We start from the raw sequence: 288,358 nt of genomic DNA, 5'->3' as shown, positions 1-288,358 counted from the left end.
GCCAGTGGCTACTGTTAATCTATTAGTCCTTGTTTCCCCTCAATCTAGCAGTTTTCTCACCCACCTAACACAACCTCGATAGCATCAGCAAACATTCTTGCACCCTTTCTATTTAAGTGTATCCCATCGCTGTAGAAGCAGTCTCTCCTGTTAACAAGTAGAGACCAGGCTGAAAAAAAGTCTACCCCTTGAGCCTTGCACAATCTTTCCAGAGCCGAATTGATCGACAGCGCTCTCATCATATACTCCCTCCTATCATGTCTGTTATGGATACTCCGTTGATTTCTGGCGAGATAGTTGTGGACTCTTCTTGCAAGGAGTAGAGCATGCACTCAGATTTTGCTGTGTTGATATTAAGGACAAATTGTTTGACGTAGCCTAGTAGTGCGAGGAGCACACTGTTAATTTCCTCTATGATCATATTGGGGTCTGCATTTGTTTGAGTGATGGTCAGTATTTTTAAATCGTCAGCATAAGAAAATATATCTGGTCTCTGGATTATAAAAGGGAAGTGATGGCAGTAAAGAGGATGCTGGAAAGGACTCCCCCTTGTGGCGCTCCTGTAGATAGTGGACATAGTGTTTTTGTCAAGCGGTTCCTGTGGTTCACCACACATCCGCGTTGAATACTCTGTGATTTATACAACATTGCAAGGCCAGTCAGTGTGGGTTATGTGTGAGTAATGTGTGGTAGGGAGCTTCTTTTTCAACCTACTCTCCTGGTCAACGTGCCAAAAAATTATTAGCATTTTGTAAAATTGATATCGCCTTCCCAAAGAATTATTAACATGTTGGATCAGGAGAGTTGATTGGAACAGAAGCTTCCTATATCTAAAATAGAGGTGATCCCTGTTGTTTCGTAATATATATATTTAAATAATGTTGAAATAGTTGGAAAAACGAAATATTTCATAATAAAAATGAAAAGGAGGGTACAGCCTACATCAGGGGCAGAAAAAAGCATATTCCTCTTCAAGATGCTTGAAATATAATCATATAAATTAAAATAAGGTATAAAATAAAAATAAAATAATGCCAGCAGTACGGCAAGACAAGAGCGAAAAGACAAAATTAAACCTAATTTCAAATCAAGCAGGGAGGGAAGAGAGGGGTAAAAAGAGTAAAAATATTGCAACGGAAACTCTAAATTAATTTAGAAAATCTAAATAGAAAATCTTTATTTAGGTTTTCTCAATTAATTTAGAGTTTCCGCTGCAATAGTTTTACTCTTTTTACCCCTCTCTTCCCTCCCTGCTTGATTTGAAATTAGGTTTAATTTTGTCTTTTCGCTCTTGTCTTGCCGTACTGCTGGCATTATTTTATTTTTATTTTATACCTTATTTTAATTTATATGATTATATATATATATATATGTGTATGTATGTATATACCGTTTGGTCGTCCCAGAGTATAAACAGAAAATTTATTTATTTATATATACATGTAATGATGTTTTATAATAAATAACACAAATAAAAGTTAATACAGTGAATTTAATTTTTCTGAATTATTGAAACCTGACTACATGTACACCGACGTCAGTAAAGTTGACACCTCCCTTAGAGGACACTATATTATGCTCCAGTGGTGTCCGCTATAGAGAGGTTTTACTCTATTATAATATTGTAATTAAACTGAACGGTTAAGTTTAGAGAATGTAAAACTATTAAAACCATAGAATTTTATTGCTTGTTCTATAAAATTATAATGATAGTAATTAATTGATAAGAAAGTAACTATATTTCTTTTCTTTTCACGTTGCAAGATATGGTTCTTGCAAATTAAAATAGAAATATTTGTTTTGCTGAAATAAATCCAGTACGGCGATGGAAAGGGAGTATTAAGTTAAAGATAATAAGTATTAAGACTGGATACTTAGTTTTATTGTAAATAAGGTTAAAGTTTGAAGAAACACTGGATTGGCAATGGGAAAGTTATAGACGTATATGTTAAATAGCGGCTAAAATGGAAACAAGTAATATCGAGTAATATAAAAGAGCAAACAGGGACAACAGCACTAGGAAAGGAAGTGTAATTTGAGAACAGGCGTGAAAGGTTTGCTGAAGGCAAGAACAATAGGACCATAAAATGGGATTATGAAGCATCTGGCGCCTCCGTAGCCAGGTGGGAAGGAGCAGCAGTGCATAGCACAAGCTTCTTGATTAGACCGGGGTTCGAGTCCGTCACCACCAAATACGGAGGATGCGGAAAGGTCAGAGAATGACCACCACATTTCCCGGAGCAATATGGCCTTAGTTGCTAATGCTCCTAAAAACCAAACAACAAACAAACATGAAGCATCTCTTTTGACCTAAGCCACCATTAGGAAGTAAACAGGATATCATTGGACGTCCAGTGTTCGCATACATAGAAAACGGCGTCAGGGCGACTTGAATTTTGGATAAGTTCGATATATTTAACAGAGAAGGTGCGAACACGAAAATGAATATTTTGTGGGTGACCGACGAACATGAAAAGGTCATACTGCCGTGTGAAAAAAAAAAGAAGAAATTTCTACAGAAGGATTGGTTTCTGCGTCAGGGAGGAGGCAGCTGGAGTGAGATGTTTTAGCAAATAGGAAGGAATGAAAAATTAAACTGAATAGAAGGATTGGTTACGAGTCCTTGGGGGAGGCGTTCCAAACTTGAGTGAAAAAGAAATGTTCGGGTGGGGGGAGAAAAGGGAGAAGGTGCCCACTCTGTATCTGACTTCTCGGTAGTCTAAAGATGGAGAAGGTCATGAGTTTGCGGGTCGAAGTGTGAATACATTTTTTGGTGGTTGGAGTTCACATCTCGTGGTAGCAAGATGAAAAAAAAAAAAAAAAATGAGAGAGAGAAAGCCTTATCCAGCATCGGAGGCCAGTGATAGGCAATGAAGGCGTAATGAGTTTTACTGATGCAAGTGATAAAATTTCGTTTTTCTTGTTGTATTAGGCAAGTTAGTTATTAAAGTTAAGTTAAGGTTAATGTAAACATGCAAGAAAGAAAGCCTGGTCCGGCATCAGGAAGCAGTGATGATGGCCAGTTGTGCAGATAAGTGAGCCAAGAAAATAAAGAAAGCCTGTCCGCCACTAAGGAAAGCAGAGTGCCCAAGAAATGGAAGAAAGCCTAAATCCCACGAAGGAAACCTGAACGCAAGGAAATTGGAAGTAACGGCCATTCTGGAACGTAAGTCTGTTCTGGTTTTTTTTTTTTTTTATCGAATCCTGAACTCAAGGACTCATTAGGAGCATTAGCAACTAAGGCCGTATTGCTCCGGGGATATTTCCGCATCCTCCGTATTTGGTGGTCACGGGCTCGAACCCCGGTCTAATCAAGAAGCGTGTGCTACGCACTGCTCTGCTGCTCTTGCCCACCTGGCTACGGAGGCGCGACGGGGACGTCAGCTAATCTGGCGAGAGGTTGGCACACGGTATCACCCCGCAAACATCAGTGAAATGGATCGATATGGCGGTTGAGGTGTTCTCGTCTGGGGTGGCGTTATCTTGGATGAGCTTGGGAGCGCCTAGTCTCCACAACCGGAAACACTGACCCCTGGGGAGTAGTCTGTAAGGTAACTACCAATAAGCTTCCCAGGGGGGAGGTGATTGCTACCACCAGGACCCAGCATGGAAATCTTACCACCACTTGGGAGCAGTCGATAAATAACATCCTAGATGCAATATTCCTAAAACTAGAAATGCCAATTTTACCAGCACAGCAACACATATATGAAAACAACAACAACTACAACAGTCAAGAGACAGAACCCCCCTTTACCCTGGATGAACTCGGCGAGGCTGCACGTCGAATCAGAAACAAGAAATGCCCAGGCCTTGATCTCATTGAGCCCGAAATATTGAAGAAAACAGTGGAATTTCAGCCACAATTACTCCTCACATTATACAACAGATGCTTAGAAACCGGTCTATTCCCAACTACAGTACATGGAAAATAGCTAACCTAAAATTAATACTAAAAAATCCTACAAAGAATCCAGAAAACCCCGAGGCCTATCGACCGATCACACTGCTCCCAGTGGCCAGCAAGCTGTTTGAAAGATTGCTTCATAAAAGAATACAAATCACTATGAAACAGCAGGCCTCCAATCCGCAAACCAGTATGGCTTCAGACCGGGGACCTCAACTGTGGATGCACTGGGGAACCTGCTCAAGATAGTGCAAGACTGCAGACAAAAGTACTTGCTGCTCATCTCCGTTGATTTTGCCGGGGCGTTTAACTCACTTTGGTGGCCAAGCGTCCTGGCGAGGCTGAGGAAGGCCCGAGTGCCCATAAACTTGTATAAAGTCATCGAAAGTTATCTAACCCAAAGAATAGTGGAGATAAACGTGCAGTACCAGAAACTTACGAGAGAGGTGCACAGAGGATGTCCGCAGGGGTCGGGTCTGGGGCCACTCCTGTGGAACATTGTCCTCGATGAGTTCCTAGAAATGGACCTGGGACCCGTGGGAGCGCATGCGTTCGCAGATGACCTTACCTTGACAGTGGAGGCAGACTCCAGGGCCCAACTGGAAGTGTTGGCAAACCGGGCACTACAGCAGCTACAACAATGGGCTTCCAAAAACCAATTAAGAATTTCACCAGAAAAAACCTCATCAATCCTCCTCAGAGAGAAATTACAATTGAGGCGGCCCCCGCAAATAAAAATTGAAAATGTCACCATAAAATTCGCGAGCGAGCTAAAGTACTTAGGCGTAATCCTGGATAATAACTTGTCTTTCCAGCAGCACGTGAAATACATCCGGAGAAAAATCAGGGGCTACTCTGGGATGGTAGCCAGGATCACAAAGAAAGAGTGGGGTCTCAAAAAGAGAACCCTGTCAATATACTACAAAACAACTTTCCTACCAGCAATCACCTATGCAGCAGCGGTGTGGTTTCCCAAAGCGGCACTGGTTGTGAACAGAAGAACACTTGAAACGATCCAAAGGACCATATTACTTACAACAACGCGAGCTTGCAGCACAGTAAGCACCCCAGCACTGCAGGTGCTTGCTGGAGTGCTCCCCATGGATCTAGAGGTTATCCAGGCAGGGTTGCTGTTCCTGCTGTCCAGGGGAGTGGCTGCCACCCATCAGGGCTACACGACTGATCCGGCGAACAGCCTAAAGAATGAAAAAGTCAGGTTACAGACCCACCTCCTAAACCTTTGGCAGAGAAGGTGGACTGAGACCACCAAGGGAGAAGTGACAAAAAAATTCCTACCGGACATCCGCAAGATATATCCAAAACAACCGGTGTGGTACTTCCCAGGGTACCACATAACAACACTGTTAACAGGACATGGCCCTTACAATGAAAAGCTTTTCGGGCTGGGTCTCACTGACGATCCCAGCTGTACATGTGGAGAGAGCGAAAGCTGGAGCCACATAGCTTATGAATGTCCACAATATGAGGACCTCAGAGGGATTCTCATAACAAGAATCAGATACCTTCCGAAGGGATTGGAGTCCCACTTCCTGGACTCAGAGGAAGAATACAGGGCGCTCTCCCTCTTCGCGCAGGATCTATTCCCCAGGAGGAAAATGCTAATTGCAATCTACAGCAATCAACACAGAGACTGACAAGAAACGCTACCAGATGAAACAGAAAATCGAAATTCTCGGGACACCAGACTCGACCAAATGGAACGCTGACAACTGGAAGAGAAGTTAGGACGGGGATTACCCCATGAGTGACATTGAAAACAGAGAAGAGACAAAAAGCAGCATAACTGCCAACAGACTGATGGCGACCTGAAGAGGGCACTCTAGCTCCCTTCACCTTTTATTCCCACATCCTTGGGGAGGGGGAGGGGACGATCTTTGCTCCCTCCCCTTCTCGCCACCCTACATCTTCTACTCTGGTGGGGCATGGGCATGCCTCACTGAAAATTGGGGCTACCTACTCTATTGGTCCCATATTTCTGTCTCTCACCCCCCAGTCTTCTGTCTCCTCCCCACTTCTGTCTTTACACTAACGAAAGCCCCACACATTAACGTGCCAAAAATCCTTTGAGCCTAAATTCGGCATAACAACCTTAGCGATCATACCCCCACGCCAACGTATATGTGTATGTAATTGTACATGTGTATATATATGTGTGTGTGCATCGTCACTAGCCTAATGGATTTTTTTTTTTTTTTTTTTTTTTTTAGGTCCTAGCCGCCGAAATCTCAGGAAATTAAGCGGCAGGACCTGCCAGAGTAAATCTTAGTCTACTGGTGTTTCCTGGTCTGCCTCCACGGGGCGAAAGTGGGGCAACATTGGGCCTCAGTAGGGGTCCAGCGGCTAAACGACCAGATGAACATGACACTACACATATACAATATCCATACACTTTTAAATCTCTGGCATTTCCCAGCGAACTGGTTCACCCACAATGAAAGCAGCGCGGAGATGGGGGAAACCCCTGGTGCCGTTTGACCCTAAACACACTTTACACTTTACACTTTACACTTATCTTGGATGGGCGTAAGTAACTCCAGATACTGGAAGGCGGTACTGTAACCGGTGCACGATACTGTACTGATGTAATCCTTCCCCATGTGCGTCTGTTCCGTGGTGCCATTAGCCCCGAATTCGGGTTTATGGATGATAAAGCCAACACCCCATCGGACTGCAGCTGTTGATATGCTTTTGGAAAGTGAGGACATTGTTCGTATGGATTGGCCTGCCCGTTCCATCGATCTAAATCCCATCGAACATATGTGGGACGCTCTGGGGAGACGCCTCGCAGAACGTCCACACCCACCAGAAAATGTTTACCAGCTGAAGATGGCGCTGACAGAGGAATGAACGATGTTACCGAAAGAACTTATCAACAACATTGTTGATAAGTTCTACGACGATCTTAGGGTGAAGCTCCGAACTGACGTTCCAGATCTATCTCCGGGGAATGAGGAAATGCTTCTGCATAATAAGAATAATCTCTCAGCACTTCAGAACTTTGCCTCCGAGGTGTTTGCTCGCAGAAAAAGAATCAACGCCAGATTAGCGCACCAGAACAATCCACCAAATACAACTGTGTAACGAAACATAACGAAACAGGCCTACGCGCTCTGGATTGTCCCGCTTGCTTACACAACTGTGTAAGCAAGCGGGACAATAGTTTTCTTCTATGGTTCATGTCTGCATGAATTGTCACTGCACTGATCCTGAAGGTCATCATTCCACATCTGAATTATTCTGGATACAAGAGTATTTATTGAAGACTACCCTTTTTTTTTTTTTTTTCTTCTCTCACCAGCACCAGTCTGTGTGTGTCTGTTTTTTTTTTTTACTATTAGTTTATTATTATTTTATTTTATTCTTTAATTTCTTATTATTATTATTATTTTTTTTATTATCACGTGTCCTTTTTTTTTTTTTTTTTACCAGCACCACGGGTTGTGTTTACTTTATTATTATCATTATTATTTTCTTTTTCTTTTTTTTCTTCTTTTTTTTCTTTCTTCTTTCTTCTCTTTTTTTTTTTTTTTTTTTTTTCTCCTTCTTTATTACAATTAAATTTTATTTATTTTTTATTATTTTTTTTAATTTTATTATTATTTTATTTATTTATTTTTTTTTTCATTTTATTTTATTAATATTATTATTTTTTTTTTCCCCTCTCTCGCTCCTTTCTTTTTCCTCTGGAATGGGCCCCCAGAGGAATCTGGCCCACCTTTTGGCAACATCAGGTGGGTCAGAGTCTCTTTTGAGGCGTTACGTGCTCTACTGGAACTGGCCCACCTTCCCGTGGTGTGGACGAGTACCCAGAATCATCTGTCCAGGCGACTGATGCTTCTGGGTAGCCAAGTGGCCAGAACATAACAACAGAACACACACATAAAACACACAAACGTACGTCACACACATATCTGGCCCATTTGTAGTGATACTTTTCTTCACAGAGACACGAGGCGGAGTTGAACAGACGTTGTAGGTGCCGCCCATTACATATACACATGTCCACACATGTCCACATGACCCACACACTTCTAAATCTCTGGCTTTGACAGCGTACTGTCACCGATACATAGAACATTCGCGGAGATGGGAGAAATCCCAGGAGCCGCTAGACCCTCAATATACCTCATACCTCATTAGGGAGACATCCAGGTATTGCTCTTGTCTCCAAATTCCCCAGACATCAAGCCCAACGAACATCTGTTGTTTGTGTTGGAACAGTAACTCCGATCTGCGGCGTCTCAACGACGAATCTTACAGGAGTTACAGGATCTTCTGGTTAGGTATTGGTACCAGATACCACAAGACACATTTAGAAATCTTGTAGCGTCCATGCCTCGTCGGGTACGAGCTGTTTTGGCTGCACATGGAGGACTGCTTGCGCTGGTAGCACAGTGATATCGTCAACTTCCTCTCCACACAGGGTTGAAATGGCTCTGGTCGAATCCCATCGATGACGCGAGGAACTATAACGGGCTTTTTTTTTCACACCATGGCTGAGTTAGTCGGTCTCAGGCGTTTTTTTCCCCAGAAACTGGGATTTTTTCGTCCAGAAAAAATCCCAGTTTCTGGGATTTTTTCTGGACGAAATCTATTATTTTTATTTCTAATATACATGTATGGGTATACATGTATATTAGAAATAATTAGATATAATAATTTGATTTGATTTTCACGTGGAGGACCAACATCATATTAGGTAGGTGGTCATAATGTCTTGGCTCATCGGTGCACATTTGAACAGCGGAAATTTGTGTTGAAGTGGTATTGGAATTGGGAAAATATCAACGAAGTTCACAAACAGTTTAGAAGTGAATACCACACGGAACACCAACGCATCTCACAATTTCGCGTATCCGTGATAAATTTGAAGCGGATGGCACTCTTCAAAATGAACACAGGCAACGATCAGGAAGACCTCGAACATTCGCGGGCGCTTCGAGATCACAAGAGAAGCTGGAACGTTTCTGACAAACACCAAGCAAATCTGTCTGACAAGCTGCTCGAGAAACGGCAACCCACAAATCCAGCGTGTATGACATTTTACAGCATGCAAAATGGAAAAGGTACATTCCAAGATTAGTGCAGGCCCTGAACGAAGATGATCCTGATCGTAGGGTTGTATTTTTCCAGTAGTTTTCAAGAAAATCTGCAGAGGATGCTCTGTTTGCCAATAAGGTCGTGTGCAGTGATTAGGCAACATTCAAGTTGAATGGTTCAATTAATCGCCACAGTTTTCGTACTTGGCAACGGAGAATCCACACTTTACTGAGAAACAACATTTGAATTTACTGGGAATTACAGTGTGGTGTGGATTATCGACCAATGTGGATATCGGTCCATTTTGAATGGTCCAATGTGGATTATCGTGCAAGGACGATAATCCACACTGGACCATTCTTTTTTGATGCAACTGTTACTGGTGCTGTTTACCTGAACTTGCTTCAGGAATCAATCGCCCCACACATTCGTGAGCTATTTTAGGATGATGATGAATTATATTTTCAACACGATAGGGCATCTCCCCATTTTTATCGCAATGTTAGGGCTTATCTGGAAGAAACTTTCCCAAACAGATGGATTGGATTGGATTGGACGAAGAGGCAGTGTTGAGTTCCCTCTGCATTCTCTTGGTCTAAAGGCATTTGATTTTTATTTATGAGAATACCTCAAAGATAAAGTTTATGCCACAAAACCAGCAACAATCCCTGAATTACGGAAAGCTATTGAAGCAGAATGTGCAGCAATATCAACGGCTATACTAGGTGATGTATGCATTCAGTTTCTCGACGATGTCAACAATGCTTGGATGAGAATGGAGGACAATTTGAACACTTGGATTAATGCATATTTTTTTTCTTCATTATAAAATTATAAAATTTTATTTATGAAAATGAACATAGAAGTTATTAAATTAAGGATAATGGATGTAAATCGCTGAAGAACCCGAACAGTGTCAAATGAAATCAGAGTAGCTGCCGAAGATAACAATATAGATATTATTGCTTTACAAGAGTCTTATTGTGTTAAGGCTCAGTTTGGTCAGCCTTCAAGGATTGTGGGATTTCCAATACAGTACATGCCAGAGTAATACAGTATGAGGAAGGAGATCGAAAAGCTGGAATAGTGGTAATATGGATACAGTTACAATACATAGTTTAAATTCTAAAAATTCAGTATGAATTATGGTTACGTATTTTTCAATTACATTCTATTTAATTTCAATCTGTTGTTCATCATTTTCTGACTCTAATGAGTTACTCTATTATCTGGAGCATGTCATGCAATATCTTGGAGGTAGTAAAGTTATTATATCTTCTGATGTAAATGCAAAATCAAGTTTCTGGTGTAGTTCAACGACGGGCTCTAGAGGGAGAATGCTGAAAGAATTTATAGATACTGTAGTCATAATTTATTTATAGTCAACAGACCTAGTAGTTATACAACTTATTATTACAGTATTTATACAACTTATGATACTACAACCTAGCATTTATACAACTTATTATTACAGTATTTATACAACTTATGATACTACAACCTAGCATTTATACAACTTATGATACTACAGGACAGACAAACGTCGATGTTATATTAAGTAACTGTAGATTTCGTAACCAGGTAACAAATTGGATGATTCATACTGATTGATCAGTGACCCCAGAGTTATCATTTATGAAATTAATGACATTGTGGTTTGTAATTATGATAAGACTAGGCCGGTACAGTTTATTAGATTTTCTATAAGAAAAAAAATGCCTAGAATGCATTTGAAACATCTGTAAAGACAGATTTATAGACACTGGACTAGACAATAAAGACAGATTTAACTGGACTAGACTAGATTTAATTTCTACTGCTAATGTAGTCGATCAAATATCTCCACGTTTAAGGCGCCATATAAATCAATGAATAAAAATAATTGTCACTCCAAGGAATTGTGCTTGGTGGAACCACGAATTAACTGTATTAAGAAAGTTAGTTCATTCTGCCAGGAAGAAATACCAACATCACAGGCATTGGCCGGAAAATAAGGTAGATCGACTTCGTAATGAATACACTAAAATTCTAAATAGGAAGCATGACATGTGGAAGCAATTTGTAACGACGAGTAACATTAATCCCTGGGAGCTATTATATAAAATTTCAAGAGAAAAACTGTGTTACAGTTGACTTATTTGGCTCATGTTAATACAACAGAAGAAACTTAGCATGGACAGATATTCTTGATGCGATAAACAAAAGAAAGGTTGTTTCCTACAGATGATTTGGATATCATACGGAAATACGGGAAGCAAACATAGATTATACCACCAAAAATCAGTGTGAGCCATTTACTACAGACGAATTGAAACAAGTTCTGCAGAAGATCAATATCAATAAATGTCCTGGAATAGACACAATTGAAAATATTTTTTATATTAAAGTTCTTTAAATTCTTTCCGCAGGTTTTATTATCATTATATAATAAGTGTTTTTTCGATGATATATTCTCTAAAGAATGGAAAATAGCCTTGATAAAACTGGCCCAGCATCCAAAGTCATACCGACCAATAGCACTTCTAGCTAACCTGGGAAAAATATTAGAGCGTTTAATGGTCCTAATAACAATACAAGATTTCTGATAAACAATATGGGTTAACTGCAGGCAGATCATGTGAGGATGCTCTTGCTGATTTTGTCTGTCATATACAGAGTTTTAGTGCCAAGTATGAATTGGCAATATATGTGGATTTTGAGGGGACTAAGAAAACTGGATTGCCCTTATCAATTATATTTATTATACAGGAACTATTTCTCGGACAGATACATAATAGTGAAGTCACAACATCATAGTCTAAAAAGACAGGTTATGCGCGAGTGCCCTCAGGGATCGGTATTGGGCCCGTTACTATGGAACATGATACTAAATGAATGGCTTGAAAAAGATTTTGACTGTTGTAGAACTATAGCTTTTGCAGACGACCTCGCTCACATCGTTCGTGGAAGATCAAGGGCAGACATAGAGCAAACTGCTAACTACATTCTTAATAATCTCTACCAGTGGTATATTAATAATAAATCATAGTAATATGATGATATTGAGTTTAAAAAAAAAAAAAAAAAACAACTAGATCATAGAAGACCACCACAAATTAAAATTAATCAAATACAGCTATCATTTGTAAAAGAAAATAAATATCTAGGAATTCTGCTAGACAATAAGTTAAGCTTTCTTCATCATTTGATATATCTTGCGCAGAAAATTAAAAAGTTCACAGGAATGATAATTAGAATTTCAAGCGCAGACTGAGGTCTTTCTAGAAAAATGCTACTCTTATATTACAAAGCAGTCTTCTTTACCTATTGTCACGTACGCGGCAGGAGCCTGGTTTTATAGAGCTATAATTGTTATCAATCGTGCTTCTAGAACAGTATCAACCACAGCATTACAAGTATTATCTGGAACTATGCCACTGGATTTATATGTTATTTTCCGAGGAGTATGTTACAGAATTAAAAGGGAGACGCCAATCCAAAGATAGAAAAGAAAAAATGTTAGAATGAAATGATTAATCTATGGCAGACCAGATGGGACAGTTCCTCAACGGGAGTCGTAACAAGAAGTTTTATACCACCAGTTACATATCTACTGAATAAGTCGACAAATACATGGTTTTCTATGGGAATGGAAACTTCATATATAATAACAGGACATGGGTTCCTCAATGAAAAATTTTCCAACTGAGACTACAAGATACAGATTTATATGCGTGTGTAGCTGTAGAAAACTGGAAGCACGTACTTCACGACTTTCCGTATTATGTTTCTAATTTCCATCCTGGGAAAGAAAGAAGAGAATCTTTTCTCTACACGAGCAAACTTTTCAGATATTGCAAGAATTTGCAAAAGAAGATGGCAGGTGGTTTGCTGAGAGTAACAATTAGTACTGAAGTGGGAGTCGACAGAATTTTTTAAAATTTAAAGTTTTATTTTTTTTTAGTTTTAAATTTTTTATTACTTTTTAAATTTAAATTTTATTCTTATTTATTTATTATTTTTAATTTTTTTTATTTTATTTATTATTTTTAATTTTTTTTATTTTATTTATTATTTTTTAATATATTTTTATATATACATTTATTTTTTATTTTTCTATTTTTTTACACAAAGGGAACTCTTATTCTTTCTTCCTTTTCTTTCCTTATTATTATTATTATTTTTTTTTTTTCTTTCTTCTCTTCCTCTGGAGTTGGCCCCCAGAGGAATCTGGCCTACCTTTCGGCAACTTGAGGTGGGTCAGAGTTTCGAATTGAGACAGTACCAGCACTCTTGGGACTGGTTCATGTTCCCGTTATGTGGACATGTACCTAGAATCATCTCTCCCTGGGCAATTAATGCTTCTGGGTAGCCAAAGCGGCCAGAAAAAACACCAGAACTCACATATAATACACACAAACCTACGTTACTCACATATCTGGCCCATTTGTAGTGATACTGTTCTTCACAGAGATATGAGGCGGCGTTGAACTGACGTCCTAAGGAGCCACCCTTTACAAAAACACGTACACGTACTTACTTCAGCACTGTAATTAATTAACAAATAAATCACGGTGCTGTATTGAGTACTGTAATTTATTTGTTTAGGGAGAGACGCTCAAATACTTACTCTAATGGCAAGAAGGTGGATTGGGGGAACGGAACAGCTTAGTTTGAATACTAGTGCTAACTAACCTTTGAGAGCAGCAAGTCATGGGTGACACGAGACACCATAGGGTATCCTGTTATCAACTGTCTCTTGAGAATGCTGCTGCCAGAGGTGAAAAGACTCAATTCAGGTGGGCGGCTTTACGCAAGGAAACCAATGGTTTGTATCCCATTAACTCCAAAACATAGCAGAGCTTGTCGAAACTTGCGCTATGAACACGAGTTGGAGCCCTGACAAATGGACTACAGTTATGTTCTTTGATGAGTGCCATTTTAACCTACAAACAGATTCTAGATGTTATTTCATCTGAAGACAACAAGGAACGCGGCATCAACCCTCCAATATAAGAGAAAGGAACAGTTGCAATGGAGGTGGTGTTCTCGTCTCGAGACGGAATAATGATCAACGGCTGCATCCCTCTTTATGCTTTTGATAGGGGTACCGTAACTTCGTAGTGGTACGGAGAACAGATCTAAGAACCCTATGAGCGACTTTTTAAGGGTGCGATGGGCTTAGATTTTCTTCTCATGCACGACAATGCCACTGTACGTAGAGCTTATGTGGTGGAGTATCTTGAAACTGAAAATATCCAACGACTGCTGTGGCCACACGATCACCAGCCTTAAATCCGATCGAACATGTGTGTGACGCCCTTCGGCGTCGCCCTGCACGACGACAGCAACTCCTCTTGGCCCCTTTGTGGGCTAAGGCCTGTTCTTGTGGAAGAATGGGATTTGTTACCACAGAGTCGTATAGAGACAGCCTTATAACGAGCGTGGGTGACAGCTGTCAGGCCGGTTTAGCCATTGTAAGGTAACATACACCATTAGATGTCATGAGACCATATTTTCGAGCATCTTGTCTCAACTTCTGTAATGTGACATTTTTATTAATTCTTATACAACTTCTATAAACGTCCCTTATACCTTACCAAAGTTTCTCACTGCCTCCTCATTTCATAGTTATTCTATGGTACACCACCATACCAAACTTTGTTCCGCTTCATCGCAAGCTGGACGAGACATGTTTCTACGTGTTCTGTTAATTTTGTCGTGCAATGTAGTAACTAGACATAACAACCATCTCACGCACCTGGTACCGGTACCAGTCGTTGAATGGGGGAAAAACTCATAATGATACAGTATACAAGATAATGATTAGGCCAAGTAATGGGTAAAACTGGAGCAGCTAATCTCATTCCAATCGCATCATTTAAGATAGGGTTTTAAGTATTTATCTTCGCTATTCACTGCGGCGCTTCCTAGGTGGACAGGCACGCCTTATGAATATTTTCTCGAGTAGTTCAGTGATCAGATTCTCAGAAACTTTAGTCCAATTATTGCCACTGATGAAATAAAATGGTGGTTGTTATTTGGATTTTAGGAGCATTAGCAACTAAGGCCATATTGCTCCGGGGATATGCGGTGGTCATTCCCTGACCTTTCCGCATCCTCGGTATTTGGTGGTCATGGGCTCGAACCCCCTTCTAATCAAGAAGCGTGTGCTACGCAGTGTTGCTCCTACTCACCTGGCAACGGAGGTGCCGAAATAAAATGGACTGCAATCAGTTGAAGGTTTTAGGGAGCTTTAGCGACTCTGGCCATATTGCTGTGTATATGTTGTCTGTAAACTGAGTGTATCAGTTTTAGTCCAGTCGATTTAGTGTTTGCTGGACGAAAAACCATAGTTTCAGGGATAAAAAAACCATGCTACCCTCGCTTGAAACCGACTAATTTGGCCACGTTGCAAAAAATTCGCACGCATAAATATTCCTAGTGTCATTGACGGGACTCGGACTCAGGTTTTTTTTTTTTTCATCCGCTGTGGGGAGGACGGTAATTCTACCAACTGCGCGGTTCTTCCAACTATAACGAGGACTCGGCTAATGGCGTCATCTAGAAGGGAGGCCTCAGGTCAGGAAAGGTTGGTGTAGTACAGCATTCAGTACTTGCACTCTCAGCAGAATAGGTGCAAACCAAACTATTATATTAAAGTGAACCGGTAATTTCATGTATATACTCATATTTGTGTGTGTCTTTAAATTGCGTGTGTTTTTTGGTTTATTTGCCTATTTTGCTGAACGATGTATCTTCAGTTTTGGTGCAGTAGAAACCGGCCATCAAGATGAAGGCGGTTACGGCGGAAGCAGAGCTTAGAGTTAGCTCTGCGACTAGCGGTTTCAATCGTCTAGCTGTAGACTTCCAAAATGGAGGGACAAGAAATAAGGCGCCGTCTAGAGCTTGACAGTGATGGTAAGTCGCCTTACCTGAATAAGTTCAGACAGCCCAGTGACATCTCTCACCATCTGAGATGCTAGTCGCAGGTCGACCGGGATCACAGTTTGCACCGTGATCCCGGTCGACGACGTTTAATTCACCACCAGCACCCAGAGTGCTTTTCCATCTTTCTGCCCCTAGTTTCTGGACTGGACTGCTGCATAATACTGCTCCAGCTCTGGACTGGACTGCTGCATAATACTGCTCCAGCTCTGGACTGTTATGCTACTCGATAATATAGTAATATTCTTCAAACAGGCCTCTGAGGTTGGGTATATTCATACTGTGGATTTTAGTGTTTTGCACCAACCTTGCGTAGAAATAAAAACACAAAGGAAACTGGACTTTTAATAACTGTGAAGGCTGGAGCCTTTGAAAGCTATGGTTTTTTATCGCTTTTAACTTAGTATATTTTAATGCATTTTATTGTTCATAATGTAGCAGATTTTAATATTTTATATGTATAGTTTATCGTAAAGTTAAATTTATTGTAAATACAGGTTATTATAATTTATTATAAACACAGTTATTAAAAGTCCGCAGTGACGAGAACCATGTTCTCGTCACTGCGGGTCTGTGGGGAGGCGCATTGTCCTGCTGGAAGAGTCCATTGCCCAGTGGGTGCATGATGACCATGAAGGGATGCAGATGGTTTGCACGGTTGGATACGTAACCTGGATCCAGCTAGACATACCAGAGGTCCCAAAGTGTGCCAGTTGAACGTACCCCTGACCATTACCGACATCCACCTGCCTAAACAGTTCCTTGTTGATATGACGAGTGCATAGCTTCGTGCGGTTTCTGCCAGATATGTACCCTCCCGTCCGCTCGAAATAACTGGAAACGGGACTCATCGGACCAGGAGACCCTTCTCCAATCATCCAAGGTACAGTGACGATGTTCTTTCACCCAGTTGAGGCATAGACTCCTGTGTCATGGTGTTTGCAATGGGACTCTGGTCGGTGGGAGGCGCCCATAATCTACTGCGGCTAATAATCGTCTGATGGACTTGGTAGAGACGTTTCTGTCACGTCCATTGTTGAAGTCGGCGGTGATTTGTGCTACTGCCGCTTTCCGGTTGGCTGAAACCAGGCGAGACATCGACGGCCACGTTCATCCATCACCTTTCTCCATTCTCACCGCTGTCCACGATACGATGTTATTCCGCAATTAGCATTAGCGTAATCTCGATACTCTCTGAATACTCTCTTTTGGGGATAGCGCAATGTGTGCACCACCTCTGCGATATAGTGATACATGCGTTGGGCACCCACTATCATCGCTCTTTCAAAGTAAAGTACCCAATAGATTTTGTAGTACTCAGGTAGGCCTTGCCACCTAGTTTCCGGAGATTTCTGTGGCGAGGGCTTATTAAAAATTAAACAAAAAAGTGGGGAAGTCGCTGGAAATTTAATTAGGTCGAGTGGTTTTGAGTAAGCGGTTCAATTTTGGATATAATTAACTCAAAACGTTTATCCATACTGACATCGAATTACCCTTTACGTGAACGCAGTGATGCAGTTTACTTACACTGGTGATTAAAGAAAGTGCATCACCTAGGAATTTCACATTTCTAACCCTTTTTAAATTAAATAAAATAAATTATCTGTTCATACTCTGGGAGGACCAAACGGTCAGAGAAGCTCACAAGATAAACAGAATACAAGAAATAGCACCGTATTCAGCAGTCACTGGCTTGAACCCTGGTTACTCAAGGCACGTGTACTTATGCACCCGCGCTCCTGACCACTAGGTTACGGCGGCCTGAATTTCGTGATGGTATATTATATTAATGACCAGCATCGCAAATAAAAATATAAACAAAAGAAATGTATCAATAGTTAAGGCAAAGTAAAGTAATATTTGACAGGTGCTCTCAAAATATTCCAAAATGAGCATTTGGAACCTTTATCAACAATTCTTGTAAACACGACAATTATGGCTGAAATGTTATCAGAATCCCTCAATTTGCTTCAGTTTAAAATTTTAAATGGAAAACAAAATTAAAAGGTTACCAGTCGCAAACTAATACTTAAGTTGGATCGCCTCTGGCCCTGATGGCAGCAGCACACCTTCGAGGCATTGACAAGATCAATTTCTGAAGATAATCAATCAACTGATAGTTCGTGGTTCCAAACCTGAATTATGGCTTCCTGAAGTTCACGAAGGGTCTTTGGTTTCTTTCTGGTAACTGCAGATTCCCCACGATGCGAATTCAGGTCCGCGCTGTTTCCTGGTCAGCTAAGAGTTGCAATGGACCGTTCTTCCAGCCATTTTTTCACCTGTATCAAATGTAAGCACATTATTGTCGAATCTCTAATAAGGCGCATTATATCCAAAGCAGCTTATGCGCCATCAAACCCCCATATCAACAACAACAACCTCTAATGCAGGATTTGAAGCTAAAGTAACTACAGAAGTGCGTACTTACACTTTTAGGCGCCTCCGTAGCCGGGTGGCAGGACACGCTTCTTGATTAGACCGGGGTTCGAGCCCGTGACCACCAAATACGGAGGATGCGGAAAAGTCCGGGAATAACCACCGCATATCCCGAGGTTGATATGGTCTTTAATGGTAGCCAGCAATTTGCCTTCCAATATAGCCAGGTAATCCATTGGCATTTACAGAACCTTTTATAAATTGCAGGTGACCTACTCCCCGATACGAAATGCACCCCCCCATATCAGTTGGCTGGTAGAGAATTTCACCGTAGACACCATACAGTCTGAATGGTATTCTTCACCACTTCTCATCCGAGAAAAACAACTTACTTCCACTGCTCGGAGGTCCATTTGACATGCTCCTTACATCGAATTAATCGGCCTTTTTCATTTTTTGTGTCAGGAGGGGATTCTTCTTAGGACGACGGGCTACAAGTTCATTTTTGAAGAGGCGTCTTCTGACTGTTACGGTACTTGCTTCTACTCCTGTATTTTCTTCCCATTCTCTCTTCAGCTTAGACGAAGAAGCCTTACAGTTTTTAAGGCATAAACGCTTCAAAACGCGGTCCTGTTTTGACATAGAGACTCGGTTGCTTCCGGTTCCTTTTTGCCTATCAGCAGAACCAGTGTTCTTGAGTTTGGAAAGAAATATACTCACTCTCGACTGACTACAAGACACTCTATAAGCAATATGACGGGAAAAACATCCTTCCTCACATAAATCAACAATATCACTCTTTTTATTCGTGTCATCAACTGCACATAACTCGGCATCCTAACACAAGCAAGGAATGACTGTAACAATGAATGAGCACAACTACGCGTGTCAATCTTATCTGGTACAATCTGAAGAAATATTGCCACGTACTTACGTTATTCGGACTACAATTACAATTTTAAGGGATGATGCACTTTCCTTGAATACCAGTGCATATAAGTGCCAAGCGATTCACTCGCTCGCTTGTTACATCCCGCTCGCTAGATCCACTAGCGAGCGGAGTGTAACAGTGTACACCCTTCTCACTAGTGGGCACTTCGAAAGGCATAAAACTTCCCGTTCGATTCACCCACGCGTTGAGTTTTGATGAACAGGTAAAGCAGCGTATGCGTGGAGCCAGTTCTTGTCCTGGTCGCACACTTTACACCCAAAATACAAGAAGTAGCCCTTTTTTATGGCTAGAGTTAATGTTTTTTTTTTTTTTTAAGCTAATGCGACTTCTCGACATCAGAAGTTATCTTGACTATTCGCACAATTACGAGGAATATTAATTTTACATGACACAAATACTGCGCAAAAAGTAGGAATCCCACAGAGAACAACCATTAACTGAGAACAAATCACCCAGTACCTAGCCGTATCCGAGGATTACTGCAACAGAGTTCAAGACGCATTTGAGACAACAACTTATCACGTAATGCAAAGCGAGGCGACTATTGCCGATCACTTGATAAGAGCGTTGTGGTACTGGAACTGTGTTGTTGTCATTTGCCGCCATGCGTTTTGATATTGTAGAGTAATTCCGTGGTTAATATTGTAGAGTAATTCCGTAGTTAATATTGTAGAATAATTCCGTAGTTAATATTGTAGAGTAACTCGCTAATATGAGACTCCAACTGTAATTCGAAAAAAAGAACCAATCTACAAATTTTAATGGGATATTCCTGTTCAGCAGCAAAAAATTAGCCAAGATTGGGTATTTTCGTTTTTGTAACATTTTACGTGTTGATCAGTGTTATTTAATTATATATCTACAGTATTTGCAAACCCCTAGCACCACCATGCTAGGATGCCGTGATGGGATGATTTGTATACTCTTATACTGAAATTTAATATAAATGATCTGTTACTAAATTCTATCAGACTAATGGACTACCATCTTGACCTGAAGGGTTCCTGACTTTTAACTTATAATTTATGGGGGTGAGGGTATCTAATTCTTGCTTCCGCCCTTCTATCTCTCTCTCTCTCTCTCTCTCTCTCTCTCTCTGTTTCTTTTTATTTATTTATTTTTTTATTTTATTGTTTCACATTGCTCGCATCTCGGGCCATGATATGCATCGAACTCAAACTGAATATTGTTGTTGTCAGTTTTGGAAGCAGCATCGGCGACTACGATCCGAAGTATCAACATAGTTGATACTTCGGATCATAGAAATTCGGATCGAAGAAATTCGGATCAACATAGTTGATCCGAATTTCTGGAAGAAAAACCCGAGTTACCGGGAGAAAAAACCACGCTACCGTTGGCTGAGACTGACTAACTCAGCCAAGTTGTAAAAAAAAAAAAAAAAAACCTTAAAAAATTCTTCCCGTCATCGACGACGGGATTGGAACTCAAGTCTTTTCCTTCCGGTTTTGGGAGGATGGCGATCCTACCAACTGTGCAACCCACGAGGGCTCGCCCTGAATTGCTAGGACTTTGGTGCACCGTGAGATGGCTTGGCTCCACGTGACAAGGACGAAAACCAAGGGCTGGTCTTCTGGGCTAGAGATCATTTATACAACACGAACAACGTACCATGACATTACACAACGATGCATTTACACCGTGCTATACAGATTGAGACTGGATTCTACTACCATCTACGATTTTCATATTTACACGGAAGGTTTATCCACTGGGCTCGTCTGCAAAATAAAATCAACAAAAAAATAATGCCCTTTTTGTACGGATTGTATTTAACGTATTCAAATTCCGTATCCCCTATTTCTGAGGACTGCTGCGTTTCAGATATCCTCATTAAGTGATGCTAATATTTAAAATTCTTCATTTTTTAAAATATAACATCTGATAAAATTATAGTGGGTTGCTTACATATAACAATCATATTCGGAAGATGTCGGATCTGCGATGATGAGACTCGCGCACGGTCGTCCTTTCAAGACGACCTTACACGAGTGTAAGGTCGTCTTGAAAGGAGCTCTTCGTATAGAATGCAATAATACAGTGTTTCTTGTTTCCGCAAGTATGGAATTTATATCAGATGGTTCGTCTCATCGTCGCAGATTCGACGTCTTCCGAATATGATTGTTATCAGGTAATCTATATTAATTTTATTTAAGACTATCGCTAAGTATATAGAATCTTCTCTATTGTGTTGGTCTAAAGCACAAGGTCTAGCTCACAGAGTAGTATTTTACTTCTCTGTGGTCTAGCTAACCCTTTTTCTCAATGCTGGAAGGACAATGTCACAGAGTAGTATCTTACTTCTATGTGAACAAGGTCAAAGGTGTGCCTAATATGCTAATTCCCAAGAGTAACCTGCTAAAAGGTAGTAAAGTTAATCCTTGCCTCCAGTTCACTTTACGGAACATTCCATTGGTTCAATATTTTCGATCATGCTTTTCGTGGAAACTGAAATTAAAGCTCTGGAAAGAGAACACTTAACTTAAAAATGACAAATAATCAAATCATCTGCGCTATTTGTAAGGTTGTGAAATCAGATGTATTCCTGAGCTGTCTTTTGTGCAAGAGGGGACTTTGTTACAAAATCCCCTCTTGCACCAAAGCGTCCTAGCTACTGACCTCAATAAATCCACATCACTGACGCCATTATCGCCTGCCGAACCTCCTCATGACTGTGTTAATAACGAAAACGGAACAGAGATTTCTTGTAATGGATCCAGCACAAAAACTATTATGCCTGAAAGACCGATGGTCAATAATGCTGACCAAATAATCACCAACGATTTAATAAGTAGAAGGCTTACAGACATCATCACTGAACACACGAGAATTATCAGAGCGATAACTATAATCAGATAATGCAAGGATTACGTTAGGTAAGGTGGAAAAATTTTTGAATGCTTCGCTGACCTCTGCACTGAAAACCAGTTCCTGCGGGCGCAAAATATAAAATATGCAAGAAGTATCTCATCTGGAGAGCCAACTTGAAGAATTTAAGTGCATGACTATGAATTGCATCACTTCGAAGCCTGGCCAATATGTAGGACTCGTGTTCACCTCTTCTATGCCCACCAATTTTCATTGGCGGGCATATTTTCGCACCAATGAAACAAAAACTTGCCACTCAAAAGAAATAAACTTACCACTCAGCTACAGCCAGTGGCGTAGCTATCATGTAGGCAGGCAAGGCAATTGCCTCTGGGCCAGGGCTGTTTAAGGGCCCGGCGTCTTTGGCCAATCTTATTTAATTGCTTTCATATTAATTCGTGACCTCCTTAGTTATGTGCTTGTGTGTGGAAAACAAATAGGAAAGGTATTTAACAGAAAATCAAGTAAATTCATTATTGGAAGCCACACTGGAAACGGAAAAAAACTGGTGTAAAACTGATAAGACTGTAATGCGAATTTGATCAAAAAAAAAGTTTGCTTTATTTTAATTGTTTTTAGGGAACAATATCGGAACAGCAGTTTCCTTGGATGTATATTTGATCTTCTAACGAAATTTCAAGAAAATATTTAATATTTATATTTATAGCTGCGTTATAAACTTCGAAAACTTGTGTGCAAAAGAAGAAGAAAGAATCATTCGCTATGAATAACAGAATTTTTCTTGAAATGAGTCTTCTTCACAAAACTGCAAGATTTCTAACAATACAAAGCTAACAGATTGCGACTAACGGCTGCTCAAAAAGTATTGTTAGAAGGTATTTGCGTATTAAGCTTTGATGTCATCGCAAAGGGAGAAATTCCATTTTAGTACAGAAGCCGAATAAATCCACGGTCATATGCTGTTCTGAGCTGTAATAAAAAAGAAAAACCCCTGAAAAATAGATTTTCTCCCCATCACTTCTCTTGTTTTACTGTGGTTTTTGGCAGATTATGTAAATTCACACAATCAATCCGGGACTGCTAAACACGGTGCGGTTTCTTGTATTCTCTCTCTATTTTGGGATCTCCTCTGACCGGGTCGTCCCGGAGTATAAACAGAAAATTTGTTTGTCGAAATATTTTTACTGTCTTTCTAATTTACACTTTGTGAAAATTCGAATGTTACATCAATTAGAAGCAAAAACCGTTTCCCCCAACATAACGAATTACTTTGGCACAAAATAGCAAGGAGAATGTCTGTGACAACTTCAAGGACAATGATTTTACTGGAAGGAAGTATCCACAATAAAATATATGTACAAGACGAAAACATGCGGCCACTAGAAAGAAAGTAACTGTAGTCATTTGCATTCAAATTCGCACCAGACCAAAATCGGACTTATTAGTACTTCCGCATCTAAGGATGAACTGACTAATTAGAACTTCAGCATCTGTGATGAAACGTCCTGCACACCGACATTGTTGGCTACAGCAATTACGTAAAGCAACAAAGCAAAACGTTGTAACAGAGCAATAATGTAAAATATTGTTAGAAAGTAAAAATGCTAAATATTGTTCCCTTAAACAATTACAGTAAAGCAAAGTGGATTTTTTTCTCAAATTCGCACCGGACCAAAATCGGCCTTATTAGAACTTCGGCATCCTAGGATGAAGCTGACTTAGAGCTATAATGCTAATTTTTTTTTATTATTTTTATTTTTTGTGTTTTTCTTTGGGCGGCTCCTAGAACAAAAGTTCATCTCCGCTTCGTTGCTCTGTTCAGTTTTTACAGACTCTGTCAAGGTAAGACCAGTGTGTGTGTCGTGTAAAATAAAAAAAAATAATAAAAAAAAATCATTTCGCATAGCACATAGGAATATCCCATGCTGGATGAAGACAGACGAAAAGGAAGGCAAGAGAGCGGGAGTGAGAGAAAAAAAAAAATTTCGTCCTGCACTGGAGAAAGTGACAGGAAAGAAGAACTGTGTTTGTGAGCTTATGTGTGTGTGTGTTCTGTAGTGTGATGTTGTAACACAGTTTAGGCCTTTTGGCTACCTGGAAGCAGTGATCAGTGGCCTCCTCCCTGGGGAACAAGTTTCCCAGGGAGGAAAGAAAAACTTGTATAAGATGAAGAGAGGGAAGGAGAAAAGAGGAGAAGGACTATCCCGGCCCAGAGAAGCCCCAATCCAGGATGGATTGCTAGAACAACAACACAAGCAAAAAAAAATAAATAAATAAAATAATAATAATAATAAATAAATAAATAAAACACATAAGGCGAGAGAAGAGTTGGCCAGGTCTGGGGAGCCGCAGCCTAATGCTAGGATGAAGCTGACTTATTAGAACTTTTAGCATCTGTTGTGAAACTGAATACAATAAAGAAATAGACATTACAACTTCCTCATCTGCGATGAAAGTGACTTTTTAGAACTTCAGCATCTCTTATGAAAGTTAGAGCTCTGGAGCTTTGACAACCTCCTGGCCTCCTCCCCACCAAAAGGGTATTTTTATTTCTCTCTCTCTCTCTCTCTCTCTCTCTCTCTCTCTCTCTCTCTCTCTCTCTCTCTTTTTCTCTCTTTCACTCTCTCTCTCTCTCTCTCTCCCCCCCTCTAAGGTCGGACTAGAAAGGGCGAACTCCCTCCCCTAAGGATTTTTACTCCCAAGTGAATGAAAGGAACTGGAAATTTCAGGAAAATTAACCCTGTTTTCCTACATTCGGCAAACAGCTACTCTGTCAGTGCAAGAGAATTGAAATTACAGTTGCAGCTCAGAATGAAATTCAGGAATCCAAACATGTGACACTTTATGATGAATTTTTTCCGGCGTGTGTGTGTGAATGAAAATTCAATTTTTCTCTTGTAATGTTTTGATTGTATTAAATGCATATCAAGGAAATATCGAAGTATTCAGTAACAATTACAATTTTCCAATCCGTCACTATGAGTAACGAGTAAAGGATTGTGAAAACAATCCTTTACTCGTAGCATATATTTTTTTTTCGTTTGCACATCAGGTGAGATGCATGCGAAGTTCCTTCGACATCAGTTTTCGAAGTTTATAACGCAGCTATCAATAGAAATATTTTTTTGAAATTTCGTAAGAAGATCAAATATACATCCATGAAACTGCTGTTCCGATTTAGTGCTCTAAAAACAAATACAATAAAGAGAACTTTTTTTTTATGAAATGCGCATTGTGGTGATCAGTTTTACTACAGTTTTTTTTTCCCCTTCCGTTTCCACTGTAGTTTCCAATAGATGATTTCTTTGATTTCTTGTTAATAGATACAATACATACAGAAGAAAGGAAATGCGATATTTTTGTTTTTCAAAAACAATTCGTTGCAATTCTTTCGTACAACAATTACGAAAAGCAGTAAAAGCAAAATGTTGTGACAGAGCGACAATGCAAAATATTGTTCGCAAATAATGATGCTCAACTTTCAGAAGAAAGTTTTCCAAGACAGTTGCTTACATTTTTATTTTTCTCTTTGGATCACCTTGGTAAGGCTAATCACGTAAGCTCGAGTGAATTAATAGTTTTTGCTGCAATTTAAAGGTAGGAAATCAAAGAATATACTTCTGTTTATGTATGTTGAAAGTTTCAATTTTGAAAGTGAGTAGAAATTATAGAAATTATTCGTTTTTTTTCAGGGGGGGGGAAACTTTCAAGTTAGGGTTAAAAATTAGAGCTTAGGGGGCGGAGGTAAACAGATACTCGTATTCAGAAAAGAAGACCAATATGTCATAACCATAAATCGTGTGCAGTAAGCGAAGGGCGTGAGTCGGATTGATCAGTGTCAACTGTAAGGACCTGTCTTTACAACTGTTATTATGAATGGGTGTTATCGATATTGGAAAATTATTAGTGATTTTTAAAACAGTCAACCTTTAGAAATATATCAGCTCAAAACTAAATAACAGTATTTGAATAGGATAGTTCAGAAAAGTCACAGGTTTAATTGTGCTCGTTTCACCTATTACCTTTAAGTAAGAGGAAGATTAACGTAGCAACGGGGGGGAAGCGTTTTGAACACGCGATACAATAGAAACACCGATGGAGCAGTACGTAGTTAATGAGCACAGATCAGAGTCAACATTTCGCCCCTAAAGAACAATGGGCCGAAACAAAAAGACAATTAAGATAGAGATGGAGCTCAGTAATTGAGGTATTCAAGAAATTGAGTGCACACTTTAAAAATTTCATGGGGGCGATTAACGACAGGTGAAGCAAGACAAATACAAGGCGTAGACGGGCGATCACAAAGAAAATCTAGAAACTTCTAAAGAAAATCTAGTAAAGAGAAATAAAGGTTTTTTTTTTTTTGAGTCTTTTGGAGTGTGTGTAGGAAGAGTCGTTGTTGAGTTTGGGTAGTGGTTAAAAAGTTTTGGAGAGGAGGCCGTTGGAATGGGAAGGAAATTTTCCTTGTGAGTAATTTATGTAAGTCTAAAGTTGGAGAAAGGATGTGTCCAGGTAGAAGAATGACGATATAGCAGTAGCCAATGAATACAGCACAGTGAGAGAAGCTGATGCAGTTCATAGTGAAGGAAAGTGAAGAACGCCCAAGAAGAATTCTAGAGGCAGGGTACTGAACTGAGCAGTGATGAGCGATCGGCCGACCCAAAAATTTTCTCAGTGCCAGAGCAGTATATGGATGCAGCGCTGACCAATGATGCGAGAAAGGATCCTTATTCAACTCAGCAGAGCAGTGCCTATGGGAGAGCGAACCTCAGGAAGATTGATATATTCCAAGGATGAACAACCGCCCGCCTTCTAGACTACGCCGTTATGCAGATGGTTATGGCAGCCCAGAATAGAGAGAACACTCGGAAAACTGAGTAAGTACGGAAAAATCTTAAGTTAATGAAGGAAGGACTCTAGAGGAAATACTTAATCTAAGGGAGAAGGCTAGACGTAATAGCACCCATGTACACAGAGTTGTAGAGAAATTTAGAGTAGGACCTTAAGGTAAAATTTAATTAGTGGGTAGAAGGGATGCCTTGATATAATAGTCGATTTTGGAGGAATGACTAATTAGGTAACAAACAATTGTAGTTGAAGGTTAAATTATAGTGATTTTGGATTTAGTAAGAGTATAATTTAGTGTGATCATAATTGTTTAAAAACGGATAATACACTGTTTGAGTGGCTAGCTAATTGAAGAATTATTGTATTAGATATACGGGAAGATGGTTAATTACATTGGTTGATTATGAATGATGAATAGATCTGTAGTTGAGGAACGGATTTTCTAACAGATATATATATATAATAAGGGTAATATTTTACTTACCTTTGATTCTAATATTTCTAAATTTTCTTAAATTTTATTATCATCTTTCGATTTATTTATATTCGATTTACATTCGGCCTATACTGGTTTATATTTGGTTTAAATTTATATTACTTAGCATATATTGATCATCACAGAAACAGAGAACCTCTTGTCGTTTTTTGCTTTCATTCTGGTTTGTTGGCCCCATTTGAAGTCATCTAGAATGTCGGTAAAAAGCAATAATAATTTTTTTTTTTTTTTTGCGTTTTCTTAGGTCCCTGATGGTATTGTAAGATTTGAAAATCTTACAAAAATAAATTTTTTTTTAGACTTTGGAAGTTAGTTTTCCTTTTTGGATTCTTGCCGTTAGTAGGATAATATGGTAATAGCATCAGTTTCAGTAACAAGAATTATTCAGTAAGAATTGTAAAATTAGTGGGTAGTAGTAATGAAAAACAGAGCCATTAGCATAACTTCCGTTGTAATCAGGGAATAGACGGTTAATACTACGGCAAAAGTAGCAAGTGGTTTAATGTTTATGCAAGGTCAATATAGTAAAGGCAATTTACTTCAGTCGCAGACCGGAAGTCGGTTCTTAAACGGCACACACAAATTTCCAAAAATAGATGCTATGATCACTAATGTCACTTTTTGTGGTTTTAGAACGCTGTGGAGACAAGGTGTTATATGAGACGGATAAAGTTGTTTTTGCACAACCAGCTACTTCAAAGAACACACCGGATGGCCGCAGATCCAACAGGTTGAAATAGGGGTGTATTGATCACGTGATACTGGGCCGGCAGAATAAGGGGTTTTTCAACAAATGGAATGACATAGAATCCAAAAGTAAATGTAACATTGGTAGAAGTCACTGGGAAATGGACGTAGCGAAATCGGCAGTAAGAGGAAGAAAATAGGCAGTGAACGAGTTGCAAGGGACACAAAGTTGAGATTTTTGTGGGGTGAGTAAACATGGTTTATTACACACTAGTTGAGATTTTGGCAGTGTGAATGAAAATGGTTTAGGAAGGAGAGAGTTTAAAAATTTTGGTCGGTGCGAGGGAATGGGTTAGTAGTCGAGAAAGTAAGAGTTCCTTTTTTTTGAGTGGAACATAGTCAATGCTGGCTCTTTGAGACGCCTAGGATTTGGGAAGAAATATGTAAAGGACAAACGAGTCTCTCACAAAGAAAAAGGTGAAATCAAATTTGCCGAAAAAAAGGCCAAGATTCCTGAAATCTTGGAAAGCACAGTGTAGGATCGGATGGAATCGGAACCCCGACCGACATGATAGTAGCCATTCCGAAATAGGAGAGGTGCATCAAGCGGGCTGAATAAAATGGAACCGAAACCTCCTGGCAGCACAACTACCAGTGCCTAATTCTTCAAGAATAGTAAGATGTCACTCCAGATAGTAAAGATAAGCTGTACCTGATAGGAAGGATGAAAGATGATGCCCGCCAAGTTCTACAAGTAAGTCGCTAGTTTGTAGTACATAGTACCTTCACATACACAAAGAACTGTAGAAACCCAGTAAATTGCTCAGCAGGACTTTAGAAATAACTAATTGTAAAGATAGTTTAGTGAAGAATCAGGAAGGAAGAACATTAAAAAGGGGGAAATTTATTAGATATAAGATTATTTGAATGTTGGATATATGATATGTAGAAACGAATGGATGGATTTGATATTTCTTATTAATGGTATTTAAATGAAGCAGTATTAAGTATATGTAGAAAGGATTGGATGGAAATGATATTGTTTTACTAATGGTATTTAGAGGATGCAGGATAAAATATATTAACAAAGGAAGGGATTAATGTTAGCTTGTTAATGATTTTTACTGATGTATGAATATGATGTATATATACACATGTAGGTGAGACCAAATCATGTTGTCATATGTATGAATTCAATTATTATTTGGTTTTAATTATGCTCATGTAAATATGTCTAATAAACTGATTTTTTTATACAATATTTGTGTGTGTCTTTTGTTGTTCTGGGCACAAGCCTATCCAAAGGGAATTAAACACATTAAGGGGATTTTCCCCTTGAGCTTAGAATTTTCTGTGAAGTAATAGTCAGATGCGCAAGTGGGGAGTATTCTAAAGGGGAGTTGTTTATTATAAAAGGATATATAAATAGAAATAATAAATTAAATATAAATATAATCAATAACCCCCCCCCACAATTGGCGAAAGCAAGCCAGGATATAATTCCCAAACGGAAGGCAGTGTACCAGAATAGCAAAGAAATAAGTTAAGCCCAGTTGCTGAAACTGAGAAAAAATTCAGCTGGCGACCCACAATACATATCATATCGATTTAGGATTGTGGTTTAATATAAAATTGATTATTGGTTGAAAAATATTAAGGTAAATAATGGTGGAGATAAAAAGTTAAGCATTGAGTTTGATTATTTATATGGTATTGAATTGATCATCAGGTAAATTTTCTAAGATAGAAAATTGTAGATTTAAAGAGTTAAACATTGAAGTACAGTTAATTGTGTATTAGAGAATTGATCAGAGATTGAATAAGTAGATAAATGAATAAGTAGGTAAATAGGTAGATAAATGAATAGATAGATAATTGAATTGAGTAGAAAAATGTGAATATAAAGAGAGAAATATTGAAGTTTTAGGAGTATTTAAGTGTAAAGGAATTGATTATTAAGCTAAGAGATAAAGCATTTAGCACAGATTAAACTTAATAGGGAAAGTATATTACTATTAATAGTAGAATTAATTAATTTTTCAATTAAATTAAAGATGGGAACTAGAAGGGCACATTCCAGTAGAGATAGGGAAGGAACAGATAATAACAATGAAAGGGAAGGATCAGTGGAAATCAATCCCAGTATAGGGAGCTACAGAATGAGATCTTTTAGATTGAGTAAATTTTTTTAAGTCTTTAAGGGAGAATCATCGGAAAGTGTGGACTTCTTGCTATGCAAACTGCTAGTGATAAGATAAGGGCTATAACAAAAAAAATAAAAGTGGCGAAAAAGGGCACAAGAAAGGGTATGAAGGAGAATCAGGCAGAAAGAAGTTGTAGCGAGTGGTCGCAAAAATGTAAGGGAGTGAGACAAACTCCAGAAAGTGGAAGGAGAAGGTTAGGCAGAGCAGAGTTAAAATGTTAAGATGGTGCCAAGTTGAGACTGGAAACCAGTGGCCCGAAAGATGGAGCCAAGAAGTTGAGACTGGAAACCAGTGGCCCGAATAAGTGGAGCCAAGTTGAGACTGGAAACCAGTGGCCCGAATAAGTGGAGTCAAGTTGAGACTGGAAACCAGTGGCCCGAAAGATGGAGCCAAGAAGTTGAGACTGGCAACCAGTGGCCCGAAAGATGGAGCCAAGAAGTTCAGACTGGAAACCAGTGGCCCGAAAGATGGAGCCAAGAAGTTCAGACTGGAAACCAGTAGCCCGAAAGATGGAGCCAAGTTGAGACTGGAAACCAGTGGCCCAAAAGATGGAGCCAAGTTGAGACTGGAAACCAGTGGCCCGAAAGATGGAGCCAAGTTGAGACTGGAAACCAGTGGCCCGAAAGATGGAGCCAAGCTGAGACTGGAAACCAGTGGCCTGAATGGAGCCAAGAAGCTGAGAATGGAAAGCAGTGGCCCGGATAGGTAGGAGCCTTGTTGAGCCCAAAGGCAGCAGCCTTGTAGAGCTAAGTCCTGGGAACGCAGTAGGGAAGAGTCCTAATGTAGACACTTGATGAAGGTCCCCCTTATGAAGACACCTGACCATTTAAAGAGTGTAACTTTGTAACCAGTGTGTGGTGCAAAGAGAAAGGTGGAATAACAATGGTGTAAAAGAGTCAGGTAGATAGGAAGAAACGGAATATGTATTAGGTACCTTGGTGTTGAAACAGTGCAGTTCCATTTTTAATGTGATTTGTTATAATTTAATTGTAAATATTTGTGAATTCCAGAGGGTAATCAAAATGAGTATAATCCTTTTGGTGTTAGAAGTTAATGAAGAGTTAATGTATATTAAGGAGTGAATAAATAGATGTATGGTGGTTAAATTGCGGGGAAAGTGTTGGAGAATAGAGAAAAAATTTACACAGGTATAAATTTTTTTGGGAAAGGAGCATCGATTGTAAGATTTGAAAATTTTACAAAAATAAAATATTTTTTTAGACTTTGGAAGTTAGTTTTCCTTTTTGGATTCTTGCCGTTAATAGGATAATATGATAATAGCATCAGTTTCAGTAACAAGAATTATTCAGTAAGAATTGTAAAATTAGTGGGTAGTAGTAATGAAAAACAGAGCCATTAGCATAACTTCCGTTGTAAGCAGGGAATAGACGGTGAATACTACGGCAAAAGTAGCAAGTGGTTTAATGTTTATGCAAGGTCAATATAGTAAGGGCAATTTACTTCAGTTGCAGACCGAAGTCGGTTCTTAAACGGCACACACAAATTTCCAAAAATAGATGCTATGGTCACTAATGTCACTTTTTGTGGTTTTAGAACGCTGTGGAGACAAGGTGTTATATGAGACGGATAAAGTTGTTTTTGGACAACCGGCTACTTCAAAGAACACACCGGATGGCCGCAGATCCAACAGGCTGAAATAGGGGTGTATTGATCACGTGCTACTGGGCCGGCGGAATAAGGGGTTTTTCAACAAATGGAATGAGATAGAATCTAAAAGTAAATGTAACATTGGTAGAAGTCACTGGGAAATGGGCGTAGCGAAATCGGCAGTAAGAGGAAGAAAATAGGCAGTGAACGAGTTGCAAGGGACACAAAGTTGAGATTTTTGTGGGGTGAGTAAACATGGTTTAGGACACACTAGTTGAGATTTTGGAGGTGTGAATGAAAATGGTTTAGGAAGGAGATAGTTTAAAAATTTTGGTAGGTGCGAGGGAATGGGTTAGTAGTCGAGAAAGTAAGAGTTCCTTTTTTTTGAGTGGAACATAGTCAATGCTGGCTCTTTGAGACGCCTAGGACTTGGGAAGAAATATGTAAAGGACAAACGAGTCTCTCACAAAGAAAAAGGTGAAATCAAATCTTCCGAAAAAAAGGCCAAGATTCCTGAAATCTTGGAAAGCACAGTGTAGGATCGGATGGAATCGGAACCCCGACCGACATGATAGTAGCCATTCCGAAATAGGAGAGGTGCATCAAGCGGGTTGAATAAAATGGAGCCGAAACCTCCTGGCAGCACAACTACCAGTGCCTAATTCTTCAAGAATAATAAGACGTCGCCCCAGATAGTAAAGATATCCTGTACCTGATAGGAAGGATGAAAGATGATGCCCGCCGAGTTCTACAAGTAAGTCGCTAGTTTGTAGTACATAGTACCTTCACATACACAAAGAACTGTAGAAACCCAGTAAATTGCTCAGCAGGACTTTAGAAATAACTAATTGTAAAGATAGTTTAGTGAAGAATCAGGAAGGAAGAATATTAAAAAGGGAGAAATTTATTAGATATAAGATTATTTGAATGTTGGATATATGATATGTAGAAAGGAATGGATGGATTTGGTATTTCTTATTAATGGTATTTAAATGAAGCAGTATTAAGTATATGCAGAAAGGATTGGATGGAAATGATATTGTTTTACTAATGGTATTTAGAGGATGCAGGATAAAATATATTAACAAAGGAAGGGATTAATGTTAGCTTGTTAATGATTTTTACTGATGTATGAATATGATGTATATATACACATGTAGGTGAGACCAAATCATGTTGTCATATGTATGAATTCAATTATTATTTGGTTTTAATTATGCTCATATAAATATGTCTAATAAACTGATTTTTTTTTATACAATATTTGTGTGTGTCTTTTGTTGTTCTCGGCACAAGCCTATCCAAAGGGAATTAAACACATTAAGGGGATTTTGCCCTGGAGCTTAGAATTTTCTGTGAAGTAATAGTCAGATGCGCAAGTGGGGAGTATTCTAAAGGGGAGTTGTTTATTATAAAAGGATATATAAATAGAAATAATAAATTAAATATAAATATAATCAATACCCCCCAACAGTATTATTATTGGATTGATTTGGTTATTCTAATGGTTCTTTATATTACCCTTATTATTATAGACATTATGGGTGTATTGCATGATTGCTTGCAACTGCATTGACTCATAAATATTATTTTCATATTAGTTACAGTTATTGTCGTTTTAACTTTCTTTCTTTACTTTTTTTATCAATAATTATAAGTATATACAAAAGTTTTGCTTTGGTTAAGTATACACTACCTAAGATTGCTTTTTCTATTATATTTCTTTTTCTATTTTCTTAACTGCATCGATTCTTCTTAATTTTACCTTCATGGATTTATGATTGCGCATCTTGATTTTATTTTATATTTTATTTTATATTAACTTTGTTTTTACTTTATTTTATATTAACTTTGCTTTTACTTTATTTTATATTAACTTTGCTCTTATTATGTCACTTAAATATAATAATAATAATATACTACATCCGCAGAATAGGATAAAAGTGACCGAGGATACTATTGTTGCCCTGGATAGTAATCCTAACCATGTTAATACATCGACACATACACAAATATCACACACTTTACAGAGGAGTTTAGCATATAACGCTTCTGGCACTAATATCCGATCGCCATCTCTTAAATTTCAACCTTGTAACAACAAATTATGTCTTACTTGCCCCTATATGCATCCAAATCATGCTACAATTAATACGAATTCACATGTATTCTGTAAAATGAATAACGTCATATATATGATCACATGTCGTACTTGCAATGTTAAATAATGTATATTGGTCAAACTAGCAATAAACTAAATATTAAAATGAACCTTCATCGTTCCGATATTAAAACTTATAATAACAAATCCAGCAAGAAAACAGGTAATCTGGAACATGATATTGAATTCAGACATTTCCAAAAACATACTTTTGGTAATATTTTCATTTCAATACTTAACGTAATAAATAACGCAAATGAAAGATTATTGCAAGAAGATATTAGCATGTTACAATATAAAACACTATATCCATACGGTCTAAATAATAAATTTAATCAAAAATATATGACGAATAATTTAAAAGATATTTGCGTTTATAATATGTTTCAAATTGCCAAACATCGTAAATATAATCGCAGTAGGAAATATAGTAAATCTAACACATATAAAAGCAACCGAGAACATCTAGGAGACTTCATAGATTTATTCAAAATATGGGACACGGATCCTATAAATATTAGTAAAATACATAACACACTTTTCAGTATTAAACTTAGTGTACTCAAAGTACTAAATAGAAAAACCAATGATTACGTCTTTGTATCTTCTCATCTTATGCACATCATATCAGACATTGTAAAATTCAGATTTCATATTTTGAATGTTAGCAAGCAGCCGGAAAACTCTGTCCTTATCTTATACTTTCAAAATAAATTAATGGATGATTTAGATATACATAAAACTATTAATTTACGTAATGACTTGCTGCCTATTAATAACTTACATATTAATATCAGATTTAGATATTCTAGACCATTTGGTCTTAAAGCGTGTAACTATAAAACAATAGCTACAAACCTTCACAATATTAACATCGGACAGGATACATGTGTTTGCCACAAACCTTCATTTCATAGATATGTGGATCTTAACCATAATCACATTATAACCGGCAATTTAGATATAATCCCATATCCCGAACTTAGAGATATTTTATCACTGGGTTCTAAATTTCGACCTAATTTACCTATTAATAAATCTAACTTTAAAAAATTGTTATATCTAGATTTACTTAAATACTGCATAAGATCAGCATACAACCATAACATACCGGTTGAAGCATACCACATGTGGTTATTTACAATGCTTAATATCATATCTAGTAAATATAATCAATTGAAATTCATACAGGATAATCTATATAATACCAAATTAATAAATAGGCAGCTCAATGATATACATGAACATTTTGTAATTACTCCCGTTGACAAAGCTGCTTGTAATTATGCAATCATATGTAAATCATATTATATAGAAATTTTAAAAAATGAACTACAGTCTAGCCATACATATAAACAGATAACATCTTCCTCTAATATAATAATCAAAAAATTAATTGCATTGCATAAAAAATTAAAGTTAAAGTATAATAACCTAAAATATCCATTTATATATGGCATACCCAAATTTCATAAAACACCGATTGCTTTTAGATTCATAACATCATGTAGAGATAGTTATGCTAAACTTTCCAGAAAAACGTTAGAAAAGCTACTTAAAATTATATTAAATAAAACTATTATAATAAATAATAACTTACCTATTATAAATGCTCTAAAAAATAACAATATTCATCAAATACAAACATTTGACTTTAACAGTCTATTTACGAGCATTGATCTTGATAACTTAAAAGTCGTCCTCCAGAAACTATATTTAGAAAATAAAAATGCCATAAAGGTTGATTTAACCTATTGGGATTCTCTAATAAAATTATGCATCTTTAATAATTATGTATATGACGGAACATCGTTATACCTACAAGTGACTGGCACCCCTATGGGAAGTCAAGCATAATCGCAAACCTTTATCTACATTATACAGAAAGAGAATTCCAAGATAACCTACTTATATATAGATACGTAGATGATATACGTGTTTTTAATTGTCCACATTTTGTCCAGGATTACAGTAAATTATATCTAGTAGAACTTGTATTAGAAAAAACTAATAGTTCCGACACTATAGCAAATTATCTGGATCTTCATATAGAAATATTCCATAATAATAATATAGACGTAAACATATATAATAAAAGAGATGCATTTAATTTTAACGTAGTCAGCCTTACAAATTGGAAATCTAATATATCAAAATCAGTGCATGCTAATATAATTTTATCGCAATGTCTAAGGATTGCTCATATCTGCAATAGTAATAAAAATTGTTCAGCGGGCTTAACAGCGTTGTACGGCAGGTTGATCAATAATAATTTCCCTTTCGCTTACCTGAAATATCATTTCAGGAAAGCGATAAACATAATTAATTTCAAAAATTTGTTTTCTGAACCTATTGTTTTAATATAATTTTCAATATAATCGTTATATTTAGTGCCATGTATATATGTAAATAGGATACACTTTGCATTCTTGGTGTCTTACGGCGTAGAAAACTTGTACCCACCGGCTTGCAAATTAGAGTGTATCATTTTTTTTTTTTTTTTTTTTTTTAAATATATAGTTAAATTCATTTAAATTTACTTATGTTCACGCTGAGATAACATGCAAATTCAGCTCAGGGTCCTACTATAGGAACGGGTTTGCGATCCCAGGCATACCCGAGACGCAACTTATATCTTGTAATGTCTTTAAACTGTCCTACACTCTTTATTTTTATTTCTCCGAAATTATTAGGGCAATCCGAGGACGTAGGAGAAACTATTTCTTATCTATACCACTATTTTTCGCCTTTGTGGAGTTCAGGTTCTATTATTCCTACTCCTTTACTTTTTCTTCTTACTATCTGCATGTTTCTCTTTGCGTTAACTTAAATTTAATTATTTATTTATATTTATTTTTACCGTATCCATCACATAGGGGGGCACCACATATTATTTTGACGACTATTAGATTATGTCCTAGATACGGTCAATATGTAGTATGTATTATATATTTAATCTTATTTTAATCATTAAATTACGTTCTCTGTCGGGTCAACGATGATTAATATATGCTTACTTTTATATTTTACTTATATTTCTTATCTTTGATTCTAATATTTCTAAATTTTCTTAACTTTTATTATCATCTTTCGATTTATATATATTCGATTTACATTCGGCCTATACTGGTTTATATTTGTTTTAGATTTAAATTACTTAGCATATATTGATCATCACAGAAACAGAGAACCTCTTGTCGTTTTTTGCCTTCATTCTGGGTGGTTGGCCCCAGTTGAAGTCATCTAGATTGTCGGTAAAAAGCGATAATATTTTTTTTTTTTTTTTTTTGCGTTTTCTTAGGTCCCTGATGGTATTATTATTGGATTGATTTGCTTATTCTAATGGTTCTTTATATAACCCTTAATATTATATATATATATATATATATATATATATATATATATATATATATATATATATATATATATATATATATATATATATATATATTAAGATTGCATATAATAAGATTGCATAGTTATATATATATATATATATATATATAACTATGCAATTTATCTACAATGCAATTTATATCATCGGAACAACACCTTTTCACGTCTCCCTCCTGAATAAAAGGAAATATAAAAGCAATGCTTTAATTGAAGAAAAAAAGTTCACTCGATTTTAATTAAAAAAACAAAAAAGCCTTGCAACCTGAATTCGCGCAATTTTCCATTCGAATGAAGAATGAATTTTCGTATTAATGCACGAAAAAAAGATATTCATCGAAATAAAAAATTGACATTAGGTGTAAAATAACTATAAGTTTTATATCCTATACTGTATTTTTGTGATGTGTGTTATTAAAATATTATGCGATGCAGTGTTTTTCTTGTAAATATAATGCTTTCGAAAAACAAGATCTCGAAAAATATTTGTTAGTTTTACAGTAATATTTATTATTGATTTCATAGTTTTTATTTAAGTAAAATAAAGCGGAAATTAATAATTCTATACGTCAAAACGTGCAGCAGAATTTATTGGAAAAATTAATGATTTTAAAATATTTTCAGCAATATTCGTTGTAATGAAATTTCTATACAACGAAGTGATCCACCCCACAAATTTGTAATGGAATTTTAATGTATTAGCAAAATGGCTTCCTTGCATAAATATTATTATTATTATTAGCTATATGGTGCAAGGAAACCTGAGGATTATGCTGCATCAGCCAAAAAAAAATTCCCGAGTTACTCAGAGGGAGAGAGAGAAAGAAGAATGATGATATCCAGATCAGGACCCTGGGTGTGTCATCTTCGAATAATGATAAATTAAAACTATTCGGAATCACAATACAGGGCAGTGTTTTGAAATAGGGACAACTAGGATATGCATCAGTATAAGGTAGAGGAGCCCAAAGTGTGGCGCGACACCCCTTGGGAACACTTGGTATTTTAGGGGCAGTTTTTTTGTTTTCATGAAGCAAATTTTTACTGAAATATGGGCAAACCATCCCACTAATCAAGGTTCGAAACGTTTTATTTATTAATTTATTTTATTCTTATTTTATTTCTTGAAGTATACAATAATGTATTGAAGTGTACAATAATCTATAAAAGTATATATATATATATATATATATATATATATATATATTCATAGCTAAACTTCATGCAAAATAACTTTATTTGCATTTATTCTGGAACTAGGTGGTGCATAAAATATAAATGGGGAAAAAAAGTCATCAAAAAAGCAGATAGTTGGAACACTGATCATGAAAATGAACTGAACAATCCTGGCATCACTAAGTTCAGCACGCACACACACACACACACACACACACACACACACACACACACACACACACACACACACACACACACACACACAAGAGGGTAGCGTAATTTTAATATATTAGTATTCCTGCATCAATGATTCTATACTTTTGATTTTATATTTTATGTTATAAATCTGATAATAACTTCTTATTTGGATCAAGACACCCTTCAGATTTTGGAAAAATAACCATACGCACCATCCGCAGTACATCGGTCAAGGCGTTGTGCTGAGCAACTTCGAACATGGAGTCATCATTAGATGCGATATCAGCAATCAATATCTTCGTAAATTGCAAAAAAGCTGAATCACTGGCGTCTTCAACGAATCTTACTCAATCACACTCAGTGGCTGACGTAATCACCAAATGGAAAGGTCACGATGTTTCGACAGCCGATTAGTAATCGAGATCGAGTAGTCAAAAAATCGAACATTAAGGTCACCCGGTAAGTTATTACATATACTCATGTTTATTGTGTCTGTAAATTGCATGTGTTCTCTGGTCGAATTGCCTGTTTTGCCGGACGAACAGCCCCAGTTTCTGGGGGGGGGGGGAACCTTGCTCTCTACGACTAAGACCGACTAACTCAGCCACGGAGTGAAAAAAGCCTAAAAAAGTTCCTCGCGTCGTCGACGGGGTTCCAACCTGAGCCTTTTGCACCCGGTGTAGGGAGGACGGTGACGATACCACTGTGCTACCAGTGCAGACCGATCGAGTACTCAGCAAAAATTGACGGATAGGCAGCGTATGGTGATCAGAAGAGTGGTACGTAGAATCTACGAGGACTAATACAGTTTAAGAAAGTCGCTAGAATTTATATTAATACAGGGCAATACGTAGGGAACTGCATAGTTTGGATTTTATGGAAGAGTTGAGGCACACAAAACAAATATCACGATACAAAATGTATGTCAACTTCGCTTCTGCTCACAATCAATCGTAATTGTTTCCTGTATCAGGATACTCTTTACACCGGAAAGCTGTGTTATGGAGTGAGGACCGCAGTACCTGGTTTCCTGAACTGAGCGCTCTGTTCCGAGTCTGGTAGATTCAGAGAACGTTATTTAGAACGTTTTATTGTATGCACAAGGCACACGCAGCACACAACATCCTTCATGGCTACAAGCTAGGGATTTATCAGAGTGTATCGTCACAACTGCGAAGTTTGGCCAAGGTGTTGCCACGTCTTGGTTTGTTTCACGTGGTTAGGACAATGCTTGTTCGTCGTTCCTGGAACAGTGATAAAAATAGCCAAACCATTCAGTACATTGACATTCTGGACAATTATACTCTCTCCCCCTTACGGGTCAGAAGTATGAGGAGCTATACTGCTATACTGCACTTGTAATAATTTAGTGGGCAGTATGCTTGGGTCTTTGGTTGTTTTTTTCTGGAAATGACCAAGTAAAAGAACATGGTGTCGCTGTCATTTTTAATAAGTCATGTCCAAGGTCTCTTCTTGGACCTTGACCTATTAATAGTAGAATGATGACAGAGCCTACCAGTAAATCTCACAATTTTAGTTGCATGTGCAACAACATCAACCGCCACAGATGAAGATATGGATGTTTATTATGAAAATCTCCAAGCAACCCTTGATCTGGTCCCAAAAAAGGAAGTTTTATTAATCATGGGTGATTTCAATGCAAAAGTAGGCAAGACTATTTCTTCTAGTCCGGAATGTGGAAGGTTTGGTCATGTCACTAGAAATGAAAGGGGAAAAAGATTAATTGAATTTTATAATCTGAACAGTCTTGTCATATGTAACATCTGCTTTCAGCTACACCAGAAGACTCTACACATGGAAATCTTCTAATAATCAAACTAGGAATCAAATTGATTACATACTTATTCAGAAAAGATGGCGTTCCACTGTTAGCACAACAGAGACACTTCTTCCTGGTGCAGATTGTGGCAGTGATCATCAGCTACTTCTCAAGCTGAAGCTGAAAGACATCATGAATACGGCTTCCCTAGACGACTCGACATAGAAAATATTTCAACCGATTATATAATTGAAACAAGTAATCGCTTTCAAACTGTTTTAGAACCAGATTAAGAAATGCTGCACGAGGAAAAAAAAGTGATCTAAAAATTTGCTCAAATTACAGCACTATCAGCCTAATTTCTCTTGCTAGCAAAATTCTTCTTAACAGAATTTCAAGGAAACTTGAAGAGGAAATACCAGAAGATCAAACAGGTTTCAGAAGGGGTAGAGGAACCAGAGATCATATCTCAAGTCTACGACTGATTATTGAAAAATGCAAAGAATTCAATATTCCAGTGTTTTTTTTTTTTATAGATTATTCAAAAGCATTTGGTTGTGTTCAAAATGAGAAATTATGGGAAACGATGACTAATATGAGATTCCCGATCCATTTAATTCAGCTGATTAAGCTACTATACCTGGAACAGGAAGGAACTGTAAGAACCAACATGGAAAACACCGACTTTTTTAAAATCGGCAAAGGTGTCATTCTGTAAAGGGCTGCATTCTCTCACTTTTTTAATCTTTATGCCGATGATATCATGCGTGAAGCTTTGGAAGATTTGGGCAAAGGTATCAAAATTGGAGGGTTGAAGATAAACGACCTTCTTATGCACATTATACGACGCTAATTTGCAATTCCAAGGATCACCTTAAAGAAATTCTGAGGAGAATATGTGAAGCAAGTAAAACTAAAATTATGGTGATTGGTGATAATATCGGCTACAGTAAAGTGAATATTAATGGGCAGGAGGCGCCTCCGTAGCCAGGTGGGAAGGAGCAGCAGTGCGTAGCACACGCTTCTTGATTAGACCGGGGTTCGAGCCCGTCACCACCAAATACGGAGGATGCGGAAAGGTCAGGGAATGACCACCGCATATCATGGAGCAATATGGCCTTAGTTGCTAATGTTCCTAAAAACCAAATAACAAACAAACGATGGGCAGGACATCGAAGAAGTTGATGAATTTGATTATTTAGGGTGAAGAATAAATAAAAACGGTGACTGCTCAAATGATGTAAAGTGACGACACGCAATTGCTAAAACGTTGGTCATTGATCTGACGAAATTATGGAGAGGTCAAGATCTGTCCCTAAAGATGAAACTGAGAATCATTGATTAGTTAATTTTTCCTGTTGCCACTTATGAATGTGAAGGATGGAAACTGAAAATTGTTGACAAGAAGAAAATTGAGGCGTTTGAAATATGGTATTACAGGAGAATACTGTGTATTGCTTACCTTGATCGAAGAACAATAGTGGGTACTGAATAAAATTGGCAAGCGTAAAATTCTTCTTCATAGCATCAACAGTAGGAAACTCCATTTTTTTGGACACATAGCAAGGAGGGAAAACTTTCTGTTGAAGAATATAATGGAAGGGAAAATCGAGGGAAAGAGAAGCAGAGGAAAACCTGCAACTAGGCGGAAGGATCGGATCAAAGAACTTCTGGGCATGACAGTTTGCGTAGCCGCTCGTACAACCCTTGTGGGTAGCACTGTCGGTAGGATCGCCGTCCTCCCCACACTGGGTGGAAAAGACCTCAGTACGAATCCCATCAATTGTGGGTGCAATTTTTATGGGTCTTTTTCATAACGTGGCTGGGTTAGTCGGTCTCAGGCGAGGGTAGCATGTTCTCCTGGAAACTTGGGGTTTTCGTCCAGTCAATAGAAAATCGACCTACGAACATGCAAATTACAGACAATAGACAATGTACAATATATAGGCAATATTTACAGAGCAACATGGCCTTAGTTTCCAATGCTCCTAAAATAAAACAACAACAACAACAACCGCTCGTAGAGCATACAATCGACGCAGTTGGAGAAATTTGTTGGTGGCCATAACAGCTCCTCAGGAAGCTACGTGACTTTAAGAAGAAGATGCCTTCAAACCAGATAGCCTGTACTGATTTATTTTGAAGAAATGGGCATGCAAAAGCTTCATTGTCCTGCCATATCGCCGACATTAACCTAATTGAACACCTTTCCTATGAATGGGAACGACGACTGAATTTCTGCCTGAAAATGAGCAGCTGAATTGTTGGAGCAATGGACGAAATTACCTGTTGTTATTAAAACTGGTTCAGTCTAATTATTAAATTTTGTATTAATGAAAAGTTCTTTGAAACATGCAACTTTCCGTTTAATTTTCCCAATAGAGATTTCCCAAATAGGGAAATTTCCCAATTTCTCCAAAATGGTAATATCAATCTATATCCTACTGTTTATTATTTCAAACCCTCGACCTGTATGCTTAATCGATGTGCTGTATACTTTTAACCATTATTGAAAAAATATTATTCAAAATAAAAACGTTTAAATGACTATAATAAACATTTTTATACAGTAATTCAAGGCACATTATAGCCATAGTAGCTTATGCGCCATTAAACTCCCATAACAACAACACTAATTCACTGTTTTATATGTTTACTGCATTTGTTTAAATGTTATTTTCTAAACCTAGTTATTCCGTAGTGCGATAAAAATATTTAAAACTTTATCCGCTTTTTTAATGAGCGAAATGCATATTTATTATTAATTAATATTTCAGTTCCTTATTTAATAAACTTACTCTCGACCTAACCCAAGGTAAGCCTGCTGCATAATTTACGACGTCATTTTTTCTCCATTTTACAATCATTAATGAGCTTTGAATGCGGAAATTCTGAATGGTAAATTTCAGTTATTTCTTATTTTTGTATAGCGTTGTCCCATTTATATGTGTCTTTAACTGGAGTCTTTAACAAATTGGAGGCATAAAATTCAGCTGAATATCGGTCGAATGAAGGAATGGAGAATTCTAATGAAAACCGAATGCTATACGATACATGACCTCATTACTGATTACATTATTAATTTAGTAAAGGATTCCAAATACCACCTTTAAGATGTATTATTTGAAATCCTTTGTCTTATTCAGTTTTCTTAATTTTTAGTCCTTTCATTTGTGATAAAATTCCCTAGATACGTCTCAAATATTAATTGATTTTGAAACTCACAATAAATTCAAATAGTAATAGTTTCAAATAGTTTAATTTTGTTCGTTATTTTAAAGACAGTTCATAAAGAAATGTCCGAATTTGCCTTTCCGCAGATATTTACTGTTATTTTTTTATCCTCGATTAAAATGAGAACTAAAAACCATTATTATTTTAGGCCAACCGAATAATTAAATTCATCTGCCGTGCTGTGTGTCTTATGTCTGTTAATTACGTGTGTTCTATGTTTCTGGTTCGCTGGACGAAAAACCTAGCTATCTACGCATGAAACCGACTAACTCAGCCACGGAGTGAAAAAAGCCCACTAAAGTTCCTCGCGTCATCGACGGGATTCGAACGCAGGCCTTTTCCAGCTGGTGTGGGGAGGACGGTGACAATACCACTGTGCTACGGCGCAGACTGAAATGAAAACTAGAAAATTCAATCCCGATATTGCTTCTGCCATTTATTCAGCATTTCTGTTGATTATTTGGATTGCAGCTACTAACTTTTAAGCTCCGCCTTTTGCTCTGGACAGAGGATTTCTAGCTCTTTCAGTAATGCTCATTACTGAAGAACTCCTGGCCAATGGGCCGTTACGGGCTGCAGCAGTAAAACAGCAGCTTGTTGTATGCTATGGATCCATGTTACAATGAAGATTCTTTCTTCCGTTCATTCCTAAGAACTACGTCCACATGAAATTCTTAGATCACATTGGCCGGAGAGAACTTTGCCTTTCTGCACTATATTGCAGTCACCCTCGATCAATTCATAATACGATCTTGAACAAAATTAGGAAGGGATCCTAAGCCTCCTCATCTCATAATGTACCTTATCAGTTCCTTGCGTGGTTATGGTAAATTTAATATAGCTTTGCCACTCGATACAATAGCTGTTTCTATTTTTTTTTTTTTTTTTTTTTTTTTTTTTACATTTTTTTCAGGACACTTTAAAACCTCCCCACCCATTTGCCTTATTAGGTAACAAAACCGTTGCAATAGAATGGATATTGGCTTTTTAATGTAACATGCCTTTTAGTCTCAGAATATGCCAGTTACTTGCTAGCAGTCAGCAGTAGAGTCTAAAAAAGCTGAAATTTATTTATTTATTTACATATTTTACACCCATAAAGGGACAGACACTAAAGTACGGATGATAAGTTAAGAAAATACATATAATTTACATAAATTAATAGGCTTAATTAAAAAGATTGAAGGATAATTTCTTAAACATACATTCAGAGTTAATATGTGGATTAATCACTATGGAGTTTATTATTTGAAGAAAATGGAATAGAGGGCTAGCGGCTGAAAAGTATGTACATAGGACAAGTTGCGGGAAAATAAATTTAATGAAGAGAATTCAAGAGAGGTTTCTCGAGAAGAGATGGGAATCATTAATAAAGTTTATGATATTATAAAGGAAAATAGACCTATGCAGCTTCTAGAATAGACAGGAACGATTCTGAAAGATGGCAAAGTTTCGTCGATGAGAGAAAGATTTCGAAAGCCTAAAAATTTAATTAATTTAACTTGAATTTGCACTAGAAAATTGGACTGAATTTCGACTGGAAGAAATTGCAGGGAATTTGAAATGAAGCTGAATTTTCGCTGTGAGAAAGATTACTGTTGTGGAAAGCAGATCATATGAAAGTATTCAAAAACTAGAAATATAACTTTCTTGTAGCAAAGGGAAGAAATAGTAACCATTATTGCGGAGTAAGAAAATAAACAATATTTATTCAGTTATCTTGGCACGAACATGTTCATAATTCTTGAACTTTAATATTAGAAGAACTTCAGATATAAAGGCCAACCAAGTGATGATATTCAGAGGAATCACCTATCGTTCAGGAGAAGCCCTGGAAACGCTTATTTTCTGTAATTAAATTAAGTGTGTTTGGCTATGCGATCGGCGAAAATTTTCGGTTGAAATCATCACCAATTTTTGGTACACCGAAAATTGGCAATAAACTTTCTCCTTCTTTTTTTAAAACCTGTTTTTAGGATAAGTTAGATTTCTTCTATTTTAAAAAAAAAAACAGAATTATTAGAAAACTTATTCTGTTATGAATATATTTAAATGATATAAGTTTGAAACAACCCTTTCGGCTAGATATCGTCGTAGGTAAAAAAAAGATGTCTGAAATGCTAAAATACATCATTAAAATACAGTACTTATTTTTATGTCATTAGCTTATTTTTCAAATCAGAATCCACAGAATAGTCGTGCTTCAATAATAATTGGAGCACGAGTAACCAATTGTTCAAATGTTCCATCATCTGCTTGTTATTAGCAAGATATCAGAACTATTTTAGTTGATTAAACGAAAATGCGTCAGTAAAATAAAGACATATAGCTACTTGCAGTTGACAAGTCGAAGTCCCCCAACAGGTCTGTTCTAAACATACCTGCAGTATATACAAGTGTGGTGGTGTACCGAAACGAAATGAGGTCACGTGCACCCATATCACAAATATCCTCCCCCCCCCTACAACATGTGACCAACATATTTCAGTCAATCGATAAACTGCATCCCCATTCGAAAGTGTAGCACCAGTGATCAGCACTTATAGCATCGTCTGACACAAGATGTGCCTGAATGGTTTGTCCCTGATGTGCTGAAAAACAGAAGCACACAGTTTTCAGCTTTGGAAAATCGTGAGATGTTAACCCCAATTTTACTTCGTGGGAATAGGAAGGAGTAATCAAACTCCTAAAAATAGCAATAGAGAATTGATTTCATTTTGGGGTGAAGATAATCTCGTTTAATGGATAAAACATGCCAGGAGTCATTGATGAAATATCCATCCTTTTTGCACTTCAGCATTGAATTATCTTCATATATGATTGGTTAGATGATCCGTAGAAGCTAAGTCACTAAGCAGGGCGTTCTGAAAGATAACAAAACAGTCGGTCAACTATAAATACAAATTGCACATATTGCACAAGAGAAAATCAAACATCAGCATAAATTTTATTATAAAATTCAATACTTTAGGACAGGAAATATCTGAAGACAAAAATCACACTTTGCATTACCATAACAAATTTATTCTAACAGTTCAAAAACTGCACAGCATACTTTTGCACAGAAAAAGGCTCGCATTCTAAGAACAGTAACCAATCTCTCTCAAAGCAGTACTAAAAATACATTGTCCTGACACCAGATTTATTTGTAAATACATGTATTTATTCTTGTGAATACATATCAAAGCATGATTGTATTTAAAAGTAATTCCGCCTAGAGGTCTTAACTTTGCATGCGTACTAAAGAAAACCTATAGGTTTGTGCAGATAGTGTTTTTTATTTATTTAAAGCCATTAATTCTTTTAGGTATTAAAATTTCGAATTATTGGCTTCCATAAGAAGGCGCCGTTATTGATTGGTGGATGATTCTTTCAAATGAAACATTATGATTCGTAATTATCACTTTATTCAATCAATTTGCTTCTAAAATTTGGGATATTAATTAATGCCAATATTATAAATGAAAAAAGGTGCCATTGTCTATTGATAAGAATGATAAATATTCTTCCCGAAGGCAGTTCCATACCCCTGATACAGGCTATTTGCAGTGTTTCCTAATATCTTTTCCGCTTTTGTAGTTACGAGTGTTTTCAATGGATTTGCCTATTTGTGGGAGATAAAAGCCCGGCAATGTACCATTGTCCTTGAGGTTGTCACAGATATTCTCTCAGATATGCCAGACAAGCTGTACTTGCTACCTGGGAGTCTAAAACGCTGATGGAACTGATATTCGGGTGACACTCAAGTCAAGTGGACCCAATTTCGGCGAGGTCCGGACGGTATGTGACAGCCAAATCCTCTGCTTGCACCTTCACGATGGTGGGACTGTTAGTTATCCTGGGTATAACCCCCATGCACAAGTACATGGTGGGTGACCACCCACGTGTGAACCAACGTAAGCAGGGGTCGAGGTGTGGCGCCCACACCACATGGAGGAACGCCGCCCCTCTATGTTACCAGGCTGTACTAGGTGGAAGATGACTCTCATTAACCGGTGAAATACCACCACTTTGCTTATTGGAGGCTTGAAGTGGTGGAACCCATGTTTAGTCTCTAGAGCTAAGTTCCGGTCAACCCTTCCCTATCTCTTCCATCATGCAGTATGATTGATGACTTTTGAGGTTATGATGACCGTCGTGGCGAGATCCAATATTCCTTACATTTCGAGGGTTCAGCTCTAAAACGGTTTTCACAGGCCGGTCTCTAGGAGGCTTCCGGATCAGCTAGTGTATAATCTTGTACATCTACTCTGCCAGATAGTTACTGGAGGGAGTCCGAGTAGTGTGTATGCGGGGAGCATTGTCGAGGCCACGTTATGTCAAGGATCTGGGTATATTCTTACCACATGTAGGCCATATCCAAAAATTTCATTACTTCATACAGCATGTCCCACCCACTTTTTCTTACTATTGAATACACCATGAATTGTCAAACTAATAGAGCAAGCTTATCTGCAAAAAGATCTAAACCTCCCAAGGACTTCCTAATTCATTTCACAAATATACGTGGTCTCAATTCTAATCTCAACGATGTCCATTTCCACTTACAGTCTGCCAAACCTCATATACCTTTTCTGACAGAATCTCAGTTATCGATTGATTCCACTACTGCTCATCTCAGATGCCCAAATTATTCGCTGTATGATTCCTTTCGCCTCAAAGGTGGTACTTGTGCATATGTCCGTTCTGATATTCCCTGTAAGAGACTTGGCAATTTGGAATCTCCTCTCTTTGATCTTCTCTGGCTTAAAATTTCTCTACCTCATTGTGTAAAATTCATCTGTTGTCTCTACCGTTCTCCCAACTCGACTAATCACTTGGAGCTCTTTGACTTCCTCTCGTTTCAACTTGACTTTCTCCAGTCCAATTCTCCTAACAGTGAGGTAATTTTCCTTGGTGATTTTAATGTTCACAACCCCAGCTGGCTTCCGTTTTCTAGTCACACCGACCCAGCAGGTCGAGATGCTGAGGCTTTTGCAATTACTAATGACCTAGCACAGATTGTTCATTTACCTACAAGAATACCGAACAATCCTAATCATACAGCCAATACGCTTGATCTTTTTCTCACAAACAACCCTTCTAAGTACACGGTCGAAGTGAGAGCTCCTTTAGGCACTTGAGATCACAACTTGGTGATTGTCTCTTCTCCAATGGAACCTTTATCTCATGGCTATTCCCAACCTCGTGTTGTTTGGCATTACAAGAATGCAAAATGGGATGACCTGCGAGACTTCTTTTCTTCTTTTCCTTGGTCAGATTACTGTTTCAAAATTTCTGATATCAACGTTTGCTCAGATCGTGTCAGTGAAATTATTCTTGCAGGCATGGAATCCTTTATTCCACACTCCACTTTAAAATCTCGTCCTTTATCTAAACCTTGGTTTTCCAATAAATGTGCTAAGGCTGTCCAAGAGAAGAATGTTGCATATCGTAATTGGCTTGTTTCTAATTCTTCAGTTTCATTTTCTGCCTACACCAAAGCTCGCAACAATTGTAAAGCAGTTATTAATCAGTCCAAACTAGAGTTTGAACAGGCTAAGAGTAGAAAACTTGCTTCTTGCCCTAATGGTAGCCGAGCATTCTGGTCTCTTACCGCAACTTTTGCCCATCTCTGCTCCCACCTCTGTCCAGACCAGATGGTTCTGTTGTCACTTCAGCCAAGGATAAAGCTGACCTGCTAGCATCCCATTTTTCTTCCAGCTCATGTATTAATGATCTTGATAAAACACCTCCCACTATTCCCAACACACTCCATTCAATGCCTCCTGTAGTCTCCCGTCAAAAGGATATCAGAAGGATTTTGATGAATCTCGATGCTAAGAAAGCTCCAGGTCCTGATGGTATTTCTCCACTTGTTCTCAAAACCTGTGCTCCTGAACTTACTCCTATTGTTTGCCGCCTTTTTTCACTTTCTTGTTCTAAAGGTGTTTTTCCTTCTGCTTGGAAATTTGCTCATATCCAGCCAGTTCCTAAAAAGGGTGACAAATCCCTCCCATCCAATTATCGTCCCATTGCAATTACTTCTACTCTTTCTAAAGTAATGGAGAAATCAATTAACGGCCAACTCTTAAACTGCCTAGAAACCTTCCGTCTGATCAATGATCGCCAGTATGGATTCCGTCAGTGTCAATCCACTGGTGATATTCTGGCTTATGTTACCCATTTATGGACTAATTCAATGGAAACGTTCGGTGAAACACAGGTAGTTGCTCTTGACATCTCAAAGGCTTTTGATCGTGTTTGGCATAAAGGGCTTCTAAACAAGCTTCCATCTTATGGTTTGCAAACTGTTTTTAGTAATTGGTTATCGAGATTTCTCTCTGATCGCTCACTGAGGGTGATGGTTGATGGCTCTCTGTCTTCTAACTTCTCCACTAATGGCGGTGTCCCCCAGGGTTCAGTTGTTTCCCTCACTCTTTTCCTCTTGTATATCAATGACCTTCTTCCATTGACTGGAAATCCTATCCATAGTTTTGCCGATGATAGCACATTGCATTCAACTTTCCATTTTGAGAAACCTTGTCCTGCTCAATCAGCTTCAACTTCTCGAAAATTTGCTACCAATTCCTTAAATGCCGATCGTCAGGTAATTCTCCAGTGGGGCAAAGACAACTTAGTTGATTTCAACCCTTCTAAAACTCAGTCTTGTCTTATATCTCGCAAAAAGGATTTTTCTGCTCCTATGCTTATCTTTAGTGACACTCTAATTTCTAGGCAAAAGGATACATCTCTTTTGGGGATTACCCTGACTTCTAATCTCTCTTGGCACAAGCACATTACAAATATTGCTTCCTCTGCATCTAAAAAACTTGGTTTTCTCTTTCTCTCTCGGCGTTACTTTTCTTCCAAACAGCTGCTCACTCTGTATAAATCGCAAATCCGCCCTGCCATGGAATATTGTTCTCACATCTGGGGTGGTGCCCCCAAAACCTCTCTCAGGCTTCTTGATTCCATTCAGAAGAGGGCAGTTAGGTTAATTAATGATTCATCTCTAACAGAGTCTCTCCACTCGCTGTCTCATAGACGCACTGTTTCTGCTGCATGCCTCTTCTACAGATACTTCCATGGGCACTGTTCTTCTGAATTGGCTTCTATAATTCCCGCTCTCTCTTTCAAAACAGTCCGAACACGTGCCGCCACCAACCAACATCCATTTACTGTCCAACTTCAAACCCACAGAACCAACTTTTCATCTTCCTCATTTATTCATTCAACTGCCGTTTTCTGGAACAACCTTCCTTCATACGTATTTCCTGAAAATTACAATCTACAGAAGTTCAAGTCCAATTTTAGTATTAAATCAGCTCACACCAACCATAAGAATAAGTATTTACTGTAACTAAATTATTTATTTACATATTAAAATAAAATAAATATTTACAAAAACTGCTATTATATTAAATATACATGTAAAAACATTAAAACTATGATAAAATCCTTGAGATAAAATACACTAAAATAAACCGGATTAAAAGCGATAAAAACGATAAAAATCTCTGGAGCTTTCGGAAGCTTGCGCTCCCTTCCTCAGCAGTAACAAAACTTCCTGCAGCACGTCCATATATATAACAGGCTCACGGTACCTATACACGTGGTGCAATCGGCGCATGGTCTGAACTGGAAGCGGAAACAGCTCGGGAACGTGTTAAGCAAAACCGTTCATCCGTACTTAGGATAATAGTTTCAAACAGAGGATGCATACGCATACCTCTGTCCCTATTCATAATATTGTGGTCGGATGAACAGATTCGTAGGCTCTCGAGCCATTTACGGTTCCAGAACCCATGCGCTCGATCCACGATAACCGCATCCTCTGGGGAAATTTGATGCTGCTTCTCCCAAAAATGTTCGGCCACAGCAGACGTATTGTAATCAGCGGTTTTTATAGTATTTGCATGCTCCCCCAGACGATCCTTGAGCCGTCGTTTTGTCTCGCCCACATAACACTCCCCACAATCCGGGCATTTTATCTTGTATACTACTCCACTACTCAGGTCCTTTGCTATTGGGTCTTTTACCTGAGACAACACTGTGTGCAACCTCCGCCCGGGAAGCTGCACACAGCGTGTTTTATAGCCCCGCAAAATTCTAGCGAGATGCTCAGTAACGCCCGGATAGTAAGGAATGTATGCGGTAGCGACAGGAACAAACGGTTCCTGACGGTTAGACTCTATTCCTCTACTAAATCTGTCTATGATCCTCTGGGGGTATCCGCATTTTCTAAGGTCTGCTGTGACCCGTCTAATTTCACATTCTTTGTCCTCAGAGGTGGTGCAGTGTGACCCTGCTCTATCTAGTAGAGCTTTCACTACACTGTTCTTATGCTGCCCAGCTTGTGCTGAACTTTAATGAGTGTACTGGCCTCTGCACATAGGTTTTTTAAACACAGAAGTTTTTAGCCTAGGGCCTACCCTAGAGACCAGTACATCCAAGAAAGGAAGGGTACCTCCTGTTTCCACCTCTGAGGTAAATTGTATAAATTGGGAGAAGCTATTAAGCCAATGGAGTGCATCATCCTCTCTCCCCTTCTGGACCACGGTAAAGGTATCATCAACATACCTTTTCCATTTCTTTATGGGAAACTGACATCCACTAAAAACCCTGTCCTCTAACTCCTCCATGGCCAGATTGGCCACGATGGCGCTAATAGGAGATCCCATGGCTGTACCGTGAACCTGTTTGTACATAACACCTTGGTACACCATAGTGGTGCTGGCCAGACAAAGCTCCACACCCGAACAAATATCCTCTACGTTTAAAAGCGATCTACTACCCAAAGAGACATCATTACTCAAAGATCTTCTAACACAATATATTCCATGTTTAATTGGAATGCATGTGAATAGTGACACCACATCAAAAGAAATCATGCTGTCGTTTTCATTTACAGTCAAATCTTTCACAAAATTCACAAAGTCTTTACTGTCTTTTATGACATAGTTGGACTGGCCCACTATAGGCGAAATCAATTTAGCCAAATACCCTGACAAAGCATATGTGGGGCTTCCTATAAATGATACAATAGGTCTGAGTGGGACTTCTGTCTTATGCGTTTTTGGAAGTCCATAAAACCTCGGGAGTTGACATCCAGTAGCATGTAAGAACCAAAATGTCTCCCTGGAAATCTTCTCTGCCTTTAACCAATCCTGTACCAGTTTATTAACGCGCCGCTCTAGGCCGACCAACGGGTTTCTCTGAGTAACTTTATACGTATTATTGTTCTGTAAAAGGTCCATTGCTTTTTTGTGATAGTCTTCTTTGTTTAGGGCAACCGTCGATCTGCCCTTGTCCGCATGTAAAACCACAATTCCATCGTCTCTTCTCAGTTCATTCAAGGCTTTTCTTTGACTAAAGTTAAGATTCGGAGATACTTTCTTTACCTGGCTCAAAATAACGGCAGATTTAACCCGGATCTCATTAGCTAGGGCCTCCGGTAGCTTGCTGATGGCCCGTTCAATACCCATTGCTATCTCCGCAATGGGAGGTTTGGGAGGTACAAGCGTAAACTTAGGACCTAAATTTAAAACTCCCTCTTGCTCTTCCGTAAGTTGCCTATTACTCAAGTTGTAAACAAAATGAGTACTACTATCGCTACGTTGTACTGTACCTTCTCCCAACAACCTATTAAACTTCATAATCTGCCTCTGTCTATAGGTGTCTGCTATCCTAATAACTTTATCCAAAACTAATCTTCTAACGAGAGCCAAATGTCTAAAAATGTCTAAATCTGCCGTTATTTTGAGCCAGGTAAAGAAAGTATCTCCGAATCTTAACTTTAGTCAAAGAAAAGCCTTGAATGAACTGAGAAGAGACGATGGAATTGTGGTTTTACATGCGGACAAGGGCAGATCGACGGTTGCCCTAAACAAAGAAGACAATCACAAAAAAGCAATGGACCTTTTACAGAACAATAATACGTATAAAGTTACTCAGAGAAACCCGTTGGTCGGCCTAGAGCGGCGCGTTAATAAACTGGTACAGGATTGGTTAAAGGCAGAGAAGATTTCCAGGGAGACCTTTTGGTTCTTACATGCTACTGGATGTCAACTCCCGAGGTTTTATGGACTTCCAAAACCTCATAAGACAGAAGTCCCACTCAGACCTATTGTATCATTTATAGGAAGCCCCCACATATGCTTTGTCAGGGTATTTGGCTAAATTGATTTCGCCTATAGTGGGCCAGTCCAACTATGTCATAAAAGACAGTAAAGACTTTGTGAATTTTGTGAAAGATTTGACTGTAAATGAAAACGACAGCATGATTTCTTTTGATGTGGTGTCACTATTCACATGCATTCCAATTAAACATGGAATATATTGTGTTAGAAGATCTTTGAGTAATGATGTCTCTTTGGGTAGTAGATCGCTTTTAAACGTAGAGGATATTTGTTCGGGTGTGGAGCTTTGTCTGGCCAGCATCACTATGGTGTACCAAGGTGTTATGTACAAACAGGTTCACGGTACAGCCATGGGATCTCCTATTAGCGCCATCGTGGCCAATCTGGCCATGGAGGAGTTAGAGGACAGGGTTTTTAGTGGATGTCAGTTTCCCATAAAGAAATGGAAAAGGTAGGTTGATGATACCTTTATCGTGGTCCAGAAGGGAAGAGAGGATGATGCACTCCATTGGCTTAATAGCTTCTCCCAATTTATACAATTTACCTCAGAGGTGGAAACAGGAGGTACCCTTCCTTTCTTGGATGTACTGGTCTCTAGGGTAGGCCCTAGGCTAAAAACTTCTGTGTTTAAAAAACCTATGTGCAGAGGCCAGTACACTCATTAAAGTTCAGCACAAGCTGGGCAGCATAAGAACAGTGTAGTGAAAGCTCTACTAGATAGAGCAGGGTCACACTGCACCACCTCTGAGGACAAAGAATGTGAAATTAGACGGGTCACAGCAGACCTTAGAAAATGCGGATACCCCCAGAGGATCATAGACAGATTTAGTAGAGGAATAGAGTCTAACCGTCAGGAACCGTTTGTTCCTGTCGCTACCGCATACATTCCTTACTATCCGGGCGTTACTGAGCATCTCGCTAGAATTTTGCGGGACTATAAAACACGCTGTGTGCAGCTTCCCGGGCGGAGGTTGCACACAGTGTTGTCTCAGGTAAAAGACCCAATAGCAAAGGACCTGAGTAGTGGAGTAGTATACAAGATAAAATGCCCGGATTGTGGGGAGTGTTATGTGGGCGAGACAAAACGACGGCTCAAGGATCGTCTGGGGGAGCATGCAAATACTATAAAAACCGCTGATTACAATAAGTCTGCTGTGGCCGAACATTTTTGGGAGAAGCAGCATCAAATTTCCCCAGAGGATGCGGTTATCGTGGATCGAGCGCATGGGTTCTGGAACCGTAAATGGCTCGAGAGCCTACGAATCTGTTCATCCGACCACAATATTATGAATAGGGACAGAGGTATGCGTATGCATCCTCTGTTTGAAACTATCATCCTAAGTACGGATGAACGGTTTTGCTTAACACGTTCCCGAGCTATTTCCGCTTCCAGTTCAGACCATGCGCCGATTGCACCACGTGTATAGGTACCGTGAGCCTGTTATATATATGGACGTGCTGCAGGAAGTTTTGTTACTGCTGAGGAAGGGAGCGCAAGCTTCCGAAAGCTCCAGAGATTTTTATCGTTTTTATCGCTTTTAATCCGGTTTATTTTAGTGTATTTTATCTCAAGGATTTTATCATAGTTTTAATGTTTTTACATGTATATTTAATATAATAGCAGTTTTTGTAAATATTTATTTTATTTTAATATGTAAATAAATAATTTAGTTACAGTAAATACTTATTCTTATGGTTGGTGTGAGCTGATTTAATACTAAAATATGAATTTTCCCAACCTCAGAGGCCTTTTTCAGGATATTCAAGTCCAATGTCAACAAATATCTTCTTTCGTCTTCTCAATCTCAAACCCAAGCACGGTACTAAGTACTATAGGTTCTAATACCTCTCGTGTTTGGGGTTCACATTAAAAAAAAAAAAAAAAATGGTAATCCAATCTATCAAGCGTTTTTCTAATGGCTGACTATCCTACCTTTATCCCAGTATGTCATCTGTCTTTCGAGTCAATTTGGTATCCGTTTGCTCTTGTCGACATACTCTGTGGATATACCTCACTTAGGGTGAATAGCCGCGTTATCTTCTTCCTGTCAGCGTATGATGTCTCCAATAGTGATGTGTGCTTCGTTTTTTTGTTTTTTTTTTAGCAAACTAGTAAATGTAAATGACAACAGCTTTTACACAACCTGCTACTACACCTCTCGTATCCCACGTGACAGTATAGTGGTTTTACCATTTGTCAGTCATGTGGAGAGGTTAGAATTCGATTCCCGTGGAGGACTGGAGCACAGCATACAAATAGGCGGAGGAAGTAGGGCTTTCTCCATGAGATATTCCTGCAATTTTCAGAACAACGTACAAATGGCTCTTAAACATACTACTATAGTCATAACTCGCATATGCTTGGAAGCTGTTAACATAATAATTTTACGGCAGGCTATTCTTATTAGTTATCCGTTAATATAAATCAAATAAAAAAGTCACATCTTAATCAAAATAAACAAAATATAAGTTAAAAGTATGTCTTTGGCTGAGACAATTTGGCAACACAGTTGTTGAGCATTAAGAATATTGTCGGTTTTTCGTCAATAGCAACGGTACAATCTTACTTTATTCCTCCTAAAATATTATTTATTATTAAGCACTCATTTTATTTATTTAATAATTACACGTTTTAAAAATTCCACATCTACAGTACTACAGGAACTAAATCACTAATTCTCCAGTAATGTTTTTTAGATTTTTGGAAAAATATTTAGAGTATCTCTTCACAGAAAATTATGGCGGAGCTGAATATTTAGGAGTTCAACTTTCAGTTTAACGTTTAGTAGCCACTAAGCATATTTGTGACTGGCGGCTACTAATCATGTCCAGTATAGAAGGTTTTCACTGGAGAGTACTGGCTCCTCAGATGGGCCTCCTGGAAGCATTGCCCTCCTCGTCATTTCGCGATCACCTCAGTATCAAGAAAAGTCATAATGCGAACAACAATGTTCTATTTAGGGGAATCGTCCAGCAGGAGAGAGAAGGGAGATCTAACAGGAAAGTTCGAAACTGAAAGTAGATAGAGATAGATAGGTAGGCGGGACAGTCCGGCACAGCGCAGCACAGCAGAAACTACCAAAATGAATGAAAGAAGGTATATAGAGAGATACTAGAAAGCAACCTACGTTCACCACAACCATCGATGCGGTGTGGGCGCCAGGCTGCAACGACATAAGGCGGAGTTGGCAATGGGTGGCCATAGCACGGTTACCTTGACTGTGCGCCTACTTCGGGCCACATATGGAAGAGGGTTCGTGGGATCGTGGCTTTCGAAACACTGCTACGTATCTATGCATGTATGTTATTGTCATCCCCTAGTAAACTGTTACCGTTACACCGTTTTGCGTTTATCGGCTCGCACAAGACGGGTCATCCTACGTTGAACACAACCATCGACGATGCGTGGGAGCCCGCTTGGTTCGGCAACTGCTGCTCTGTCCGCTGTCCATCCACTTTAGGAAGACCTTAACTACAGCACTCTGCAAACAGCTTACAAGATTCGCAGTTTCCTTAATACTGCCATCCTTCAACCGGTAACCGATAATCACCCCTTTTCGAAGTCCATCAGATTATGTACCTTGCCCAGGTCGATCAAATACTTTGAAAGGACAGCATGCTACAACCTGCAATACCACATCTACCAGTTTTCACCAGGACATGTGGACAAACGGCCGACTACTAAAACATAAGGGTGGCCATAATGTTTTGGTTGGTTTGTATACAGGGTGTCTCAAAAATATTGGTACAAACGTTTAGGGGAGTTAGGTAACATCTAAAAGAATGTAAACCGCACAGGAACCCATAACCGGAAACGTCGCGGGAAAGTAGTAGCAGAGGCACAAGAAGCAGAAATGACACAAGACAGTAATTAGTGGAAAACATTTATTTCACATAATAATAACAATGGAGTAGGAGATGAATGCATTTCATGATGTTACAACAGATGCTCGAAGGTTCCACCATGAGACGCGATGCATGCGTGACACCGACACAGCATGGATTGGCGGACACGGTCGAACGCACCTGGAGTTTCTTTGACAGTAGCAGCAGCTCAGACGAGTCTCGCCACGAGATCCATTTCCGTCTCCACAGGCGATTCATACAGAAAGAAATCAAGGCTCGATAAATCAGGCAAGCGTGGGGGTCAGGCAACGGGTCCACCACGGCCAATCCATCGACGTCCAACACGCCTGTTGAAATGGTCACGAACACATCTTCCATAATGGGCAGGCGCCCCGTCATGTTGAACTAAATGTTGCATCTCATATTTGCTGGAACATCGTCAACTAACCCTGGTAGAACTTGTTCAAGAAAGATCCGATATTTAGGGGAGTTCATTCGGGATGGTAACAGGTATGAGCCGACTAAGTCACCGACAATACCTGCCCACACATTTATTACGAAGCGATGTTGTGCCAGATGGGCACAACATCGCTTCGTAATATGAGGAGCTTTGTTTTGGGAGAGACCAACAAAGTAACTAAAAAGGCAGGAGATGCTGTTATTGACAAATGGTCCAAACTTGAGAAAGTAACAACAGCCCTCCTGATAGAAAATGAAGTACTGAAGGCCACAAATCATGAAATAAATATGGGAGCTAATCTTCTAGACAAAATAATACAAATCTTTTCCCCAATGACTCCAAATAAAACAAATTATGTACAAGAGCCAGAATTTCAGGCCCCTGCTGATAGGAAAGTGCAAAATGAGGACCTCCTGCTACAGGGATCCCCTTCTGTTAGATCTTATGCTGATGTAGCCCAAAATAGACCCACACTGAAGGAACAAACAGCTAAACCTAGTGACAATGTAATGGTACTAAGAGCGTTAGAGAACAGCAATTTTAAAACCAGCGCTGATGTAAAAACCTTGGTAACCAACACTTTGAAGACAGAATTTAAAACAGTCAAAATAAAATTAATCAAATTAGCACGCAATAAAAGCGTAATTTTGGAAACGGCCTCTAAGTCGGACTTAAATAGTATCTCAACATCTGATTCCTTGTCCTCTGCAGGAATCTCTACGGCAGTTCCTAAAAAAAGTAACCCTTCCATAATTATCTACGACGTGCCCAAGGATCTAAGTAAGGAGGACATATTAGAAGAACCGTATAATAAAAATCTAGCTGACTATGATTTCACAATGGAGGAGATTAAGAAAGAGACCTCGTTCAGATTCACAACTAAGTCAAGGTCCTTCATTGGTACACTGGGTAATCAGTTTCTCCCCAAAAATTTACAGGTGCATTTCATCAATAGACAGAATATTTCTTGCCTGTAGCTCACATAGGCATAGGCCATTTACAATAGTTACTAAGTGCTTTTTGTGCTTGGGATATGGGCACACAACACAATACTGTACCCATAACTCTCCATTCTGTGGACATTGTGCCTGTAGTGGTCATGTGCATGCAGAATGCCCTCATAAGGATGAGCCTGCCTGCTGCATAAATTGCAAGAGGCGTAAAAGAGACTTTCGGCACTCCATCCGCAATCCTAACTGTCCTGAATATAAAAGTGCTCTAGAGATTGCACGATTAAGGACCGCTGACGAATGAGGCAATTCGTGACTACAAATGCCCAGAACTTTTGCGTGTCATAGATCTTGTAAGACAACGGACTAACTATGTATACATTATCTATTACCAGTTCTTCATCTGCAGATGAATCAGTCTCGGAACTTAGCCTGCTTCAACTGAATGCTCAGCGGTCACGATTGGTGGCCGATGAAGTCCGAAAGGTAACAGACGAAATTAAATATGATATTATAGCCTTACAAGAACCATACCATTTCCGCGGTAAAATAACTGGATACCCTATCTCTTTTAGGGTTATTCAGCCGGAATATGCTGAACCACGTACGGCTTTCGTCATAGTTAATTACAAATTGGACGTAGTCCAGATAATTAGTCATACTAATCAACATGCTGTCTGCATAAGTGTGTCTACTCCTCATGGCTCTTACTTTCTAGTTTCACTATACTGCCCACCAACTCCCGACATTACACTTCATCTTGCCTACCTCGATCAAGTTATTTCTTTGGTAGGTATGCCAAACTTATTATAATGTCAGATGTTAACGCCAAATCCAGTCTATGGCACTCCGTCCATACTGATAACAAGGGTTCACTCATAGAAGATTTTCTCCTTTCACATGAGCTGACGGTTCTAAATAAACCCGGCTCACCTTATACATTCAGCTCTCTAAATGGCGAATCAAATATAGACATCACTGCTACTTCTTACACCGTTTCTTCAAACATTAATGACTGGACGGTAAATACTAACATTTGCTCAAGTGACCATCGTGCGATCACCTTCTCCGTGACTTGCTCTGCACAATCATATAATCCTCCACTACAGGACCTTAGAAGATTTTCTTTGCGACGCATCATGTGGAACCGGTTTAATGACTCAATCAACATTGATTTCCCAACTGAAACCACAAACTTCATCCATCACTTTACAGCTTCTGAATTAGCTTCCTATGTAAATGATGCTCTCAGCCACGCCTGTTATAAAGCAGCCAAAAATAAAATTCAGTCCTCCCATCCCACTCCATGGTGGAACCGAGAACTTACTCCGCTTCGTCAGCAAGTGCATCGGGCTAGACGCACTTATCAACGACATCGCAGGAACTGGCTATCTCCCGACGTCGAAAGTCTTAAAACACAATATCAAGTTTTCAGAAGACAATACGTCAAAACCATCACTACCTGTAAAATAAAAAATCTTTGCAGAACTTAGTTATTTCTACTGGCAATCGGGACCCATGGGACCTTGTTTATCGCCTTACGAGGAACAAATCCTATTCCCCTACTGTTTATTGGTCGGTACCCGCAAACGACACCGAAACTCTCACTTGGAAGGACACCATCAACACTATCTTGGACATTCTGCTTCCTTCTGATGGCCCAGAGGATGACTTGACTACTCATCAACAAATAAGACAGCTGAATAATTCCTACACTACTACTTCTGAATCTCATCCATTTACACAGCTGTCCTAAAAATTAACAACTCTGGTTGTCCGGGCCTCGACCTTCATGAGGACATCTTTATCGAACAATTCCACAAGCTACGTCCAACGGTTCTTCCGACTCTATTCAACAAATGTCTGAATGAAAGCACATTCCCTGTTATCTGGAAGACAGCTCTTCTTAAACTAATTCCTAAACCTTCAAACACCCAAAGTGGCAAGTCCTTCCGTCCTATTGCTCTGTTATCGCATTTGGCCAAAACACTTGAAAGGCTGATTGCTATAAGACTCACTTCACTGTTCACGAACACCGCTCTTGTATCAGACGATCAATATGGTTTCCGAACTGGACGAGGAACTGAAGAAGCTGTCGTTGAATTCCTTTCTCGAGTTAACTCTGCAAATTCTAAATACGTTCTTGCTATTTTTGTTGATTTTTCTGCGGCGTTTGATCTGTTATGGTGGTTTAGTTTGTTTGCTCGCTTACGTGCTGCCGATTGTCCTCTTCCTCTCTATAACCTTTTAAGAAGTTATTTTGAAAACCGTACAGTTTCTGTTATTTCTGGATCTAACTCCATCTCCCGCTCTGTCACTAGGGGCTGTCCCCAATGTTCTGTTCTTGGACCACTTGTCTGGAACATCGTTCTTGACGAATGGCTCCTTAAAACTCTTCCTTATACTTCCAAATTGGCCTATGCAGACGATCTCACCCTGCTGATCCAGGACAATTCCCGTGCCTCCCTTGAAAGCACTGCCAACTTAGTCAATGGTCCACCACAAATAAGTTATCCATATCCTCATCGAAAACTAAAATGATGCTGGTTAAGGGTTCGCTTAATATTTCACGGCCACCCGTTGTAAATCTTCAAAACAAATCACTTTTCATGGATCTTCTCTAAAATTTCTTGGTCTAATCATTGATAGTAAACTTTCATTTACTAAACACTTGGAAGACCTCTCAGAGAAAATCAAAAAACTTACCTTCTCAATTCTGCGTCTCTCTAAACATCTTGGGGTCTTGATTCCCGTTCTCTACGGTTATATTACAAAGCTATGTTTCTACCAATTTCTTCCTATGGCGCGCCCGCTTGGTTCTGGCATGTTAAGAAGTTTTCAGTACGGACTAAACTTCACAGCATTCAACGTAAAATGATTTTAGCAATGTGCCGGGCCTGTAGGATTGTGTATACTCCTGCTTGCCAGGTACGTAACGGCTGTCAGCCTCTCGATCTCTTTCTTATGTATCGAGGCCTGTGCTTCTATATTAGGCACGCTGTCCCTGTCACCTTTCTTGGCATTACCATCGATGTCACTGTGGATCCCAAGGCAGAGAAAAGACACTGTTGGAATATTTTAATGCAGAGCTGGCAAGACAGATGGTCCGCTACCTCTAAGCGTCTTGTTACTTTAAAGTTCATCCCTAACGTCACCTTTGCCACGTTAGAGTCCACTCAGAAATAGTTTCATCCTTGTATGTATACTCTCTACTTACTCACTGGTCATGGCTCCCTTAAAGTCAAACTTGCAACTTTCAACCTCGCTGAATCACCTCTCTGTTCCTGTGGTGCCCAGAAGACTGGGAACATATTTTATAACATTGCCATCAATACCAAGATCTTCGACAGAACCTTCTTCTCTCCACCAGTATCACTGTCCCCGGAAATGAGCCGGACTTCCTGAGCACCACAGAAAACTTCCAGTCCCTGCAAGAATTTGCTCGTCATGCTTTTGATCGCCGGAGACATCTTCACACTCAACTACGGAATACCTCCTAGCCTTCCTAGTGGAGACCCCTGCTGGCACTGGCTTTTTGCCAGTCTTTTTGATCAGATATATATATATATATTTTTTTTTTTCTTTATCTTCAATTTTATATTTTATTTATTTATTTATTTATATATATATATTTTTTTTTTCTTTATCTTCAATTTTATATTTTATTTATTTACTTTTATTTTTATTTATTTATTTATTTATTTATTTATATATATATATATATTTTTTTTTCTTAATTAATACTTTTTTAATTAATACTTAATTAATACTTTTTTTTTTTTTTTCTTACTTTTGCTGGTTCCCTGGGTCTGGGCTGCCCGATGGACAGGATTTTATTATCTAGTTTATATTATTTTCTTAGATAAGTATATATATATTTTTTATTTATTTATTTTTTCTTATTATTATTATTTATTTTTTTATTTATTTATTTTTTATTTTATTTTATTTTATTTTTTTTTTTTTGGCTCTGATATTAGGGCAAGAGCTGGTAAACCAGGGAGGTCGCGATACATGCGTAGTTGTGACCTACCTCCCGGTGGTGTAGACGGACACTGAGCAGGCTTTCCAGGTGATCGCCTGCCTGGTGACAAAACGGCCAGAAACAACTGAACAACACAACAACACATACACTGCACGAACATAACGTTACACACATTTCTGGCCTTTTACAGTATTTTCTGTAATCATCACATTGTACAAAGGCTGAGATGAATTGACGTTCAGGTGCCGTCCTACATAAGATACTATACATGTCTACATGTGCCGCATGAGCGCGCACACCGTGTGGTCCCCTCTGCTAATCCATACACTAGGTGCATGTCTGCCAGTTCACAGTTCGTATATCGATGCATGCTCTTCGTGCGGCAACTACTGCTTGAATGAGTAAACCAGAAATTTTCCCTCTCGCGAACTGATGAACAGCGCCGTCTACCGACTTACGGTGACGTTTCCGGCTATGGGTTCCATTGCGATTCTCATTCCTTTAGCTGTTGCCTACCTCCCCTAAACGTTTGTGCCAATATTTTTGAGACACCCTGTATACGAATTGTGAGCTCGCAGACATGCACCTAGTGTATGGATCAGCAGAGTGCAATGGACGAGCCGCTCAATGATTTTAGGGAGAAGGCTTCCCAGACAGACATGTACTGGACCACCGTTTTTTGCGCGTGAGCATCAAAATTTGTGCTATTATGGTTCATTTAGAGGTAACAGGAATAGTGCGGGCAGACGACGTTCAACGCGAACTCCCACCAGGGAAGAAGTGTTGAATGCCGTGCAGAATAATCCTATTACAAGCACACGTGCCGTTGCCTCTGCCTTAGGAGTGTCTCGTTGCAGTGCACAGCGTGTCTGGCACGACGATTCCTTACACGCCTTTCATCTCAAAAGGATTCAGTTACTGCTCCCCTTAGATCATCCTGCATGTGTGGCTTTTGGCAGTGGTTTCTCCAAGAGAGTGTTCAACAAGACTTGAATTTTCCAGCCTATGTTTTGTTCACGGTGAGGCTTATTTCACTCGGGAAGGCTTATTCAATCAGCACAATGCTCATGTGTGGGCTCATGACAACCCACACAGTGTGCGCCCCCATGCAGACATAGTGTGCATAGTTTTGGGGGAAAGGCGCCTCCGGTGGTTTCCCATCCAAACAGTATCACTGTGAAAGCCAGAAAAAATTTTTGTGTTGTAAATGAAGTATTGTGCTGGGTTCTGTTGGGTGTCCTGGCTTTTGGCCGCAGGGCCCCTGATAGGACCCCACGTTGCCCGCACACACCACTAGGAGGTAGCCAGGCTGCCCATAATTCTCTGGCTAGTCTCCTCCAGGTCACCTGAACTTCCTGGAAAGAGACCAAGTAAAAAAAAAAAAGAAAAAAAAGATATATATAAAATAAAATAATAGGGTACAGGGAGTACAGGATGTACTGGAGAGGGTAAAGGAAAGGAAGTATAGACAGAGCGACGTAGGATGTAAGGGAAGGCATCCTCGACAGGTTGGGTGGGAATTCTCTCACCTAAGCGGAAGTGGAAGAAGAGGCCCATCGAGGGGGAGGGAAGGCAATCACGTATCAAGAGAGACACGGATGAAACAATTCAAGCGACCTGAGTGTCAAGTCCAGTAGCTAGAAGTAGTCACAATCTAGGTGAAGACGTTCAGTATATGAGAGAGAGTGTTAATCAATGTGCATCAGTTCCAGGACGTTGTACAAGTGATCTTCTTCTGGTGAAGAGATCATGGGCGAAGGCAGAAAAAGCGTGGTACTGGTCTTCCTCATTGATCAGAAAATGTTCATTTCCTCGAGGCGAGGCATGTATTTTTGATATGAGCAACGTTCGCAGGTCCTCGTAGAGCGGGCAAACATAGAATAGGTGATCCCAGTCTTCGTTTTCACCACAAAGACAGCGAGGATCATCCACGATGTTCAGAGACGGCAAGTTTGTGATTTATAGATCCATGGCCTGTAATCAGGAAAGTGGTATATAACCCTGGGCTGTACCATGCTGGAGCTTTAGGGTAGATCTGGGCTATTTCAGGTAAGAATTTTTTAGTGATGGAACCTTTGGGGGTGGTATTCCATCTGTTTTGCCAGGCGTTAAGAAGGTAGACTGCATGGCGCTTTTTTTCTTCTTTGATGGTGTTTGCTGGGTTTGTAGTGAAATCCAGGATGGTGGTAGGGAGTCCCTTTGCGAGCCGGTAGTGCACAGAGGGAGAACTCCTGCCAAGATTTGGCGCTGGGTTGCTTACTGTGCAGCAGGCACGGGTGATAGTTAGAAGGATATTACGCTGGATGGAGGTGAGCTTCCTTTGGTTACGAACAATGAGTGCACGATGAAACCAGACACCTGCACAGTAGGTTATAGTGGGAATGAACACAGCTTTGTATAGCATGTGCAGCGAGCGGCGATTTAGGCCCCAGTCAGACCTGCTGATCCTCACTACCATTGCCATGTAGTTCCTGACTTTGCGATGAAGGTAGTCTATATGCGGGTAAAACGTGAGCTTGTGGTCGAGAATTACCCCAAGGTACTTCATCTCAGTTGTCAGTTTGATAGTTCTACCAGCAATTTTAATCTGCGGCGGCCTGCTTATTTGAAGGGTTCCTCTGAGTAGAATTGAAGTAGTTTTCTCAGTGGATATATGGAGTTTATGGAGGCTGGCCCATTCTTCTAGCTTTGTAAGGGCTCCGTTGGCTGTTGTTTCCAGGGAAGCTCTGGAGTTTCCAGTGACTGTCAGTATGAAGTCGTCTGCGAAGGCTTGGGTGGAAACATCCCCAGGGTCTAGGTTCAGGAACTCGTCCATGACCACATTCCATAGACCAAGGACAGAGCCCTGGGAGCATCCTCTGTAGACATTTCTGGAGACTTGTCGATAGGCATTTCTGACTGTGACACTTCTGTTGTGAAGATAGTCCTGTATGCAGCTGTAAAGATTTGCTGGAACGCTAGCTTCTCTGAGTCTTCGTAGTATACTTGGCCACCACAGCAAGTCAAAGGCCCCGGCGAAATCCACTGATATTACTAAGAAGTATTTGGTGGCTGAATTTTTGACTGAATCCGTGAGCTGTCGAAGAGCATCTTCTGCTGAACGGCCTGCCCGAAAACCAAACTGGTTTGGGGACTGGAGATTTGCATTATTATAGTGTTTTTCCATTCTGGATAAGAGAAGACGTTCAAATATTTTGCTTAAAACGGGAAGGAGTGCTATGGGTCTGTATGACCTTGGCTGCTCTGGTGGTTTACTTGGGTTCTTCAAAATGAGGCGTAGATTGGCCTCTTTCCAGTCATCTGGGAAGAGTCCAACTTCCAGACAATGGTTGTACAGGCCGAGAAGGAGATTTGATTGCGTCTCTGCAAGCTTCTTAATTACTTCTGTTTCAATGAAGTCTAACCCTGGGCTTTTTTTGTTTTTTGTTTTGCCAATGGAAAGTTTTAATTCATCTAAGTTGAAAGGCGGTTCTATAGAAGTGGTGCTGTAGAATGCGTTTTCAGTACAGATTTCTTGTTGCTGGCTGGATTGAGGATCTGTATTTAGCGGGAACAGGGTGTCCAAGATGTTGTTTACTGACTCTTCCCATGTGAGGGTTGTGGTGCCCTGCGGGGTGACTGTAGAGGAGATGACCTCACCCCTGGGGAGATTGTTCGTAACAATGCGATACACAACTCCCCAGGGGGTGCTGTTTCCGGTCGTGGAGACCAGGTGCTCCCAAGACTGTTTCTTCTTGGCTCTAATTAAACTAGTGTAATCATTTCTTAGCCTACGTTAGTTATTGCGTAGGGCATCAACTTCATGAGGGGGGCCAGGTACAGCGAGCACGTTGAAATGATTTCCGTGCTGTATGAACCTGATGGCGGAGATGATCCAGTTGGTTGCACCACCATGGGACAGCACTCGGGAAAGGGTGTTTCTTCTTGATTGTTTTGTCACAGACATTGGTTATGATTGATGTTATTTTCCTCTGATGCTGGTTGTGGTTGAGGTCGGTGAGATTGGTGTTTCCAGGAATTTGAAGGGAAGCTTGGACGGTTAAATTAAAGAGGTTCCAGTCTGCTTTGTTAATTGCATAACGGATAATATTGTTTCTAGGCGGAGGTGCTGATTCTATTGAGCGTTGAAGGGTAAAAGTAATCGCCCTATGGTCGGAAGTTGTCGAAGCCTCGCGGACTTTCCAGTCAGTGATCTTAGTGGCAATAGATCTTGTGGCTGCTGAGATGTCTATTGTGGACTCCCATAGGGTATTACTGAAGGTAGGCATGTTGTTAGGCTTGTTAAGGATTACAAGAGAGGAAGTAGCGAGAAAGTTCTCGAGTTGCCGGCCGTTGTGATTGCCCGGGCGATCTTCCGAGTTGCTGTTCCACATTGCAGAACGGCAATTAACGTCGGCACAGAGAATAATCTTCTCATCGAGGAGGAGGGCTTGGACTGCTTGCAGATACTTGATGGCAGGGGCTATATCTTCGCCTGGACGACAATACGGACAATATCGCTTCGCAATAAATGTGTGGGCAGGTATTGTCGGTTACTGCTTAGTCGGCCCATACCTGTTACCATCCCGCATGAACTCCGCTAAATATCATATCTTTCTTGAACAAGTTCTACCAGGGTTACTTGACCATGTTCCAGCAAATGTGAGACGCAACATTTGGTTTCGACATGACGGGGCGCCTGCCCCGTCATGTCGAAAGATGTGTTCGTGACCATTTGAACAGGCGTCGATGGATTGGCCATGGTGGAACCGTTGCCTGGCCCCCACTCCCACCTGATTTATTGAGCCTTGATTTCTTTGGTTGGGGGGGGCTCAAATCTATCGTGTATGAATCGCCTGTGGAGACGGAAATGGATCTCCTTGCGAGACTCGTCTGCGCTGCTGCTACTGTCAAAGAAACTCCAGGTGTGTTCGACCGTGTCCGCCAATCCATGCTGCGTCGGTGTCACTCATGCATCGCGTCTCATGGTGGAACCTTCGAGCATCTGTTGTAACAGCATGAAATGCATCCATCTCGTACTCCATTGTTAATATTATGTCAAATAAATGTTTGCCACTAATTACTGTCTTGTGTCATGTCTGATTCTTGTGCCTCTGCTGCTACTTTCCCGTGACGTTTCCGATTATGGGTTTCTATGCGATTCGCATTCCTTTAGATGTTACCTACCTTCCCTAAACGTTGGTACCAATATTTTGAGACACCCTGTATATTCTTAATGCACCTCCCTATTTGCAAATAGTTGCGTTTCTTTAAGATTAGCGTTGTTAATGTGATTAAGTTCAATTTAACAACTTGAAACGATAAATACCTATATGCATTAATACTTCTCTCATATGTTAACATAAATCGCCATATGAAATAAAAATAATTTTTTAAATAAGAGAGCATGCTTTGACTACTACTGGAGTTGCACGAAAGAGCACCCCCGAACAGATTATGCGGCTGAATCCACACCGACTGACAAGGGAGCAATGGCTAAGGTGCCTTTTTTATAAGAACATGACGTATTAGTCGATTTAGAAGCAAGAGAGAACTTCGTTTCGGATCATGCGTTGGCTGCAGGTTGCGGCATTGATACGTATCAGAAATAGTACAATTTCTTCAGGAGAGAAAGTAGTCAAAAGGAAACTTCTTTTTTTTAAAAATCCAAGTTGAGTTCTTCTGGAAACCATCGCGCATAGACGCACACCAATTTGGAGTACACGTGATGTGAAGACATATCATACGGATGCCTCATGATCTGCGTTACTTCACCATTTATTGGCCATCGAGCCCGATACAATAATGAGTCGAGTTCTCTGCAAACAAACAGGAGATGTCCTAATGACCTTTCCTCGCTATTTAATGCTTAAATTATCTACTATTGAACTTTCTTTCATCCTTAAAAAATCGTCATCGCGTTTTCAGAAAAGTTCCGTCCCTTCCGGTTTCATAATTCATGTATAAAATTAAATGGCGAGATCTGCGATCTCTTCACAGATTCCACCATCAAATTCATTTGTTTATTTCCGTCTTGTTGCACAAGACAAAAATAAATAAATGAGTAGAATTGATAGAATCGCTCTTAAGAAAAGAATTTATCATAAAATATTTATGATACTTTACGATAAACAACAAAAAAACTTCAAAAATACAACAAAAAAAAAAAACTTTTAACAGCACCAGAGCTTGTTGCTTATATACATACAGTTTAGAGTTCATTTTATTTGTAGAAGAGTGTTCCGGGTCCGATATGCATATTTATGCAGGCTGAAAAACCCAGAATATCTTACGGGGACAAACCCTACTTATTACCTCTGCCTGAGATATGCTAATTACAGCCTCGATTGAAGAGGCGTTTAAGAGTTCCTCCTATCACCGTTGAGAGCTAGAACTCTCCAAAGGTTTTTGAAGATTTGATGCCAGCACAACATGACTGCATTATACTTCATGATTTTCCCCTGGAGGACAGTGAAATGGTGTGCTGATAGAAAGGTGTCTTCAGAAACACACAGGGAATTATTATAATAAAGCTTATAATTAAGATATTATAAAACAACACATGCGTAAACAACATCAAGTATGGAGAGCTATATCATTGAACCACTTCCAGATTTCCTTTCAGGGGCGTTAGCATATATGCGTGAAGCGTTTATCATCTTCTCCATGTCCATCCGTTTCGGAACACAACAGTTGTAATAGCAGCAGTTGCTCTTAACAAAGAGGTTGCTTTTCTCTTCACAGGTTGTTTCATCTTTAGATAGTAGCAAACATTATTTCCATGGTCTGACTTATGGGTAACATTTAAAAGAGAAATGCTCGTCATACTAGGCCATTTCATTACGCCTCTCTCCAGACAAAATGCATTGTTGAGCCAAAAGCGATTAAAAAATAAATAAAAAATAAATAAACTGTAGTGCTTCCTACGAATTATTATTAATCTTTACTGTACGTAAAGATACCATATAATACAGCATCACGGCTGACAGGGGTTTCACATGGATAGAAATATGATAAAATAGTAATATCGAGTAACACAATATATAATAACAAAAATAGCGACAAAATCAGCAATAGCAACAATTTCATTAATAAAATAAAATTCCATGAACAGATATAATTTGAGCCAGTTTTCCATACATCTAGATAACAGGGTACGTGGTTTACAGATAGAGTGGCACCGAAAGAGTTCTCCACAGTACATTGTTGGGCTGGGAGCAGATGCGGGGAGCGTGCTTGCGTTAGGATCGTTTTCTATTATTTGTCATAGGCGAACTGCTTCAGATCCACTTCCAGTGAGTGTACCCTTGTTAACTTTTGGGTAGGCAGAAATCTCTCAGACACGTGCAGTCGCCTATGGGTCAAGCAACTGTTGCATTGCTTTCAGCGCTGAAGCTGAATTCTCCATCGGATCACATTTCAGATATTGGCGACGGAGACCTTTCCCCTGAGCATTTTCACGATGAAAGTTAGGCGCCTTTCCTAATATTCACTCTCAATCGTTCCAGCCCGATAGTCGTGGCCATCGCTGTGGTTCGCTGCTGTGGAGGTAACTGAGACTTCCATGTAGCCCATTTAAGTAACCAAAACTCATTATTGTGGATTATTGTGTGACACAGAACGAAACGGAAGACAGAATAAATAATGACAGGTTAATACTAGTTGTAAAACACACATATATTAAATACATACAGTATAAAAGCTTTCGGTTATAATGGTAACATTCATCAGTCAAACTGACAATAAAGAGTGTGGAACATGAAGGCGTGTACTGCCATCATGTATATGAAACAAACTACGTGGCCCAATAGTTAATTGTTTGATGTTGAAGCCTGTGGCTATGACGTATGTGAACGTTGCCAACGTTTGTCATTCATCAAAAGGGTTGCTTCAATAATAATAGGGTAGACACGACATCCATTGCTTCTGTTGACCGAGGTATTAGAGCATGTGATGTCCAACGACTCCAACCAGGTGCGTCGCCGGTGGTGGCGGGACCTATCTCCAATCACATCGCGGTGCGGGTTAATGTCGTAGACAGAAGTGTTCGGCAATGGCCGAGTGTTCTATGTCTGCTTAGCGATATGCCTGCCTCCATCTATGACTTTATTTTGGACCCAACCAACAGCCAGACGACAGAGAAACAATAAATAGTGGCTCACATGTTGAAGATTTCGCAGCACAGATGGAAAATGTCGCCAAAGGGTCAAGTTACATGAAGCTTCATACCGATAGTCGCAAAAATGTACCCAAAAGCTCCCTTTTGGTTCTACCCTGGGCTAAATACAACCTTCCTCCTGACTGGCCCATTTAAAGCAAAACTGAATGCACTCGGAATAATAGAAGAGTCCACATGCACCTGGGGAGAACCTGAAACCTGGCAGCATGTTATGTGCGACTGTGAACACTACGAAGAACACAGAAGTAGACTTATAACTTAGATTCAATACTTGCCGAAAAATCACGAATACCATCTACTGGATTCAGAAGATGAGTACAAAGCCCTCAGCCGATTTGCACTTGACGTCTTCAGCAGACGACGAACAGAAATAGCCATCCACAACGAATAGATGACCAAAAATAATAAATAAAGGCAAACTGATAATGAACTTCAACATAGAGGGAATTATCGCAAAATACTAAGGACAAACGACGTAATATGCAGTAGAATAAATGGAGCACCAATACTATCACTGAAACAGCATCGACCAATGGGAGTGGCGCCAGCCAGGATGTGATTGCTCCCAGGATGAACCCACACCGGATAGAACCTACACACCTAGAAGAGGACAAGGCCCCCACCAACGAGTCAGCATCGAACTGCACTGTCTGGCGGACTGCAAATTGCCGCTATGGCGAACTGGGCGAACCCTTGCCCAGTCCACTTTCTTTCTCCATCCCTGGCCGGGGTGAGGGGACAGTCTTTCTTTCCCCTCCCCACCACTCCTTCTTTTTCCTCTGGTGGTGGCATGGGCATGCCCCACTGATATACCTAGGGTCGCCTTCCCCATTGACCCCATATTTATGCCTTTTACCCCCAGCCTTCCGTCTCTTCCCCTACTCTACCTATATTGCCAGCGAAAAGCGAATGCCCCACACAACGAAAAATTCAAAATGCCAAACTCGGCACGCTTGCAACCTCTTTCGGTCTAACTGGATTCAAGCGTTTATCCCCCGCCCCCTTTTTTATATAGGCCCTAGCCACTGAAATCTCAGGAAATTAGGTGGCAGGACCTGCCAGATTACTTATCTAAAACTACTGGTGTACCTGGTCTGCCTCCACGGGGCCAAGTATGGGCAACGTTGGGCCTCAGTAGGGGTTCAGTGGCTAAACGGCCAGATGAACAACAGAACACAACACTACACATGTACAATATCCATACACTTTTAAATATCTGGCCTTCCCAGCAAACTGGTACACCCACAATGAAAGCAACGCGGAGATGGGGGAAATCCCTGGTGCCGTTAGACGCAAAATACACTTTACACTTTTGTCCGCTTAGCGGATAGCTCTTTCGTGTTTCGGAAGACGTTTGTCGAGCCGTCTCCCAGTTTCCCCGATGTAGCAGCTAGTGCAGTCACGGCAAGAGATGCGGTAGACTAGACCACTTTGTAGTAAGGTGGGAACCGGTGTTTTCACTCTAGAGATGAGGGATCGCAACTTTTTGCCTGGGAGCTGTATGCACTTTATCCCATGTGAGTTTAGGACCCTAGAAACCTGTTGTGACAGGTTTGTATAGTATGGTATAAAGACGCTCGCGGTTGAGTCATTACCTTGGATGTTCCTGTTGGTCGGTACGTGATAGCCACACCTCGCAAGATCAGCTTCATCGATATCATTGACTTTAGTTATCTGTGCGCCTCTCATCTACAGAACTAGAGCGGGTCCAGGCACAGGTTAACAAGGTCCGTGCAGTGCCAAGAAGCTGTCTGAGAGCGTGTGCTGACCGAAAGTTTGTAAATTGGACAGCACATATTGGTTTACGATAAACAGTTGCATTCAAGTGCGTGCCCTCGCGACAGACAAGGGTATCTAAGTATGACAGGGTATTGTCCGATTCTAGTTCGATGGTAAATTTTATGAAAGGCGATAGAGAATCGAGGTGGGCTAAGAGCCGGTCCTCCCGAATCTCGGGGATAACCATAAACACATCATCCACGTAAAGGCATCAAAAGGCGATGGGACCTGGTACATTCGTAAATGCGCAACCCTCTAATCATTCCATCGCGATATTTGCCGTGACTGAACTAACTTGGAACCCATGGCTATGCCGTGCACATGTTGATAAATGGAGTCGTTGAACATAATTGCGCTACCTGTTAAGTACAGTCTGGGGGAGGTGGAGATATCGTCTGGCGTAGGTGCGGTCCTGTTGCCAAGGGTCTGGTCGTTATCCAAGAGTTCTTTTGCACATGTGATGGCAAGTTCCACTGGGATGGAGGTGAAAAGCGATAATACATCAAATGATGCCATATTTTATCTTCTGGGATGGATAGTGTTCGGATCAGTTCTATAAATTCACTATTGTTGGAGACGGTGTTGGAGGTCTTGCCTACTAGGGGAGAAAGAAGCCCCGAGACAAACTTCGCCAACTCATAACTCGGCGAGCCACAACAGGAGACAATGGGCCTTAACGGTATACCTTCTTTGTGACTTTCGGTAGTCCGTAGAATTGCGGAATCTGGCAGCCAGAAGCACAGAGGAGACTACGTGTGGATCCTGTTATTTTTTTTATGTTCAAACCAACTGTTGACAAGGATGTTTACTTTCGACTCTCATCGTTCCAAGGCTTTGCTGGGAGGAACGGTTAAGGGTTGATAAACAGTAGTGTCCTGCAGGGTTTTAAGGTAGTTTCGGTCGCAGAAACCCAAATTCCTACTCCGTAGAGGACAGTGCACAGTGGCAGTCTGGATATATCTCTTAGTAGTGCCGGGGTTTGTAACATAGAGAAGTGGCTGCTTCACTATCCAGCGATTTCGGCTCAATTGCATTTTCCCTACTAGTAGTAGGGAAAATCATGGAGACAGTGATCAATGGTGGGGTTTAACCACGCTGAGTATCCTTCAGAATTCCATTTATATCGTTTAGATATAAATGGAATTCTGAAGGATACTCAGCATGGTTTTGTAAAGGGAAAATCATGTTAAAATAATCCGGTTAGCTATTTTGACAGGATCGCTCAAAGGCTGGACTTAAGGAATAATTTCTACATTGTTTAGCATTAGCATTAGTTGAGGCATATGATGCAAGAAAGCAAGCTTATTCAGTATCAGCCAAAAAAAACTATTGCAGTGGCATACTGTCTTTACTGTATTTAATAACCCTACCAACCTTTGTGTCATCTGCAAACTTGGACATTAAGCCTGATTAACCTTCATCGATATAATTGATAAATATATAAATCAATAATGGGCCGAGCATCAAACCCTGGGGTACCCCACTAGTAACATTAGTCCACATAGAGCAGTGTCCATTTATTGCCACTCTCTGCCATCTCCCACTTAGCATCCCTTTATCCATTGCAGCAACATGCCCATAATGTCATATCGCTCCAATTTGTACAGCATGTGCAACAGTATCAAAAGTTTCGTGAAATCCAAGTATGTGATATCAAAATTATTTTCTGCATCCAGTTCCTTTGTGACCACATCGTAGTTATCCAATCAAATTGGTCAGACAAGACTTTCCCTTAACAAACCCATGTTGTGTCTGAATTATTACTGCAGTCATGTCTAGGTGATACTGTATCACCTCTTTAACCAGTGACACCATTATTTTCCCCGGAATAGAAGTTAAACTAACAGGTCTGTAATTATTTGTGTCACTCTTTGCACCCCCTTTGTGAATTGAGGATACATTTCCACATCTCCAGTACATGGGGACTTCCCCTGACTCTAAGGATACCCTCATCATTATGGCTAAGTGTTTGCATGCCTCCCTTGCTGCCTCTTTCAGTATAACTGGATAGATTCCATCTGCTCCAGGTGCCTTTTTTACGTTTAACTTCAACAATTTCTCCTCCACTTTGCTCTCAGTTATTACAAAATCACTCAGCTGCCTGTTAGAGTTTGATAAATTTCTAGCATTACCCCACCTTGAATAACTCCTCATGTGTGAATATAGATGCAAAAATGCTCATTCAGTTTATCAGCTACTTGAGCAGGATCATCAATAGTCCAACAATCCATGTTAAGTGGGCCAATCTGATTTATCCCCTTCCGTCTAGAGTTTACATAAGTAAATAACTCTTTGCTGTTTTTCTCTAATTTCTCGGAACCTGACTCCATCTGCCTAACCTCCTTTGTGATTTGATTACAGCCTAGTTTATACCTGCCGTAGGTTTCTGTGTCGCCTGATAATTTATATGCTCCCATGCAATTTTCTTCTTTACCACGAGTCTCATTAATTCATCTGACATCCATTTAGACTTGTACCTTGAACAATATTTCTCAGTTGGTATGAAAAGCCTAGTATCCTCCAAGATTAAGACCCTGAAGTCCCATTTAGAATTCACCGTTGGTAACATTGTCATTTTACCCCCTGTATAGAACTTAAAAACTGTTTCAGACCATTGTAGTCACCTTTACGAAAACAAAAACCCTTCCCTTCAGCCTTGATGGTAGTTACATCTTTAAGTAAATCCCAAATTGGTACACTGTGATCACTGTCACATAGCAGATAAAGGAATCATAGTGGTTCCTTTATCTGAAAATTCTTAATGTATGAATAATCACTGCTGATAATCAGATCAAGAGTATTACTGCGAACACGCTGCTGTAGAAAACAATCGTCCAATAAATCCATAAAATTCTTGCTAGCATGCGAGTGATTAACTCACAAGTTCCAGTCAATATCTGGAAAGTTAAAGTTCCCCATTGACAAGACATTCTGATTTACTGGCCCACTCTCTTTCTCTGCACAACTGTTAGTTGTATTCATTAGAGTCATTAGACCTATAACACACTCCTGTTCTCATTTTCCCTTTCCCAGTGTTTATGTCACACCAAACAGACTCAGCATTGTACTGTCCACTGGATCCATATCAACTGGATGCACTTCCTTAGATTTTATGTGTTTCTTAACAAACAGCATGGTCCTTTTCCCTTCCTACCCTGTCTATCCTCTCTCTACACATTGTACACCCCAAATTCCAATTCTGCACTGCTTATATCTGTGTGATACCATGTCTCTGATGTCCCAACAATATCTGCCTTTGATGTCTTGATCAGCACTTCAAATTAATCATATTTATTTACTGTACTTCTAGCATTGGTGTACATGCAAGTAAACATACACCTGTTCTCACTCTTAGTTACCTAACGCAGTCCATATATTTATCTGTTCTATGATGACTCCCAGCAGTTCTTGAAATTCCCTGAAACTTGCTCTCTAGGCTGCTGCTCATTACAATAGAAGTATTTCAAGTATCACTTTCGCCTCTGCCAGCGGCTACGGTTAATCTTTTAGTCTGTGAATCCCTCAAAACTAGCAGTTTTCCGACCCACCTAACAGTGCCTGGATAGCATCATCAATTATTCTTGCACCCTTTCTATTTAAGTGTATCCCATCCCTGTAGAAGCAGTCTCTCCTGTTCGCAAGCACAGACCAAGCTGAAAAAATACATTCTACCCTGCGATCCTTGCACAATCTATCCAGGGCCGAATTCATTGACATGGTTCTAATCATATACTAAATCCTAGCATTTGACACAGTCGCTCATGAGCGGTTACTTTATAAGCTGGAACAGGTTCGAATCACCGGGAAAATCCTTAGATGGATAGCTTGATTCTTTCAGGGCAGGTGGCAGAGGGTCGTGATAATGGTTATTCATCAGATTGGATTTTGGTAAGAAGTGAGGTTCCCCAAGGATAAGTATTAGGACCACTGTTGTTTTTGATTTTAATAAATGACATTGATGAAGGGATAGAGGGTGTGATGCCTAAATTTGCAGATGATGTAAGGATTGGTAGAGTAGCTAACGATCACCGCCAAACAGAGCTTTTGCAGAGTGACCTAGACAGACTTCAGGGATGTTCAGAAAAATAGTAGCTATGTTATAATCCAGCAAAATGTAAAGTATTGCACCTGGAGAACAGTAACCTAAATAACTTATACATTTGGCGGAGCTGAACTAAAGCCGGTAGTGGAGGAAAGAGAATGGGCATTAACATACGGTCAGATATGAAGTTCTCCGAGCATTGTAGACTGGTCGCGACTACTCTTTATTGGTCGGTACCCACAAACGGCACCGAAACTCTCACTTGGAAGGACACCATCAACACTATCTTGGACAATCTCCTTCCTTCTGATCGCCCAGAGGATGACTTGACTACTCATCAACAAATAAGACAGCTGAATAATTCCTACACTACTACTTCTGAATCTCAGCCATTTACGCAGATGGAGGTGGACACAGCAGTCCTAAAAATTAACAACTCTGGTTGTCCGGGCCTCGACCTTCATGAGGACATCTTTATCGAACAATTCCACAAGCTACGTCCAACGGTTCTTCCGACTCTATTCAACAAATGTCTGAATGAAAGCACATTCCCTGTTATCTGGAAGACAGCTCTTCTTAAACTAATTCCTAAACCTTCAAACACCCAAAGTGGCAAGTCCTTCCGTCCTATTGCTCTGTTATCGCATTTGGCCAAAACACTTGAAAGGCTGATTGCTGATTGAAAGGCTGAGATCTCTCAGAGAAAATCAAAAAATTTACCTTCTCACTTCTATCTTGGGGTCTTGATTCTCGTTCTCTACGGTTATATTACAAAGCTGTGTTTCTACCAATTTGTTTCTATGGCGCGCCCGCCTGGTTCTGGCATGTTAAGAAGGTTTCAGTACTGACTAAACATCACAGCGTTCAACGTAAAAGGATTTTAGCAATGTGCAGGGCCTGTAGGACTGTGTCTACTCCTGCTTTGCAGGTACGTAACGGCTGTCTGCCCCTCGATCTCTTTCTTATGTAGTGAGCCCTGTGCTTCTACATTAGGCACGCTGTCCCTGTCACCTTTCTTGGCATTACCAACGATGTCACTGTGGATCCCAAAGCAGAGAAAAGACGCTGTTGGAATATTTTGATGCAGAGCTGGCAAAACAGATGGTCCGCTACCTCTAAGGGTCTTGTTACTTTAAAGTTCATCCCTAACGTCACCTTTGCCACGTTAGAGTCCACTCAGAAATGGTTTCATCCTTGTATGTACACTCTCTACTTACTCTCTGGTCATGGCTCACTTAATTTCAAACTTGCAACTTTCAACCTCGCTGAATCACCTCTCTGTTCCTGTGGTGACCGAGAAGACTGGGAACATATTTTATACCATTGCCATCAATACCAAGATCTTCGACAGAACCTTCTTCTCTCCACCAGTATCACTGTCCACGGAAATCAGCCGGACTTCCTGAGCACCACAGAAAACTTCCAGTCCCTACAAGAATTTGCTCGTAATGCTTTTGATCGCCGGAGATGTCTTCACACCCAACTACGGAATACCTCCTAGCCTTCCTAGTGAAGACCCCTGCTGGCACTGGCTTTTGTCCAGTGCGGGATCAGATATATATATATATATATTTTTTTTTTTTTCTTTATCTTCAATTTTATATTTTATTTATTTACCTTTATTTTTATTTTTTATTTATTTTTATATATATATATATATATATATATATATATATATATATTTTATATTTAATTTTATTTTATTATTACTTTTTTTTTTCTTTTTTCACTTTTAATTTGTATTTATTTATTTATTCATTTTTGCTGGTTCCCTGGGTTTGGGCTGCCCGATGGACAGGATTTTATTATCTAGTTTTTATTATTTTCCTAGATAGGTATATATTTATATATATTTTTTTATTATTATTATTTTATTTATTTATTTATTTTTTTGCTCTGATATTAGGGCAGTAAAAGCTGGTAAACCAGGGAGGTCGCGATACATGCGTAGTTGTGGCCTACCTCCCCGTGTTGTAGACGGACACTGAGCAGACTTTCCAGGTGATCGCCTGCCTGGTGACAAAATGGCCAGAAACAACTAAACAACACAACAACACACACACACACACACACTGCACGAACATAACGTTACACACAACTCTGGCCTTTTACAGTACTTTCTGTAATCATCACAGTGTATGAAGGCGGAGATGAATTGATGTTCAGGTGCCGTCCTACATACGATACTATACATGTCTACATGTCTACATGGGCGCGACTGTATGTGGCGCCTCTGTAGCCAGGTGAGCAGGAGCGCAGTGCGTAACACACGCTTCTTGATTAGACCGGGATTCGAGCCTGTGACCACCAAATACGGAGGATGCGGAAAGGTCAGGGAATGACCACTGCATATCCTCGGAGCAATATGGCCTTAGGTGCTAATGCTCCTAAAAACCAAATAACAACAACGACTGTATACCAATAAGGTACTCTTTGAAATATCGTCATGGTCCTCTAAGAACAAATCGAAATTATCCCCAACCAAATCGAAGATCATGATTTTTAAACACAAATTAGACTATGGCAGACCACCAGTTGTAAAACATGACAAGAAATCACTTCCACTTGTCGGAAGCACCAAATTTTTAGGCGTCATCATCAACGACCGCTTTTCCTTTACTGCACATATTCAACATCTGTCCGTCAAAGTTAAGAGTTTTACTGCAATGCTGCTCCAAATTATCAGACAAGACTGGGAATTGAATACTAAAACACTACATCTATTTTATAATGCTGCCATAATCCCAATTACAACCTATGCTGCCATAATCCCAATTACAACCTATGCTGCCATAATCCCAATTACAACCTATGCTGCCATAATCCCAATTATAACCTATGCTGTCATAATCCCAATTACAACCTATGCTGCCATAATCCCAATTACAACCTATGCTGCCATAATCCCAATTACAACCTATGCTGCCATAATCCCAATTACAACCTATGCTGCCAGTCTTTGGTTTAGACCTTCTGCACTTAAAATTGTACACACTAAGTTATCCACTATTCAACGTTGTTTTCTTCTTGGCCTACTTCACGTTTGCTAAACAAAAAAAAAAAAAAAACTAAAATATATGATATTAGGGTTGCCCGTAAATAATTACATTTACCAATTTATTTATTATATCTGTAAATTGGGTGTTTTGTTGTATGAAAAAACCCAAGTTTCTGGGAGAAAACCTTGCTATCTACACTTGAGACCGACTAACTCAACAAGGGGTGAAAAAAGCCCATTAAAATTCCTCTCGTCTTCGACGGGATTAGAACCCGGGCTTTTTCCACTCGCTGCTGGGAGGACGGTGAGAATACCACTGTACTACCGCACAGACATATTTTCCGAACATAGTGTGCATAGAATTAGGGTCAGGCGACCCTTGTTGTTTCCCACATCTGCGCCATATGCACACTGTGAAGAAATAAAGAAATACAGAACTACTGTAAATGCTAGAAAAGTGTTCTGTGTTGAATACGTAGTGTTGTGTTGGGTTCTGTTAGGTGTTCTGGCATTTGGCCGCAGGGCCCCTGGTGGAACCCCACGTTGCCCGCACACACCGCTAGGAGGTAGCCAGGCTGCCCATTATTCTCTGGCTAGTCTCTGCAGGGTCGCCTAAGCTTCCTGACAGAGACCAATGTAAAAAGAAAAAGCGAGTTAGAGCGGATGGATGGGCTTTAGAGTCAAGAAAAAAAGGGGGGAACAGGTAGAAATATGGGGATGAAGAAGAAGGCATCTCCCAGGTACAATGGAATACATTCATCAGGCGAAAGTAAGGGATGGAAGTGGGACAAAAGTTGTCATGCAAGAGAGCACAAGCGCGATCGCCATTTGGCACAATCTTCTTGCTCTTCTCATTCAGGTCCGGTCGTGATGTCATCCAGTGATCTGTGTCTAAGTCAGTAGGGATATAAATAGGAATGCAGCTGTCGTTTTCCTATACTGGATCTTCTCAGATTTGGTGGTGGTGTAGTCTCATTTGCTGGTAGGCCTCTGCATTCATTCCCAAAATATAGGTGGTTGTCTTCTCTAGGTTTTGATGATGATCGGGATAGTGACTATACCCATGGTAGGGTCTTCCGTCGTACAAATAAGTCTTATGCGTAGCGCGTCAAGGCGACATAGTCTTCTTCACTTTCCAGGATGTGCTGTTCTTGGTTTTTAGGAAGATAATGTATCCTAGTCAGGAGGAGGCATCTCAAATCTTCATATATTTCCCGGTCGTGCATCAGGTTTCCCAACTTTCGAGGGAACCACAGAGGCATTGTGGGGTTTCAGTGATCCCGAGTGCAATGAGCTTTCCTCTAATAGATCCATGCCAATTAACAAAAAAATGACGTTTAGGCCAGGGGAGAACCATGTGGGAGATTTTGGGTATACTGTTGGTATTGTAGGAATGAATTTTCTGGTGACTTCTTTTATAGACTGTGTCCACCTAGACTGCCAGACCTGCTGCAAGTATGCAGTGAGGCGCTTCTTCTCGGCCTTGATGTCATTTGAGGAGTCGGCGGTAAAATCCAGACAGTAGATGGCTTTACCTTTGGAAAGCATATAAAGCAAACCACATTTGATTATTTCTAGATCTAGAGGTAGCACGCTTTTACCCCCAATCTTCGGTCTCCCTCCCCTCTCTACCTTCATCATAGCGAAAGCCCCACACGTCAAAAACTTAATATGATAAAATTACCTTACGCCCAAAACTCGGCCTAGCAAACCAAAGCGACATTATCCCTACAATAGCGCAGATTTTTTATTTATTTTTTTTTTTCTTTATTTATTTATTTTATTTTTATATATATTTTTTTATTTTTTATTATTATTTTTATTATATTTTTTATTTATTATTTTTTATTTTTTATTATTATTATTATTATTATATATTTTATTTATTTATTTATTTATTTTATTTTATTTTAATTTTTTTCTTTTTCTTCTTTTTTTTTTTTTTTTAAAGGTCCTAGCCGCCGAAATCCCAGGAAATTAAGCGGCAGGACCTGCCAGAGTGAATCTACAGCTACTGGGTTCCTGGTCTGCCTCCACGGGGCGTAAGTGGGACAACGTTGGGCCTCAATAGGGGTCCAACGGCTAAATGACCAGATGAACAATGGTACAGAACACAACACATGAACAATTCCCACACACTTTTAAATCTCTGGCATTTACCAGTGAACTGGTTCACCACACTGAAAGCAACACGGAGATGGGGGAAATCCCTGGTGCCGTAAGACAACAACACACACTTACACTTACACTTACTTACGCCGGCCAACACTTGCAAGGCATGTGTGCTTGATCGTGCAGCAAGCCCGTGTGGTGGTGAGCAGCATGACGCGCTGAATCGAGTCAAGCTTCCTCTTGTTAACCGCTGTGGTGGCATTTGAAAACCAGATACCAGATGCATAAGTGATTATGGGGGGGGGGGTGAACATAGCCTTATAGAAGAGGGTGAGCGCGCGTCGCTTCAAACCCCAGTCCCGACGTGCGATTCTTGCCACTACCGCAATATATTTTCGAATCTTGGTATGTAGATATTTCAGGTGTGGTGTGAAAGAAAGGTTGCTGTCCAAGATCACTCCAAGATATCTCATCTCAGTTGTTAACCGGATAGTTCTCCCTTGTATTTTGATTTGCGGTGGCCTTGCTATGTTCAGAGAGCCTTTAAGCAGGATGGAGTTTGTCTTTATTGGTGAGATTTCCAGGTGGTTGCGCCAGGTCCAGTCCTGTAAAGTTTCCGAGTGCTGCTCCGCTGTGATAGATAATTCCGGTTATGCTCCGCTGTGATAGATAATTTTTTATGCATTGGTACAGGTTGCTAGGGAGATTTGCTGTACGGAGTCTGCCGAGGACGCTTGGCCACCAGAGTGCGTGAAATGCCCCGGCAAAGTCCACTGAGATGGCTAAGAAATATTTTCTCTCCGTTCTCTTTGCGCCTTCAATCATATTCTCCAGTGCATCAACAATGGAACGCCCCTTTCTGAATTCATATTGATTTGGGGACAGTAAGTTGATATTGTTGTAATATGTTTCTATTCTTTGGCTTACAAGATGCTCAAACAACTTGCTTATTACTGACAGGAGAGCGATGGGTCTATAGGAATCTGGTTGGTCATGGGGTTTGGTGGAATTTTTCAAAATTAGCTTGATGTTTGCCATTTTCCAGTCTGTTGGGAACCGTCCACGCTGGGGACAATGGTTAAATATATTAAGGAGAAGTTTGGATTGTACTCCGCCACCTTTTTCACAATTTCCGGTTCTAGCAAATCTAGTCCGGGTGATTTTCTGTCTCTCAGTTTTGACTGTGAATCTTCGGCTGTGAATGGAGGCTCCTGCTCTTGCGTGGTGTAACTTTTGTTGTCTTCACACAGTTGTATTTGCTGCGGAATGGATGTAGCAGCTGGCTTTTTGAATATTACATCAAGTATGTTATTTATCGATGCGTGCCAACTCGTGATTATAGTTCCAAGAGTGGTTTTTGTGGATGGAATTACTTCACCTCTGGGGAGCTTGTTGGTAGTTACCTTGAAGACTACCCCTCAGGGATCCGAATTGCCAAAAGTAAAAACAAGGTCATTTTCGTTTGCGCTTCCTAAGTAATGCGGTATAGCTATTCCGGACTTCCCTGTACTGCTGCCTGAGGGCTTCTACCTGAGCCTCTGGCCATGATCTGCGAGCGCGCTGGAAAGTTTTTCGTCTGTGATTTATTTCGCATCTTAGGGCTTCTAGCTCAGGGCACCACCAAGGGACTGCACCCGGTTTGGGGTTCTTCCTTTTGATGGAGATATTGCAGGCCAATGTGATCATGTCTATGACAGCACGTTGCGTTGGTCTGGATTTAATGCTTGGAAATCACTTACTTGAAGCCTGTGAGAGGAGTTGGCCCGCACCTGCTTGAAGAGGTTCCAGTCTGCCTTGGCGAGGGCATATCTATGCATTATCTGTCCGAAAATTGGTGAGCAAGCAATGGACTGTTTCAGCTGGAACGTAATGGCCCGATGGTCGGATGTTGTTCATGAGTCATGTACCGTCCAGTTCGAGAGATATCGTGCCTGTGATCTGGTTGCAAGGGTCACATCGATTTTGGCCTCCCAAAGAGTACTGGAAAATGTTGCTGGGTTGTTTGGTTGATTTATTAAGGTGACAGTGGAATTTGCAAGGAATTCCTCCAGTCGCTGCCATTCCCATGTCGGTCTTCAGTCTCACTGTGCCACAGCTGGGAGCGACAATTAACAGCAGCGCCGATGACGATTTTTGCGTTGGGAAGTTTTGCAAGGGCTGTCTGCATATATTTGATTGCAGGTAGGATGTCTTCTCCTGGCCTACAATATAGCGAACCGACATATAATTCTCCTAGAGGTGTAATAAGGTGCACACATGCAGCCCAAGCTGAGCAAAAGTGTACGATTTTCGTGACCGTAATATTAGGATAAGGGACCGCTACAGCGGCCCATAGGGTATCTCCATCCACTTGGGCGATCTTGTAAGTTAGAGGGTTCCCGCTGACTTCCTTATTAAGCGTATAGGGCTCTTGTATTAGGATAACGTCGATGTTCTCTTCGTCAGCCTTTTTCCTTATTTGGTCTACTACCGCTCGAGCACGCTGCGCGTTACTTTTTTAAAATATAATTCTTGATGTTATAGCATTTATGCGGCGTACCATAATCGGTTCGGGCTTGGTGTATGCTCTTGTAATATAGGCAGACAGGGCATTTATTATCCATGATTGAGTGGTCATGTTACATTTTCTGTGCCTTGCAGTTCGCACAGACGGGCTCGTCGGATTTATTAGGGCATGTGTTGTATTTGTGCCCTTTTTCGGCACAGTGCCCGAAGAGTGGCTCAGTCTGGGTGCATGTGTGTGTGGTGTGGTCGAAGCGGCAGCACTTAAAACACTTGGAGACAGCCACTTGCTCCTTAAAACGGTGGCTTCACCATTGAATGTAAACTCTGTTTTGGTTACTGATTTTTTGCCATACTGATGGGGCAAGCTCGACCACCCAGTTGGTGGAATTTACATTCCTAGATCGTGTTTTATATTTCGGGGTTATTAGTTGATCCATTTCCGCGTTCTGAAAGTCCTCCTGTAAGTTTATATTATATGACTCCTCTTTAAGTTCATCTGGGATCAGTTCTTTGTTGACATCAAAAATTATTATTGCCGGGCATTTTTTTCTTCGAGTTTCGGCGACTGAAGTTTTGGGTTTCTGAGAATTTTGGCTAACCCTTCCTGTGTCTCCGTTTCTACAGGGTGTCTCAAAAATATTGGTACAAACGTTTAGGGGAAGTAGGTAACAGCAAAAGGAATGTGAATCGCATAGGAACCCATAACCGGAAACGTCACGGGAAAGTGGTAGCAGAGGCGCCTCACAAGAAGCAAAAATGACACAAGACAGTAATTAGTGGCAAACATTTATTTGACATAATATTAACAATGGAGTACGAGATGGACGCGTTTCATGATGTTACAACAGATGCTCGAAGGTTCCACCATGAGACGCGATGCATGCGTGACACAGACGCAGCATGGATTGGCCGACACGGTCGAACACACATGGAGTTTCTTTGAGAGTAGCAGCAGCGCAGACGAGTCTCGCCACGAGATCCATGTCCGTCTCCACAGGCAATTCATACACGATAGATTTGAGGGGCCCCCTCAGAAAGAAATCAAGGCTCAATAAATCAGGTAAGCGTGGGGGCCAGGCAACGAGTTCACCACGGCCAATCCATCGATGCCCAAAACGCCTGTTCAAATGGTCACGAACACGCCTTCCATAATGGCCAGGCGCCCCGTCATGTTGAAACCAAATGTTTCGTCTCACATTTGCTGGAACATCGCCAAGTAACCCTGGTAGAAGTTGTTCAAGAAAGATGCGATATTTAGCGGAGTACATGCGGGATGGTAAGAGGCATGGGATGACTATGCGTCACCGACCATACCTGCCCAAACATTTATTGCGAAACTACGTTTTACCGCATGGGGCGCACACCGTGTGGGTTGTCGTTATTATATATATATATATATATATATATATATTTTTTTTTTTTTTTTTTTTGGTAGTTGTTGGCGCATCGGCTTCTGTGGCCATAATGCACCTCCCAAGGTTTCTGCAGTACTTTGATCCAAGCCAGAGCGGGATTCGAACCCGTGACCTTTGGGTTGCCAGGCAGGCACTTTACCCACCCGGCTAGCGTGTTCGGCGTGGGTTGTCGTGAGCCCACACATGAGCATTGTGCTGATTTAATAAGCCTTCCCGAGTCATCCGTGAACAAAACATAGGCTGGAAAATTCAAGTATTGTTGAACACTTTCTTGGAGAAACCACTGCTCACAAATTTTGATGCACACGTGCAAACAAACGGTGGTCCGGTACATGTCTGTCTGGGAAGCGTTCTCCATAAATTCGTTGAGCGGCTCATCCATTGCCCTCTGCTAATCCATACGCTAGGTGCATGTCTGGCAACTCACAGTTCGTATATCGAACTGTGAGTTGCGGCGACTACTGCTTGAATTAGTACACTAGAAATTTTCCCTCTCTGGAACTGATGAACAGCGCCGTCTACCGACTTACGGTGACGTTTCTCGTTATGGGTTCCTATGCGATTCACATTCCTTTAGATGTTACCTACCTCCCCTAAACGTTTGTACCAATATTTTTGAGACACTCTGTATAACTACTCCGGTATTTTTAGTGTTGCGGATTGATTTAATCTTTGTGATTTTCAGATCATCGTTTAACTGGGTGATCACAATTGTTTTAATTCCCTCACTTGTCTTGGGAGCATCATCTGTAGCAGGCTTTAGTATGACAAGATTTGGTTGCTGGAGTAAAAATGTTTGTTTCCTCGTTGTCATTTGTTTACTAGTGGTTTCCGATGTATCGGCAAGTTTCCTAAGCGTGTCTGCGTAGGTTGGGGCATGCTGTCGCATTTGGTTTGCTCTATCCATGAGAAAAGCTTCCAGTTTAGCGTTGGCCTTTTCTTGTTCCACGTGGGTGTTCATTATTATAGTCTCCATCTTTGTCCATATATTGACAATCTCACCACAGGACCTGTTGTGATCTTATTATTTTCTTTGGCCATCAGGCTCTCCAACATACGCAACGTACGAACCTGTTCTAGGATGTTTCCTTCAGGAAGAGTGGGCTCTAGATTGGGGGTTGACTCTTGCTGTTTGTTTCCTTCTGTGTTATCAGTTAGTGTGCCCGTTGCCGGCTGCATGTCAGCATGGCTTTCTTTACCAAGCTGGCTGAGATATACCTGTTCATCCAACTGGGTGGAATACACCTCGCTGTCACTGACGTGCCACCTTCTATTCCGCTGCATTGGGCAAGGTGGCGTTTATGGGGAGTCGAGCAGCACTTTATGGCAAGAGCCCAAGGCTGAGTGGAAAGGGCTCCCTTGACCATTCGCCGGCTTTTTCCGGCAGTAGTATGCGACAAATTTCGCTCGGGCTGCGCTTGATAGCTTTTTCAGGCTTAAGCTCTGGCAGATTTGGAATTTGCATTTCGAACATTTAATATATACACTTTTGTTTAATTTATTGATTTCCTTTTCGCATAATTTGCAGATATCTGCATTTTTAGTACGAGTCTTAGTCCTTCAATAATTAAGCAAATAAATGAAAACTACGTATTCGGCGCTCACACACAATTTAACCCCGTTAGTCACTGCTGCAAAGAAAGCGTTCTCCAAATGCTTACGGGACCTCCTTATGTAGACAGATTGCCGCAGGCAGGGATCGCCGCCAGGTGGCCTGTAGTACGAGTTGATAGTAAATTGTGCTCCCTAAAGTGATTTAAATTTAGTGATTAAATCTAGTTTGTTACTTGATCTGATGGATATCATCGTGTAGTGGACGCCAAAAGCTTTTCAACCATACGGGTTATGGAGGTACCGGACTTATAGCAGATAAGTAACTTTAAATTTTAATTTGTATTTGAACGATCTTGCTAAAGCCGAAGCGAACTGTTCCCATTATCTGACCGGCTGAAGGTCACTGCTGGGAAACAACGGGTTAACATATATAAAGCTAATTGCAAAGGTCATGCTGCTTTTACTGCTTGCGGCCTAAGCCTTGGTCGCACTATACTGCCTTCGGAAATGGTGTCCCACCCGCGACCATCTGTTTTTACCACATTTCATTGCAGCGCCCTTGCCCGACTTAAGTCTGCGCGTGTAGCACAGTGGTATCGTCACCGTCCTCCCCACACCGGGTGGAAAAGGCCTGGGTTCGAATCCCGTCGATGACGCGAGGAACTTTAATGGGCTTTTTTCACTCCGTGGCTGAGTTAGTCGGTCTCAGGCTTAGATAGCAAGGTTTTGCTCCCCAGTAACTGGGATTTTTTCGTCCAGAAAAACAGGCAAATCGACCATAGAACATACGCAATTTACAGACACAAATACGGGTTAATGTATTTAAATACGGGCAACCCTAAAATAATAATAATAATAATAATTGTCCGACTTAAACGGTATTGTTCTCCCTCAAACTCTACCAACTTGCACTTAGACTGCAGAATTGTCAATTGACTGCCCCACCCCAAAAATTCCCACACTATGAGTGACTCAGATATCGAGGTTATTGACCGGCAGCGGTCTGACTATCCTATCCCCTCAAGAAATGAAGCGCCGGTTACAAATGAAGAGAAAACCAAATCTTCAAAATTAAAACTAAAGAAGAGGTGTAGAAGAAAATCTGCGATAGACTCGCAACCAGCAAAGGAAAATCCAGACGACGGAGAAAACGAATCGACAAGTGATTCCGACCACGAGGATAATAATACCCGAGCCTCTCCCTTTACTCAGAGTCCCCCACTATCAGGAACCCCTGTGGACCAAGTCATTACTATTAGAGGGGCACGATGAATATTTGGGCAAGAAATCCAACAGAGTCACTGCTGCTATCCGCACTGACATTCTCACCATCTTCAGCAAAATGGAGACGGTAATCCTAAATCTCCATATTGAACATGAACGACTACAATCCAAACTGGAAGTTCTTTCGCAGGAAAGGGGAAATAAAATGCAACAACGCCCCCCAACCTTTGCGGAGGCTTTGAGAAATGGCACGCCTGTTGCACCTAACTAACCTGACATTTCTCAGACCTAGAGGACGACACGAAAGCCAGAATCGCACATCGTTTTGATTAAACCGGTACACGATGCGCAGCTTGACACTAGTGAAGCCGTCAAAGAGACCCTGACAGCTAATCTAAAGGAGCAAATGAAGACTGTCAAGATTAGGAGTATCCGGAAGATGAAACAGACACCAAGGAGGGGACACAAACTATCCTTAACAATGCCAATATGACTAAGTTTAGACTAAGTGCAGATGTTCCCAAGAAAAAAGGGGCTTCAATCGTAGTGTTTGACGTAGATCAGAACGTCACCCCTGAAGAACTTGCAGAAGAAATTTACAGTAAAAACCTCAGCCTGCACTTACATGAAAACGCAGTGAAGATGACGTCACTCCAAAATACAAGACTAAATCAAAAACTCACTGTAACGTAAACTGGGTAATCCATCTCTCTACTAGAGCATGGCAAATCCTAGGAACGCAGAGCAGTATTTTCATTGGCTGGGGAAGCCACAGATTTAAAGAACATATTCATGTCTCCAAATGCTATAAATGTCTCCGCTTTGGCCACACTTCGCACACATGCAAACAGCGAGAGTTGACGTGTGGCCACTGTGCCCAAAAAGGGCATGGATACAGGGACTGCCCAGCAAAAGATTAACCACCAACTTGTGCCAACTGTAAGGTGGCCAAGGCACCCCACCAACACTCAATCAGGGATGGAAACTGTCCAGTATACCCAAAAGCTAAAAGTCTGTACCAAATGAGAATCAACTATGGATAGAGCCCCTTTAACCAACAACTACAAAGAAATAAGAATTGTCCAACAAAATGCACAGAGAGCTAGGGGGGTAGCCGACCAGCTAAAAGTAAAAATAGAGGAAAATCGAATAGATGTGGTCTTACTTAAAGAACCCTATGTCCGGTCGGGACTGGTTACAGGGTATCCTGCAACATACAAAACAGTTTATTGCACAACAGGAACCCTTGGGCTGCAATAATAGTCAGAAATCCAGGCATCACTACCACCAAGATAACGCCACTCTGTACTGCAAACAGTACCTGCGCACAAATTATAACTCCGCTGTGCCCGCTCTTCTTGTTGTCCTTATATACCCATCCTGGAGAAGATATTGCCCCAGCAATCTCAACTGTCCAGACAGCTCTCCAACTTATTTCAGGGGGGCGGTTGCTGCTAGCCATGGACGCAAACTGCCGATCTGTGCTTTGGCACAGTCACACACCTGACAGGTCTGCTCATAGGAATGGTGCACGACTCGAAGATTTCTTCCTCACAACAGGACTTCAAGTTATACCGCCCTGGTCATCTCCACACCTACAGCGGCCCCTTCTGGGAAAGCAACATTGACGTTACAGCGGCGACTCCAGATATTGCTGTCAAGCTCGCCAGATGGACTGTTCAAGAATCCTGGACTACGTCGGACCACAGAGCGATTTCATTCTCCCTGGTTCGCTCTCTGGAACGTACCCCTCCAGTCCCCAGAGATGCGATACGTTATAACGTCAAGAAGGCTGACTGGGAGCGCTTTCGAACTGAACTGTCAACGAGACTCCCTGAAGATATTCCACTCTTTTACACATTTACTCCGGATGACTGTGTGAAAAGCATTACCGCTACCATCAGAAGCGTCTGCGACTTTTCCATCCCACGCAGAAGACCCTACAGGTATGCTGTCCATTGGTGGAACCACCAGCTAGATGATCTAAGAAGAAGGGTCCACCATGCTAGGAAAATGTTCCAGCGGACAAGGGCGACGATGTCCTCCCAAGAGATTACAGCAGCCAGGGTAGCTTACCCCACAGTCAGAAATGAATATACTAAAGAAATTCGCAAAAACAAAAAGCAATCGTGGCAAACTCTGGTGTCTATCTCCGGAAATGAGAACCCCTGGGGCATCATTTTCAAAATTGTAACTAATAAATTACCACGTGGTGAGGTGCTTGATACAACACTGAAAATAGACGGTACTTCCACTTATACCTGGGAGGACACTATAGATAACATTCTTGGTACCATTTACCCTGTTGAAGAGGCACCCTTGACGCAACGGCAACAAGAAATTATCAACCAGAATGTAAAATACCACACAGCAACGGTGGAGCCCCCGTTCACCGTCTTTAAGATGGACCTGGTAATTAACAAGATGAAGGATGGAAAAACACCAGGTGCAGAACTGCTGGAGGTAGAAGTTCTCAAAATATTCGCTGAGGTCCTGCCCAGCTATACTTCTAAGCCTATAGAATAGACGCCTGGCAGAGGGCACCTTCCCAGCTTCATGGAAGACTGCAACCTTAAAACTAATCCTGAAAAACTCGGACAAGTCACCACAGAACCCAGCCTCATATCGCCCGATTGCCTTACTCTCCGTGATGGCCAAACTACTTGAGCGTCTACTCTTGTTTCGACTTTCTGCCTGCTACAAGGAACACCAACTCTCCTCAGAAAAACAATATGGCTTTAAAACAGGCTGCAGCACCGAAGACGCTATCAACAATCTAATCACCCAAACAAAGCACTCAGCTTTCAAGTACTCTCTTGCTATATTGGTGGACTTTGCTGGAGCTTTCGACCGCCTGTGGTGGCCCAGCGTTCTTCGGAGACTTTGGCAATCAAATGTTTCTAAAAAATCTATATAACAGTTTGAAGTCTTATCTAACCAACAGAAAAGTACGAGTTACTATCAGACAGTTACCAGATTCATACACCGGGAATGTCCGCAGGGCTCTATGCTTGGCTCGTTCCTCTGGTCTATTGTCTTGGACGAGTCCCTGGGCTTGGACCTTGGGGGGGCTGAGCCCTTGGCCTTTGCGGACGACCTTGTCCTGTTGGTGCGTGCGGACACTAGGTCGTCCTTGGAAATTTTTGCAAATGCGGCGCTTGTGAAGCTCCAGAACTGGGCAGCCTTGCAGAACCTTACCATCTCGGCAGAAAAAACAAAATCCATACTCCTCAAGGGCAGACTACAAATTAGAAGACCACCTACGATGAAATTAAACTTCACCCCCATCCGACTATACACAGAGGTTAAAAACTTAGGTATTTACATTAACTCAGGTCTTACTTTCCATAACCACCTGAAATATCTAGCCACCAAAATCCGGAAGTTGCCGCCATGATCAGGAGGATGAGCAGAGCCGACTGGGGCCTGAAGCACAAAGCTCTGACCCTCATATACAAAGCAGGATATGTCCCGATTGTTTGCTATGGTGCTCCACCTAGTATAGACAAGCTACACTAACAAAAAACAAACAGAAGCTGGATACAATTCAAAGGTTCATGCTGCTATCAATTAGTAGGGCGTGCCGCACTGTTAGCACCCTTGCCTTGCAAGTTCTAACAGGTTGTCAGCCACTCTACCTAGAAGTAGTCAGGCGAGGCCTATATTACCACCTTAGTAAAGGAACACCAGCTGAAATAGTAAATCTCCAGCTGGATCTTGCAAATGACCCCAAGATAGAGAAGAGGAGAATCACCCAACACCTACAAGCGATATGGCAACAGAGCTTGGAAACCACGCAGAAAGGAGTCATCACGAGGCGATTCCTCCCAACTATAAACCATACTCACCCAGAGCCCCCTCCCTGGTTCTCACCTGGTCTGCACATGACGTTTATTATCACTGGACACGGCCCCTTCCGTCAGAAATTCACAGCTATGGGGATTGAAGGAGACCCGCGGTGCCATTGGGGAGAAGAAGAGTCCTGGGGGCATCTCATGTGTGAGTGCCCTGCCTATGACAACAGTACAATCAAGTTTTCTACCCCAATTCAAAGGAATGCACGTAACCAAAAGAGTCCTCGCTGCTGCTCGATGAAAACACGTACATCGCACTAACTGTGTATGCGCAGGAAATCTTCGCACTGAGGCAAGCCAAGATTGCTGAAATGAGAACAACATTGGATCATGCTGCTCAAGGCCTGAATCAGACTGGCGTGGGTTAGTTCCTTCTCCGCTAGAGGACACTGCCTTGACAACTTGCTGATCCTTTAAGGGTAGGAACACTGCTGGTACCATTCTGGTGTGGGACTGCTGGTACCATTCTGGTGTGGGACTGCTGGCACTCATCGAGTGCGGGATACTGCTGCAAATCCGCTTATAGGGTAGGATCAGCCGGCACCGTTCTGGTGCGGGATTGGTGGCACTCTGGAGAACTTCTCAGTGCGGGATACAGTCCATTGGCCTCCGGTGATCATGCTGGGACACAGGTCCCCGTTACTTTAACTCCCACTCCCAGACCCCTAATTTCACCTCACAAAGGGCGGACTGCTCCTCAACTTCAGTCCGTCCTCCTTTTCCCTCTTTCTGTTCCTTCTAACACGTACTGCTGCTCTATGTTTTCTTCCCCCCTCCATTTTTTTTTCACTTGACTTTTGTCAGGAAGCTCAGGCAACCCTGGCAAAGGCCAGCCAGAGTATAATGGACAGCCTGGCTCACCTCCCAGTGGTGGTGGCGGGCAACGTGGGGTCCCACTAGGGGCTCTACGGCCAAGCAGCCAGAGACACAACAACAAAACATAACACTACTCTGACAGAAACCAGACATTACACTTTTTCTGGCTTCTACAGAGATTCTGTACTTCTTCACAAAGTACACATCTTCACAAGGTGGAGATGTGGGAAACCACAGGTGGCACCTTTCACAAAACACTATGCCACTAGGGCAAAACACTATGCCACTATTTTTTTTTTACACATATATGTATAGATATACAGTATGTGTGATATCTCTCGATTGCGTAGGGTGATGTCGCTTGAATAAGGATAAACCGAAATATATGCGTAAGTTAATTTGGATTGAATTTACGTGTGGTGGGAATTCGCTTGTGTAAAGATAGAGAGGGGGGAGAATGAAGACTGGGGGATTAAAGGAGGAAGGATAAGGCCAATAGAGTAGGAGGCCTCAATTTGGTGTCAGCAGGGCATGCCCATGCCCTGCCAGAAGGAAGAATGGGGGTGGCGTGGAGGGGAGGAAACAGTATGACCATCTCCTCCCCCTGCCGGGGTGGGATAGAAAGGGTCGGACAAGGGAGCCGGCACAGGTCGTCAATATGGCGTGTGTGCAGCCTGGCTGCAGAGTGGTGGCTAGGCCAGCAGGTTCAGGACAGCATCACATCACTGGCCCCACCAGGAGGTACATCCAGGGACAAGGTCTCTACCGACTTGTTCACAGATCGGTTGAATGCCGGCGTTGGTCATGGGATCAAGGTCTCATCCAGTTTGGTTGTGGTCATGCCGAACAGTATCAACTCCAGCTCTATAGATTCATGCAGGCACTATACCACTTGACCTGCATGTTGTATTTACAGGGCTATGTTTTTATATCCGCCGAGGCATTTCTATGGAATTTCATGGATTCATTGTCAATCCTCAGGCTGATCCCAGAACTGAACGAACCCGATGCTGGAATTTGTTCCCCTCAGCATTGTTGCATTAGAAATAACAACTGTGCATACCAATCCCTTGAAGACAGAACTCTTTACCATGAATGAACTGAAATCAGCCAACTCCAACATCAGAATCAAGAAATGTTTGGGCCTCGACTTATTGAAAACACATTCATATATTTTTTTTAAATAATGCCAGAGGTACTCATCAAATTATATAGCAAATGCCTTTTGGAAAGAATCTTTCCAGATCTATGGAAAAGTGCACTCATCAAAATTATACAAAAACCAGGAAAGCTGGGCTTCAGACCCGAAAGCTTACAGACCAATTTCGTTTCTAGCAAATCTAGGAAAATTATTTGAAAGACTACTTGCATTAAGAATTATAAATCTCTTTAAAATCAGTAACCTAAATTCTCCCCGACAGTTCGGGTTAAAGAAGGCAAAATGTTGCGATGATGCCCTTGTGGATCTCGTCTCACATTGGGACCTCTCAGACTAAATATGAATTAGCCATTTGTATTGAGTTCGAGGACGCTTTCGACTCCCTATGGTGGGAAAGGGCCCTCGATAGTCTCGTCAAGGCCAATTGCTCCCGACAACTGTTCCGCGTAATTAGAAGCTACTTTCAAAACAGATATATCAGTCATCTCGAAACATCAGTCTCTAATAAGAAAAGTTTCCAGAGGGTATCCCCAAGTTTGGGGATACCCTCTGGAAATCCCCAAATGGAATCCCCATTTCAGATGATGTATCTTGGGACCCATCATCTGGAATATAGTCCTAGACAGTTGGTTACTTCGCAGTTTTGATAAGACATACACAACAGCATATGCCGACGATTTGACTCTCATTTTTACGGGCAGCTCTCTCTCTGATCGCGGATCTCTCGCCAACATCATCCTATCTGATCTCCTTGATTGGGTAGCTACTAATAAACTGAGTAATATCTCCTTCAAAGCACAAAATGATGAATCTCAGGGGAAAATTTGATTATGGTATACCTCCGCTCATTAAAATGAATGGCAATTCCACCCCAATGGTTCCACAGCTCAAATATCTCTCGGAGTTATTGTGGATGACCAATTAAATTTTGTGTCCCACGTCAACTATCTAACTTCAAAGATCAAAAAGTATACTAACGCTGTAATCAGAATTACCAAGAGTGAATGGGGATTAAACAGGAAAACTCTTTCCCTATATTACAAGGTTGTTTTTGTCCCAATGGACACGTACGCCTCTGGAGCATGGTTTCACCGCTCAACAAACATCAAATTTAAAGCTAAACTAATCACATTTCAAAGATCTATGCTCCTTTCCATGCTTCGCGTTTGCAGGACGGTATCCTCTGCTGCACTACAGGTCTTGGGAGGTGTGATTCCAATGGAACTTCACCTCGTGTACAAAGGTCTGTGCTACCGAATAAAATATAGAATTTCTACTAAAATTCTTGGCATAACTTGTAATTTAGATCCAGATATCAAGCAAGAGAAACTCAGAATATGGAAAAATTTGATAAACATCTGGCAAACCAGATGGGATACCGGCCAAACTGGACATGGGACACGAAACGTTTTATCAGATGTTACCTTTGATACGGGAAGAAATGTTAAGAAATGGTTCAGCCCTAGTCTGTGCTCTTCATACGGATCCCTAAATTTAAAATTATTTCAATTCGGCCTTGTCAACTCACAGCTTTGCTTCTGTGGGTCCGAGGAAACTTGGACTCGTGTGATTTATCACTGCTCCAACTACAATGATCAAAGATCAACAATAAAACCTTATCATTATAATTTTGGTAAGGGAAATGAAGCTTTTTCGTGTAAAATTAAGAACCTTTTAGCCATTTCAAAGATTTGCGCTAGAAGTATTCACAAAAAAGAGATGGTGACTGCTTCATCTCCTGCGTCTTCTTCAACTGTCAGACAGCTGACAAATGCACCTAAGCCATCTACAACAAACTCTTAAACTTCCGACCACTACCTTACATGAATGTTAACTGCACAATAGGCTTTTTGCATTAATCAAGAAATGCATCCTAAACTTCAGACGATGGAGAAGAGTGGGAAAAAAAAGGAAAAAAATATTCCGATGCTTGATAACGCTCTTGGACTCTATTGAAACTATTACTTACGTATTCTGCGCACCTATCACGGTTATCAAAATTATAAAATAGACCTACTTACATGACAGGACGCACCTAGATAAGATATATCTTGCTAGATAATTCTTTTTCCTAGAAGAATTGATTTCAAACCAGAATGACTTTACAGTAGGACTCACCTGACTGAACTACATGATTGGACTTTACTGGCTGCACTTACCTGACAACAAGAACTTGCCTTCTCCTTCCATGTATCGGAGTTTTTATTTTCTGTTTGTTCACAGTTCCTAAAGGTGTAGATTTTGTGGCCTCACGAGGCGAACTCCTTTGCTATCCAGGATTTGGGTCTCCTGTGGTACGAGATTGCTGGACTCGCTGCTTTCTCCATGTTGGTGAGAGATTATTATTATTATTATTATTATTATTATTATTATTATTATCTTATTTTTTATTATTTGCTGGCTGTGGATGCGGGATTTTCTTTTTTCCTGACTCTTGCCAGGCACCAGAAAAATCCAGCTCGAGGCGAGATTTTGCTGGTGCCTGGGTGTTGGGCTGCCTAGGTACGGGATAGTTAGCATCCGCTAGTCTTGCACTAACTAGTAAACATGGAATGTTTTTTATTTTCTATTTTAATTATTTAATTATTTATTATTTATTTATTGTTCATTCACGTATTATTATTTATTTTATTACTTTTCGTTTTTCGCTTTGAATGATCCCAAACTCGTTTTGGGCATTCAATACGAGCTACTCGATGTCCGCCACAGTACGTGCGTAGTTGTGCCCCAACTCCCCATGGTGTAGACGGACATTGGGCAGGCTTTCCAGGTGATCGCCTGCATGGTGACAAAGAGGCCAGAAACAACTAAACGACACAACACACTGCACAAACATAATATTACACACATTTATGGCCTTCTACAGTGATTCTGTAATCATTACAGTGTACAAATGCGGACGGTCAGGTGCCGTCCCACATAAGATACTATTAGTAAAAAACGTAGAATATATTGAGTAGTACAGCTCTGATTCACACTATATAAGATACTATACAGGTATACATGGGTGCAAGGAAGTCTGCGCGGTGGTATCATCACCGTCTTCCCCGAACCGTATGAATAAGACCCGGGTTCTATTCCCATCGATGACGGTTTTTATTAACTGCTGATAGATATACCAGGCCGCTGTCCAACATAACATCAATATAGGACTGCTCAGTACATGGGCAGTCCTATATTGATGTTACAGTGTGTACCGTGTCTAAGCTGGATAAGATATATGACTGGAAGGTTGTGAATCAACTAACCACAAGTGATCATAATGGTATTTTGTTTGGGCTTAGCTGCACTGAGAGAATAAAAGAAGTAAAAGAGGCAAATAGATTCTCTGTTGGGACTGCTCATTGGGAATGCTTTGATCTGACATTCAATTCAATAGTGAATGAAATTAATTGGCATTCACTTAGTGTTGGATATTATGTAAATAATTTCCTGGACGCTGTCTACAGGGCTTCGAATTATAGCATGAGAAAGAAAAAGATGCGAACAACCCTGTAATGTCGTGGAATGGAGAGAGAGCTGCAGCGAATGAACGTAGATTTAAGAACAGTAAGGAAGAGATTTCAGCGATATAAGAGGGTTAGAGATAATCAAATGATAGAATTGTATAAATCTATATATAAGAACACGTGTCGAAATTATGTTAAGGCCATAAATGTTGCGAAGCAGACTTCTTGGAAGTCGTATGTATCAGAAAAAGGTTCAAGATATCCCTGGAATTCTATTTTTTAAGTTAATAACTGAAAAATATGTTTTTAATTCCATAAATTTTACTGTGAGAAATATGAATTTTGAAACTTTAAGTTGGAGCGAGTCCATGGGCATGATCCTGGATTAATTGTTTCCTGATATAGATAATCAGCAATTGAGTCAAGAACGAAATAACATGGTACAGGGAAATGCTGCATATTGTTCCAATATACGTGAGCAAAATTTTGCTATGGAAGAAATATATGATGCAGTTGCACAGGCTGTGGAGGGCCGGTCGCCTGATCCTGATCTAATCGAGGTGAAGGTAATGAAGCGAGTGTTCCAGATAAGGTCTGATTTGATAATGAAAATGTTAAACAAATGTTTGGAGTCTGGTTCCTTCCCTGAAGCGTGGAGAGTGGCAGTTTGTTTTGAAAATAATAATTAAAAGTCCTGATAGACTTCCTCGTGAACCAGATCCATATCGTCCCATAGTCTTACTATCTATGATAGCTAAGACGTATGAACGACTATGTATTAGTCGGTTTATGATTAAATATGACGAGAATCATATGTCCTCTTGTAACCAGTTTGGTTACAAAAAAGGAAAGTCAACAGTGGCCGCTATCTATCAGATTGTAACTTATGTGCATGGCTATGAGGGGTGTTATGTAATTGGAATATTTGTTGATTTTCACGGCGCATTTGACATGCTTTGGTGGGAGGGAATCCTCCATAGAATAAGAACTACTGGCTGTTCAGATAATTTGTATTCAGTTTTTAGAGAATATTTCTCTAAGCGAACGATTACTGTGGGAACTGAATTTACGGAAATAACGCGAAATGTAACTCGAGATTGTCCTCAGGGCTCGGTGATTGGCCCCCACTCCTGGGCGATTGTGATGGATGATTTTTGAATAGAAATCACATTGGTGTGAATATAGTGCCATATGCCGATGACGTATTAATACTGGTGTATGGTAATGCAAGATCCCAACTAGAGATGCGTGCATCCCAAGTTATTGATAGAATGGTCCAATCTATATAAGTTACAGATCTCAAGAACTAAGACCGTACAACTGCTGCATAAGGGACGATTAAGTATGAATAGACATCCAGTTGTGAGGTCGTTTGATATGTCTATACGGTATGCTACTGTCGTTAAGTACCTTTAGGTGTGTGTGGGGGAGAGAATTATCCTTGTTGAGCACATGAAGTATTTGAAAAACAAAATACGTGTTCTTTATGCTAAGCTAAGAAGGACGACAAGAACTGATTGGTGGATAAAGGGAAGGGCTTTGAACCTGCTCTATGAATGTTTATTTGTTCCCATTATTACTTATTCCTCAGTGGCTTGGCTGCATAGAATAACGAATTCTGTAATAAAGAAATACTTGCTCCAACCGCTGAGGTTTGCTCTCCTGTGCACAACTCGTGCTTGTAGAACAGTATCGACAGATGCCTTACAGGTTCTGGCGGGTCGATTACCGGCTGGTTTGCAGAATGTTTTGTCAACATTATTTTACTGCACCAATATTAGAAAATAAGTGTTGGACATAGTTTCTTGATCAGACCCCGAAAGGATATATACGAGGTCTGATGTGAAGAATGAAAAGATTAGGATAAAAGGCGAGTTAATGGCTGTATGGCAACAAAGATGGGATTCAAGTTATCTGTCACGAGTAGACATACTGAATGTACAAAAAAATCCTTGCCAGCAGTTTGGACTCTGTGCTGCATTTTTAATCACAGGACACGGATTAGCAAGAAGGTTTCACGAGTTGGGATTTGCAGTATACTGCAGTATACAACTGATAAAGAAACCAGTTGTACATATCATGTTGCACTGTAATTATTATCTTGATCTCATGAATGAGTTGGAGATCTGCTTTGGCGGACTTGAGCGAAGAAATCTATGGATCATGTTAATGGATAGAAGCTTTTTTGGAAGTTTTAATAAATTTGTATTTGATTTTCAAACGGAGAGCAAGTTTACGGCTAGATAGTAGTACCCGCTTCCCGTGGCTGGGGACAGTAACATACGCACACGAACGTTTGTTATTTTTGGTTTTTAGGAGCATTAGCAACTAAGGCCATATTGCTCCGGGAATATGCGGTGGTCATTCCCTGACCTTTCCGCATCCTCCGTATTTGGTGGTCACGGGCTTGAACCCCGGTCTAATCAAGATGTGTGTGCTACGCCCTGCTGCTCTTGCCCACTTGGCTACAGAGGCGTCACTGTAACATAGTTCATTAGGATAAGTGGGACTGAGGTAGCCAATACTATATTCTTCTTAGTTATGGCTAAGAGGTATAGTGCTCTCTTTAAGTTGAATTGAGTTTTGTATTTTTGATAGTTGATGTTTATAAAATAATAATTTTTTAATTACAGCAATAGAATAATACTGAAGTAGCATTATCCACATATAAACTACGGCTTAGGATGTGGATGTGCTGAAGGTGTTTCGGAATGTATGTTCGTTGCACCATTCTCGATACACCTTTGAAACTGTGATGCGTGAAAAGTTCAGGAGAACTGACGTTTCAGAGATGCTTTGTCCAGCACGTCTTGCACCTACTACCATGCCGCGTTCGAAGTCTGTTAGATCACTCCTTTTCCCCATTCTTGTTACGGTTTGTGCGCTTAACTGATATTAGAAAGGTTATTCTGCTGCATTAATATCCACAACTGTGGTCAATGTGACTTGCAACGTTGTGGGACAGACCATTTGTGTGCACAGCTGAGGTGTACCTAATAAAGTGGCAGCACTGTGTATATATTTTTGTTACTAATATATATAATAGTAATATAGTTTGTGGAGGGATTTCACAACTCTTGTTTTTATATACTTGTGAGCTCTATTCATAGAACCGGCTATTACAGTAAATGGATACACAGTAAAGTTATTTACTTTTAATGTGATATTTCGGAAGAGTTCTTTTGGGCTCTTCAATTTATAATTCGCTGAAAGTCTACTATATCATATTCGGAGAAGTAAAAGAACCAAATTCACGATGCTCATGAAATCTGTAAATAAATAAAGCTAATAAAGGAAATCGAATCTCTGACAATGAGAGTTCCAATAATTTTATCTCTCTAAGTTTTCATATAAGAGAACAAACAAGACTTGCTAAGAATAAACGAGTATGGTAATTACAGTTTTAAAGAATAGTTGCGGAGTACTACGTGAAATAACTGATAACAGGCGGTTCAGGAACGCGTTAGCAGATAGATATTTCAGTCTTCGCGTTAAAAAGATGGCCTATCTTAATTGCTTGCTAGCATTAAAAATGCTGAGCGCACCCTCCCCACCTTTTTCAGCCGCATATCGTTGTAATAAGGCCTTCTTTTACAAATTCGACTTCAAACCAACTTAATTATTTTTCTTATCAGGCGGGACATTTTTATCTACTCTACAGGAAATACGGAATGTAAATTAGTTCCTGATGTCTATTAATAGCAGCTTAGCGCAGCTAATTGCATTTCCTCAAAAAATAAATAATTACTGTACTTTGGATGATCATTTCTTATCATTTGAGAACATGCATCTCACTTCGACTTGTAAGAGCAGGGTATTTCTTTTGGTTGGCCCCCTACTTTGCCATTATTTTATTTTAAACAATGGTTTATTTTATTGTGTATGTATAATGCATTCGCCATAACATTATTAAAGTTTCCATGTGTCTTTTTTCTCGATCGAAAAAAATAACTGTGGTCTGGTAGCGTCCATGTTTTCTTACCCACAAAATTCCGATCTTTTCTGCCAAAAATTTATATCTTTTACAGCTGTAACTTGAAAAATAGATCGATATCATTTAAAGTGAAACTGCAGTAAACCTCCCTATGAGCAGTTCCCGTCAAGGTTAGAAATCTTCGAGCTAAATATAAATTTTAATTTATATTAATCTATACAGCATAGCACCGATGCGACTTGTTTAAAATTGATAATAAATTAATATTGAACGCTCCTGTCACCGTAAACTCCACCCGCCTCATACTGCTGTGTATTATGATAAACCCACGTTTCGTCATCTGCCCTCTCTAAACCGGTAATGCTTCTGTCCACAGGCGCCTTCGTAGCCAGGTGGGAAGGAGCAGCAATGCGTAGCACACGCTTCTTGATTAGACCGGGGTTCGAGTCCGTCACCACCAAATACGGAGGATGCGGGAAGGTCAGGGAATGACCACCGCATATTTCCGGAGCAATATGGCCTTAGTTGCTAATGCTCCTAAAAACCCACCTAACAGCTTCTGTTCCCCCCACCCAGTAGCACAGCATAATTTATTTTCGAGAACACGAAATCTTTCCATTTAATTTTTTCTAGAAATAACAAATTACAGTACACTGATGAACAAAATGAAACGTTTATGTTTTTTTTTTTTTTGTTTCATCCAAAAGGTAAACATTTTCTTTTACCACTTTTGCACGCTAATTTCAAATATTTATTGATTTTTTATTATTTATTTATTATTTTTATGTTATTTTATAGCACGTTTAGTTTTGGCACGTTTAGTAATATCAGTACACGCTAATTAAGACGATTTCTTCACAAAGCACATTGAGACGGGTTACAATTACATTTTCTCACATTTACAGTTCATACACATTTCGAATTACACTATAGAAATAGTAAAAATAATACTTACACTACTCCTGAAAAAATATGCACAATTTAAAAACCTTGCGTGGATGATTTGCTTTGATATATTTTGTCCAGAAAGTCGCGGTACAAGGGCAGCAGCAGGAGTCTACCAAAATACATTCGTTCCAGAAATCCTGGTAGCATTTTTGATTGACTTAGCCTTGATGGAATCATTTCCCTGCTTGCTATGCACTGTGCCATAGTTTTTTGGAAAGAAGTGCACGAAATGAAGTTTTGGCGACGTACAACATCTTTTATGCATCGAGCAGTTTCTGTGCTCTTCTTTGTACGCTTTGAGTTTCTACAAAGCCATTTGAAAGCCTGCTGTGCTATACTGAGGCATTTTTCAAAGCTTTCATCCTGCAGAAGCTCTCTGGTTTCAAGCCCCAAAAAAATTCCTCTTTCACTTTCACGGCACTGATATTTTGAAATTTGCCAATTTAAGTAATGGAACTCCTCTCGAATTCAACTTAACTAACGATTTCTCAGAACTCTTCATTAGGTCAAGTTTAATGTGGAGAGGTGGAAGGAAACTCTTCATTAGATACATTAAAGTAACACACTGCACCCTTCTTGTTTCTGACTCTCACGTTTAAGCCGGTCATGTCTGATGATGGGCTGCGGTAGAACGGCTGTTCAATAGGTACAGGAAAGAAAAAAAAAAAACATTTTGTGAACCTTCCTTGTATCCTGTTACCATACGAATGGCTTCAGGACCACTGTTACTGTTCCTGGCCCCAGGGGCTATACTGGGGTGCATATAGTGCGAGTTATCCGAGTGATATATAGATTTGATTGTGAATTGAGTTAATTTGCTTTCTTGTTTATTTACTTGTACAGTTTGCCAAGGCCACTGTAGCTAGTCCTACTTCCTCGTATTCTGGGGTGGGCAGTCGGGGAGAATTCCCCGGCTGGCTAAATGGGCTAAATTGATTGTTAGATTTGGGATTTTGGAGAGCTCGTTAAGAGCATTTCCGTGCCTTGATTTTGTTCCTGGGACCACAACCCGTTTAACTTGGGTTCTCGACGGTTTTTATTGGTTTCTGATAGATTTCGGAGATTTTTTAATAAGTTCATTCAGCAGCTGTGTTTATTCAGTGTTCATTGTGCAGAACTCTTGAGCCGTGTATATATTGTATATAGTTGTTATTTCTCATTGTTGAGACTTAACTTTTAAATTGTAAATAGTTGTTTTTTATTGTATACATGGAAAGTATAGAAGAATCAGATTCAACGTCAAGTGAAGAAGAACTGGCGGAAGTAATATCTGAGGCCACAGATGATGAAAAGATGGAGACCGGAAAAGTTCCGTCTAATCAAGTCCAAGAATTGTCAAAGACGCAGGTTTTTATTGGAAGAACACTGTTACGGACTCCTCCGCGTCTTAGGTCCTCCTCTCTCTCAGCTTCCCAGCAGAATTCACAAAGTCACGGTGAAACAGAGAAAAGGAAAGCAAGAACTGGTAATAGTGTTGAAAAGAATAATCAGGAAAGTGCAAAGAAAACTGGTTCTCATAAGAAAAGAAGAACTGATGGGAGCAAAGAAAGATCCAAGTACGAAGGATTGGAATATGTTAAAGAAACAAGAGGTAGGCTTAGGACCTACTTACATGATACGCAAAATAAAGTTCCCACAACAGCTATGAAAACAATCTTAGAACTATGGGATATCTTGGAAATGAAGGCTATGGATGTTCACATAGAAAACTTGTTATTAAAAGAAAAGTTAGAGGGAAAGAAAAAAAGAAAAGAAAAGCTATGCTTATGTAACTCAAGAACCAGTGAAAGATACAAAGAAATCGTCAAAGTGTATATTGATTAAAGCAGTAGATGAAAGATTCAAGACAAGCGATGATGTAAAAAAGGAAGTCTTGAAAGAACTTAGACCAGTTCTGAAAGAAGTGAAAGTAAAAAATATAAGAACAATACGAGACTGCGGGATTGTGTTGGAGACGGAGGGAGAGGACGATATTAAGAGGATAAGAGGATGTTCGAAAATACAAGAAGGTGGATTAAAATATGTTATTCCACCAAAGGTTGTTCATCCTAGAATTGTGGTTTTTGACATTGAAAAGGACATTCAAAAAGATGATTTTCTGGAGCAGGTTTGGATTAAAAATTGTAAAGAATATGGGGTTTCTAGGAAAGATACAAAGAAATCGTCAAAGTGTGTATTGATTAAAGCAGTAGATGAAAGATTCAAGACAAGCGATGATGTAAAAAAGGAAGTCTTGAAAGAACTTAGACCAGTTCTGAAAGAAGTGAAAGTAAAAAATATAAGAACAATACGAGACTGCGGGATTGTGAAAATCAGTGAAAATGTTGAAGTAGTCTCTATAAATAGTGTCAAGAATGGCAATGTGTCAAATTGGATATTGGAGGTTAGATCAAGGCTTCTGAATATAATAAGACAGAAAGAAAGAATATATGCCGATTGGATGGCATACAAATACAAAGAAATATTCTCTGTGGCTCAGTGTTACAAATGCTTGGGATTCGGTCATGTATCTAAGTGTTGTAAAAGAGAAGCTGTATGTGGACATTGTGCCCAGAAGGACCATGCATACAGGGACTGTAAAAATAAGGCAGAGGGACCAGTCTGCTGTAACTGTAAAAATAGAAGCAGAAAATGTGATCACACTGCTGCTGATAAGGATTGCCCTGAGTACAAAAGAGCTTTGGAATTATATAAAAATAAGATCAGTTATGGCTGAAAAACTTAGTGTGTTGCAATTAAATGCACAAGGAGCAAAGGCGGTAGCAGCTCAAATACATTTGGAAATGGAAAAGAAGGGTATTGACATAAGTCTATTGCAGGAGCGAAGTAGATGGCAACGTACGGGGATATCCAAGTAATTACAGGATTTTGGCAGACGGAAAAAGTCCGAAGGTTGCGATAGTAGTGAGAGGAAAAGATCTTGTGGTTACTAAGATCACAACTCTATCCAATGAAAATATGATATGTGCTGAAGTTATTGAAGCAATTGGTAGAGTGTATATGATCTCATTATACTGTCAGCACTCGGTTGATATAAATCTTTATATTAATTACTTGGAGAAGATAAAGGACGTACTTCAAGGTTGCCATATAATTGTTGGAATGGACTCTAATTCTAAATCTGTACTATGGTGTAGTGCGGAGTCTGATGACAGAGGTCCTATCTACCTCTGGTATGCTGGTTGTCAATGTTCCTGGCCATATACCAACATATAGCTCTGTACATGGGCAATCCTATATAGATGTTACAGTATGTACTGTGTCAATTCTTGATAAGATACATGACTGGAAAGTAGTTGGTCACTTAACTACAAGTGATCATAATGGTATTTTGTTTAAACTGAGTCAGATAGAGAAAATACGGCAAATAAAGGAAGCAGAAAGATTTTCTATCAATACAGTTAATTGGGAAGGTTTTGATCTGGCCTTCAATGATAAAGTAAATGAAATAAATTGGGATTTACTAAGTCCTGAAGAATATGTATGTAAATTTCAGGGCATAGTTTATGGAGCTTCAAACTTTTCAATGAAAAAGAAAAAGCTTGTATCCAGACGACCTGTAATATGGTGGAATAGAAATTTACAACAAATGAAGAAAGAATTGAGAAAAGCCAGGAAAAGATTTCAAAGGTATAGAAGTTTGGGGGACATTCAAATGACGGAATTGTATAAGAATACGTATAGGAATCTGTGTAAAAATTATGTTAAAGCAATTAATGATTCGAAGCAGACTTCTTGGAAGTCGTATGTGATGGAAAAAGGCTAGAGAGATCCCTGGAACACTGTTTTTAAATTTATTACTGAGAAGTATATTTTTAATTCTATAAATTTTACTGTTAGAACAGGAGATATGGACACTTTAGGATGAAGTGAATCCATGGATATGATCCTGGATGAGTTGTTTCCTGATATGGACACACAAGAACTAAGCTAAGAACAGAAGGAAATGATACGAGGCAATGCCACTCAAAGTTCCATATACAATATATGTGAACAAAATTTTACCATGGAAGGGGTCCAAGATGCTGTTGCACAGGCGGTTGACGACCGGTCGCCTGGTCCTGATTTAATAGAAGTTAAGATAATGAAAGGGGCTTAGAGGGGAACAGGTATCCTGTGTGTTATCAGACACTCAGCCTAAAACACTGATGGATCCAATATCTCTCTATTACAGAAGATTTAGGAGAAGTCCGGTTGGCCTGCCTCCCTAAAATCCACTCATGCACACCTTCTCGATGGTAAGCCCTGTTACGTCACTTAGGTGGCAACGAACGTGTAGAGTGGTTCTCTTCAAGACGCCTGGTCAGCGTGAAGAGGAAAAGACCAAACCCTCCAGCAATGAGAGCACAACAATACAAATGGCCCTCAGTCCCCAGCAGCTTTCACTCTCCCTCTTACGGCAGCGAGAGGATCAGAGTGGAAGCAGAGGGTGCTAAGAATCTCTGGGTACGACCAGGCTGCCATGCACGGAAATTGAACTTGGCCTGTTATAACGTACGATCACTCATCGGTGAAGACAGGATATTAGAGCTGGAAAAGGAATTAGAAAATGTGAATTGGAATATCATCGGTTTGGCTGAAACAAGAAGAAGAAATGAATCACTTATAAGTTTATCAAGTGGAAATCTGCTGTACACCAATGGAAACAGTGAAAGGAGTGAAGGTGGAGTTGGGTTTCTGGTCCATAAAGATTTTAAAAACAACATTTTGGAATTCAAAAGTACATCACCAAGGGTCTCAAGACTAATACTCAAGATTTCTAAGAGGTACAAGCTAAAGATTATAATGATTTATGCACCAACATCGAGCCATGATGATGAAGTTGTTGAAGAAATGTACACTGAAATTGATAGTCTTCTAGATGAGCAGAAAACCCACTACACTATTATTATGGGGGACTTCAATGCTAAGGTTGGAAAAAGGCAAAACAGCGCAGAAAGAGGAACTATAGGAAATTTTGGAATTGGTGAAATAAATAAAAGAGGTGAAAGACTTGTGGAATTTGCAGAATCTCAAGGAATGTCAGTAATGAACACTTTTTTCAAGAAAAGGGTGAACAGAAAGTGGACATGGAAGAGTCCAAATGGATTAACAACTAATGAAATCGACTTCATCCTCACTAACAGAAGATATATTGTGAATGATGTTACCGTCCTGAATAAGGTAAATGTTGGAAGTGATCACAGAATGGTAAGATGTACACTTGATATAGATGTAGGAAAGGAAAGGAAAAAACTGACTCGAGTAAATAATACAAAGGTCTTTGAAATAACAGAGGAGGAGAAAAAGCAGTATGTACTGGAACTTAAGAACAAGTTTGAGCTTCTGCAGACTGCTCAGAACCAAGATATCGACGAGGAATATTACAACTTTCTGAAAGTGATAAAGCCCAAGAAACCTATAGGGAAACAGAAATCCAAAGAAGAAAAAATTAGCCAAGAAACACTTGTCATGATGAACCAAAGACGACAAATGAAGAGCAAGAAAAACACTGACAGGGAGAAAATTGAGTATACTGAGTTATGCAAAGCCATTAGAAAGAGACTCAGAGAGGACATAAGAAGATTTAACACAAGAAAAGTAGAACAAGCATTAAGGGAAAACAAAGGATTTAAATCAGCAGCCATGAGCAGTAATACAGAAAGACAAATGATACTGAAACTGAAGAATAGCGATGGTGTACTTATAAACAGCAGAGAAGGCATAATTCAAATAGCAGAAGACTACTATAGAGAATTATACAAGGAGCGAGGGAATGATACCAGCAATGGGGAAGATGGATTGCAAAGTAGCAACACATACGACATACCCGATATTCTTCCTGATGAGGTAGAACATGCATTGAAGAAAATGAAGAATCGGAAAGCCCCGGGGGAAGATGAAGTTACTGTAGAGTTGTTAAAATTGGGAGGAAGAGACATAACACAAAAACTGGCAAGGCTCTTCACAAAGTGCATTAGAAAAGGTGTGATGCCTAAGCAGTGGAATAATGCAATCATAGTTTTGCTGCATAAGAAAGGAGATAAATCAGAAATTGGAAATTATAGACCAATTAGCTTGTTATCCCATATCTACAAGTTGTTCACAAGGGTCATTACTAACAGATTAGAAAGAATACTTGATGAGAATCAACCGAAAGAGCAAGCTGGCTTTAGGACAGGATTCTCAACTATGGATCACCTTCACGTAATATCACAGCTAATGGAGAAAGCAAATGAATATAAAACACCATTATGCCTGGCATTTGTGGATTATGAAAAGGCATTTGACTCCATACAGCATAAGGCAATGTTTCGGGCACTGGAAAGACAAGGCATAGATACTCCATATATTATGATTTTGAAGAAAATATATGAGAGTGCTACATCCTTTATTAGACTAGACAAAGACAGTAGCAAATTTAAAATCGAGAAAGGAGTTCGACAAGGAGACACAATATCTCCGAAGCTGTTTACTGCTGCCCTTGAGGAAGCTTTCAGAAGATTAGACTGGTCGCAGAAAGGAGTCAATGTGAACGGAGAGTACCTAAACCATTTACGATTTGCAGATGACATTGTGGTCATAAGCCACGATCCCAAAGAATTAGAGGAAAATCTTAATCAGTTATGTACAGTTAGTAAGGATTTTGGACTAAAAATGAATATGGCTAAAACAAAAGTAATGATGAACAAGTATGCCACGGAAAGGGAAATAATGATTGAAGGAGCAGTAATTAAAAAGGTGGAGTCATATACTTATCTGGGACAAGTTATTAGCTGTAATAATAATAAATGGCTGGAAGTCAAGAGAAGAATAAATTTTGGATGGATAGCATTCAGGAAATATAGTCACATACTGAAGAGCAATATCCCAGTTTGTCTGAAAAGTAAAATAATGAATCAATGTATACTCCCCACCATGACTTATGGAAGTGAAACTTGGGCACTCACCAAAAGAATGGAAGAGAAGCTAAGAACTACACAGCGAAGAATGGAACGAATTATATTGGGAATCAGACTGTTAGATAAGAAGAGAAACACATGGATTAGGCAGCAAACTCAAGTAAAGGACATTCTTATCAAAACTAAAGAACTAAAATGGTCTTGGGCAGGACACATAGCTCGAAGACATGATGACAGATGGACTAAGAAAATAACAGAATGGTACCCAAGAGGAGCTAGAAGAAAACCTGGAAGACAAAGGCGGAGATGGATAGATGAAATTCATGAGTTTTTGAGTAGTAAATGGATGGCCAGTGCTCAAAACAGAAGGAACTGGAAAGTTGCTGGAGAGGCCTTCATCCTGCAGTGGATTGAAAATGGCTGATGATGAAGATAATGAAAAGGGTTTTTAATATAAGACCCGATTTAATGGTCAAGATGTTTAACAAATGCTTGGAGATGGGTTCGTTCCTTGAGGTGTGGAGAATGGCCGTTTTGAAACTAATTATCAAAAGTCCGGATAAACTACCCAGTGAAGCAGGTTCGTATCGTCCCATAGCATTGTTGTCTGTAATAACTAAAACTTATGAACGACTTCAGATGACAACATACGTTCAGAGCTACGTTCTTGGAATTTTTGTTGATTTTCACGGCGCATTCGACATGCTTTGGTGGGAGGGAATCCTTTCTAGGATTAGAACCATTGGATGTTCTGAAAAATTGTATTTAGTTTTTAAAGAATATTTTTCAAATAGAAAGATAATTATCAGGACAAAATATACTGAAGTAAAAAGGAATGTTAAACGAGGTTGTCCACAGGGCTCGGTGATTGGTCCTCACGCCTGGACAATAGTTATGGATGAGTTTTTGAGAAGAAATTACGTTGGTGTGAATGTAGTGGCATATGCCGATGATTTGTTAATTCTGGTTTATGGCAACAAGGTCCCAACTAGAGGCACGTGCCTCTCAAATAATGGAGGAATTGATAGAGTGGTCCAGATTGTATAAGTTACAGATCTCAAAAACAAAGCCTGTACAGATGCTGCTTAAAGGACGACTGAGTATGAATAGAAATCCAGCTGTTAAAGCATTTGATAGGTCAATTAGGTATGTGAGTAGATATGTTGGGGGTTCAAACACATTTACATAAAGTCTAAATGGTTTTAAACTCAATTGCATAATACCTGGAGGGATTTAAACTCAATTGCATACTATACTCCAAGTACAGGTGTGAAAGTGATATTTAGTTCTCATTTCTCTCCCTAGATGGCGCCACTTGCTTACCGAGTTTTTTTTTTGTTTGTATTTTTGTCCCTAGATGGCACCACGTATATTTCTCTCTTTTAATTTTTTATCATACCTGAGTCTTTTCTTGTGTGTATGTAAACTTTTTTGAAAATACATTTTATTACAGTATATCTTCTTAAGTTGTGTGTAAACCTTTTTATTGACACATTTCCTAATATCCAAAACTCAAACACCAAAGAAAATTTCAGCCTTTGATAAAAAGAAAATACATTTTCAATTAGACATACATGTATTTATTCTATCAACAAATGAAAAAAATTTCCGACGTACATGTACACCTTCAATCAACAAATTAAAAAAGTTCCACCTTTTAACTCGGACGAAACCTCGTACCCATCGATTTTATGTAGCTGTCCGGAATTTCAATCTCCACCTGGCAGTTGAGGAATGGTCTACTTCCGATTCCCCGCCAATGACGGGGAAAACGCATGTTGTCGTCGCTACTTCTTTCTTTTCGCTGTTGTATGTAGCTGTCCGGAATTTCAATCTCCACCTAGCAGTTGAGGAATGGTCTACTTCCGATTCCCCGCCAATGATGGGGAAAACGCATGTTTTCGTCGCTACTTCTTTCTTTTCGCTGTTGTATGTAGCTGTCTGGAATTTCAATCTCCCCTTGCCAGTTGAGGAAAGGTCTACTTCCAATTCCCCGCCAATGACGGGGAAAACGCATGTATTCGCAGCGTGGCTCCATAGTACAGACTAGTAGAATTGTAGTTGAGCTGAGACCCGAAAAACACAACAGTTGTAGAAAAACGGTGAATGTCACGACAGACTGTACCCAGCTTTTATATAAAACGGTCTACACGTCCGGTGTTGCACATTTTTTTTTTTCTAGGCCACCACCACCACCCAACTGTATAATTCCAGAAGAATAACACGCATTCTTGTAGGAATATTTGTGTTAATTGTGTAATGTCCCAGCATGATGACTTCCTCCATCACTTTTTATTTACTGAAGCGATAAACATATCAAATAATGTCATCGGAATATTTGTGTTAATTGTGTAATGTCGCAGTATGAGACACTTTTTATTTTTAAAAGTGACAAAAAATATTTTCTTTCGCAGTGTCTTCTCATAGATTTAAACCTTTATTGATCCTTTGATAAAAAGAAAACTCATTGTCTTGTCATAGTGTTTATTAACTAAGCCACCTGAGTCTTTTTTTCTTGTGTGTGAGTAAAACTTTTATAGGTTCGTTTCCTTAGAGATTCAATATGAAGATACATTTTTTTTTAATTAGAGTCTTTTTATTATTATTGTAACTCTTTATTATTGTCTTAACTTATGTGTGTTAACCCTTTTATTGACTCGTTTCCTAAAATCAAAAACTCAAACACCAAAGAAAACTTCTGCTTTTTAATGAACAATTTTCGGAAATTGCCCAATAAAACAACCTTCAACCCAGATATGGACTAAGAATATTACTCAAGAAGAAGTGTGTCATTGGAAATTGTCTAATTAGGAGCTCTTACAGAATGACAAACTATTTTCCTTTTGACCTTAAAACCCGCTACAGGATGTCTGTAGTATTTCCGAACAAGTTTCGTTTTGAGGAAATAGTAGGATCAATGACTGAGAATGTCATAAAGCTACTGGAGAGCCTTTAAAAGCGACCACAGTCACAGAATCGTTACCGAAAAAATGGACATGTGTGATGATAGTTCACTGGAGTGTGAAGCTGTCCGTCTTGCAGAAGTTATTGAAGCTGAAATATTGTATACGAATACTGTACTGTATACTGAGGTGAGTGACTTTCCTCCTATATTATCCCTCTTTATTTTTAAACGTGATAAAAATGCAGTTTTATAACAATGCTTAATATTCATTTTCAGAATGCAGAATTCTTTTCATTGTCTCCTCGTGTCGAGGGGAGGGCAGGAGGATCAAACGAAGGACCTGTAAGTCTTATTCAGAATCTCATATGCAGAATTACAATCCGAATTCCAAAAACGTTAAGTATTTTTTTTTTTTTTTTTTTCATTTCTTTTCAGATTCAAATTGGTGGTGGTGACAAAACATACGAACGATTCTACGAAATCAGTGAAGGGCCAGAGAAGTATTCCTCTAAATATAAAACTATGTATAAAACGTACAAGTGCAAATACCGAGACTTACATTTGCTTGCAGGGGAACAATTTTTTCTTTTGTTCAAACAAATGTTTAAACTAATTATAGGACAAGTAAACAAGGGAGGAGAATTTAGCCATGTTCGTTTATGTGTAAACGCCGACTCCCTAAAAACACCGATTAATCTTCCATTTATGAAGATATCAGAACTGACAATAGATAGAATTATGGATGCGTTTTTCAGTGTAGATCAGTCGCGAAGTGGCTTTCTGATAACAGACTCTCTCACAATCGATCTGGTTCTTATAAACATATCAAATAAAGGTGGTGCTGGGCATTCTAAAAATATAAAAAAAGAACTATTGTACATCTGAACAGTGCGATCAGCGGCAATGGGTGAACATGTTGAAGTGACAGTTCCTGTACCGTTCAACGTGAAACGTGACAAATGGCAGTGTAAGCTACTCCATACATCGTTAACTAGGCGGTATGGTTTCACATTTAAGAAGCGCATAGTTGGAGAGGACACCCGTACATTCCCATATGGATACTTCCGTGAAAAACACAATCAAAAATGATTCGTCGGTTATAACACTGTCACTATGTGTTCGTTTATCCACCCCTTCACATGTGTCGCGGCCGGTGGTACTCAAAGCGGTAAAACAACCTTCATTCTGTCCCTTATTAAAAACAGCAAACAGTTAATTTCACCCCCTCCGGAGAGAATAATTTACTGCTACTCTGAAGAGCAGGATCGGTTCTTACAGTTTCCGCAGGTTGAATTCGTAAAAGGCTTGAAACTGCCCGAAGTCGATAGACATGTCAGAAATCTAATCATAATCGACGATCTCCTACACGCTGCAAAAGACAGTTCCGAAATCGCTGAAATATTCATTAAAGGAAGCCATCACAGGAACACAAGTATCTGTCTTCTCTCCCAAAATTTGTTCTGTCAGGGTAGTCAATATCGGACCATCAGTCTTAACTCACACTATTTAATCGTTTTTAAAAATCCCAGAGATTCCCGACAAATATCTCACTTAGCCTCGCAAGTATTTCCAGGGCGTTCGAGTGTTCTAGTCGATATTTATAAGGAGGCCACAGAAAAACCATTCTCATATTTATTACTGGACTTTCGACAAGATACACCAGAACAATTACGTCTGCGCTCGTGCATATTACCGGAGGACGGTCCGTCAATTACATATGTACCTTCATGGCTAAAAGACTCCGAAAACATAGTGACTTCATCAGGTTTTTGTCTGGTGCCAGCCCCAAGCAAGCAGATACAATTTTGAGACAGGCATCGCACTCTCAGGTCACGGTTTTGTGCGAACTGTGTAAGAATTTATTAAGAGGTAACATACCAATCACCCCCAAAGAACGTCGTAGACTGCAGCGCAAAAAGAAGCTGTTACGTGTTCTAGCGGATAAAACAGTCCCCTTCACAAGGCGATGGAGACTTATTACCCAGCAAGGAGGTGCACTGTTTCCCTTACTGGGCAGTCTGATAATTCCACTGATAACATCGCTAATAAGAAAATGAACGACTCGTTCAAAAAATATTTACTACTGGCACCACCAGAACACCAACGGATGATTTCTCTGGACGAAGAGATGTCCGAAATTCTGAAGAGACAGGACATGTCGATCGAATCCAAGGTGAAGGCCTACCTTCAAACATTGCAGGCTTTTCTGGGACTGAAGAAGAAAAGCGGGCCTCCGGAGGAGGCCCTCGTGCTCCCTCCCGCGGCGGCCGGGGAAAAGCGCGCGCCCAAACGTGCAAGGAAGAAACCGTCGATTCTGACGTCTCCCCGTCGCTTGAGAGGAAAGAAAATACAGTGGATAAGCATGTAAGTAGACAATTTTTTTTTTAAATTTGTTTATTTAAGTGATCGATTACATCTAAAGTGGCAATAATGTCATTGCCCCACAAATTTTTACAATAACATTCGTTAACAATCTGTCTCATAGTAATACCGCGACATCTATGGGTTAAAAAGAAAACACAATGCAGTCCACAAGCTATAGATTCCCGATGTTGTATTACAGTCTTGTTATGAGTCCACTTGCGACTTTGCCTTTTCAGAAACACAGCAAAATCTTCGGGAGGGGGGCGGGCAAACGTGTCGAAGTAATCGGCTTCTTCTTCTCCGAGGTAGATAGCTATCCAATGGGTTCCTGGTCTGTCGGATGGATCGGTGTTGACGACTAGAAGAAACGGTTTACTAAGAATGTTCGTAGCCAGTTCGTCGCGAGCACATACACTTATGGGGTAATCTTTAACAACACTTTCCAACAAACGTGCTATTTCTTCAGTGTTCATAATCCAGAAGAACCGACCTGTCTTTTGTCAGCGAAACCACGTTCTCGAATTCACTGTACAAGACGCACGTGACGTTTTCAGGCAATGGTGAGGAAAATTTCAGTTCGAGACGTACGCTCCCCCTTTTCAGTGCACTAATGTGTTGACCGATGGCATTTTCGTCCGGCGATAAATCAAAACCGTACAATACATTACCGAGTGGATACTCGGAATATGACAAATCGTTTCCGGTGTCTTCCGTCCATTTATTTAATGAAGAGAAGAGCGACAGATACGATCTCGTATACTGTCCTGTCTTGAAGTTGGGAGTTAGAGGTATTGACGGGTACTGAATGCCATCGGCAGTCACTTGTAAGTAACACAGGTTGAAGTGATCGAAGTTAAAAGGGTTACGAGCATATGATCCATTGAAACCTTCACTCGACACCAAACCCACAATCACACGCGATGGAATTTGTCCTAGGAATATATTATCACGTGTGGAATCTACCATTCCTTTGGGAATGGAAAAGTATGTCACGTTCACGCGATTAATAGGGTACACGATCGGGTTCTTCTCTAAAACATTGATGTGTGCGAGTTGGATCTGAGGATTCAATTTCACTTTACGTACGAATAACGTTGCTTCCATAATGTTCAACTTGGCAGTCGACGAATCGTTGGAAAGCAAACAAAATTCGGGGGAACTTCTTACCAGTCGTAAACGGAGGGAGACGTTATTCACTATGTATTTAGATTGGTGACACAGATCGAGTCGAAGTCTTCCTAACATCTCTGCAGTTTTCGATTTTGAGAAGAATTTCGATCGTCGGTACATACCACTATCATCCTTCTCGAACATCTGTTTAACATCGGGGTACTGATCTTTGACGTACATCTCAGTTGTCAGTTGCGAATTCTTGGCTTCCCGTCCATAGTTAAGAAGCGTTTCCAGGTATGCACGATAAGGGTACGTATTCGACGATGGGTTAATCAGTTTGTCTTGTACAAAGAGATCGACTTGACTGAATAGAGAGTGAAAGAAATTGTTAACGACTCCTACTTTATCATTTTCTTCCAGATCTTTTCCATCGCTTCTGGTGATTCGCACCTTCAACCGCAAATAACTTTTCCCGAGGTCTAGATACTCTTCCGAAGTCCCCGGAATATAGAATTCGATCGGGCCTACACTATCTACAGATGCCAGAGGAAGGAAAGTAATATACGACGACCGTTCGACACACATATTAGTGGCAGGTTTACTGAAAAGATCCAGCTCAGACATCATAACTTCCATCGAAAATATCGCGACGTCTACGTTTACCACCTCTCTGATTACGCACCTTGTCTTTAATGGCTTGCCCGACTTCTGATACACGATTTAAAAACGAACGTTTAGGTGGAACACCTGATATGACATCATCAACGATATTTCGTCCTGCCGAGAGTACTTGTCGACCGATGAAAGCTGCTGCAGGTTTGAGTATAGGTGTGAGAAAGCGGAATGCAGTTTGGAAAATGCTTCCTAATCCGTGACCTCTCTGGATGGAGGGCCCAGCGAAGTAAGGGTTCCCCCCTGCTTGCATTGTGTAGTAATGGACATACGCATTCATCGTTCACGGAAATGGAGTTTAATTGTAGTCTTTCCCTCACTGAACGGTACGAATTCACCGCTATCTGTACGCACTTGGATGGTTACTGTATGGAACGTGTTTAACTGGAGTGGATAATAATCTAAATGCGAGAACTCTCCGTTATTGGAAAACGATACGACACGTAACAGTGGCGCTTTCGTATCGCCTACAACCTGATCCTCAATTAGGTTACAATAGACGAAATAGGAACTGACACCCCTATATATATCTGCCTGGTACTTAGCGTAAACTCTACCTTCTAAGTCTCTGCCTAGTTTTTCGAAACCTAGCATCTGACCGAGCCCTGTTTTTGGGAAGCGAAGGTAAACCGATGGATCGATTTCGATAGACACTATACCTATGGAGTTCACTTTTGCGTCGAGTTGGGGTGCCAGCTTCATCATGGCGTTAAGCACCTGTGGTATACTTTTGTAGCTCCCTCGTGGTAGTTTACAGACCTGAACAGCTTCTGCTTTCACACCCCGATATGTGATCGTTCTATTGGATGCTTCTTTAGGCAATGTGATTTCCTTCTTGGAAAGCCACTCGCCGACGTGATAATTTCGGAAAATATGGAACCCTCCTTGATCCTCGCTAAATGCCTTATCGAGACCTATAACCCGTGTAAAAGCTTTAGAGATTTTCACAGTACTCTCGTTCTTCACCCTTAACGTGAACTGTTCTTTCGTTCCGTCAGTTTTCACTTTCAGTTGAATGTCACTGTCGACAGAATTAATATCATCGATAAGTTTTGAGGAATTGGTATACATTTCTTTTAATACTGTCATCGCTCTGACTTCTTTTTTCTTTTTGGGGTACAGTGTGAATATGTTCCATCCATCGGAGATATTATCCCATGAAAGAGGGAAGTGTACTTCGGCAAGTGCTACTTCCCACTTGCCAGAGAGAGAAACAGCATTAGGCAGTTCCACTGTGAATTGTGACTGAGAATTTCTGGGATGTAGATCCATACTAGCATTACTGGGTAGTGTAAGGAAAAACATCTTGTGAGCTGACCCAGCTGCTGAAGCTTTGTGGGTAGCCTAACCATTTGACTAATAACTGACGTTGTCCTCTGACTGTCTTTTGTTTAAGTACCTTTTCGATGGGGTAGACGTCAGGGGGTAGATTATCGTCAAAGTTAACTTTCTGTAACTGTGTTTCGTAAAACGTTCCTTCTATCTGATCACCATCACGGCCTGTCACACTGTACACAACAGGGTTACGCTTCAAAACACGTGTAATAGTAAACACTTCTCTCGTCCAATTCCCCCAGTAACCTTTGCGAAAAGGGTGAGACCCGCTGCTCAAAACAACTCTATCTCCGATTTTAAATTTCGGTTTCAGGGTTTTGGTACGGCTGTGGTAGAGTCTTTTATACACTTCTTCTTCGTTGGCAAGCGTGACTTTTACCGGGGCCATACCTATAGAACGATGTGTAGTACGATTATATGTAGCCACAATATCGTCGAGTACGTGAATATATTTCTGACTTTTGGAATAAGAAATCCACTTATAAATTTTTTCTTTCAGGGTACGAATGAAGCGTTCGGCAATAGCTGCCTTCTTTTCTGATCTTGTTGTATAGAAATTGATACCATGGGAAAGGAATAACCGACGAAGAGGAGCATTAATGAATTCTTTTCCTTGGTCGGTGTTAACGTAAAATGGTGTTTCTTCTTCGAAAATAGATTTGAATGCCTGCACCACCTCGTTGGCTTTTTTGCTTTTCAGTTTTCTGACCCAAGAATATCGCGAGAAGCAGTCCACACAAACCAGAAGGTAACGATATCCATCGTTTGAGTCGGCGAGAGCCGACAGGTCACCTAGGTCACATTGGAAAGTGTGATTAAGTCCGGGAACTTTAATTTGGTTCCTCCGAAAATTAATTCTTTGCTGTCGATGTCTCACGTACGTAGGTTGACTAGCTAGGAATTCGCGCACAACACGTCTGGATAATTTAGTATGTTTTTGAAGAGCATCAATAGAACTGAAACTACCTATTACTTTAGGATTATAATAGTCTGCTAACATTTCTCTATCTCCACAGGTAGGAATGGACACTGTCGAAGACATCGCACTATTTATATTTGTCATCATCCTGATAGTGATTATTATTATCTCGGAGCCGCAGCGTGAAGATAGGAGTATGGACTGTTTCCACACATCTGAAAATGTTACTGTTTGTTCATAGATGTACCTTTTTAAAAATTGTTCATTAAAAAGCAGAAGTTTTCTTTGGTGTTTGAGTTTTTGATTTTAGGAAACGAGTCAATAAAAGGGTTAACACACATAAGTTAAGACAATAATAAAGAGTTACAATAATAATAAAAAGACTCTAATTAAAAAAAATGTATCTTCATATTGAATCTCTAAGGAAACGAACCTATAAAAGTTTTACCCACACACAAGAAAAAAAGACTCAGGTGGCTTAGTTAATAAACACTATGACAAGACAATGAGTTTTCTTTTTATCAAGGGATCAATAAAGGTTTAAATCTATGAGAAGACACTGCGAAAGAAAATATTTTTTTGTCACTTTTAAAAATAAAAAGTGTCTCATACTGCGACATTACACAATTAACACAAATATTCCGATGACATTATTTGATATGTTTATCGCTTCAGTAAATAAAAAGTGATGGAGGAAGTCATCATGCTGGGACATTACACAATTAACACAAATATTCCTACAAGAATGCGTGTTATTCTTCTGGAATTATACAGTTGGGTGGTGGTGGTGGCCTAGAAAAAAAAAAATGTGCAACACCGGACGTGTAGACCGTTTTATATAAAAGCTGGGTACAGTCTGTCGTGACATTCACCGTTTTTCTACAACTGTTGTGTTTTTCGGGTCTCAGCTCAACTACAATTCCACTAGTCTGTACCATGGAGCCACACTGCGAAAACATGCGTTTTCCCCGTCATTGGCGTGGAATTGGAAGTAGACCTTTCCTCAACTGGCAGGGGGAGATAGAAATTCCAGACAGCTACATACAACAGCGAAAAGAAAGAAGTAGCGACGAAAACATGCGTTTTCCCCGTCATTGGCGGGGAATTGGAAGTAGACCTTTCCTCAACTGGCAGGGGGAGATAGAAATTCCGGACAGCTACATACAACAGCGAAAAGAAAGAAGTAGCGACGACAACGTGCGTTTTCCCCGTCATTGGCGGGGAATTGGAAGTAGACCATTCCTCAACTGCCAGGTGGAGATTGAAATTCCGGACAGCTACATACAACAGCGAAAAGAAAGAAGTAGCGACGACAACGTGCGTTTTCCCCGTCATTGGCGGGGAATCGGAAGTAGACCATTCCTCAACTGCCAGGTGGAGATTGAAATTCAGGACAGCTACATAAAATCGACGGGGACGAGGTTTCGTCTGAGTTAAAAGGTGGAACTTTTTTAATTTGTTGATTGAAGGTGTACATGTACGTCGGAAATTTTTTTCATTTGTTAAAAGAATAAATACATGTATGTCTAATTGAAAATGTATTTTCTTTTTATCAAAGGCTGAAATTTTCTTTGGTGTTTGAGTTTTGGATATTAGGAAATGTGTCACTAAAAAGGTTTACACACAACTTAAGAAGATATACTGTAATAAAATGTATTTTCAAAAAGTTTACATACACACAAGAAAAGACACAGGTATGATAAAAAATTAAAAGAGAGAAATATACGTTGTGCCATCTAGGGACAAAATTATGAACTAAAAAACTCGGTAAGCAAGTGGCGCCATCTAGGGAGAGAAATCAGAACTAAATATCACTTTCACACCTGTACTTGGAGTATAGTATGCAATTGAGTTTAAATTCCTCCAGGTATTATGCAATTGAGTTTAAAACCATTTAGACTTTATGTAAATGTGTTTGAACCCCCAACATATCTACTTATGTGACCTCTGTAAAGTACCTTGGTGTGTGTGTGCAGGGGAGAGGATGGCGTTTTTGGAGCACATGAAGTACTTAAAAAATAAAGTTCAAGTGCTGTATGCCAAGCTGAGAAGAATGATTAGAACTGATTGAGCGATAAAAGGAAGAGCGCTGAATCTCCTTTATGACTGTGTATTTGTCCCCATAATCACATATTCTTCTGTGGCTTGGTTGCACCGAATAACTAATACTATTGAGAAGAAGTACTTGCTCGAAGCGCAGAGGTTCGCTCTCCTATGCACAACACAGGCCTGCAGAACAGTGTCGACAGATGCACTGCAGGTCTTGGCTGGGCGATTTCCGGCTGATTTTCAGACCATCTTGTCGGCGTTACTATACTGTATTAGAAAGAACATCAGGAAAACTGTGTTGGGAGTTTCCTCTTGCCCAGATTTAAATAGGATATACTCAAGATCCGATAATAAAGAAGAGAAGGCAAGAATTAAAAATGAACTAATGGCTGTATGGCAACAGAGGTGGGACACGAGTGAAAAAGGACATGTCATCCATATGTATTTACCGAGAGTTGACATATTAAATGTGCGGGCAAATCCTTGGCAGCAATTTGGACTACATGCCACTTTTCTTATTACTCGACAGGGATTGGCAAAAAGACTCCATGAGTTGGGACTTGTGGAAAATGAATTATGTTCTTGTGGGTTACAAGAAACTAGTGTCCATATTATGCTCCACTGTGATCAATATGTTGATCTAAGACATGAATTGGAGATAAGTCTAGGTAAACTTGAACAACAAGATCTTTGGATCATGTTCATGGATAGGGCTCTCCTGTGGTATTTTAATAAGTTTGTGAGTCTAGTTTTTAAACGGAGAGCAAGGCTAGATAGTAGTTCCCGCCTCTTCGTGGCTGGGGACAGTAACACAACCAATTAGGATATGTAAGACGACGATAGCTAACACTATATCCTTCTTGGCTACGGCTAAGAGGATTAGTGCTCTCCTAAGATGTGTTGTGATGTTGAATTTTAAATAGTATTTTTTATTATTATAATATATTTTTAAGAACAGCTTAAGATAATATCACTGAAGAAGCATAATCCACATATAAGCCTAGGCTTAGGAGGTGGACTTGCTGAAGATGAGTGGAATGAATGCTACTGTTCCTGTTATGAGTGATGTATTGCATTTCTTTGAGTAGTGTCTTCGTGTTATAATTATTATTATATTAGGGTAATTTAATACATAAACCAGAATAAAAAAACTGAGTGTTTTCTCTGGTCGATTGGGGGAAAAATCTTGCTATCTACACCTCAGATCGACTAATTCAGCCACGGAGTGAAAAAAACCAACTAAAGTTCCCGTCGTCATCGACAGGATTTGAACCAGAGTCTTTTCCACCAGGTGTGGAGAGGATGGTGATGTACCAGCTCAGATTTCGTGTTATAAGTGTAAAGTGTATTTAGCGTCTGACGGCACCAGGGGTTTCCCCCATCATGAATTGTCATTGATCTTTTTCTCACAAACAACCCTTCTAAGTACACGGTCGAAGTGAGAGATCCTTTAGCCACTTCAGATCACAACTTGGTGATTGTCTCTTCTCCAATGGAACCTTTATCTCATGGCTATTCCCAACCACGTGTTGTTTGGCATTACAAGAAGGCAAAATGGGATGACCTGCGAGACTTCTTTTCTTCTTTTCCCTGATCGGATTACTGTTTCAAAACTTCTGATGTCAACGTTTGCTCAGATCGTGTCAGTGAAATTATTCTTGCAGGTATGGAATCCCTTATCCCACACTCCACTTTAAAATCTCGTCCTTTATCTAAACCTTGGTTTTCCAATAAATGTGCTAAGGCTGTCCAAGAGAAGAATGTTGCATATCGTAATTGGCTTGTTTATAATTCTTCAGTTTTATTTTCTGCCTAAACCACAGCTCGCAACAGTTGTAAAGTAGTTATTAATCAGTCCAAACTAGAGTTTGAACAGGCTAAGAGTAGAAAACTTGCTTCTTGACCTAATGGTAGCCGAGCATTCTGGTCTCTTGCCAAAGCTATTGGCCGCAACTTTTGCCCATCTTTGCTCCCACCTCTGTCCAAACCAGATGGTTCTGTTGCCACTTCAGCCAAGGATAAAGCTGACCTGCTAGCATCCCATTTTTCTTCCAGCTCATGTATTAATGATCTTGGTAAATCACCTCCCACCATTCCCAACACGCTCCATTCAATCCCTCCTGTGGTCTTCCGTCAAAAGGATATCAGAAGGATTTTGATGAATCTTGATGCAAAGAAAGCTCGAAGTCCTGATGGTATTTCTCCACTTGTTCTCAAAACCTGTGCTCCTGAACTTACTCCTATTCTTTGCCGCATTTTTTCACTTTCTTATTCCAAAGGTGTTTTTCCTTCTGCTTGGAAATTTGCTCATATCCAGCCAGTTCCTAAAAAGGGTGACAAATCCCTCCCATCCAGTTATCGTCCCATTGCAATTACTTCTACTCTTTCTAAAGTAATGGAGAAATCAATTAACTGCCAACTCTTTAACTACCTAGAAATCTTCCGTCTGATCAACCATCACCAGTATGGATTCCGTCAGTGTCGATCCACTGGACATGTTTATGGACTAATTCAATGGAAAGGTTCGGTGAAACACAAGTAGTTGCTCTTGACATCTCAAAGGCTTTTGATCGTGTTTGGCATAAAGGTCTTCTAAACAAGTTTCCATCTTATGGTTTGCCAACTGTTTTTAGTAATTGGTTATCCAGTTTTCTCTCTCATCGCTCACTGAGGACGACCGTAGATGGCTCTCTGTCTTCTAACTTCTCCACTAATGCCGGTGGCCCCCAAGGTTCAGGTCTTTCCACCACTCTTTTCCTCTTGTATATCAATGACCTGCTTCCACTGACTGGAAATCCTATCCATAGTTTTTCCGATGATAGCACATTGCATTCAACTTTCCATTTTGAGAAACCTTGTCCTGCTCAATCAGCTTCAACTTCTCGAAAATCTGCTACCAATTCCTTAAATGCCGATCTTCAGGTAATTCTCCAGTGGGGCAAAGACAACTTAGTTGATTTCAACCCTTCTAAAACTCAGTCTTGTCTTATATCTCGCAAAAAGGATTCTTCTACTCCTATGCTTATCTTTAGTGACACTCCCATTTCTAGGCAAAATGATATATCTCTTTTGGGGATTACCCTGACTTCTAACCTCTCTTGGCACAAGCACATTACAAATATTGCTTCCTCTGCATCTAAAAAACTTGGTTTTCTCTTTCGCTCTCGGCGTTACTTTTCTTCCAAACAGATGCTCACTCTGTATAAATCGCAAATTCGCCCTGCCATGGAATATTGTTCCCACATCTGGGGTGGTGCCCCCAAAACCTCTCTCAGGCTTCTTGATTCCATTCAGAAGAGGGCAGGTAGGTTAATTAATGATTCATCTCTAACAGAGTCTCTCCACTCGCTTTCTCATAGACGCACTGTTTCTGCTGCATGCCTCTTCTACAGATACTTCCATGGGCAATGTTCTTCTGAATTGGCTTCTATAATTCCCGCTCTCTCTTTCAAAACAGTCCAAACACGTGCCGCCACTAGCCAACATCCATTTACTGTCCAAGTTCAAACCCACAAAACCAACTTTTCATCTTCCTCATTTATTCATTCAACTGCCGTTTTCTGGAACAACCTTCCTTCATAGTATTTCCTGAAAATTACAATCTACAGAAGTTCAAGTCCAATGTCAACAAATATCTTCTTTCGTCTTCTTAACCTCAAACCCAAGCACGGTACTAAGTACTATAGGTTCTAATACCTCTCGTGTTTGGGGTTCACAAAAAAAAAAAAAAAAATCTCCGGATTGCTTTCATTGTCGGTGTGAGACGGTTCTATGCAAAAGACAGAGATTTAAATGTGTGTGAATATTGCATAAGTATAGTGTTGTAAAGTTGTTCTTCTGGCCATTTAGCCGCTAGACCCCTGCTGGGTCCAACGTTGCCCACATTTGGCGCCGTGCCGGCAGACCAGGGACCCAGTAATTTCTTAAAGTGGGATTTAACTCTGGAATCTAGTTAAGCCGAAAGAGGTCTAAGCATGCAGATTAATTTTTGGACATATAAAATTTTTAAATCGTCTGGGCATTCACTGGCACAATAGGTAGAGTAGAAAGGGGAAGATTGGATACTGGGGATAAAGACAGAAATATGGAGACGATAGGGAAGGCGATCCCAGTAGGTCAGTGAGGCAGGCCCATGCCTCACTATGTGAAGAAAGGGGAACGGCAGCGAATGTAGACATGTATAGTATCTTATGTGGGACGGCACATGAACGTGAGTTCAACTTTGTCTTTGTACACTGCGATGGTTACAGATCACTGTAACAGGCCAGAATTGTGTGTAATGTTATGTTTGTGCATTGTGTGTGTTGTTGTGTTGTTTAGTTGTTTCTGGCCTCTTTGTCACCAGGCAGGCGATCACATGGAAAGCCTGCCCAATATCCGTCTACACCACGGGGAGGCGGGCTACAACGACGCATGTAATGTGGCAGACCTCGAGTAGCTCGTACTGAATGCCCAAAACGAGTTTGGGATCATTCAAAGAAAAAAAAGATATGTAATAAAATAAATAATAATAAGTAAAAAAAAAAAAACATTCAAAGTCCACTGGTTAATTGCAAGACTAATGGATGCTACGATCCCGTACCTAGGGAGCCCGAACCCAGGCACTAGCAAAATCCCGCCTCGAAAGAGGTCAGGAAACAGAAATCCCGCTCCCATAGGCAATGGGTGCCAGAAAAAAATAATAATAATAAAATAAAATAAATAATTAAGACTTAAAAAAAATACAAAGTCCACTGGTTACCCCAGGCATGGGTGCCATGATTCCTTGGGTGCCAGCAAAAAAAAAATAAATAATCTCGCATCCATATGGAGAAAGCAGTGAATGCCAGCCTGGGTACCAGAAAAAGAGTTCGCCTCATGAGGCCACAATTTCTGCCCCTTTAGGAGCTGTGGAGAAACAGAAAATAAAAACTCCGATCCATGGAAGGAAAAGGCAAGTTCGTATTGTCAGGTAAATGCAGCCAGTAAAGTCCAATCAGGTAGTCCAGTCGGATGAGTCCTATCGAAAAGTCATTCTGGTTTGAAATTAGCTCTTTTGGGTAATGAGAAAATCATAGCAAGTATTCTATCTTAGGTTCGTCCTGTCAGGTAAGTAGGTCCATTTTATAATTTATTGATAGGTGCGCTGAATATTAAGTATTTGTTTCAATAGAGTCCAAGAGCGTAATCAAGTATCAGCATAACTTTTTTTTTTCTTTTCTTCTTCTCCTCTTCTCTATTGTTTGAAGTTTAGGATACATTTCTAGATAAATGCAAAAAGCCTATGGTACAGTTGACATTACGTAAAGTAGTCGCCGAAAGTTTAAGAGTTCGTTGTAAATGGAGTAGGTGTATTTTCTAGCAGTCCGATAGTTGAAGAAGAAGCAGGAGATGCAGCAGCCAACATCTCTTTGCTTTTTGTGAATACTTCTTGTGCAAATCTTTGAAATGTCTGAAAGGATTCTTCATTTTCCACGAATATAGCTTCATTTCCCTCAGCAAAATTATTATGATAAGATTTTATTGTTGATCTTTGGTCATTGTAGTTAGAGCAATGATAAATCACTTGAGCCCAAACTTCTTCGGACTCACAAGAGCAAAACTGTGAGTTGACAAGGCCGAATTGAAATAATTTTGAATTTAGGGATCCGTGACCAGTGATTAAGTATGAAGACTACAGACTAGGGCTGAACCATTTCTTAACATCTCTTTCTGTGGCAAAGGTAACATCTGATATAAAGTTTCGTGTCACTTGCCCACTTTGGCTGGAATCCCATCTGGTTTCCCAGCTGTTTATAAAATTTTTCCATATTCTGAGTTTTTCTTGCGTGACATCTGCATCTATATTACAAATTATGCCAAGAATTTCAGTGGGTATTCTATGTTTTATTCTGTAGCAGAGACCTTTGTACACGAGGTGAAGGTCCATTGGAAGCACACCTCCCAAGACCTGCAGTGCGGCAGAGGAGCAGCAGTGCGTAGCACACGCTTCTTGATTAGACCGGGGCTCGAGCCCGTCACCACCAAATACGGAGGATGAGGAAAGGTCAGGGAATGACCACCGCATTTCCCGGAGCAATATGGCCTTAGTTGCTAATGCTCCTAAATAACAAACAACAACAACAACAGCGGCAGAGGATACTGTCCTGCAAACGGGAAGCATGAAAAGGAGCATAGATGTTTGAAGATCTTTACCTATAAATTTGATGTTTGTTGCCCTGTGAAACCATGCTCCAGAGGCCTACGTAGCCATTTGGACAAAAACAGCCTTGTAATATAGGGAAAGAGTTTTCCTATTTAATTCCCATTCAGTCTTGGTAATTCTGATTATAGGGTTAGTATACTTTTTTGATCTTTGAATTTAGATAGTTGACGTTGGCCACAAAATTTAATCGGTCATCCATAATAACTCCGATATATTTGAGCTGTGGAACCATTCAGATGGAACAGCCATTAATTTTAATGAGCGGATGTCTACTGTGATCAAATTTTCCCCTGAACGTCATCATCTTGGTCTTTGAAGGAGATATACTCAGTTTATTAGTGACTGCCCAAGGAAGGAGATCAGAGAGGACCATGTTGGCGAGAGATTCGAGATCTGAGCGAGATTTGCTATTGCTTGTGTTATATCAAAACTGCGAAGTAACCAACTTCGCAGCGAACAACTTTCTTCTTAATGGATCGTGTTGTAGCCTTTATTAGAGCGTTTTGCACATAAGTGGCATATCCATTAGCAGAGGAGGAGGCTAGGGAAGGAGATATATCTCGATAGAAGTCACGTAGAATTGACGAGCAGGAATATAGTCCTAACTGTCTAGGACTATATTCCAGATGATGGGTCTCAAGACAGAACCTTGCGGACACCCTATAGAAACTTTTCTTGTTAGAGGCTGCTGTTTTGAAATAAGTCTGATATATCTGTCTTGAAAGTAGCCTCTAATCATCGGTTTGGCTGAAACAAGAAGAAGAAATGAATCACTTATAAGTTTATCAAGTGGAATTCTGCTGTACACCAATGGAAACAGTGAAAGGAGTGAAGGTGGAGTTGGGTTTCTGGTCCATAAAGATTTTAAAAACAACATTTCGGAATTCAAAAGTACATCACCAAGGGTGTCAAGACTAATACTCAAGATTTCTAAGAGGTACAAGCTAAAGATTATAATGATTTATGCACCAACATCGAGCCATGATGATGAAGAGGTTGAAGAAATGTACACTGAAATTGAGAGTCTTCTAGATGAGCAGAAAACCCACTACACTATTATTATGGGGGACTTCAATGCTAAGGTTGGAAAAAGGCAAAACAGCGCAGAAAGAGGAACTATAGGAAATTTTGGAATTGGTGAAAGAAATAAAAGAGGTGAAAGACTTGTGGAATTTGCAGAATCTCAAGGAATGTCAGTAATGAACACTTTTTTCAAGAAAAGGGTGAACAGAAAGTGGACATGGAAGAGTCCAAATGGATTAACAACTAATGAAATCGACTTCATCCTCACTAACAGAAGATATATTGTGACTGATGTTACCGTCCTGAATAAGGTAAATGTTGGAAGTTATCACAGAATGGTAAGATGTACACTTGATATAGATGTAGGAAAGGAAAGGAAAAAACTGACTCCAGTAAATAATACAAAGGTCTTTGAGATAACAGAAGAGGAGAAAAAGCAGTATGTACTGGAACTTAAGAACAAGTATGAGCTTCTGCAGACTGCTGAGGACCAAGATATCGACGAGGAATATTACAACTTTTTGAAAGTGATAAAGCCCAAGAAACCTATAGGGAAACAGAAATCCAAAGAAGAAAAATTAGTCAAGAAACACTTGTCATGATGAACCAAAGACGACAAAGGAAGAGCAAGAAAAACACTGACAGGGAGAAAATTGAGTATACTGAGTTATGCAAAGCCATTAAAAAGAGACTCAGAGAGGACATAAGAAGATTTAACACAAGAAAAGTAGAACAAGCATTAAGGGAAAACAAAGGATTTAAATCAGCAGCCATGAGCAGAAATACAGAAAGACAAATGATACTGAAACTGAAGAATAGCGATGGTGTACTTATAAACAGCAGAGAAGGCATAATTCAAATAGCAGGACTACTATAGAGAATTATACAAGGAGCGAGGGAATGATACCAGCAGTGGGGAAGATGGATTGCAAAGTAGCAACACATACGACATACCCGATATTCTTCCTGAGGAGGTAGAACATGCATTGAAGAAAATGAAGAATCGGAAAGCCTCGGGGGAAGATGAAGTTACTGTAGAGTTGTTAAAATTGGGAGGAAGAGACATAACGCAAAAACTGGCAAGGCTCTTCACAAAGTGCATTAGAAAAGGTGTGATGCCTAAGCAGTGGAATAATGCAATTATAGTTTTGCTGCATAAGAAAGGAGATAAATCAGAAATTGGAAATTATAGACCAATTAGCTTGTTATCCCACATCTACAAGTTGTTCACAAGGGTCATTACTAACAGATTAGAAAGAATACTTGATGAGAATCAACCGAAAGAGCAAGCTGGCTTTAGGACAGGATTCTTAACTATAGATCACCTTCACGTAATATCACAGCTAATGGAGAAAGCAAATGAATATAAAACACCATTATGCCTGGCATTTGTGGATTATGAAAAGGCATTTGACTCCATACAGCATAAGGCAATGTTTCGGGCACTGGAAAGACAAGGCATAGATACTCCATATATTATGATTTTGAAGAAAATATATGAGAGTGCTACATCCTTTATTAGACTAGACAAAGACAGTAGCAAATTTAAAATCGAGAAAGGAGTTCGACAAGGAGACACAATATCTCCGAAGCTGTTTACTGCTGCCCTTGAGGAAGCTTTCAGAAGATTAGACTGGTCGCAGAAAGGAGTCAATGTGAACGGAGAGTACCTAAACCATTTACGATTTGCAGATGACATTGTGGTCATAAGCCACGATCCCAAAGAATTAGAGGAAAATCTTAATCAGTTATGCACGTTAGTAAGGATTTTGGACTAAAGATGAATATGGCTAAAACAAAAGTAATGATGAACAAGTATGCCACGGAAAGGGAAATAATGATTGAAGGAGCAGTAATTGAAAAGGTGGAGTCAAATACTAATCTGGGACAAGTTATTAGCTGTAATAATGATAAATGGCTGGAAGTCAAGAGAAGAATAAATTTTGGATGGATAGCATTCAGGAAATATAGTCACATACTGAAGAGCAATATCCCAGTTTGTCTGAAACGTAAAATAATGAATCAATGTATACTCCCCACCATGACTTATGGAAGTGAAACTTGGGCACTCACCAAAAGAATGGAAGAGAAGCTAAGAACTATACGGCGAAGAATGGAACGAATTATATTGGGAATCAGACTGTTAGATAAGAAGAGAAACACATGGATTAGGCAGCAAACTCAAGTAAAGGACATTCTTATCAAAACTAAAGAACTAAAATGGTCTTGGGCAGGACACATAGCTCGAAGACATGATGACAGATGGACTAAGAAAATAACAGAATGGTACCCAAGAGGAGCTAGAAGAAAACCTGGAAGACAAAGGCGGAGATGGATAGATGAAATTCATGAGTTTTTGAGTAGTAAATGGATGTGCCATTAGTAAATGCCAGTAGTAAATGCCAGTGCTCAAAACAGAAGGAACTGGAAAGTTGCTGGAGAGGCCTTCATCCTGCAGTGGATTGAAAATGGCTGATGGTGATGATGATGAATTACGTGGAACAGTTATCGGGAGCAATTGGCCTTGACGAGTCTATCGAGGGCGCTTTCCCACCACAGAGAGTCGAAAGCGCCCTCGAAGTCAATAAAAATGGCTAATTCTTATTTAGCCTGAGAGGTCCCAATGTGATGAACGAGATCCACAAAGGCATCATCGCAAGATTTTCCCTTCTTAAACCCGAACTGTCGGGGAGAATTTAGGTTGCAGTTTTCAAAGAGGCTTATAATTCTTAGAGCAAGTAGTATTTCAAATAATTTTCCTAGATTTGCTAGCAACGAAATTGGTCTGTAGGCTTTCGTGTCTGAAGCTGGCTTTCCTGGTTTTTATATAATTTTGATGAGTGCACTTTTCCATACACCTGGAAAGATGCCTTCCACAAGGCATTTGTTATATAAATTTATGAGTACTTCTGGCATTATTTTAAAAAGTTTTATTATGAATGTTTTCAACTAAGTCGAGGCACGGACATTTCTTTATGTTGGAGATGGCTGATTTCAGTTCACTCATGGTAAAGAGTTCTGTGTCTTCAAAGGGTTGGTATGCACCTGTTGTTATTTCTACTGGGACAGTGCTCAGGGTAATTAGTGCATTGCTCATCGTGTGGAAGAAGCCTGTCCAATATGGCCTTGACGGTGTCCTGCCAATTTAGAGTTTCTATATTGTTGGCGCCTCCGTAGCCATGTGGGAAGGAGCAGCAGTGCGTAGCACACTCTTCTTGATTAGACCGGGGTTCGAGCCCGTCACCACCAAATACGGATGATGCGGAAAGGTCAGGGAATGACCACCGCATATTCCCGGAGCAATGTGGCTTTAGTTATTAAGCTCCTAAAAACCAAATAACAAACATTCTATATTGTTGCTAATGACGGTATTGTAAACCTCAGTAGAATGTATTTTATTTTTGCGGAGTTTATGTAACAAGCACCATGGGTCGGAGTTGCCTACAGTTTGGACAAAGTTTTGCCTCGATGCAAGTTTCTGATTATCGATGGCTTTTATATATCTCTTTTTCAAATCGCGATATATGTTTTTAAGTCTATCTACTTCTGTATCAGGCCAATAGGCCAATTCCCTTTCTTCTAATAGTTTTTGCGTGCTTTATGCACTTGCTTACGCAAATCAGAAAGCTCTCCAGTCACCAAGGAACAGTGTTTGAGCGAACAACTTTCTTCTTAATGGATCGTGTTGTAGCCTTTATTAGAGCGTTTTGCACATAAGTGGCATATCCATTAGCAGAGGAGGAGGCCAGGAAAGGAGATATATTGACGAACAGAAACTGTTCCACTTGATGTTTTTGATTGAGTATCTAACTATATCCTGTGGGGGAGACCAGTTTAAGCCTGTTAGAGATCCTATAGATATGTTAAAGGTGATAGATCTGTGATTGCTATTTGTAAGGTCAGTGTTTACTTTCCAGCCTGCAATTTTTGGAGAGATGCCGTTTGAAGACAAGATAAGATCTATATTAGATTTTCCCAGAGTATTAGAGAAAGTATATGGCTGATGTGGCAGATTATGAATAGTCAGATTGTGCGCGAATATGAACTCTTCAAATAATCTTCCTCGGTTTTCTAATACGCCGCTGTGCCATAAATATGATTTAGAATTTGAGTCTGTTGTTATTAATAAATTGGCTGTTCCAAGAGTTTCAAAGACTTTTTCGAGGTACAATAAGGAAAAGTTCAGGTCTGCAGGAGGCGGACAGTACAGGGATATAATGTAGAAATAAAAAAGACGATACGGTTACAAGAATACAAGTAGAATATTGATCACACAGATTTGAAATGACTTTAATATCTAGTTTCTTGTTTAATATGACAATTGCCGATTTAGTATCAGGGACTTCAGCATGGACAACACGAGAGGCCAAAGAGAATCCCGTGACTTTTGAATATCCACCATATGACTGTTTTGAGAAATAGTGCTCCTGTATGTATATTAAATCCAGATGGTGTTCTTCACTGACAATTCTTAATTCATCTGTGACATTTCGAGATCTGTGTGCATTTATTTTAGTATTTCAATTGGATTTATTACCGTATTGCTTTTTATATCAGTAAGATTGCTGTTGGAAATAGTCGTATTATTCATTTATTAGTTTCGTACGAGCTATCTGAAGAGCACGTAAGTATTCAGGGCACTGAGTATCCCTGCCCGAATGGTTGTGATCTCTCTTTCTTCTTTTGCAGTTGAAGCATTTGGGTGTTTCAACTTTGTGCGGGTAATCGGCAAAAATGGGTCCGCTATTGGCACAGTGGCCACAGGATGTTGAGTTATGGGTGCAGTGATGAGAAGAGTGTCCGTATCCCAAGCATTTAAAGCATTTGGTTATAACAGTAAACCTCTGATATTTGTGTGCATTATGCCCTAAGTATATTATATCATTACTCTGCAAGAGCTTGACAATTCTCGGAGAGAAGCCAATTACCCAATTTCCAGTTGACTTTGATTTTGAAGCTGTATTAAAACGGAAAGATGTTTCTTGTGCAACTTCTTCATGAGGGCAGCGAATTTTCAGGGGGGATATTCATGTGTTGTTGTGGTGGACCCCAAGGTTTCCCCCATTAGCCGCTATTGTACTCCTTGTGTTGAGGTTCACGCCAAAACCGGCCATTTGTATGTAGTGTGTTGGGTGTGTAAATGTTATGATGTGTTCTGTTGTTATGTAGAGCCCCGGAGGCGACGCTGGGCAATGTTTTATTTTTGCTGATTGTATTGTGCCATTTAGCTTGTGCAAGACATAAGTTATTGATTGCATTTTCTGGCAAATAAAACTAAGCGTCTAAGGCTCACACCTCCACGTGGTCCGGGGCGGGCGGGTAGGGGTGATACCCCTACCTGGCGAAGTTGAGCCAGACAGATCAAAGGGGACGAGGTCTCGTTAATAAATTTGACTCAAGAGGGGGTGTTTAAATTTTCTCCTCTTGAGGTGTGTTAGAGCATTTTCGTGCTCTTAGTTAAATTGTGAGTATTTCCGTGCCCTTTGGCACAGTTTGCCTTATAGGCACAAATTCGTGAGTCGATCCTCTGGGACCTTTGCCTGTTAAACTTGGGCAAAGTGTTTTAGACGCATTTATTGAATAGATTTTCTAAGTGCAATTTTAATATTACATTTTGACAAGTGGATTGTGGCTCCTTGTTTGCTTACATTGATTGTATATTTGTAAATAGTTACTGATTTCTGTTTTTAGATTCAGTTTTTAATTGTAAATATAGAGTTTTATATTATACATTATGTCTTATTCCTCTGCCTCTTCAAGTGAGGAGGATTTGATAAGGATGGATGATCAAGAAGTACAGCCAGTTGTGAACGTTATTACTGAAGGTGAACGACAAGATTCGATAAAAGAAATTTCTTGTTCAGCCCAGGAACTAGTGGAACAGGATATCTTTATTGGAAAAACTTTACAGAGAACACCAGTAAAGACAAGATCAACATCATTACCAGGTACTTCCCAATCTTTGCAAAAAGGAAGTAAAAGTAAAAAGTTAAAAAAAGTAAACAAAGAACTAAGCGATGGGGAAAAACATAAGAAGAGAAACGAAAAAACAGTGTAAGTCGAGCGGCCGAGTATGGAAGGTTTTGATTACGTTAGAGAAATAAGGAGTGAATTAAGCTCGGTTTGTGTGGAATGAGCAAAGTAAAGTCCTCTATTGCAGTGATAAGAATTATTTTGGAAAAATGGGATAAATTGGAACAAAGGCGCAAGAAGTATATCTTGAGAATGTCCTTATTGAAAGAGAAAGTAAAAAGAAAGCAGGAAAAACAAAGTTATTCTACTATTGTGAAAAAATAAACTTGAAGATACAGTGTCAAAGGTTATGATTATTAAAGCAACGACAGATAAACATAAAACGAGCGAAGATGTTAAAGTGGATTATCTTAAAAGAAATAAGGCCAATGTTATCAAACCTTAAAGTTCGGAACTTAAAACCAATAAGAGATAGGGGAGTCCTGGTAGAAGCTGAAACAAATGATGATCTGATAAAGTTGAAATCGTGTTCCAAAATTCAGGACTTAGGATTAAAGTATATTGTGCCTAAACCTGTATATCCTAGAATCGTATTATTTGATTGTGGAAAAAGATGTAGAGAAAGAAGAACTATTGCAGCAATTGTGGGTGAAAAACTTTAAAGACTGTGATATAAGTGAAAAAGAAGTTTTAAAGAAAAATATTGAGATTTTAACTGTAAATAGGAATAGGAATACACAGTTGAATAACTGGATTTTACAGTTATCTCCTATATTATGGAATAATGTTAAGGATAGAGTAAGATTATTTGTGAGATGGATGGCCTACAAATTTAAAGAGATATATTCAATTACTCAATGTTATAAATGCCTTGCTTTTGGCCATGTTGCAAAGTATTGTAGGAGAGAGATGCGATGTGGTCACTGTTCCAAAGAACATTGTTTAAAGATTGTCCAAATAGAGGGAAACAGCCTGAGTGTTGTAATTGTAAAGGGAAGAATGAAGAGACTGCTCATGCTGCCGTGGATAAAAAGTGTATTGAGTATCAAAGGGCCTTAGACATTCATAAAGAAAAATTAATTATGGATAAGTATATAAAATTTTACAACTAAATGCACAAAGAGCTAAGGCAGTTGCATTGCAAATAAATCATATAATGGAATGTGAAGATTTCTCGGTGGCCCTCTTGCAGGAGCCATATGTAATTAAAGGTAAAGTAGCAGGTTATCTATTAGATATAGAATTGTTTCTAAAGGTGATAATCATGACGGCCATAGTAATTAGAGATCCTGAAGTGGTTGTAACACAAGTGTTATCACTGTGTGATGAGAAACACGTTTGTTGTGAAATTATAGGGAAATGTGGCAAGTTGTATGTTGTTACAGTATATTGCCAGCCATCAGAAGGAATGGAACAACATATAAGTATTTAGATTAAATTATATGAATTAGTTGGCTCTTGTAATGTAGTGGTTGCCTTGGATTCTAATGCTTGTTCTCCATTGTGGGGTAGTGATGTATCCAATGAAAGAGGAGTGATGCTGGAGGAATTCATTGCTGCCTCAGGTATGGAGGTGTTAAATGTGACAGACATGCTCCTACTTATTCCACGGTACATGGACAGTCATATATTGATTTAACTTTGGCGTCTACCTCTATTGTGGATAATATTAGAAATTGGAAAGTGATAGAACATCATACTACTAGTGATCATAATAGCATCTCTTTCTCCTGTGTTATAAATGATTCAGTGAGAATATTGAATGATATTGATAGATTTATGGATAAAACTGCAAGGTGGCCCAAGTTTGAGCAGGTGTTTTTGAGTAGAATTAATGAAATAAATTGGGGCGGCCTGACATCAAATGATTATGTTAAACAATTAACTGTTATTTTAAATGATGCATGTTCTTAGTAGTATGAAGAAAAGTATAAGGTTAATAGGCCAGTATTCTGGTGGAGTACTGATCTATCTGAAAAAAGGAGAGAGACTTTTCGTTTAAGAAGAAAGTTCCAGGCTGTAAGAAGAATTGGAGATTTAGATTTGTGTGAGGTGTATAAAAATATGTATAAAGCTTGTCGTAAAGAATATGTTACAGCTATCTGTAAAGCTAAACAGAATAAGTGGAGGGAATATGTGAGCAAACAAGGATCTAGGGATCCATGGAATTCTATTTTTAACATTATTAACTAATAAAAGAAGGCCTATCGGAAATAATGAGCACTATTGGCAATGAAAATAGTCAAACTTTAACTTGGGAAGAATCAGTGAACAGGATATTGGACGATCTCTTTCCAGATGAAAATGAAGAAGTCAGTGAATTAGAAATAGATGGTCAAAATATTGTTGTGACACCAGAAGAACAGTTTACGTTAGAAGAGTTGACAACGGCCATGGGCCAGGCGAAGGATGGGTAAATCGCCGGGCCTAGATAAAAAATAGAAGTTTTGGTTATGAAAAGATCTTTTCAAATGGCTCCAGAATTATATTTAAATCTGTATAATCGATGCTTAGAAGAGGGTGCCTTTCCGGATGAGTGGAAGAAAGCACAGATAAAATTACTTATAAAAGGAATAGATCGTATGCTTAATGAAACTAGTACATATCGTCCAATTGCCCTCCTCTCTGTTTTGGGCAAGATATATGAAAGACTATGTATGAACCGTCTTATGATGAGGTATGATTCAAGAAATATGTCATCACAAAACCAATATGGTTTTAAGAAAGACTCATCAACTGAAGATGCGGTATATAGATTGCTTCAAGCGGTGGAGGACAGTGAGGAACGGTATTGTTTGGGTGTATTTATTGATTTTAAGGGTGCTTTTGACCACTTATGCTGGGGAGGCATCATGTCTAGAATTAAAGAAGTATGTACAACAAAATTATATAATGTATTTAGAAGCTACTTTTCCAATAGGGAAGTAGTAGTTAAAACAAGATATACAGAGATAACTAGGAAAGTTAATAAAGGATGTCCACAAGGCTCGGTGATTGGCCCCTTTGCGTGGAACATGGTCTTTGATGAATATTTAAATGAAGAAATGCCTGGTGTCACAAAGATAGCTTATGCTGACGATCTGGTAGTGATGGTTCAGGGAAATTCCAGATCTTCCATAGAAAGCAAAGCAGAAGAAGCTTTGAGAACATTAGAAATATGGACAAGGAAACATAAATTGCAGGTCTCAAAGGAAAAGACGGTTCAGATGTTGCTCAAGGGAAGACTAAGCATGAATAGAGCTCCTACTGTACGGCTGATGGGGAGTGCCGTTCGATATGCACAAGTAACAAAATATTTAGGCTTAATGATTGAAGAACGTTTGTTCTTTACAGAACACGTTAAGTATTTAAAAGTTAAAATTAAAACCTTATATGCCAAGCTCCGGAGGGTGATTAGAAGAGATTGGGGTATAAAAGGTAGAGGCCTCAATCTGTTATATGATTGTTTATTTTCACCTATAATGTGTTATGCTGCCGGGGCTTGGGTTCATAGGATTGGGAATAAGGTTATTCAAAAACACCTAGTACAAGCACAAAGATTTGCATTACTAGGGATTACTCGGGCATGTCGGACGGTGTCCACAGAGGCCTTGCAGGTAATATCAGGTAGGTTGCCAGTCCAGTATGTAGTATTAATAGCTGGAGTTGGATATCTTACTAAGCGAAACATCAGGAAGACAATAGTAAGAATAAGAACTTGTCCAGAACCAGGAAAAATTTATACAAGAGCAGATGTTAAAAATGAAAAGAACAGAGTTTTAGAAGAAGTTAAAATTAGATGGCAAATGGAATGGGAAACATCTGAAAAAGGACGACAGACCTTTATGTTTTTGCCGAGAATTAATATAATTGATGTTAAAAGAAAGTTGTGGCAACAGTTTGGTCTTTGTTCTACGTTTTTGTTAACTGGACATGGATTGGCATTAAGACTCTTTCAGCTTGGACTTAAAGAAAATGGGTTGTGTAAATGTGGAGAGCTTGAAACATCTGAGCATGTTATGCTTGACTGCAATTATTATGTTGACTTGAGAATGGAATTGGAACTATCAATTGGCTATCTGGAGAAAGAGAGACTCCATGTTATGTTCACTGATAAAAGGTTATTTACTTATTTTAATAAGTACGTTTCGGAAGTCTTTAAAAGAAGATTTAGATTGCTGGGTAGTAGTGGCACGCCTCCAAGTGGCAGGGATGTCAACTCATCCAATTAGGATCAATGGATAGAAAATCAAAGTTGATTATCCTTGCATGAGGCTAAGTGGCCAGATAGGAATTGTTTATTGTTCGGTTATTATTTATTTATTTATTAACAAAATTGAATTCTAAAAGTTAGGAAAAATCCCATTCTCTGACATTACCGCGGATAGGCTACGGCCTCGGTAGCGGATTCGGCGAATGGAGGTTAAAATGTAATGTATGTATGTTGTTATGTAGTCGGCCGGTACCTGGCTCTTAGTAAGCGGGAAGCAGCAACACTTGGTCACAGTGTCCGATCCCCCATCCCCGCCACGTGGAGGCGGCCAGGATCTACTACCTTCATGCTAGTCTATACCGGAACAAAGTTCCAGGATAGGCAAAGTTATGAGAAAAGGAAAATGGGAATAGCTGGAAAAGTTAGGGGTGGTGGGTAGGAAAGAAGTGCATCGGGGGTCAGATAAGGGACCCGCCGAAATAAAAGAAAGTTAAGAGAAATTGAGAAAAGATAAAAGAGAAAAAAAAAAGAAAAGTAGGAGGTGGAGGCAGTTTTCAGCCTTTGTAGAAGCCAAAAGTCGTGGTGCTAATCCTAAATTCTATCCTAATTTAGGATTAGCAATTCCTATCCTGTGAGCAGGATTAGGACATGTCGAGGCGCATCCTCAATAGATTCTTCAGCTTGAAGGGTAGCTCTTCCAACGTCGTTGAAGATTTCTTTGGCACTCCTATCGTTTGATAGGAGATCCTCTTGGGGCAAAGGAATATCAGAACTCTACAACGGACCATGAGAAGCTTCGGTAGTTGCAGCAGTCCTTAATTTCATTGTTAGATAGGTATCCAATGGCATGGCACAGCTGAAGCACTAGAGTCAAACTACGTACTATATACACTATTTACGATTTCTAACACAGTAGGGTCGTCACTCCAATCAACAAGAATTTAATTTCCATCACGATGTATCACCTCACGTTCGTGAGACAAAATGCAGGGAATAGCAGTTGAAGCTTTTATGAAATATTGAAATACAATAATCAATCAATCAATATTAACCAATTCTTTCTAGATAGCATTTCTTGTGAAAGTCTGCAAAGAGAATGTCAGTCCTTGATCAAGTCTTCAGAGATAATTTCAGTCCTTGTTCAAGTCTTTCTCTTGATCAGATACAGGCTATCTCAGGGCAGCAGCTCTCATTTCCTCTCGCCGTTTAAATGCTCGTATTGCAATTACGTTAAAAGCTTCAAATGCAACTTGTGATTGGATCAGAAGAGGTTTATTCTCCCTGTCATAGGAACTAGTAATGAGTTGTAGTTCATTCCGTAAATCGGTATAATAGTGGCACTCCAAAAGGATATGATCCGTGTCCTCTTCACCTCCACATAGCAAGTTTATACAGCTTGCTATTGAGGCTGCCGTGACCTGACAAATGGTATGTTCCATATAGTCCAGGAGCAAACCACAATAGAGGGCAGCGAATGGAGGAAACAGAGGAACCGTCTCCTCCCCCCTGCCAGAGGAAAGGGAATTTAAAGTGAATAGGGTTAGGGTACCCTATTCAGATCGACAAATTATATTTGGCAGCTTAGCTGCGATTTGTTCGGTGGTTCCGGTCCGATCTCAGCAGAAATAAGACCAGTTATAAAGCCATTCGTGGAATAAGTCCCGTCCGTGTTGTTTTTACTGTGACCTGTTGTAGTGGTCAGTTTAGATCTGCTTCATTACTCCTGTGGACAGTCTAACTTTCTAGATAGTTCTGATGTCGGTCCTCAACGTTAGGCTTAATTTCAGTTTAGTGCGATTTATGCTTTCCTCCTGGTAAACAGCTTCTCGGCGAAGTGAGAAAATGCCTCATATTCGTCTGCAGAGTCTAAAAGATGGTACACTTAATTTTTTGGCAGATATGTAATCTTCGTGATGAGTTGGCTGCGTAGGTCATCATATAGAGGGCATTCGTGCATGAGGTGCATCCAAGTCTCTGTTTCCCAGTCTAGAAAAAGACCCAGCGACACCGTGGGTCTTTTTCTAGACCAAAGAACACTAAATTGGTCCTGATCGCACCATGTCGCATTATATCAGAGACCCGAACTGTCCAGTTTATCTTAAAGTAAAAGGGTTATACCAGTCACGAACCAACTATGGAGAGACGCCCTAAAGAGTACAACAGATCCAAAATTATACTGTGGATTTTAGTGTTTTGCACCAACCTTGCGTAGAAATAAAACACAAAGGAAACTGGACTTTTAATAACTGTGTTTATAATAAATTATAATAACCTGTATTTACAATAAATTTAACTTTACGATAAACTATACATATAAAATATATTAAAATCTGCTACATTATGAACAATAAAATGCATTAAAATATACTAAGTTAAAAGCGATAAAAAACCATAGCTTTCAAAGGCTCCAGCCTTCTTCTTCAGCGGTATTTTCTTATTCTGCAGTACATCTTTAAATATCAGCAGGTTTATGGTACTCATCACGTGTTTCATTCTCACGTGTTCCGTTCTCTTGCGTTGTGGAACCGGAAGTGGCTCGAGCGGGAGTCATACGGAACCGTTCATCCCTTCTGAGGATAGTGGCCTCAAAGAGGGGATGAATCCGCGTACCTCTATCTCTATTAGTGTTGATTGTAGAACAGATCCGCAAACTCTCGAGCCACTTACGGTCCCAGAACTTATGCGCCCGATCGGTGATGATAGCATTGTCCGGGGAGATCTGGTGCTGCTTCTCCCAAAAATGCTCGAGAGTTTGCGGATCTGTTCTACAATCAACATTAATAGAGATAGAGGTACGCGGATTCATCCCCTCTTTGAGGCCACTATCCTCAGAAGGGATGAACGGTTCCGTATGACTCCCGCTCGAGCCACTTCCACAACGCAAGAGAACGGAACACGTGAGAATGAAACACGTGATGAGTACCATAAACCTGCTGATATTTAAAGATGTACTGCAGAATAAGAAAATACCGCTGAAGAAGAAGGCTGGAGCCTTTGAAAGCTATGGTTTTTTATCGCTTTTAACTTAGTATATTTTAATGCATTTTATTGTTCATAATGTAGCAGATTTTAATATATTTTATATGTATAGTTTATCGTAAAGTTAAATTTATTGTAAATACAGGTTATTATAATTTATTATAAACACAGTTATTAAAAGTCCAGTTTCCTTTGTGTTTTATTTCTACGCAAGGTTGGTGCAAAACACTAAAATCCACAGTATGAATATACCCAACCTCAGAGGCCTGTTTGAAGAGATCCAAAATTGCAATAATACAGCATAACGCGCAGAGAACTAGAGCAGTGGCCCAGCAACTTAGGGTCATAGCGGACGAGGAAGCAGCTGATGTCCTATTATTACAGGAACCATATACCCACTCAAAACTAGTGTGCGGATATCCCGCAGCATATAAAATAGTCCATGACGAGAGTCACACCCCATGGTCTGCGGTTGTGGTCCGCAATCCCAATTATACTGTTACTAAAGTAATACAGCTTTGTGCACCCTGGGCGGCGTGTGCCTACATCTTAACGTCATTGAGCCAAATCTATGCTATGGCCCTTTACAGCAGGCCGAAATAATGAGCACTAGGGGGTAGGCTATAGGATAATCACAAACAAACTCCCCCGGGGGGAAGTTATTTTTACCATATTGACACCATAGGGGAGCCAAACCACCACTGGCAGCATTCAATCCCAAATATTCTGGGCGCTATTTTCCCGGAGACTGCCATGCCAACTTCAAATGAACAGCATAGAATATGCCAAGAAAATGACATCTATACCACTGACTCCTATGAACCACCCTTCGCGTGAGATGACATCAAATCCGCGGCAAATCACAAAGAAATAATAAGTGCCCTGGCCTTGATTATCCCTAGCCGGAAATAATTAAAAAAGTAATGGACCTGACCCCCGAACGCCTCCTAAATCTGTTCAATGATTGTTTGGATCAAGGCATTTTCCTAAGAAAGTGGAAGACTGCGGGACTGAAGCTGATCCCAAAAAAAAAAAAAAAAAAAAACCCACGAAGCTTCCACAACAGCCAACCACCTACAGACCGATAGTTTTGCTACCGGTGATCAGCAAACTATTTGAGAGAATGCTATATGCCCAAATTGACACACATTACAAGAGTGCTGAACTGCACATGTCTACCCAGTTCAGCTTTAAGCCCGAGTCTTCGACAGTAGAGGCACTTAGACATCTGCTGCACGGTGTGGCCAGTTCCAACAGTAAATAGATGAGTTGAGATGATATTACCTAATCATCTCAATTGATTTTGCCGGGGCGTTCGCCACCATTTGGTGGCCGAGTGTCCTGGCAAGACTAAAGCGGGCCAACCTTCCCTGCAACTTGTATCTTACTATCAAGTCTTACCTTACCGACAGGAGTATTAGTGTCGTGGCACCCTATGGTAGGGTAAACTGCCGTGTCTGCAGGGGTTTGCTCCCGGGATTCTGTCCTGGTGCCGCTCCTGTGGAACTCATCCATTGTCTTGGATGGGTTCCTGGCCATGGACCTTGGTGACGTCCAAACCCATGCTTTCGCCTACTACTTGATCTTGAAAATTGCTGCCGACAGTAGAGCACAGTTGGAGGTAAAAGCAAACCATGCCATCAAGATACTACAGCACTGGACCCTCTTACACTGCCTAAAAATCTCACCCACTATGACATCCTCAATCTTACTGAAAGGCTGCCTTGACCTGCACAGGCCGCCTCAAATAAAGGTGAACAACACCACAATTAAACTCCAAAGCCAGCTAAAGTACCTGGGGGTGATATTAGATTGTAATCTTTCCTTCAAGCAGCACCTCATACATCTAAGGACAAAGAGAAGGAAGTATTCTGCACTGTTAGCCCGTGTAGTCCGTCGTGACTGGGGACTTAAACGTCTGGTAATCTCCTTATATTATAAAACGATATTCCTACCAGCTATAACATACTCCTCTGCGATTTGGTATCAAGAGGCATCGACCGCAGTAAAAAGACACATAATCGACTCAATCCATATAACTATCCTGTTAACCATTACCAGAGCCTTCAGCACCACTAGCACTGTTGCCCTACAGGTCTTGGTCGGAGCCATTCGCCTTGACCTGATATCATACATACTGGAATAACCTATTATATAACCAAAGGAACGCCTTGCACCCATCTACACTACACAGTGGATAACAGAGCAACCCAAAAAGCTGAAAAGAACAGGCTACAGAAATACCTAAAATAAACCTGACAATACCGCTGGACAAACACAGCAAAAGGGAATATTACCAAAAAGTTCCTCCCGGATAATGACAGCGTATACCCTATTCTCCCAACTGGCTGCAAACCGGACTTTACACGACCTACCTCCTTACGGGTCATGGGGCTTTCAATGCAAAGCTCACAGCGTTGGGAATAGTGGAGGACCCGCGCTGTACTTGCGGGGAACCAGAAAGCTGGGTGCACATTATGTTTGAGTGTGCCCAATACGAAGACCTTAGATGCAGACTAATGACTAGCGTTCACTTTCTACCGAGGGATCTTGAGTCACATCTACTAGACACACAAAAACAATATTTAGCCTTAACTGATTTTGTCCGGGTATTATTTACCGGGCGCCAAACGCTATCCGCCATATGCAGAAGGCCTTAACGGAATGAGACAAACCAAACCTGCAAATAGCAGCGAGACGACACAGAGGAGCCGACTATACAGAGTTTGGACTGACTACAAAATGCATTGGAAAAAGACAAGTGAAAATATGTCTAACCACAAGAGGCATAATTACCGCCAATTGGAAGCGAAAAACAACTTTAACTAGTCATGACATCAGAACAAAGGGACACTGCCCCAAGACCTTGCAGCATAGACCCAGTACATAACAATAAAAGGTAGTGTAAAGGATAGTAAACATCACGGAAGGGATAAATCCCCATAGTGATAGCCAGTAGACTTGATAATGACCCCAAGATAATGATCAGAAAATAGGACCCAGACTATTTGCAGTCGGGAAAGATGACATCCCAAAATTAACCCCCTATTAGTGTTCCGCCTGGGATGAGACTCAACGGCCAGCTTTTCAAGGACATGCAAACTGACGGAGACGATATCGGGTGGCACTCTTCCGCCAGGACAGCCCATTGGCGACCCATATCCGCACTCTCTTAAGCGGATCTTTCTTTCCAATCTCCTGGGGAGGGGAGAGGAGAGGCTTGCCTCTCTTCGCTTCCCCAATTTTCTCACTCTGGTGGGGCACGGGCGTGCCACACTGCCTGCAGGGATCATCTACTCTGTCGGCCCCTTCCTTCCAACTCAAAGTGGTGTAATTTTGTGCTGATAAGCACCAAATTACACCACAGACTTGTGGTTGGCGTCTTTCGGCGCCAACTTTCACCGCTCCTAACCCACTGGGTTGAAAGCATGGATTAACTGTTTCACCTAGGTAATCCGGAATTCTGCCAGCTTCATGGAAACTACCATCTATATTGACAATGAGTGGAAAACAAACCGAAATCACAGCCGAGCAGAATGAGCGAAGGCAGCCCGAGCAGGAGAATGATACGAACAACGTAGTAAATACACCAATTATTCAGAAAAAGAACAAGAAAACGGTGCCGAAGTTCAATATAGAGACTAGGAGCCAACTTTCTTAGCTCAGGGATGCGCAGTATGGAAACAGCGTGCAACCCCACCAAAGGAAGGAACCAAAGCAACAGGACAAACTCCTGGATCCGACTCTCCCTGAGGGCACTGTCCTGGAAAACACCCTGATATTTAGAACTGCTCTGGAAGATATTTTCAAAGACCAATCGAACAGGATCACAACTGGCGTCAGGGGGCAAATAGTGTCCCTCTGGAGGAGCATGATCTCCAAAACTGGAGACCATAAATAAAAACCACAAATGTGGTAGTGATAAGACCTGCAGAGACCAGCAAAATCTTAACCAGCGAAGAGCCGTAAAACAAAGTTATGTCGAACCTCAAAGATGACTTAAAAACCACCAAGATTAGTATTAGTATTAGTAATGGACACATGGGGCAAAAAGCCTATAACCTTTGCTGCACCAGCCAAAAAAAAAAAAAAAAAAAACAAAGATTAAGACAATAAGAAAGACAAGAAACGTAGGTATTGTCATAGAAACGGAGACAGAGAAAGACATGGAGAATATCCTGACCAACACCAAGATAACTACCATGGGTCTGACCGCAGAGAGCCACCAAAGCGCAGAGGGCCATCAATTATTATCTTTAATGTAGACAAAGAAGTTACCCCAAAATCCTAATACAGGAAATATATACCAGGAACCTGTCAGGAGCATTGCCAGATCAGGAACCTCAGGTACAGCCGAAGCACTCAACGAAATCGAAGACCGGGACTAACAAAAACTACGTTTTCGAGATTGCAAAGGCCGCCTGGCAAACACTGAAACATCATTCCAGGATCTACATTGAATGGGGAAGTTATAGCTTCCGGAAGCGCGTGGCCGTGCTCAAATGCTATAGATGCTGTCGGTATGGCTACATCTCCCATACATGCACCCAGTTTGCTGTCCGCTGTGGCCACTGCTCAGAAAAAGGGCATGAATATAACAAATGCCGAACAGGGCTAAACCCTGCGTAAACTGCAAAGCACTCAAGCTGGAGCATAACCACTCAATCAGAGACCCCAAATGCCCTACCTACCTCAAAACAAAAAGTCTTTTCCAACAAAGAATAAATTATGTGGACTAGGCCTAAACACTACAATACAGCCCTGCTAAATATCATGCAAGTCAATGCACGACGAGCTCGAGCAGTGGTCGGAGCAACTTCGAAAGAAAGCCGACGAGGAAATCACAGACATACTGATCCATTAAGAACCATACACACGCATGTTAAAAAAGTACAAGGTTATCCAGCCAATTACAAGATCGTCCAAACTGACGAAGACAACCCCTGGGCGGCCATCACTATCCCAAACCCAGCCATTACAGTAACGCGAATATCTCAACTATGCACGGCCCGGGCTGCTTGTGCCCATATTATCTCCCCATTGGGCGCTTTCTTTCTGTTGTCCCTGTACTGCAGGCCAGGGGAGGATATAATCCTCGCAACTAGATATCTCCAGACCCTCTTGTACACATTGCCTAATCAGCGAATCATCATAGGGGCGGATATAAACTGCCCAGATAGGAGACTCACGAGAAATGGCCAGATCCTGGAAGAGTGGAAGTAACAGCACTCAGACAAAGATACGCAGCAGTGAAAAACAGATACACTGACTTAATACGAAAAAGTAAGCAGAAGGCCTTGGAGCAAATAGTCAGCACGACTGGAAATGGCGACCCCTGGGGGGGTGTACAAAGTCACTACGAATAAACTCCCCAGTGGTGAGGTCATGACCTCGACCCGTACCCCACAGGGAACATTGGCCACCACCTGGGAACAGTCTATCACCAACATCCTCGATGTGATTTTCCAAAAACCAGCACACACGCAACTACCAGAACAACTGCAGATCTGCAATAGAAATGAAACATATCATATAGATCAAATGGAACCACCTTTTGCCTTAGAACAGGCAGCGCAACAAATAAGGAATAAAAAATGCCCAGGCCCAGATCTTCCGGAGCCGGAGATTATTAAAAAAGTAGTAGACATCTCTCCGCAGACTTTACTAAACCTCTTCAACACATGCCTGAAGATAGGAGTCTTTCCAGCGGACTGGAAAATGGCCAACGTCAAATTAATTCTAAAAAATTCAATGAAGCCACCAGAACAACCTGAATCATACCGGCCAATTTCCCTGCTCCCAGTTGCTAGTAAACTCCTTGAAAAGATGCTTCACAAGCGACTCCTGCACCACTATGAAGCTGCAAATCTCGTGATGCCCAAACAGTTTGGGTTCAAACCCGGAACCTCAACAGTGGATGCTCTCAACAGCCTCCTACGTTTGGCTGCTGCCTGTGATAGGAAGTATTTCTTGGTTATTTCGGTCGATTTTGCTAGGGCATTCGACACCATCTGGTGGCCGAGCGTCCTAGCCAGACTGAGGAAGGCAAAAACACCCATCAACCTTTACAAAATAATGAAGTCATATTTATCCAAGAGAAAAATACAAGTAGTGACTCCGTACAAGAAACTGACCAGGCCTGTTTACAGGGGCTGCCCCCAAGGATCGGTACTGGGACCACTCCTCTGGAGTTTGGTATTGGATGAGTTTCTGTCCTTCGACTTGGGGGAAGTCCACTCACAGGCATTTGCAGATGACCTGATACTGACTGTTGCCGCAGACAATCGACTTCAATTGGAAACCCAGGCAAATCGAGCAATTCAAATTCTACAAGACTGAATGAAAGTCCATTTTCTTAAGATCTCACCGGGGAAAACCTACTCAATGCTACTGAAAGGAACATTAAATCTCTGTAGACCACCGCAAATTAAAGTAGAAAATACAACTATCAAACTACTCAGTGAGATGAAATATCTAGGAATCATACTGGACAAGAACCAATCTTTCAACCCACACTTGAAACATATCCGAGAGAAAATAAGGAGATATTCTGCCCTCGTCTCAAGAATAGCTAAAAGGGATTGGGGACTCAAGAGGCACACCTTGGGACTGTATTACAAAACAACATTTATACCAGCCATAACTTACGCGTCACCCATCTGGTTCCAGAAAGCAACTACTGCAGTTAACAGAAGGACACTCGATTCCATCCAACGGACAATACTCCTCTCTATTACACGGGCCTGCTGCACTGTGAGTACACATGCTCGGCAGGTTCTGGCGGGAGCACTCCCCCTTGACCTCGAGGTGGTGCGTCGTGCCATGGTGCAGCATCTCGCAAAAGGGCTTCCCTGCACCTTCTGCACCTTCCTGGACCACTCCATTGACCCTACAGGAAACCTAAAAAGAGAGAAAACAAAACTCGCCACCCACCTACAGCAGGTCTGGCAGGATAGGTGGTCAGAATCCACAAAAGGGGAAATAACGAGGAAGTTTCTGCCTGATGTCGGAAGATTATACCCAAAAGCACCATCATGGTTTCACCCTGGACTGTACACTACGTATCTTTTAACAGGTCAGGGGGCCATGAATGCCAAACTAAACAGTTTTAAATTAGTAAACGATCCCCGCTGTGTCTGTCGGGAAGTGGAGACATGGTCGCACATAATGTACAACTGTGAAAATTATGAGGATCTTCGCTGCCTCCTGATGACAAAGCTGACTTACTTCCCTCGCGACATGGAATCAAACCTGTTGGACTCGCAAGAGGAGTATAAGGAGTTGACAAAATTCGCTCAGGGACTGTTCACCTGAAGGAGGACACTTAATGCTATCTACAGGGATCAAGAACAGGCACCACGACTAAACTAACCATTCTTGGACTGATACAAGACCTTCCTTTGGGACTCTATAGATTTTTTTTTTTTTTTTTTTTAAGCCACGCTCCCTTGCGTGGCCCTTTGCCTCCACTCCCCGGGCGGGAGGGGGTGGTGACTTCTAGTCTCCTCCTCCCCTCGAGGCCCCTCTCTTCCCTCTGGTGGGGAATGGGCCTGCTCCACTGATTTGGGGGGGTCATCTTCTCTATGGACCCCTTATTTCTGTCTTTTCCCCCCAGCCTTCAGTCTTCCCACCCCTCTCTCTCTTTTAATTATAATTACTAGTGTCTGAACCATTGTTAAATTGCATGAGCCCTACACCCAAAAACTTAATATTTATTTGCATAAATAGTACTTCATTTTGGCTGACCCATAACTATAACGTGTTTTTTTTTTTTTTTTTTAAGGTCCTTGCCACTGAAATCTCAGGAAATTAGGTGGCAGGACCTGCCAGAGTAAATAACTATAATACTGGTGTACCTGGTCTGCCTCCACGAGGCAGAGTGTGGACAACGTTGGGTCCCATTAGGGGCCCATCGGCTAAATGACCAGAGGAACAACGGTACACGACACTACACATGTACAAAATCCATACACTTTTAAACCTCTGCCATTGACAGTGTTCTGTTTCACACCCACAATGTATAGCACGCGGAGATGGGGGAAACCCCTGGTGCCGTTTGACACTAAACACACTCTACACTCTACATTTGAGATCCTCAACTTGCCACACCAACTGCCAAATTTCTGTAACACTCTGGGAGGCCACAATAGATGTATCACTCGCAACTGCGAACGCCGCTCAATACATTAAACGACGGTCCAAGATTCCTGGACCACGTCCGACCACAGAGTGATTAGATATCAGATACAGAACCAACATAGTAGAACCCCGATGACAAAAACATCACTAAACCGCTTCGCAGTTAATAAGGCAAATTGGGAAACTTTCAAGAAAAAACCCACTCCAGACAGCGAGCCAACCCAGAGAGGCAAATGACCTGCAAAGAAAAGTAACTGAAATCATACAAAAGCTAGCTAATAGGGAATGGAAAGGAAAAATCCCAAAGCCAGGCGCCTTGCCCTGGTGGACTCCCAACATTGAAAATATGAGAAGAGAATCATCCAGCATTGCTTCAAACACAGACCTGAATACCTGCACTCAGTACTCCCTCAGAGATCGACCATCACCAGCTTCATGGGAACACTGCTAAGGATTCAGCAAGCGCTAAATAACAAGAAGAAACTGGATGTTGTTTTTCTAGGTGTGGCAACTGCTTTCGACAACATATCCATCCCAGCTCTAATAGTTATTCTGAGGGACTACTTCCTCATTACGGGAAATGTCCTCCATTTTTTAACGAACACTCTTCTGCGCAGACAAATCACAATAACAAACGGGAATGTGTGCCTATGTACCAAGTCGATAAAGGAGTCCCACAAGGCGGTGTATTGTCCTCCACACCCTTTGCCATAGCACTCGAACCCTTCTTAGCTCAAACCAGGAAGCAATTCATCACATATGTGGACGATATGAAATTTTTTATTATCTCAGAAGACCAGAAATCTGCCAACTACTGCAACCAAGTGGCTAACGGCAAAATAAAAGAACTACAAAAATACCCCGACTCTATCGGGCTACACCTAAATGAAGACAAGACTGCGCAAATGACCTTCACAAATAAAATAAATCCAAACAAAATAACAATATACGTGAACGACATCCTTGTCCAAAAGGTTCAGTCACATGTTGATCTTGGATTTAAGCGGGACGAAGGACTGAACTTCCTGCTTACATCCGTAGGAAAACATACGTGGCGCTCTGGACAACCAGGCAGAAGCTCGCCGGTATTCGAAATTCCAATTTAATGATTCAGTATATCAACAGATGTGTTATCACTGCTCCTCTATATGCGTCACAGATCTGGTCTTCAGCTCCCGAAAGCACTATCAAGGCTTTTCTAGGAATAGAATACTGGCTCTTGAGATGGCTGAACAGAATTTCAGCTAAGCCTTTTATCATCTCAAGAGGTATATTATACTCTAATTTAGAAGTCACGCCCTGGAGACAAACGATCACTACAAAGAATATAATGACACTTGCTTAGATCTTATTGGGACGGCTGGATTCTCCGAAAGCCCGAGAGTGGATAGTAACATCGGGAGAAAAACAAAGACGAGTTGCAGGTAAGGAACAGCAACTCAAGCCTTTATTTACACAGTTGGATAGTCTGGGAAGATTCTTTCCAGCAAACACTCTAAAGCTGTTTAATACGCTAAAAATCAACCCTGAAAAACTCTGCACAAGAAAATAATACAGACAAGACGTTCTTGAAAACCGCTACATGCAGATACAGATGTAAGAAAACATAAATAGCACTACGAACCTCCATACAGTAGACGACAAGAATCCCGACCTCATCTGGAAACACTCTCCTGGATATGTTTTACCTACTCCACTCTATTCCCACAGAAGAAACAGACTGCTGAAAACAGTAAAAATGAACTTTTACGCTTTTTTATTTTGTATTATATTGAATTCTGTATACTGTTCTGCTATGAATATCCGTGCTAATGTAAATATGGTGATGTTATACTTTAAACGCAGCAGGATAAACTTTTTCTGGTTTATTTATTAAGTCTTAAGCAGATTACAAGTTATTTATGTATTGTATAATTCTGATAATAAGTACTACATGTATTGTATAATTAAGTATCACATGTAATGTAAAATTGCATATAATATTATTCTCTGTTGCATAACAAAACTGTATATAATATTATTCTTTGTTGCATAACAGAATATGTATCTACACCTCCAAGTCAATAGCTGTAACTTAGGAGAAATAAAGATAATTAAAAAAAAAAAAAAAGTAAGAGACGACGAAAGGACTTCCAACGGGCCCGGCGATCTTGGCCGGCCGCTCAGGTCGCGGCCATGAGGCGCAAGGAATCAATACATCAGATTAATAAAGTACACCAAGTGCAAAACTTGGGGAAATCTTGTTTCCACAGCAGGGACCGCTGAACCTTGGGGAGTGGTTTATAAAGTAGCCACTAACAGACACCCCAGAAGAGAAGTCGCAGAAGCAACAATGACCCTGTTGGGTTCCCTGAACACTACGTGGGATGACTCGGTGACCAATATCATAAACACCATCTTCCTGGAACAGCTGCGAATCTGTCAAGAAAATGACTCATACTTCACTGACCAACAAGAAACACCCTTCACTGTGGATGAGCTGCATGCGGCCGCCATGCAAATCAGAAGCAAAAAATGCCCTGGCCCAGACCTAATTGAACCGGAAATTGTGAACAAAAGGGTGGAATACAACCCGGATCTGTTAGTTACGCTATATAACACCTGGCTGCAAGAAGGAATCTTTCCTAATGACTGGAAAATTTGCTAACATCAAACTTGAATTGAAAAATCCATCAAAGCAGCCAGAAAAACCAGAGTCTTACCGTCCGATAGCCTTACTCCCAGTTGTAAGCAAACTATTCGAGAGAATGCTGCACAAGAGGCTACTCCACTATTACGAAGGGGCAAACACAATGCAATTTGGATTCAAACCTGGCCTATCCATAATCGAAGCTCTCAAGACACTGCTGGATAAAATAGAAGCCTGTACTACCAAATATTTTCTTGTTATTAGTAATGACTTCGCGGGGGCGTCCTACACCATCTGTTGGCCGCGCATCCTTGCGAGACTTAGGCGGGCTGGAGTGCCCCTAAACCTGTATAACACAATCGGGAGTTACTTAACACAGAGGATTATCGCGCATGCTCGCGCAGCACGTGAGTCGAGTGAAAAAGTGCTCTACTAACTTGGTCTTAATTTAATTGCCTGAACAGTTAATAACAGTGGTATTTGGTATCATCAGGAAGAGGAACATTTATTCTCCAAAATGAGTGTATCAGCTTCTGAAAGAAGTCATAAAGTAAAGTTATTTTATTAATTTTAGATCTGCATAAGCAACCTTACTGACAAAAGATTTTCCAACACAATAGTTCAGCTCGTTCAGTAGTTCAGAGGCACCTCCGTAGCCAGGTGGAAAAGAGCAGCAGTGCGTAGCACACGCTTCTTGATTAGACCGGGGTTCGAGCCCGTCACCACCAAATACGGAGGATGCGGAAAGGTCAGGGAATGACCACCGCATATCCCGGAGCAATATGGCCTTAGTTGCTAATGCTCCTAAAAACCAAATAACAACAAACAGTAGTTCGGTAGTTCAAGAAGGGCCCAAGGTCAAGTTAGCGCACATATCGGGGAGATACTTTTATCGCTTCCTCCCTGCCACTCTTCGCCGTATGCCTATTTAACCATCTGAAGTAAATCAATTTACCTCAAGGGTAAAAACCCTTCATCCCACAGAATTGCCTCTTGTCGCTAAAAATTGTATAGTTTCAGGATGACAGAGGCTATTAGTGAAGCTATTAACTTGCCCCGTGACAAAGGAGACTTCTCCATACTGGATCCCTCCCAAGAACAAACCCCCAACCTGGAAGAAAATACAGGCTCCACTAATTTGTCGGTAAACACCAATGAGTTTCCACCTCTAGTTTCTTCACAGGAAACAAAGTAAGACAATGGAAACTACAAGTGTAACCTCTCCTAAGGCTAAATCAGAACATCTTGAATTTTCAAGTAAAGTACCAATTTCTACGACCACAAATGTCGCTACTGATTCTTCTCAAATAAAACCTTTTCGTCCTGACACGTTGACTAGGGCTGCTACTTCAACTGCCAGTAAAATTAAAATACCAAACGTCTGGACTGTCCTACTTTCAGATCTTTCCCCTGTCGATGCACTTACTTTCCTGCGAGAAGAAATTGAAACTTACTTATTAAACGACAATAGTAAGGTCACAAAAATTGCCATCAAAGCTATTCTTCATTCTTGAAGCGGTCTTGAATTAGTTGTGAATGGCTTGATTACAGAAAACGAAGCTCTTAAGATGAAAATAAAGATGCGGCAGATAAGAAGTGATGACTCAAAAACTATGCCCACACTTCTCTTATGCTTCTGTGGAAAAATCTTAAAGAACATGTAGTCAAAACCTTAAAGCAAGACTTGAAAGAAGTCCAAGTTAAAGCTAAAGCAACACTTGAAAAAAGTCAAATTAAAGCAAGACTTGAAAGACGTCAAAGTTAAAGCTCTCCATCTCATTAAAAACAAAGGCGTAATTTTAGAAACTGATTCCTGTAAAGATTTGGATACCATATCTTCCTCAAAAATCCTGTCTGATGTTGGAATCACCCCTGAGATACCTAAGAAATTGAATCCAACCTTATTGGTATAATATATTGATAATGATTTAACGAAAGGGGAAATACTTGATGATTTCTACTTAAAAAACCTGAAAGAATTTAATTTCACATGTGAAGAAATCACACAAGAGATCACTTTCCGATTTAAAATTAGCTCCAAATCAAAGAACACTTCGAATTGAGTGTTCTACTTTACCCCACGTATTTTTTCAGCTATTTCTACTTTAGACAGGTTATTTATTGGGTGGGCCGCTCACCGATTTAAGCCTTTCATTGTTGTGACGAAGTGCTATTGTTGTCTTGCTTTCGGACACACTTCAAGTACGTGTAAACAAGAAAGACCTTCTTGCGGACATTGTGGCAAACAAGGTTATATCTTTGCTGAGTGCCCCAGCAAGGATCAACCGCCTGTCCGCATTAATTGCAAGAGGCACAAACATGATGCTAATCATTCGGTCAGAGTTATCAACTGTCCTGAATACATAAAGGCTCAAGACACAGTAAGGCAACGAACAATTCCCTTCTAAGTCTTATCGAGGTCAAGCGCTTCCCAGCGAAATATCTCGACTGTAAACTTAAAATTTCTGCAAGCCAATGCTCACCATTCACGTACCGTGGCAGATGAGCTACGTCGTGTATCTGAGGAGGAACTCATTGACATTCACATTCTTCAAGAACCATATCACAGTAAAGGACGAATTGTCGGATATCCTTGCTCTTCTTGGATTTTACAACCAACTCATCCAGATCCTAAGGTAGCCATCGTAATATTTAATAAAAATGTTGACGTTTTACTCTTGTCCTGTTTAACATCACAGCATGCCATTTGCATTCAAGTCTTGAGTCCTAATCACTCGACTTATGTTATCTCAATGTATTGCCCTCCGTCATCTGACTTGATTCCTCACTTACACTATATCGATTCCGTATTCAGTTTATTAGGCCCTCTGTTTATTAGTTCCTCTGTTAATTTTACTCGACTCAAACTCCAAGATTGCATTGTGGCATAGTTCTTTTACAGATGCTAGGGGATTACTGCTTGAGAATACCATCTTCTCCCATCAGCTTACTGTCTTGAATCAACCAAACCAGCCATGTACCTTTTCTAATTCTCTGGGTGAATCAAATATAGACATCTCTCTCTGGCCACAGCCCGTATTGCTCTTTATATTACTGAGTGGCACGTTGAAACTGACCTAACAACAAGTGACCATCGCTCTATCATCTTCCTGCTGGGATCAACTGTTCCTCTTCAACAACCTCTTCGTAATCTTATATGTTACTCTCTTAGAAACATAAAATGGAATCGTTTTAATCGTTCCGTTCTCGCTCACATGCCTGAAGACAACCTAGAAAATTTTAATTCTCTTACCACCGAAAAACTAGCACTGCAGGTTCAAAACATTATCATTAATGCAATTCAGAAATCTACGCATAAAAAGAAACTAAAAACTAACTGCACAACTTGGTGGAATATTTATTTATTTATTTATTAAATCTGTTTATTGCTCTGCCGAAGAGCAACCCCCTGGACAGTAGGAAGATAGGGGAGTGATATTAACCTACAGAGGTTAAGACAAGGACATGTGTCCGGCGGTTACATGGGGCACATATATGCTTAACCCGAAAGGTACAGAGCTTAGTGTTTATTATTTTACATAATTGAAAGAATTATAGGATATTCTTTTCTCAAAAGTGCTATAAATTACAAAACCATGAGAGAAATGTACAAAATAAAGAGAAATGAGGCAGTCCTTCACCGGTTGTTGCATGTGGTATCTCTTCAATCTTGACTGTAATAGTGCTCACAGCCAGGCGTCTTTGGAGTAGTAGATTCTAAGAGAGAAGACCAGTGATGGCTTCACTTCATTTTCCTTTTCACCTATCTTTAACGGGATGCATTGTGGTGGCATTTTCCTTCTGGTGGCGTCTCATTAGTGTATTAGATTGTTCATCAAATCTAGCGTGTTTTCTAGGAACATGCGTCTCAATCCTTTCAGGTTGTTCAAACTGATTGTGAGTGGGAGTCTTGGGTCCATTTGATTCCTTCCGGCAATGCGGGGAGTTTTTATTAGATCAATAATATCAGGGGCGTCGAGTTGTCTTGTGATTAGTCTGGCAAGTGTAAGAAGGTTTGCTGCCACAATCTGTTGTTTCCATGGGGTGACTTCCAGATTTATGTAGAACTGAGCCCTAGAAATTGTGTATTGGTTGCCAGTCCGCCAGTTGAGCCATTTCAGGAGCCAGTATTCCAGGCTGAGGAACTTGTTGAAGTGTGTTGTGGGAGCAGAGGACCAAATGGTTTCGGCATAGAGAGGTATGGGATAGACACATCGGACAACATATTTCTTTACCAGATCGGCGTCATGAATTCCCGTTAGTTCCTGGCGGATCGCCCACATAGCGGAGTACATTTTGGTTTTTGTGTTCAGGAGGTGAGCCAAGAATGTCAGCCCCTCATCCCATACTAATCCGAGATCCTTGTGTGTGAACTTTCTGGATGGGTGAGCCATTGATGATAAGATTAATGTCATTGCGTGACTTCTTCCAGGTGAAGGACATTTGAGCTGTCTTTGCTTGATTAATCTGTAGTCCGATGGAAGCCAAATATTATTGGAGGTTATGTATGGTTTTACTTGCCTGCAAGGTAGTGCTAAGAACCTGAGTTTGGTCAGAAGATGTGATATAACGTTTCAGGTCATCAGCGTATGATTGGAAGTCAGTTTGGGATGCCAGGAAGGGCTCCGGGGCTGCGGTAAATAGGGTTGGTGATAGGACTCCCCCCTTGTGGGACGCACCTATTAGTAATGTAAGTTGTTCGAAATCTGTGATGTGAGATGATGAGATTTCTATGCTCCAGGATTGATTTAATGATACTGAGTGATACTTCCAATGATACTTCTAGTGATGTTAAAGTACTGCTGGAGAATGGTGATTAGAGATGTTATGTCTATTTTGTCATAGGCCGCTTTTATGTCAAAGAAAATAACATCAAGCTGTGTCCTGTTGTTGAGGGCTTTCTGGATTCTGGTAAGGGTGTCTGGGAGATTGCTGTTAGTAAATCTCCCCTTAATCACAGTGTAGAGGTACGGAGGCCTGTGATTGAAACAGTGGTCTGTAATGGTGGGCTAGATTGCTTTTTCAAATATTTTTAGGAACCCACAGCCGATGGCAATAGGCCTGAAATCTTGAGGCCGCTTAGGGTCTCTGCCTTTAGGACAAAGTATGTATTTCAGATATTTGGAATCTCTCCACTTTCTAAGATTTTTTTGAAAATATGGACTAGTGGGTCTATAATATATGTACTGCAGATTTTGATTAGAAACAGAGGAAACAGGTCGGGACCCACAACGGCTTTCAGTGGAAGTTTTTGACGATCTCCATCAGATGGTTTCGGGTTATGGTTATGAGTGATATTGGAGGTTTGCAGGGAGAGCCAAAAAGTGTAACAGGAGATGGAGCATATGATTGGTCGGTCTGTTGAAAAGTGTGCGAAGACGCCTTATTAGAACGTCACCACCTCATTGACAGCTCCACTTCCAAGTACGTTATGACAATCTTTATCGATTTTGAGGGCGCTTTTGATACTTTATGGTGGGAGAGAGTGCCCTCAGTAGACTCCGTTCCAATCACTGCTCTCTTCAGCTTTATAAACTTGTTAGACACTACTTTGCCGATCGTACCGTCACCGTCATCATTAAAAGCACGAAGATTCACAGATCTGTCTCCCGTGGTTGCCCCAGTGATCAATTTTGGGTCCCTTGATTTGGAACCTAGTTCTCGATGATTGGCTGCTTAGGACAACTGAATTTCAAAATGTGAACAATTTGCGTATGCAGATGACATTATCATTTTAGTGAATGTAAACTCAAGATCTGAATTAGAACTCTATGCCAATAAAGTACTCTTTGAACTATCTTGGTCTTGGTTCTCTAAGAACAAATTAAAATTATCCCCAACCAAATCAAAGATCATGATTTTTAAACACAAATTGGACTATGGCAGACCACCAGTCGTAAAACATGACAAGAAATCACTTCCACTTGTCCGAAGCACCAAATTTTTAGGAGTTATCATCGACGACAGCTTTTCCTTTATTGAGCATATTCAACATCTATCCGTCAAAGTTAAGAGTTTTATCTCAATGCTGCTCCAAATTACCAGACAAGACTGGGGACTGAACACTAAAACCTTACATCTATATTATAATGCTACCATAATCCCCATTACAACCTATGCTGCCAGCCTTTGGTTTAGACGTACTGCACTTAAAACTGTACAAACTAAGTTATCTACTATTTAACGTTGTTTTCTCCTTAGCCTACTTCACGTGTGCCAAACACTATCAACTCCAGCTCTATAGACTCTAGTCTTTCAAGCACTATACCACTTGACCTTCATGTTGTGTTTAGAGGGCTTTGCTTTTACATCCGCAAAGACATTTCTACGGAATTTCAGGGAATCATTGTTAACCCTCAGGCTGACCCCAAAACTAAACGAACCCGTTGCTGGAATTTGTTAGTGAACACCTGGCAGAATAGATGGAATTCCGCCGAAAAAAGGGTTATCACCAAAAACTTCGTTCCCGACGTAACTGCACTACTCTCATCATCCACCATAAAATGGTTTTCACCCTCAATGTTTACCTCCTATATACTAACTGGACATGGTTCGCTTAACGCAAAACTCTACCAATTCAGACTTTCCAATACAGTCTCCTGTCGATGTGGGCTACCGGAAGACTCTCCTCACGTACTTTTTTGAACGCTCAATTTACGAGGATCTAAGATTGGTTCTTAAGGCAACAGTACCAAACTTGTGTCCCGGAGGTGAGAAGATACTCATTTCTGTCAACAATTTCCAGGCTCTTGAAACCGTCTGCAATGCTGCTTTTAATCGCAGGAAGGCTTTCAACCTCAATGTTAATTCAAGAAATCAAACTTAAAACACATCATAAATCATAATACAACTGTGTGCTGCCTCGTCGTCGTGATGACGTCATATCGAAAATTGTTGTGGCTTTCAAGAACACGCAAAGATTTTAACAGATGCTGCACTTTTCTGACTCATCCTTTATCAAGACTCTCTGCAACTAAATCCTTCCTCTGCTCAGTGATACCGTCATCGACCAGAGACTTCTGACACCACTCCAAATTAACAGAATTCAGGATTATATCTAGAACTTGTTCCTGCCGATCATGTTTGAATGACATTACTACTTCTGTTTGACAAGAAACCTTTTTCTCTTTGTGTACTATTTTTGGCAGCACTGCATAAAGACGTGGGCAAGAAATGGATAAAGATTTTATTTATTTATTTTTTTTTTATTTTGTTTTTATTTTTATTATTATTTTTTTATATTTTATTATTATTTTTATTTTTATTATTATTTTTTTATTTTATTTTTATTATTATTTTTTTATTTTATTTATTTTTTATTTTTTTGTTTTATATATATATATATATATATATATTATTTTTTTTTTATTCTTATTTATTTATTTATTTTTTATTTTTTACTTTATTATTATTATTATTATTATCATCAATTTATTTCTCTTATGAGAACACCCGGTTACAGCCACAGGCTAGAGGGTGAACATACATATACAACTATGTTACAAAACATACCTCTATGTTACAGTTATGAAATACATGAAATACATAATATCTGATTTATAATTATCTGGAATATAGAATATTTCAGTTATTAATTACTTACTACCGTAAACTGGTAAGAACTTAATACCATGACAATTGAAGCATACCTTTTGCTTAAACAGACACAAGTGATAGTTTCACCGTATTTACACAAACACAAATATTTACAGCCAAACAACGTACAGCATTTGTAACCACAGGAATGACTGCGATACAGTAAAAAAAAAAAAAAAAAAAAATTGAAAGTTCAAATTTCCAGCAGTCGTCTTCTTCTGTGGGATTAGAGTTGTGTAGGTAGGACAATCCTGACATCTATTTCTTGATGAGGTCGGGTTTCCTAAATCCCAGTGGCTTGTGTCTGGCCGAACAAGGTGCTGGAACTGTATCCTTAATTACATCTGTATTTGCAAGTAAGAGTTTCTGAGAACTTCCTTTCTGTAGGATTTGCAATTGCAGAGCTTTTCAGGATTGATATTTAGGTTGTTGAATAGCTGGATGGTGTTTGCTGGAAAGAATCTTCCGAGGCTATCTAACTGCGTAAATGCCGATTTCAGTTGTGGTTTCTTTTCTGCAACTCTTCTTGGTTTTTCGCCGGGTATTTTTATCCACTCTCGGGCTTTCGGTGCGTCCAGTCGTCCCGTTAAAAGCTGAGCGAGGGTCATTATGTTCCTTGACGTTATTGTTTGTCTCCAGGGTGTGACCTCTAAATTGGAGTATAGTATAGCTCTTGAGATGGTAAAAGGTTTAGCTGAAATTCTGTTCAGCCATCTCAAGAGCCAGTATTCGAGTCCTAGAAAGGCTTTGATACTGCATTCGGGAGCTGAAGACCAGATTTGTGCCGCGTATAGGGGAATAGGAGTAACACATCTGTTGATGTATTGCTTCATCAGACCGGGGTCTCTAATACCGGTGAGCTCCTGCCTGGTTGCCCAAAGCGCCGCGTATGTTTTGTTACGGATGTATGCGAAGTGCGGGCGGAAGGTCAGGCCTTCGTCCCACTTGAGACCAAGATCAATGTGTGACTGTGCCTTTTGGACGAGGATGCCGTTCACAAATATTGCCATTTTGTTTGGCTTTATTTTATTTGTGAAAGTCATTTGTGCCGTCTTTTTTTCGTTCAACTGCAGCCCGATACAATCTAGATACTCTTGAAGTTCTTTTATTTTAGTATTAGCCACTTGGTTGTGGTATTCAGCTGATTTCTGATCTCCTGAGGTAATAAAAAATTTTATATCATCGGCGTATGTGATGAAGTGCTTCTTGTTCTGGGCTAAGAAGGGTTCGAGGGCTATGGCAAAAAGTGTGGCAGACAATACTCCGCCTTGCGGGACACCTTTATCAACCTCATACGTTGCGCACATGTTTTCGTTTGTCACCGCAATTTGTCTGCGCCAAAGAGTGCTCTTTAATAAATGGAGGGCATTTCCTGTAATGTGGAAGTAGTCCCGCAGAATGACTATGAGAGCTGGGATGGATATGTTATCATACGCGGATGCCACATCTAAATAGACTACGTCCACCTGCTGCTTACTGTTTAGTGCTTGCTGGATCCTTAGCAGTGTCCCCATGAGGTTGGTGATGGTCGATCTCTGCGGAAGTACTGAGTGCAGGTATTCTGGCCTGTGCTTAAAGCAATGCTCGATGATGGTGTGCAGGATTGTTTTTTCAAAGATTTTTTGCAATGAGCATCCGATAGCGATTGGTCTGAAGTCTTTTGCAGATTTTGGGTTTTTTATTTTGGGGATAGGTTTTACAAAATAGCTTTTCCACAGCTTCGGGAAGTTCTCCTCCATCAAAATTCTCTGGAATATGTGTAGTAGTACATCGATGATGTAACAGCTACAGATTTTGATCATAAATAGTGGGAAATTATCTGGCCCAATTGTTGCTTTATTTGGGAGGCTGTTGATTGCACTTTTTAAGTTGTCTCTGCTAATACTGATTTCCTTTAGATGTCCATTGTTAGTGACAATCCGATTACTATTGATAGATTCCTTAAACCCCTTGATTACATCTTGTATCCTGTTATTGTTTGCTTCGCTGTCAATTTGGTTTTCCTTGAGGGGTGTTCCGAAAGTGGCTTCGGTCCATTCCTTAAAGGATGCCTCAGTCATTTTATGCGCGAGGTTTTTTTTGCTGACAATTCTTTTGCCTTCTTTTAGTTTTGCTTTAGGTTATGCTATTCTCTTTATGCTATTCTCATCCTTATTTCTTCGTCTTCTGCTGTCCTGTCTCCTGGGAACGACTGTGTGTGTGTGTGTGTGTGTGTGTGTGTGTGTGTGTGTGTGTGTGTGTGTGTGTGTGTGTGTGTGTGTGTGTGTGTGCGTGCGCGCGCGCGCGCTCTTGCCGGCTTGCTGGTACGGGGTTCTTTTGAATGGCTCAAAACCCTCTTTCAACATTCAGTGCGTGACTGTTGAGGTTGGCCATGGTTCATGCGCAAGTCGTGGTGTAGTCTTTTTGTACACACAACAATGTTGTGTGTACAAAAAGACTGGGCAGGCTTTCCAGGTGATCGCCTGCCTGGTGACAAAACGGCCAGAAACAACTAAACAACACAACAACACACACTGCACGAACATAACATTACACACATTTCTGGCCTGTTACAGTGCTTGTAACCATCATAGTGTACAAAGACGGAGCTGAAATTTCATTCAGGTGCAGTCCTACATAAAATACTATACATGTCTACATGTCTACATGTTTACATGTCTACCTAACACAGAGAATGATTGAAGTACATGCACCGTATAGGAAGCTAACCAGAGAAATGCATAACAGGGGTGCTAGGACAGAGATCCCCTGTGGGGATTTCTGTCCTATCACCCCTGTTATGAAATATGATTTTAAACGAATTCCTGGCCCTTGATATCAGCCAAGTCGGCGCCCAGGCCTTCGCCGATGATTTGATACTAACTGTTGCTGCTGACTCACGAACGCAGATCGAAGAAAAAGCCAACCACGCTATAGGAATTTTGCAAAACTGGGCTACAATCCATTGCCTGCTGATTTCGCCAAGTAAGACCTGCTCGGTATTCCAGAAGGACAGACTCAACCTTGCCAGACCACCGCAAGTGAAAATCAAAGGCACCACAATAAAACTTGCTAGAGAAATCAAATATCTCGGAATCATCATTGACAAAAATATGTCTTTCCAGCCCCATCTAAAGTACATTAAACAAAAGATACGGAAGTATTCTGCATTGTCGCAAGAGTAACCAGGAGGGACTAGACAAGCCGACACTGTCCCTCTACTACAAATCTACCTTCATCCCATATGCTTCACCACTTTGGTACAAAAATTTAACCACAGTGGTATATAGAAGAACCTTGGACTGTATCCAGCGGTCAATAATTCTGACAATCACGCGAGCTGTCTCCACAGTCAGCACGCACACATTCCAGGTTCTGTCGGGAGTCCTCCCGCTGGACTTGGAAATCATTAGATGCGCCCTGACATATAATACGGCAAAATAAATACCGTATACTATCCTGAACTACACGTTGGATCTCGTCAACAACAGGAAGCTTGAAAAAACTAGACTGCTCGACCACCTCCGACAGGAACGGCAGGATCGGTGGACAGAATCCACTAAAGGGGAAATCACCAAGACGTTCCTCCCCAGCGTAAATAGAGTCTTTCCAAAACCCCTGAGTTGGTTCCAAACGGAGCTCCATATCACCTTTCTGCTCACAGGGCACGGGCCATATAATAATGCAAAACTATCTAGCTTCCGAATCATTGAGGATCCCCGTTGCTTCTGTGGCCGCGAGGAGACATGGCAACATCTCATGTATGACTGTGACCACTATGAGGAGCTGCAATGCATGTTAACCACTGCTATCACCTACTTCCCACAGAACATGGGACAGCAACTTCTGTACTCGGAACATGAATGCAGAGCCCTTAACCTTCTTTTCACAGAAACTCTTTGCTAGAAGGCGAGCACTTTAGCAAACCACCATGCACAGCACCCGGAAGCTGATGATGAATCTCAAAACTAGGACTGGAGAAAACTGGAATACACAATAAAACTGTACCAAATAACTTACAATCACGAACATCACCATCATTTAGCATGACAACCAGGAAGACCTACGTCTGAACCAGAGACAAACTGCCACAGGACTTGACATGAACTGGATACAAGTTATTCACCCTGAACCACTAGCTGGATAACTAAACCAAATGACCAACGCACGAACTAAGAAAATGATATCACCAGGACCCAAGGCTACATCCTCATAACATGCACACTGCAACTGAACAGGTTACATGACCAACCATAGGACGAGACTGCCTCATGTGTGAACCTGTGATTGGATTTGACTCCTACATTGAAAAATATCATCAAAGAAGATCTGGTTCAGATCGCTTGGACTCTCACGCGCTCTCAACTGTCAATGCCTAATGGCGATCTGTACCCTTGTCTGGCACCTTTACTCGCTTTCCCATTGGAAGGGAGGAGGAGACCCTCTTGTCTCCTCTCCTCCCCGGCCAACCCTTATTCTTCTCGTGGTGGGGCACGGGTCTGCCTCACTGAACATCCTAAGGTCGCCTTCTCTATTGTCCCCATAATTCTGTCTTTTCACCCAGCCTTCAGTCTCCCCCCACTACTCTGCCCAATACGCCAGCGTATAACCTCACACAAACTGCAAAAACTTAACTTCGTCCAAATTAAATCGCATTAACTTCAAATTGGCTTTTCTAATTCCAGCGCTCACCCCTACCGTGTTTTTTTTTTTTTTTTAGGCCCTAGTCACTGAAATCTCAGGAAAGTAGGTGGCAGGGCCTGCCAGAGTAAAATTTTATTCTGTGTGCCTGGTCTGCCTCCACGAGGCCAAGTGTGGGCAACATTGAGCCTCAGTAGATGTCCAGTGGCTTAACGGCCAGATGAACAACGATGCACAACACTTCCACAAAATCCACACACTATTAAATCTCTGCCTTCCCAGTGAACTGGTACACCTACAATGAAAGCAACGCGGAGATGGGGGAAACTCCTGGTGCCGTTAGACATCAATACACTTTACTTTACTGCCCCACACACTTTTAAATCTCTGGCTTGTCCTATACGGAGAACATGCGCGGAGATGGGAGAAATCCCAGGTGCCGTCAGACACTCAACATACCTCTTTTTTTTTTTTGTCCTCGCTTTTCCCCATTATATATGGGGTAAGCATTTTTTTATTCTTTCGGCATGCAATTTTTACGGCCGGATGCCCTTCCTAACGCCAACCCTCACCCTTTATCCGGGTTGGGGGTATGCCGTGGTCATTCCCTGACCTTCTGCATCCCCCGTATTTGGAGGTCACGGGCTCGAACCCCGGTCTAATCAAGAAGCGTGTGCTACGCAATACTGCTCCTGCCCACCTGGCTACGGAGGCGCCAGATCCTCAACATACCTAATACCTACCTAATACGGTATGTCAAGCATAGTTCAGCGCTGTCAGGCCTGCTTAGCTGTCTGGGGTCAGCGTTTTTATTGTTTCAGCATACGATTTTTACGGCCGGATGCCCTTACTGACGACAACCCTCACCCTTTATCTGGGCTGGGAATATGCGGTGGTCATTCTCACTCCTGCCGCATCCTCCGTATTTGGTGGGTACGGGTTCGAACCCCGGTCTAATCAAGAAGCGTGTGCTATGCATTACTGCTCTTGCCCACTTGGCTACGGAGGCGCCCCTTTTAGAACCCTAATAAATATTCCTTATACCTCTCTGAAGTTTGTCCCTCTTTCCTCATTTTAACGTTATTCTTTGTTACAAAACCATACACATTTTGTCCCGCTTCATCGCAAGCTGCTCGATTTACACCACGTGTTTAAAGCTGTTGTTGTTATTTGGTTTTTAGGAGCATTAGCAACTAAGGCCATATTGCTCCGGAAATATGCGGTGGTCATTCCATGACCTTTCCGCATCCTCCGTATTTGGTGGTGATGGGCTCGAACCCCGGTCTAATCAAGAAGCGTCATGTACCTGGACCGTCATGTACATGTACCTGTCAAAATTATGTACCTGGAGCAAGTAAGTTACTGGTGTGCTACGCACTGCTGCTCCTTCCCACATGGCTACGGAGGCGCCGTGTTTAAAGCGTTCCGTTAATTCTGTCGAGCAGTGTAACAGGTCAGCTGAGGAGTATGCTCAGTATCGTGTCCGTTAGGTTTTTAATAGCACTTTCATACGTAAGAATCTGAATGTGCTATAATAGAGGTTACTGTAAGATCCCAAATCTTACAAGTATAAATAAAGGGAATAATTTTAAATTAATTAGTTAGAAAAAAAAATTATAACAAAATTTTCTAATTCTTCTTTGTGGTTAACAACAAATAATCTAAGAGAGGGCAAGTTAAGTGCTTTTGCATCTAAATCCGCACAGATATTCATTTGAAGTAGATTGCTAATTAGTTATGCCAATGTGAGTAAGTACAGAACAATGGGAATGTGACAATGGATGGCAAGTTTGATTTCTAAAAATAATGGTTCGGAATGCAGGCGATGGCAGGAACATATGTTGGGAAAGAAATAAAGTCACTGTCCCAAATTAGCCATTAACCCTATGCATATGTAGAGTAATGGAAAATAACTTAAGCTTCTGGCACATACAATTTAAACTGACCCTAGAATGCATTTGGGAAACAGAAGGGCATCTGTTTCTGACTAGATGAGAAACGAACCGATTTAAGGGAAAGTTCAGTTAGGAGAGAGTCCAGAAGGAAGTGGGTCCGCAACCCTTGTACTTAAGGGGGAAACGATGCCCAGCCATACAGCACACGGAGAAAACAAAGATTTCAGATGAAGGGAGAATTACAGAAGAGATGCTGGAAGAGATGATTGTGATTGGTTAATAAAGAAGGCGGAAGAATGGAACAAAAAGCAGGAGCACTAAGGGAATGTGCCGTCCGAAAAAAATTTGGTTTGTGAATGTCTGGAAAATAGATGTTGAAACGTCGTGTCCGAAAGAATGGTCAAGTAGAAATGCCGGTGTTTGATGTAAAGGAGTGAAGATAGTCGCCAAAAATGAGAAGTGTGTCTGATGAATGGCCTGATAATGCTAAGTCCAATCCTCATTATATCAAGCAAACAAATGGATGCAGACCATCGCTAATCGAAAGGAGAATCTAGGAAAGAAATGTCTGAAAACTCTGTAAGCCAGGTACAAGGAAGACGACCGCGTAAAATGATCAGAAGTGGAAGATCAATCTACTGATGGCTGAGAAATAAAGAAAGGGCAAGGAAAAGCTAGAAAAAGGAAGTCCGCTCAGGAGTGATAACACTAGTTTAAAAATTTAAGTTTGTTCACTGGAGTTTGAATTTCAATACGTCCTACTGCCGAAAAACGTTGCTGTGATTGCAAATATGACTCAGATTTTTTTCTATCACATCCAGATACATCACAATTTAAGAAATAAAAAAGCATTACTTTTTACGAAAGTATATAACTTTATCGTATTTAGTAATGACAAATTGATAGGACTACATTTTTATATATCAAAAAATACGTAAATACTAACAAGTATTAATCAAAATTCTTAAATTTCATTAATCAGACCTTCGTCTATTTGTTTGTAAAGAACGTTTAATTGTTTTTCTTTTATGTACAGTGCCAGTAGTCATACGTTTCTTTTAAGTAGACTGAATGAGCAACTGGCACAGATTTGTACTTATCTCCATTATACAAGAGAACGCCTTTTAAACTAGTCTTAGAAGAGTCTATAAATAGTCTCCATTCACTAGGAACATATGATGGAGCTCCTAAGCTACTTATTAAACCAGCGATATCACTGCAACATACGAGAGGACCTTCTTGTGAAAAATACTGTATAAACTCCCTTTCACAATTTCTGTACCAGGAAAATTATGTACCTGGAGCAAGTAAGTTCTTCGCTTGAAGTCTGGCTCCCAGAATTTAGGCAGCGTACTTTGGAAGACCTAAGTCCCTTACTAAATCGTTCAGTTCGACTTGCGTGAATTGCTGTGGCGTTAAAATATTTTCTGCTTGATAACATTCCTCTTCACTAACCTCATTAGCTTCTGCTTCAGTGGAAGAAGATGTGGACTCCAAAGTTTATGGTGGAGGTTTTACAGGCAGATCAGGTTCAGGCCGAACCGGTCTTATGGCTGACGGTAGATCTGGATATTTGATATCCTTTTTATATTTTGAATTGTAACCTTTAACATCACCTTTAACGTCGCAATTTCTAAGATGTTCGACACATACTTTATGCGGTGCCCACGATTTATCCTGATCGCCTAGTTTTATGTCAAAGCATGCATAATACGATTTTTTTACAAAATTGGTAATATTTGGCCTCTGTTTTACAGCAACAAAACAACCACATATATAACAAAATATGTCTGGACTGTTTATACACTTTCTGGTTGCCATACTAAAAGAAAACTAACACACAATGAGAGCTCACGACGGTTTTTACAGGAATACTGTGACCGCATAAGGGATGTGCCACTTATATAGGCTTTGTGGTTGAGTGGACTGTACAAACAAGTGAGTGCATGCTCAGAAAACCAGTAACTACACACAGGAGTCTCCCAGACTACACTCGGAAAATAAAATTCTGGGAATCACAGATGGGCCGGAAGAGTAGGGTGGGGAGCCGTCTACCTTCCTGGGTCAATGTCGGCTACCTTGCAGTGGATGTAGTTACTGGTTAAACATGCACAATCTGTTGTATTTGAGGCAAATATTTGATACTGATTATGAATATAGGGGTATAAAACTTGTAACCATTGCAGAAACTATAGTTATGTACACATTTGCGTATAATACCTATTTTTTTAATGAATTGTGAAAATTCTCTACGTGATAGAAACAAACGGACTTCGGTTTAGTAATCAGTAAACGTGCATAAATAACTGCCACATTACGTTTACTTAAATCCCAGATACACTGTAAACCAGTGTAATTGTTAATTTGTCGACGCATAGCTTGAGATAGGCTTAGAACACTAATAAATAGCAAGAAACCGGGTTTGGTGGGAAGATAAAGATAGAGAGAGAGATAGAAAATACTATCTATCTCTGATATAACGGCATTGTGTAGAATATATGTTTTATGCACAGGATTATGTTGTATAAGTGCTCTATGGAGAATATATGTATTCAAAAGTTGTATATGTTTGTGAAGGAGAAAAAATACAAAGGGATAGATATTTGATTGACAATTGATGATTGGCTAGAGGAGTAGTACTTTGTAAGTGTAAAATGATTGTTTTCAGAGAGTTGTATAGTTTGAGATTGTTATAGGAAAATGTTGTGTGTACAAAAAGATCTGAAAGAAAATGTTAGATTAATTGGAAAAAATGTATGATGAACATGTATAAAGGAGAAGAAGGAAAGTTTTTATTGTTCCTGTAGTTAACTTTTATTTAAAATAGTGTTGTACAATTTGTAGAAGGAGAGGATTGACTATAACTTTTAACTAAATGGTATAATTAGAGATATATACATAAAAAAATGTAAAAAAGGAGATAGAAGGAAGTTTTATTGATTCTGTAGTTAATTTTAATTAAAAGTAGAGTTGTACAGATTTCAAAAGGAAGGTGGAGATGCTATTTGTTAACATTAAATGAGGTAATACTGTGTAAATTTTGATATGGAAATAAACCTTTGTTATGTTTAGAAATTTAAATAAGTGCTTCATTATTCTAAGAGAAATATACACTGCCCTAAAAAAACTTGCACTAAGTCCAAACCTATATGAGGAGAATAAATATATCCTCAGTGCCCAAAATCTTCTGTGACAGAAAGAATGAATAAAGCAGTCAAGTAGCATGTGAGTTTTGGAAGGGAGCGAGGACCCTAGTTGCTAATTTAACTTACAGCAACAGCCCATTGGGGTTCCAAGGTAAGCTGAGGGTTTTATAAAGCCATACAACTAAATCACTTAAAATTAAGAAAACCCCTCCCCCACAGTACAAATGTTAATAGGCAAACAAAGTGGTTAGCAAATGACTGTCTAAATAGATGTAATGCCTTTAACGCAATTATGTACATCTGAGGGACTTTGAAAGGGGTCGGATTATCGCGTTGTCAGAAGCTGAATGGCCAGCATGGCAATTTGCCATGCTGCCAGATTTCTAACGCTCTGGGGTGTAGCACAGCTGATAGAATCGCCGCCTCACCACACCGATGGAAAACAGCTGAGTTCAAGTTCCCTCGTTAGGAATTTTTCTGTTTTTTTTTTTTTTTTTTTTTTTTTTCTCACAACGTGGCAGCAAACAGAAAATCGACCTTAGAACGCGTGTGATTTACAGACACTATACACGGGGCAATAGGGCTTTAGTCGCTAATGCTCCTAAAACCCTGCTATAACAACAGCCTGCACCTCTTTGGGGAAGTAAACAATTATCAGAGGACAGGGAAAACTAGAAATGCATTCTCGGCATCCATTCCCTAGTCTGCATGTTACGCCATTCCATTCCCTAGTCTGCCTGTTACGCCATTCCATTCCCTAGTCTGCCTGTTATGCCATTCCATCACCGACAGCGTCTATAATGGTTCAAAGGGAGAGCTGCTTAGAGAGAATAAAATAGGATAGTATCGGGTAGTGATGAATTATGTTACTGTCTGGGATCTAGTGATGGCCGCAAGTTCGTCTGGAGACAGGCTGAAAACAGATGAGATCCAGACTGCAGGCTTAGAGAATACTAGGATAACCCCCAGAACCATTGTATGGGCGTCTTTTAGTCATCACCGTTACGTTGGCGGACAGAGATTTGTTGAAACCATTGTATAATTAACGCTTCCACCTTTTTTACCCCACATCCCAAAGGATATTTTCCAACAGGACAATTTCAGCTCATACACAACTCTCACAATACCTACAGAATGTTAACATGTTTTCGTGATCTGTACCTTCACTAGATCAGGCGCCCATCGAACGTATTAGTGAGAGCATGGGACGTTCCCTGAACTCCCCTCTCGCCCCCTATTACTGTTTTCCAACAACACAAGTTCAAGAAACATGGCTTAATGTTCGCTCTGACATTCGCTACCTCGTGGATCCTCTGCGACGTTTCGCAGCTTTGACCTGCACTGCATTTTAGTAAATAAATTCTACTGAATTGATATGTATCTTCACTAGATCAGCCGCCCATCGAACGTATTAGTGAGAGCATGGGACGTTCCCTGAACATATATAATAATTTTTTGTCTACATTTATATGCCACTCTACTTATCTCTACTTATTCTGAGCTCAAAATATGTACTTTTAGTTGTCCTCCGTGACATTATAGTGGTTTCGCCAATTGTCACTCGTTTGCAGAGATCTGGCTTTGAGTCCAGTCGTAGATTGGAGGAATTCCTATAGGTTTCTTCCATCGGGAATGCAGTAAGTCGATTTCAGGTGGAGGGAATTTTTTTTAAACTCCGTTAGCTATTTCTGGTTTTTCAGCTTGCACGGCTTGTAAATCGTCCCTTGAACACATATTTGTACAGACATAAAGCACACTGAAGCAATCTGGTCTAAGAAGCTGATGCACCAAAACTCAAAAACAACATCTTTTATGTGCGAAATTTCACTGATGAGCAGTGTGAACATGCTAGCTTATAAATACATAAAAGGTTCTCTAATCAGCGATAATTTTAGCATATAGTGTCAGGCGCTACTTGTGGTTCCACGCAACTGAGCCAAAAAAAAAAAAAAAAACCACTTTCCTTTTCTACTCGAATCTGTAATTGCGGTTTAGAAAGCCGATACCTTATCCATTAGGCCACAGCTCATTTTATCTCAAGTGGAAAACACAGCGAGTTACATTACAACTGGAGTTACGTTACGGCATTGATTAAAATTTATCTGAAATCTCTTCGACCGCCAGAATCTGAAAACACAAGAAATAAGAAAACATTTTTTTAATTCATGTCGTACCAGTAACTTCACTTCTCTGTAGTGCTCCTCTTCTTTTTATGTCTTCCTACAGAGAGGCCGGAAACCTTCAGATTATCTCAGCCACCGTAGCCAAATGATCAACACACACCTGCAGAGTACACCGTACATCGTTTCAGTTGATTGTAGTTCAAGCCCGCATTACTGCTAAATGGGTTGATGTTTTTGTATTCGCTCTGTTTCGTGAACTTTTTCTGACCCAACGGGGGTCTCGGAGTATAAACAGAAAATTTATTTATATTCCATAAACCAAACGCTGGAGAGAGACTAAAGACAAAGAAATCCAGGGCAATTTGTACAATTCGTTGTTGTACTTACCTTATTCGTGTTGTGGTGATTTATCACTCTGCACGGGCTCTGTGGGGAGTGCGAGTCTGCTGGAGATGAAACTGTACGACGGACATTTTCCCGCACATTTCGATAACCACGGAAGGATGAGTGACTACGCAGAGATGACTGGGACCGAACAGAAGACGAGCTGGCACGTCTAGAACCTAAAGTAAAAAAAAAGAGAGAGAGAGGGAGTGAAATAAAAATTTCACATTCAAAGTAGCCTCCATATTCCATAGTAAGTGAGGATCAAGAGATAAGAGCAAATACTAGTATTGATAAGAGCGTATAATAGCAAAATAAGGCCGTTTTATTTTTTTATATTTTTAAATAAAATGACTCCACTGCTCGTCAAAATTAACAGAACAAAATGTTTTCATGAATATTTTTTGGTAAACAGTGTCACCGAAGGCGAATATCTGATATAAAGGCATCCTGACATGCAAATTTCGAATATCCAATAGAAATCGATTTACCTTAGAGTCACAAATTATTCTTGATGCCTATAAAAACACCAGTTGCGACCACATTACTTCGTTCCCGTTTTTAGGCTTGCTCATTGGGATAGCCACAACTCCAGTACTCGGGATTGTAAGTCATCGTCGTTTAGATTGTTTGAGATTGTGGGCCATTGGATGACCTGAAGTCGGGTCATCCAATTTTCCAATTTTTTCGCAGGTGGAAGTCACAAGCTGGCTATTATGCCAGCGTGTGACTTCCACATTAAGCCATTGTCACTCAGTGTCGTTTCGGCACTATGGAAGCAGCATCAAGAAACAGAAACCATTACAACAAGAACTGGCCAAAGTTGCCTGAGAGTTACGTCGACCAGAACAGACCACTACCTGGCTATAACAGCAAGACGGACCTTACGATGTCACCAACTGGTTCTTCAGGTTGCTACGGCCACAGGTTAAAACTTTTCCAAACGGACTGTTAAGAAGGCTCAATTCAAGTGGACTATACACAAGGAAGCTATTGGTTTCACACTCATTAATCCTAAACAACCGCATAGGTTTAGGATTAACGAAGAATGCAGTACCATTCCTCCAATCAGAGAAAGGGACACTTATATAGAGGCGGTGTTCTCGTGTGGTCAGTATCCCTCTTTATGTTTATAATAGGGGTACTGTAACTGTGCAGAGGTACTGAGAACAGATTCTTGAAACCTATGCGACTTTTTAGCAGTGCAGTTGGCCCTAATTTTCTTTTCTTGCAGGACAACGCCACTGCCGACCGGGCTAGCCGGGTGTGTAAAGTAACTGCCTAGCAACCCAAGGGTCGCGGGTTCGAATCCCACATCGGGCTTGGATCAAAGTACTGCAAAAACCTTGGGAGGTGCATTATGGCCACAGAAGCCGATGCTCCAACAACTACCAAAAAAAAAAAAAAAAAAAAAAAAAAAAAGACAACGCCACTGCATATATAGCTGAAACTATGGAGGAATCTTTAAACTGAAGATATACATCGGCTGGCATGATCAGCACGATTACTAGGCTTAAATCCAATACTAGCCTCAGAATACGAAATGGCCAAGTGATCAGCGAAATTCACTCGAATATTTTCATTAGCAGGCTGGATCCGTCGACAAATTGAACAAATAGAGGCCCTATTGAAGGAACTAGACATAGTTGGAAAGACTTTTAAAATCAATAGCAAGCAGCCCTGGTACGCCTCCTTCAAAATCCAGATTGATGAGACCAATTACCAACATTACCTAAATGCTGAATTCTCGGCCAAAGGCCTATTGATGATGTCATATTATGGAAGGCTCAGAACTCATCAAGCCCAAACTCCAATCCACATTCACATTCACATGCATATTAGTTTCAGCATAGCTACTTGACTTCTATAACGGAGTCTCTCAAATTATTTCTAGAAACAGATGAATTCAGGGATGTCTTGCATAGCGATGACGATTGAACATCAGACTGGTCGAATTTCAAATAGAATATCCAGCAACAGGGCTGGATATTCTAATTGAAACGAGACACTGGCCGTGGGATGAGATTTCGAATCATCACATGACCAACAGATACTGTTCGGAGAGAAATCTGACCCTAGTCTCACCCTCGTATGGATATAAATATCCGATTTTTCCTAAAAAAACATCAGGAGTGTCGAACATAAACTAGGTGGCCCACTCGATTTACATTCCTGAGCAGAGTACGATGTCGTGATTCTGTTTGAAACCTGGCGCAGAGATAAATGGAAATTGCCACTTTCACTAAATCTTGTTTATCACACGCTTGCTGCTAATAGAATTTGAAGACGAGGTGGCGGTGTAGCAATCTGTCAAAGGAGCGTATTCCCCTTAATTAAGGCATCTACTTACCCAGGAGAAGACGTAGAAGCAGTTCTAGAAACCTAACAAGTTGCCGGAATTTCAATCTCTGTGTGTGCCTTTTATTTCCCTCCTCCAGTTACTGAGGGGTGTGTCCTCAATCTGACAGCACGGCTGTCATCCACAATCAATCATCGTCAAAAGGTCATCATCCTCGGACCTTGATACCTGTCATCGAACATTTCGGATATGGGAATTGGTCTTCTGGGAACATCAAACTTGGAGGTTCTCAGAATTACAGCCTTGGAAAACACTGAAAATGTCCAAGCCAGCGAAGAACTAAAGGCTAAATTTATGAAAGAGATGAAAGATGATTTGAGGACTATCAGAATTAAAGCAATAAGAAAAACAAGAGGCACAGGACTATTAATTATTACTATATTAGGGTTACCCATAAATGATTACATTAACCCGTATTCGTGTTTGTAAATTGCGTGTGTTCTCTGGTAAATTTGCCTGTTTTGCTGGACAAAAAAAACCCCAGTTTCTAATGGAAAAAACCTTGCTATCTACGCCTGAAACCGACTAACTCAGCCACGGAGTGAAAGAAATCCCACTGAAGTTCCCCGCGTCATCGACGGGATTCGAACCCGGACCTTTGCCACCCGGTGTGGGGAGGACGGTGACGATACCACTGTGCTACCCACTCAGACTTAAGCACAGGACTAATAATAGAAACAAAAAATAAGGAAGATAAACAGACAATACAGAAAATACAGACAATAATGGAAAACCCAAAACTTGCCAAATTAGGGCTAAAAGCGGAGCCGCCAAAAAAGCGTGTGCCTGCAATTATAATATTTAATGTAGACAAAGACGTAACGCCTGAACAACTAGCAACTGAAATTTTCACAGCAATCTAAGGAATTTAGCACAGGAAGCACAAGAAAAATGCACGGTAACATCAAGGTATTCAACCGGTACCCAATCGGAAACCAATAGGAACTGGGTAGTCGAACTAGCCGCATCTGAATGGCAACAACTGAAAAACTGCAACAGAATATATATAGAATGGGGATCCCACCGGTCCCGGGAGCATGCAGAAGTTCCGAAATGCTTCCGGTGCTTCAAGTTCGGACACACAACCCTGCCTGCGGCCACTGCTCTAGCAGGGGCCATGAGTACAAAACTTGCCCCAACAGGGAACAGGATCCAACCTGTGCCAATTGTAAAGCAGCCAAATTGGAATACACACATTCGATCAGAGATCCGAACTGCACAGTCTATATCAAAGCTAAGAGTCAATACCAAAAGAGAACCAACTATGGAGACAAACAATAAGAAATATAATACATCCAAAATAGAGATCATCCAACAAAACGCGCAAAGAGCCAGAGCAGTGGCAGAACAACTAACGAAATCAATACAGACATTCTCATACTCCAGGAGCCGTACACCCATTCTAAAGGGGTGTGCGGATACCCAACCACATATAAGATAGTACACGAAGAGGAAGATACCCCTTGGGCGGGGATAGTGGTGCGCAACCCAGACTACACAGTCACGAAAGTTAAACAACTGTGCTCGTCATGGGCAGCTTGTGTCCACGTATTGACGCCACTAGGCCATTTCTACATAGTAGCACTTTACTTTAGACCGGGGGAGGTCATTACACAATACCTCAAGCTTTAGTGGACATGCTCCCCAACCAGAAAATAATCATAGGAGGGGATGTCAATTGTCGATCCCCCACCTGGCACAGTCTGACTCCGGACAGGAGCGGAACTCGGAACGGGTAAATACTAGATGAATATCTTTCCAACTCTCCGATCGTGGTATAGGTATAGGTATACGTATGTTGAGGGTCTGACGGCTCCGGGGATTTCTCCCATCTCCGCGTATGCTCTATGTATCGAGTGACAGTACCCTGTCTATGCCAGAGGTTTAAAAATAATGTATGGGTCATGTGATATGTAGTTTGTTGTGCCCATTGTTCATCCGGCCTGTTGGCCGCCGGGCCCCCAGTGGGACCCGGCCTTACCATACCTAGCGACGGGGACGCCGGCCGGGTGTACCAAGAGACTAATTATACTCTGGCAGGTCCTGCCACTTTCTTTCCTGGGATTTCGGTGACTAGGACCTAAAATAAAGGTTGGAGTTATCGCTGTTGATTTAAGTAAAATTGCATTTAGAAAGCGCTGCGAGGGGTTTTACGCTGAAAGAACTATTTCTAGAGAGCCTAAAAGGTCGGCCAAAATTTGATGTGATTTAAATTTGGACATGTGGGGCAATCGCTGTACAAGAGAAAGTAATGGAAGGGAGGGTGTAGACGGGGGGATGAAATAGGAAGAAGAAGGGGTCGGATAGGAAGGTGATCCCCCATTTTAAGTGGGGCATCCCATGCCCCACTACATGGGGCATGGGCATGCCCTACTACATGGGGAGGCGAGGAGTGGGAAAAAAAATAATAAAAAAATAAAAATAAAAAAAAGATAAATCAATAAATAAAAAATAATAATAAATAAAAAATAATAATAAATAAAAAAAATAAAAAATAAAAATAAAAAAAGATAAATCAATAAATAAAAAATAATAATAAATAAAAAAAATAAAAAATAAAAATAAAAAATAATAAAAAATAAAAATAAAAAATAATAAAAAATAAAAATAAAAAATAATAAAAAATTAAAATAAAAAATAAATAAATAAATAAAAAAAATAATAAATAAATAAATAAAAATAAAAATAAAAAATAAAAAATATGGGGGGGAGAGGAAAAGAACAAATAACCCCTCCCCCTTCCCCAGAAAAAAAAAACCGCACAAGGGACTGCAGTTTTGGGTCGACAGTAGGCCAACCAAATCATCCTAAAGTCTTGACTTTCTGTTGTAAGCTGAGTTTTTTTTTTTACTTGTTTGACCTCCTGCATTCTTTCTAGTCGGGTTGCCTTTGGTATATTTCTATCATTGTTTTCCTTCTAGAAAATAGATCCATATTGACTGAGTGCCTTGTAGTCCTCTTGAGTGTCTAACAGTCTGGGTTCTTGGTTGTCTGGGATATATTGGATTGCTGTTATTAGGCGTAGTCGTAGGTCATCATACAAATCGCACTCAAACTTTAAGTGTCTCCAGGACTCTGGCTTGCCACAGGGACAGTCCGCGTTATTTATGATGCCAAGTTGGTGAAGTTTAGCTTTAAACGGGCCGTGCCCTGTAAGGAGGAAGGTGGTATTTCGACCAGGGTGAAACCACGCTGGCGCCTTAGGGTACAGCTTGGTGACAGTGGGGAGGAATCTTCTGGTCACTGCACCTTTTTCTGTGTTGCTCCATCTCCTCTGCCAAATCTGGACGAGGTGGTCGGTGATTCTTCTCTTCTCACAGTTGCGGTCATTAGTGGTGTCAGTGGTGAGGTCATACATTGTAGCCGATATGTTTCTGGCAAGATGGTAGAGCAGACCACAGCGGATAGCTTCGAGATCCAGGGGCAGAACTCCTACCAGGACTTGGAGGGCAGCCGTGCTAGTCGTTCTAGTTGCTCTCGACATAGTAAGGAGGATAGTCCTCTGAATGGTTTCGAGGATCCGTTTATTCACTTTTAGTGCCGCCCTCGTGTACCAGACAGGGGAGCCATATGTGATGGCAGGGATGAAGAGAGCTTTGTGGTGCTAAACCCCGATCGTGGTGCTAAATAGGCCGCACCAACTGCACACGTTCTGTAACACACTGTGAGAGACCACGATTGACGTCATTCTGTCCACTAGGATCGTCGCAGGCTATATAAAGGACTGGCTTGTTCGGGATTCGTGGACAACGTCCCATCACAGAGTGGTTACCTATCAGATAGCAAGGTCACTTGACAGAGCCCCAATATCCAAGCAAATACAAAGCCGCTATGCCATTCGTAAAGCAAATTGGGAAGGTTTTAAGGAAATCCTAATACCAGCAACGGCCCAACACCTAACTGAGACAAATCAACTCGAGGAACCTAATAAAACCCAAACTAAAGAAGTAACCAAGATAATAACAGAAGCCAGCAATGCAGCAACAAAAAGAAGAAACCCGATCCGGGGGGCTGTCCCCTGGTGGACCCTGGAAATTCAACAGCTCAGACGGGAAACAATTAATTGAAGAAAACGATTCCAACGGGCAAGACGCACATGGCCGGCCCATGAGGTTGAATCTTTAAGGGAAAGGTATAGAGAAGCCAGAAACAGCTACAAAAATACGATCGTTAAGAGCAAACGTTAAGAGCAAGCACCACGCAAAAATGAAAAAATCAGACTGCAAAAACACCTGATGCAAGTTTGGCAGGAGCGCTAGGCCAACTCAAATAAAGGATATATCACCAGGAAATTCATTCCAAACATCAACAGGATGTACATCAGGTCCCCAACTTCGTTTCAACCTGGCTTATACACTTCCTATTTACTGACTGTACACGGGACCTTTAAAGCCAAGTTGACAGCGCTGGGAATTGAGGAGGATCCGAGCTGCGCCCGTGGGGAGCTTGAGTGCTGGGAGCACATTATGTACGATTGCACAATTATGAAGATCTCAGGTGCAGACTGATCACCGCGATACACTACCTCCCCAAGAACCTGGAATCACATCTATTGGACTCACTATTTATTTATTTATTTATTTATTTATTTATTAATTTATTACATATGATTCACCCCTGAACAGCCTTCAGCTAGGAGGGTGCCTGTATACATTTATACATTATAAGTTAGAGAGCAAACATAGAAATCGTACATCTAAAGTGAGCAAATAAAGCAGATACAAATATATACAGTGACACAAGCAAAAGACAGAGACATACATCCTAATATATGCATTTACAGCTAATACATCTGTACATACAAAACACACATCGATTTAAAACAAATTAATTCATCAGTAAAGTAGAGTTCATGGGAGATTCCATCCTGAAGGAGATAATAAGGAAACTTCTACAGTTGTATGTGCTGGTACATGTCCTGTATCTTCTCAGATCTGTACGCTTTCTCATCACAGAACTTGTGGGGATCAATCTTCAGGGTGTTGTACGTTTCGAGGATGTTAGACGGAAAACATCTTCTAAGCATAGTTAAATTCTGTACTAAGCTTCTTAGGGGAATCCATGAACTATTGCAAAGGACGCGGGAAAGCCTAGGGACTGCAACAAGATTATGGACATTTGGAGCGTCAAAGCGATCGGTGAGGAGTTGGCAGAGATTACGCAGATTTCCTGTGATGAGCAACTGATTCCAAGGGGTGCAACCAAGGTTAGCATACATGACTGATCTCGAGATGGTGAAAGGGTGGCCATTAACACGGTTCAACCACCCTAAAATCCAGTATTCGATACCCATGAATTTTTGACGTTAGTGAGGGAAGCAGAGGACCAGATCGTCGAGGCATACATGGGAATCGGGACAAGACATGTTTGTATGTAGTGAGTGGCAAGTTTTTGGTTGTTTACACCAGTAAGTTCCTGTCTTATCGCCCACATTGCTGACAGAGTTTTTGCTTTAGTGTTGGCGAAGTGCTGTTGGAAGGTCAGGCCTTCATCCCAGGTGAGCCCTAGATCAGAGTGATGAGAAACCTTTTGGACTCTAATACCATTGATGTAGATGTCTATGTTCATCTTCTTCTTCAAGTTGGTGAATGACATTTGTGCTGACTTGGTCGGATTTATGGATAGGCCAATATTCTCAAGATAATGGTCAAGTTCTTCTATTAGGGCAGTGGCATGGGCGGTGATTGCTTCAGATTTGTCACCGTGTTTTGACGAGATGAAGAGTTTCATATCATCTGCGTAAGAGCTGCAGTCAGGATGCGTAGAGAGGAAGGGGTCCAAAGCGGCAGCAAAAAATAGTGCGGAAAGGACGCCACCTTGGGGGACTCCTCTGTAGACGACGTGGTTCGATTGGAAGGTTCTATGTTCTACTCTCAAATGCCTTTGTTTGAGAATGGAAACGATAGAGGAATATAGGGAGCTAAGGGAATATGCCAAAAACTATTTGCTAGGCGTAAAACACTGAAAGCCATCAACAGAAGAAACAGACAAAATAAAAAAAATAATAATAAAAATAAGAGACGCAGAGCACGCGTGGAGCGGATTCAAGGAGAACTTCCCTCAAGAACCTGCTCACTACTAATAATCTAATACCTAGCGAACGGAAGAAGAACACTACGGAGATGCGGATCTTCCCATGATGAAAGGAACCGCAGCAATTGATAACGGACTGACAACAGACCTCACAAGTTTTCTTAGCTGGAGACTAAAACCGATGACACAGAAGATCTCCACGCTTGCCGCCTTGACGGAGCCATATTGGCTGAAGGCTCTGCACTCTCTTGTGCAGTGCAACCCTTTTTTTCTCCTACATCCGACAAGGGGGGGAGGTGGAGACTTGCTGTTTCCTCTCTCCCTTGCCACACCATTCCTTCCCTCTGGTGGGGAATGGGCATGCCTCACTGAATAATTGGGGGTCACCTACTCTATCGACCCTCTTCTTCCTATTTCACCCCCCCAGCCTTCACTTTCCCCTCCCAGCAATTTCTCTTGCACAGCCCATAGCCCTACACGTTCAAATTTAAAATACTGTACACCAAAATATTTTCGCCCGACCTTTTAGGCACTTCAGAAACAGGCCTTCAGCGTCAAACCGCATATTAGCGCTTTAATGTAACTCAACAAGGTAACTGAACTTTAATGTAACTAAAATCAACCGCGCTCGTTCCAATTTTATTTTATGACTTTCATCAACCGGTGAAATACCACCACTTTTCTTATTGGAGGCTTGAAGTGGTGAAACCCATGTTTAGTCTCTAGAGCAAAGTTTCCGGCATCCCCCTCCCCCCATATTTCTCCTTTTCAACCCATGCACGGTACTAAGTACTATAGGTTTTGATACCTATCGTGTTTGGGGTTTTCATAAAAAAAAAAAAAAAAAAAAAAAAAGGTCCTAGCCACGAAAATTCCAGGAAAGTAAGTGGAAGGACCTGCCACAGTACAATTGACTCACTGTTAACACCCGGCTAGCTTCCACGTGGCGAGATAGGGGCAAGGTCGGGTCCCATTAGGGGCCTGGCAGCCAGTAAGCCGGATAAACAATGGGCACAACATATAACACTACTCATGACCCAATTTTTTTTAATCTGGTATTTGTATGGGATTTGTAATTTTACTACAGCTGTCCAGGTATGAAAATCTCCTGTTAGGAGTTGTACTAGAACAAGTGGGGGGTTTAACCATTGTAAGCACAAGCTAGAATTTTTCCTTAATTGTTTATTCATATTTAAATTATGCAATGATTACTGGGTATAAATCAAGCCTTCCTACTCAACTACAGTGCCACAGATTTTTCTAGGGAAAAATGTTCTTGCGTATATGATAAGTACTCAAATGTAGCACAACCACAAAGCAGAAAAGCATAGAAACGTGGCTCACCTGCTACAGCTGTGGTAGGACAGATGGACAGCATCAAACAAAGGCGAAGTGACGAAGAGATTCATACCACTGGTTGCCAAGACGTATCCAAAATTCCCCCCCCCCCTGTGATTTAACCTGGGGTTCAATGTAACCTATTTACTAACGGGCCATGGCCCATTCAAGGCAAAATTAAACATGCTGGGTATAACGGAGGAGCTAACTTGCACCTGTGGTGAGCCTGAAACATGGCATCATATAATGCACGACTGTGAGTGCTATGAGGAACACAGAAGCGTGCTAATAACTAAAATACAGTACATACCAAAAAACAAAGAACATCATCTCTTGGACACAGAAGACGACTACGCGGCTTTCAGCCATTCTTCAGTCGTCTTCTGTCGTAGCCGACAGAAGACGACTACGCGGCTTTCAGCCAGTTTGCACGAGAAGTCTTCGACCGAAGAAGAACGGAAATTACCAACCACAATGAATGAAAGTAAATTACATACTCGAAGAAAATCGCCCACCTCACAAGACTGCAAAGAGCAAGAGGAAATCAAAATGAGCATGGAAGAAGACAACCTCGACCAAAGTAAGGCCACAAACAGATCAAAGGACACAACAGGACCCAACAAAGATCAAGAAAATAGTAGAGTGACAAGGAACCTGGTCAGACACAGCCACTGGAACTAACCGACGAAGATGAGTACATGCAAACAAACCAAGTGACAAAAACCCGGACTGGACACAAATGCGGGAACTACTTGCAGTCCGCCATATGGCGGTCTGAATAGGGCTCCCTAGTCCTATTCACCTTTAATTCCCAATCCCCAGGCAGGGAGAAATGATTTCCTGTTCCCTCCCTCCCTCCCTCCCCTGCTACTCTCCGCTTCATCTAGGTGGGGGATGGGCCTGCCCCACTGCTATTGGGCACCTACTCTATTGTCCCCATACTTCTGGCTTTTGCCCCCAGTCTTTAATCTCCCTCCCCAACTCTGTCTATACACCAGCGCATGTCCCACACAATGTCAAAAATTAAAATATGTCCAAATTCAAACCGCGCACGCAAAACTCTTTCGGCTTAAACCTTTTTCAGCGATTATTTTATTTTATTATTTTTTATATATATATATATTTTTTAGGCCCTAGCCACTAAAATCTCAGGAAACTAGGTAGAAGGGCCTGCCAGAGTAAAATATCAACTACTGGGTACCTGGTCTGCCTCCACGAGGCTAAGTGTGGACAACCTTGGGCCCCGGCAGGGGGTCTAGCGGCTAAATGGCCAGAAGAACAACAATACACAACACTACACTTACAAAATCCATACACTTTTAAATCTCTGGCCTTTACAGTGAACTGTTACACCTACAATGAAAGCAACGCGAAATTGGGTGAAACCCCCGGTGCCGCTAGACACGAATACACTTTACACTTTACACTTTACACTTTTGACCCACACACTTCTAAATCTCTGGCTTTGATAGGGTACTGTCACCGATACACAGAACATTCGCGGAGATGGGAGAAATGCCAGGACCCGCTAGACCCTCAATATACCTCATACCTCATGCCATAATATCACTGCAGACACCTAAGATGAACGTTCGCAAGTACAAGCTACGCACATTTGCAGGAGAATGTACAATCAAAAATACATCAATATTGAAAAGGTCACTGTCCTTTTCCAACTGTACCCATGGAACATACTTGATGAGTTAAACATCAATGAGGCTTCCTACTGGCTTTCGAGAGGGGCTGAATTCACTGCAGGATAGGCAATGTTCAAAAGATGCACCCTTAGCCCCTATTAAAGCAATAGTGGAATGACCTCCCGACAAAGACCGCTCAAGTAAAAACAGGCAGCCCATGCCTCCTACAAGAAGTTGCCTTCAGAAGACTCATATGCCGAAATTTCCAAAGAAAGAATGGATTTCCAGAAGAGCAAACAATCAGCTATTGACAATTTTAATGAATGGCCGGCTGTCCAGGGGCAATCGTATCTGGTTCACAAGTCATACTGGTACACCTGTGCCGACCGGGCTAGCCGGGTGGGTAAAGTGCTTGCCTGGCAACCCAAAGGTCGCGGGTTCGAATCCCGCCTCGGGCATGGATCAGAGTACTGCAAAAACCTTGGGAGGTACATTATAGCCACAGAAGCCCATACGCCAATAACTAACAAAAAAAAAAAAAAAAGGTACACCTGTCTTTAGTTTCCACGAATGGTGCGAGCATGTGCTACGTTTTAAGAGAGATAACTGCATCGAACCTTGGACTGAAGCGCTTAACGTCTCTTATACACTACGCAAGATTATACACTAGCTGATCCGGAAGCCTCCTAGAGAGTTACCAATAGGTTAGGTCCGGTGTACTAACTAGCGGCCGGCCTGCGAACACCGTTTTAGAGCTGTACCCTCGAAATGTAAGGAACATTGGATCTCGCCATGATGTTCATTATAACCTCAAAAGTCATCAATCATACTGCATGATGGAAGAGATAGGGAAGGGTTGACCGGAACTAAGCTCTAGAGACTAAACATGGGTTCCACCACTTCAAGCCTCCAATAAGCAAAGTGGTGGTATTACACCGGTTGATGAGAGTCATCTATCACCTTGAACTGCTTGGTAACATAGAGGAGCGGCATTCCTCCATGTGGTGTGGGCGCCACACCTCGACTCCTGCTTACGTTGGTTCACACCTGGGTGGTCACCCACCATGTACTTGTGCAAGGAGGTTATACCCAGGATTACTAACAGTCCCACCATCGTGAAGGTGCAAGCAGAGGATTTGGCTGTCACAGACCGTCCGGTCTTTGCCGAAGTTGGGTCCACTTGACTTCAGTGTCACCCGAATATCAGTTCCATCAGCGTTTTAGACTCCCAGGTAGCAAAGTTCAGCTTGCCTGGCCTGTCTGAGAGAATGTCTGTGTCAACCTCAAGGACTTATCAGCGTTCCTCACCTTTTCTCCCCACAACAACGCACGCCTCTCTAGCGCCACATGAAGTGAGGTCAGTAATTATGATGCAATCCCACCTGTATTAGAATGGGTCATGGCATGACAGGAGGCCGTTACTTGATCAGTTTCTGACCATTACGGGAGATTGAAGTGCGGTTAACAAAGAACGGCTTGATTATTTTATCGCATAGAAAGAAGTTATGACTATTGAAAACAGACTTTTAATGGGAAATCCGAATCTAATAACAGTGGGGTAGATTGTATCAATAAGTTGCTTTCGCAGGAAATGGATTCCCGAGTTCAGAGATCAAGAACTCTCACCCCGAACAAATATGAGTTTCGTTTTCAGATGGTTATTACTCCACTTTTTTTACTGTTTTTGGTCCTCAGGTATCAGCCCTGGAAATTAGTTCCCCCACAGAAACGATCTCCGAACCAATGGAAGCATGGAAAGCGTATTGGGGGTGGGGGGCTATATATACGCAGTTGAAACAAAGGAAAAGAGAAGTTTTTAGAGAGAACACAATTTTAGATATTGAGAAGGAAGAAGCTTTTAGAGAAAAGCGGGTTTTAGAAGTAACGAACAAGGGAAGCGTTTTGAGAAGTTTACAGAGAAAGTTTTTGAGAGAGCTATCTGCAGAGTTTTTTGCAGAGTTTTAGAGAAGTTTAGAGCAAAGAGAGTTTTTAGACGACAATCCCAGCAGAGGTGATTGGTACGGAGCGATACAGTCACTGTTCCAGTTACAGCGGACCAAGACATCCCTTATATTCGGAAGTTTTACCTTACTCTTATACTTTTTTAGTACATAACCATCCCTCCTCGTTAGTATTATTGTAACACTTCAGGAGGAAACATGGGAACATCTTATCCACGACTGTGACAACTACGAGGACCTCAGATGTCAGCTATATACACGCATCAACTCCTTGCTAAAAAAATTGAGAAGAAATAATATTGCAAGATGAAGATAATTACCGGGCTTTCACCATCTTTGCCCGCAAACTCTTTGAAAGACAAAGATCCATGCCACATCATCACTAACCTATGAAAACATAGACGTAACTACCTGAGATGACTGCGAAACTCTGAAATAGTGACCACCTGAAGCAGATAAAACACATGAACGTAACAAACTGGACCTGACTTCTGGACTTGGACCTCCACTGGACCAATGCAAAGACGAAGATTGAAACTTGGACTCGGACCTTGAAGATTGCATCTTATGATGCCATATAGCGCCCCGGCTCTGTCTAGCCTGTTTTTTACTCCTCTTTCCCTAGCAGGGGGGGACGGCCTGCTGTCTCATCCCCCTCCTTCCACCCCTCTTTCTCCTCTGGTGGGGCATGGGCATACCCCATTATTTCAACAGGGGTCATCTTCCCTATAGACCCCTTACTTCCAATTTCCAACCCCCCAGTCTTCCACCTCCCCTCCCATCTCTTTCTCCTTACAACAGCGCCTGCCCCACACGTCCAAATTTAAAACACCAAAATTCATGCCCGACCTATTAGGAAATATTATTACCTCCAGCGCTTATCCCTTATAGCCCCTCTAAGTTGCGTGTAATGTACCATCTGTGCCCAAAAGAAAAGAAGAATTTTTATTTTAATGATTTTTTTTTATTTATTTATTTTATTTTATTTTATTTTTTTATTTATTTATTTTATTTTATTTTATTTTATTATTTTTTTTAAGGTCCTAGCCACTGAAATCTCAGGAAAATAGGTGGTAGGACCTGCCAGAGCAAACTTTAAGGGAACACCTGGCTGGCCTCCACGTGGCTGAGTACGTAAACGACAGGTCCCATCTGGGGCCTGGCGGCTAACAAGCCAGAGGAACAAGGGGCACAACATATTACACAATACATGATCCACACCCTTTTAAACCTCTGGCCTTGACAGCGTACTGTCCCCGATACAAAGAACATATGCGGAGATGGGGTAAATCCCTGGTGACGTTAGACCCAAAAAATACTCTGTACTCTGTACTCTCTGTACCACTTCATGACACATTCTCTGTAAACTAGAGTTTAACCTGATAAGTTAATACAATATTATTAATGTCACTACACAACACCCAATTGTTACGTAAGGTTTTAGTATAGTGTCTATGCTTACATGTATATACTTTTATATTCCTCCAAGATGTGGACTGCGGGCTAGAGATGAACAAGATGCCACAGAGGAATCACATGAAGAACATAAACATGTCATTTAGTCACACCATTAGCTAAAGACCAACCCATAAGGTGCCTTCCTTATTCATATTATTGTTATTGTATGTATATTTTCGGAAATAGTGATAATAATAAATTATGTTTTGTTTGAGTATCCCTACCTCTTTACCTACTCTCTTGCTACACATTAGCCATAGCACAAGTTTTATAGTAAAAGAACTATTATTGCGGCATTCCTTGACCTGATTATAACAGATAAGGTTCTTGGATGAAAAACACAACGCTGGTCGAAGCTGCATGTTCTATTCTCCATAATGCTGAATAGATCTTTAGGGCTCGAGATCATTGTCTTATTTTAATAAACCACTAGACAGTCACATAAGTTCATTGGGATTTTCTGCGGCATGCTTGAATTAAGTTTTTGTAGCTTCCAAACCATTTCCGGAAATTAAACAGCATTCATAGCATTATAGATAACACAGAATATTAAAGCCTAGCCAAACTGTCAATGCCCCAGACCTCAATATAACACTGGTAATGGTGTCCAGGATTAAAGTATTTTATGGAAGAAAAAAAAAAACGCCGACCCCAGTGTAACAACACGCATGATGGGCATAAATTTAAATTGAGGAAGGTTAGTTGCAGGATATGTGCAGAAGTTTGCCTTTAGCTAGCGATTTGTTGATTGCTGGAACGAACGTCCATGTGTTGTTATGGAACTAATGGAGTGATTGAATAGGTAAAATGGTATGTTCCGTTTTTTTTTTTTTTTTTTTTGCGGATTCTGTATAAACTTGCTTTCTTGCATCATTTGCCACTACTAATGCTAAATCATTCTAAAAGAAGGAAATGCAAATTATTTGAAAATCTATCCAATGGATGTATGTTCGTCTTCAATACAAATAAAATAATACTTTTCTTTTGGACAGATGCAGTGCCTTTGTACCTTGATGTTGTGCTTCATTCTGTTGTAGGTATGTTTCTTTTGTTTGTTTGTTCTTTGGTTTTTAGGAGCATTAGCAACTAAGGCCATATTGTTCTGGGATATGCAGTGGTACCTTTCCGGGATACCTTTCCGCATCCTCCGTATTTGGTGGTGAGTTGTAGGTATGCCTAAGACTATTTTAAAAAAAATAAAAATTATTATATTTGGGTTATCCGTAATTGATTACATTAACACGTATTCGTGTCTGTAAATTGCGTGTGTTCTTTGGTCAATTTGCCTGTTTTGCTGGACGAAAAAAAAACCCAGGTTCTGGAGGGAAAACTTGTTATCTACGCCTGAGATGGACTGACTCAGCCGGGGAGTGAAAAAGCCCATTAAAGATACTCGCGATATCGACGGGATTCGAACCCGGGCCTTTTCCACCTGGTGTGGGGAGAACGGCGACGATACCACCGTGTGTCCACTGACGATACCATTGTGTGTTGGGCATACTGTGCTCCCCACGCAGCATGCCTAAGAGTATAGTGTGCATAGCGTAAATAACGGTTGGGTCGGGCGCCACCTGTGGTTTCCACATCTGCACCTTATGTACGCTGTGAAGAAATAGAAAACACTCTAAAGCGTTCAGAAAAGCATTGTGTGTTGAATGCGTAGTATTATGATGGGTTCTGTTGCATGTGCTGGAATTTGGCCACAGGGACCCTGATGGAACTCAACGTTGCCCACACACAGACACCACTAGGGGGTAGACAGGTTGCCCATTATTCTCTGGCAGGTCTCCATAAGGGCCCCTTGAGCTTCCTGCACCAATTAAAAAAAAAATAATAATAATAAATAAGTAAATAAAAATAAATTAAAATTAAAATAATATATTTTTTAAATTAAAAAATGAAAATAAAAATAAATAAAAATTAAAATAATATATTTTTAAAATTAAAAAATGAAAATAAAAATAAATAAAAATTAATAATAATAAAAAAATTAAAAATTAAAAAAAAATAAATAAAAAATAAGGTAGAGTGCGGCAATACAGGGTGTACAGAATAAGATAGATGGGGTGAAAGTAAGAGTAAGGGTGTAGATGAAGGCATCCCCTAAGTTGACAGTGGAACGTATGCCCCACCAGGCAAAAAGGGGAGGGGATAACCCCAGAAGGGTAGAAAAGCCACGCAGCGAGAGTGTGACCTATATTTGGCGGTGGAGTGGTCAAAGACCACTGGAGTCTACCCAACCATATGGGTGAGTTAGCAGGTAATCCTACCCTGGATGTTCGTCTGCGCGGATAGCACAGTGGTATCGTCACCGTCCTCCCCACACTGGGTGGAAAAGGCCTGCGTTCGAATCCCGTCGATGACGCGAGGAACTTTAATGGGCTTTTTTCACTCCGTGGCTGAATTAGTTGGTCCCAGGCGTAGATAGCAAGCTTTTTCTCCCCAGTAACTGGGATATTTCCGTCCAGCAAAACAGGCAAATCAACCATAGAACATATGCAATTTACAGACACAAATACGGGTTAATGTATTTAATTACGGGCAACCCCAGAAGGGTAATATAATATATATTTTTTTTTTACCCTGGATGTTCCAGGGTTAGCAAGTCAATGTTGCTAAAATGGTCAAGTAGAGTTTTTTATTTCCGCTTTCAGTATGTCCTTCATGGCTTTGTATACCTGCTTGAGTTGGTTGTAGAGTCCTGCACCTAGCAAAGAGGTTCTGTGCGTACTCCATTAGTAATTTGTAGCATTTTTCGTCAGAAATAAACAGATTGTCCTGTCCTTGAGGTATGTGTTGGAATCCAGTGTATAGTGTTCCTCGATGATCATCATAAATTTGGCAGTTATAAAGATCTTTTTTATAACTGCCAAATTTATGACGATCTTGGTCCCATCTTCAATTTCTCCACAAATACAGTAGGGGTCATTGATGATTCCCAAGGCAACTTATGATTTATAGAGGTATAATATATGTACAGTAGAGGCTTGGAGGGAACCAAGGCAGCAACGTTGGATAAACAAGTTTGACGTCCAGGATGAATTTCTCAGTTATTAGGCTCTTGTCCGTCTCTTCCCTTCTTGTCTTCCAGATTTGTAGTAGCATGGCAGCTAATTTATTCTTTTCTTGCTCACAGTCAGTGTGGGTATCGATGGTATGTCCATAGATGGACATACCAGCTTGGATGCCCTGCGTTAAGCAGTAGTGCAATCCGCTATGGATAACTTCAAGAGGGAGAACACCCTGAAGAACCTGGAGGACTGTGAGCTTACTGTGCAGCATGTCCTTGTAAGGGCGAGCAAGATACTCCGCTGAATTTGCTTTTATTATGAACAATTATTGCTCTATGGTACCAAATCCCGAATCCATATGTAATAATAGGGAGGAATATAGCTTTATACAGGAGGTTGCGTGTTCTCGGGTTCAGTCCCCTTTCACATCTGCTTACTTGGACAATTAGGGCTGCATAATTTCTGATTTTGACTTGAAGATATGAGATGTGCGGGAAGAAGGAGAGCTTGGAATCCAGGATAATACAGCTGTTTTAGTGATGTTACCAGCTTGATGGTTTTTCCTTGTACCTTGATCTGAGGAGGCCTTGATATTTGCAGGGTGCCTTTGAGAATTATAGATTGTATCTTCTGTGGGGAAATCCAGAGCTTGTGTTGAGTCACCCAGTCCTGTTAGATGTGTAGTGCTTGATTGCCAGTGGCCTTGAGAGCTGCTCTGGGGTAAGGTGCGATGGAGATGGTAATGTTATCCGCGAATGCTTGGACAGTGACAGGGCTCAGATCCAGGCCACGTAACTCAGCGAGGACGATGTTCCAGAGGAACAGGCCGAGAACCGAGCCCTGTGGGCAGCCTCTGTAGATAGACTTGGTGAACTTCTGGTTTGGTGAGGAGATAGTAAAGTGTTAAGTGTGTTTACTGTCAAGCGGCACCAGGGGTTTCCCCCATCTCTGCGTTGATTACATTGTGGGTGTACCAGTTGACTGAAAATGCCAGAGATTTAAAAGTGTATGGAAATTGTATACGTGTAGCGTCATGTACCCTTGTTCTTCTAGTTGTGTAGCCACTGGACCCCTGCTGAGGGCTCAACGTTGCCCCACTTTCGCTCGCCCCATGGCGGCAGACCAGTACCCAGTAGTCAATAATTCACTCTGGCAGGTTCTGCCACCTAATTTCCTATGATTTCAGTGACCAGGATCTAAAAAAAAAAAAAAAAAAAACGGCGAGGGGAGTGCACATGTACATACATGCACATACACATCAATTGGTTTAGGTTAGTTCCCGTGGTGAAGGTGCCAGAATGAGAAGCCGAAAGTTCTGGGTGAAATTTATTTTTATGGTTAAATTTGGATTGTGTGGCACTTTCGCTTGCGTATAGTTGGAGTGGGGGGACTGAAGACTGTGGGGTTATAGTCAGATATAAGGAGCCGATAGAGAAGGTAGCTCCACCTTGCAGTGGGGCATGCCCATGCTCCACCAGAAAGAAGAGAAGAGTGACGGGGGTTGCAGGAGATGGCAAGCCGTCTCCCTCCCCTGCTGGGGAAGGGGAAGAATAGTGGGCCAGACAATGGAGCTGGCCCAGATTGCCAATAGGGCATGGACGCCTGTGGCTGCGAAGTGGTCTTCTATCATCAGTGGCCTACCATCCAGGAGGGATGGAGTTCGTTCAGGCTTTATAGTCAGGTCCCTACAACGACTGTGCAGGTTCTTTTTCATCTTTTGTTGGGAGTTGCTCATGGGACTGAGTCCCGACCGTGTGTCATTAGTTGGGAAGGATTTTCATCTCGGTTGAAAGTCCAATCATGTCCATTTGGTGTCTGTGCAGCGTGACAGCTGCTTGGTTGTTAGTCTTTATGGATTGGGCACCGCCCCAAATGTGAGTTAAAAGAGTCAGATCTTTACTACCATTATTCGTGGGATGTGTTCCCGTCATAGTGGCGGTCTTTACATGTTCATTTCTGAGGTCTCATCCTGGGGTGTGTATAGTCATTTGCACGCTACAGGTTGGACTTGTCTTTGGTAGTCGTGGTTTAGCATTCTTCTTTCTGTTAACCCTGCCGATGAAAGAAGGAAGATCTTCCCTCATACAAATTCCCAAAAAAATAAAATTTTAATTCGCCAATTCGAATGTCCGTTCCTTCACTTCTTAATCATACCCATTTACATTAATATGTTCATAAACCTCTCAAATTTGGGATATAAAAAAAAAGTTATATGCTTTAGTAGTTTTCTATATTGTACAGTTGCACCGCTATGTAATCTGCGATATATATGTATATATTGTTATTCAGTATTCAGCAATGTTTAAAATGAATATCAAAAAATTATATATTTAATACATGCTTTACTCTTTAGTTTCCAAGACATTATTTCAATTTTCATGCCCTGGTGATCGCACAGTTAGTAGGATCGCCGTCCTCCTCACACAGGGCGAAAAAGACCTGAGTTCGAGTCCCATCGCTACCAGGATGAATTTTTAGGCCTGAGAATGCCGAGTGGTCAGGGGCAAGAGTGCAGTCGCACTCTCTCTTTGAGTGGACCGAGATTCAAGCCCGTGACTGCTAAATACGATTAACATTTGTATCGATAACTTATTGTAAACTCCACTGACCTGGTGGTTGTGCCGGACAACAACATAACTAGGACACTTACCAATGCTAGAGGGTGCAGCGAGCATGCTGTAACTGGCTCTCCGAGACCCGGGTAGGAATTCAGTGCTACCGCTACTGCGCGATGGCCTCCGAGAATCTGTTAATGTGGAAATTCCATCCATTCCTGTTAAAACTACTGGTGGTCCTGCATTTGCCATTCGATCTCGAGGCCTGTTGAATCGTGCTCTGTTGGCGAAAAAGTAGAAAGAACAATATATTATAAGGCTATAGTGAATAACTGAAATAAAATAATTTCATTCTTAACATGTTTCCAGCTGCGACGAATAGTCTAGAATTCTCATTCTCGTCAATTTCCCTTCTGTTACAACATATTAATTATGAAAATAAGAAGGAATGAAAATGCTCTGTTAATGAATGTATCAAACTGCATAGCATCCTCAAGTTCATGTCATTCCCATAGGAGCGTCATAGCCGTTAATACATCTTTTACCGCTGAAGAAAGTACGTGATATAATGCAATACGTTAAATCAAATCGAGCTGTACAATACAATCTTCAGCTGTAGGATACAATCTGCAACCCCTATCTTCAACTGTAGGATACAATCTGCAACTCCCTATCTCAACATCCTTCAGAAATAAAGTGACAATAATAACATTTATGGATAACGTAGACTCGCTTTATAACGCGAAAATACATTGATGAGTAAATCCTTATCTACAGTTCCTGTACCGGTACCACAACGGTCCCAAGGAAGACAACAGACGGTTTGAGACCATGATGGACTTTCATCCAGACTAGACAGTAATGAACTTGACCGTCACACCATCAAACGGACAACTGTCCGACGATTGGAGTTTGAAAGCTACCATTGGATTGAATTAAACCCCTGGATTGGACACCACTCGATGTCAAAGACAGAAGCGCCAAATGGCGATCCTATCTGTGCTCCCTTGCACAGACACTTTCGACCCCATTCCTCCCCTTTTTTTTGCCTGATTGACTGAGTGCCCATTGATTGGTTGGGGATGCTTTAGCCTATATCCCCTTATTCTTACTTTCATTCCCCCTCTTCTTCTGTACACCCTGTACTCAGTGGCGGACCGGGGTTCGAGCCCGTCACCACCAAATACGGAGGATGCGGAAAGGTCAAGGAATGACCACCGCATATTCCGGAGCAATATGGCCTTAGTTGCTAATGCTCCTAAAAACCAAACAAACAAACAAACAAACTCAGTGGCGGATTTAACACTTGAGAGACCCCAGGCGCAATTCAATTTTGAGGCCCCCCCTCTAAATATTTTCGGTACCACTACAGTGTGCATTCTACGCGCACGTTTTTACTATAGCACGCGCTCTAGATTTGGTGTTGCGATTTTAATCATTTTGGTTGCGAAATTCTTTCATACATATTTTAACTAATGTTTAAATGAAAAAAATGGCACAACTAAGCATTAATGATAATGCGTATTCTACTTCAGATTCACTTAGTTTGCATAGATATTTCATATAATATGTAGGGATATTCGCATAAGTGTTTTTACTAACTTCTCATATTAAATTATAGTTTTATTCAGCAACGATAATAATGATGAGTGTAAAAATTAAAAATGAAACAATTTTATTTTATTTTTGAGACCTGAGATTTAAGGCCCCCTCTATTTAAGAGGCCCCAGGCGCGCGCCTCGTGCGCCTGTGCGGAAATCCGCCACTGCCTATACTACCTCACTCTATCTAATCGCTTTTTTTAAATTAATTAATTTATTTATTTTATTATTATTATTATTTATTATTTATTTTTTTTAACTTGGTCTCCACTCAGGAAGCTGAGGCGACCCTGACGGAGACTAGCTAGAGAATAGTGGGCAGCCTGGCTACCTCCTAGTGGTGTGTGTGGGCAAGGTGGGGTTCCACCAGGGGCCCTGGGGCCAAATGCCAGGACACACATCTATTGCTGCCCATATTCTAACATCCCTAAGCTACGTTTTTCACCTGCAACTTCCGGCTACAGATTTCGAAGCACACATCAATAGGAAAGTTTAATTTGGCAGTCCAATTTTTTTTCAGACAAAAGTGAAACTCTCGCTAATGCTCCTAATAACCAACAAACAACTTTAAAAAAAAAAAAAAAAAATTCTGAGTGAGTGGTTTTCATCCCAGCATAAAAGTTGTTTGTTGGTTATTAGGAGCATTAGCAACTAAGGCCATATTGCTCAGGGAACACGCTTGTGCTTGTTTTGGAACGCAGGCAGTGGCGGATTTAGCACTTGAGAGGCCCCAGGCGCAATTAAATTTTGAGACCCTCCCCCCTAAATATTTTCGGTACCACTACAGTGTGCATTCTAAGCGCACGTTTTTACTATAGCACGCGCTCTAGATTTGGTGTTGCGGTTTTAATCATTTTCGTTGCGCAATTCTTTCATACATATTTTAACTAATGTTTAAATGAAAAAATGGCACAACTAAGCATTAAGGAAAAACTAACCGGAGTCACAGAGAAATAGTTTTCGAAAAATAACCACAAACACATGTCAGAACCACTAGAGGAACACTAGGGCTCCATAAATAAGGATTTTGTACATGACATCTACCAACATTTTAACTGTTTGGATTGATATTCTAAATTTAAACCTTTTCACCTTGCATAACGTCAACAAACTGGTGGTTTTTCATGCCTAAAAACACAATTTTTTTAATTTTATTTTCAAGTAGTTCCAACAACAGAGAGGAACCAACGAGTACCTTCACAATTTTTGTTTTCAGGAAGTTTCAGAAACAGACAGGAACCTTGCCAAGAAAAACATCAAAACTAAGTATAACGATCTGCAAACGCTGTTTTAATCGTACGAGAAAAAACGCAAATGCACACACACCCACACACAAAAATAAGTTTCCCAGAATATATCTCCCTAATTAAACGATTTTAAGAAAACACAAGTGAAAAAAGGACACACACACACGCACACACAACTTTAAAAAAAAAAAAAAAAAAAATTCTGAGTGAGTGGTTTTCATCCCAGCATAAAAGTTGTTTGTTGGTTATTAGGAGCATTAGCAACTAAGGCCATATTGCTCCGGGAATATGCAGTGGTCATTCCCTGACCTTTTCGAATCCTCGAATCCTCCTTCCTGGCTACGGAGGCGCCTATGTGGACATGTGTTTATGTAAGGGGCGGCTCCTAGAACGCCAGTTAAACTCCGCCTCGTATCTCTGTGAAGAACAGTATCACTACAAATGGGCCAGATGTGTGTGACGTCGGTTTGTGTGTATTATGTGTGTGTTCTGTTGTTATGTTCTGACCGCTTGGCTACCCAGAAGCATCAGTCACCTGGACAGATGATTCTGGGTACTCGTCCATACCACGGGAAGGTGGGCCAGTTCCAGTAGATGGGACACCTATGGTTTCAGAGTATGAGACAAAAAAAAAAAATAAATAAAAAAAAAAAAATAAATAAATAAAAAAAATTTTTTTTTTTCCTTCTCTGGGGCCCACTCCAGAGGGGGAAAAAAAACCCGAAAGGAAGAGAAAGAAATGAATAAAAATAATTAACTAAGATAACAAAAAAATAATAATAATAAAAAAAAATAAATAAATAGAAAAAAAAAATAAATATATATACTAAGTATATACATATTGGTTTTTAGCATATATACGCAAACATGCATACGTATATATATATCAAAAAGTGAAAAGGGAAAAACCAAGCGGGTTGGGGGGGAAGAGAGAGATCAAGAAAAGGGTAGATCTTCCAGTTGTGCAGCCAGTAAGAACGGCAGCATAAAAACACTTCGGTGCCTCCAGCCAGATGGATTGGATCAACCTCGTATCACTGGAATCAAACTTTTCCTTAGTTCAAATACTTCTTTAGCAAATACCTGGAGCATATGAAACTTACTAGAGTCTCTTAAAAATATAGCTTCTTCTCCTGTAGAATTTCAGAACTCTCAAGAATTTCAGATATCGCTGTCCTGGCATTGTCATATATTCGACAATCATATAGTATGTGCTGCCAGCCTTCCAAAACCACGCAAAAACAAAGGTCCGTGTTACTCAGTCCTAATGCATATAATTTCTCATTCATTGACCCGTGCCCTGTTAACAAAAATGACGACTGTAAACTAGGTGTAAACCAATTGCGAACCTTTTCATCATTCAGAAAAGTCACATTAAGGATAAACAAGTTGGTCACTCTTCCAGTAGTTATGGTATCCCATCTTGTCTGCCATAAATTGATTATTTCATTCATACATCTTTTCTTTTCGCCTCTGCAGGCAGAGCGAATATTTATCTCTATACCAAAAAGTTCTGTAGGAATTTCCCTCTTAATACGGTAGCAAAAACCACGACACAACAAATGTAGATCCAAGGGTAGCGCTCCGGCCAACACCTGCAGCGCGGCAGTGGACATCGTTCTGCACACTCTTAGAATACCAAGAAGCATGATGTATGGAATTTAGTTTAGCCCGAAACGTAGCTATTTTAACAACGCCACAGAACAATGTTTGTGGCGTTGATACTATCTTCTAGCCCTGTTTACTGCTCGCCTTAGTACTGTTAACTCTGAAGTCCACCAAGGACAGGATTTCGATGTAGCAACTTTCTTCTTACCAGCCTTGTACGCTGCTCTTATAATTGAATCCTGTATAGATACAGCAAGAGAGTCAGCCGAATATTTTATTAGCTGACGTTGCCTTATCACAGAGAAGTCCATAAAGAATTGATGCATCGAACGCAGACCAATCAATTGTTTTCAGTGAGAACCGAACAAACCCAGGCACTCGATGTTGACTAACTAAAGTTGTAACAGTTTTTACATAAAAGGAGATAACTCTATGCTCACTAGATATCCAGTCAGAGATGACTCGCCAATCATAGATGTAGTGTCGTAGGCCAGAAGTTACTATAGTTACATCAATGTTGGACTGCCCCATAGATCCAGAGAATGTGGCCGGCTGATTGGATATATTCATCACATACAAATTGTGATTAAATATAAATTCTTCAAGCAGACGACCTCTCCCATCTGTTGTAGAACTATGCCATAGACTTGATTTAGCATTTGCATCAGTAGTGATTATTACGTGATTAGGTTTCAACATAAATAGTGCATGTTCTAGGTAATCCAAGGAGCTATTAAAATCCATTGATGGAGGACAATATAATGAAATAAGATAAAATTGCAATGTTTTTGTTGCAATCATCACGCATGTGGCACATTGATTACACAACCCGTGTATCACCACAACATCTAAATCGTTATTGGTTACTACGATTCCTGATTTGGGCTCCTCTTGTACAGGCTGCACAACTCTTGCACTCAGAGGATATCCCAGTATCTTAAAGCTTGGTTTCGATTGAACCCTGGCCCAATACGGTTCTTGTATGGATACTATATCAATCAAGTTCTCCTCCATTGATTTCCTAATTTCTTCAGCCACCAGCCTAGAACGGTGGCCGTTTATCTGCATGATTTTAATTCCTGAAGAACCAAGAACTCTATCCACCTCAGAATCAATTTGCACTGTATTCGCAGCTTCCGACTCACTAATCAGAAATCCTTTGTCGTGCCAGTTCTAAAGCTCTTTTATATTCGCAGCAGTTGGGATCTTTAATAGAATGCTGGAAGTTTCTTTTGCGCTTTTTACAATTTATACAGCAAGGGGATTCCTCTTTATTCGGGCATTCTGCGTAGACATGGCCACTCTGAGCACAATGCCCACAATAGAGAAGCAAGAAACAGATATACGAATGCGATAAACAAGAGCAAACAAAGAGCCTGGGAAAACTTGGCAGGCATAACAGGAAATAATGAGCCATGGGGGGTAGTCTATAGGATAATCACAAACAAACTCCCCAGGGGGGGAGTTATTTCTACCACATTGACACCACAGGGGAGCCAAACTACCACATGGCAACAGTCAATCACAAATATTCTGGGCACTATTTTCCCGGAGACTGCCATGCCTACTTCACCTGAACAGCATACAATATGCCAAGAATATGACATATACACCACTGACTCCCGTGAACCACAGTTCATGCTAGATGACATCAAATCCGCGGCAAATCACGTAAGAAATAATAAGTGCCCAGGTCTCGATTATCTCGAACCGGAAATTATCAAAAATAACGGATCTGACCCCCGAACCCCTCCTAAATCTGTTTAATAACTGTTTGCATCAAGGCATCTTCCCAAGAAACTGGAAGACTGCGGGACTGAAGCTGATCCCAAAAACACCCACGAAGCCTCCACAACAGCCAACCACCTGCAGACCGATAGCTTTGCTACCAGTGATCAGCAAACTATTTGAGAGAATGCTATATACCCGAATTGACACACATTACAAGAGTGCTGAACTGCACATGTCTACCCAGTTCGGCTTTAAGCCCGAGTCTTCGACAGTAGAGGCACTTAGACATCTGCTGTACGGTGTGACCAGTTCCAACAGTAAATACTACATAATCATCTCCATAGATTTTGCCGGGGCTTTCGACACCATTTGGTGGCCAAGTGTCCTGGCAAGGCTAAGGCGGGCTAACCTTCCCTGCAATTTGTGTCTCACTATCAAGTCTTACCTTACCGACAGGAGTATTAGTGTCGTGGCACCCTATGGTAGGGTAAACCGCAGTGTCTGCAGGGGTTGCCCCCAGGGTTCGGTCCTGGGGCCGCTGTTGTGGAACATTGTCTTGGATGAGTTCCTGGCCATGGACCTTGGTGACGTCCAAACCCAAGCTTTTGCCGACGACTTAATCTTGAAAATTGCTGCCGAGTAGAACCCAGTTGGAGGTAAAAGCAAACCATGCCATCAAGATACTACAGGACTGGACCACCTTACACTGCCTAAAAATCTCACCAACTAAGACATCCTCAATCTTACTGAAAGGCACCCTTGACCTGCACAGGCCGCCTCAAATAAAGGTGAACAACACCACAGTGAAACTCCAAAGCCAGCTTAAGTACCTGGGGGTGATATTAGATTGTAATCTTTCCTTCAAGCAGCATCTCACACATCTAAGAACAAAGATAAGGAAGTATTCTGCACTGTTAGCACGTGTGGTCCGTCGTGACTGGGGACTTAAACGTCGCGTACTCTGCTTATATTATAAAACGACATTCCTACCAGCTATAACATATGCCTCTGCGGTTTGGTATCACAAGGCATCAACCGCCGCAAATAGACGCATAATCGACTCAATCCATAGAACTATCCTGTTAACCATTACCAGAGCCTGCAGCACCACTAGCACTGTTGCCCTACAGGTCTTGGCCAGAGCCCTTCCCCTTGACCTGGACATCATACGTACTGGAATAGCCTATTATATAAACAAAGGAATGCCTTGCACCCACCTAGACTACACAGTGGATAACAGTGCAAGCCACAAGGCTGAAAAGCACAGGCTGCAGATTTACTTAAAAGAAACCTGGCAATACCGCTGGACAAACACAACAAAAGGGAATATCACCAAAAAGTTCATCCCGGACGTAGACAGAGTTTACCCCATTCTTCCAACCTGGCTGCAACCCGGACTTTACACGACTTACCTCCTTACGGGTCACGGGGCTTTCAATGCAAAGCTTACAGCATTGGGAATAGTGGAGGATCCGCGTTGTACTTGCGGGGAACAAGAAAGCTGGGTGCACATTATGTTTGAGTGTGCCCAATACAAAGACCTTAGATGCAGACTAATAACTAGAGTTCACTATCTACCGAGGGATCTTGAGTCACATCTACTAGATACACAAGAGGAATATTTATCTTAACTGATTTTGCCCAGGGATTATTTACCAGGCGCCAAACACTAACCGCCATATACAGAAGACCTTAAAGGAATGAGACAAAACAAACCTGGAAATAGCAGCGAGATGACACAGAGGAGCCGACTATACAGACCTTGGACTGAGTACAAAATGAACTGGGAAAAGACAAGTGACAATATATTGTCTAACCACAAGAGTCATGATTACCGCCAATGAAAGCGAAAAAAAAAAAAAAAAAAAAAACACCTTTAAATAGTTGTGACATCAGAACAAAGGGACACTGCTCCCAGACCTTGCAGCATAGACCCACTATATAATGATAAAAGGTAGCGTGAAGACTATCAAACATCACGGAAGGGATAAAACCCCATAATGACAGCCAGTAGACTTGATTATGACCCCAAGATAATGACCAGAAAATAGGACCCAGACCACGTGCAGTCTGGAAGGATGACATCCCAGATTTAACCTCCTATTAGTGTCCCACCTAGATGAGACTCAACGGCCAGCTTTTTAGGGACTGCAAACTGATGGAGACGACATACGGTGGCACTCTCCCGCCGGAACAGCCTATTGGCGACCCAAATCCGCACTCTCTTGAGCGGATCTTTCTTTCCAAACTCCTGGGGAGGAGAGGCTTGCCTCTCCTTGCCTCCCCAATTTTCTCACTCTGGTGGGGCACGGGCATGCCTCACTACCTGCAGGGGCTATCTACTCTGTCGGCCCCTTATTTCCAACTTCTTCCCCCCCAGTCTTCATCCTTCCCCCAAACTTTTGTCTTGCACAGCGTTTAGCCCTACATTTCAAAATCAAAAGAGAACATCAAAATTCTTGCCCGAACCTATTTGGTTTTTAAAACTCACTTTCACCGCACAGCCCCACGTCGCGTACTATTAATACTAACTTGCTAAGTATCACTAATATCAACCTCGATTTATTTATTTATTATAATTATTGTTATTTATTTATATATTTTTTATTTTATTTTATTATTATTATTATTATTATTTTTTTTTTTGGTCCTAGCCACTGAAATCCCAGGAAAGTAAGTGGCAAGACCAGCCAGAGTACAAATATTGGTAACACCCGGCCGGCCTCCCTGTGGCAGGTATTGGTAACTTCGGGTCTCACTAGGGGCCCGGCGGCTAACAGGCCGGATGAACAATGGGCACAACAAACTACACAGTACATATCCCACACACTTTTAAATCTCTGGCTTGTCCGATACAGAGAACATACGCGGAGATGGGAGAAATCCCAGGTGCCGTCAGACCCCGAACATACCTAATACCTAATACCTAATATTGAGATGTGTGGGTGCAGTACTGAGCCGTATGTCCGTATCCCAAGCATAAAAAACACTTGGTAACAATAGTAAATGGCCGATGTCTATGCGAGCTACGTCCAGGAAAATCTTGTCCATAGTTGAGATACATTTATAAAGTCGGGGGGTAAAACTGATTACCCAGTGAACATTCAATGAAGATCTCGATATTGTTGTAAATCTGAAAGTAGTTTCCTTTTTGACTTCTTCTAGTGATAATCCATTGTCACTAAGATTTTTATTGTAAAATTCCTCAACGATGTCTTCTTTACTTAAATTCTTCGGTATGTCGTATATCACGACTGCTGGATTGCCTTTCTTGATATGCCCTGTAGATATGCCCGCAGAGGACAGGGAGTCTGAAGTAGATATGCTAACTAGGTCAGACTTGGAAGCAGTTTCTAGCACTACGCCTTTGTTACGCGCTAATAGTAGTAGTAGTAGTAGTAATAGTAGTAGTAGTAGTAGCAGTGGCATGCATTGCAAGAAAGCAAGTGTATGAGCTTATGCAGCATCAGCCAAAAAAAAAAAAAAAAAAAAAAAAAATCACACCATTCCCTCCAAATGCCTGTCCAGCTCCTCCTTAAATTTATTTAACCTATCAACTTCCACAACGACAGACGGAAGTTTGTTCCAACAATTAACCACCCGCTGGCTAAAGGCAAATTTCCGCACATCTATTCTACATCTGTCTTTTCTTAATTTAAATTTATGTCCCCTTAGGTTCGTAATCTGAACAACTGGAAGGATCCCATCAGAATTCAGCGTGCTCAACCCATTCAAGGCCTTATATAACTCAATCAGATCACCGCGCAGGTGCCTAGTCTCCAGCCACTGCAATTTGCAGAACTTAAGCCTCTCTTGGTAAGAGGATCCCTTCATTCCCCTCACCAATCTTGTTGCCCTTCTCTGTACACGCTCAAGTAAATCTACATCCTTCCTAAAATGAGGCCTCCAGACCTGTACGCAGTACTCAAGGCGTGGCCTGACCATTGCCTTAACAGAGGGATAATCACCTGATTTTCCCTGCTAGCAAAATTCCTATATATCATTGACAAAACCCCATGACCTGCCCTGGCAGCTTGTCTGCATTGCTCAGAAAACTTCATATCTGACTGAAAAATTACGCCCAGGTCTGTTTCATTTTCAACCACCATAAGTGTAGTACCACACAGTTGGTAAGTTTCTATGGTGTTACTTCTACCCATATGCAGTACTTTGCATTTGTCAAGGTTAACCTTCAGTTGCCACTTCTTAGCCCATCTGCCCAAATTATCTAGATCCTGTTGCAGTAGCACACTGCCATTACTGTCATTAACAACCTTGCCAACCTTTGTATCATCTGCAAACTTCGACATTAAGCCTGATATACCTTCATCAATATCATTGATAAATATACAAAACAACAGTGGACCCAACACCGAACCCTGTGGGACTCCACTAATAACATTAGTCCAAGAAGAGCAGCACCCATTGATTACAACCCACTGTCTTCTCCCACTTAACCATCCTTTTATCCATTGTAGCAACTTACACCCTTAATACCATTCTGCTCCAATTTGTACAATAGTCTTCCATGCGCAACAGTGTCAAAAGCTTTCCTGAAATCCAAATATATAATATCAAAATTATTTTTTGCATCCAGTTCCTTTGTAACCACATCATAATATCCTATCAAACTTGTCAGACAAAACTTGCTCTTGACAAACCCATGCTGTGTCTGAATTATTGCTGCAGTCTTGTCTAGATGATCCTGCAATGCATCTTTAACCAGTGACTCCATTATTTTACCCGGAACAGAAGTTAAACAAACTGGTCCTTAATTACTCGTGTCACCCTTCGATCCCCCTTTGTGAACTGGGGATAATTTGCACATCTCCAGTCCGTGGGAACCTCCCCTAAGTCCAAGGACGCTCTCATAATTATGGCTAAGGATTTGCTTAGTTGCTTTGCCGCCTCCTTTAATATAACTGTATAGATCCCATACACCCCAGGTGCTTTTCGTATGTTTAACTTCACCACTTTCTCCTCCACTTTGCTTTCAGTTATTCCAAAATCATTAAATATCCTGCTACAATTTGATAACCTTCTGCCATTTTCAAACCTTAATAATTCCTCATGTGTGAATGTAGATGCAAAATACTCATTGTTTGTTTGTTATCTGAGAAGGATCATCAACAGTCGAACCATCGATGTCAAGTGGACCAATCAGATTCATCCCCTTCCTTTTAGAGTTTATATAAATAAAGAAATCCTTGCTGTTTTTCTTAGCATCTTTTTCCAAGGATTTCTCGTAATCTGCTTCGCCTGCCTAACCTCCTTTGTCACCTGATTACAGACTAGCTTATATCTGCCATAGGCTTCTGCGTTGCTTGATAATTTATATGCATCCGATGCATTTTTCTTCTCTGTCACGAGTCTCACTAGTTCATTTGATAACCATTTAGGCCTAAACCTTGAACAATATTTCTTAATAGGTATGAAACTTTTAGTAGCTTCCACGATTAATTCCTTGAATGCTTCCCACTTAGAATTTACTGTTGGTAACATCGTCAGTTTGTCCCACTGTACAGAATTTAAAAACTGTCGGAGACCACTGTACTCACCTTTACGGAAGCAAAAACACTTTCCTTTACCCCTGATAGTAATTAAATCTTTAAGTAAATCCCACATCAGTACACTGTGATCACTGCCACCTAGTGGTTCCTTTATCTGCAATTCTTAATACACGAATGATCACTGCTGATAACCAGATCAAGAGTATTACTTTCTCTAGTTGCCCCTCGAACATGCTGCTGCAGAAAACAATCATCCAATAAATCCACAAATGTCTGACTAGTGTGTGTGTGTGTGTGACCAACCGACAAGTTCCAGTCAATATCTGGGAAGTTAAAATTCCCCATTATAAGACATTCCGATTTACTAGCCCACTCTATTTCTCTGTACAATTGTTCACTGTACTGATTCGAGTCATTAGGCCTATAGCACACTCCTACTCTTATTTTTGCTTTCGCAGTGCTTATGTCACACGAAACTGACTCAACAGTGCACTGTTCATCTATATCAACTGGATGCACTTCTTTTGATTTTATGTTTTTCTTAATTAACAGCATAACACCTCCTCCCTTTCTATCCTGTCTATCCTTTCTGTACACATTGTGCTCCCCAAATTCCAGTTCAGCATTCCTAATATCTGTGTGACGCCACGTCTCTGCTATCCCAACAATATCCGCCTTTGATGTCTTGACCAACACTTCAAATTCATCAAATTTATTTACTATACTTCTAGCATTGGTATACATGCAAGCATACATACTCCTACTCCTATTCTTAGTTAGTATGTAAAAGAATGTAAAAATAAAATCCTTGAGATTTTATTTTTACATTCTTGAACTCTGACTTTAAAGTATTAGATACTAAATTTTTTACGTCGACACTAGTTTTCAGATTACTGTTTTCAGAAGCTCTTAATATTATGACATTTTCACTTGATCCTACTGATTTTTCCTTCACCGAAGTTGCTCCACGGGCAGCGTCCTATGATCTCATAGAGGAGGCAACCTGCGACTGTGTTCCATCATACACTGCTGTATTTTACGGAGGCGCCCAGCATAAAAGTTTTTCATCCTGCATCACGTCGGGAAATATCAACAAACAGCATGGTTGCTCCCTTCCTTAAGCAATAACATACCCGCGAATCATTGTCAACACTTTAATTGTCAAAAAAAAATCTAAGTCTGAGTTTTCATCACGCATAACGTTGGGAAAATATTAAAAAACAAAATGGCGGCTGCCCTCCCTAAGCAACGGCATTGCCACGAAATATTCATTCCATAACGCATCTTCCTAATCAACACCCAGAATACACTCTCACATAATTAACTTTGTTCCATACAATTATATATAAATACAATTATAATTGTTCCATACAATTATATACAATTATAAATGTTCCATACAATTATATACAATTATAAATGTTCCATACAATTATATATAAATACAATTATATACAATTATATAAAAAATACAATTACATACAATTATAAATGTTCCATACAATTATATACAATTATAAATGTTCCATACAATTATATACAATTATAAATGTTCCATACAATTATATACAATTATAAATGTTCCATACAATTATATACAATTATAAATGTTCCATACAATTATATACAATTATAAATGTTCCATACAATTATATACAAATTATGTTATTATTATTATATTATTTGGAACAAATTATATTATTTGTTCCATAGAATTATAACTGATAATAATGAAACATTGGATTGGGAATCAACAGTAAAAGCTGTGATTGACAAATGTGTTCAGAAGATAATGTGTTGGATGAGAATGAGGAACAAACTTTGATTAGGACCCGGAATGCTGGATATTTTACAGATGATAATAATTCTTTGTTTGAGATTGCTGAATTGAGTTCAGTATTAAAACAATTAAATATTAATTAAACTCCTGGGCTGGATTTAGCAGAGATTAGTGCAACAATTAAATTTATAGATTGTTACCCAAGTGAAGCTTTAAATATGTATACTAAATGTTTATTGGAGTGTATTTTTCCTGATTTTTGAAAGAGTGCACTCCTGAAATTGATAAGGAAATCAGGTAAGGAAATTACTAATCCAAAGGCCTTCAGGTCAACATCATTATTACCTAATCTTGGTAAACTGTATGAGAGATTGATGTATGGGCGATTACAGCAATTACTGATAAATAGGAAAATTACCTTGTGTCATTAATTTTGTTTCAAGAAAAATGTCTCAACTGAAGATGCAATTAATGCATTGTTAAATCATGTACATAATTCAAGATTTAATTATAAATTAGCTCAATTTATAGATTTTGAGGGGGCATTTGCTGCCGTTTGGCATCAGAGTATTTTGCATGAGTTAAGGAAAGTTAACTGTCCATTTAATTTGTTTAAAGTTACAAGTAGTTATTTGACCAACCGGCAAATTACTGTTAGATCAGAGCATTTACAATTTAATAAGAGAGTTACTAGGGGATGTCCACAGGGGTCTGTTTTAGGACCTGTGTTTTGGAATTTAGTTATAAATCAATGGTTATCAAGGCCATTTGATTATGCGGAGAGATGTTTTAATATAGCCTTTGCTGATGATTTGGTCATTTGCATATCTGGGCAGTCAAGAAGGATGTCAGAAGACAAAGTGGGGCAAATTATACTTGAATTATATAAGTGGACCAACAACTAACAAGTTAAAGATTTCTGAAAACAAAACGGTGATGATGTTATTAAAGGGCAATCTTGATTATAATAGGCCACTAACAGTAAAAATAAATAATAAGCAAATTCCACTGGTTCAACTGGGAGTTATATTGGATCATAAGTTAACTTTTTTTGCCGCACTTAAATCATTTAATGAATAGGGTTAGGAATTTTAGTATGGCAATTATTAGGGTGTCTCGATCAGAGTGGGGGTTGCAAAGAAGAGTGTTAAATCTTTAATACAAGGCAGTTTTTCTGTCACTTGTGGCTTATGCTAGATCAGTTTGGGTAAACTGTGTCAATAAGATTAAATTTAGGGCAAAAGTATATGCCTTCCAGGGAGTTATGTTGCTTGATATGCACAGAGTTTGTAGAACAGTGTCAACACATGCCTTACAATTTATTGCTGGTCATATGCCTCTTGATTTGTATATTGTATACCGAGCTTTAAATTATTACATAAGAGGCAAACAATACACATTTATGATATTATCAATAACGCTACAGGAGATCCCAATATCGATTTCCCACTCAGCTATTATTATCATTGTTGCACGCGCTTGTCTATATTTCAACGTTACGAAGCTAACTAAGATGTCGGCTACGAACTGCGAAACAAGAAGCAACGCTGGAGCAACTCCAGAACCCTGGAGCAACGGCGGCCTCATGCAATGGCGATAACGGAACTTCGGACGGAGGGATTAATTTTTGTGCCAAGGCATCTCGCATAATATTAGTTTATGCACTTATTGCCATGATTCAAAATCTAATTTAATCTCCTGATGTAGTAAATGCGTCCCAACATTAAATCATCTATGTAAAACCTGCGATGGTGCCAACATCATGAACTCACCGACCTGCATACTAACGGAGATAAACTTACTTCCAAAACAATCCACAAAAGAAATGCAAACCTCTTATATACCACCATTTCTCGCCCAGGACGCTGATGAAGTATGCTCAGGCACTGAGGAATCTCTTGCTAATAATTTAAAAATCCCGCATATATGGATGGCACTCAAAGGTATTCGGAATGCCCAAACCAGACACTTTGTCACCGGAATTTCCAAATTAAAACTGATGATGCAAAAGAGGTTTCACCAACTGGAAAATGGGAATGAGTTCCTAACCCAACATCTTACAACCCTAATAACACTAATGAAGAATTCCTGTGATCAAGGCTCTCCTCGAGCACCACTTTCCCCTTCCCACAAGGATTTGGAACAGAGGAACAGCTGCTCTGAAGCTCCAACTCCCAAAGATGAGAAAATGAACAATTCAGAATCCCACTCAATCCTGGCGATTGAAGAGCTGAAGTCTTGCCAACCTAAACAACAATATTAATAAAGAACTCAGAAAACCTTAATTAGAGCCTAATAGACCTGTCACGGTCGGTTAGCCACTGCAGGATGCACACGCTAACTCCTACCAAGCAGAAATGGATAGTGAAAGGAGAATAAACAAGGAGCCAATGTCGGCTGAACGAACCAGCAACTCAACCTTGGGCAACAATCAGTTCAAATCAAGTGTGAACTCACAACCAAAGAGCAAGGTGTACTCAAATAAAGGAACCAACACTGAGTACAACCACAGCCATAATAAAAAATCTGCCTCAACCCAAACTCACATTGGGGCTTCATCATTGACCGCCAACAAGCAAACCCAGACTGCCTGAGATATAACTCTAGGGGCCATCCCAAAGAGCAGGAATAACCCAGAACCTGCGAACAAAGCCATCAAATCTGACCCTAGGTACATTTCTCAGAATTATGGTTCCTCTTCTCGAGAAATCCATTGAAGAATCTGAAACAGGCTTCTCAAAGCGAGAACTCTATACAAAATCCAGTACTACATTGTTCACTCACTCCAGTCAGTCAAAAGCCCCAACCTCAAAGAGTCCTAAAAACCAACCCAGATCCAATAATAAGACTAAGGATGATCATTCGAAATCTAAACACACCAATGACACTCCTGATGATGGATTTCTGAATATATCTAAACAAAACAAAGTCAGATTCACTGAAAGGGGAAAGGAGAAGGGTATAGGTGATGACGGAATGAAAACTCACCAGGTCAAGGTCACTACTGATTATGTCTCTTTCAACAACCCCAATGATAGCAAAATAAAATTCATTGGAAAGGGTGATAGAGGAAACCTCTTAGTTGTTCCTAAAAAGATTTCCTGGCATGTCTCCAGATTGGCACCCTCCATGGAGGAGGCTGACCTAGAATGCTACTTCAAGAAAAAAATTAACGTTAATATATCAGCTGAGAAAATTAGGTCACTTTATCTCAAAATATACTACTCCTTTAAGATCAGCTTTGATCAAAAGGAGACAGAACTGATGAAATCAAAACATAACTTCCCTGATGGGGTTACAGTTCAGGTCTTTAGATTCGGAAAACATTATGACAACAGACTTATTACACACAATACCCTCTACAATTAAAATGGCTCTGGGCAGGCTGAAAGCAACCACACTAAATAGCAATTAATTAATAATAATAATCATCGCAGAAACCAAGAGAAAAGAATCTTCATAAATATATATACCTCCAAAATTGTAGAAGCATCATTCAGAAGCTCAATAAACTTAAAATAGAGGTTAGCCACTCTGACTTTGATATTTGGGTCTTTACGGAAACCTGGCTAACCCCTGATATCTTAGACTCCGAAATTTGTCCCCCAAATTATCAGAAAAGATAGGGAAAACAAGAAAGGGGAGGATTAATGATTTTACTGCACCAAAAAATAGTCATCTCCGATATCATCTCCCTAGAAGATATTGAGGGCATTTACATCAAAGTTGGCAACATAACAGTGCAGCTGGTAGGAATCTACCTACCATCCCCAGTCAAAAAGACAACCTTAAAATAACTTGAACAGGGACTAAAACCCATACTTATTTCCTCCAGGAGTGATGTCAAAACGATAGTGCTAGGTGACTTCAGCATTCACTTTGAGTATGGATTGGGTAAGGAAGACTCTAACAACAAAAATAGCTACTTATTGCAGTTTCTGAAGGATATGTTCTTCAGACTGAACCTGAAACAAAAATGCAAACTCCGTACCAGAAAAGAGAAACTCCTTGATTTAGTATTCACAAATTTTGACATAAATATTAATTACACTTCCAGTTATTTTCACTCGAATCATCTAGCCTTACTGTTTGACTTTGATCTGAAAACCAAACATATCATCAATGAAGTCAGGCAATGCTCCTATAATTTCAGGAGAGCACCTTGGGACAAAATTAGAAATGAAATTTCGAATGCTAACCGGCAATCCTTATTTAGTAGTCAAGATCCCGGTACAATTTTGGATGTGCTGTATAACAACTTAGACTGAATTATCAAAACGTATACAAAGTCAAACACTAAAAAATTTCCTGTGTGGATCACAAAAGAAATAATTCAATTACTTAAGAAAAAAAAATGTTCATAAAATACAAAAACACACAGAAGCATGACAACTATATCCAGTTTTCCAACTTCAGTCAGATAAAAAATAATATCAATTTGGCCTACCAAAATTACTTATCCAACCTACTATGTATAAGTTAAGTGCGATAGCATCATTTATACAAAGCCAAATCTGAATTAACAGAATATTTGCAAGGCGACATCGTTTTAAGTTATATCTCATATTGTGAATACCTTCACAACGAGTTTCCATGATATTGCACTACTTCGAATAAGTAACGCTTCACCTGAGGAGAAGACTAATGTTATTTATTCTCAGATGGATACCACCACCACCGAGACGGCACCGTTTCAGGGCTATTTGGTCCTTCTCGGTAGGTGGGTAAGTACCCAAGTAATGCCTAAATGCTTTATTATCCAACCTACAAAATGCAATGCTAAACAGGTAGGATATGGGTCCATTCTGGAGGCATTGGAAAATGGGTTATGAAAACCACAAACATATGAACAAAATGGAGACCATTAAATTAGAAAAATTTGCAAAATACTACAGTGAACTGTATACTGAAAATTCTGACCACAATAGTTAAGCTCGATAACACCTCTTCCTCCTCATATTTCAGTGATATCCTGACACAATTTGAAGTCAATCCGAAAATTTTATTGAATACCCTTAATAAATTCAAATTAAGTTATGACACAAACACTGACAGTCTTCCCATGGCCCTCTGGAAACACTGCTTTGTTGTCCTGCAACAACAACTTCTACATCTGATAAATTCCATTCTCAAAAAGGGATCACTCCCCGCAAGATTAAAGAAAATCATCATTACCCCACTCTTTAAAAAGGGTGCAAAAGACTGCCCTGCCTCCTTTCGACCCATACACAAAGCTAACCCCTTAAGCAAGATCATTGAGAACATTATATACTCTCAGCTCTGCTCTTTATGATAAACAAATTCAACCACATTCATCATGGCTTCCTTATGGGCAGGTCAACAGTGACTAACCTACTCTCCATAGAACATGACATCAAACATAGCCTTGATAATTACAATGAGAGATTTTATATCTGCACCTACAAAAAGCCTTTGATTCGGTACCACATAATTTGCTTTGCCTCAAATTAAAGCACATAGATATTAAGTAATTCCTTATCACTTATATTAAACTTTTTCTACAACAGGAAAAGCAGAGTTCTTTTTGAAGTTACTCCTCCACTTTTCCTATACAAAGGGGAGTCCCACAGGGTTCTCCGCTTGGACCACTATTTTTTTGAAATATATATTAATGACATACAAGATTGTATGCAACATGTAGACATCAAAGTGCTCTCATATGCAGATGACTTGAAAATATACAACAACATCAAATCAACACAAGACTGAGAAATACTGGAAAATGGATTAGACACTATCACTCGATGGATTACAAACAATAGCCTAAAACGAAACTTAGACAAGTGTTGCACCATCTCTATTGTAGACTATCATAAAAAACACAAGATTAATTATCCCTATAAAACCAATAATAGTGAGATAATGAGAGTGCAAGAGGTTTCATATTTGGGGGTATGGTTTTCTGCCAAGGGAACACACATTCAACACATATGTAAATAAGACTACAGCAAATGCCTCCAGATCTCTTGGACTGCTTAAAAGAATCTGCTTTCACTTTACAATATACAGCTCATAACAACAGCTTGCATAATAATAGTTAACCCAATTCTAGAATATGCCTCACAGATCTGGAATCCTCACACCAAAATTCTTATAAAACAACTGGAACATATTCAGAAATCCATAGTCAGATTCCTAGTGTACAAGTGTAGGTTGCAATTGAACACAAAATCTTATTGTGAATGGTGCATTCACTTCAGGATGGTACCGCTCTCTCAAATCAGGGCTGCTGTGGCAGACTGCGAGTTCCTGGTGCATCTGGTGGCTGGAAAGCTGGAAGCTCCCGAGCTGCTCTAACTCATCAATTTTAGCTGTCCTCCAAGAGCCTTGAGAAGACACAATCTGCTGGAATTAGAGCCATTCAGAACTGATCAACTTAAATTCCACTATTTGAATAGAACTGCAAAATTGCTAAACGAATCTAACATTGATATTCTCGCTGAAGACATCAATATCAAAAAAGAGTTGCAAGTGTTCTACAATAAATGATTAATTTAATAATAATAGAAAAAATAAAACAATAAATAGTTATATATTAACTATAAATATTTCAATAAACAAAGAAAACAATGAATATAATAATAAGAAATATTACAAAAAAAATGGATAACTATAATAATAATACACTCACAACCAATTCATTGTGAGCAAACAAGAAAATATAACAACAAAGGTGTTTAGAAATAAAAAAAATCTCTGTCACCCAGCTTTGTTTAAATGCAAATCGCCTGTAACATTATATATTCCATTGTATATGCTGTATATTGACCTTGTATATTTGACATTGTTTATTGAGATTTAACATTGTATACTGACTGTAAATAGAATTATTACTGTATTGCTACTGTTATATTCTTCCTCTGTAATTACACAAATAGAGGAGAGAAAAAAAAAAAAAAAACTCCCATTCAAGCCCCCAATGTACTGCGCAGTGTACAATTTTGCAGTGCCTGAAAAAAAAAAAAAAAAAAAAATAAATAAATAATTATCGATCTTCGGCTGTTCTGGAGTAATAATAAAAAGAAAAAAAAAAAAAAAAAGGAGAGGAAGCTCATATTAGGAAAAATGTTGAATCTTTGGCAAGAGAAGTGGGAGGCTAATATAACAGGTTCTGTTACGAAATTGTTTATTCCGAATGTTCAGTTTACTTTTAATTATGAGAAGAATAGATGGTTCTATCCTAGTATGGAACTATCTTATTTACTAACTGTCATAGCTCGTTAAGAAGTATATTATACTATTTTGGCTTATTATCGGATCCATTTTGTTTGTGTAGATCTGATGAAACTTAGAGTCACATATTATATAATTGTCCTTTATATTCGCCTTATAGGCAACAATTGATTGAGTTGATACCTGATTTAAGTCCTGTAATGAAACTCTTTGTCTAAATACTTATAATTGTTAGGTAGCAATGCAAAATTTTGCCAGGCTAGTTTTTTATAAAAGGTTAAAACTTGCCACGTGGATAGTAGTTGAATAATGTTTTATTATTATTATTATTATTTATTATTGTATTTATTATAATTTGTTTTTATTTATTTATTATTATTTTTTTTTTTTTTGCAGGCCCTGCAAAATTGTACACTGCGCAGTATATTGGGGGCTTGATTGGGAGTTTTTTTTTTTTTTTTTTCTCTCCTCTATGTATTGGTTACCTTGTTTTCCACTACCTAGTGGAGGGGGGGGATTTATTTATTTTATTTATTATTATTATTCCGCTAGGGGGCAGAGAGTAAGCATGTCTACTGTATCAGCGCTCTTAGAGTAAATCGGAAATCGTTGCCATTTGTAAGTTGTTTAATTCTTTCTTTTGTTATTCATTTCGTGCAAGTGCATTAGCAGAAACATCTTGTGTTAACTACGCCAAAGATTTACAATTATGAATCAAAATACATATGCAAAAAGTGCAACCTACCGCTGCACTTGATAGAGGTGGTATGTCATGGCTGCAACAATGGGTATCATTTTTGATGCTCATTGAAAGAAGCAACCTATAAAGGGATGGCGAAGCAGAAGAAACAACAGTCGAGGTGTATATTGTGCAGGAAAGAAGCGAGAAGTGAAATTTCCTATTAAGCAGAAGAATTTCACGATTTGCTGAATTCAACAGCTGTAACAAACAAAGATTTAGAAGTCACACAAATGCAGGCCAACACCCTAAATATTGAGGACATATTAAGGAGACTATCCAGTAAAATCCATTTACTGGATTTACTAACAGAAATTGTACCGATAAAGAACAAAATGGAAGACCTGAAGACAGAAGTAGAAGATATCAAAAAATCAATTTCATTTGTCTCAGAATCCTTTGACAAAATACAAAAAAGCATAAGCAAGCTGCAGGACTCCGACGCAGCTATCAACCAAAGAATTGTCGATCTGGAAGCTTCATTCAAACAAAATGAGGAAAATTCCATTCTACTTAATTTATGGATTGACTCAATAGAACAACAGTTATTAGAAAATAATGTAGAAATTGTAGGATTAACTGGATTAGCAGGCCAAAATCTAGATCTTGTTGTTCAGCAACTAGCGCTTACATTGAACTTACAGCACAATAAGGAAGTAGAGCACTACCACATACCTAACAATAAAAAAATAAACGATAAGCCTACTCTAATTGTGAAATTTGCAAATCATGTGGAAAAAGAAAAATGGAAGAGAAAGGCAAAAGAAATTCAACTCACAGCAAATGATATTTTCCAGAACAACAGCAATATTACAATCTACATAAATTACAACTTAACAACTCACCTCAAGAAATTGTTTTGGGAAACAAAACAATTAGTGAAAACTCACAATTACAAATTTTTATGGTTAAAACATCGAAAAATTTACGTGAAGAAGAATGAATTTTCAAGAGCCATAAGAATCTCGAGTTCAAAGGAACTGCAGTATGTAAAATAGACTTCTTTATTGTGAATAATTGTAGTTACTTGAAATCTGGTACTAAGGTAAAATTAGGACATCAGGTATGCTTTTGGAGGAATCACAAATTGTCACTTCACCTTTACATTATTTAAATAATCCAAATGTTCAAGCTCTTTTAATTGATAAAAAATATTTTTTTATGGTAGCTCTAAATATCAGGTCATTAAGAAAAAATTGGTTTAACGTCTTACAATATATAAATGCAATGAAAGAATATATCTCATGTATAGTATTAACCGAGGTTAATACAAAAAGTGATGAAATTGCTAATTATAACATGAAAGGTTATGACAAGGTCTATAAGTTGAGAGTGTTGAGAAGGGGTGGAGGAATAAAAATATAGTACAGAACATGCTATAAGGCAATACAAGCTTACCACTTCACTCAGTCTTCTGGAAACTGCCGTGTGAAATTATTAGGAGAAGATCCACAAAACACATTCATGATTTGTGCTATCTATAGGCCACCAGCAGATTCTATAAACAGCTTTCTAATAGAATTAGGTAACATAATTCTGCAATGGGATGACATACAAGCTGATAAGACCATACTAGTGGGAGACTTCAATATAAATTTACTAACCGAGGAAACAGAAAATGTAACACTCAGATACTCTGCAATCTTAAACAATTATGGATTTGAACATACCTTATTTGGAATAACTAGGCAACAAAGGATGGTGGGTGATACAACAGTAAGCTCATGCTTAGATCACATTATAACAAATATAAAGTTGAAGTATGCAAATTCCTACATACTATTAAATCAACTTTCAGATCACAGAACGTGCATACTAATAATAGATATGCTGTAAGATCCGTTCTTACAAATATTATGTTAATAAAATTTTATCAATTTTTTTTGGAAAATAACTAATGTTTCCAAACAGACAAGCACTCAGCAGATTTGCTTGAGCTGTATACTTTTCAATAGGGACCGGATTAGCATAGCAGCAGGAGGGGGGGCTGACCGAACGGTAATACAATGGGTAGGCCAGTTTTGATGCGGTTCTTGTTTACAGAATGTAGGGCTGTACCGAACTTACGGCAGCAGGGTACAAAAGAACGCCCACAGCCTAGAACGGTTTCGGACGCCATCCAAAGGGAAGACCCGAGATCAGAGAGCATACCGTGTTCGGGTATCGTAACCAAATACAAACGGACCGACACGGAAGGCACTCTCAACAATTTCAGGGGCGGTGTCTTGAAAGGAAGTGTGACTGAAGGGTAATAGTAACGGAGAGTCTCAGATAAAATTCTAGTGATGATGTAGCGCCCAAATGCTTTCATCACAAAGAAGGGAGTTTGACCTACACGAATCTGGTTAAAAACAATGGAATAAGTAGAAAACGAATGAAAAAGAAGAGAATGATGGAGGACTACCAAATGATTGGACGAAAAATAAGCGAGTGAGGAAATCAAAAAGGTGATGAAGACGAGAGTCCAAGAGTCAGAGTCCCAAAACCTGAAAGGAAAGGATCCGGAGGAGAATCCCAGGGAGAAGCGGAAATAAATTTAGGGAGTGCGGGAAACGCGTACGGAAAGTCCGACTATGATAGTTTAGTGGGTAAAGGTAAAAGCGAAAGGCAGTATGATCAGTGTAAGGAAAATCAGTTCGAGCTTTTAACGGAAGGCTAAAACGAAATAGTACCCCTGGAGAAAGTACTGAGTGTGGGAAGATCGACGTGGAAGCTGAAAAGAGCCGTAAGCCTAGCAGATCAGCAGAAGCCAAGCCAGAGAGGAAGCACCTGTGAAGGACCAAAAATCAACTACTCTTCCAGGTAGAGTGGGAAGAGACCAAGTAAGTCAGTTTAGAGAATTTTACTAACGAGAATTTTGTTATAAAGAAATCCAATGGAGAAAATTGGACAGGACTGTTTGAGAAGTATTGTAACATGATGACTACCATATTGTAAGGATAGGAATAGGATATAATAGAAATATACAGAGAGAAAGAGAGTTAGTGAGTATGTTACTCCTCTGTGACTAGAGGTATTGATAAGAAACTTAAAGAAATGTGTTAAAAGTAAAAGAGTTGGTATCATGAATTGTGTAATTGCTATTAACGGAGTAAATTGTATTCAGTAGATATTTCCTCCATAGAGTATGTAAGAGAGAGTAAAAAAATATTGGAGTTATTCAGTATATGTTGGAAAGTATATATACATATATGACCATACAAAAGTGTATAGGATAGAATATTTAAGATTTTGTATTGAAAACATAGTGGAAGTTTATGAATTGCTTAAGAAGAATGATTAAGGGAGGACACCATTTCGTGTATAATAATAATTACTGTGTTGTAAAATTTTGATATCATGAATAATTTAGAATGTGTAAATAATTGTTGTACAAATGGTAAATAAATCCTTGTTATGTTAATACCCCTTGTTTCGTCTTAATAGACTGACACCCAGGAGCGCATTAAGGTCGGTTGAGGCCCAGGGCGCAGAAGAAAATATTGGGCCCCTTAAAAAAAAAAGAGAGAGACAGGAAAAATAAAAATACATGTTAATCATTTTTTAAAATAAATAAAAAATATTATGTTCTATTAATGTTTTATTTCCAATAAAATTTGAATATAATATATGTATAATATATTTAATAATAGCATAATAATAATCAAATTTTGGACTAATATGTTCAACTAATTTGTTGGGGTTTTGCGTGGGCCTTCAGAAGTCGGGGCCCAGGGCGCGCGCGCCTGGCGTTAAATCCGCCTCTGCTGACACCTCAGAACTATAGTAAGTAATAAGAACTATCTGAACAAGGGAAGCTAGTATAAAGAGAAAAAACAATAAAATAAAGTCCTCAGTACTTGGATCTTCTGATTAACAAACAAGATAAAATTAATGGAAATAATATATTATGCAGCAGGTAGCATGTGGGCATTGGAAGGGAAGTGAGGACCCCCCCCACTGTTTAAAGGAATAAAGAAATAAAAACAACAGCCTTTGTGGTTCCAAGGTAACGGGGGAAAGAAATAAGCCAGGGATAGATTAAAAAAATAAATAAATATAAAAATAAGATGAGATAATTGATCATTCTCTTCACCGTTCCCACAATCCACCCAAAACAACATCCATATGAAGATATAAAATTAACAAATGTTGCGAGGAAAAATTGTTTATCAACAGGTAAACTGAGACAGAACATGGAAAACTTGTTAATACAAGAGCAAATATCCTACACAACAAATGTAAATGACTTTTCAAATAAGATAGTACAAATGATAAACAATTCAAGGTTAAATACGGAGAGAAAAGTAAATCACTCAGATTGCAACATAAATCCTAGGAGTAACAGGATTAAGCATAAAAGAAATAGAAGAATTAATGGTACAAAGAGATAAATACTTAAGGCAGTATAGAAATTGTCCATCAAAGATAGAACATTATCATAATTATAAAACACTAAGAAATAAATTGATAGGTATGATTAGAAAACAAAAAAAAAAACATTTATTACAATCAACTTTTTATGGATAAGCAGATAACTCAAAAGGAAAGATGGAACATTATAAATAACCTACTAAGTACAAGGAAAAAAAAAAAAACAAGGGGATATCAAATTAAAACATTATTAGAACAGATCTCTGGTACAAACAAACAATATGAGGCTGCAAATAGATTTGCCAAAGCTGTATTATATCCCAGTAGATACAACATACACTTTGCTCAAAAAGATAGTCCTCATCAGATAGTAAACTCTTGTGTAGTCTTAGCTCCACAGTACACGGAAATTCTTAAGATCATAGAAGAGTTAAAGAACAAGAAAACTTACGGACTGGTCTGTATTACAGTAACCGAAGTAAAGAGAAATAAAGAACAATTCACCGTTCTCTTGGTGGAGCTTAAAGCACGAATGTTAGAATCGGGAAATTATCCTACAAATCTACTTTCCTTTAAAATACTCCCTATATGTAAAAAGGGACAACCTGATGACTTCTGTAATTATAGACCAATTACAATTCAGTCGGTTATAAATAAAATAATAAAAAATTATATATTTTCCCATATATGCAAATATTTACATCAGTATGGACTGTTAAACAACTCTCTATTCTCATATCAGAAGGGCCAGAGCACACAGACATTATTAGAAAGTTTAGTAGACTCTTTTAACTTACATTTAAACAACAATAACTTCATAATGATTGTATTTATTGATTTGACCAAAGCATATGACTTAATTGATATCCCAATCTTGGAACAGAAATTACTGAAATATGGTATAAGGGGAAGAATCAATCAAATCTTAGCATCTTATTTAACCAAAAGAAAAATAGAAGTAGAGAATATAAAGTGAAAATCATATAATGTAAAAAGAGGAGTACCTCAGGGCACTCATGCAGGGCCAATCAGGTTCAACATCTATATGAATGACATATTCGAAGAAATAAAGAACTCCTTTTTAAAAATTTATGCAGATAATATAATCTTATGTACAATAGGAAAGAACCTAACAAAAATGGAGAATGATTTACAACAGTATGCAATACATTTACAAACTTGGTTGCACGATAATAAATTAGCACTCAGCTTTGAAAAAACAAATTTTTGGTAATAAAACCTCCTCATCAAACCTTGGACATTCAACCCTCTATCAAATTGCACAAACATGATTGCCTACGTGATCAGAATTTCAAGAATTGCAAATGTCTAACTGTGGAAGAAGTTTCAAATCATTGTTACCTTGGGTTATGGATTGACTACAGTCTAAGTTGGGTAATGCATATAACAAACTTGTACAAAAAATGAGATTTTATGTGTACTTTTTTCTGCTACATTAAGAATAAGTTAAATCGTAGAACAAAAGTTACTTTATTTTATGCATTAGCGGACTCCCAACTCAATTATTTAGTAAATATATTGGCATGAGCAAATAAAACAGAAATAGGCGCAATAAACAACTTAATGAATAGGATACCGAAACTTTTAATGGGGACAAACTCTTGGAATGACCTGAACAAGAAAAGGCAATTTTTGTTGAAACATAAAATACTGTATCCAGTTCAAAAACTGAAGTTAAATCTATTCTTAAAAAATCTTAACACTATTTTTGAAGAGTCGAATCTGCAAAGAAATGTCCCACAAAATTTAAGGAACCCAAAAGCAATTACTTTGCCTCTCCCTAGGGTAATAAATAGATTTGTAGATAGGCACACAATGAATATAATAAACAACTTGTTGGCTAGCATTGATTTCAGGCTCAGGAGAAGTTATCCCATCTCCAAATTAAAATTCCTAATAAGAAAATTCTTGATACTCAATGACACAGTAGATTAGAATTGATATGCAGATAAACTAATACCTCTGTTTACAGTGTGGAATATACTATGTGTAGTGACTTCATAGTCGTTTCTGTGAGATAAAAAATTTGTACAAAACTGTTGTAAAGGAAGAATTACAACTTGTTGTCAAGAAATTTACTTTTCGTAACAAGTTCATTAAATAAAATTGTAATTTTATTATTTAACTTAATGTAATTTTTATTTAACATTAAATAAAATCTTAACAATAAATAAAATTGTATTGTATTGTATTTTAATTTTTTATTATTATTATTATTTAATTTTTATTATTTTTTATTTTTATTATTATTTATTTATTTTTATTTTATTTATTTATTTATTTTTATTTTATTATTATTATTTTTATTATTTTTTTTTTGCTGAATCCCAAACCTGGGCAACTTGGGAGCTAGATTGCTGGCACCCTCTGGTCTAGCACTTCTACTGGAGGGTGCGGGATTTTTGTGCAGCTAGCAGAGACAGATTAGTGGTCTCATGCCTTGGGTCGGGCTCGAGGTAGTGGTATCCAGAGTGTTGGCTGCCCCCTATCTATGTAGAAAGAAACAATTAAGAACAGTGACAACAGGAGGATTTGGACATATGTGTAGCGATCATAAATACATACATAATAACTTTCAAGCGATGTTCGTCTGGGGGCCGGCGGCAGGTGGACCTCGTCGTTTTCGGAGCAAATTACCCACCCCACCATTCAAAGCGCAAGCCTAACTACAGAGGTTGACGTCACAGCCTAGTATTTTGGGCTTCTGTGCCGATTTGGAGGCAGTGAATACTACCTTACTGGTGGAAAATGAACGTTTGAGGGTACGTTCAGCCGAGCTAGAGACTCGTGCAGAGCTTTTTGGAAATTTACTGAAGACGCAGACCGAATCTGGTAAATTGCGTCCTGGACATAAAACATTTGTCACTATGTCTAGTCTGAGCAGGGGAACATGTTCCCAAACTGTAGCAAGGGACCAACCAGAGAGTATGCCATCTGCAAAGGACACCAGAGAAGAAAAGTCAACAGAAGTTCCCTTGGATCCTACCTTGCCTGATGGCACAGTATATGAAAAATCTCTAGCCTTGAAGACAGCATTAGAGAATGTTTTCAAAGAACCATCAAACAGAATTACAACAGGTATTAGATCGCGGATTGCAAACATTTTTAGTAAGATGGAAGCCATGCTGATAGAGACCTTCCTGGAAAATGAAAAGGCAAACGTGAAGATACAAATCTACGAACAATGTGGGGCAAATCAAATGCAACAGCGTGCCCCCACATATGTCCAGGCGCTGAGGAATGGCTCAAACCAGTTACAACCAAACGAAGAAGGGCAACAAGAAAAAAGGCAACCACTCTTGAAAACACCAAACTTGGTGGTTCTCAGACCGACAACCCTGGAAAACGCTGAAAATGTCCAATCCAGCGAAGAACTGAAGGTTACATTTATGAAAGAGATGAAAGATGACTTGAGGACTACTAGAATTAAAACAATAAGAAAAACAAGAAGCACGGGACTAATAATAGAAACAGAAAATAACGAAGATATACAGGCAATAATGGAAAACCCAAAACTTGTCAAGTTAGGGCTAACAGCGGAGCCGCCAAAAAAGCGTGGGCCTTCAATTATAATATTTAATGTAGACCAAGACGTAACGCCTGAACAACTAGCAACTGAAATTGTCACCAGAAATTTAAGGAATTTAGCCCAGGAAGAACACAAAAAAATGCACGGTAACACCAAGGTATTCAACCGGTACCAGATCGGGAACCTATAGGAACTGGGTAGTTGAACTAGACCCATCTGCATGGCAACAGCTGAAGATCTGCAACAGAATATATATAGAATGGGGATCCCACCGGTTCCGGGAGCATGCAGCGGTGCCGAAATGCTTTCGGTGCTGCAAGTTCGGACACACAACCCACACCTGTACTCAGACAACGCCTACTTGCGGCCATTGCTCTGGCAAGGGCCATGAGTACAAAACTTGCCCCAACAGGGAACAGGATCCAACCTGTGCCAATTGTAAAGCAGCCAAAATGGAATACACACATTCGATCAGAGATCCAAACTGCCCGGTCTATATCAAAGCAAAGGGTTAATACCAAAAGAGAACCGACTATGGAGACAAACAATAAGAAATATAATACATCCAAAATAGAGATCATCCAACAAAATGCGCAAAGAGCCAGAGCAGTGGCAGAACAGCTAAGGATAAAAGCTGACGAAATCAATGCAGACATTCTCATACTCCAGGAGCCGTACACCCACTCTAAACGGGTGTGTGGATACCCAATCACATATAAGATAGTACACGAAGAGGAAGATACCCCTTGGGCGGCGGTAGTGGTACGCAACCCAGACTACACAGTCACGAAAGTTAAACAACTATGCTCGTCATGGGCAGCTTGTGCCCACGTATTGACGCCACTAGGCCAGTTCTACATAGTGGCACTGTACTGTAGACCAGGGGAGGACATTACCCCAGCTACACAATACCTTCAAGTTTTGGTAGACTTGCTCCCAGACGAGAAAATAATCATAGGGGGAGATGTCAATTGCCGATCCCCCACCTGGCACAGCCTGACTCCGGACAGAAGCGGAACTCGGAACGGGCAAATACTAGACGAATATCTTTCTAACTCCCCGATCATGGTACTAAATCGACCACACCAACTGCCCACATTCTGTAACACACTGTGGGAGGCCACGATCGACGTCACGCTGTCCACTAGGTACGTCGCAGGCTATATTAAGGATTGGCTTGTTCGGGATTCGTGGACAACGTCCGATCACAGAGTGATTACCTATCAGATAGCAAGGTCACTTGACAGAGCCCCAATATCCAAGCAAATACAGAGCCGATATGCCATCCGTAAAGCAAATTGGGAACGTTTTAAGGAAATCCTAATACCAGCAACGGCCCAACATCTAACTGAGACAAATCAGCTCGAGGAACCCAATAAAACCCAAACTAAAGTAACCAAGATAAATAACAGAAGCCAGCAACGCAGCAATAAAAAGAAGAAGCCCGATCCGGGGGGCTGTCCCGTGGTGGACCCTGGAAATTCAACAGCTCAGACGGGAAACAATTACAAGAAGAAAACAATTTCAGCGGGCAAGGCGTACATGGCCGGCCCATGAGGTTGAAGCTTAAAGGGAAAGATATAGAGAAGCCAGAAACAGCTACACAAATGCGATCGTCAAGAGCAAACGCAAGGCCTGGGAGACCTTTGTAAGCACAACAGGGAACACCGAACCCTGGGGTGTGGTATACAAGATAGTGACGAATAAACTTCCCAGGGGGGAAGTCATTTCAACCACCCAGACACCACAAGGTGAATATACCACCACGTGGCAACAATCTATAAGCATTATATTGGATGCCATCTTCCCGAAACCAATAGAGCCATCACTGCCAGAGCAACTTATCATCTGCCAAGATAATGAAGTTTACTCAACAGACACTCAGGAGCCACCCTTCACACGGGATGAACTACAACAAATGGCAACCACGATAAGAAATAATAAATGTCCAGGCCTGGACTACTTAGAACCCGAAATTATTAAGAAGACCGTGGAGATCGTTCCAGACCTCCTCTTACACCTATATAACAGCTGCTTGGCTAAGGGCATCTTCCCCAAAAAATGGAAGACAGCAAAGGTAAAATTAATCGTCAAAAATTCGAACAAACCACCCCACCTGCCAAACTCCTATCGGCCAATAGCCCTACTGCCGGTTGCGAGCAAACTGCTTGAAAGACTACTCTGTACAAGGATAAATCAGCATTACCAGGCAGCGAAACTCACAGAGACATCGCAATACGGATTCAAGAAGGGTTCGTCTACTGTGGAAGCCTTGCGTAGCCTATCGGAATCAGCAGCAAACTGCAATAATAAATATCTTCTAGCCATCTCTGTTGACTTCGCTGGGGCGTTCGACACCATTTGGTGGCCGAGCGTACTGGCAAGACTAAGGCTGGCACATGTGCCGATCAACTTATATTCCATAATTAGGTCTTATCTCTCCGAGAGACGCATCATTGTGGAAGCACCTTATGGTAGAGTGAATCGTGATGTCCACAGAGGCTGTCCCCAGGGTTCTGTTCTGGGGCCGCTCCTGTGGAATATAGTTTTGGATGGGTTCTTGGCTTTGCACCTTGGTGATGTGCGCTCCCAGGCCTTTGCTGATGATTTGGTCCTCACCATTGCTGCAGATAGCCGGGCCCAGCTAGAGGAAAACGCCAATCAGGCAATGCTGATATTGCAAAACTGGACCAGAACCCACTGCCTGACGATATCAACAACAAAGACGTCCTCCGTCCTGCTAAAAGGCAAGCTTGATATACGTAGACCGCCACAAATAAAGGTGGGACCTATCACAATCAAATGGCTCTCTATGGGGAAGGATATGGATCGATATATAAGGATAATGAAATATATGGATTATATAAAAAGCATGAATTGATCCAAATATTTTAATGCAAATTCAGTACATTAATTGCCTACAAGCTACAGTAATTTTAGGTAGGTGAAAAAAAAGCAATAAAAAGGTACTGATTTAATAGCCAGAAATCATTCACATTGAACATATTTTATGCTACTTCGAGCAGCCTTAAGGACTTCGGCATTAATTTTAATTTTCTCAGAAAAATCTAAAGTTTCATCCTTAAAATTGAAGTAGATCATTAGTTCGCTTTTTATGAGTGAAACTGAACTTCTATTTCACCCATCCCTCCACTTCGAGTTCATTACACTAAAAATCATTTCTGAATTTGCCAAAGTCGGCGGCACTGAAAAAACATACAAAATGACCTTGAAAATATTTGAAAGGTTAAAATCAACACTTTTCAAAATTAAATGCTATTGACTCGAAGTACTCGGACAAGTTTTAAATTTTTCAGAGGTTGACACAGTTTCATAACTTGTTTTCAGTACTGAAACCTCATCAAATAAATCAATCAATTCTAACTTTAGTTTAGTTTTTCTATTAATTTAAAATATTCTGCTACTTTAACAAATGAGGAAAACCATATTAGGAAAACCATTTTTAAAGCTTAATTTTCTGAGTTTCAAAAAAGGCTTATTTTCATTAAAATTAAATTTATTTCCTAAATATTTCAATGCAGCATTATAAAATGCTTTGAAATCATTTATTACTGTGCTTTTAACTACAGGGTCTAATTTCTGAAAATACTGATGAACTTGATATCCAAAAAATTTTTGTGTATTTTTTTAGATCATTCATTATATAAAAAATATCACTGGCTCACGTTTCATTCTTTTCAAGCTCTTTTATTGGTGTGTAAATTATTTCGATCGCATATGTTGAGAAAGGAAAATATAATTCTATAATTATAGGGACCTCCGTTGAATTTTCAGTAATTTGAAGGATTTTAAAAATTGTTTGGAACGGTTATTTGGTTTGCTTACGAAATAAAGGATCAAAGCCTTCCATGAAAGCAAAATTCGTTCTATATATGGTTGTAAAGAAAGCCATCTGGTTGGTACGTGCCTTAAAATTTCCTTAAACTCTGTTTCGACAAACTAATGAAATTCTTTTAAGGTTTTTTTTCTTGTTTTATGTAAACCACAAACACGAGAGGTATTATAGAACCTATAGTACTCAGTACCGTGCTTTTGGGTGGGAGATTGAGAAGACGAAAGAAGATATTTGTTGACATTGGACTTGAACTTCTGTAGACTGTAATTTTCAGGAAATACGAATGAAGGAAGCTTGTTCCAGAAAACGGCAGTTGAATGAATAAACGAGGAAGATGAAAAGTTGGTTCTGTGAGTTTGAAGTTTGACAGTAAATGGATGTTGGCTGGTGGCGGCACGTGTTTGGACTGTTTTGAAAGAGGGAGCGAGAATTATAGAAGCCAATTCAGAACAGTGCCCATGGAAGTATCTGTAGAAGAGGCATGCAGCAGAAACAGTACATCTATGAGACAGCGAATGGAGAGTCTCTGTTAGAGATGAATCATTAATTAACTTAACTACCCTCTTTTGAATGGAATCAAGAAGCCTGAGAGAGGTTTTGGGGGCATCACCCCAGTTGTGGGAACAATATTCCACGGCAGAGCGAATTTGCGATTTATACAGAGTGAGCAGCTGTTTGGAAGAAAAATAACGCTGAGAGCGAAAGAGAAAACCAAGTTTTTAGATGCAGAGGAAGCAGGTTATCATTTTTTTAGCTGAAACAGAAAAATGACTATATATTTTCAAGATAATATTTTCTATATCAATATCTAAATTACCGAAAGCATATTTAGCTAAATTATGAATAATGTGAGCATGGCAGTTTGCTTTAATTACGCCTTCATTTAATTTCTTAATATTTTGGAATAAGGATTTATTACTTCCAAAATTAAAATTTGCATTGTCTGCACCGAAATTAGATTCCCATTGCCAATCCAATCCTAAATTACTCATTGAATTTTTTAGGAACTCAAACATTCCATCTGCACTTTCATCAGCATTTTCAAAAATTCAACTAAATAATTTATAGACCATATTCTTTGTTGAGTACTAAATTGACAAAGGAAACATTTCCATATTCTTTCTATTAGAAACATCAGTCTACAGGGTATTTCAAAAATGATGGTCAATAATTTAAAAGTACAAATTAAAATAAAGAAAAAAGACCTAATGAACATCGAGCAGCAAATGAACCGTTTTCGAGATAATGCACGTTTTCTGTTAAGATCCACCACTGACTATGCAAGCACTCTGAGAGGTTAGTCTGCATTGCCGAGACCTTGTGCATGCTGGATATGGCAGGGGTACAGTAATTGGCGATTAAAAATTTGCCACACACTGCAAGAACTCAATGCACGCTCTTGCAGAGCAACCCTCCTTGTCGAAATTCCTGGATTTTGTTCTGTTCTTTCTAACATAGAGTGTGGAATCCATACTCCTATGGATTCCAAGGAATATATACCCATATTCCTGATATAGACACACAAGAACTAAGCCAAGAACACAGAATGAGATGATATAAGGCAATGCCATGCAATGTTCCCATGTACGTGAACAAAATTTTACCATAGAGTAGGTCCATAATGCTGTTGCACAGGCGGTTGACAGCCGGTCCCTGGTGCTGATTTAATAGAAGTCAAAGATTATGAAGAGGGTTTTTAATATATGACCCGACTTGATGGTAAACATGTTTAATAAATGCTTGGAGATGGGTTCTTTCTCTGATGTGTGGAGAGTGGCCGTTCTGAAATTGATCATGAAAAGTCCAGATAAGCTTCCGAGTGAACCAGGTTCGTATCGTCCCATAGCATTGCTATCTGTAATAGCAAAAACTTATGAACGATTGTATCTCAGCCGATTAATGATTAAATATGATGAGAATCAAATGTCCTCTGACAACCAGTATGGTTATAAAAAAGGAAAGCCCACAGAGGATGCTATTTATCAGATGATTTCGTATGTTCAGTGCTATGAGGGGGTTACATCCTTTGAATCTTTGTCGACTTTCACGGTGCATTCAACATGCTTTGGTGGGAAGGTATCCTCTCCAAGATTAAAACTATTGGATGTTCGGATAACTTGTATTCAGTTTTCAAGGAATATTTTTCAAATTTCAAGATAGCTATAAGAACTGAATACACAGAAATAAGAAGGAATGTTACACGAGGTTGTGCTCAGGGCTCGGTGATTGGTGCTCATGCCTGAGTGATTGTGTTGGATGATTTTTTACGTAGAAATCATGTTGGTGTGAATGTAGTGGCATGTGCCGATGACTTGCTAATTCTGGTTTTTAGCAATGCAAGATCACAACTAGAGGTACGTCCCTCTCAGATTATGGAGGAACTAATAGCGTGGTATAAATTATACAAGTTACATATTTCGAAAACGAAAACTGTACAGATGTTGCTCAAGGGTCGCTTGAGTATTAACAGATATCCTGTAGAAAGAGCATTTGATATGTCAATTCGATATGTGACCTTTGTTAAGTATCTTGGTGTGTGCATGGGAGAGAGAATGTCACTTGTGGAGCACATGAAGTATCTGAAAATTAAAGTGCGAGTGCTATACGCCAAGCTAAGAAGAATGGTTACAACAGATTGGGGGATAAAAGGAAGAGCTTTAAATCTCCTTTGTGATTGTTTATTTGTCTCCATTATAACAAATTCTTCAGTGGCTTGGTTGCATCGAAAAACAAATACTGTCGTAAAGAAATACTTGCTCCAGGTGCAGAGGCTTGCTCTCCTATGTACAACACGTGATTGTAGGAGGGTGTCGACAGATGCTCTGCAGGTCTTGGCTGGATGACTGCAGGTTGATTTGCAGACCATCTTGTCGGCATTACTATATTGCACCAGGAATAACATAAGAAAAACAGTGCTAGGTGAGGTTTCTTGCCCTGATCTAAATAATACATATTCTAGATGTCACCTTAAAGATTAAAAGGCAAGAATCAAAAAGGAACTAATGGCTGTATGGCAACAGAGGTGGGACACAAGCAAGAAAGGCCGTGTCACCTACGTGTATTTTCCTAGAGTTGACATATGGAATGTGCAAGTAAATCCTTGGCAACAATTTGGACTGCATGCCACTTTCTTAATCATAGGACACGGACTGGCAAAAAGACTGCATGAGTTGGGACTTGCAGAAACTGACTTATGTTCTTGTGGGCAACAAGAAACTAGTGTACATATCATGTTGTACTGTGACAGATATGTCGATTTGAGGCAAAAATTGGAGATATGCCCAGGCAGACTTGAACAAGGAAATCTGTGGATCCTGTTCACGTATAGGGCTCTCCTGTGGTATTTTAACAAATTTGTGAGTTCAGTTTTCAAGCGCAGAGCAAGACTAGATAGTAGTACCCGCATCCCCATGGCTGGGGACGGTAACACAGTCAATTAGGATATGTAAGATGATGTTGGCTAATACTATATCCTTCTTGGCTGTGGCTAAGAGGAACAGTGCTCTCTTGAGTTGAGTTTGACTTTAGAATTTTCAATAGTTGATCTTTTATTGCTATAATAATAAATTTTAGAATAGCTTAGAAATTTTTTCACCAAAGTAGCATCATCCACATATAAGCCTAGGCTTAGGATGTGGAGTTGCTGAAGGCGAACTGAATGAATATTCTTTCTAACAAGCGGATAGGGGAAACCCTGGAGCCCGTAAAACTTTAATGAAATGCTTTTATTCTTTCTAACAGTCTGTGCGCATAGCACAGTGGTGGCGTCACCGTCCTCCCCCCACCGGGTGGAAAAGGCCCGAGTACGAATCCCGTCGATGAAGCGAGGAACTTTAATGGGCTTTTTTTCACTCCGTGGCTGAGTTAGTCGGTCTCATTCGTAGATAGCAAGGTTTTTTCCCCAGAAACTGGGGTTTTTCGTTCAGCAAACAGAGAAATCGATCATACATAGAACACATTCAATTAACAGATAATAAGGCACAGCACGGCAGATGAATTTAATTATTGGGTGGCCTAAATATAATAATTATTTTTTCTAACAGTCTGCGTGGGTAGCACAGTGGTATCGTCACTGACCTCTCCACACTGGGTTTAAGGCCCGCGTTCGAATCCCGTCGATGACGCAAGGAACTTTAATGGGCTTTTATTCAATCTGTGGCTGAGTTAGTCGGTCTTAGGCGTAGATAGCAAGGTTTTTTCGTCCAGCAAACAGACAAATCGACCATAGAACACACGCAATTAACAGACATAAGACACAGCATGGCAGATGAATTTGATTATTCGGGTGGCCTAAATATAATAGTTTTTTTGTTTTTTTATTCTTTCTAACAACCTTTCCTCAACATCAGGTGTTATACTTCTGGGCTTACCTGCTTATACTCCATGTGCGAAGTGCCCATGTTCTCTAAGGCGTTGATGTACCCTGATGAATGTGCACCTGTTGGGCTGCCTTCGGTGGGGAAATGCTTCTTAGTACAAACGTGCAGCCTCGAGTGCACTGCCGTTGGCTTTACCATACATGAAGTGCATGTCCGCATACTCTTCGTTGCTGTAACCTCTTTCCATGTTGACTATTCTTTGACAAATAATAGTAAGCCTGCTATGTCTCAGAGCATTGAGAAAGGGGAAAGGGAGAGACTGAGCATAACCTAACCTAAACAAACAAGTCAGTGGTGGATCCCAACTCTATACAGTTAACCTTGTCAGTGGATCCCAACTCTGTACAGTTCATCTTGTCAGTGGCGGATCCCAACTAGCAATGTGCAATATCTCAAAAACGATTCACTTAAGGAAAATATTTGAAAGCTTAAAATATTTGAAAAAATATTGAAAATATTTGAAAGCTTAAAATATTTGAAAAAATATTGAAAATATTTGAAAGCTTAAAATAATTTAAAAAATATTGAAAATATTTGAATGCTTAAAATCGACACTTTTTACAATTAAATGCCATTGACTCGAAGTACTCGAACAAGTTTTAAAATTTTCAGAGGTTTTAAATTTTAAAGTTTTAAATTTTTCCATGTTTACTAGACTTTTTTTTGCATATTGTAGTCTGTACAGTTCACTTTTAAATTATTGACCATCACATTTGAAACACCCTGTATAAACAAAAAAAAATAATGGTGGATCATGATGTTTTAAATCATCCAAAACAATTTGCAATGCTTTTTTAACTAAAACATTACAAACAATGGCAGCAGAATTTAGTTCTTTCCCATGATATTTTTGGGGCAATTTAATGCTACAATCTAATGAGGTATAGCAATGGTAATGCTTAATTGAATGATAAATATGGGTTATTTCAGCTGCAGTAACTAAATCCTCTTCTTTCATATTCTTTTTCACAAGAAGATTCGAAGAATTTGCCGATTTATGAGCTAGAAAGTCTTTATGCTGAGTAACTGCTAAGATGCCCATATAACCAACTTAAATATATTTCTGCATAGGAAACATTTTGCCTCATGAGGATCATTTGTTGAAGTTAGCCATTCGTATTCTTGCTCCCAATTTTTGTTATAAGAACAAAGCCTCTTCTTTTTTGAGGGAAATTCCATTTTTGATGTCTAAAATATAAAATATGTTTTCAAAATATGTTTGTATATAACCTGAAATATGTGGACTCCTATAACGTATAAATAAAATAGATAATTGTTTCTTTGTAAAGTTATAGGAAAAACAGTTTAAACAAAGCCATTGAACTTTATGTTATAAGAATATATTTTTCTGATTCCTACGATTTTATTAATTATCTACCAGTTGCACGATTTTTGTGAAAGTATGTCATGGCCACACAAGTGCAAGTTTTTATGTTTTGTCAAAAAAATATAATTTCATCGAGAAGTATGAAGTTAAGTGCATGGTGTTCGTGAAACTACATGTATATGAGCCAGAGAGTCTAGAAAAGGTTAAGATTATCTCTTTATAATTCATTTCTCAGTGGCAGATTTTGCATTTAAGGGAGGTTTTAACTGTTAAAGCTTTCAAATGAAATTGTAATATTTTACGAAACTGAAAGACTTTTCTATTGAGAGCCATGTCCAGTTACCAGAAAGGAAGTTTCCATAGTTAACGAGCCCCAGGTTTTAACCGATTTAGAGAGTAAGAAGGTCACATTAGGTAGGAATTTTCTTGTGGCCGCTACAAGCGGAGTAGTGTCCCATCTGGTCTTTCAGATGCTAATTAGCTCGTTAAAGGATCTGGATTTCTCTTTTTTAGGATCTTCATTTAAATTTAGCTGGATACCAAGTAATTCTGAAGGTATTTGTTTTTTTGTGTCGAAAGCAGAGGCCACAATAAATGACAAATAGATCCAACGGAAGAGACCCCGCAATAACTTGCACTGCAGCGGTGGAAACTGCTCTACAGACCCTGAGAATAGATAGAAGCATGCTCCTCTGGATGGAATTCAGTTTGAACCTCATTTTGGAATTGGTAGCCCGATGAAACCAAGCTCCTGCCGCATAGGTGACTGTCGACAAGAAAACAGCATTATAATATAAAAAGAGTAACTTCCTGGAGAGACTCCACTCCCCTCTGAAAATTCTAATGATTGACCCTGTGAATTTTTGATTTTAGTACTTATGTGAATCAGATGAGGATAGAAGGAAAGCTTATGGTCAATAATGACCCCAAGGAGTTTTGCCCCAATGACTATAGGGAGCTGCTTGCCAAAACGTTTTACTTGGGGAGGTCGTCTGAAATCCAAATTGGATTTAAAAACAACGATTTTTGTTTTCACTGGGTTAATTTTAAGTTTGTTAGCCAATGGTCAGGTGGAAAGGTTAGTTAAAATCCGGTCTGCATTTACCTCCAACACCGCACGAGAACTGCCTGAGACCACAATTGTCAGATCATCGGCGAAAGTAAAACTTTTACAATTCTGTAGAGAGCTACTCAGCCAGTCTTGAAGCACAATGTTCCAGGTTCACCTTCGAAAGACTTTCCTAAAAACTTGGAGAAATTTTGACTCTACAATTATTGAGCGGTCAGAGAAATAGCTTTGAAATAATTTGTACATATGAAAAGAGCATCTGGAAGACCGGAGACGTTCAAGGGCGCTGCCCCACCAAACACTCTTTGGTGGGGCGCTGAAGGCGCCCTCGAAGTCGACTATAATAGCTAGTTCAAATTTGGATTTAGAATTTACAATGTCCCACACAAAGTCAGACAAAGCCTCCTCGCAAGAAAGTCTGACATGTTGACAGGCAGAAAAGAGATTTTGTTGTTGAAATGGAGCTGTTAGTCGAAAAGCCATAAGCTGCTCCAAGATTAGAAAGCAGTGCAATTGATCTGTAGGCACGTGGATTTGAGACAGGCTTATCTGATTTTTTGATAAGACAGAGCAAAGAAACCTTCCAAACAGAGGGAAAGGTGCCTTCCATGAGGCTTTTATTGAAGGGTAAGAGCAAGTAGAGAGCTCTTAATTTTAACAGCTGGAGAATGAACATATATTCAATCATATCCATTCATGGACACTTCTTCACGTTGATCTTCTTGACCACCGAGGTAAGTTCCTCTAAAGTAAATGGCTGGGCACGTTCTTCAGTGGCGTACTTGTTATTTGCCTCCCAATTTGCCATATGCTCTGGAGAATCTTCCTATGGTTATCCATAGGAAAGAATTTGTCCGGAATTTAGTTGATAGAGTCTGTCCAGCCAGAGGTCTCATGAGTCTCACAGTGGTAATGGTGCTGAGAACATCATACGTAAATGTTCTCTACCGAGCTATCTTGTACATGGGGCCCCATGGGTTTTGCTGTTGGATTCTTTTACAAAGAGGGTCCAGGTTTCTCTTTTTCTCGTTGAAATTGCTTTACTAAAGGCATTCTTTTTGGCAATGTAGTCATTGTAGTCACAGAAGATAGAAGGTGATTTGCATACAAGAAACCAGTTTGTTGCAGAGACAATGGACAACAACAACATCAACATTTCTCTTTAAAATTATGAGACATGCTTTAGGATCTTAAGGCACAGTTTGTACCACTCGAGCATAAATGGAATAGCCCATAATTTTGGAGAGATGCTCAAACTGACCCTTCGAGAAGTAGTGTTCCTGGATAGAGATCACGTCCACAGCATTTTGCTGTGCAGCTAGCCGAATCTCAACCGCGACCTATGTCCATTGATTTGGAGAACCTTAAGTTTAAGGTTTTGCGGAGTGCAGGAGAAAGAACGAGAGTGAAAACCTTCAGAATACGTTTTATTCTGATTCACCTGAAATGCAGAGTTGTTCAGATTACTCTCCATCAGCAGTTCTAATCTGTATCATTTCCAGGCCACGCTGGTATTCAGGGCACGTTGTATCTCTCACTGAGTGCTGTGAAGCCCTCTTGCGCTTCTTACAGTTAATGCAGACAAGCTGCTCCTCTTTGTGTGGGCACTCTGCAATGAAGTGCCCACTATGGGCACAGTGACTACAGGTTGGAGAACTGTGAGTGCAATGTTGTGTGATGAGCCCATAGCCTAGGCAAAGAAAACATTTGGTTACTGTCGTAAATGCTCTAAACTTGTGCGAGCCACAACCAAGGAACACCCATTCTCGGGATAGTACTTCTTTATAGATCTTTGGTGTAAAGCTGACAAGTAATTATCAGTACTAGGAAATGACGCTCGACATTTATCTGGCGTCATTTCCTAGTACTGTTAATCTTCTGCTCACAGTAAATATTAAGGGCACAAAAGGTGATATAGTTGTACACGTTGGCACTAATGATAATAAGAGTAGGACACCGACAGAATTACTTAACAAGTACAGGTCACTGTTGAAAAAAAAGCCGTGAATTAGGGTTGAATTTGAAATTGTCTGCGATTCTGCCCAGAAACGGTAGGAGGGAGTATATGATGAGAGCCCTGTCGATCAGTTCGACCCTGGAAAGATTGTGCAAAGCTCAAGGGGTAGAATTTTTTTCAGCCTGGTCTGTACTTGTTAACAGGAGAGACTGTTTCTACAGGGATGGGATACACTTAAATAGAAAGGGTGCAAGAAAATTTGCTGTTGCTATCGAGGCTGTTTTAGGTGAGTCGGAAAACTGCTAGCTTGGGTGGATACAAGGACTAATAGATTAACAGTAGCCACTGGCAGAATGATTCTTGTACTGCTTCTATTGGAATGAGCAGCAACCTAGAAAACAAGATGCAGGATATTTCAGAGACTGCTGGGAGTCATTGCGGTACGAGTAAACACATGGGTTGTGTTAGGGTAGCTAAGAATAGGAACAGGTGCAGGTATATTTGCGTGTACACCAATGCTAGGAATATAGTTAATAAATTCCAGTTCTGCATTCCTTATATCTGTGTGACACCATAGGAAGGGAGGAGGGGTTATGCTATTAGTTAAGAAACACATAAAATCCAAGGAAGTGAAGCTAGTCGACAACGCTGGACAGTGCAGTGTCGAGTCAGTTTGGTGTGACATAAGCATTGGGAGATCAAAATTGAGAGTAGGAATGTGCTATAGGATACTGCTAATGATTCTGATGAGTATAATAAGAAACTGTACAGGGAATATGAAATATGAAATAGAGTGGGCCAGTAAATCAGAGAGTCTTATAATGGGGGATTTTAATTTCCCAGACATTGACTGGAATTTTTGGGTTGGTCACTCACACACTAGCAAGGCTTTTGTGGATTTATTGGATCATTGTTTTCTACATCAGCATGTTCGGGAGGCAACTAGAGGGAGTAATACTCTTGATCCGATTATCAGTAGTAATTATTCATGCATTAAGAATCTGCAGATAAATGAACCACTAGGTGGCAGTGATCACAGTGTGCTGAAGTGGGATTTTCTCAAAGAGGTAACTACCATCAGGGGTAAATAGAAGGGTTTTTGCTTTCGTAAAGGCGACTACGATGGTCTGAGACAATATTTAAATTCTGTACAGTGGGACCAACTGATGATGTTACCAACAGCATATTCAAAATGGTAAGCATTCAAAGAACTTATCTTGGAAGCTACTAGGCTATACATACCAACTAAGACATATTGTTCAAGGTTTAGGCCTAAATGGGTGTCAGATGAACTAATGAGACATATGGCAGAGAAGAAAAATGCATGGGGTACATATAAATTAATGGGTGACATGGAAACCTATGATAGAGATAAGCTTATCTGTAACCAAGTCGCAAAGGAGATTAGGCAGGCAAAGGCAGATTATGAGAAATCCTTCGCAAAGGATGCAAAGAAAAACAGAAAAGAGTTCTTTACCTAAATAAACTCTAGAAGGAAAGGGATGAATCATATTGGTCTACTGGATATTGATGGTTCAACAGTTGAGGATCCTGCTGGATCCTGGAAAATACTCTACGAGTATTTTCCATCTCCATTCACACATGAGAAGTTTTTCAGGAAGGGGAATTCCAGAGGTGAAGTAAACTCTGGCAGTGAGCTAGATGATTTTGTAATAACTGGAGGAAAGTGGAGGAGAAATTGTTGAAGATAAACATAAAAAAGGCACCTGGGGTGTATGAGATCTATCCAGTTATATTAAAGGAGGCAGCAAAGGATGTAAGCAAACCCATAGCCATAATTTTGAGAGCTTATTTGGACTCAGGGGAGGTACCCATAGACTGCAGATGTGCAAATGTGACCCCAATTCACAAAGGAGGATCAAAGGCTGACACAAGTAATTATAGACCTGTGAATTAAACTTCTGTTCCAGGAAAATTAATGGAGACACTGGTTAAAGAAGCACTGCAGGATCATCTAGACAAGACTTCAGTTATAGCTTGGACACAGCCTGGTTTTGTTAAGGGAAAGTCTTGCCTGACCAATTTGATTGGATACTATGATGCAGTCACAAAAGAACTGGACGCAGGAAATAACTTATATTATATATTTGGATATTAGAAAGGCTTTTGATACTGTTGCACATGGAAGACTGCTGCGCAAATTGGAGCAGTGTGGCATTGGAGGCAAATTGCTGCTATGGATAAAGGGGTGGTTGAGGGGGAGAAGACAGAGAGTGGTAATCAATGGACACTGCTCATCGTGGACTAATGTTATTAGTGGAGTCCCTCAGGGTTCAGTGTTGCGTCCATTATTGTTTTCTGTATTTATTAATGATATTGATGATGGTATATCAAGCTTAATGTCCAAGTTTGCAAACGATACAAAGGTTGGCAGGGTTGTCAAGGACACTACTGACACTATGCTGCTGCAACAGGATCTGGAAAGAATGAGCAGATGGGATGAGAGGTGGCAAATGAAGTTTAACATTGACAAATGTAAAGTACTACATATGGAAACTGCAACCCCAGAGCAACGTAACAAATCTGTGGTACTACACTGACAGTGGTAGAGAATGAAAAGGACCTGAGGGTAATTGTGCAGGCAGATATGAAGTTCTCTGAGCAGTGCAGACGGGGTGCAAGAGTAGTTCATGGTATCTTGTCAATGATATACAGGAATTTTTCTAGCAGGGATAAGGAGGTGATTATTCCCTTGTATAAGGCAATGGTCAGGCCACACCTTGAGTGTGGCCTGACCATTTCCTCATTTCAAAAAGGATGTAGAGCTGTTGGAACGAGTACAGAGAAGGGCAACAAGATTAGGGAATGGAACTAAGGGTTGCTCTTACGAAGAAAGGCTTAAATTTTGCAAATTACAGTGTCTGGAGACTAGGCACCAGCGAGGTGATCTGATAGAGGTGTATAAAGGCTTGAATGGTTTGAGCATGCTAAATGCCGATGGGTTCTTCCTCTTGCTCAGAATCATCTGAAAGGGCATAAATTCAGATTGAGGAAAGACAGATGTAGGATAGGTGTGCGGAAATTTGCCTTTAGCCATCGGGTAGTTGGTTGGTGGAACAGACTTCCATCCCTTGTAGTGGAAGTTGATAGCCTAAATAAATTTAAGGCTCAGCTGGACAGGTATTTCGAATGAACGGAGGGGCGAAACGGAAGTTTTTATTTTTTTATATATAAATTTTTGTTTTGGCTGATGCTGCATAAGCTTGCTTTCTTGCATCATATGCCTCTACTAATGCTAATGCTAATATTCTTAAGGATAGTTAGTATGAATCAGAGCTGTATTACTCAATATGTTCTACGTTGGTAATAATATTAGTAAATTGATAAGAGGAGTTTACCTCAATATAGTACGTGGAACACTTCCGTATGATACCCTCCAGAAATTAAAACGAAAAAATCGACAACTTACCGGTACATTAAAGTAAAATATAAATAATTAAAGTGAAATATAAATAATTAAATAATCAATTTAACACAATTCAAAATCAATTCAAAACAATTAAAATTCAAATTAACGCAATTAAAAGAATCTAACGAAAATATTCAAAACGATTTTCCTTCCTGAAGCTGACAATGCTTTTCGACCGACTGTCGTGATCACAGGAATGAAAATTATCGAATCAGGCTAAACCTGCAACTTAAATAGTGATTATGTGTCTTCGCGCATGCGCGTAAAGGTCCACGCATCGGAGATCAAATATGGCCGCCGAACATTAACAGAATTCTCGTGTAATTTAATTTCAACGGTTTCTGCAATTAATAGTCGCGTATAATTACGTTGAACGTTAAGTATTTTGGCCTCGTTAAATAAAAAAGTATGTTTTTCGTTAATGGCATGAAAGGCTAATTCTGACGCTGCTGAACGAGAAGCACGAACAGAGGTTTCGTGTTGATTTACACGGATATTAAGAGAAAACCGCGTGGAACCCTGATAAGACGAGTCGCAATCACCGCAAGAAATGTTGTATACTAGATCATTAATTTGTGTTGCGAACGCCGAAAGAACCGAGCGATTGTTCAGTATAGTGTGTAACTTCCGTATAGGCCTAGCTATAATTTTAAATTCGGTATCTTTAAAGAATCTGTTAAGCTGTTTGTGCCACTGTTCAACATATGGGACAGAAATAAAGTATTTTTTGATATTACTATTGTTGATTGGTGCAGTATTTTGTATCCTATCCTTAGCTTGTACCCTAATTCGATTTATTGTGTTAATGGGATAACCCCTGTTCAAGATATTTCAAGATATATTTCACTTTAATTATTTATATTTTACTTTAATGTACCGGTAAGTTGTCGATTTTTTCGTTTTAATTTCTGGAGGGTATCATACGGAAGTGTTCCACGTACTATATTGAGGTAAACTCCTCTTATCAATTTACTAATCTTAAGGATAGTATATACATTTATAGTCAAGCTGAATTATCTCTTTAAATATATTAATAGTGTATTCAATTCCATTCAATACCCAGGTAATTGTGTTCAAACAGTCACTTACCTGCTAAATAGCCTCAGCGCCAGGCAAAACAGGGCAGTGAAGAGAGTTAATCCAACAATGACGCTGACCATTGTGGTAACATCAGAGTTATCTAGAAATGTACTTCCTCTTTCTAAGGTGATAAATGAAAATTGCAATCAGAGTGTTTCCTCTTCAAAGTTTTGTATAAATATATTTAGATACAAATTTTCTTTTACAAATAATATTTCGTTTATATTTTATTTAAAAAAATAGTGGTTATTTACAAATAGAAGTGTTGGAAATATCGAATCCAATCTCGTTAACTATAAACCTCGTTCATCTGCTTTTTGGTAAAAGTGCATATAAAGCAATGTGGGACGAACGTCGGAATTCATTATATATTTTCTTTTAATACTTCTAGACAAATCTTATACTACATTTTATTTATAAAGGTTTCTTCTTTATAAAATATAGTTTAGTATAACGTTGCCATTTAAAATTTGAAATTTTTTTGAAAATTTTAAAGTAGGTTGATTTTTATCTTATGAAATTTTTATTTTCTAAATTAGAAACTTATTTTTATTTCTATTAAAGTAAAAAAGAATATACTGTATGTAACGTTTTCAATTCTAAAATAAAAGTCTAGCTAAGGAAAATCATTTACGTATTTTCCCACACATTTAATGTGGAACAGTTATGACACAATAGGCAGATATAATTTTCCCATATCCATTCAAATTCAAACGAACAGTTATAGAATTTTTTTTAATGAAACCCCAAATGGAAAGGTCGTAGACCCTGTAATACTTAGTACCGTGCATAGGTTTAAGGTTGAGAAGACGGAAAAGACTTGTTGACATTGCATTTGAATTTCTTTCGATTATACCGCTTCTTAAGTTTTTGAAGGTTGAAATTCCACAAGCATGTACACTCAGGGATTACTGCATTATCACCACCCTATCCGTAATGAATTATGCCGCATAGCTCACGGTATAAAACGCCGAACTTCATACACCAGAACAGTAGTAATTTGCATCTGGTTGTGTAAGTCAAAATTAAAATGTAGCAGTTATTGAAAGTGGCAAAGCCATCACGGAGTTTCAGAAAGCATGATTGTGGGAGTTCGTGCAACGGGTGCTTCCATATACAGTATCGAAAACGATATATGGAAGCACAATAAAAAACCCACAGCTTCCTTCCCCATCAATATTTGTGTAGTTTTATTGCCATCGGTGCGCTGTTTTGCTTTTACCCATGCATAACAACATTCTAATTTTAAATCTGGCTTCTACACAGAGAGGAACAATCTGTATTTTAGAAAAACACCATAGTAAAAGAGGAAATAAATAAATAAAATTACGTTGGGTAGTTACGTTATCATCTTGAAAGAATCCATCGTCATACCTTTAATGAAACATTGTATGGAAGGATACCGTTGACCCCGACACGACCTAAAGATATTCATACCATGTGATCCGTGTTATGAGCGTTTAAAAAATAATAATAAATAAAAGAAAACATTTCTCCGGTTACGAATACGCATTACGGAAAATATGATCATGTAATCAATGAAATTTTCTCACGTGATAAACGGGATAATGTAGATTATACATCCATGTATAGTACATCGTTGGAAAGCTAAGGAATTTAGAAACAGGTTTTAAGATACAAAAGAATCACATTCTCGGGCGATATTAATTCTTTATTGGAAAAATGGCTGGACTACCAAATCCAAGTCAATTTTGGGCTCTTCTAAAATTTCATTAAATACAATGTCAAGCTGACGCTTTTTGTGGCTTTCTAGGGTTGATTTTAATATTTTAGTAACTTGTGAAATCAAAATACTGTGTATATATATTTTGTTTTCCTGTGAATACTTACTGGTTGTGTTTATCGTCTTTAAAATATTACATTAAACACATTTAGAAGAGGTACTTGGGGGAGTTGAAATGTCAACATCAGGGCTGATATTTTTTGGATACTGAAGAGGTACTGTACAGTAGAAAGAAAAAGAAAGAAAATAAACACTAGCAATGAAAGTTTGACTGAGATTTTAAAGTGAAAGGTGAGTTTATAGCATACTTTCTTAATATTATGCCCTTTTCAGTAGTATTTTATAGAGATAACAATGAATTGTCAAAAAATGTCCAGAAAATATTAGACAATAAAAACTTTGCTACCAATTGCGAAATTTTTGCAACGGGTACAGCTAGAATACAGCTGTTTGCTATTCGACGCTTACTGACTTATCTGCTCAGGACAAAAAAGAAAAAAAAAGAAAAAAGGACTACATTTCTTTAGGACAGCTAAAGAAAAACTCTGATACGAATTGTGAAATTTCAACAATGGGTACTGCTAGTTCCCATTATTGCTTTCATACAATTTTCCCTATGACACTCTAAATGCAAGACACCAATATCTGAGAAAGTCAACTATTGCAAATAGTCTTTCTAATACTCTTTACCAATGACCAGTTTCATCACTGAAATTGTTTTGAAAATGCTTATCTAATGTTTCATTACTAGAAGCCAATGAGATTATTTTGCATGTATACCATGGAATTTAGTAATTGTTCAACTTGCACTAACGATTTTGATACGTATTAATTTAAATTTACTTTGGTTACGTCTCGTACATTTTATATAGTTTAATTAACAATTAAAACAGATCAGTTACTGTCACTTAAATGTTCGGAACGCCAGAGGAAGTACAGAGTGCCTTAGCCAATAGGAAACCTCGGAATCGGATTTTTTTTCTCTGAAAATATTTAAACAAATAAGCGATATAGGAATATTCATTATCTTTTAAAAACCATCGCTAGAAAGCAAAGTTGGCGTTTTCAAACTGAAAGTTACACTTTGTTAACGAATGCAGAGATATTCAGAGGTTAAGGAATGTATTCGGAGGTTAAGGATATGCTTACATTGACATCACATATGAATCACAGACTAAAACGAACATTCAACAATGAATTTAAAATATCGAATTTTATCGTAAAGACTGTTTCGTGTTTTTTGTGTTAAGGTAGCACGGATTGTAATCAAATTTACCGATAAACGAGTTTTCCTCTCACTGTGACGCCGCTTTCTCTATTCTTGTATATTTTTTTGGATTAAATATGAATACTGTTTGATTTCTGAATTAAAAGTATATATTTTCATTTAAACTCAAAAATTTAAAGGTCTAATGCTTTTGGGAACATTTCCCTTTGAAGTGTGACTTTTGAACCCTGCGAGGAAAAATTCCAAGGAGCTATGCTAGGCATTCGTTAACAAGCTAGGCATTCGTTTTCCTAGTTCGCTTGTTGTGGAGGAGAGGATTGGATGGTCTTTACTTTATTTCTTTTTTTAATGATTAATTAAATATTCTTTGTTTTATTTATTTTATTTATAAAAAAACTTTTTTCTTATACCCCACTTACACATCTGACTTTGGATTCACAGGAGAAGTTCAAGGGAACTTCTCAATTACGTATAATTCCCTTCGGAAAGGCTGAGTGTTCAAGAATGACAAAAACACACATTAATTTATAACATAACATAGTTTATTTACATATATATACACCACATGATAAAGTGATCAAAACTCAAGCACATACTAATATTATTCAAATTTGCCTATATAGGCATCAGATATATATGCAAATTAATACGTTGGGTTTACACTAGAAGGGTTATATTCTTTCTATACAACAAACTTAGTATCTTTACAAAAACTGGGCTATAGCTTCTTGTTCACACATGAACAATAATTACTTAAGAGGATTAGGTAACACCCTTTCTCCTATGTAAATCAAATTCTTACCTTATAAATTGATATAGGAATTTCACTCTTAACTTCCGTTTTAATTAATGCCCGTTTTTGTCTTGGGGAATATGATATCACAAACTTTCTCTAATCAAGACAGATAGTACAATTGACATCAATTTCTGGACTAATGCTGGTCCAAGGGTTAGCTACATTCATAAGGCTCTTTCTCTGTATTTCTATACCCTTCCCTTCCAAGATATATCATACCTATTTGTTAAACAATAACTAATAACAAACATCAAATTTCTCTCCTTTGCCTTTCTACATATGTCTTTAATCAAAACCCATATCTGATTTTTCTCTATATTTATGTATATATATTTATATTTTTGTACATCCTTTCCTTAACATCTTTCTGAACTTCTACTAATCTGATATTAAAGTTCCTACAGTCCTTTATGTGTAAGTAAGAATACTATATAACTAGTCACTTACTCAATTTTTCGAATCGGACTTCTCCGTTTGGGGCCTTCAGCTCCTTGTCTGGGAATGGCATCATCGTTTGCCAAGGGCATTCATCTCAGGACTTCTAGAGGATTTTCGTGCGAATCACGGTTTTGCTACTTTGCTTAAACTCCTTGTTCCATCTGGTCTGGGCTGGCACTTTGTTGTACGATCATACTCCTTCGTTACGGGGACTGCTATCTTTCCTTCTGCTTTGCTCTGTCCGCTCTAGGCTGGCACTTTGCTTCTATTAGTTTCGATACTGGGGCTGCTTCATATCGTCTCGGACATCGGAACTCGATGTCTTAATCGAAACGGGCTTCTTTCCCTTCCAGGCACTTTTTCCTTCGCTGATTTCTATCATTTCATTCCTTTACTTTCTCCGTTACTTTTCTCTCTCTCTCTCCCACTACTCTGCTCTACCTTTTCATTAAAAACTCATTCACAAAAATCTTTTACAGCGCGCCCTCTCACTCCAGTTCTCTCTTTTTGCTCATCTCAATCCCGTACCGCCTCCATATGTCAGGGTCGCCTTAGTTCCGGGTCTTAACCAATCTTCTCAATTTATCCAATTTTCACTCTGTCCTATTCGCCCATTTTATACTTTCTCAAGCTGTATCTACAGTGCTCTATCCAACTCCTCATTTCAAGAAATTTGTAAATTTTCCCAGGCAGTCCGTCGCTTTGAAGTCAGCCGCTTATAGTTATACCTTAGCAGATTTATTTCACAAGATCTACAAAACTTGCCATCGCCGACAGCTAGACTCCAGTCTTAACTCTATTTCCAGCATTTGTCCGGTATTTACTACACGTCTCGCCTCCAGATGTCACCGATCAAAGGAATGTCCCGACAAACTCAGTCCTTTGCTGTATTGTTCTTTTGGAGCCTAATTATTCACACGTTCTCACTAGCTGCTAACTGTGTCCCGTTGTTATGGTGTTATTTCCCGTGTGCTGGGAGCTGAGGTGCACCCCTTCTGCTAGTCATTTCTTTGTTTACCCCTTTACCTTGTAACCTTGTCTAAATTTAATCCCTTGCGAGTGACCCATTATCTTAGTAATATTTGTGACTGTTAATGTTTCGCTGCCCCATATTGCTATATCATAAGCTTTAGTTTTAATAAATCTCACTCTTGTATAAAATATTTTACTTGTAAGATTTTACATCTTACATTGTGTTATTGCGGCATCGTGCCGAGTTTAAAAGTTTGAAATGTACTGAATACCCATTCAACCAGGAAAAAGAAAAGTACAGTATTATGTACTCTACAAATCATGTAAGTGATTGTACTGATTTTTACCATTTCTCTTAATAGTAGTAATAATAGCCTTTTGTATATTTTGACGATAACCCTGTAAATCTCTTGTGATAATAAAAAAATATATTTTTTTTGATATTGCGCCTGTCATTTGTTATCTACTAGAGAAATAATTTTTTTTTTTAAATTTAAAACTAATCAATAGTTTTTAAAAATCTTAAACAACTTTGGAAAATTACTTTTAAGAATGTAAAATAATTATATTTCAATATAGAGGGAAAATGAGTTTCCGACTGATAGATGGAACAACCACCAACAGATTAACTTATTGGGAAAAAATAAATTTACAAATCAAACAATATAGAACACAAAAAAACCTTTACTTTCAGGTTTTGTCGGCAAAGTGTGCCGCTAATAACATAGGCACATCACCAGTATCAACACACAAAATTAAAAAAAATTATATTCTAGAATAAGAACGAAAAAATATTCATTTTCAGCTTGCAAAAAGGACCAATAGATGGTGCCACCACCAGACTAACTTACTGGGAAAAAATAAATTTAGTCATCAAATTTAGCCATGGAACACAACACATAAAATTTAAAAAAATCTTTACGTTCAGCTTTTTGCTAGCAAAGTGGACTAATAATAACAACACAGCATATATTGCCAATAGCAAGAACACTGGAAATAAAAAAAAAAAAACTTTGTTACAGATACCTTCCAAAACAACCAGAAGAAATAAACGTTTGGTCCATTCCCTTTGTTCCATCTTTGGCAGTGATTCATCTGTATCATGGCAGCCAGTGCTATGTTGCCATTTTTGAATAAAGTCCCTCTGTACCATTTTGTTTCTGTTGTTGTGTCGATGTTGTACTTCATCATTTCTGTACCTCACAAGGTTCCTTTGGTATGCATTTGCCATATCCAGGCCATTCCTATGAGAAGCTACAGGTGAAATCCCGACTGGTCCTTAAATTTTTCACACCAATATAGAAAGTAAAATCCTCCTGGCAGCAAAGTTATAGGGAGGCTCCACTTATTCTGGCTGCCACATTAAATAATTTAAAGATTACATTTAGACCAAAGAAATTGGATTCGATAAATCGTTCCAACCTCATTGATCTGAACACAACGTAAATGGGTGACAAAGCAGGAAAATCAACTGTATTGCAGCCACAGATGGCAAAAAATGAAAACCCTGAGAGTATAGAAAGTGAAGACATTGGCTTCACGCAATCTGGTTCTGCTACAGCCAAAAGAAAACAAAAAATATGTGGCACCCAAAATGGAAAGAGAGACTCGCTCAAAAAGCAAGAATAAAGATTCTGTCAAACAAACTGCAACAGAGGCAGACATCGTCGGGGAATAACCCCGGGGAAAATCACAGGTCACCACCATTGGACCTGCGCTACCACTGGACACACAGTCCCTTGCCCTGCTAACGGCACAAGATAGCTTGTTCAAGGAGAAAAGAAACAGGGTTTCAACGGTCCTTAAGGCAGTGATAGTGGTCCATCTGGATGAAGATGGAGAAGATATTAGTCCAAACGCAACATGAAAAGGAGATTGCCCAAGCCAAGCTAGAGATCCTGCAAATTAGTGGGATGAACCAAATGCCACAGCACATTCCCACATACGTACAAGCACTGAGGAACAACATAAATGCCACAAGTGTGAATACCGACACAGGATGTCCCAAAACGGAGCAGAAGAAAATCCTGGTGACCACACCTCACCTGGAGGTTTTGAAACCAGCAGCACCAGAAACACATAAGTCTAGTGAAGCAGTTAAACAGACTGCCATGGACAACCTGAAGGACGAGTTTAAACACAGAAAAATAAGATTCATCAGAAAAACTAAAAATGTTGGTGATATCATTCAAACTGAAACAGAACAAGATATACAGGGGATACTGAAAATCCCAAAATATTTATGCTGGGACTGCTTGCCAAATTGCTTAGGGAAAAAGGGCCTTGTATAATAATACATGACCTAGATAACGATATCACTCCTGAAGAGTTAGTTCAAGAAATCTACAGGAAAAATCTCAGTGAATTGCAATGGGATGGAGCATCAGAGCAGCACATCACACCGAAGTTCAAGGCCAGGACGAGGACTGATGGATGCCAACTGGGTCTTGGAGTTGTCCACAGCTACCTGGAAATCCATAAAGCAACAAAACGGTATATGTAAATTGGGGCAATCACCGCTACAAGGAGTATGTGGCTGTTCCCAAATGCTGGAGGTGTTGTCGTTTTGGCCACACAACACGCACCTGCAGACTACCTGTGGCGACGAATATAGAGAATGTCCAAACAAAGCTGAAGCCCTGGTCGGCATCAACTGCAAGGCTCTGAAGCTGCCACATGACCACTCTATAAGTGATAGCGGTAGCCCAACATACAACAAAGTAAGGAGTGCACAACAACTACAGATAAATTATGGGAATTAATCCAAGACAATACAATCACTTCAGGATAAAAATTGCACAGCATAATGCACAACGTTCTAGGGCAGCTAGTTAAGAAATCCAATGAAAAAACCTGGGTGTGCTCTTACTCCAGGAGCCATATGCACATAACAAGGGAGTGAAAGGGTATCCATAAATCCAAGATTGCCCAAGTGGAAGGGGACACCCGGTTGGGCAGCTGTCGTGGTCCTCCTCAGACCTCATGGTAACAAAAATAACCGACCTTTGCACAAGCAGTGCAGTGTATGCTCACATTGCCTAATCACTGATGGAATTTTACGTCTCTTCAGTCTATGCCACACTGGGAGAGGACATTCTTCCTGTCATAATGTATCTGTAAACCCTACAGCTCCAGCTTCCAAATGCCAAAATCAGTATTGGACTGGATGCAATTTTCAAGTCCAATGTGTGGAAGCAACCATTGATCTAACCCTTGCAAGCCACAGAATAGCAGGACACCTCACTCCCTGGGAAGTACAGGGACAAGGGACAAGGGACAAGGTATTCTTGTATTGATTGCGGCCTCCAGGGTTACCCCTATATACCGCTGTAGCATCTGTAGGTTATTTATAGCCGGCAAGTGTGTGTAAGTGTGTGTGTGTGTAAGTATATATGTGTGTTGTGATGGTTGTTGTTTGCCGGCCCTGGAGTCTTAGCAGCCGGGAGGCAGGGAGCAAGCTACCTGCGTCCCGACTCCCGTCCCTAGCCACGTGGAGGCGCTCCAGGAACTATCTAAATTACACTTAGTGGGATTCCAACAAGTGGAATCCCGGTTATAGTAAATAATGAATAGGGAGGATAAAGTAGGAGAAAAGAAAGTAGAAGAAGAAATGAGAGCAAAACACTCTCTCAGGAAAAGAAGAAACAGGAAAGAGGAAAACACTAGTTGGAAAATCTAACAAGCGAGAGAGCTTGAAGAGGTAAAATTTTGAAGCCTGAAGGCTTGTACATTTGAAAGAAAGATTCCCCAAGCCGGGAAGGAAGCCCAACTTGCACCGACAAGGGGAAAAAGAAAAGTCTCAAGGAAAGAACATAGGTAATGTACAAGTGGCTATTAGATAGCCACTTAAAAAAAAAAAGAATAAATTAAGATAAATAATAAATACTTATGTCACCGATATGAAACATAGCAGTAAACATATTAACAAATTACACTGCATAAGCAGAGAGTAAAATATACAATATTTACAAAGTAATTAAAATCTTGGCTGAAAATTAGTCAACCAAGAAATTAACAGAAATAGTCATCCAGAAGAAATGTAGAAACATATATACAAAACACAAGGAGACAAACAGAACTCACCCAAGGCAAATATATGCCAAAGGCAAAACCAATAAATACTGTACAAATAAATTAGTTAACCGAATCAAAAGCAATTCTAAATTTAAATCTAAGTATAACAGATCAAAATAATAAGTTAAGTATTAAACAATAATTAATTAATATGCAGAGAAGATGTCTCTGCACAAGTAATCTAATCTATAAACATATGTACATAACCAGCAAGTGCAAAGCTGCTACCACAAGCTGCGAAAAACAAAACTTGTTTCAAATAACAAGACACGTAGAATTAACAATAATGCATAGGTAAGCATTAAAAAAAAAAAAAAAAAAAAAAAAGGATGTCAATTGCCAACAAAGCAATTGGATCTGAGAGGGCGGGGAGAGGTCCATCCCACCCCTCAGAACCAAAACCCCATTTACAACAAAAAATGCTAGACTAAGAACCATATGGTACTAGCAAAAACCCAACTGATTGCAGCTGCAATCAGGCAGGAAAGAAAAATACAACAAATAATCAGCCCCGCAGGAAAACAAAATTAAATCAAAACACAAGCAGCAAGAAAAGCAGCCAGCAGTAAGACAGGCTAGAGAGGAAAATCATCTCACTCAACCAGAACAGCCAACTGAAGGTTGGATCTGAGGGAGCAGGGAGAGGTCCATCCCACTCCTCAGAGCCAAACAGACAACGCAAGAAGAGAAAAACTGTCTCTTCAACATAATGAGCTAACTACACAAGTAATGTACAATATAAACATTTAAGATTAACTGCTGATTTAAAACACAATAAAATCAGTTACTCTCAATTCTGAGAGCAAACAACAAATCAAACAAAAGCACCATGATATTAACAAGATAATTACAGTATTTACAAAATACATACAATTTAACACAGAAAATCATTTCAGGCAACCCGGACAGAGTTCGAAGTGGGAGAGGGGAGGTCCATCTCTCCCACTCGGCCAGGCAAAAACCTGAAACAAGTCTCCAGAAAAAGACGCAAAAACTCTGCGTCCAAAACACAAGACAATTTAGGCAAGGAAGAAACTCCTCTCGAAAAAAAAAAAAAAAAAAAAAAAAAAATCAATACAGTAATATATATAAATATTAAGAACAAATAACGAAATCAAGGGTTATTCCTTGATAAAGCCGCTCTTCTCCGGAAGACACAATTAGCAAAAGAAGAGAAGGCAGAAAGAGAGTCCGCCGACCCAACCAGGCGCCAAAAATCATCTAAATTATATACATTTGTACAGATAGACAATTGTTGTCTTAAATCCACATATAAATTACAATGTAGGACAATATGTTCAACCGTCTCCTCAGAGCCACAAGAGCAGAGAGGAGAGGGGACGAGTCCAAATCTATATAAACGAGAATTAATTCCATGTCCCGTGATTAAGAAAGTGGGAAATAACCCAAGTTGAAGCCAGTTAAAGTTTTTATCTTTAATAAAAACACGAGGAAAGAAAGCGTATGTGATTCTGCCGAGAGAGGAATCATCCCAAGAGTGTTGCCACTCTTCCAAAGCAAGATTGGAAAGTCTGGCCAGATCAACATTTGTAGAGTTCTCATAATTATTAGCAAAATCTCCCACCGAGGCAGGAGAGAGAGATTTCCTATGGTAAGACAAGAAATGCAATATAATTTCCAGGTAGATAGGGAGACGACCATTAATAACAAGCAGGGCATCAGTAGAAACAGTTCTACATGCCCTGCAAGTATAGAGAAGGAAGGACCGCTGTGCCTGCAGAAGGTATTTTTGGACCAGTGAATTAAGAATTCTGAAGCCCCAAGCGCCAGCACCATAGCAGACGATGGGGATGAAGATACACTTGTAGTAAAGACCAAGAGAAGACGACTTAAGATTCCAGAGGGAACGGGCAAGACGCAACAGCCTGCCGGTAAGAGAACGGATTTTCTGCCGAAGGTACTTACAATGGGGAATGAAAGATAAACGATCATCAATCACCACCCCAAGGTATTTATATTCACTTACCAATTTAACAGCCTGGTCAAGAATTTTAACCACAGGGAAGTACAGGACCATTGGACCACATCTGATCATATGGTTATAACCCTCAGTCTGCATGGAACCCTAATTCCATGACAGATCATCAGATTTCTCTCGCCAAGGTACGCCATTACCAAGGCCATCTGGGATCTCTTCCAATGGATGTTGATGATGAGAGCAGAAAACATCCGAACTGAAGGCCAAACTTTAAATGATCTCCAGCAACAGGTGACAAAATTAATCACGGATGCAGTGGACATAGCCATTAAAAAGAAACTCCCGGCCCCTATGACTGTTCCCTGGTGGTCATCGGAAATAACTGACCCCAGACACAGAGCAAACAGAGCCCGAATTGCATTCCAATGAGTACGCAAAACCTGGCCACAAGCGGAGGTGGATGAATAAAGGCAGAGGTATCGCGAAACAAGAAATAAATACACAGCCAAGATTAAGAAGAAGAAAAAAGAAACATGGGAAACTCTGGTCAGTGCGAATGCTAATGCTGACCCATGGGAAACTGTTTATAGAGTTGTCACTAACAAGCTCCCTTGAGGGGAAGTGGTTACAGTCAATGAAACTGCACCGGGAAGTTATACTAGAACCTGGAAATCATAAATTGACAATATATAAGACCACATCTTCCACCCTCAAACAGAGCCTCAGACTGAGGAACAGAGAAAATTCTGTGAATAAAACTCCTGTTATTATAGCACAGCAGTAGATCCCCCTTTTAACAATCATTCAGCTCAACATAGCAGCAAACAAACAAAACAGGAAAACCCCTGGTTATGATAGTAAGTAGATAGCACCCACGATGGAATACATATACAGACCCGCTCTCCCATTTCCGTGGCTTACATACACACCTGTTTATGGCACCGATATTATGCAATCGAGCAGGATATGTGTCACACCATCATCAATTAAAGTGGGATGTGGGTCACAGGGCTGATGCTGTGGTTTATTATCAGTGAAAAATGTCAATTAAATGACGCAATAAATTCCAGACAGGTCACATATATGTGTGCGCATATTTATAAAAGTTCACCAGTCTTTCTTTGTATGTTACAGTGTGATCCAACTGAATTTAGTTTGAAAATTACTTGGTGACCCATCCCATCTAAAATTAGTTTGAAAATTACTTTTATGAGATATATCATCGAGAAAAATGGCGTTCTCTTGCAAGCGGGGGCCACAAATTCACCCATTTGACTGTATGTCGAGTCTTCGTCAGAACATTTCTGAAAAACATGAAATAGCTTCTGCTAAGTGCACTGTCCTTAATGTTGCATATAACAGAACGAGCGATGGTGGGGTAATTTCATTTAGTAAGAAGAAGAGGATGTCTAAATCAAAAAATGAAGAATATGAATGTTGTCAAGAGGAATTTAAGCTTAATCATGCATTAGCTTTCATATAATACCTTTCCTGAATGGAATAGGAAAATACAATGGTCGTAGTGGATTTAATACTGAATTTAACACCTCGTCCAATTGGAAGTGTGTCATGGCTGTCCTCTCAAGACATTTATTTACTAACGAATCTGATGACGATACATTTTGTCAGCTGACTTTCTGAGCTAGTATGAAACTAATACAGTTCTGACTTTAACACATGAGGCATTTGTCCAGTCAATCCGTCCAGAGACCGACTACGGTACGGGTACTGCAACCCCGTACTCGTGCGATTAGGCTGACCGAAAGCAATATCGAGATGCTATTCCTTTGCTATCGCTCATTTTTACTTCTTAAACAAAGTTTAGTGGCTTTTCTACACTACCTTGTTAGTCACTGATTCTCCTTTGCCTAGGCGTCTCCGTAGCCAGGTGGGAAGGAGCAGCAGTGTGTAGTACACGCTTCTTGATTAGACCGGGGTTCGAGCCCGTTACCACCAAATACGGAGGATGCGGAAAGGTCAGGGAATGGCCACCGCATATCCCAGAGCAATATGGCCTCAGTTGCTAATGCTCCTAAAAAAAAAAAAAAAAAAAAAAAACGATGCTCCTTTGCCTCATTTGTTTAATTGCTTACTTCCTCGTCACACTAGGTACGGTTCACTTTGACGATTTCACACCTTCCCCCCTCCTCACTTGCGGTTACTTCATCTGATATAAATACAGAGAACAACCGGCTTTCATCTTTGGTGACCGATGTAGCTCTGTATTCACCATACTCAGTTAATATCATCGATTCCGGTCTAAGCACACAGTAAGTTATAAATAAATAACTGTTTATACTCCGGGACGACCAAACGGTCAGAGGAGTTCGCATGATAGATTGAATGCAAGTAACAGCACCGTATTCAGTAGTCACGGGCTTGAACCCGGGTCCCTCAAGGCACGTGTACTTAGGCACCCGCGCGCCTGACCACTAGGCTAAGGCGGCCTTATCTTTGTTTAAATTTCATACTGAATTTTGCCTTCATTTTGAATTCAAACTTTCATTCCTTTTTCTTTTACAAGATTTAATTGGTATTATTTTATCTTTTTAACTCTACTTTATTTATATTTATTTTTATTTATGTTTGAATTTTGTTCCTTCTTTTTGGTCTCTGTCGGGTCCGCTATGATGTATACGTTTCGTACCTATACATCATAACAGAAACAGAGACCCTGCCTATTGCGGTGGCTGCTACGGTTTTGGCTGGCGACCTTATGACTAAGTAATTACAGTCCTAGGACCCACTGGTTTTTTTTTTTTTTTTTTTTTTAGTTGTTGGCGCATTGGCTTCTGTGGCCATAATGCATCCCCCCGAGGTTTTTTTTTTTTTGCACTGCTTTAGGTTTTTAGGTATTACATTGTTTTTTTTTTTTTTTTTTTTTTTTGCTAATCCAGCGCCACTAGTGTGAAGTCAAGTAAAATGTGCTCCTACTTTTTGGATGTGTTTGTGCGTCTTTAGCAACCCCTGAGCTGGAAAAATATGTGTCAGTGAAAATATATGAGGTGGTGAGTCTAGAGGTTAAGTTTTGGGAGTTGGGCTTGAATATTTACACAGAAATAACTGATTTAAATTTTACAACAATTTGTGCTCTCATTTCATATAGAGAAACATTGCTCCATAGGAAAAGCATTGTGGAAATCCTATAGTGAATTTTCCCATAGAAGTTGCATTGGTCCATAGACTTTATATGGGACAAGATGGCTGCCTGGCTTTAATTCTTTTTAAGTGTCCAGGGATACACTATAACAGGGATAGTGACACCTATCTGTGGTGGTTATATAATTTCAGGTGGAATTTTGTTATTAAAATTTGAAAATTCAATGTTTTCCTATGGATGGACTTTTTCCCATAGGTTAACATAGGATTTATGGTGGGCTGGTTTTGGGCTAAAATTAGCAAACCTTTAAAATTCAATATCTGCTTAACTATTGGGATTGAGGTTCTCATCTTTGGTAGGTAAGTTCTTAAAGAAATTACTTATTTTTCAAGATTTTTTCTAGCTCCATCTGGTGATTAGGAGCTGAGATACAGGAACTAGGTTTAGGCAAAATCAAAACTTTTATGCTGATTTTTGCCCATTGGTTAACATTGGAAAATATATATATTTTGAACCAGATTTTTATTGTAGGTGAGAGGTAAGTGTAAGGAATACAGGACAGTCAAGCAGAAGAGGATCCCTTTAATAAATAAATAAAGAACTTTTATTACAGGAAGAAGAGGACTTATTAGAGATAAGGAGAATCGTGGTAGTTTTCTTTAAACAAAACATACATTATGGATATAGAATCTAGTAGGGAGATAGCTGGGGATTTGGATATAGAGGGGGTGTTCTCTGGCGAGTCTGGGGATAAACCAGAACCCCGTAAGAAACAAAAGGGTAAAAATGTTGTTACATCAATCAAGGGAAGTTCTAAGGGTGATAAAAGTAAAACTAAACGGAAAAAATCTGTTTTTATTGACGTGGAAAAAGGTAAACGCGATTCTGAGGGAGGTACCTCTACTGACTCGGAGTCATCAGCGTTAAGATCTCCCGAGGTTTTTAAAACATTAAAAGGCCGTAAGGTTCCTTTGACCCCTAGGGTGGTGCCCTATGGAGACAGGGACATAATCAGTAATATAGATAAAGAGGCCTGACGTAGCCCAGTGGTCAGGAGCGAGAGTGCATAGCACGCGTTCCTTGAGTGGACCGGGGTTCAAGCCCGTGACTACTAAATACGATAAAAATTTGTATTAACGATTTATTGTAAACTCTACTGACTTGGTTGTCGTGCCGGAGTATAAACAGAAAATTTATTTAATTTATTTATAATGTAGTTTGCCCCCCTAAGCTAATTGTGGAATCATCCACGTTAACGGAGCTAGAGGAAGTAGACGTGTCTGATCCTTCCAGTTCATTTGTATCAGATAAGAATCGGAGAGAAGTGACACAGAGATGGGAATCGATATTGAGCTCCCCACTTGATGATGATCCCGTTTCTGGACAGGTCCAGGAGGTCTCTGGAATATGTTCTGCGGTTTCAAGGACTAAAAAAGCCCTCACAGATTTTTTGTTTTCAGAATCCAGCGGGGTTACTGCTGTTGCTGCTAGTCGCATCTTGGGCTTTTGGGCAGATGTGGAAGCAGTGAATACGACTCCACTAGTGGACAATGGGCGCTTAAAGGTACGCTCAGCCGAGCATGAGACTCGTGCGGAACTTTTTAGTGATTTGTTGACTACGCAGACTGAGTCAGGAAGTTTGAATCCTAGATATAAAACATTTGCAAAGGTTGTTGGAAGTGGTTTGATTGGAGAGGATGAACCAGTTTTATCGAAGTCAGTTGGGAATCGTGAGAGTGCTCGCGGTTCTGTTCGCGGGGCTCCTGAATTCCAGTCTGACACTAATAACATAGTTATTTTTCGTCCATCAGAAGGCTCTGAGATTGACTCTAGTCTGAGCGGGGAAACATGATCCCAAACTGTTGCAAGGGACCAACCAGAGAGTATGCCATCTACAAAGGACACCGGAGAAGAGAAGCCACCAGAAGTTCCCTTGGATCCTACCTTGCCTGAAGGCACAGTGTATGAAAAATCTCTAGACTTGAAGACGGCATTAGAGAATGTTTTCAAAGAACCATCAAACAGAATTACAACAGGTATTAGATCGCGGATTGCAAACATTTTCAGTAAGATGGAAGCCATGCTGAATAGAGACCTTCCTAGAAAATGAAAAGGCAAACGTGAAGATACAAATCTAAGAACAATGTGGGGCAAATCAAATGCAACAGCGTGCCCCCACATATGTCCAGGCGCTGAGGATTGGCTCAAACCAGTTACAACCAAACGAAGAAGGGCAACAAGAAAAAAGGTAACCACGCTTGAAAACACCAAACTTGGTGGTTCTCAGACCGACAACCCTGGAAAACACTGAAAATGTCAAATCCAGCGAAGAACTGAAAGTTAAATTTATGAAAGAGATGAAAGATGACTTGAGGACTACTAGAATTAAAACAATAAGAAAAACAAGAAGCACAGGATTAATAATAGAAACAGAAAATAAGGAAGATATACAGGCAATAATGGAAAACCCAAAACTTGTCAAGTTAGGGCTAACAGCGGAGCCGCCAAAAAAGCGTGGGCCTTCAATTATAATATTTAATGTAGACCAAGACGTAACGCCTGAACAACTAGCAACTGAAATTGTCACCAGAAATCTAAGGAATTTAGCCCAGGACGCACAAAAAAAATGCATGGTAACACCAAGGTATTCAACCGGTAACAGATCGGGAACCAATAGGAACTGGGTAGTTGAACTAGACCTATCTGCATGGCAACAGCTGAAAAAATGCAACAGAATATATATAAAATGGAGATCCCACCGGTTCCGGGAGCATGCAGCGGTGCCGAAATGCTTTCGGTGCTGCAAGTTCGGACACACAACCCACACCTGTACTCAGACAACGCCTACTTGCGGCCATTGCTCTGGCAAGGGCCATGAGTACAAAACTTGCCCCAACAGGGAACAGGATCCAACCTGTGCCAATTGTAAAGCAGCCAAAATGGAATACACACATTCGATCCAAACTGCCCGGTCTATATCAAAGCAAAGGGTCAATACCAAAAGAGAATCGACTATGGAGACAAACAATAAGAAATATAATACATCCAAAATAGAGATCATCCAACAAAACACGCAAAGAGCCAGAGCAGTGGCAGAACAGCTAAGGATAAAAGCTGACGAAATCAATGCAGACATTCTCATACTCCAGGAGCCGTACACCATTCTAAACGGGTGTGTGGATACCCAATCACATATAAGATAGTACACGAAGAGGAAGATACCCCTTGGGCGGCGGTAGTGGTACGCAACCCAGACTACACAGTCACGAAAGTTAAAAAACTATGCTCGTCATGGGCAGCTTGTGACCACGTATTGACGCCGCTAGGCCAGTTCTACATAGTGGCACTGTACTGTAGACCAGGGGAGGACATTACCCCAGCTACACAATACCTTCAAGTTTTGGTAGACTTGCTCCCGGACGAGAAAATAATCATAGGGGGAGATGTCAATTGCCGATCCCCCACCTGGCACAGCCTGACTCCGGACAGAAGCGGAACTCGGAACGGGCAAATACTAGACGAATATCTTTCTAACTCTCCGATCATGGTACTAAATCGGCCGCACGAACTGCCCACGTTCTGTAACACACTGTGGGAGGCCACGATCGACGTCACGCTGTCCACTAGGAACGTCGCAGGCTATATAAAGGATTGGCTTGTTCGGGATTCGTGGAAAACGTCCGATCACAGAGTGATTACCTATCAGATAGCAAGGTCACTTGACAGAGCCCCAATATCCAAGCAAATACAAAGCCGCTATGCCATTCGCAAAGCAAATTAGGAACGTTTTAAGGAAATCCTAATACCAGCAACGGCCCAACATCTAACTGAGACAAATCAGCTCGAGGAACCCAATAAAACCCAAACTAAAGTAACCAAGATAATAACAGAAGCCAGCAATGCAGCAATAAAAAGAAGAAGCCCGATCCGGGGGGCTGTCCCGTGGTGGACCCTGGAAATTCAACAGCTCAGACGGGAAACAATTAAAAGAAGAAAACAATTCCAACGGGCAAGGCGCACATGGCCGGCCCATGAGGTTGAAGCTTTAAGGGAAAGATATAGAGAAGCCAGAAACAGCTACACAAATGCGATCGTCAAGAGCAAACGCAAGGCCTGGGAGACCTTTGTTAGCAGAACAGGGAACACCTAACCCTGGGGTGTGGTACACAAGATAGTGACGAATAAACTTCCCAGGGGGGAAGTTATTTCAACCACCCAGACACCACAAGGTGATTATACCACCACGTGGCAACAATCTATAAGCAATATATTGGATGCCATCTTCCTGAAACCAATAGAGCCAACACTGCCAGAGCAACTTATCATCTGTCAAGATAATGAAGTTTATTCAACAGACACTCAGGAGCCACCCTTCACACGGGATGAACTACAACAAATGGCAACCCTGATAAGAAATAATAAATGTCCAGGCTGGACTACTTAGAACCCGAAATTATTAAGAAGACCGTGGAGATCGTTCCAGACCTCCTCTTACACCTATATAACAGCTGCTTAGCTAAGGGCATCTTCCCCAAAAAATGGAAGACAGCAAAGGTAAAATTAATCGCCAAAAATTCGAACAAACCACCCCACCTGCCAAACTCTTATCGGCCAATAGCCCTACTGCCGGTTGCAAGCAAACTGCTTGAAAGACTACTCTGCACAAGGATACATCAGCATTACCAGGCAGCGAAACTCACAGAGACATCGCAATACGGATTCAAGAAGGGTTCGTCTACTGTAGAAGCCTTGCGTAGCCTATCGGAATTAGCAGCAAACTGCAATAATAAATATCTTCTAGCCATCTCCGTTGACTTCGCTGGGGCGTTCGACACCATTTGGTGGCCGAGCGTACTGGCAAGACTAAGGCTGGCACAAGTGCCGATCAACTTATATTCCATAATTAGGTCATATCTCTCCGAGAGACGCATCATCGTGGAAGCACCTTATGGTAGAGTGAATCGTGATGTCCGCAGGGGCTGTCCTCAGGGTTCTGTTCTGGGGCCGCTCCTGTGGAATATGGTTTTGGATGGGTTCTTGGCTTTGCACCTCGGTGATGGGCGCTCCCAAGCCTTTGCTGATGATTTGGTCCTCACCATTGCTGCAGATAGCCGGGCCCAGCTAGAGGAAAAGGCCAATCAGGCAATGCTGATATTGCAAAACTGGACCAGAACCCACTGCTTGACGATATCAACAACAAAGACGTCCTCCGTCCTGCTAAAAGGCAAGCTTGATATACATAGACCGCCACAAATAAAGGTGGGACCTACCACAATAAAATTAGTGACCCAGTTAAAATATTTAGGAGTTATACTGGATGGTAATCTTACCTTTAAACACCATCTAACTTATATCAGTGCCAAAATCAAAAGATACTCTGGATTGGTGGCTAGGATCGTCAGGCGGGACTGGGGGTTAAACCAACGCACCCTGTCATTGTTTTATAAAACAACCTTCCTACTGATCATCACTTACGCCTCAGCAATATGGTTTTCCAAAACAGGAACTGTAGTAAACCGACGCATCCTTGATGCAACGCAAAGAACAATCCTACTGACAGTTACACGTGCTTGTAGGACAACCAGTACCCACGCGCTGCAGGTCTTGGCCGGAGCTCTTCCCCTTGACTTAGAGATCATGCGTAGGGGAATGAACTACCACATAGAGAAAGGAATACCTTGTACATACCATGGCTATACTGTGAACGTTAATGCACCACAAAAAAATGAAAAGACAAGGCTGCAAAAACACCTTATGCAAGTTTGGCAGGAGCGTTGGGACAACTCAAATAAGGGAAATATCACCAGGAAATTCATTCCGAACATCGACAGGATGTACCCCAGTCCCCCAACTTGGTTTCAACCTGGCTTATACACCACCTATTTATTGACTGGTCACGGGGCCTTTAAAGCCAAGCTGGCAGCGCTGGGGATTGAGGTGGATCCGAGATGTGCCTGTGGGGAGCTTGAGTGCTGGGAGCACATTATGTATGATTGCACCCATTATGAGGACCTCAGGTGCAGACTGATCACTGCAATACACTACCTCCCCAAGAACTTCGAATCACATCTATTGGACTCACTTGAGGAATACAGGGAGCTAAAGGAATATGCCCAAAAACTATTTGGTAGGCGTAAAACACTGATAGCCATCTACAGAAGAAGATAAAAAAAAAAAAAAAAAAAAAAAAGAGAGACACAGAACACGCGTGGAGAGGACTCAAGGAGAACCTCGCCCAGGAACCTGCTTACTACTAATCATCTAAAACCAGCGATCGCTAGAATAACCCCATGGAGCTGCGGAACTTCCCATGATGAAGAGAACCACAGCCATAGCTAACAGACCAACAATGGACCTGACCAGTGTTCATAGCTGAGGCAAAATATGGCTATCAATGACAGAGAAGACCAACGAAGATAGAGAAACTCCAAGTTGCTGCCTCAACGGAGCCATATTGGCTCTATGCTCTGCACTCTCTTGTGCAGTGCAATTCTTTTACTCCCACTCCCGGCAGGGGAGAGAGGTGACGGCTTGCTGTCGCCTCTCTTCCCTGCCACACCATTTCTTCCCTCTGGTGGGGCATGGGCATGCCTCACTGAAAAATTGGGGGTCACCTACCCTATCGACCCTCTTCTTCCTATTTCACCCCCCAGCCTACACTCTCCCCTCCCAGCACTTTTTCTTGCACAGTGTATAGCCCTACACGTCCAAATTTAAAATACACCAAAAAATTTCGCCCAACCTTTTAGGCACTTTAGAAACAGGCTTTCAGCGTCAAACCCCATATTAGTGCTTTAATGTAAGTGATTTAAAATCAACCGCGGTTGTTCCAATTTTATTTTAGGTCCTAGCCACTATAATCCCAGGAAAGTAAGTGGCAGGACCTGCCAGAGTACAATTGACTCAATGGTAACACCCGGCTAGCCTCCACGTGGCGAGGTATGGGCAACGTCTGGTCCCATTAGGGGCCTGGCGGCCAATAAGCCGGATAAACAATGGGCACAACATATACCACTACTCATGACCCACACACTTCTAAATCTCTGGCTTTGACAGGGTACTGTCACCGATACATAGAACATTCGCGGAGATGGGAGAAATCCCAGGAGCCGCTAGACCCTCAATACCTCATACCTCATACCTCATATCATTATTACGTTTATGTTAATCTTAATTTCAGGTAATCTGCTTTTATCTTGCAGACATTCTCAATTATTTCCATGGTAAAAGGTTACAAAATAAGCATAATATAAATATTCTATAAGCCTCTTTGTAAATAGGATAGAATGTTGTTGTTTTTTGAGTCTGCATTTCAACAATTTTTTTGTCAGTTAATTCTTTCTTCCTAAATAAACATCTCAACAGGTTGTTTTATGATTTCTGCTTTTTACAAATTCCCCATTTCAAATGTTAAAAATGGGGTATCTTGGAAATCTTATTATAATTCCAAAAGGTACGTCTGGCAACCTGTAACATTGTACATGTGTCATTCTCTTTGAGGAAAGCTGAAGCGAAATGAATTGCCACAGTTCATCCTTCTCTTCAAAATCTGAAGAGATTTATTAAATGCGTGCGCTTTTCTTATAGCCGAGAAAACAAAAGAGAGTAAGCAATGGATATGCAACAAACTGGAAGAGAACTGAAAAAGGCGAATTCCATCATTAGGACAGCAGGACTTAGAAGAAGATGAAAATCGTTTCAAGATGTACTTACGGATGAATAAAGAAGAATTTAATTTCCTATATAATCCAATTTAAGGATGACATTCAAGGACAAAATACTCAATTTCGAAATTTAATCAGCGCTAAAGAAATATTAGTTGTATGTTAAGGAAAGCCGAAATACTATAAGTTTAATTTTGAATAAGGATTTATTCTGCCAAAATACGAAACAAAAAATTTATAATGAAATTTAATTACAACAAAAAACTACTTCTCACCCATAAAAATTGAACATGTAAGAAATTGTTATGAGTTGTGCAAATTGAAATAATCGACTTGTTCGTTCTCTCAATTTATTAATTGTAATTCTGTTGGAATACAGATATAATACAATAAGCCAATGATAACAGTGCGTCTCCGAGCAATAAACTAATTGGTAAATATAGCTCCCCCACATTTGACGTTAGACATATATACAAGTGAAGTGATAGTAGTGTGTTTCCGCCCTTATTTGCACCTGAGTGTGCAAAGCAGCAGCAAAGGAGACAAAAGTCTTCTTATACATATGTCAGGTAAAATTAATGTCGTTGAAAAGTGCAAAGATGGATGTTTAAATTACACAAAATGCCAAAACTAATAGGAGAAAAATAGCAGAAATTGTAGATGTTGAAGGCGAGAGAAAGAAAGTTAATATTTTTTATGATATAATGAATTAATGGCTGTATTGGATAGCCAATTAGAGAGAAAGGAACTGTAAAGCAAAAAAAAAAAAAAAAAAGATTAAATTAATATATGGATTAACAGCAAGCCTCAGATATGGGTGGGCAAATTTGGTTAAGTCCAAGAAAGGGGTAGAGAAATTATAAAATTAAAATCTGATGTTAGCTAAAAATAAATATTGATACATAATCAGGTACTTCATGAGGGGACTACACCTGTTCAAATGCAGTCTTTGATACATGAACAGGCGTAGTCCCCTAATGGTAAAATAATATGAACAATTTGATGCAAGACAAAAGGTTGATACATAATGAGGTATTTCATGGGAAGATTACACCTGATTGCCTACCAAAATACTGCGTTTCTCCACAAACTCATATTTGTGAAGGACAAAAAGTAAAAGAAAACTCTACAGAGAGAGAAAAAAAATTATTAAAAAGGGGTGGGGGAGTAACTGATCCTCCCCAAAAATAAGTAAGTTAGCCCCAACGCAGTGTTAGTAATTAAAACATGTAAATGAAAAAAAAGTGAAATAAGTAGTGTTATAAAGTAGGTGACATGAATGAAAATGTAATTCCGCATGTTAAAAATATTGATGAAATTTGGTACATAATCAGGTGTAATCCCCGGTGAAATACTCATTATGTATCAACCTTTCAGCTTGCATTAAATTTTTCATACTAGTTTACCCCAGTAGTCTTTTGTCTTATTATTATATTTTCCCTCCTTCAATTTGATGCTCGCTATTTCTCTTTATAGATTATTAATCATTATTTTTTTTATTATTTTCCGTATGTGTGAGATATGTATTGACTTATTTACCGTGTGTTAATAACCTCATGAGACTAAAAGATTTGATTTCCACTTATTCCTATTTCTATGCTCGCCACAACTCGTTTTCCTCAAACACGTGCTTGTCCCACATATCTCTCTTTACTCGTAAGTTTACAATTTTAAAGAAAAATTGTGTGTGTGTGTTGGAATTTGCATTCCTATTACATTAAGATAATGTCAGATGAAAAATTTATGCTGGATGACTGAAGATTGTTTTTCATAATAAAATCTGTGATTTTAATTTTAAGATAAAATCAAAACAAAATATGTGTCTGGCTACTGCAAAAAGGCAGTACGTTCAATTGCAATAGAGCTTGGAAAACTTCATTGCTCGAAGAATCTTTACGCTTTCTTCAGAAAGACAGTGCAAAGAATATTTACGGATCCCTTGTAAAATATTATTCTAGTTTTTTGTATTAGCGCAAAGTGCAATAGGTTAAAAATTAATTGATCTTAATGTTTCAGAATAGACTTCGCAGTGGTTAATGTATAATGCTTACTGATGCAGCAGAGTAATGAATTTTCTATTCATAAGCACAATCTGGATCGTATCGGTATTTCCTTTACGAAATAAATTCCTTCCTGTTGCTTTGTGCAATAAATAAAGTACAAGAGAAATTCCAGTCATTGTTATCTCAACTACGTTTCCGAAAAGATTTTTAAACGACTTATTCTAAGCAAGCGGAAGCCAAGTATCACCAAATAGCAAATCGACAGCTTTCTTCAGGAGCTGCAATTCCCTGTGGCCCTTCACATTGAACACCAAATATTTCCCATTAATTCCTTTAGGAGAGAACTTGATAAACATAGCAGCAGTACCAAAGGCTCTCCAGCTTATTTCCTTATCTCTAGTATGTGAAAAGTACTTTGAACGATTATACTCAAAATCTGACAAATATTTCACAAGCAGGTATATATCACTGCATGGCTAAAGGTCATCTTGCATATAGGAAAGATTGTGCAATGCTCAAGGGGAAGAATTTTTTTCAGCCTGGACTGTACTTGTTAACAGGAGAGATTGCTTCTACAGGGATGGGATACACTTAAATAGAAAGGGTGCAAGAATATTTGCTGATGCTATCGAGGCAGCGTTAGGTGGGTCGGAAAACTCCTAGCTTGGGGGGAGACAAAGACCAATAGATTAACAGTAGCCACTGGCAGAGGTGAAAGAGATTCTTGCACTGCTTTTATTAGAATGAGCAGAAGCCTGAAAAACAAGATGCATGGTATTTCAGAGACTGCTGGGAGCCATTGCGGTACAAGTAAACACATGGGTTGTGTTAGGGTAGCTAAGAATAGAAACAGGTGCAGGTATACTTGCGTGTACACCAATGCTAGGAGTTTAGTAAATAAATTTGATGAATTTGAGGTATTGCTCAAAACATCAAAGGCAGATATTGTTGGGATATCAGAGACGTGGTGTCACACAGATATAAAGGATGCAGAACTGCAATTTGGGGAGTACAACGTCTACAGAAAGGATAGACAGGATAGGAAGGGGGGTGGGGTTATGCTATTAGTTAAGAAACACATAAAAACCAAGGAAATGAAGCCAGTCGACATCGCTGGACAGTGCAGTATTGAGTCAGTTTGGTGTGACATAAGCATTGGGAGATCAAAATTGAGAGTAGGAGTGTGCTATAGGCCTAATGACTCTGATGAGTATAATAAGGAACTGTACAGAGAAATAGAGTGGGCCAGTAAATCAGAGAGTCTTATAATGGGAGATTTTAATTTCCCAGATATTGACCGGAATTTGGAGGCTGGTTACTCACACACTAGCAGGGCTTTTGTGGATTTATTGGATGATTGTTTTCTACATCAGCATGTTCGGGAGGCAACTAGAGGGAGTAATACTCTTGATTTGATTATCAGCAGTGATTCTTCATGCATTAAGAATCTGCAGATAAATGAACCACTAGGTGGCAGTGATCACAGTGTGCTGAAGTGGGATTTACTGAAAGAGGGAACTACCATTAGGGGTAAAGGGAAGGGTTATTGCTTCCGTAAAGGCGACTACGATGGACTGAGACAGTATTTAAATTCTATACAGTGGGACCAACTGATGATGTTACCAACAGCAAATTCAAAATGGGAAGCATTCAAAGAACTTATCTTGGAAGCTACTAGGCTTTACATACCAACTAAGAAATATTGTTCAAGGTTTAGGCCAAAATGGATGTCAGATGAACTAATGAGGCATATGGCAGAGAAGAAAAATGCATGGGATACTTACAAATTAACACATGACACAGAAGCCTATGATAGATACAAGTTGATATGCAACCAAGTTACAAAGGAGGTTAGGCAGGCGAAGGCAGATTACGAGAAATCCTTGGCAAGGGATGCAAAGAAAAACAGCAAAGAGTTCTTTACTTATGTAAACTCTAGAAGGAAGGGGATGAATCAGATTGGTCCACTTGATATTGATGGGTCAACTGTTGATGATCCTGCTCAGGTAGCTAACAAACTAAATGAATATTTTGCATCGACATTCACACATGAGGAGTTATTCAGCAAGGGGAATGCCAGAGGTGCATTCAACTCTAGCAGTAAGCTACAGAATCTTGAAATAACTGGGAGTAAAGTGGAGGAGAAACTGTTGAAGATAAACACAAGAAAGGCACCCGGGGTGGATGGGATCTATCCAGTTATATTAAAGGAGGCAGCAAAGGAAGTAAGCAAACCCTTAGCCATAATCATGAGAGCTTCCTTGGACTCAGGGGAGGTATCCATAGACTGGAAATGTGCAAATGTGACCCCAATTCACAAAGGAGGATCAAAGGCTGACACACGTAATTATAGACCTGTGAGCTTAACTTCTGTTCCAGGAAAATTAATGGAGGCACTGGTTAAAGAAGCACTGCAGGATCATTTAGACAAGACTTCAGTTATAGCTCAGACACAGCATGGTTTTGTTAAGGGGAAGTCTTGCCTGACCAACTTGATTGGATACTATGATGCAGTCACAAAAGAACTGGATGCAGGGAATAACTTTGATATTATATACTTGGATCTTAGAAATGCTTTTGATACTGTTGCACATGGAAGACTGCTACACAAATTGGAGCAGTGTGACATTGGAGGCAAATTGCTGCTATGGATAAATGGGTGGTTGAGGGGGAGAAGACAGAGAGTGGTAATCAATGGACACTGCTCATCGTGGACTAATGTTATTAGTGGAGTCCCTCAGGGCTCAGTGTTGGTTCCATTATTGTTTTCTGTATTTATAAATGATATTGATGATGGTATATCAAGCTTAATGTCCAAGTTTGCAAACGATACAAAGGTTGGCAGGGTTGTCAAGGACACTACTGACACTATGCTGCTGCAACAGGATCTGGAAAGAATGAGCAGATGGGATGAGAGGTGGCAAATGAAGTTTAACATTGACAAATGTAAAGTACTACACATGGGAAACAGCAACCCCAGAGCAACGTATCAACTCTGTGGTACTACACTGACAGTGGTAGAGAATGAAAGGGACTTGGGGGTGGTTGTGCAGGCAGATATGAAGTTCTCTGAGCAGTGCAGACGGGCTGCAAGAGTAGCTCATGGAGTATTGTCAATGATATACAGGAATTTTTCCAGCAGGGATAAGGAGGTGATTATTCCATTGTATAAGGCAATGGTCAGGCCACACCAAGAGTACTGTATACAGGTCTGGAGGCCTCATTTCAAGAAGGATGTAGAGCTGCTGGAACGAGTACAGAGAAGGGCAACAAGATTAGTGAATGGAACAAAGGGGTGCTCTTACGAAGAAAGGCTTAAGTTTTGCAAATTACAGTGTCTGGAGACTAGGCACCAGCGAGGTGATCTGATAGAGGTGTATAAAGCCTTGAATGGTTTAAGCATGCTCAATGCTGATGGGATTCTTCCTCTAGCTCAGAAAAATCACCTGAGAGGGCATAAATTCAAATTGAGGAAAGACAGATGTAGGATAGACGGGCGGAAATTTGCCTTTAGCCAGCGGGTGGTTGGTTGGTGGAACAGACTTCCATCCCTTGTGGTGGAGGTTGATAGCCTAAATAAGTTTAAGGCTCAGCTGGAGAGGTATTTTGAACGAACAGAGGGGTGAAGTGGAAGTGGGTTTTTTTTTTTTTTTTTTTTGGCTGATGCTGCATAAGCTTGCTTTCTTGCATCAAATGCCTCTACTAATGCTAAAAATGCTAATGCTAATATAATTTCCACAACCTTTGATATCAGCTGCAGAGTTCCACAAAATATTCAATTTAAAATATTCCTTTTAAATGTAGAAACATTAAAAATGAATTATTTTATTATAAATTGCACCAACCAGTGCGATTATTCGAGTAGTATTAATTTTAAGAATCACAAGCGAATTTCTTAACTGAGACCTCGGTGCAAGGATCACTTCAAGATGCCTTCCACTCCGTAGTCCGGACGCCATATCTATCGCTAAAAGAACATTGGAAAGGAAGGTATGTGTTAAACGAAAAGCAACTAAGGCTATGAAACGTCAGTATATTATGCCTGTAAATTGTGCGTATTCTCTTGTATATTTTCCTGTTTGCTGGACAAAAAAAACCATAATTTCTTGGAGAAAAAAACCCTGCAATCTTTCAGTGAGAATGACTAATTTAGCCAGGTTTCTAAAAAGAAGCCATTATAATTTCTTGCGTCTTTGATGGGATTCGAACCCAGGCCCGGTGTAGAAAGGACAGTGATATCGTGGTTCACGCGAGCTATTGAAAAGGAGATTTGCGAGTCATGAAATTTTCCCTCCAGAGACTAATTATGAATAAAATTACCAATTAAGCAAAAAAAAAAAAAAATAATAAATAAATAAAAGCTCATACTCAGTAATCCAGATCGATTACTGAAAAACAAAGTAAGTTAAGTATATTTTTAAGAACAAATGGTCTGCTTTCTTGGGTTTATATTTTGGAAATTAGTGATAAAATAATGTTTTGATACTCCGTGTTTCAGCAGTATTTCTTTCAGAAGCAATAGTAGTTACATCGAATGTTTGATATCGATGTACTCCGCACGCCTAGCTGAACAGGAAGGTGGACATTTCAACAATGCATAAACGTCAGGTAGTTATGTATTTTACACTTTAAGTTTAACATTCTAATACAAAGTAGAGAAAGGGCGGGGAACCAAGGTCAGACACACCCACTAAAATCCAAAAATATTATGTTCGTGCAGTGTGTATTATTTAGTTGTTTCTGGTCATTTTGTCACCAGGCAGGCGATCACCTGGAAAGCCTGCCCAGTGTCCGTCTGCACCACTGGGAGGTAGGCCACAACTACGCATGAACCATGGCCAACCTCAGCAGTCACGTACTGAATGTCCAAAGCGAGTTTGGAGCCATTCAAAAGAACCCCGTGCCCGCTACAGCGCGCGCGCGCACGCACACGCACACACACACACACACACACACACACACACACACACACACACACACACACACACACACACACACACAATTATTCCCAGGAGACAGGACAGCAGAAGACAAAGAATTAAAGAAGAGAATAGAATAAAGTAAAAAAAATAATAAAACAAAAAAAAATATATTTTTTTTAATTAATAAAACCCCACACACGAGAGGTATTAGAACCTATAGTACTTAGTACCGTGCTTAGGTTGGAGGTTGAGAAGATGAAATAAGATATTTGTTGACTTGAACAAATATCTGATTGATTTGATTTGACTTGATTTGATTAGACTTGAACTTCTGTAAACTGTAATTTTCAGGCAATATACACTGGTGTTCAAAGAAAGTGCAAAGGCGCCTCCGTAACCAGGTGGGCAGGAGCAGCAGTGCGTAGCACACGCTTCTTGATTAGACCGGGGTTCGAGCCTGTGCCCACTAAATACGGAGGATGCGGAATGGTCAGGAAATGACCACCGCATATCCAGGAGCAATATGGCCTTAGTTGCTAATGCTCCTTTAAAAAAAGTGCAACACCCCTTAAAATTGTAATTGTCGTCTTAATAACGTAAGTATATGGCAATATTTCTTATAGACTGCATAAGATAAGATTGACACGCGTATGTGATGACGTAATATTGCATCAACTGTTACTTTCAGCTACGTAAGCATGCTCTGCAAGAGTTGCAGTCATTCCTTGCTTGTGTCAGGATGGCGAGTTACGTGCAGTTGACGCCACGAAGAAAGAGTGCTGTTGTTACTTTATGTGAGGAAGGATGTTCTTCTCGTCATATTGCTTATAGAGTGTCTTGTAAGCAAGGTCAAGGTGTGTTTGTTTCAATTGGGGTCTTCAGGGTTTCCCCTATATGCCGCTGTAGCATCTGAAAAGGCGAAGGCCAGCAAGTGTATGTATGTAGGTGTGTAAGTATGTGTCTTGTTATGTTGAGTGCCGGCACTAGCGACTTTGCAGCCAGGTACAGGATCCACTTTCTAGCTGAGACTCTTACTGTGGCTATCAGGCAAGCTTGGGAGTCCCAAGGTGTGGGGATAAGAATTGAGAAGTATGGGGATTGGAAGGGATGGGAATGTTGGATAAAAGATAAGGGAAGGAGATAGACCTCCCATGAAATAGAAGAGAAAAGTTTTACAATAGTTTATAGAGTTAAAAAAATACTAATAATAAAAAAATAAATAAATTAATTAAAATAAATAAAATTTAAAAAAGTACCTATATATAATGTTTAGTATTAGCTAAGTGAGTACCACCATTCCTGGGGAACTTAATCAGAAAACCAAAACTATAAATAACACTTCATTACATTAATTAACACCATTTAAAAATTATTACTATTAGGCCACAGCAACCAGGCACACTTGTCCAGTCATTATACAGGACTCAACCACTTTGCTTCTTAATAACACTATGATTAACTGATCCTACACTACCAGATTTCAGCATTAAACTCAGAAGGCGAGGTGATATCTGTGTACAAACATAGATAGCATCTTGTAATCATTTTAGAATTCAATATCATATTTACAACCTGCATAGCCAACATTTCTTCTGTACACAAAACCGCTATCAATATCCTGATAGTTCTTACAAGTCACATCTTGACAGGAACCACACTCAGCTGAAGAACCACTAATACAACCAACAGACAACCTCTACTAAATCCAATTTTATTATTTATAACAAATATTCTACAAAACAAAACATCATTACCATCGTGGAACCAACATATTTACTAAAGAAAAGAAAACGTAAGGACTTATTTACAGAAAACATATTTAATGGGCAAAAAAGTATAATAGTTCTTGTCCTTGAACACAAACTCTGGATTACTTGGCATTACTCTTTACAGATCAACTTCAATTAGTCTCTTCCTATGCGCAAACAATTTATCTGAAAAATTAGAAAAAGCTAGGAAGTTTTCTTTATCATTGACAAAACATGGTGGGTCATCTTCATTGTACACTTCTGTAAGAAGCTGTAAATTATTTCTTAAGTCTATATAGAGATAGCAGTTAAACATTAAATGCTCCATGGTCTCAGAAGCACCACACGTATATAATGGAGAGGCAGCCAACCCCAGAGTGAACAATTTGGAGTTCAAGCTGTCATGCCCTGTTAAAAGAAAAATACATTTAGACCAATATTCTACAAAACCAGGCCAACCGTTGCTTGGTAAATTCTAATATGTTAGGAAGGTAACTCTACCAACTTCTGCATTGGACCAAGTTAATTGCCAACTATTAACAAACTCTCTTCTAATTCTACAATTATCATCCTTAGTTGATATGTCTAAATTAACTGAATAGTTGCTCACCCTTGCAGGCAGAGCTTTCCGACGATACTATTATAAGTAATGGTATATAACTTCATATTGGATAGGAAGTTTTCCACTCAATACTTGGAGTGCCATTGTCAACACTGTTCTGTAATTTCTTTTAATTGCAAGAAAAAAAAAAAGTTGTGCTTGAGTCAAATACTTCAAGACTAAACTTGTAAGCGTAGTAGTCATAGTATATTGATGTATGTAAGGTTGCACCTAGACTTAAAGTCCATCTCCACCGTATAATCAGTATCAAGCAGAACATCTACAAATAGAAAAAAAAAAAAAACGTCACTCTGCAATTGGGGAGCAAACACCAAATTGGCGATTGCCTTCCGGTGCCCATCCCTAGAGCCGAGACTGGGTCAACTATTCCTATTTGTGCACAATGCACGAACTCCACGCCCATTGGATGGAGTGCAATACCGATAGGTGTCACCTTCCTCGCATCCTGGCTGCCCACACCAGGAATAAAAAAAAAAATAATAAAATAAATAAATAATAAATAATTTAAAAAATCCTTCTGACTGCCTGCAAAAAAAAAAGCCAACCCTATCCCTGTACTATAAACAATCTTTATCCCGGTTATCACTTATGGGTCTCCCGTATGGTATATGAAAGCGGGTACTGCAGTGAATAGAAGATTAATGGAGACAATTCAAAGAAACATTCTGTTCACAATAACAAGGGCGTGTCGTACAGTGAACATAAGTTCACTGCAGGTCCTGGCAGGGATCCAATCTCTGGACCTGGAAGTGACCCTCTGTGGGCTTATGTATCATCTATCCAAGGAAACGCCGACCACTTTAAATAACATTACCAAAGATTCCAAAGAGAGAAAAACAAAGAATAGTAAATCACTTGACACAGATATGGCAAAACAGGTGAGGTGAAACCAGCAATGGAGCGATAACACTCAGATTCATCCCATACATCACCAAACTATAGCTAAAGGCCCCAGCGTGGCTATACCTGGGTTAAACCCAACATTCCTACTCATGGGCCATGGCCATTCAAAGCCAAACTGAACGCACTGGGCATTACAGACGACTCTGGCTGTACCTGTGGAGAACAGGAAACATGACAGCATATTATGCATGAGTGTGATTTGTATGAGAACCTTAGAAGCCTCCTAATAGCAAGGATCCAATACGCACCGAACAATGAGGAACACCACCTGCTAGACACGTCCGACGAATTCGCAGCCCTCAGCCGCTATGCACAAGAACTCTTCTCGAGAAGTAAGACATTAACAGCCATCTACTAAGATGGACCAAACTAAAAAACCCCAGGCTAAAATGGCAGATAGCGGAGACTTATGCAACCAAGTATAACACGAAAACTCAATGACCAAAGATGGGACAAACCCCCTACAAGAAAAGGACACTAGACTGACACCATAAACCAATGTTACAAAGGAAGAAGAAACAAACCACACTTGGAGGGGACCTGGACATGTGCATGTTGTGATAAGCAGGAACCAACAAATCAGCAGAGACACTGCCGTCACATAACAAGTCTTGTCACAACCACTGGACGGGAGGCCATTAACTGCGCGTACGTGTCGTTTTCGGCTCCGTGAATTTTGTTTCAGTTTAGTAGTTAAAGTTGTGTTAGAGTCTTGATTTTTGTCCCACTTGAAGAACTAATAAATTGGTGAGTTATATTTTGCTTAATCTGGGTGCAAGCAGAATTCTGTGCGCTATTTTATTCAACGATAAGGACAATGGGTCTGCCTTCCATAGCGCCATTGGAGACCATGGTCTCCAATGCTAAGTCTACTGTTGGTTGTTTCCCCCTTTTCCCACATGTTTAGTCTGGGGTTAGCCAAAAAAAATTAACAGGCTATAACTCTGTGTTAAATTCATTCACGAACTCGTGATCGGTGTCTTTCGCCGTCTCCCAAAGTTTGATACTCACCGAACAGTTATCATCCCGCTTGTCTGAATATTCCCGTTTATCCGGATCTGTCATAATGGAAAGCAACTATGACATTTCTGAGATCCCAAGTGGCACTGAAAGCCAAACGGAAAACATACTGGCTTGTTCCGGGGCGGAACGCAACCCCAATAGGAAGATGGAGGACCCTGGCGACCAGCAACCAGTACATATCACCAAGAGGAAAAATAAGAAAGAAGTCACGAAATCAGACAAAGAAACCCGCAGCACCAGCCAGACTAAAGAAACACTTGAGCAATCCCGAACGATGGAAGATTCAAAACAAGCGGATAAGACACCTGTTCTTGATCCCACCATCCCAGAGGGCACAGTACCAGAACAAAGCATGTTTATTAGAGCTAAATTGGAGACCATACTGAGAGAAAACAGCAGCAGGATCTCATCAATGCTTAGCGCAGAAATTATTCTCCAGTGGACGAAGCTAGAGACTCTACTGATGGATACGCCTGTACAACAGAAGAGGGTAGTTGCGATTTTGGAAGCCCTCCAAGCAGATGGAGACAATCAAATGCCACAGCGTGCCCCAACTTGCTCACAAGTGCCGAGGAATTCTAATAACACCACAAATGCCCAAAGCACCTAGGAAAACGCTTTTACCAAAGCCACCTCTAGTGGTGCTCAAGCCAACAAACCCCGAAGCACACAAAACCAGTGAAGAGGTAAACAAAACAGTCATAGACTCCCTTACTGCAGACTTCAGGTACGCAATAACTTCAGGTACGCAATAATTAAATCAATACGGAAAACGCATAACACTGGAGTCATTATCGAAACTGAAACCAAATACGACGCCATTTTAATATTAAACAACACTACGATTCCTACGCTTGGTCTCACTGCTGAGCCGCCAAGGGAAAAGGACCCAACTATCATTGTTTTTGATATCGACAAAGAATTGACTACCTCTACCATCTGCGAGGAGATCTATAGAAGAAATTTACAAGCAAGTGCTCCCCGACAGAGATAGGTTAAAACTGATCACACCAAAATATCCAACCAAGAGTAAAAATGGAAGCTCCACAAACTGGGTCATTGAACTTGCACCTGAAGCTTTTCAAGCCATAATCAGGAAAACAGAGGTGTATATAAACTGGGGATCCGACCGGTTGAAAGAGCATGTAGCATTGCCTAAGTGCTTCACGTGTTGCCGCGTTGGGCACTCTACTCACACGTGCGTCCAGCTGGTAACTTGTCGCTACTGTGCGGAGAGTGGACACAATTTCAAAAACTGTCCGAACAAAGACAAAGATCCGACTTGTGCTAACTGCAAGTGGCACAAACTTCCGCACTCCCATTCACTCCGAGATAATAAGTGCCCCGTATATCTGAAGGCAAAGCGTGCCCAACAACAAAAAATCGATTATCGGTATACTGCCTAAAAAACAATACCACCTGTATCAAGTTCCTGCAACTAAATGCTCAGCGCGCTAAAGCTGTTGCTGCCCAGACAAGGCAAAGAGGAAGACAACTATGATATAGTTATCTTCGCCAATGCCGTACGTGGATACCCATTGAACTACAAGATCGTCCAAGTTGAAGGTGAAAAGCCCTGGATGGCCGTGGTCGTGTGCAGTCCCAACCTGACCCTTACGAAGGTATCTCATCTGTGTTCTACATGGGCCACCTACGCACATATTATCTCATCCCTGGGGGGAATTTTACATAATATCCATATACTGACGTCTAGGAGGACTTTCTACCAGCTATCCAATACCTGCACTATGTTCAAACAAAACAACCAGGATCCAGAATCCTCATTTGCGCTGACCTAAATTGCCGATCGCCCATGTTGCACAACGAAACCTTAGAATGCAGAGGCTCCAGAAATGGCCAGCGCATGGAGGAGTTTCTCACAAACAGTGACATTGTGGTCTTAAACCGTCCTAGCAACCTGCCTACATTTTTCTCAACTCTCTGGGAGTCCATCCTGGATGTCACTATGTCAACGAGATCTTTTGACAACTGCATAACTGACTGGACAGTCCAGGATGACTGGAACCACCTCAGACCACCGAGCCATCACTTTTGAAATGCGTTGGTATTCGGTGGATGGAGGTCAATCCACCGAATACCAACCAACAACCAAACGTTATGCATTCCACAAGGCCAACTGGGACAGCTTGAAACAAGCAATTACTACAAATGCAGAGTCTGCTGACCAATAACCTAGAAAGCCAGAACCCAGATCTGCACTAGCAAGTTGTTTCTGAAGCAATAATCAATGCAGCCAACCAAACAATCCCAAAAAAATATCCCACGACCGTGTGCCGTCCCGTGATGTCCCGAGAGATGGAAGTCATCAGAAGACAGGCTAACCAGAAGAGGCGTGCTGTTCAAAGTGGCCCCTCCCAGAGGTAGAGTATCATCAGCAACAGTACCGGGAAGCCAGGAATGCCTACACTGCAATGAATAGGCAGCGGAAAAAGCTGTCCTGGGAGCACCTGGTTTCCACAATTGGAAACACTGGTGCATGTGATACCATATACAGGATTACAACCAATAAACTACCCAGAGGGGAGGTGATGACATCTACAAAACCCTCCCTGGGAAATATGACCAAAACTGGCAGATATACATGAACAATATCCTCAATGTTACCTTTCAAAGCCTAGATGGTCAAGACACCCTGGAACAACAACTGCTTAGCAATGCCAACGACACCTATCAATCTGACCGGACAGAGGAACCATTCACTCCCCTAGAACTCCAAACTGCAGTCAACAAAATCAGAAAAAGAAGAAAACCGGGGATAGACATGGTAGAGCCAGAAATTGTCAAGAAGGTGGCAGAGTACACCCCAAACCTGCTTCTGAATCTATATAACCACTGCCTCCGCTCTGGCTGTTTCCCGACAAACTGGAAGATGGCCAGCATTAAGCTCATATGAAAAAACCCATCCAAGCCGCAACACCTACCGAACTCGTATTGTCCGATTGCACTCCTCTCTGTCCTGAGCAAGGTGATGGAACAGAGGCTTAGAGAATGAATTGAGGCACACTACACCTGGGCATTCAATGCACCAAACCAATTCGGTTTCAAGCTGGAGAGATCCACCGTATACGCATTGGAGAATATCCTGGGTATGGCCGAAAACAGTGATCAGAAATACCTTTTGGTCATCTCGGTAGATTTCGTGTGGCCAAGCGTCCTCGCACGACTTAGGGAAGCGAACCTACCAGGTGTCCTCTTCGCCTGCCTCCACAACTATCTGAATAACCGAAATATCACAGTACAGGCCCACTACTGTTGGGTGGAACGCCAAACGTATCGTGGATGTCCGCAGGGCTCTGTTCTTGGTCCACTTTTGTGAAATTACGTCCTCGACGAGTTTCTTCGATTGGACCTTGGAAACGTCCATTCACAGGCCTATGCGGATGATCTCACTTTGATCCTCGCCCCTAACTCCAGGGCTCAGATGGAGAACCTCGCTAATAGAGCTCTAGGAACCCTTCTGATATGGGCTGAGAAGCATAAATTAACCATCTCTCCGACCAAAACCCAGTCCATATTTTTAAAAGGCTATCTAACTCCAACAAGACCATCACAAATAAAAATTTATGACAGGACAATCGGGCTGAAAACTGAATTAAAATACCTAGGCGTCATCCTGAATCGAATTTTATCATTTGTCCCTCATCTCAACAACATCAAGGCAAAAATTAAAAAAAGTACACAGCAATGGTCACCAGGGTCACTCGCCAGGACTGCGGAATGAGGAGGCACACCCTTGCACTCTTCTACAAGGCAGTTCATTATGGTCATCACATACGCCTCAGGTGCCTAGTACCGTAAATCCTCAGCAGCAGTGAACTGGAGAAAACTGGGCATAATCCAAAGACCGACCCTTGTGACCATAACACGTGCCTATCAAACAATGTGAACTCACGCGTGGATGCGGGGGCTCTACTCATAGACGTGGAGTTGCCCGTGTGGGTATGCTCTACCATCTGAACCGCAGAACCAGCACTACATTCATGAACTTTACCACAGATCCTGCTAATAACTGATCCATGGAGAAAAGGAGACTACAAACCCATCTGATGACCATCTGGCAACAACGCTGGACAGACTCCACAAAGGGAGAAATTACATGAATGTTCCTGCCGAGTGTACAAACTACATATCCACAATAACCGTCGTGGTTTTTCCAGGCTTATATACAACCTACCACCTCACAAGGCACCGAGAAATCCGCTGCAAACTAAATCTATTGGGAATTATTGATAACTCAAGGTGTGCCTGCGGCTCCCTGGAGTTCTGGCACAATCTTATCTAGGAGTGCAAGTTGTACGAAGATCTCCATGGTTTACTTGTCACCCAACTTCATTTTATACCTAAAAATCAGGAGCATTGCCTACTGGAGGATGAAATCACCTACATAGCCTTTTCTGACTTTGCCCAAAAGATGTTTGCCAGATGCCAGACACTTCTGCCACCTGCTGATTCTAACCTACTGGATCCATCTTAGATATAACCTTAAGCCCTGGTCAAATTGGCACTAGGAAATCACACACCCTGGAAGAACCAGACTGTAACAACAAAAGTGCAAACCAACAAATCACTACGTCATCATGATCACCACAAAGAACAGGACATCAGTCTCAAAATTAACCAACTAAACCAAACCAGACTCACTGAATGGACCACTCTACATTTTAAGTGACAATTGGACGGGACTGGCATCCCAAATGCGACCAGACTCAGACCATAACTAGGACAAACTGTAAGTTGGGAAACCGCTCCCATGAGTGACATTTCTTAGACCAGATTGGACTCACCAAATGGGAACTCCTAAAAAGACTTCCCACAAATTTGATGTTCAAGGCCATCTTGGCTATCAAAACCATGCTCCCTTTCATGGCCCTTTGTGAAAGAGTTTCCCCTTTCCTCCTAGCGGAGGAGCTGACAGTCCCTTTGTCTGCTTCCCGGCTGATCCCTCCTTCCTTTTGGTGGGGCGTGGGCCTGCCCCACTGACACCTTCGGGTCGCCTTCTCTATTGACCCCATATTTCTGTCTGTTTTCCCCCAGCCTTCAGTCTCCTGCATGTGACAGGAGGGTACCCCCCAATTTCGCTACCCATTGAGAGCCACCTAATCTAACTAAGCACGTGTAGTAGGCAACATTCAGCTGCTCTTCACGAACCCCTTCACTTGAAACAAGTAATTCTCGATAATCCGAATCGGACGTTGCTTCGGATCTCACTAGACCTGGAGGAAAAACCCGACAAAACTAAATACGACATGCAGCAGATTCAAAACGACAATCTCATAATTATTGAACAAGAAGAAGTGAAGGATCCACGTTTCGGGACCCCCAGACCTTAAAAGGAAATTTAAGAAGACGATAATATCCAAGTTGGTGCGGGAGACGTGTCCTAGACCGAACCAAAGAAAATACAAGGAATCCTACAAGTCCAAGCATACCAGAGAAGACAAGCAACAGGAGCTAGCCGACGGCATAGTATACGAAAAATCGCTGTTCCTTAAAGCTGCCCTCGAAACCCTGTTCAAGGAACAAACCAAAGGGTGACCACTGGGGCTAGTGCGAAAATAGTGAACCTATGGAACAAGTTGGACACACTCTTAGTAGATACATACCTCGAGAGAATAAATGCAAGACTCCAGGCTTTCATTGATTGTGGGGAAAACGAAATGCCACAGCGTGCACCTACCTGCGCCCAAACGCTGAGGAACAACCTGGCACAACCACCAGTGCAACTACCAACTAAAGGGCCCCAGACAAGAAGACAGCCCTTTACTCCAGACAGCGAACTTGGAGGTCCTTCGACAGACCGAAGCGGACACCGCCCATACAAGCGAAGAGATCAAGACCACGGTGATGAGGGAACTAAAGGAGGCCTCAAAACCGCCAAAATCAAGTCGATAAGAAAGACCCAAAATGTCGAGCTCATAATAGAGACTTATCCAAAGGGAGATGTCCAAGCAATAATCACAAACCCAAAAATTTCCACCCTTGGGGTCTCAGCTGAACTGCCAAGGAGGAAAAGACCCTACACCACAATATACGATGTGGACAAAGAAATATCACCCAGCCAACTGACCACGGAAATTATCACCAGAAACCTCAGAGATATTACCCGAGAACTGCAGAACAAAACCTAGTGCAACCCAGGTACCCGACCAACTCAAGAACAGGGACGAATAAGAACAGGTTCATCGAGCTGGCCCCAGCAGCATGGCAGCTGTTGAAAAACCACAAAGGTTATATATTGAAAGGGTTCCCACCGGTTCAGGGAGCACGTAGCCGTTGCAAAACATTTCAGGTGTTTCATATTTCGTCACACCACACATACCTGCAGCCAGACAGCACCCACCTGCAACCAGTGCTCTGGAAAAGGCCATGAGTTCAATAACTGCCCCAACAAAGACCAGGACCCAACACGTGTCAACTGCAAGTCCTTAAAACTTGAACACACCCACTCCATCAGGAACCCCAAGTGTCCAACATACTTAAAAGCCAAGTTCATTCCAAACCAGAATCTACTATGAAAAGACACAATAAAAGATGTAACACCTCCAAGAGGAGAGACACAATAAAAGATATACACCTAGTATCCTACAGAAAAACGTGCAAACGGCCAGAGCAGTGCCCGAACAACTTAGAATTAAAGCAGACGAGTTTGGCGCAGACATCTTAATACTACAGGAGCCGAATACCCATACAAAACTGGTGCGTGACTAACCAATGACCTTTAAATAGTCCAAACTAAGCAAGACACCCCGTGGGCTGCAGCTGCAATGCGCATTCCCAATTACACTATCACCAAGATCAGCTACTGCTGACGCTCTACTGCTGGCCAGAGGAAGACATTTCCTTCACCACCAGGTACCTGCAGACGCTACTAGACATGGCTTCCAAACCAGAGGATTATTGTTGGTGCGGATGTAAACTGCCGTTCTCCGGTTTGGCATTGACTGACCTGGACAGACGAGGAGCTGGAAATGGATAGCTCCTGGATGACTACCTGATAAATTCACCGTTAGTGATTCTAAACCAACCCCACCACCTTCCTACATTTTGTAACACTGTGGGAGGCCACATTTGATGTCACCGTGGTCATTGGAAACATTGCCAGATACGTCATGGACTGGAAGGTCCAATCTGTGTCCAGTCTTTGGACAATGTCCTACCACAGAGTGATAACGTATCAAATACGAGGTTCACTAGACAGGACATTGGTACCCAAGCAGATGCCAAACCGCTTCGCGGTTAGAAAAGCCAACTGGGATCTCTTCGGGGATTTGCTTGCACCTGCTGCAGCCCAGCACCTCGCCAGTATGAACCTGCAATCTGACCCAAACGAGAGTCACCAAGATCTTAACCAGCATTAGCGAAGCGGCAATGAAACGAAAAAATAAAACGCCTGCGTTCCTTGGTGGAACGCAGATATCTAAAAACCTAAGGCGCGAGGTGATTAGAAAAAGCAAACAGTTTCAGAAAGTGAGACGCTCATGGCCGGCGGCAGAGATCGAAGTTCAAGAAACAGGCACAGAAACCTAATAACCAAAAGCAAGTGCAACGAACAAGCTACCCAGATGGGAAGTGATCATGAAAACAAGGAGGCCGCAGGGCACCCCGACTACCACATGGCACCAATCAATAAACAATATACTGGACACTATTTTCCCGGAACCAGCCATCCCTACCTTACTGGAACAACTGCCAATCTGTGATAAGAGCAATGAATGTACTACAAACCGACATGAACTGCCATTTACACTGAAGGAACTCCGACAGGTTTTCAACCCTCATATGAAACAAAAAATAAACGTCCTGGCCCAGACTCATTGGAGCAGTAAATTATTAAAGAGGTAACGGAAATCGCACCGGAACTACTACTCAATCTGTATAACCGCTGCATTGACTCTGGCGCCTTCCCAAGACAATGGAAGCAAGCGAATGTAAAACTGTTGAAAAATCTTTCTAAGCCACCTGACTCACCGAAATCGTATCAACCGATCTCGCTGCTACCAGTTATAAGTAAACTGTTTGAGAAACTGCTATACACGAGAATTGGCCAACACTGCCAAACAGCTGGACTTGACATGTCAACCCAATTTGGCTTTAAACCACAATCATCTACTGTGGAAGCCCTAAGAAATCCTCATGCAGCAGCAAATACTTTCTTGTCATATCAATTGATTTTTCCAGGGCATTCGACACCATTCGGTGGCCGAGCGTCATGGTGAGACTACGGCGGGCCTAAACACCAGAAAACCTCCACCAGACTATCAAATCATATCTTTCACAGAGGACAATAAGCGTCATCGCATCTTAAGAGAAACTAGATCGACCAGTCCTGGAACAGAGCCCTGGACGCTGCCTCCAGGGCTCTGTTCTTGGCCCACTCCTGTGCAACCTGGTACTTGATGAGGTCCTGGCTATGGATCTGGGTGAAGGCCACTCCCACAGGCCTTCGCGGACAAAAGTGAAAAGTGTATTTAGTGTCTAACGGCACCAGGGGTTTCCCCCATCTCCGCGTTGCTTTCATTGTGGGTGTACCAGTTCACTGGGAAGGCCAGAGATTTAAAAGTGTATGGATATTGTACATGTGTAGTGTTGTTCTGTTGTTCATCTGGCCGTTTAGCCGCTGGACCCCTACTGAGGTCCAACGTTGTCCACACTTGGCCCCGTGGAGGCAGACCAGGTACACCAGTATTTTTAGATAAGTACTCTGGCAGGTCCTGCCACCTAATTTCCTGATATTTCAGTGGCTAGGACCTATATATAAAAAAGGGGGGGGGGGAGGAGAGGGATAAACGCTTGAATATAATTAGGCCGAAAGAGGTTGCAAGTGTGTCAAGTTTGGCATTTAAAATTTTACATTTTGTGGGGCATTCGCTTTTCCCTGGCGATATAGGTAGAGTAGGGGGGAAAGACGGAAGGCTGGGGGGAAAAGACAGAAATATGGGTGTCAATAGGGAACGCGACCCCAGGTATATCAGTGGGGCATGCCCTTGCCCCACCAGAGGGAAAAGAGGGGGTGGTGGGGTGGGGAGGGGGCATAAAGACCTACCCACCACTCCCACCAGGGATATGGAGAGAAAGTGGGCTGGGCAAGGGAGCCTTGCCCAGTTCGCCATAGCGGCAATTTGCAGTGTCCTCCAGCAAGTGCAGTCTGATGATAACTCGTTGGTCCTTTTCTAGGTGTGTGGGTTCATCCTGGGAGCGACGACATCATGGCTGGAGCTTCTCCCATTGGTTCCTAGGTCGATGCTGTTTCATTTATTCTGCTGCATATTACACCGTTTGTCCTTAGTATTTTGCTATCCTTTCTTTTGCTATCCTCTGTGTTGATGTTTTATCAGTTTGCCTTTATTTATTATTTGTGGTCATCTATTCGTTGTGGATGCCAATTTCTCTTCGTCGGCTATTGAAGACGTCAAGTGCAAATCGGCTGAGGGCTTTGTACTCATCTTCTGAATCCAGTAGATGGTACTCTTGATTTTTCGGCAAGTATTGTATCTCAGTTATAAGTCTACTTCTGTGTTCTTCGTAGCATTCACAGTCGTGCATAATATGCTGCCAGGTTTCAGGTTCTCCACAAGTGCATGTGGACTCTTCTATTATTCCGAGTGCATCCAGTTTTGCTTTCAATGGGCCGTGGCCCGTCAGGAGGAAGGTTGTATTTAGCCCAGGATAGAACCACGAGTGAACTTTTGGGTACATTTTTGCGACTATAGGTATGAAGCTTCTTGTAACTTGACCCTTTGGCGACATCTCCCATGTGGGCTGCCGAATCTTCAACATGTGAGCTACTATTCGTTGTTTCTCTGCCGTCCGGCTGTTGGTTGGGTCCAAGGTAAAGTCATAGATGGAGGCAGGTATATCCTTGGACAGTGAATACATGAGTCCACACCGTTTTGCATGCCCTAGTTATAGTTAGAAGTATATTTCTTTGGATAGTGTCCAGCAGTCTTCTGTTGACCGCGGTTCCGGCCTTCCTGGACCAGATTGGCGATCCGTCGGTGATCGCTGGGATGAATATTGTTTTATAATACAGGGACAGGGTCTTCCTGTTGAGTCCCCAGTCCCTGCTAGATACTCTTGCTACAAGTGCTGCATAGTTCCTTAGTTTCTCTCTCAAGTAGGTGAGGTGAGTTGTAAAGGACAGATTTCCATCCAGGATAATACCTAGATATTTTATTTGCTTTGCTGGTTTAACGGTGGATCCCGCTATCTTTATTTGCGGTGGTCGTCTGATATTTAGAGAGCCTTTTATTAATACTGAGTTTGTCTTGGTTGGTGAAATCATTAACATACGTGTTTTTGCCCAATTCTGTAAGGTTTGTAGTGTTTGGTTTGCCTGTGTTTCAAGTCCCGTTCTGGAGTCCGCTTCCACCATTAAAGTGAGATCATCAGCAAAGGCTTGACTGGCCACATTTCCCAGGTCCAAAGCCAAGAAGTCATCAAAAACCATGTTCCACATTAGTGGCCCCAGGATAGATCCCTGTGGGCAGTCCCTTCGGACGCTTTTAACAACTCTTCGGAAAATTGTGACGACCTCAATTTTCCTATCCGACAGACATGCCTGGACACTGTTATACAAGTTTTCTGGGAGTGCTGCTTTCCGGAGTCTACCAAGGACGATGGGCCACCAGACGGTGTCGCAGGCCCAGCAAAATCCACTGCTATTACCAGAAAATACTTCTTGTTACTTTGGGTTGCCTTGGTTATGAGGTTATGGACTGCTTCAATGGTCGAGAAGCCATTGAAGGTGATTCCAGGTTGGCGGTTTTGTAATGGTTCATGATCCTTTTGTGGAGCAGCCTTTCATAGACTTTGCTTAGGGTAGAGAGTAGGGCTATGAGGCGATATGAGGCCGGTTGGTCCGGAGGTTTTGTTGGGTTTTTTAAGATAAGTTTTAGGTGTGCAGTCTTACGACTTGTCGGAAATTTCCCAGTTTCCAGGCATCAGTTGAGGAGATTAAGTATCGGGTTCGGTATATATTCCACGGCTTTTTTGACCATCTCTGGTTCTATGAAATCCGGGCCGGGACATTTCCTGTTGCGCATTTGCAAGGCCGCACCCTATAATTCATCGACTGTGAAGGGCAGTTCTATTTCTTGGGTTCTATACGTTTGGTTTGCCTGGCATATTACCTTTTGTTGTTCATTAAGGATATCTGGTGGTTCATGGATGATAGCACTAAGGATATTGGTAATCGATTCCTCCCACGTTTTAGTCAGGCTTCCGTTGGGCATCGTCGTTACAGTGGATGCTTCTCCCCTGGGGAGCTTGTTTGTGGTGATTTTATACACTACACCCCAGTGGTTCTCGTTCCCTGTCTTGGAGACCAGGTTTTCCCAAGAGGCTCGCTTGTTCCTTTTAATTTTTTTTTGTATAGGTGTTTCGCACCTCTTTGTATTGTTGTCGTAGTACTGCTACCTCTGTTGGTGGCCATGTACTCCGTGCTCTTTGGAATTCCTTCCGTTTTGTCTGGGCCTGTTTTCTCAATCTTTGCAATTCTGGAGTCCACCAGGGCATGTCCCCGACTGAGGGGGTTTTCCTCTTCATCGCTGTCTCTGCTGCTTCAGTTATGATACTGGTGATTTTCTCTTGGAGTGTATCTGGGTTTTTAATCTCACTGTCCACCGCCTGTCTGGCCAGTTCCTCCAGCGTTTTTTGTGCCTTGCTGGTTAGTTGTACTCTGACGAGTTCCCAGTCTGCCTTTTGGATTGCGAATCTGTTTGCCAATTGTCTGTTTGTAGTTATTTTTGTCATTGATCTTCTGATTTGGTAGGTTATTGTACGGTGATCCGATGTGGTCCAGGCATTTTGCACTGTCCAATCGGTCACGTGGGCTTCAAAATTCCTTGTGGTCAGGGTGATATCAATCGTGGCTTCCCACAAGGTATTGCAGAATGTTGGCAGGTTAAAGGGTTGGTTTTTGACTGTGAGGATTGAATTTGCCAGGAATTCGTCCAGCCTTTGTCCATTTCTGGTTCCGCGGCGGTTCGGTATGGCACTGTGCCAAACAGGGGAGCGGCAGTTTACATTTGCTCCTACAATTATTCTTTGTCCTGCTAGGGTTGTCTGGACGGATTGGAGATATGTGATAGCAAAGTCGATTTCCACATCAGGTCTGCAGTACAATAAAATTGCGTAGAAGTTCCCAATTGAGCTGGTTATATGGGCACAGGCGGCCCAGGGCGTACAGAGCTGTGGTAATTTTGTTGCCGCTATTTCCGGATTCCTCACTACCACTGCTGCCCATGGGGTATCCTCATCACTCTGGATAATTTTATAACTCATTGGGAATCCCCTGACTTGCTTTGTGTGTGTATAGGGTTCCTGGATAAGGATGATGTCGGCATTTTCTTCATCGGCTTTGTGGCACACCTGGTCAACCACTGCCCTGGCACGCTGCCCATTGATCTGGTGTATCTTCAGAACTCCGTAGTTATATATCTTATGGTGTGTCCCCATAATCAATTCGTTGTTGGAATACACTCTTTACTTTTTGGTACGTTGGGCATTTTGCATCCGGTATAGAGTGTGTGTGGTCCAGCCTCAGGGATTTGCAATTGACGCATATGGGATCTTTCTCCTTGTTTGGGCAGTTTTTAAATTCATGTCCTTTCTCTGAGCTGTTGCCGCACGCAGCTTCTTTCTGGTTGCAGGTATGGGAGGTGTGGCCATACTTTCAGCACCTATAGCACTTTATTACTGCCACATGCTCCCTATACTTATGACTACTCCACTCCACATACATGGTACTCTGTGTTCGTAGGATTCGCCAAGCCTCGGGGGCAAGTTCTATGACCCAATTACAGTTGCCACTGTTATTTACTCTGGTTTTGAATTTTGGGAAAACCAGCACTTTCCCATCTCGGTCTGGGAGTGCACATTTTAGATTCTTCCTGTAGATCTCCTCCGCCAGAAGTTCAGGGGTCAAATCCTGGTCCGTGTTGAAGATAACCACCGAGGGCCTTTTTCTCTTCGGGGCTTCCGCTGTGAGGTCTAGTGTAGGAATCTTAGGGTTTGTTATAATTCCTTCTGCGTCTTCCTTACTCTCCGTTTCTATTACTATCCCTGGATTTCTGGTCTTTCTTATGGCTTCTATTCTGGTTGCTCCGAATTCTTCTCTTAGGTTTTGGATTACTTTTTTCTTTATTTCCTCACTTGTACTGGTTTCTTCCCCTGTTGGTCTTAAAATCACTATATTGGGTGTTGGCAGAAGTGTTTTCTTTTTAGCTTCTGTGGCCTTGCCCATTCTTAGTGTTTCTGTGGATATATTCCTCAGCGCTTGAGCATATGATGGGGCGTGCTGTGGAATTTGATTGCCGCCATCTGCACGTAGGGCTTCCAGGGTTGCCATTGTTCTCTAGTAATTTGTATGCGTGTTCATTAGTATGGTCTCCAGCTTATTCCATTCCAGGATTATTTCTGCACGGATGGATGAAGAGATCCTACTACTATTCTTGACAGTCGCTGCAGACAGCAGGGCCCAACTGAAGGACAAGGCAAACCAGGCCCTGAGGATACTTCAGGAGTGGTCGCAAACTCATCTACTGAAGATATCACTGACCAATAAGTCCTCGATTTTGCTCAAAGGAACACGTGTGCTATACAGGTCACCACAAATCAGAGTGGAAAATAAGAATATCAATCTAGTGGACCCAACTAAAACACCTTGGCCTTATACTTCACTCTAAACTATCATTCAAGTACCACCTGTCGTACATCAGAGCAGAAATTAGGAAATATTCTGTATTAGTGGCCACAATCACAAGACGAGATCGGGGCTCAACAAGCGTACCCTGTCACTGTATTAAAAAACAACATTCCTACCAGCAATAACGTACGTCTCTCCAGCCTGGTTTCAAAAAGCCGTAACCGCCTTAAATCAATGGACACTGGATGCCACTCAACAGACAATACTGCTAACCATCACCGTGTCTGCTGTACCATCAGCACTCTCACCCTACAGGTATTAACAGCGGCCCTCCCTCTGGACTTAGAGGCTATTCGCTGCGGCATCACTCACATCAATGTAAAAGGACAACCCTGCACCTTCCTTGGATTTACAGTAAACACAGCTGCGAATCAGAAAGAAGAAAAAATCCGACTACAAAGGCACTTACAGCAGGTATGGCAGGACCGATGGACTACCACAACCAAAGGAGAAATTACAAAGAAATTTCTGACCACCATAGACAGGGTGTTCCCCAAGTCCCCACCCTGGTTTCAACCCGGCCTCTTCACAACCTATGTGCCGACAGGCCACGGAGCGTTCAACTCGAAATTAGCGTCTTTCAGAATCCTAGAGGACCAACGTTGCTCCTGTAGGGAGCCAGAAACCTGGACACACATAATGTATGAATGTATCACCTATGAAGACCTACGCTGCAGACAGCAACCACATACTTCCCAAGACATCTCGAGTCGCACCTACTAGATTCATGCGAAAAGTACAAGGCGCTAACCAAATTTGATCAGCAGTTGTTTACCCAGCGCAGAACACAAATTGCTGTTCACAGGGAACCACAATAATAAGGAGAACTCGTGCACGAGCTGCTTTTCCCCTCCAGCGCAAAACACAACTGCTGTATATAAGAAACTTCAATAAGTAGGCACCTGACGGTCTCTTAGGACAATGACCTACCTAATAGAGACCCGGAACTATGACTGACGTGTGTGTGCGGATATCCGCTTGCGCATCGCCTGCACAACAATGGATATGCTAACAACTGGACTGGATGGGACTGGCCCAACAACGACGAACTTTCACAGCTTGGGCACTTCAACTATTGTGATTACACGCAGCTATGCTGCCGACACCATAAGGCGATCCTACACCTGTGCTCACCTGCACAGTGCTTTTTCTTTTCTTCCTGGGTGGCGGAGAGAGGGGACAGCTCTGCTGTTTCCTCTCCCCTCATCCATCCCTCTTTTTCTCCTAGTGGGGCAATGGCATGCCCCACTGACCTTCTATGGGGTTGTCTTCCCTATTTACCACATATTTATGACTTTTTCCTTCAGTCTTCCCCACTCTGACTCACAGCGTACCACACTACCAAAATTTTAATTGTTCAAATCAAGTCACGCATGCCCTTCGGCCTCTAATAATCTCTTTAGCGTCTTACCCCGAAAATCGCCGCGTGTCGCATTATCCCACTGAAATCTCAGGAAACTAGGTGGCAGGGCCTGCCAGAGTAAAACTTCATACTACTGTGTATCTGGTCTGCTTCTACGGGGCCAAGTGTTGACAACGTTGGGCCTCAGCGGGGGTCCAGCAGCTAAATGGCCAGATGAACAACGATACACATACAAAATCAACACACTTTTAAATCTCTGGCCTTCCCAGTGAACTGGTACACCAACAATGAAAGCTATGCGGAGATGGGGGAAACCCCTGGTGCCGTTAGACCTCAATACACTTTACCCAGAAGATTGAACCTACTGGATCTCGTTTTTGCTTCGACAAAATGCACAGCTGATGACGATCACATCGCAGTCTTCCAGTCAGATCACCAGCCTATAGTCTTGACATGGCTGTTGGAGGTACCTGACTTCAACATCCCTGACAAATAAAACAGTTAGATATGTTACGGCATATTTAAATATTTTATAGTTAAATATTAAAACCTTTTAACTAACAGTTAAGGTGTAGATAACCTATGAACACTAACAGTTAAGGTGTAGATAACCTATTAACACTAACAGTTAAGGTGTAGATCAGTGGTTTCAAACTGGCGGCCCGCGGGCTGCATCCCGCCCCCTAAGCAATTTTACACGGCCCACGAATACATTTCAATTATGTATTTGTTGTAAATACGGTGCTTATATTCACTTTCATTTTGTTTAAAAAAAAATTCGGTCCGTCAGCTGCTTTCAGATCGTGCATTTGGCCGGCATGCAATTTGAGTTTGAGACCATTGGTGTAGATAACCTATTAACACTAACGGTTAAGGAGTAGATAATATAGCTAAATATTATTTACACCTTAACTCTGCATGGAAGCAGCATCCTGCATTCCCTGTGATCTTCTCTGACTGCGACTCCAGCCTTGCAGTGACACTTAGGTCCAACTGGATCAAATTCGTCACCGACTGTGCTATCACCAAACGAGTAACAGTGACT

The 288,358-nt window shown here is 40.3% G+C and overlaps 2 protein-coding genes across 2 annotated transcripts; one reads left to right on the top strand and one right to left on the bottom strand.

Moving 5' to 3' along the window:
• Nucleotides 1-46,201: 46,201 nt before the first annotated feature.
• LOC150088276 (uncharacterized) lies at nucleotides 46,202-192,889 on the bottom strand. The gene is made up of 3 exons (XM_090370096.1): nucleotides 192,733-192,889; nucleotides 172,289-172,464; nucleotides 46,202-46,719 (listed from the first exon to the last, which is right to left on the bottom strand). Exons 1-3 carry the CDS (start codon nucleotides 192,887-192,889, stop codon nucleotides 46,666-46,668), a joined length of 387 nt encoding a protein of 128 aa, XP_090226222.1. The 3' UTR covers nucleotides 46,202-46,665.
• Nucleotides 192,890-214,382: 21,493 nt separating this feature from the next.
• On the top strand, nucleotides 214,383-215,045 carry LOC150088275 (uncharacterized). The gene has a single exon (XM_090370095.1). The coding sequence runs from the start codon at nucleotides 214,383-214,385 to the stop codon at nucleotides 215,043-215,045; it is 663 nt and encodes a 220-aa protein (XP_090226221.1).
• Nucleotides 215,046-288,358: the final 73,313 nt, after the last annotated feature.

Source organism: Mastigoproctus giganteus, chromosome 3 (assembly GCF_048544385.1).
Source record: "Mastigoproctus giganteus isolate SK-2022 chromosome 3, ASM4854438v1, whole genome shotgun sequence".
Classification (NCBI taxonomy): domain Eukaryota; kingdom Metazoa; phylum Arthropoda; class Arachnida; order Uropygi; family Thelyphonidae; genus Mastigoproctus; species Mastigoproctus giganteus.
Note: the sequence above shows the minus strand (reverse complement) of the source record. Positions and strands in the feature narration are given on the sequence as shown.

Bases quoted from the DNA above. Each gene is read 5' to 3' on its own strand.
- LOC150088276 (XM_090370096.1), bottom strand. From the start codon at position 192,889: ATGGCAAATGCAGGACCACCAGTAGTTTTAACAGGAATGGATGGAATT. The intron at 172,465-192,732 runs GTAAGTGTCCTA...TTTTTACTTTAG, and splicing joins CGCTGCACCCTCTAGCATTG to GTTCTAGACGTGCCAGCTCG. The intron at 46,720-172,288 runs GTAAGTACAACA...GTTATCTTTCAG, and splicing joins ATCACCACAACACGAATAAG to AACGCCCTGCTTAGTGACTT.
- LOC150088275 (XM_090370095.1), top strand. From the start codon at position 214,383: ATGGAAGACCTGAAGACAGAAGTAGAAGATATCAAAAAATCAATTTCA.